At 42.5% G+C, this 247,426-nt stretch overlaps 38 protein-coding genes across 57 annotated transcripts; 18 read left to right on the top strand and 20 right to left on the bottom strand.

The window, feature by feature from the left end:
* The first annotated feature begins 9,626 nt into the window (after positions 1-9,626).
* Positions 9,627-11,074, top strand: LOC108115945 (cytochrome c1-2, heme protein, mitochondrial). Its single transcript, XM_017227581.1, has 2 exons — positions 9,627-9,753; positions 9,850-11,074. Exon 2 carries the CDS (start codon positions 9,965-9,967, stop codon positions 10,997-10,999), a length of 1,035 nt encoding a protein of 344 aa, XP_017083070.1. The 5' UTR covers positions 9,627-9,753; positions 9,850-9,964; the 3' UTR covers positions 11,000-11,074.
* Positions 11,075-11,201: 127 nt separating this feature from the next.
* On the top strand, positions 11,202-11,936 carry LOC108116104 (guanosine-3',5'-bis(diphosphate) 3'-pyrophosphohydrolase MESH1). The gene is made up of 3 exons (XM_017227824.2): positions 11,202-11,346; positions 11,419-11,763; positions 11,820-11,936. Exons 1-3 carry the CDS (start codon positions 11,269-11,271, stop codon positions 11,934-11,936), a joined length of 540 nt encoding a protein of 179 aa, XP_017083313.2. The 5' UTR covers positions 11,202-11,268.
* A 23-nt stretch (positions 11,937-11,959) lies between these two features.
* Positions 11,960-13,341, bottom strand: LOC108116101 (probable phosphoserine aminotransferase). Its single transcript, XM_017227823.2, has 3 exons — positions 13,232-13,341; positions 12,401-13,077; positions 11,960-12,342 (listed from the first exon to the last, which is right to left on the bottom strand). The coding sequence occupies exons 1-3, from the start codon at positions 13,274-13,276 to the stop codon at positions 11,970-11,972; spliced, it is 1,095 nt and encodes a 364-aa protein (XP_017083312.1). The 5' UTR covers positions 13,277-13,341; the 3' UTR covers positions 11,960-11,969.
* Positions 13,342-14,647: 1,306 nt separating this feature from the next.
* LOC108115955 (putative defense protein 3) lies at positions 14,648-16,327 on the bottom strand. The gene is made up of 2 exons (XM_017227592.2): positions 15,841-16,327; positions 14,648-14,803 (listed from the first exon to the last, which is right to left on the bottom strand). Exons 1-2 carry the CDS (start codon positions 16,272-16,274, stop codon positions 14,731-14,733), a joined length of 507 nt encoding a protein of 168 aa, XP_017083081.1. The 5' UTR covers positions 16,275-16,327; the 3' UTR covers positions 14,648-14,730.
* Positions 16,328-18,599: 2,272 nt separating this feature from the next.
* On the top strand, positions 18,600-43,041 carry LOC108116019. Of its 8 annotated transcripts, XR_001772814.2 has the most exons (8): positions 18,600-18,727; positions 31,974-32,691; positions 35,026-35,178; positions 36,182-36,322; positions 36,417-36,531; positions 37,180-37,376; positions 38,712-39,196; positions 40,240-40,345. XR_001772814.2 is itself a non-coding variant. In XM_017227706.2 (7 exons), exons 2-7 carry the CDS (start codon positions 32,139-32,141, stop codon positions 40,491-40,493), a joined length of 1,404 nt encoding a protein of 467 aa, XP_017083195.1. In that variant the 5' UTR covers positions 18,600-18,727; positions 31,974-32,138; the 3' UTR covers positions 40,494-43,041. The 8 variants fall into 8 exon arrangements, 7 of the variants coding, with proteins under 7 accessions (XP_017083195.1, XP_017083194.1, XP_041675278.1 ...); XM_017227706.2 differs by lacking the exon at positions 38,712-39,196 and having other exon boundaries at positions 37,180-37,367; positions 40,240-43,041; XM_017227705.2 differs by lacking the exon at positions 38,712-39,196 and having other exon boundaries at positions 40,240-43,041.
* Positions 42,833-48,499, bottom strand: LOC108116018 (probable multidrug resistance-associated protein lethal(2)03659). The gene is made up of 6 exons (XM_017227704.2): positions 48,426-48,499; positions 47,844-48,074; positions 45,819-47,729; positions 44,870-45,336; positions 43,856-44,810; positions 42,833-43,414 (listed from the first exon to the last, which is right to left on the bottom strand). Exons 1-6 carry the CDS (start codon positions 48,497-48,499, stop codon positions 43,090-43,092), a joined length of 3,963 nt encoding a protein of 1,320 aa, XP_017083193.2. The 3' UTR covers positions 42,833-43,089.
* Positions 48,500-49,367: 868 nt separating this feature from the next.
* On the bottom strand, positions 49,368-56,372 carry LOC108116051 (probable multidrug resistance-associated protein lethal(2)03659). The gene is made up of 7 exons (XM_017227750.2): positions 56,138-56,372; positions 55,759-55,946; positions 54,005-54,235; positions 51,957-53,945; positions 51,343-51,896; positions 50,170-51,118; positions 49,368-50,104 (listed from the first exon to the last, which is right to left on the bottom strand). Exons 2-7 carry the CDS (start codon positions 55,836-55,838, stop codon positions 49,780-49,782), a joined length of 4,128 nt encoding a protein of 1,375 aa, XP_017083239.1. The 5' UTR covers positions 55,839-55,946; positions 56,138-56,372; the 3' UTR covers positions 49,368-49,779.
* A 1,055-nt stretch (positions 56,373-57,427) lies between these two features.
* LOC108116055 (26S proteasome non-ATPase regulatory subunit 1) lies at positions 57,428-61,428 on the bottom strand. 2 transcript variants are annotated; one of them, XM_017227756.2, is made up of 4 exons: positions 61,322-61,428; positions 60,257-61,234; positions 58,894-60,201; positions 57,428-58,371 (listed from the first exon to the last, which is right to left on the bottom strand). In XM_017227756.2, the coding sequence occupies exons 2-4, from the start codon at positions 61,197-61,199 to the stop codon at positions 57,572-57,574; spliced, it is 3,051 nt and encodes a 1,016-aa protein (XP_017083245.1). In that variant the 5' UTR covers positions 61,200-61,234; positions 61,322-61,428; the 3' UTR covers positions 57,428-57,571. The 2 variants fall into 2 exon arrangements, with proteins under 2 accessions (XP_017083245.1, XP_017083244.1); XM_017227755.2 differs by having other exon boundaries at positions 61,304-61,410.
* Positions 61,429-62,045: 617 nt separating this feature from the next.
* Positions 62,046-63,270, top strand: LOC108115933 (histone RNA hairpin-binding protein). Its single transcript, XM_017227569.2, has 2 exons — positions 62,046-62,349; positions 62,411-63,270. Exons 1-2 carry the CDS (start codon positions 62,194-62,196, stop codon positions 63,083-63,085), a joined length of 831 nt encoding a protein of 276 aa, XP_017083058.1. The 5' UTR covers positions 62,046-62,193; the 3' UTR covers positions 63,086-63,270.
* A 628-nt stretch (positions 63,271-63,898) lies between these two features.
* LOC108116044 (eukaryotic translation initiation factor 2D) lies at positions 63,899-65,753 on the top strand. The gene is made up of 2 exons (XM_017227743.2): positions 63,899-64,372; positions 64,432-65,753. The coding sequence occupies exons 1-2, from the start codon at positions 63,973-63,975 to the stop codon at positions 65,721-65,723; spliced, it is 1,692 nt and encodes a 563-aa protein (XP_017083232.1). The 5' UTR covers positions 63,899-63,972; the 3' UTR covers positions 65,724-65,753.
* Positions 65,754-65,756: 3 nt separating this feature from the next.
* On the bottom strand, positions 65,757-67,593 carry LOC108116047 (phosphoglycerate mutase 1). The gene is made up of 3 exons (XM_017227745.2): positions 67,377-67,593; positions 66,354-66,851; positions 65,757-66,090 (listed from the first exon to the last, which is right to left on the bottom strand). Exons 1-3 carry the CDS (start codon positions 67,477-67,479, stop codon positions 65,924-65,926), a joined length of 768 nt encoding a protein of 255 aa, XP_017083234.1. The 5' UTR covers positions 67,480-67,593; the 3' UTR covers positions 65,757-65,923.
* Positions 67,594-67,665: 72 nt separating this feature from the next.
* Positions 67,666-68,851, top strand: LOC108116046. Its single transcript, XM_017227744.2, has 3 exons — positions 67,666-67,715; positions 67,784-67,947; positions 68,018-68,851. Exons 2-3 carry the CDS (start codon positions 67,844-67,846, stop codon positions 68,700-68,702), a joined length of 789 nt encoding a protein of 262 aa, XP_017083233.1. The 5' UTR covers positions 67,666-67,715; positions 67,784-67,843; the 3' UTR covers positions 68,703-68,851.
* A 134-nt stretch (positions 68,852-68,985) lies between these two features.
* On the top strand, positions 68,986-70,186 carry LOC108116066 (UDP-xylose and UDP-N-acetylglucosamine transporter). The gene has a single exon (XM_017227777.2). It carries the CDS (start codon positions 69,068-69,070, stop codon positions 70,055-70,057), a length of 990 nt encoding a protein of 329 aa, XP_017083266.2. The 5' UTR covers positions 68,986-69,067; the 3' UTR covers positions 70,058-70,186.
* LOC108116064 (aminopeptidase N) lies at positions 70,072-76,867 on the bottom strand. The gene is made up of 8 exons (XM_017227775.2): positions 76,593-76,867; positions 73,000-73,712; positions 72,784-72,939; positions 72,004-72,720; positions 71,283-71,946; positions 71,020-71,225; positions 70,647-70,955; positions 70,072-70,586 (listed from the first exon to the last, which is right to left on the bottom strand). Exons 2-8 carry the CDS (start codon positions 73,692-73,694, stop codon positions 70,361-70,363), a joined length of 2,973 nt encoding a protein of 990 aa, XP_017083264.1. The 5' UTR covers positions 73,695-73,712; positions 76,593-76,867; the 3' UTR covers positions 70,072-70,360.
* Positions 76,868-77,051: 184 nt separating this feature from the next.
* Positions 77,052-77,646, top strand: LOC108116037 (UDP-N-acetylglucosamine transferase subunit ALG13 homolog). The gene has a single exon (XM_017227734.2). It carries the CDS (start codon positions 77,112-77,114, stop codon positions 77,625-77,627), a length of 516 nt encoding a protein of 171 aa, XP_017083223.1. The 5' UTR covers positions 77,052-77,111; the 3' UTR covers positions 77,628-77,646.
* A 91-nt stretch (positions 77,647-77,737) lies between these two features.
* Positions 77,738-84,594, bottom strand: LOC108116035 (V-type proton ATPase 116 kDa subunit a1). Its single transcript, XM_017227727.2, is given in 14 exon segments — positions 77,738-78,044; positions 78,112-78,283; positions 78,346-78,556; positions 78,788-78,793; positions 79,002-79,219; positions 79,278-80,433; positions 80,556-80,682; positions 81,115-81,156; positions 81,707-81,807; positions 83,200-83,328; positions 83,443-83,505; positions 83,507-83,620; positions 83,953-84,088; positions 84,511-84,594. Coding segments are annotated over 13 exon segments (2,559 nt in total). The 5' UTR covers positions 84,070-84,088; positions 84,511-84,594; the 3' UTR covers positions 77,738-77,941.
* A 390-nt stretch (positions 84,595-84,984) lies between these two features.
* Positions 84,985-87,618, top strand: LOC108116049 (augmin complex subunit dgt6). Its single transcript, XM_017227748.2, has 4 exons — positions 84,985-85,922; positions 85,983-86,423; positions 86,482-86,999; positions 87,169-87,618. Exons 1-4 carry the CDS (start codon positions 85,064-85,066, stop codon positions 87,313-87,315), a joined length of 1,965 nt encoding a protein of 654 aa, XP_017083237.1. The 5' UTR covers positions 84,985-85,063; the 3' UTR covers positions 87,316-87,618.
* A 75-nt stretch (positions 87,619-87,693) lies between these two features.
* On the bottom strand, positions 87,694-92,551 carry LOC108116048 (choline transporter-like 2). Of its 2 annotated transcripts, none has more exons than XM_017227747.2 (4): positions 92,437-92,551; positions 91,895-92,171; positions 90,306-90,637; positions 87,694-90,182 (listed from the first exon to the last, which is right to left on the bottom strand). In XM_017227747.2, exons 3-4 carry the CDS (start codon positions 90,627-90,629, stop codon positions 88,110-88,112), a joined length of 2,397 nt encoding a protein of 798 aa, XP_017083236.1. In that variant the 5' UTR covers positions 90,630-90,637; positions 91,895-92,171; positions 92,437-92,551; the 3' UTR covers positions 87,694-88,109. The 2 variants fall into 2 exon arrangements, with proteins under 2 accessions (XP_017083236.1, XP_017083235.1); XM_017227746.2 differs by having other exon boundaries at positions 92,447-92,551.
* A 730-nt stretch (positions 92,552-93,281) lies between these two features.
* Positions 93,282-97,331, top strand: LOC108116014 (yemanuclein). Its single transcript, XM_017227699.2, has 6 exons — positions 93,282-94,152; positions 94,207-94,428; positions 94,564-95,386; positions 95,491-95,638; positions 95,695-95,934; positions 95,990-97,331. Exons 1-6 carry the CDS (start codon positions 93,913-93,915, stop codon positions 97,320-97,322), a joined length of 3,006 nt encoding a protein of 1,001 aa, XP_017083188.1. The 5' UTR covers positions 93,282-93,912; the 3' UTR covers positions 97,323-97,331.
* Positions 97,332-97,362: 31 nt separating this feature from the next.
* On the bottom strand, positions 97,363-99,829 carry LOC108116015 (beclin 1-associated autophagy-related key regulator). The gene is made up of 3 exons (XM_017227700.2): positions 99,425-99,829; positions 98,312-99,363; positions 97,363-98,236 (listed from the first exon to the last, which is right to left on the bottom strand). The coding sequence occupies exons 1-3, from the start codon at positions 99,724-99,726 to the stop codon at positions 98,082-98,084; spliced, it is 1,509 nt and encodes a 502-aa protein (XP_017083189.1). The 5' UTR covers positions 99,727-99,829; the 3' UTR covers positions 97,363-98,081.
* A 199-nt stretch (positions 99,830-100,028) lies between these two features.
* On the bottom strand, positions 100,029-103,423 carry LOC108116016 (pyruvate dehydrogenase E1 component subunit beta, mitochondrial). 2 transcript variants are annotated; one of them, XM_017227701.2, is made up of 6 exons: positions 103,348-103,423; positions 103,041-103,281; positions 102,231-102,392; positions 100,822-101,233; positions 100,637-100,756; positions 100,029-100,481 (listed from the first exon to the last, which is right to left on the bottom strand). In XM_017227701.2, exons 2-6 carry the CDS (start codon positions 103,230-103,232, stop codon positions 100,270-100,272), a joined length of 1,098 nt encoding a protein of 365 aa, XP_017083190.1. In that variant the 5' UTR covers positions 103,233-103,281; positions 103,348-103,423; the 3' UTR covers positions 100,029-100,269. The 2 variants fall into 2 exon arrangements, with proteins under 2 accessions (XP_017083190.1, XP_017083191.1); XM_017227702.2 differs by lacking the exons at positions 100,029-100,481; positions 100,637-100,756; positions 100,822-101,233; positions 103,348-103,423 and adding an exon at positions 101,439-101,959 and having other exon boundaries at positions 103,041-103,341.
* Positions 103,424-103,516: 93 nt separating this feature from the next.
* Positions 103,517-107,133, top strand: LOC108115985 (endoplasmic reticulum mannosyl-oligosaccharide 1,2-alpha-mannosidase). The gene is made up of 7 exons (XM_017227644.2): positions 103,517-103,644; positions 103,781-103,876; positions 103,953-104,225; positions 104,362-104,860; positions 104,959-105,299; positions 105,361-105,548; positions 105,672-107,133. The coding sequence occupies exons 2-7, from the start codon at positions 103,790-103,792 to the stop codon at positions 106,324-106,326; spliced, it is 2,043 nt and encodes a 680-aa protein (XP_017083133.1). The 5' UTR covers positions 103,517-103,644; positions 103,781-103,789; the 3' UTR covers positions 106,327-107,133.
* A 1,989-nt stretch (positions 107,134-109,122) lies between these two features.
* Positions 109,123-151,883, bottom strand: LOC108115984 (nuclear receptor coactivator 6). Its single transcript, XM_017227643.2, has 8 exons — positions 150,549-151,883; positions 118,708-118,871; positions 118,299-118,589; positions 114,743-118,199; positions 112,146-114,615; positions 111,941-112,039; positions 111,741-111,879; positions 109,123-111,681 (listed from the first exon to the last, which is right to left on the bottom strand). Exons 1-8 carry the CDS (start codon positions 150,577-150,579, stop codon positions 109,480-109,482), a joined length of 8,853 nt encoding a protein of 2,950 aa, XP_017083132.2. The 5' UTR covers positions 150,580-151,883; the 3' UTR covers positions 109,123-109,479.
* Positions 151,884-152,305: 422 nt separating this feature from the next.
* On the top strand, positions 152,306-156,052 carry LOC108115975 (cullin-5). 2 transcript variants are annotated; one of them, XM_017227627.2, is made up of 7 exons: positions 152,306-152,413; positions 152,481-154,081; positions 154,141-154,261; positions 154,322-154,679; positions 154,741-154,919; positions 154,976-155,125; positions 155,188-156,052. In XM_017227627.2, the coding sequence occupies exons 1-7, from the start codon at positions 152,405-152,407 to the stop codon at positions 155,323-155,325; spliced, it is 2,556 nt and encodes an 851-aa protein (XP_017083116.1). In that variant the 5' UTR covers positions 152,306-152,404; the 3' UTR covers positions 155,326-156,052. The 2 variants fall into 2 exon arrangements, with proteins under 2 accessions (XP_017083116.1, XP_017083117.1); XM_017227628.2 differs by lacking the exon at positions 152,306-152,413 and having other exon boundaries at positions 152,472-154,081.
* Positions 156,053-156,107: 55 nt separating this feature from the next.
* On the bottom strand, positions 156,108-159,334 carry LOC108115977 (NAD-dependent protein deacetylase Sirt7). The gene is made up of 2 exons (XM_017227629.2): positions 158,964-159,334; positions 156,108-158,739 (listed from the first exon to the last, which is right to left on the bottom strand). Exons 1-2 carry the CDS (start codon positions 159,120-159,122, stop codon positions 156,577-156,579), a joined length of 2,322 nt encoding a protein of 773 aa, XP_017083118.1. The 5' UTR covers positions 159,123-159,334; the 3' UTR covers positions 156,108-156,576.
* A 305-nt stretch (positions 159,335-159,639) lies between these two features.
* Positions 159,640-161,052, bottom strand: LOC108115979 (serine protease snake). 2 transcript variants are annotated; one of them, XM_017227638.2, is made up of 4 exons: positions 160,813-161,052; positions 160,431-160,601; positions 160,012-160,327; positions 159,640-159,942 (listed from the first exon to the last, which is right to left on the bottom strand). In XM_017227638.2, the coding sequence occupies exons 1-4, from the start codon at positions 160,938-160,940 to the stop codon at positions 159,667-159,669; spliced, it is 891 nt and encodes a 296-aa protein (XP_017083127.2). In that variant the 5' UTR covers positions 160,941-161,052; the 3' UTR covers positions 159,640-159,666. The 2 variants fall into 2 exon arrangements, with proteins under 2 accessions (XP_017083127.2, XP_017083126.2); XM_017227637.2 differs by having other exon boundaries at positions 160,431-160,701; positions 160,811-161,051.
* Positions 161,053-161,109: 57 nt separating this feature from the next.
* LOC108115981 (transmembrane protease serine 9) lies at positions 161,110-164,358 on the bottom strand. The gene is made up of 6 exons (XM_017227641.2): positions 164,001-164,358; positions 163,674-163,944; positions 163,033-163,618; positions 162,417-162,546; positions 162,093-162,366; positions 161,110-162,030 (listed from the first exon to the last, which is right to left on the bottom strand). Exons 1-6 carry the CDS (start codon positions 164,095-164,097, stop codon positions 161,442-161,444), a joined length of 1,947 nt encoding a protein of 648 aa, XP_017083130.2. The 5' UTR covers positions 164,098-164,358; the 3' UTR covers positions 161,110-161,441.
* Positions 164,359-164,447: 89 nt separating this feature from the next.
* Positions 164,448-165,732, bottom strand: LOC108115983 (probable dimethyladenosine transferase). The gene is made up of 3 exons (XM_017227642.2): positions 165,561-165,732; positions 164,791-165,503; positions 164,448-164,674 (listed from the first exon to the last, which is right to left on the bottom strand). The coding sequence occupies exons 1-3, from the start codon at positions 165,616-165,618 to the stop codon at positions 164,525-164,527; spliced, it is 921 nt and encodes a 306-aa protein (XP_017083131.1). The 5' UTR covers positions 165,619-165,732; the 3' UTR covers positions 164,448-164,524.
* A 286-nt stretch (positions 165,733-166,018) lies between these two features.
* Positions 166,019-176,162, bottom strand: LOC108115978 (protein kinase C). 6 transcript variants are annotated; one of them, XM_017227632.2, is made up of 11 exons: positions 175,960-176,162; positions 173,811-174,154; positions 173,472-173,665; positions 173,339-173,402; positions 173,162-173,274; positions 173,018-173,091; positions 172,389-172,420; positions 170,650-170,720; positions 169,369-170,587; positions 169,161-169,300; positions 166,019-169,103 (listed from the first exon to the last, which is right to left on the bottom strand). In XM_017227632.2, the coding sequence occupies exons 2-11, from the start codon at positions 173,962-173,964 to the stop codon at positions 168,942-168,944; spliced, it is 2,223 nt and encodes a 740-aa protein (XP_017083121.1). In that variant the 5' UTR covers positions 173,965-174,154; positions 175,960-176,162; the 3' UTR covers positions 166,019-168,941. The 6 variants fall into 6 exon arrangements, with proteins under 6 accessions (XP_017083121.1, XP_017083119.1, XP_017083124.1 ...); XM_017227630.2 differs by having other exon boundaries at positions 173,811-174,151; XM_017227635.2 differs by having other exon boundaries at positions 173,345-173,402; positions 173,811-174,151.
* Positions 176,163-176,274: 112 nt separating this feature from the next.
* LOC108116070 (pre-mRNA-splicing factor Slu7) lies at positions 176,275-178,270 on the top strand. The gene is made up of 4 exons (XM_017227785.2): positions 176,275-176,933; positions 176,992-177,220; positions 177,277-177,460; positions 177,526-178,270. Exons 1-4 carry the CDS (start codon positions 176,333-176,335, stop codon positions 178,234-178,236), a joined length of 1,725 nt encoding a protein of 574 aa, XP_017083274.2. The 5' UTR covers positions 176,275-176,332; the 3' UTR covers positions 178,237-178,270.
* Positions 178,271-178,291: 21 nt separating this feature from the next.
* On the bottom strand, positions 178,292-180,722 carry LOC108116069 (probable cleavage and polyadenylation specificity factor subunit 2). The gene is made up of 2 exons (XM_017227784.2): positions 180,484-180,722; positions 178,292-180,432 (listed from the first exon to the last, which is right to left on the bottom strand). Exons 1-2 carry the CDS (start codon positions 180,630-180,632, stop codon positions 178,311-178,313), a joined length of 2,271 nt encoding a protein of 756 aa, XP_017083273.1. The 5' UTR covers positions 180,633-180,722; the 3' UTR covers positions 178,292-178,310.
* A 593-nt stretch (positions 180,723-181,315) lies between these two features.
* On the top strand, positions 181,316-182,664 carry LOC108115929 (beta-1,4-N-acetylgalactosaminyltransferase bre-4). Of its 2 annotated transcripts, XM_017227565.1 has the most exons (2): positions 181,316-182,205; positions 182,270-182,664. In XM_017227565.1, exons 1-2 carry the CDS (start codon positions 181,404-181,406, stop codon positions 182,398-182,400), a joined length of 933 nt encoding a protein of 310 aa, XP_017083054.1. In that variant the 5' UTR covers positions 181,316-181,403; the 3' UTR covers positions 182,401-182,664. The 2 variants fall into 2 exon arrangements, with proteins under 2 accessions (XP_017083054.1, XP_017083053.1); XM_017227564.1 differs by having other exon boundaries at positions 181,316-182,664.
* A 526-nt stretch (positions 182,665-183,190) lies between these two features.
* Positions 183,191-184,650, top strand: LOC108115949 (adipocyte plasma membrane-associated protein-like). Its single transcript, XM_017227584.1, has 4 exons — positions 183,191-183,326; positions 183,385-183,590; positions 183,646-183,934; positions 183,988-184,650. Exons 1-4 carry the CDS (start codon positions 183,211-183,213, stop codon positions 184,601-184,603), a joined length of 1,227 nt encoding a protein of 408 aa, XP_017083073.1. The 5' UTR covers positions 183,191-183,210; the 3' UTR covers positions 184,604-184,650.
* Positions 184,651-185,257: 607 nt separating this feature from the next.
* Positions 185,258-187,323, top strand: LOC108116076 (adipocyte plasma membrane-associated protein). The gene is made up of 4 exons (XM_017227794.2): positions 185,258-185,402; positions 185,458-185,666; positions 185,725-186,013; positions 186,077-187,323. The coding sequence occupies exons 1-4, from the start codon at positions 185,287-185,289 to the stop codon at positions 186,711-186,713; spliced, it is 1,251 nt and encodes a 416-aa protein (XP_017083283.2). The 5' UTR covers positions 185,258-185,286; the 3' UTR covers positions 186,714-187,323.
* On the bottom strand, positions 187,210-190,788 carry LOC108116075 (SCY1-like protein 2). The gene is made up of 6 exons (XM_017227792.2): positions 190,587-190,788; positions 189,906-190,505; positions 188,798-189,673; positions 188,506-188,725; positions 188,286-188,450; positions 187,210-188,217 (listed from the first exon to the last, which is right to left on the bottom strand). Exons 1-6 carry the CDS (start codon positions 190,711-190,713, stop codon positions 187,710-187,712), a joined length of 2,496 nt encoding a protein of 831 aa, XP_017083281.1. The 5' UTR covers positions 190,714-190,788; the 3' UTR covers positions 187,210-187,709.
* Positions 190,789-191,128: 340 nt separating this feature from the next.
* Positions 191,129-192,032, top strand: LOC108115940 (eukaryotic translation initiation factor 4E1). The gene has a single exon (XM_017227577.1). The coding sequence runs from the start codon at positions 191,240-191,242 to the stop codon at positions 191,891-191,893; it is 654 nt and encodes a 217-aa protein (XP_017083066.1). The 5' UTR covers positions 191,129-191,239; the 3' UTR covers positions 191,894-192,032.
* Positions 192,033-192,365: 333 nt separating this feature from the next.
* On the bottom strand, positions 192,366-197,797 carry LOC108115960. Of its 2 annotated transcripts, none has more exons than XM_017227597.2 (3): positions 197,722-197,797; positions 192,647-192,964; positions 192,366-192,586 (listed from the first exon to the last, which is right to left on the bottom strand). In XM_017227597.2, the coding sequence occupies exons 2-3, from the start codon at positions 192,944-192,946 to the stop codon at positions 192,425-192,427; spliced, it is 462 nt and encodes a 153-aa protein (XP_017083086.1). In that variant the 5' UTR covers positions 192,947-192,964; positions 197,722-197,797; the 3' UTR covers positions 192,366-192,424. The 2 variants fall into 2 exon arrangements, with proteins under 2 accessions (XP_017083086.1, XP_017083085.1); XM_017227596.2 differs by lacking the exon at positions 197,722-197,797 and adding an exon at positions 193,022-193,072.
* A 147-nt stretch (positions 197,798-197,944) lies between these two features.
* On the top strand, positions 197,945-226,183 carry LOC108116068 (fatty acyl-CoA reductase wat). The gene is made up of 10 exons (XM_017227783.2): positions 197,945-198,369; positions 220,867-220,976; positions 222,979-223,053; positions 223,148-223,260; positions 223,330-223,578; positions 224,338-224,593; positions 224,917-225,109; positions 225,170-225,409; positions 225,467-225,724; positions 225,782-226,183. Exons 2-10 carry the CDS (start codon positions 220,895-220,897, stop codon positions 225,867-225,869), a joined length of 1,554 nt encoding a protein of 517 aa, XP_017083272.1. The 5' UTR covers positions 197,945-198,369; positions 220,867-220,894; the 3' UTR covers positions 225,870-226,183.
* Positions 226,184-247,426: the final 21,243 nt, after the last annotated feature.

Raw genomic sequence — 247,426 nt, 5'->3', positions numbered from 1 at the left:
GCCCTCTTCGAAAAGCGCTTGCGCAGCTGTTGCTCGCCCTTCCCCATTTTCTTCTTCATTATAAGGTAGCGGGAAGTATTACTTTATATTACCTTTTCTTTTGTGGTCTTCCGATCGGTCGAATTTTTTTTTTTACCGCCAAGGTGACACAGTTTTCTGCGTACTCAATGAAATTTGCAGAACTCGCATTTCCATACGCGTATTTTCATTCATTTTCCGCTTCCTGTAATTGAAATTCGGCAACGCGGGCTTAATTGTTGTAGGCGTGGGTATATGTGCATATGTATGTGTGTATGTATATACCCGGCATTTCTTTGGGGGGACATAAAGTGTACCCCAGTCGCCATAAAACCAAGAGGAATCCCAGCCCACTAGCCTGCTTTAGATAGTGCTAATTGGTTGGACCTGGAACCGGGCCAAAATGGACTATGGTAATGGTCTTGGATCAGGTCATCCGCTACCGTTTGTTCGCCACCGTTCTTCCCCCAAAAACATAAACTAATCTCGGTCCATCTGACAAGCTAGAACGTCTTTATGGTCGCTGCTCTTGAATACTTAGTGTACACTGCGCCAAACTGGGTAGAGACCTTGAATAATTATTAGTTTCTTAGAATAATATTGTAATATAATGCAATATGAGAACTGAACAGATAACTAATATTATTATCATTCTAATACTATTATTTATAATACTAGATAATGCTCTCCGTGTATGGTAACTCCCACCCCCGATCTTTCGCTGGCCCAATTAAACGCTCTGTTCTTCCCACAGTTGGTCTAACCCAGTTCAAAGCCCAGCCTTAGTGGAAGACCAGCTTGGAGCAACACCAGCTCTTTCTGTAGATTACAGAAAATCACACACGCCTGGGCTACTTGTCATTGCGAAAATTTCGAGGTGTGTAGGCAGGAGTTGCATTGACAGAGGTGTTTGAGGGGGATTTCGAATGGCTTCTTGGGTTATCGACGAAGAGGTGCGGACGAGGATTGGTTCGGCCTGACCCGGGCAATCTCCAGCTGGTGCTCGGACCCGTATCTCTCGTACTGTAAATGTCAGTTGTGTTTTTTAGCCATTGCCCAACTGCCACGGTCCATGGTCCCCATCATCCAACCCCCATACCATACCATACCATAGGCCAAACCAAACCAAACCAAACCAAAACCATTCCAATCCCATTTCTAGGCCCCATCCACGTCCGCGTCCGACGTCCACTCACATTAAATTACATACACTCCTTTTGTTTGCAATATATTTAAATTGCTTGGCCGGCTGTCTAAACAGTCCAAAAACAGAGAGAGGAGCGCTGAAAGAAATACGTAGAAATAAAAAACATTGGCAAGAAGAAAGATCGGCCATCCAATGGCTCAAACAAATGGCAAAGTTCAAACGAGGTTAACAGCATTTCATGCCACTTCCACTTCCATTGAAGTTGAGGCTGGGGCAGAGGACGGACTTTTGAAGATGGAGCAGGGAGTTGCAAGTTGGGAGCTAGGAGTCGGGAGCTCCGAACTTGGAGGATGGAGTATGGAGCTTAGAGGATGGAGGACAGGCCACCAAAATGGATAAAAAACTGTGCAGGCCAAAACAAAACAAACAGCGAGCCAAGAGCCAAGAGCCATCTTAAACGACAGGCGGTGGTAACATGACCATGCACCAAAAGAAATGGGTATTTTGAAAGTTACTGCATATTATCAACCTAAAAAAATTTCTATATTTTTTATATCTAAGCCAAATTCTTGTATCTGGCTTACATAAACTAGAATAGCTAAATATGAACCTTAGCAATGCAATTACTTTGACTTGTAATTGTCTAATACTAGTACTGTCAGTAAGACAAATCCTCATTATTTTCAAGAATTAAAAGAAGTCTTTAAGGCAACTATATACAGTATGTTCTCCGTGCAGAAACGATAGCTCTGGCACATACAGATCCAGCTTTTCAGTTTGGCTCCAGAAACTGCAAGTCCAATAAATAGACGTGAGCGCAAATCTGAAGCCATGGCTTCATATAAAACCTTTCTAACGATCGTTTACCTCTAGCTCGCTCGCAAAATGTAACAAAGGAGTTGTGCGGGATGCTGGAGGAGCAGCAGGAGGAGGAGGAGGAGGTAGGTGGCCAGTCCCGATCTCGGTTTTAGACCAAGTCCAGGCCAAGCCTTTGCCAAGCGCCCACTTCCTACTTGTTGCTGCACGCTGCCCACCAAGCCTCCACTTAGAAGCTGCAGCACCGAGATTTGGTTGTCGTTTGGCTTGCTGCCCCGCTTGAATCGCTGGCTACAGTGGCTATTGGCTAGGAGGAACAGTTATTTACAAAGCAATATCTCAACTCATTATTTCATAGACGAGGTAGCAATATAAAACATATGCTAACTCATTTCAATCTTTAAAAATGTTTGATAATATGACTAAAAAAACCTTAAGATGTAAAACTTTAAGTGGGTTCCCCTGAACGTTTTATGTCTCTAATATTAGCAGATCACTTTTAAGCAATACCCATCGTAGTTGGTAGCAGTTGCCTAGGAGACTTCGAGGCTGGAAGCTGCGTGGCCCGTACAGCGACGTGGTCTCCGGGACCTCCATGGGCCCCTACGTGGCCAAAGGGGCCCCTTTGCATATGTGTGCACGCCACTGGGGCCCCGAAAAACAGAAGAGATGTACGAAGAACGGAGGAGGGACCACCGCTCACCTAACCGAAAAAAATACAAACACTGTGAGCAACCAAGCCGAAGAAAAGGCGAGAGCAATAACCAGTTTTGTCTCCCAAAAAAGCCAAACAAATGAAGTCAAGTCGCGGCGGGGGAAAAGACAAAACCCGGCTGAAAAGAAAGGGGTATGGGGCAAGAACGTAGCTCATGTTTACGAGTCACTGCCAGAAGAATCGGGGATAGGGGATCGGAGATCGGGAAGAGGGCAGAAGACAGAAGGCAGAAGACAGGGCAGCAGGTCGGGTCGGGCGCTCTTCGGGCCTTAACTTGAACGTTAACGGCCATCATCAGATAGAGCACGGCCAGAAAAACTGAAAAACTGAAAACTGAACACTGAACACTGAACACTGAACACTGGAGACTGAGAGCCCCGAAGAGCAGCCAGTACAGTTCAGTTGAATTGAAGTTGTGGCAACGGCAACGGCAAAGGCAAAGGCAAACGGGTATTGGGTATTGAGGGAGTTGCAGAGTTTCAGAGCTTCAGAGCTGTAGAGCTCTACAGCTTACAGAGCTATAGAGTGGGTCTAGGCTTTGGGTTTTTTGTCTCTGTTGTAGGAGTTTTGGCTACACAGAAGTTTAGTTACATGCTCATTACATAGATACACAAACACACATACACACAGAGAAGACCGAAAAGAGATACATTGTAGACCTTATAGATACATACAATTTATGTATTGCAGATACATAGATACTCCGCTTGGCTCGGATGCTGCTCTGCTCTTGCTATTGCCATTGCTCTGACTCTGGCTATGGCTATGGCTCTGGCTATTGCCTTTCTAAACTTGGGGCTTTTCCGATCTTTATCATCGAAGACAGCGCTGCTCAGAGCGAAAAAATAAAGCCAAGCTGAAAAGAACTCCCACAAAAAAGCGGACCATTTCTTCTGCCAAAGATCTTTCTTCTCATGCATAAATTGTGAACGAAAGCAGCTCTTTTTTTCTGATTTTGTTTTTCATTCAGGCCTTATTTTTCCAGGCTCAGCTCCTCGGCATCATTAGTTTTGAAATTTTTATGTATTGCGGCCCGGCTGTATTGCATGTTGTTAGAGCTGCGATTGCCGAGGATTGGATTTGATTGTGACCATGGTGGAAATGGAATTGGAAATGGAAATGAAAATGGAAATGGAAGTGGAAGTGGGAATGGAGTTGGTGGAAAAACTCTTGAACTCTTCGCTTTCCCCCGGCTGTCACCCTGATCTTCTCAGGTTGCCGTGTGTGGGTAATTGTGAAAACAATTTAGACGAATTTTCCAGTTCAATTGCGCTTTTAATTTAAATTGCAGCCAGCCAAGCTTTGTTTTGCTTCGCTTTGCTTTTGTTTCTGCTCTCCGCTCTGGCTGTGGCTGTGGCACAAATCAATTGTCAGTCCATTTTGGAGTTGAAAGTTCCATGCGCGAAAATTGCCCAAGATGATCGTGATACCCACGATCTGGGGCCCAAATTCGATGGACAAAAGCGCTGGGTAGGCCGCCGTGGAAAATGCAATTGGAAATGGTAAATGGTAAATGGTAAACTCTCGGACTGGGAATGTCAATTTGGTGGCAGTTCGATGGGAGTTAATTAACGATCGACCGATCGAGATGCTTGTTTGGGAATGATTTTTCAGCGTTCGACGGCTGCTTAATTGATGGAATTTCGAGTGCACAAAAACACTTTGGCTGTCTTGGGTTTCAGAAATATAATATTCCGTCTTTCCCGGGGGTGTTGAACTTAAGATTAGTAATATAGTCGATATAGTCGGTATTAAGTGGTTTCTGTTTTCAAACACAAACATTTTCTTAAGCATATTAAAGTAATCACAGTTTGCTTAAATATATAAAAACCTCGGGCAGCTTATTCCATATGCTTCTCTAATTTAGGGCTCACCTTGATCATAGACTTAATGTGAGTGCCGTAAAACAGATCAGCAGATCATTAGATTAAAGATCAATATCACCCTGATGGCCAAGCTATCCACGAAGCGATCGTTAAGAGCCCCTTACACACTAGAATTATCTCTCAATAATAGTTTGCGCTAGTTTCCCAAATATCTTATTGATCGCTTAAGTCGTTCGACGGATCATGACTCATAAATCTGCCAAACGGTCGTCTCGATCGGGTTGATCTCTTTTTTCAGTTCCCCAACCAGCTTGATGGCTCCACCATTTTCTATTTGTAGAATGTAACAATCATTGATGACTGTTTAATAGGCAAACATTTCGGAGTACTCGAGATCCGTGGACTGAGGACCGTCGAGCGCGAGTTCGAGCTCCCTGGTACTTATTGACCACTTGAGGCCTTTCACCGCTGCCAGCTGGAGTCGGGCATTCAGCTTGATTCTTTCGTTCTGGCGATGGAGTTGGATGTGGAGCTGGATATGAAGCTGGAGCATAAGCCCCAGCTGTAAGCCAAAACTGCACCCGAAACCGAGATTCAACTCGTAACTGACTTGGTTTCGTTTCGTTTCCAGAACATTAGGCCTAGGAACAGCTCAAGTCGCCTGCTGCTAAATTTCACTGTTTATTTCTTGTGCTCCGGCTGAAATTAAAAGACTATAAACAATCGTGAGAATGGCACTTGAACATGTTCAAAACTATAATGGCCTAAAACGAAATGTGCAAGAGAAGCAGCAACCGAGGCTTGTAACGGGGAGGGGGTAACGAAGTGCACTGAGAGAAAATCTGGGAATAGAATTAAAGACTAAACTAAGATTTAAGTTTGAAGTTTGAGAAGGGGCTTCTACATAATGTTCATGAAAATCATTAATAATCAGATTTGTTCTTGAAATCTACACATATTTTCCTATCTTTATGTTTCTTTTCTGTTTTATTGATCATCATATGAAAATTGTTTATCATAAAATCGTTGACCTGCATTCATCGTATTTGACTGTAGAAAACTGAGATTTTGATTTTTCGCTCCATGTAGCCCAGAGAGTACACAAAGCCAACAAACGGAGCGAGCCATGGACAAGCGGCTAAATGAACAGACAGTCAATCAACTTTTAGTAAAAAGCAACGGCCAAGACAGCCAAAGCAACAACAACGATGACTGGTAGTATGTGGTATGACTGGGACTGTCGATGACGTTGGCTTCAAAGAGAAAAGCGCGGGCTCGGCTCAAGCGAAACGATCACGAGCAGCGGATGGAGTTGGATGTGGATGTGGATCTGGATCTGTAGGATCCAAAAGATCGGTAAGATCGGTAAGATCTCTTGGCCAAGATGATTTAAGCGGAGCAAGAGCACTATTACGAAATGATCAGAGCAGCTAAAGCAGCAGAATCAAATCAGGCGAGGACGCTGGCTATAGCGGCCTGATCTCCTCAACCCCGAGTATTGCGATGGCTATCGTATCGGATTGGATCAGTTCGAGACTCGATTACAATAATTACAATTACGCGATTCACCAAATCACAGCAACAACAACCACAGTGCGGCGTGCATCTTACAAATGCGGATACAGATACAGATATTTTGATGCTATGTTATTTTAGAGATCTTAAAGTTTTGGATTATAAGAATATTTATCGCTGTTCTGATACAAGTTTAATTTAGGATTAAACTATATTTAAATGTATCAATGAATGAGATGTATTTAAAACTCTTCCTGTATTTTATTATAATTCCTTCAGCTCTAGTTAGAGAGGCTCCACTGTATTACGTGCACATAAACAATCTTTATAAGAAATTGAAGTCAAGAAGCAGAATTAAAACAAAACTCATCAACATCAACGGACTCACACACACGCACAGCCGTCAATTGCCGCGCACGCTTGTGTGCGGGCCAGAAGAGAGATGCAGAAAGGAGGAACAGAATGAAGGGGAGAACCCAGAGGAGACAGAGATCCATCTTCTAGGCTCCATTTGGCAAAGCGAATCGGGCAGAACGAGAAATTGAAAAGACAGTTACAACCTCATAATGAAGTTTGCTCCTCTCTGGATCTTCTTGCTCCCCTTTTTGGTCCCCTTCGTTTGGCCACAAACCCTCTGAATCTTTCTCCTGAAGCTTGCTTCTTTTCTCTTGGCGAACGAAGGCTGCGAAAATGTTTGCAAAAATCCATAGCAAAACCGCATGCACACAGTCATACGGACACCCCGTACTCATACACACACACAAATCGTGATGTTGTTGTATATATAGGGGAGCATAGCTTTTTTTTTGTTTTTGCGAAATTGAGCGGTAAATGGGCAGTGAGAATGAGAACCTGAAAGATACTTACCAAAGAGCGACAGAAAGAGAGCGATATGGGAATTTCTCTCTCGCATGCGATTTTAGTGCGCGTTCAACGGTAGCTGCGCACGCGTTAAAACGATCTTTCAGATACGTCATAAAATAAAGATGTTCACGATGGACAAAGAGTTTTGGGTTCTCGATGCGTTCACCTGCTCAAAAATTCATGTTCAATGTAATCATTTTTGATTTTGTATTATGTTAGAGTCTAAGGTTACACTAAACAAATATTGAACAGTAACTGATAGATTTCTTAGGAAACTAAGACTTAAGATAGTTATGATGAGGTATTAAAATGTTTTAGCAAATAAGTGAATTTTCTAAGAAACTAAACGTAAGAGTGACCAATAAAAGTCGTTTAGAATGGGTACCCTTGGCTTTAATGGTTTCCGTTTTGTAAATCAAGGTCTGGTTGTGATTTCCCTATGGCCGTTTGAGCGTTGCCCAGCACTGCGGCAGATGCAACTAACGCTGTAGCGTTGCATTCACTTCTGGCCAAAGGCGCAACTCACACAGATGCTCAGGCCAATACACGTACGCCGATGCAGTGCCCCCGCACTCACACACACACACACCTACGTGGGATCGGTGGCAAAGATGCAAGATGCACTCGCATTGCAACTGGCTTTTGGTCTATAATTCTTGTTTCTGGTTTTCGTGCTGCCAAGATAAGGAGTGGGACATGGCCAGCACAGCCTCATCGTTATTACGATCCGCTGGCAACATGTTCATCATCATGATCAGCATCATCATCAGCATGGTCATCATCTCTTCTGGGCGAAGAGGCCACAGGAAACTGCAGCAGCATGGCGCTTTGTCTCCCAAAGGAAGCTGACCAGTAATATTTACATTTATTGCTAAATTATGCACACTTTTTGTGCCGCATTCAGGTATTTTTATTTGCAGGACCATCTTTTTCGCGTATAATTATTCAGTTGATAAGTCATATCTCTTGCATTTTATATCTGATTTTGCTCTGTACTAACTTACGTTCTTACTTACTTACCCTGAAGCTAACAAGTCGCTGTGATCAATACTATGCGCAATTTATCGGATCCTTAACAATTATTAATCGAAAAATCGATATTAGGAAATAAGAAAAATACCAATAGAAAATTTCGGTTTTTAGACTGGACTTTTTTGAAGGTATCGTAGTGTCAGGGATATATCCTTAGAATTTCCTATCCCAGACATTTTAAGACTACAGAAATTGAGCAATCATGGCCAGTTTGTATTCTACTTTAAAGTAAACAACGTCATTTATTAATGAGTTTGTAATTTGAATAAAATTCATGACGTGAGCCCATTTCTATGGGGTCGCAGCACAATCTCTGCGGTTTTCCACGGTGAAAAGCGCTGCGATTGCTACTAATGGCCGGAGATTTTCATGGAAAGTTGGTGCGGTCGCTGTTGCTGTTGCTGTTGCTGTTGCTGTTGCTTTGGCTGCCTTTTCTTGCTTATGAAAATTTCACGCCAGTCGAAAAGAATTATTAATTGCGCAGCGGCAGCAGCAGCAGCAGCGGGGAAAACAAAAACAACATTCAGCCACCACCGCAGAAGACAAAAACAAAAAACAAAAACAACAACAACCGCACACAAATTTCAAAAGTGGGAATTATGCATCGCTGCGCAGAAGCAGAACTCTGAAAACGCACATAGGGAAAATCCGGGGGTAAATGTATCTGTATCTGTATTCGTATCCGTGTATCTGTAAGCGCGTGTAAAATATGGTAAACATGGAAATACGTAATAACTGAAAAAAGCTGAAAAACAGCTACAGAAACAGTGTAACAAAAAAGGGAAATATAAAATCAGGTACAAATTTTCACCAAAAACAGAAAAAAAAGAGTTTACATCGCTCTGTCGACGTCGTCCGTTGCATTGTCATTATTGGTTGCCAGGGGCGTGGAAAGGGGGATTCCCCATTTGGAAATTATAACTGTTGGTTATGGAATTAGACTGGAAATTGTTTAATTGTCGCCATGAAAAATAATAAAAAAAATGTACAAGTTAATATTTTTGGGATCCTTGTGTTTTAAAATTGATCTACATTATTGTCTAGCATTGCTTAGCATAAGCTTCACACTAAATTCTGACCCCTTTAAAACATTTCCAGGCACCACCCATGCCTGTTGGCTGTTGTAAAAGCTGGCTTGGGCCTGACTTTGACGATTTCGTGGTCACACAGTGTGAAGAATGGCTAGGAAATATTGTATGCACCGTTGTTTGGTGGGCTGTTACAGATTTACAGATTACTGCGCCAGATAACAAATGAAAGTGCCCTGGCATTTGTTTTTTTTTCAATTTTTTTTTTTTTTTTTAGTTTATTTTAGTTGCTTCGCTCGTTGGGCAGGAAAGAAACCCGGCAGAAGGAGGCGGTCGTTACAACAATAGAAAGAAAAACGTTGACTCAACCTTTTAGCTGTGAAGAATAACAGCAATTTGGGTGGGTTTTGGTTTACATATGCTTTATGGGGAAAGATCGGCGATAAGAATCTGTCTGATCTGGGCTTAATTTGGAAGAAAGTCTGCCCTGGGATGTCTGTTCATCCTGCCCTTCTAATTCCAGGCAAATCAACTCAAATCTTCTAGATATGGGAACAAATGTGTGCTATCAAAGGAACTGTAAGGGCACTTCTTTTGGTCCTATAATTATCAGATAAATTATAAAGATTTGCTTAGTTATATTATTTATTCTGCGGCCTAGTCAGCTCTTGCAAGCTTTGTACAAAATGTCAATTCTTTTACACGTTTCAATACAACGAAAACATATATTAATTTCTCTTCGAAATGAGGATTTTTTGCCATCAAAGGAGCAAGTCTACTATTTTGCCCTAGGTGAGTATCTTTTCGGTGATCCCATTGAAATGGTTATATGTAATAGGTACTAATAATGAACGATTTTCGTTTAATTTTTTTATACAATTCCGCCAGAATATCTTCAACGTGGCGACAACCCTGTTGACTAGAGTTAACTAACACTGGAGCCTTGACATTTTTTATTAGGAAAAATAATTCGTTCTTCTAGAAGAGCTTAATTAAACGTAAAATGGCCAACAAATTCCGGAATCTGAGCAGCAAGCTTTTCCAGCTGGCCAAGAGCAGCTTCAGCCGAACAGCAGTGCGTCCGCGAATGAGTTTCACGGGTCGTATTGGCTTCTACGGTCGCAATCGCAAGTTACTTGGCGCGTTAGGAGCCCTAACTGGAGCAGCCGGCCTCCTGATCTACGCCCTGGAAAGCAGTGTGGACGCCTCCACGGACTGCGTGCATCCGCCACATCAGCACTGGAATCACACCGGACTGCTGGCTGCCTTGGACAAGGAGAGCGTGCGTCGTGGTTACTTTGTTTACAAGGAGGTCTGTGCCTCCTGCCATTCTTTGCAGTACATCGCCTATCGCAATCTGGTGGGAGTTTGCTTGACGGAATCGGAAGCCAAGGCCGAAGCGGAAAGCATAACCGTAAGAGATGGGCCGAATGATGAGGGCGAGTTCTTCGACCGCCCCGGCAAGCTGTCCGATCATTTTCCATCTCCCTATGCCAATGAGGAGGCAGCCCGTTCCGCCAACAATGGCTCCTATCCTCCGGATCTCAGTTACATAGTATCTGCCCGCAAGGGTGGCGAGGACTATGTGTTCGCCCTGCTTACCGGCTATTGTGATCCTCCTGCCGGATTTGCTCTACGCGATGGGCTTTACTACAACCCATATTTCTCCGGTGGAGCCATTGCCATGGCCAAAGCTATTGACAATGAAGTGGTATCGTTTGAGGATGCGAATGTTGCTGCCTCAGCTGCCCAAATCGCCAAGGATGTGTGTGTCTTCCTGAAGTGGACATCGGAACCGGAAGCGGATGAACGCCGTCTGTTGCTCATAAGGGTTACGCTTATTTCGGCCTTCTTGATTGGCATATCGTATTATATCAAGCGTTTCAAGTGGTCGGCTCTCAAATCTCGCAAGATCTTCTTTATCCCTGAGCTGGAGGCCCAGGCCAAAAAGGAGGCGGAGGAGGCCGCCAAAGCGCTGGCCAAGGCCAAGGAGCAGGAGTGCAACAAGTGCGAGAACAAGAACGAAAATAAGGAATAAGCATTTGTAACTCCTCGTAAAATCAGTATAATCATTTAACACACCAGAGTTAATGTTCTTTAATAAAAATTTAAATACAATAAAAGCTTTTGAATTTCGAAATACTTAGCGCGCGCTATTGTGTTATCGATAGTTCGGGGCTGCATAGGCACAACATTGTTGCTGTTATCGGTTATTCCCGTTCTGTTAGCTAAATCAGCTGTTCTGTTAAATACCGGCAAAGCTAGATTTGGGAAGATTGTTTATTATTCGTTTATTATTTTTTATAAATGGCAACTTATCCCTCTTCAAAGTTTATGGAGTGCCTGCAGTATGCTGCTTTTAAACATCGCGAGCAACGACGCAAGGTAAGCTTTCTTAGCTATATAAATCTATAACTGTCAACAAACAATTATATTCCAGGTTTTTTATATTTTAAGGACCCCAAGGAAACACCTTATGTGAATCATGTGATTAATGTCAGCACTATTCTTTCTGTGGAAGGATGCATCACTGATGAGGCGGTTCTGATGGCTGCTCTTCTTCACGATGTGGTCGAGGATACGGATGCCACGTTTGCGGATGTTGAAAAACTATTTGGAGCTGATGTTTGCGGATTAGTACGGGAAGTAACCGACGACAAGTCCCTGGAGAAACAGGAGAGAAAACGTCTACAAATAGAAAATGCAGCTAAATCAACCTGTAGGGCCAAGCTTATAAAACTGGCCGACAAGCTGGATAATCTAAGAGACCTTCAAGTCAATACGCCTACAGGATGGACAGAAGTAGGTTTATATAACTTTTATCGTCCCCTTCTAAAAGGCACCAAACTTTATTGCAGGAACGTCGGGAACAGTACTTTATATGGGCCAAAAAAGTTGTGGACAATCTGCGGGGAACCAATGCCAATCTGGAACTTAAGCTGGATGAAATCTTCCGCCAGCGCGGGCTCTTGTGATTTCAAAAATCGAACAACTAAAATGAAAATCATCTAATTTTTATTGTTTTTGTAAAAAGCCAACATGAGATTGGCCAACTGTTGGGTTTCCGCCAGCGTTACAGCATTATAGAGGGATGCTCGAATTCCTCCCACCGACCGATGACCCTTCAACTGGATCATGCCCTCCGCTTCGGCTTTGGCCAGGAACTCTTTCTCCAGAGCATCATCTCCACTAGCACTGCCAATCCTAAAGGGCACATTCATTCTCGAACGCACATTGACATCCAGTGGACAGTAGAAGAAACCATTGGACTGGTCAATGGTGTCGTAGATAAGCTTAGACTTGGCTGCAGACAGTTTGGCCATGCCAGCGACGCCGCCATTCCGCTTGATCCACTTGAAAACCAGGCCCATCACATAGATGCTGAAAGAAACACGTTTACCAATGAGTTCTCTAAATCATAGTTGGTTTCTGCACTTACCCAAAAGTAGGAGGAGTATTCAACAACGAGCTGTTCTTGTCCATCAGCTCAAAGTTCAGGACGGATGGTGTGATCTTCAGATGCTTGCCTATCAAGTCCTCTCTGACAATTATCACGGTGGTGCCTGCTGGTCCGATATTCTTTTGGGCTCCTGCATATACCACGCCAAATTTGGAGACATCAAAAGGACGTGACAGGAAGTTGGAGGACATGTCAGCCACCAGTGGAACACCGGCTGGAACCTCGGGTACAAAGTCAAACTCTACGCCCTCCACAGTTTCATTGTCACAAAAGTAAACATAAGAGGCTTTTGGGTCCAGTTTCCAAGTGTCCTGACGTGGAACTGATGTATATTTTGCCAGCTTAGGCAGAACAGCATTCACAGTGCCGTACTGAGCGGCCTCCTTGGCCGCCTTGGCTGACCAGGATCCGGTGATTATATAATCGGCAGTGCCCGTTTGACCAATTAAATTCATAGCAACTGCTGCAAACTGCCCAGTGCCACCGCCCTGCATCAGCAGGATTTTGTAGTTGCTTGGCACATTTAGAAGTTCACGAAGATCGTTGATGGCCGTCTCCTGGATTTTTGCATAGTTGCTGGAACGATGGGACATCTCCATGACCGAGATGCCGCTTCCATTGCAGTTGAGGAGATTTTCCTGCACCTCCTTCAAGACCTGTGAAAATGATGTAATTATTATATGATACAACGTGGGTTAGATTGATGGCAATTTAGATGAATTTAAATTTAAATTACATCAAACAAGTAATTGTAATAAATTATTTTCTTTTTACAGATATGACACGTGATTTGGCAAACGTTTTACTGACCTCTTCGGGTAATTTGGCTGGACCGGCGGCGAAATTGATAACCATGTTAATATTTTAGAGCGTCTGCGATCTGTCAACCTCTCTGTGAAGCGGCTAAGTATTAACTAAAGTGTTGAACAGCCAGTATTCGCAATCGCTGATAAACGAGACGAAGGCGGCGGAAAGAACAGCAACAAGTCACTGGGCAGTAAACAAAACGCGTGCGGAAAAACAGACTCAAACTCGCCAGACTGGACAACGAACTCAGTTTGTCCAGGGGCGGATTATGTACAGAGAAGGGATTCTACTCAAAGATCTTGATTCTGGACTGCGCTCCTGGACAATCGACGAAGCCAGACAAAGGCAGCCGGTACGGCGAATTCGATCAAAACAAGTCGGCAATTCGCAGGGCGAATATATTCACATAAGTATGTACGTATGTATGCATAATGCACGAAAACAAAATGTTCCCCATGCCCCTCGTTTACCCCTCTTCTCGCATCCACCGTGGGTTGCCATGCACTTTTTGATGGAGTGACAATAACAACCGAACGACTGAATTCGCAGTCGAGTAAACAAGCCCCAAGCAAAGTTTGTGAGTGCATTGTACAGTGAAGCACTGATATGTTCAACCACATGTTTATGTTTTGCCAGATTTCTGGCTTACCATGCACCTGTTTACTAATCAATCGAAATTCAGGGAAATATTTTATAAACATATCAGTTAATCATAAAAATGACTTAATGTATTGATTTCAGAAGTTTATAAAGCCTGATTATGGAATAAAAATTTTAATTAATAAACTATACATATTTTTAAAATAATTATAGTTTTTTATTAAAAACCACTGATATAATTTTTAACAAGATAAAGTTGTTAAGTTATGACAATAAATTTGCACAGAAATTGCAATAAAATCTAATAACAAAACCGTCTGCCGATAGGGAATTCCTCGAACTCATATCTGATTCCTTATCCGTTCAGACCGATTTAAGGCCATTGTAAGAGGGCAATCAGAAGTGCTTTAGACCTATGTTACGTATACTTATCTTGGCCTATGTCTTGGCCAAATTCGTTGACCGCCTAATTACTTTATAGCAGCCGCCTTGCACAGCCGGCATGAAAGGTGCTTAAAGTTTCCAATTTACTTGGACGCCCAAAACGAATTTCCAATGAGAGGCTGGCCAACGTGTCTGGAAACCCAAACGTGCTCGGCTCGTGCGTTTCGATTTCGGTCTAAGAGTGGGTGGTGGTGGCGGATGTGGGTGTTGTCGGGCGGTGGGAACTGGTTCGTTCGCTCGGATGTGGGCTGGTCATTCATAAACGTTAAGCCAAAAAGTCAATAATTTTGCCCTGTAATGTTGATTGCACAGCTCAATGGGGCGCCTTTGGCTCCAAGACGTCGGAATGGTATTTGAAAAATCTTCAAACAACAATTTCGTTTTGACTAATTAGGGTTTTTAAGATTTATTGCCCGGCCTTGGGTACAGCTGCCTTATAAGTAAGTACATAATTTCAGTTATTGCGGCTCCGCCTGCACTTTGTTAACGATATCGCTCCAGAAGGTTCCGTACTCCTGTAGCACAGTGCCCCTGCAAGGGAAAAAGTGAAAATGTAAATTCCTCCATTGAGCAAGTCATGATTGTTTTTAATTTATACGCCGGGTTGCATGCAATGTTTGGCTGTGGCTATAAATAGGTAATAATTGATGATTCGACAATTTCAGGAGATGATACTTAAGGTAACACAACACTATACTGCATTCATTTAAGCTGGAATCAAAACCTAGTTTATTACTTAATAAACATTCATTCAAACTCTAACAACTCAATTATTGATTTTAAGTCTTGAAGTTTACTCGAAATGTCTTCATAAACTTTCCTTGTCTGTTCTTGATTAATTCTGATATTTGCATATTTTCGTTCGGTAAAATGATAAATGATACAAGTGTCCGAAAGATAACTTCTGTTCGGTTATTTCACAGTTGGCACTCCCTTATGTTGGCCAGTGTTAGCTGCTGACAAACTTGACAAAGTTGCCGTATAAAAAGGCATTGACAACTTTTCTTTGGCTTTTTTGAGGTTGTCAGTGCGTGGCGTCTTTGCCGTTTGATGCCTTTTTTGTGGACCCATGATTTGGGGGGACTCTTTTCGCCTGGCTCTTTCCAAATAAATCAATTACATAATGCCTTTTGTGCGATTATCCGGCAAGTTTTTGTCGGCCTGACAATTATGCGCACATTACATTATGTGGGTCAACGTGGCGTATGATTAATGAATCCCTTCACGGCCCACAATGATGGTCCTACTGCCCCTTCTACCACTTCTGCTGGGTCTTCTGATAATGATGATTATTATGATGATGATGGCGACGGACGATAGAAGACACGTACTGTATTTGTACGAAGCCAGTTTTGACAAAGTGTTTCATTGAAACTGCCAAAAAAAAGGGCGTTAAGCACACATTTATTAAATTAACTGAGTCTTGAAAATTAGCCGTATACCAACTTGAAATTCTTAAGGTATTAGATAGTAAGGTTTATGAATATATTCCTGAACTTGGTGAAAACTTTCTGTTCATGCACTTAAAGCGCCACCTTCTTATCAATATTTTCGTCCTTTAAACTTACGTAAAGTAGACGTGTCCTCGCTTATTTTGCGGGGCCTTCCAGATCAGCTTGGCGCCCAGTTTATCTCGGTTGTCCGAGTGCGTGATGGCCGAGCACTCAGGAATAGTCTTGGTGTTCTCGCTTTGCACCCACTCCCCGATCCACTCGTTTGAATTTGCATCGCGCGCCTGCAGGAAGAAACCCCGGAAGACGGTGCTTTGGTCCGAGTGCGGATATATAACCACCGATATCTGCTGACCGGGGTGATAAGTCTGGGCATCAGCCACCACTTCGTAGGGATTCGAGTGGGCAGGCTGAGTTCTGGCCTTGCCGTGATTGGGCTGGTTGGCCCTCTGTTTCACACACGTATCTGCGGGAGCTCCATCGGGAAAGGCTATGGCAGTGCCTATTAGAAGTACCAGCTCCAGGGATATCCAGTTGAATCGATCCTTCATGGCTGTAATTTGGATTTTCCTGATCGTGGGAAAATGCGCGCGCGCTCGGCTAATCTAATGGTAAAACTCGGCTCGCCGCCGTCATCGCCGGCTGTTTATAAAGCCCGCCGCAATGCCAAAAGCTCCGCAGCCGCCGAAGACTTGGGCGGGCGGTAGAAATCGAGTGATACCCACAGCTGAGGGAACTATGATAGCATCTTGTCTTCTGTTCAATTAATTTCACAATAAAAGTTTAAAGAATTTCAAGGGGCATCAATCGCTTAATTGCAAAGCAATCAACTTCATCAGTAAATCATTATTTTGGTTAATTTTGAATGAACAAATGTTGTGTGTCGGCGGACATAAATCATTGACAGATGCTTGCTGGTAGTTCACTGTGGCATGAATCATTTTTGATTTATTTTGATTTATTTACGAGCAGCAGTGATGCTAGTTATCTGACCACAAATGTACACGGGAGCTCAGCTGGCTGCGAACAACCAGTTTTTAATGATCAAAAAGCAAATGGCCAAAACATAGTTCCTTTCCTGCACAGTGATCCGAACTGGGTCACACATTAGTCCCTCCCCTGAGCCGCCGTTTTGGATTTTGGTTTTGAAGTCTGGCTTCCAAGCTCTGGCTCTAAGTGCTCCATTGCGAAATTCTATGCTTCTAATCGCTGAAAATGTTGCCTGTGCCGACTGCAATGTTCCGTCGTTTGTTTATTTTGCGCCTTTTCTGTGCATTTTTCAGCGCGTTTTAATGTTTTAATTGACAGGCAGCCGCCGTTGGCGTTGATTTCGCTGAATTGAGTTGGCTTTGCCTCGGTTTTTTTTCATTTTTTCATTTTCGGTTTTTTGTTTCTGGTTGTTTTGCTTTTTCCTCTTTTGAATCCGCTGCGTTTCGCATTTCGCATTCGCAGTTGCACTCGGCGGTTTCCTTTCTGGGATCCACCAACGCTGCTTCTCGGTGGAATATGGTTTACCTCCACCACCTCTTTCCCCCAAAATATTAAATTTAATTTAGTTTTTGGCAAGGGAGATAACTTCAACAGCTGTAAGCTGTTGGAATACAAATGAAATCATTGAGTTAGCACTTTAGTTTTAGATTTAAGTTGACTCTTAATTCGAAATCTGCTTCAAAATAAATAAGTTTAGAATCAAACTGTAATAATATGTATATACATTTGCCTTTATAAATTAAGTCAAATGTAAATAATGTCCGTTTACTTTAATTTGTGTTTTTAGTTTCGCTTACCTCGCATGCAAACAGCCATCCGAATGGCAAACAGATTTTAATTTAATAAAACGTTGCTGGACAAAACGCTCTTTTATTGCTTAGAAATTGCCGCCTCAAAACGGCAAACACACACACACCACACACACTTTGAGCAAACACAATTTTAAACTCGTTTCATTAATTAAAATGTTCGGTTAAATATTTAAATTGGAAATGCCAGACTCAGCAACTTTGTGCATATAAATTAAATTGTTTACTCTTTTTGAAAATTTGTTTGTCCAGAAATGCGATAAATATTATTTTAGATTGCATTTAGTTTAGAGTGCAAACAGTGCTGAACTCTGCAGCTTTTATTTGCATTTCTTGTTCGCCGCACTACAAAAGGTCAGTTAACCCGGGCAGCTTAACTTTAACCGATAGACGAGGCTGGCCGAAAGGACATCATGTCATTCATTATGGATGCGCCAAATGCGAACTTTCAACTCCCTGGACTGGGCAGCAGCATCCCGAAAATATTGCGCCATTGTAAATGACATTTGTGCCACATCACACGAACTCCTGAAACGCGACAGAGAAGAAAATTACCGAAAATGTGAATTAATTAGGAACATCATAAAGAATTCTTTTTATTACATATTGAAGTTGACTTTTCATGAAGTCTTCAACTTATAGGCTTTAAGATATCCCCACTCTTCCGGATCGAATTCTCAACTATACAATCTTAAAACAATTAACATTTAATTTCTTTCCATGTACTCATCCTCCAGGCAATGCATGCGAAATTCACTTCAAACTAAGGTATAGTAAAAAAAATGTAGGGAAACGAAGGAAAACTGCCAGCCGCCTTAAACCGATGTGCCATGTAAATAGTGAAGTTTGTGGGAAAAGGACGAGGGGCTGGGAACGAGAAACGAGGAAGAGGTCGGAAAATCCACTTCATCGGCTACGGTTGGCGCGGAAAAGTGTGTCACCTGCAGGCTGCCAGAGCGCAAGTCCTGTGAGAGGAAAAGCGGCAGCCGCTTGATGGTGATTTTTGGCCCAAAGACTTTTCACCAACACGACATTCGCATTTTCCACCAAGGCGGAGTAAAATTCAATTCAGAACGTGGTCAGACGTTGTAGCGCGTGGTCGTGGAATTTTCCGAGAAAAATCAAAGGAAAAACAAAACAGTGCGAGGCAGCAGCAGCAGCAACAGCAACAACAACAACAACCACTAACTAGAGCAGAGGAAATTGTGAGCAATTTGTATTTTAGTAGTATATTTCTTTACGCGCGCGTCTGTGTGCGTGAGTGTGTGGTAGTGTGTATTTGAGTGCCAGTGTGTGTGTGTGTCTGTGTTGATGAACCGAACAGCGTGCAACAAGAATAAGAATGAAAAAAAACGCCAAAAAGTGCCAAACACAAACAAACGAAGAAATAAAAACACAAAAAGCTGGCGAGCAAATATTTTTCTGCTTGAGCAGGGCAAAGAAAAGCACAAACTGCAGAGTATCCATGCTTAAAAAACAAGTGAAAAGCAATCAAAGTAATAAACGGAATGGGGGAATGGCGAAACCGAAAGCAAATCAAAAAAATCAATGCCCTTTCTGTGGAATTATACGTTGCGTATACGTGATATGTACTAAGGCAGCCAAGCCAAATAATAATAAAGGAAATTCTCACGTGACGCATAAAAAACCCAACACTCACACATACACACACTAAGACAGCAACACGGCATGCCCCTTAAAGCACACACACACACACACACTCTTGTAAAACTTACTACCTGGGACACAAATTGAAGTTGGCGAAACATATTTGCGCAGCAAAGTTTCTACACAGAGAAAAACCATACCGAAGTAGTTATACAGTTAGTTCAATTTGTTAACAACAAACCAAAGTTTGAATCAAAAACTTTTCGAAAAAAGCACACATAAGGTTGGTGCCTGAAAGTAGGCAATGTAATTTTTAATTTGGAAAATATTTGAGGTTCTTTGATTGGACTTTCAATCTAGATTAATGATGAGTTCTTGTATATTTCTCAGTGAATAAAAGATTAATGACTAATATCTATCACTTGAAATGAAAATATTGGTAAATAATCTTTAAGAAGTGCTGAAAAACATACAATTTGAAATATCCTTTAGCTATGGTGAAATAACGAGTTCATCTCGAACTCGATGTGAGAAAAACTACCTAAACAAACTGTTTTTCCCTCTGTGCATTAGGAAGCATATGATTATGATGAGCTTGTCTTGCACACATTTTTTTTTGGGTCTCGTGGCTCGAAAATGACAACAGCTGGATGGTCGAGTGGGCGATGGGGTGGCTTGAGATTGCCTTTTGCCGCATTTGTTGCCGCTATTTTGCATACATTGAATTTAATGAACTGCCTGTGTGTTTGTGTTGGATTTGCTTTTAATAATTTAGCTGGCTGTGGACTAAATGGCGCTTTTAAAGTATGAACCGTCAGGCGACCCCAATATGAGCGACAAACGACCGAGATGAGGCAAAAATAAAAATATATAAAAAAAAGCCAAGGAAAACACGAACCATTTAATGCCCCTTCGCACCCTCGGTGCGTTTGTATGGGTGTGTGTGTCTGTGTTAGTGTGCAACCCCAAGTCAGAAGGGCAGGCATACTAACACACTTTAGCCGGAGGACTACGTCATCCTGGCCCAGAAGCGAGAGAAGCCAGCAGCCAAGCCAAACCAAACCAAACCAAAAGCTGAAAGCCCCGGACTCGGGGTCCTTCCAACTTTCCTTTTGGCGTCGTCACATTTTCGCATTCACAATCACATCGCGTGGCATATTCATAGGCGTAAGGATACGGCATAGGCATATAGTCTGGCCTCCACTAACACACTCCCTGGCCCACTCACACACTCGCCAGTGTGCACATGCACAGTAGGGTGGAGTTATAAGGACTCGAGCTCTGCTGCTCCTCCTTCGGATCGATTCCGGGTAACACAGACTTTGCGGCAGTTGCCATCGCACACACTAAGCGAAAATTTGCTTCTAAAAGTTCAATTAAATTTTAATTTTAAGATTTAAAGCTTGTTTTTATAGAGTCTTAAAGGAGGGGGATAAAGGAGGATAAAGGTCATAGTAAGTTGATTAAATAAAAATAGATCTTGTAATCTGCTTGAGAATTCCTAAGTTCTGTAAATTAGTTTTAAAAGTTCACTTCAAAAAATGTTCAGGATTTATTGTAAAGAAAGAATAGAAAATATAACTTCAAGATTTTTCGCTTTTCGATTAATATTTTCCCAGTGAAGTGTCAGCCGTTGCAGTTACTTCGTTTACTTGCTGCACGACAATCTGCATGCGGCATGACATCGAGGAGCTAGCGATGGTGAATCGAGGGGGAAAAGGGCGTGGCAGGTAGTGCCTCGATGGAGACGTCATCAATTCCCATCCAGCCTATAAATATACTAAAAGTAAAAGATGCCTTAGGGCCGGCGGCAAGTGTTGCAGTAAATTTCGAGGAGATCCGACTGCCGGCATGACCCTTGACCTTCGACTTGCACCATGTGCCATGTGCTCGCTCGATTTGCCCGTTTATGCTTCGATTTGCCACCCGCCAACCCCCACCACTTCCTTCGCCTGCAACTGCCAAATCATTTGCCATCAAAATCGCATGTCGACCGGCAGAAATAATACCGAAAAAAAAGAAACTAAACGAAAATAAGACAAGTAATAGAGAAAACCGAAAACCCAACCAGAAATCCTTGTCGCACAGTTTGCGTTTATAATTTATATATTACATTTCCGTGCGAGGCTTCTCTTGTTTTAGCTGCGCATTCGGCCTTGTCCTGGCCAAGCCAAGTATCCGTATCCGAGCTGGAATTGGATTCGGAATCCGTATCCGAGGAGGCCTTTAAGTGTGCCCGATGGCATTTCGGGATCCACTCGTCCTCTCGTTTAGCCCAAGGAGCTGCCCGCTTTATGGCTATTAAAATATGCATTTAAATACACACACCACACCACGCCACACCATATACCGTGGTATGCCATATACCATATAATCTTTGATGCGGCCTGCGTCTGTCTCCGGTTTTCAGGATGAGTATGGGTTCGAGTACCAGTTCCAGTTCCAGTTTGAGTGTGTGTTCCTTTGGGGCGTTGTTGAAAATTGAAATTGTGCGCTTATTTATGGAGCCCTGCTAGGGACGCTGGCGTTGATTGCCGTAACGCCCCATTGCCTGGTACATGACTATAATAATGATTGCCATTTTTATAGGCCAGCTCCTCCAGCTGCGAAGATAAATTGTTTGTGCCCGCCGTCGGGCTGCCGTTCGTTGGGTTGGCTGCTTGTAAAATCGTTTCACTTCGACATTTGAATCCTTTCGCTAGAAAGTTTCGGCTTGATTTTCCTTCAGTAAATGGCTGCTGCTGTGGTGGGTCAGCATGAATGCCAATGAAGTGGACCGCAATTTTTGATTAAGTACAGCTAGTAACCACGGCGTATACTTAATTTTTTGGACAAATACTTGATGGCCAGGACCTTGCAGACTCTGACAGCTTCTCCCACAGGCGTGGTTAGCATAATTGCACTAATTAATTTGGCTGAGGTGAGTCTGTAAATTGTGTTTAGCCCCTTGCCATCTGCGTGTGTTTGTGTGTGTTTGTGTATCCTTTAAGTAGCTTAAGGATAACTAAAGGCCTGCCTGTGCGGGTGACCATCTCTAGGGCTTTGAGTGTCTGTGTGTGTGTGTAAGTCCCACCTCCTGGATAAATAATACAATTGCCAGCGGTCGACTGGCCCCGTTTTGCTGATGACACAGAACCAAGGAGTCATGGAGTCGAGAAGTCGACCGGCTGAACTTCTGACACCGCCAAGTGCCCCTCATTATGACCCTTCCACATGTGTACTCGTATATACGAGTATGTATGTTCGGCTGCACGTGTGGAATATTAAGCAAACTGTGCAAACAGTCGTTGTCACATTAACCATGTCATGGCAAGTGCATATGCCAGTCTATCACCCCCTACACCAGTTTTTCCGATTGGTGAGTCCTACACTAGGAAAAACATTGGTTTGATTTCATTCAACAGGATTATAGATGATAAGTGGCTAGATGTAAATAAAGATCGTTCCTTATTGCTTCTTGAAGTTTAGTGTAGATCTGTTGCCTGCTGGCGTCAAAGCTTTCTCTTCGTTCAGTCGGATTCGTTAAGTCAGGTTCTGAGAGATATTTTCTAAGCATTCGATTTAGTTTTAAAAAGAACTTCAACGCTGTCGAGCTTTCGTTTATGTTTCATTAATGTAAGCCTTCGGTTTTGATATATAATAGAAGGAAACATTAGTTCTTCATAAAACTAAACTGGTGATTAAAAAGAGTGCATTCCTTAAGTATATTTCTAAAGGGGTTATCATTTCGTGTAAGTATTATTTATCTAGCTAGTTTCCTTTGTGTGCTTTTTGCTTAAAATTATATGATTAAGTCCGTATTCCGCAGCAGCTATGGTTTTGCCAAATAAACAAAACGTTCCGATATCTCAAAGCTTCTAAATAAAAGTTCAAAAGTCAGAGTCAGCAGACCAAGGCCATTCGAATCTAAATTTATTAGCAAAAGATAGAAGATGTCGTTCGCTTATATTTCTTTAGCAATTTTGCCAATGAATTCAGAATTAGCTCAGTTTAATAATAATAAAAAATAAATAACAACCCATTATGAGATTCAACTTGTGTTAAATAATAAAATGCACTAATACATTTTAAAACCCTTTAGATTGTGTTGCTGTCCATATTGAAATTAGGGTGATTAGGAAAACATAATTTTTCTTAGTGCACGGCACCTTATAGACGATGTTCTTTATATAGAACATATATATAGAACACATATAAGTACATATTTTTCGTGCGTGATCAATTGAGTGTGCGTTCCGCACATTTTATGAGCAATTAAAATGACCGATGGCAGCCGCTTAGCGCCACTTCATGCTCCTCTAAATGGATTCCAGAGCTTATGGATTCCCGGGCTTAGCTCGGGCAAATCGCATTAGCCTTGCAAGTTGGTGTGTGAGCAGCCTATACCCGTATGTATAGTGCTATGTGCCATGTGCCATGTTCCATATGCACAAGCCCCACTTTTCGCACGTGTCCTGCACACGACGCAGAGGTTAAATATTGCAGCACTTTCATGCGATTTCTGGAAGCGCCATCCCAGCGCAGCCACATCCGCAATCGCATCCGGCGGGCAATGGCAGAGAAGCAAAGGATATGCATGCCGAAACCAGAAGTCGATGGGTATTATTGGGTATATCCAGATTTATGGTTCAGTTTCTACTAGCTAATGGGATGGTGTAGTTTCCATTAATCAGGATAGGAAGTAGGCAATGAATTAATTGAATCTGATAACATTAGTTCCTGATTCATGAAGACTTTGCTAATAAAATGAAAAGGTATTCCATAAATTAAGTTTTAGAAATCTTTAGAGAATAGAAAACTTAAAGGGAACTCCTATGCCATGAAGTATTTTGAGTATTCAATGGGTATCTCTGAATTTAAAGCCCATCCTTGTCCTTATCCATGACTCTGTCTGTCTGTCTGGCTGGCTATAACGTGGCTGAATTTGCAACATTTATCGTTAGCTCGACACGGGCAAAGTGCACTGGGCTTTGGATTGGGAATTTCAGTGCGATTGCAAATGCGACTTCGGATGCATTGTTGATGGCTTTTTGCATGGCAAGCGAATTTAATGGCTAAAATTTCTTTTGTTCGGGAAATTGAGTTCAAATTGCCGCCGCAAATCAACGCCAGAATAAAACTGGGCCACCATAGATCGAACAGAGAACGGCAAGTGATATCCGTTCATTTCCCCTTTGAATTTTCCACAGACAAAGGGCACCAGATGAATCACAAAATGTACATATTACCCGGGGTGTGTGACATGCTGACATATCTGATTTTGTACAATCGCCCACTGAACGCCTCGTTGCGTGCATTAGAAACTCATTAACCGGGCTCACATTCGGTTGGCTTTTGGTTGGCTGCACACCGGGCGTATGGGTGATATTGCATTGGGCACACGAGGCGTATGGGTGACATTGGGAATCAGGCACAATTGTTATGTGGCATTTGCACTCCGAAATATATGTATATATGACAGCTGCAAGCGCAAAGTCAAACCATTTATTTATAATGTGTCAGGCGGCAAAGGTTAAAAGTTGCCCATCGACTGCCATCAACTCCGGGCCACTGCTGGAATCAATTGCAATGGCAACTCGATGGAAATCCGTTTACATTGAACTCGCCCCCACATCCTCTTCATTTTAGACCCCCCACCCCCCCCTGCCTTTATATCAGCGGAAACGGAAATGCACAATGGCAAGAGGCAAGCGCCGCCCGACGACAAAGCCCCGAGTTTATTTATTATCAAAGGGCATGGAACTTACATACATATATGAACATCCGCTGGCAAGACAAGCTGCAAATCTTGGCCGGCTCTTTATTCAGTTTTCAGTTTTTCAGTATTTAAGACACGACCCTCGTGCCTTTGCTGGTGGGCTAATTGGGCGGTGGGGCGGCACAGAAGTTTCCAGGCCAGCTACCCTTTTCGTATGGAGTCAAAGGTAGTGTGCAGGAACCGCCGCTTGCCACGCCATGTTTCGTGATTTCCTTTGATTCAATGCGTTTGCTTTTATGGGGCTGAACAATGGAGGATGAGAGAGGGAGAAATGGGTGGCTGGGAGCAGGGGAAGCTTCAGCACACGCCCCCTACAACGTGTACAACTCACGCCATTTCCGCTCGCCAGTCGCCTTGCTGTTGTCGTCGTCGTCGTCGTCACAGTACACTGTCCAAAAGGCAAACTTAATTATATAAATTATTCTATTTAGTTGAGAACTATGTAGGAAATTCGAAATAAACAGATTTTTTATAAACATTTAACAAGTTTTGTAATGAGGTAAACATGTGCCAGGTTTATAACGAGTTTCTGCTGACACCAATTATCATAGGCATTTGATCAGCAATTAATATCTATTCTTGGGGTCTCTAATAAATAGGAATTTGGAGAATTTTTCTAAAAATAGAATGGCCTTTGTGTAAAATCCAGAGCCTTTTTCCCAATTCCGATACATTGTTACCCTCAGTGTGACGTTGTAACCTTTGTTTGTTTGGTTGCTGGCAATACTTTATTGTATTTCGCATTTTTCGCCATTTTATTTATTGCCCTTCACATGGCAACCGAAAGCAAACGAGGACGCCTCCGCCTGCGAAGCCTCCATCCACGTGCTTCTACTGCTAGGACTTGGTCGAAGCTCAACAGTTTCGCCTCGTTCCAGCGATCATAATTCATTCATATTTGGCCTGGCATTCGTATATCCACTTAGTAATCCGGGTCTTTCCCGCCGCCCAAATGAAATGCGAACCTAAATTAATTCATAATGAGGCGCAGCGAAGCAACAGCAGCCAGGAATTTTCCGCGCTTGCTTTTCGTTTGCTGTTTGCTGTTCGCTATTCGCTGCATACTGCGATGGGCCATTTGACAACATGCGATATTTAATTGAGTTTTAATATACGTTATTCACACACACACACACACATACACTTAGTCATTTGAAATATAAAACTAAATGTAACGTAATTTAGCCATGAATGCGATAAGCATTACTCACACTCTGCCACAAACGTAAGCGAAGGTAAATGCTCTGGATTTTACGGGGCAAGTGAACTGGAATGAGTCACGAATTAACAAGTGAATTTTTATATTAATATACACACAGTAGTAATTCTATTAGTGAGCTCAAAGGAGCGTGCAATTTCATTTCAACTGCCAAAGAAGTTTTTAATTGAAATTACAGCTCACTAAGGGAAGCTTCTCCCAGGACTTGGGCCAATTAAGGTGCCACGACATCATTGTTCCTTTATTTTCAATTTTCATTACTCCACCTTTGGGGAAGAGTGAGCCTCGGGGGTCTGATTCATGGAGCGTGGCCACAGAAATGCATCGCCTCCGACACTTGGAGGCCAGGACAAAGGAATGGCCATCCAATGACCTGTAATCGACTCCAATCGATGTTCTTGCCCACTGATTGCTCAATCGCCCATTTCATTTGAGTTTAATTTTCGCCATCGCCATCGCCATCGTCATTGCCAAACCAGAAAATTCCGAGCGATTCCCCGCGGGTTCGTACGCATTCAATTTGCCACACTGAAATTTGCAAGAGTTGAGGGCAATCCAATTAGCAAATTTCATTGCTCTCAGCATTTTTACCTTCAGCGTCATACTTTCATATCTGACTTGGTTTAATTAATTCTGAAAATTCCAATTCAATCACTGGCCCCAAATTGAGGTCTCGTTGGAAGGTAGAGCATTGATTTAATTATTGAGGCTTAAGGCAGGGCTGGCTTAAGTTCGTGGCTTGTGCTGAAAACTAGTTCATGTAGTGGGATTCAATTTTATTCTTAATAAAAAAGCCTTAAATGTAAAAATTCATAAAAATGTAAGTAATTACCGTTTGAGAGTAGATATTTTTTAATTATTTTAGTTAATCTCAAGGACTTAGATATCACATAAATTATCCTTCCGATAAACCCTAGCCAAATTTTAGCATAAGTAAAAATGTTCTTTTCCAATTCCACTGAGACCTTGGATATTATTCAAACCAATTTTTATGAAGATAAATTCATTGTCCCTAATCGATTCGACTTCATTTTGGACATTGAAATATTGATTTAATCATTGAATTGTAGCCGCAAGCTGGATTTATTTTGGGGATGCGATTGTGTGTTATTCAAATAAAATAAGAGCAGATTCTATTAGCTTTGGTCGAGTCCGTGGGGCCCATTAAATGGCACATTGGGGCGCCTTTGTGTGGGTGTCTTACTGGTCGGCCAAGAGCAATGGTGCGGTTATCCGTCTTCGTCCTTTGGTCCTTTGTCCGAGTCACTGGCTGGCACTCGAGTCTTGTTGTATGTGGTTGTGAGCCAAATGCCAAGCCATTTGTTCCGAGCACATAAATCTTGGCAAATAATTGCTGTAATAGCACGCATTCGCAAAAGATTCTGGCCTCAGTCGATGGAGGGCCGCTTAAAATATGCGAAACGAACTGCATTTTGGCTCGGGTCTTTAGATTCTGCACTAAGATTGCTCCCATCAGCAATCAATAAAGTTTAGAATGCATCAAGTACAGTCGGCCCTCTAAAATTCATACGCTTATAGGCTATAGTTTTTCTTTGCCTCTATGAAATCTATTTATTTCAGCCTTGAAATTGCATTGACAAACTGCAATGTAATCAAATTAAGTGAACATTCATTTTGTTTTTTTGTTCAACGCTTTCTTGTCGCCTATATATGATGTGTTTACTCTTTTTCGTATTTACATTGGCTCGGTGACACATTTCAGGGTGTCAATTAATGAAACATACATCACATTTCATTAGCAAAATTAAGAGTACATCAATGTCAGACAAAAACATATCAAATATATAAATAGGAGTGTTAGAAAGGTTGTTTAATTATATAAAAATAATTTGCCATTAAAAGGCAATCAATGGCCGTTTACACAAAAATAGATGATGGTACCCCTTATGAAAAGTGCCAGGTTTGTTAGTCCCGATTTTCTCCTCATGAATGACAGTATTTATCCCATAACTAAGCCAACAAAAGTCTAAATTGGGAATGTCATACCTCGTTGAGCTTGTTTTCTAATTCCTAGTCAAACTGCATTCACAGTTTGAATTGCGAAAATTTGGCCATTTTTTGCAAAAAAAGATGATGGTACCCCTTATGAAAAATGCGAAAATTAGTGTTTTCAGATTTTCTCCTCAAAGTCTCAGTATTATGTCCATAACTAAGCCAATAATGGTCCGAATATGGAATGTTATACCTCGTTAAACTCGAAATTAAATTCCTATTCGAACTGCATTCACAGTTTAAAGTATCAAAATATGGCCATTTTTTCCAAAAAATAAGATGGTACCCCTTATCGAAAATGCGAAATCTTTTATTTACCGATTTTCACCAAACAGGTGTAGGTTTGTTCCCCTAACTTTGCCAATAATTCTCCAAATATGGAATGGCATACCTCGTTTATCTTGTTTTGTAATTCCTAGACAAACTGCTTTTACAGTTAAAAATGTCAAATGCTGGCCATTTTTTGAAAAAAAAAGATGATGTTACCCCTTATGAAAAATGCGCAAATTGGTTATCTCAGATTTTCTCCTCAAAGTCTCAGTATTATGTCCAAAACTAAGCCAATAATGGTCCGAATATGGAATGGCCTACCTCGTTGAGCTTGTTTTTTAATTCCTAGTCAAACTGCATGATGGTGTGGAATCTGGTGGAAAGAAGAGAACTTTAAGAACTTAAGAACTTTCGCTGTTAAAAACAGTACTGCGCTCTGCTTAGGCCATTGCAAAGAATCCACTTATTTGCCTTAATTGGTGATTCCCCTTAAAGGAGTTCGCCTGTATCTGTATCGGCGTTTACATCTGTATCTATATCGGAACCGAGTATCTATCCGGCTGGCGCTTAGCCAGAGTGCGTTTCGTTTTGGCGGCGTCTGTGGAGCTAAAGCCCACTTGGACTGGCGCTGTTTGCCCTCGTTCCGCTGGCTTTTCCATGTGGAAGGGCCCATTGTTTGGCTTAGCCATGTTTGACTATGCATTGTTGTTACTGCAAATACTCGAACAACACACACGAGCACACTCAAACACACACACACACATGGGCTCTCGGCACATGTGTGTCCTTTGCCATTGTTTGCTGAATTTATTGCACGAATTTCTGAATTGGCTCTTTGCGACTGTTTGTAGTTTTATTTTCTTATTTTTACACCCCTAAGCGCGTGTCCTTGAGGCTTATGCTAAAACAATGGCCCCGAAAGTATTTATTGGACCAACCGCCACACATCCGGGAGACTGGCGGATGGGTCATCCGGCCACCTGCCTTATGATTTATGCTTGTGTCATGTTAATTAGCACGATCTCGTCCTGATTAGTGTTGCCTGTATTGCGCATACGACACGTTGTCTCATATTTGGTACAGCCGCCGGCAAAACTAAAACACGGCAAACGTGCCACAGTGAATTCATAGTTTGAGCAATTTAATTTGAAAATAAAGTGAGATTTAATAATTTCCTTTGACAAGAATGCAATATAAATTTAGCAGAAAGCGGCATCTGCCGAATTCTGTACTAAAATCCAAAGTGAAATATTTTATTAGTAAGAAATATTTAATTTACTTTCTCAGTTTATGAGCTACCCCTCTTTAACGTATATTACGAGTACAGTGAACTGTCTGCCATGACCGTTAAACAAAGGCATAGCAAAACAAAGAAGTGCCATGGAATGAACTGCAATTTGATTTCATTACTCCAGTAATTAGTAATTAGTGAGCAAATTGAACTTTTGCTAGTGGCAGTGGATAAACTTGACTGGATTGGCGTGCTCGATGTGGGAACTTTCACTGTACCCGCAAAGTTGGGACGACATCCGTTGCCGCAGATGCTGTTGTTGCTGATATTATGGTTGTAATTTCCTTGTTCGTGGTTGCCTTTCATGTGTCAGGCATTTGTCCCATCAACATCAACATCAACATCACCATTGCCATACCATCCAGTGCCGCAATCCTCTTTTGTCATCCTCTTAAACCCCCAAGTCCCCCGTTGTCACAGTTTTGGGGACTGAAGGCAGTCACATGGAATATATTGCGTATACGCCATGTAATGAATACTCATCGTCCAATTGACAACGCATGAATTTATGAAAAACGAAAAACAATTCCTCGTTTTGCAAGCGGAGATCGGGCCTGGCATATGTGCATGTTTGTTGGCATAAATATGCAACATGTTTCCTGTACATCACATACGCTTCGCTGCGTCACGCGTTTACGAGCTTCCCCTCTCATCATGGGACATATCCGTAATCGTAAACGTAACAGAGGCCTAAACCCAAACCGAAACCTATGCCCAAACCGAGGCCAAAACAGGCTTAAACCGATGAATTTGTGTTACATATTCGTTGCGAGTGAGCATAAATTACAACCGAATGAGGATTTTCACTGTCTGCCTGGCTGGAAAATCCTGGCAACGTCTCTCTCGGGTGCCCGAAAGCATTTATTCTCAAATCAGCACCAAAGCTGGCTCATTTGGCTTGTAACCAAGGCCCAAAACAAAGGCATTTGCCTGTCAAGGACTGCTCTTATGAGTGTATGTTTCCAAAAGCAATTGCGATTAGCCCTTCATTTTTGGCAAAGCCTTATAAATAGCACTGCGGACAGTTTCATACTTTTAGGTAGCTTCTGGATTTTCAATTTAAGCTTGCTTTGATCCTTGAAAGGATTTGAATTTAGGTTTCCTAATTCACTTTTTCCCCTGCCTCTTTAATAAAACAATGCAATACTTCAACCGCAACCCTGATCTCAAATATAAGTACGTGTACTGCATGTATATAAATGGCCCAAGACAATAGACTTCTCTCGCCAAGGACTATTTGTACGTAGACGAATTTCTAAAAATACCTGCGGTTGGCATTCTTTTGACAAATCTTTATAAATAGATGTGCGGACGCTTTAAGACCTCAAAAGCAGACGAGCTTCACTTGAACAGGATGGCTATTAATGTTCGTCAGCAATGCTTATTTAGGCCAACGTGTGGTTTTGGTTGCCAGTTATTTGGCCAAACTGCAGTTTATTATTTGGCCATTAACGTGGCTTTTGGTTACATTCCTGACTTGAAGTCTGTGAAGCTGACTGCATAAATTTTCTAAAAACAATTGTGGTTAAAGCCTTTAAGAGCTGCAAGGCTAAGCTTTCCCTCAACGTGACTGTTATTAATTTTGAAAAGCTCTGTTTATTTTGGCCAATAAATTGTATTGCTTTCAGCCTGAGGCATACATTCAACATGGCTGGAGTGCATGTTTCAGCCAGATATGCAGACGAATGCCACTATTTGGCCACAAACCCTGACGTGGCCTATAATCGCTGACTAACTAAACAAGCACCACTTGTCGCCTAACATGCGTTGCATGTTCTGAAATGCATGATTTATTTATCGGTCGGTTGTGTTCTGCCCAGCCACAGCGCACAAATCATTGTCATGCAATTAGATCATATAATGGAGAATGGATTTTAATTAAATGCTGCAATATTTTTGGTTCCACAATGGACTTAGACCGTCCACATCCGTTCGCCGGTGGCTGTGGGTGCGCCTAATCCAATTAACTGTCATAGACACACAAATTGGCCGTCACTCAATTTGGTTTGCAGTGGCAAAAGGCCAGAACGCCGCCCACAGCTGTGACAGTTTTCGTCCTGCTCCTAGTCCTGGCCCAAATGGGCGGCATGGGTGGAGCCGACTATGTGTCAATTTCGGTTTCAGTTACAGACTTTTGGTGGCACTTTCGGAAATTGTTTCAACAACGGTTTGTAATTTCACACGCCGCAAAGTGATTAGCCCGGCTTTGTCCCCCTGATTGAATCCCCCAAAGCCAAAACTACCGAACACCAAACACACTAACCCAAAACCATTTTCCGTTTCTTCTTGCAGTGACAGACTTTGATGTGAACCGGAAGCGAGGGCAAACGCCACCGAAGGAAACAGGGCCAAACAAAAAAAAAAAAAGGGAAAAAAGGAGAGGAGCCAGGGCAATAGTGTGCAAATTGATATAGTCCGGAGCAGCATGGATGAGGAGCACGACGACGATCGAATAATATGAGATTAGATGGGGCTCTAGAGCCCCGGCCCCGTCAAGGAGCTGCCACGTTCAAGGGCCGCCAGCCCCTGAGGCGCGAGACCCGCGAACCATGTGAGACGCAGCAGCAGCAGCAGCCAGCTGACGAAGACGACGAGGCCACAGACGCTGAGTGTTTGACCACCAACAGCAGAAGTAACAACAATTGCCAAGCCAACTTGGTCTTCAAACCAGAGAGTATAACACCAGTAACAGCCACGCCCAGAAAAACAACAACTGGAGGCAAAGGCAAAGGCAACGTGGTAGCCACCGCCACCGTGAAAACGCATAACAGGCAAACCATATTAATGGCGCCCAACGTGGGGCATCAGCGGAAGAGCCTTGGCCTCCGACTTCCGATGAAGCACGGCCGCAGGATGATGGGTGCGGGCTGGGAGCGCCTTAACGGCCTGGTCCTGTGCCTGATTTCCGTTATTGCCCTGCTGCCGCCGTTGACGCTCGGCGATGATGGCGATAATTTCTTTGCCGTGAATGCCTTTAGCGCGGGTCCGGAGACGACAACGCCAGAGTTCGGTAAGTAGTCCAAGGCTCAGATAAGAATGCTGCACCAGTCAGCGGGATTACGACGGGCTTAGCCTTAGTTAGGAATGTGGAAATGGACCGCAATGGCGTCATCGAGGTGTCATATGTACATGCGCCTGCCTTGACAGTCTTTTGTTCATCTGTCTGTGCCGGCAATTCCATTGCAATTGCATAAGTCCTACAGTGACATTAAGTTCTGAATGCCTTGATAAGTGCTAAGTTTTATCGCCTATCTGATGAGCTCTTACGAATTTTGTATCTAAGAGATAGCCAGGGCAATGAAAGTGGTAAATGGTGCAGTCTTATGGGTTAAGCATTTACTTTATAACTTCAAATGAATCCTTTTAGTCAGTCCTCAGATCTTACCTTGAACTCAGTTCTTCACTTTTTTGCCTTTTATAAACTTACTCCCAAGAAGCTGCTTGCCTTAAAGCGTTTTTTTGAATGCCGCATGGATTTTCTTTATATAATTTCCTTGACTTTTTGCAAGCCCATTTGCCGAAAGCTTTTAAGCCACTGTGCTTGGGCTCGTGCCTCGTAGTCATCCCTCCTTCCTCGCATTAGAGTAGTTTTCTCATCCGAAACTTAAATGGCCTGTCTGCAGTGGGTTCTAGTCAGAATGTGAAAAGTTTTCCATGTACTCGCATGGCTTTTTTCTAGTACTCGTACGCCGAGGAGGCCTAATGATGGTGCCGAAATAAGCAAAGTTGGCTTTAATGGCTCGGCCCAGTTCGGTTAATTATAAATGCCGGCTCTGTTGCAGTTCAGTCTGTTTAATGTGGGCCCTCGGCTCGCCTGACATGTGCAATTTGTAGTCAGATTTTAGGCCCTTCCTCCGGTTGAAATATGGCCCGAGTCTGGCCATTGGGTAATCGCTTTTTGGTAGGGCTACGGCTATGGCTATCAAAGGTTGGCCTCGGGTCACGGACTTGGTCCACAGCAGAGCGGCAACAGCCCCCAGGCAGCCACTTTGTCAACACTTTCACAGTATTTCCTCACTGCAGCAGCGCCACGGAAACCAAAACCAAATAAAACTCATCTGGGGAAAAAACGTAAGCAAAGCTTTGTGGACTGCTGATGCTGCGCCATCTTCCTCTTGGCAGCTTGCAGTCGAGGGTACGTTGGGGTCGATTGATGTGGGTCCGCTGCTAATGCATAAGTAATACCCGCAGATGGGATAACCCCGAGTCCGTCACTTGTGTGACCCAAATGCTTGAAAGTTCCTAAAGCGACTATAAAGAGTAGGAGCTGGTATATAATGGTTACCCATTACCCATTTTAGATTTAACTAAAGTTATTGACTTAATTTAGAACTAATTTTTGTTTATTTAACACGCCTTAAAGAAACTAGCCGTATAATTATAGCCACGGGGTACCTTTAGTTGGGTATCCGGCGGTCTAGCAGACTGTAGAAGCCACCATTATTCGCATTAGCATTCATTTTTCGCAGCCCCTCGCAAACTAGAACCCTATTCATAGCCAGTGCATTTAAAAATAAACCGCCAGCAAATAGACCCCGTCCCCAGGCCATGGAAGCAGGCCCACTAATACCACTAATACTGGCACATGGGCATGAACTGGAAAATGGCGCACCCGTTTGTGCATGAGCAGCCATTTTGTTTTGTCTTTTCACTTCCGTTGGCTTAAATGTCGGCGCATCCGCTGCTTTATGGTCTTGGTTTTGGTTTTGGTATGGCGTGGCTTGGTCTTGGCTTTTGGTCCCGGTAATTATGGGCTGGAGTATCAACAGAATTAGAGGTGGAATATGGGCCTTAACCCTTCGCTGAGATTTTGCACACATTGTCGGACGGAGAATCCCCGGAATCCCCGGAATCCACCGGAATTCACGGGCCGAAGAGTTGCTCCCAAGAGCTTAATTAAGATGTGAAGGGCCGCAAACGCAACTCACTGCCGACTCGAGTGTTTTCATTCCATTCAAAGTTAATGAAGGATTCCTAGCCGGGCAGGCTCAAGTGCACGGTAGTATGCTCGGGGGAAAACACACACTCACACTCACGCACACATGAAAAACAAAAAAGTGAAAAATAAAACGAGGAAAAATGAAAAAGAAAACCAGCACACCACACAAACACCTCGAAGGCTGCTAAAGAATTTACATTTTAATCTGCCCACAAGTCGTTGGGGATTTGGAAAACATTTCGCAGAAAGTTTGTTGCCAGCTTTTATTTTTTATTGATATGCACAGTGGCGAATCGAAAGTTTGGCCGCGGTTTCATTACAAATTTCACTCCTGGGATTAGTCACGATGACGTCACGTAACCAGCAAGCCATATATCCTTTATCCTATCCATCCTTTTCCCATAGATTATGCCAGCCGCGGGCAAAAGAAGTTTGGCGACAAGTGCGATAATACCCTGGAATGCGGCTTCCCCGGCTCCATTTGCGATCCCAAGAAGAAGTCCTGTCAGTGCACCGAGGATCTGCCCGTCACCAATCACATTGACAAATGTGGAAAAGGTAAGGCCATTACTGGTTGGTTAGCTTCTCTGTCCGTTTCTCCCTGCTGTCACCCTGCCAAGTTTTCATTAAAAGAGAGCCAAGAAAGCTGCTGTGGCAGCAAAGTGAAATCCCCCTGGCTTGATTGTCTTGATTGCGGGGCGCAGCCAGAAGTTCTGTAAATTAAAATAGAAACTTGGCAGCAGGAATAGTAGCAGCAGAAGGAGGAGGGGGGTGCTGAAAATTGCAACTAATGCACATTTGACATAATTATAATAGATATTCCCCAGTGGCACACGTGCGCCGCTGTAAATTAAAATCAAATCGGTGGACATTCCAAATGCGTATTTATGGCTGGGGATCACCCCAAAAGCCAGTGACAGGCGAAGATCTATTTTTATGGGCGTGACTCAATTGTTAATTTCTGCCCAAATATCTCCCGGCCATTGATCAACGACACGGTTGACAGCCAGTCAGTCAGAAGTCTCAGCTCCTGGGCCAAGTATCTGCCTCGGGCATCACGGCCGTAATCCCCTACGACCGGTGCAGTGTCTCCGGGTCTCACAGACACGCCCTCCGCCTCGTTAGTTCCATGATAATATTTATCACTGGAGTGGACAAAGCAGTGGAAAGTCAATCCGCCCCAGCCATATCGCACTTCAATCAGCCATTAAATCAATCCGCAAACAGCCACGACAGCCGGGAAATATTTTTCCTGATACGGGCCATCGCCTGTTGTTGCTTGTTTACGGGGCACTGAGAAAAATTCTATAAAATTGAAAATACACTTAAATTGTAAAAACTTTCCTAAATTTAACTCGAAGTTATCACATTTCTGGGTTTTACAATATTACAAATTTTTAGCTCTCGGCCAGAAGTGATGTTTAAGAAAATAAACCTTAGAAGGGAATACATTACACCCTTTTTTCCCTTGACTGTATAAATCGTGACCATTTGTCAGCCCTACTGATTCCTTTTGGTGTCCTCTTTCCACATTTTTTCCCGTAATCTCTTCAACCCACAGAGGCCGCCGTGAACGAGTCCTGTTTCTTCAACGAGCAATGCGAGATGCGATACTTCCAGACGGAGTGCCGGGATGGGCGCTGCATCTGCCGGTTCGAGATGTCACCCATTTGGGCCAAGGACGGATCCGTGGAGTGCAAAGGTTGGTGGTCAAGAACCAAGTAGACATTAAGCCGGCACTGCTTATGGTTAATGGGGCTGTGTTGTTTGTCCTTTTGCCATTCGGCTGTTTGCAGGGCGCCAGGACAAGAGGGGAACCGAGACCTACATCGATCCGGCCATGATTGGCGTGCTGGTAGGAATGGCATTGATGTTTATTATTATTTGTGTCGTCCTGCGATTGTTTAGCCAGTGAGTAAATTGCAATGCAAACATCTTCATCGCCCCCACCCACACCCACACCCACAACCACGCAAATAGTTTAAGCATTAAATCTGGGTTAACATGTCACACACCATTTAGGCTATAGTTTCGCTTGAGTGCTCACATAATTGATTTTATTGTTCAAGATTTCAATATTTAAATGAAAAATTCTTCCATTAAGGAATTCAATATAATTTCATAAGTTATATTGAAAGATTTATCATTCTTTTCAAAGTTTAAACTATGATTCGAACATTTTTAATTTACTTTTCCTATTCCCTAAGCCTCACTCTCATATTCTGACTTCTTCCAAGACACACTTGCTGCTCAAATCAAAGAGCCTTAATCTTAAGTCCAAGCAGCTCATCCGTTGGCTTGTCAATAAACTGGGTCAATTGGGCTGTCGATGCTTTGATGGGGCTTCATTAATTTGTGGTTGGCAAGCGATACATAATTCGAGCACCAATTAATTTCCAGTCTAATAAACCGCATTTCTGCATTAATTGGCATTAAGTTGGAGTAACCATGGCCCCCGATATCTCTGCACAATTACACCCCCGCTTGTCAACCCCGCATAAACCGGATAATAACCCACGGAGCCGTCAAATGTAACTAATTATTGGCCGTAATTTTCAGAGCTCGCTGGCGTGAGAACCGGACCATCTTCAATACGCCGAATCCTCGTCTGATGAACGTCTCACTGCTGCGGGATAGCAAACTGCTACACGGACAGGAGCGCCGAGGATCCAGGATGTCGGTGCGGGCCCCATCCCGGCAGCCCAGCATGGCCTCTTTGAGACCCCACTCCCCCAATCCGTCGCTAGGTAAGACAGGTTTGTATTCCATGCCCCCCAGTCGATGGTCAACCTCCTCCAGTCTCTGGTCTCTGGTCTCTTCCGCGATTGCATTTTTGGTTCTTGTTTTACCATTTCTACTTCCCATTTTTGGGTTCGTTCCGTTTCGTTGTTTCCGTCTCGACAACTTGCCGAACTTTCTTTTTGCAGCCAAAAACTATACGAACAGAAAGAGAAACCCCTCAATACTTGCTTACCCAATCAATCAATCAGTCAGTCAGTCAGTCAGCCAATTGATCAGTCAGTCACCAAACAAGAAACGTACAAAATCACCAAACGAAACTAAAGTCACTTTGGGGTGTGGATGTACGCCTAAAACGTGATGGGGAGTGTGAAGGAACACTGCGAAGCCGCCATGATGTTAGGTATTGCAGAAAAGTTTATCTAGCTATCAAAGGGTACAGTGACAGGCATTTGCTTAGTACTTTAAATATTAAAGGAGTTAAAAAGGTTGAAAGTATGTCCTCAATTAGTTCATAAGGATTTTAGTAAGTGAGCTAAAGATTAGTAAGATGCTTAAAGTGCAGTATTTAAGATAACTTTCAGCATGCCAAATACATTTGAAGGCACTGGAATGGCATGGTATACAGTTTGCCTGCTTTCCGAGTCAACATTCCCTTTATTAAAAGTTTATAGGCTTAAATCTCATCACTTTTTAACCAATTCGAAATTATAACATATTTTTATAGAGTTTAAATATTTGTCGGATATCAAATTCTACAAAATTTTTAATGTTAAACTAGCTTTTCGTGACTTTAAATATTATTTTTACAAGGCCTGCAAGAGATTGGAACACATCCGACTAATATTTATGGACTATTGAGATAGAGGATTTTTTGTTATTGTTTCAATCCGCAACTAGTACGCTGGGCAGCATAGTAACTACTATCTGACTATTTTCGCCACCTCTCCTTAACCCATACTTCGACGGCTGAAGAATGGCGAAACAGGAACAACAACTCTTCGGGGGGCTCAATCAATTTGACTGACAGTTTAAGAACCGTTTTACTCAACGCCATTACGGTGATAATTGTTAGTGTGCTAAGCCCAGCGGACAGTTGCTTGAAATTACCTTTTTTGGGTTATTTATATTCTTATTTGAGTTTTGCGCCCCCACCAACCAACCCGAAACCACCCAGGCACCCAATAAACCCACCGACTCGCTGTCGCGTGCCCAACTAAAGGCGAAATATTAAACGTATCCAACCGCTCATTCCCCCCAAAAACAAACAAAACAAACAAACAAACACGAAACAACAAACTGAAACTGAAAACACAAATAAAACTGAAAACCAAAAACCGAAAACCAAAAAGGACGTATGATCCGCTCGAAGAGCAATACGCGGTCGAGCGATTCGCGGGTGAGCGATGTGTCCACCTGTTCGAGACTTCTGGAGCATCCGAGTGCCGCCAGCCAGCATAATCTGGTCCATAGCCACTTTCTGCCCTACGTGCCAACGACCACGGCCAGCACAATTACGGCCACGAATGCCACCGCAACGTACGCTGCCTCGGCCACGCCCTCGCCCACGCCCACGCCACCGCCATCGGCGGGTCACCAGCAACCACCGGCCAACGCCAACGCCACCAGCACCAACAACACCGCCACCACCATCACCACCTATGTATCCTCAGCGGGGGCGGCACCAGCCTGTGGTCGGACCAACAAGTTCTAGGGTTCTAGAGCTTCAGTTCACCGCGATATACATATAGATACTCGTGCATATCCGTATATGTCCGCAAACGTATCACACCCAAACGCTATAAAAACAAACGCATCCATATCAGGGTCCAAAGAGGTAGGCAGACCTGAAAGCAAACCCACACCAACTCCCCAATAAAAACCCACCCAAATTGTTGACAGTCTGCGTAGTGTACTCGTAAAGTTGATGTCTTGTCTAGTGAAAGTTGTGTCCAAACAGTTGTATCCGTATCCGTATATTTGGGGAAATTGCGTCGGCTGAAATGGGAAATTGCTCTAGCTTTAATGATAGTAGATATGTACACTCCAGTACCTAACAATCTTGTAAAAATTTCTTCTTTATTTCTGCTCTTAACTGTCTGTAAGAAGTTGTCAAGAATGTGGTTTTCCATTTCAAGCTACCAGAGTTTATATCTAATTACCGATGCTCTTTCCCCAGTGTACTTGTAGTCGTTATTCTCGTTGTTGTTCTTGTTGGCTCGAAGTGTTGTTACCCTAGTCTTAATCAGTAGTCGAGAGTTGCGGTTAACCTGTATGTACTAATACTACTCCAACTTCCACCACTCCTGCCACACTGCCACTGCTACTAAGATCCTTAGAAGACACGCAAAGATACAAAAGCAGACACAGATGCAGACACACGATCCGTTACAGATACATGAATATACGATCGTAGATACTCGTACAAAACCAAACCTCATCGAATCTTTATCTCTCTTTCTTACCTACTGATCCATTGCAGCATCCGTCTTTAGTTCCGTTTCCGCTTTGGTTTCTTTCCTTTCTAGCACGGCTACCTATCTATAGTTTCCTTAACTGGCTTTGATATATCATTTGAGAGTACAGGGGGTGATCTAAGGAGCTATAAGATATTTGAATCCTTAGTTTAAGTAAGTTAAATACTGCAACAGATAAGCTCCTTCGATTGCCTGCTGTGCCTAGAACATTCCACGTAGAAAAGGGAACTCGAAGTGTAAAGTGGGTAACGCCACTCGAAATCCAGTTCCCGTTGACCACATTGCTGTTGTCCTGCGATGCCAACGATAACTTCCCTTCAACCGGTTATCCGTAGCGAGTAGCTGATCTTGTAATCCCCCAGATACTGATCCCCTTCTTTCTGGATGACAATCTTCCCCACAGGATCCCATTCCGAATCGCACGGCAGCAATGCATCGGCTGCCTCGGTGCGCTCCAATCGCAGCAACTCGGTGGCTCCCGGCAAGGTTGTCCACCATGAGCGCCACGGATCCGCCCATCGCCAGCACCACCCACATGGCCACCAGCCGAAGGAGCAGCCACAGTCGCCGCAGGATCAGTCGCTGATCACCAACATCACCACCAATCCGGTGGCCGAGAGCGTAACCGTGGAGATCATCGAACCGGGACAGAAGTAAGCAGCAGCAGCAGCAGCAGGATCGGGATTAAAAGTAGAAAGCAAGATGGTATAGGCAAGATTTACTGGCTAACTCTCTGACACACGAACACTGGACACGAATTACAAAGAACATATAGTCACGATATATGCACGCGATAATAAGGCGGGTCCGCTCCGAGAACGGGGCGTGGCCCCGGCAAACAACACACATGAGGCCATTGTTCGACTCTTTTTGACAAAGACAATTTTTGCAATTAATGGAAATTTTTTAACCAAACCAATTATATACTTATTATATAAATACGGAGCATATTAAAAGAAAACCCACACATACACCCAGAACAATGCTAAATGAATTACTTACGTACGATTACACCGTAAAAAATAATTGAAAAAAAACCTTGCATAACAAATTCATACTACTCTTTTTTTCAACCAAAAAAAAAAAAAAACAAACAAACAAAGAAAAAGCAAAGGCAAAAAAGAAAAAATGGAAAACTTTATTAATTTAAATAACATATATTGTAATGCAGTTATTTAACTAAGCTTTGGGTTAAAGGCTTTAAGGATTAACGATAAAAGAAAAAAAAGAAAAAACAGAAAAACACAGCGTAGAGGAAACCTAGAGCATGATCTCAATCGTAGTGTTCTATAGCCAGCCATTGGAGGCACTGCATCGTGGCCAAAGATGCGATTAATTGGCAGAAACCAAATGCAAACCGCTGATACAACGCCTTATCTAAACTTATATTGTAGATCCAGTAATTGCCGCTCTAGCTCCCACATATGGATGTTATTACCCAGAAACGATGACAAACCAAGTTGAAGAAATATTTAACAACCTCGGGACCATATTTTATAATCAAAATATGCGTTTCATTGCGAAGCACGCACGTTCACCTTATTCTCGTTTTGGTATTAGCCTTTCGTTATCGAACAGATGTAGGTTCGGATGATGGTAGGGGACGTACTGGAAAGGAGTACCTATATATTTTTTAACAACTAGCTGAGCAAAGTTTAGGGAACACTCACAACATGATATTAAGGATAATGATTATACATAGCTCGCCAAGAGTCCAAAATCTAAATTGACTTCCAGTTGAATGATATAGTTTGAAATTTTTAAGTTTGACCTATGCTGATTTTTTAGTTTGACAGCCTTTACAAACTCACAACGCACATTTCAGATCGGGGCTGAGGATTTTCGGGCTGTGTATTGGGCTAGTCGGAAATAGGGGAAGATTACCGGGTCTGTCCAATGCCTAGCTCGAACTTCGATTGGACAACGGATCTCCAGGTTATAGCCATAGTAGGAATAGAAAACGATATTGATAAGGTTCAGTTGTTGCCCCCAAAAACAGACGATTCTCATTTGCTTTTGTGCTCAATCAAAGAAGCTTAACTGTGAGAATACCAAATGAATACAAGATACAAATAAACGTAGAGCGAAAAAATCTTAAAGTTGCTTGAGAACTTCTAGCTAAACCAATACAATTAGTAATTAACAACAAGAAAATGTCAAAAAAAAGAAAATACTTAAAAAACAAAACGAAAACAATTTTATTAAAGCATCGAATTTTTCTTAAAACAAAATGAGCAAACAAACAATCTTATTTCTAGGACAACCAAATCTAGTTACTTATTTACATTCTAACGGGCATTCGAATAAAACAATTTAGACTTTGGAATTTGGGGAAGAATTTCAAGGTTTAACTTTGTTTTTAGGCAAACGCAAAACACTTACATCTAAGCACCAAAGATTTAGAATATATATATATATATATTAAAAGTAATTATAAAAGAGAATACAAATAAATGGATCACTGATTTTTCTATTTACATCAAATATTGTTGAAGGCAGACTTTAAGCGAATTTTAAATAAGCTAAACCAATGATGGGCATATGAAGAGAATATTTTAAAACCAATTATATACATACATGAATATGCTTTATTTACTTTAATATTTACATTATACACAACAACAACATACAACTATTATATGAACTTGTATTAAAGTTTCGTGACAAACTGCTACCAAACCGAATGCGATAAATTCATTTACACTCTACCGAAAAAGAAAACAACAACAATTTTATATACGAAGCGAATTCTTGTAATGCTAATATTATACATCTAGAATCAAATGCCATTATCGCACATCTAAACTAAAAACCAAAAAACTAAAGTAATGAAGAGACAAACGTAAATCTTTAAGCCTAGAAGAGAAACAACTTATAGAGTTTAACATTTCGATTTTTCATGTGACTTGTAACTACAAAGAAACAAAAACAAAAACCAAAACGGATACTAGAAAGGATCGTAGTTATAGAGAGCGAATCAAAGCCAGACAGTACGAGTAGCAAAATATAGACGATGGTAATGTAATCTTAACCTAAAAGATAAATTGCTTTTTCAAATTCAAGAAGGCAAATCGAAGGCGATCGAGTTGAAACAACTAAGTACGAGTATATTATGAAGTACATATAAAGTATATACATATATAACTATATTTAAAGATCAGTTCACTATAATAAAGTCTATATTACCATACCTAACAGAACAAAAGCCACTTCGCCCAGGCGTACGTGTGTAATTAATTCCCCCAGCAGTCTTTCACAGGGTCGTCCCCTTGTACCCCAGTTCGAGCACGGATCCCTGATCCTCCGATTTCCTTCCCAGCACCCGTTTACGGTAGCTCTGCTCCGCCAGGTGCCTCAGGTGCTGGGCGGTACCTACGCCCGTCTTCTCCACGAATCGATGCAGGTAGCCATGCCGGTTGTGCAGCAGCTCGTGAGGATGCCCCAGTTCCACCACCCTACCCATGTCCACTACCATCACCCGGTCGTTGTCCATTACGGTGTGCAAACGGTGGGCGATGGTCAGCACGGTGCAGTGTGCGAACTTGGTGTGAATCGCCTCCTGGATGAGATTGTCGGTCCTAAAAGAGAAGAGGGTTATACTTTAATTTAAGATATATATTATCTATTGTGAGAAATTCAAGAAAGATATTACATATATAAACTAGACAAACTAGACCTTAGGGTAAATAAACTTTATAAGTTCCAACTCAAGATAAGTTTGATTGAACTGTCAAGAAGGCAAGTAAAAATTTGGATAGGGGAAATTTGATATATTTTACGCCGTTTTTCATTGACAAATTATAATGATCAACATCAGCTGATTTTGAAGCCGAAGTGATTCTTTTGATTTTCGCTGTCACTCTTGACATCGCTCGTTTTGATCTTCCAAACCCAAACTTAGGAATTATTAAATCAATCAAACTTTTTTTTGCGTTCTCCCTAAACTTTTTGTGTCAATCATCGAACTTTCTGCTTTTGATTTGTTTATAATTTAATTTTTTTATTTGGAATTGACTTACTCTGGATCCACGTTAGCTGTGGCCTCGTCCATGATGAGTATTTTGTTCTGGCGAAGGAGGGCTCTGGCCAGGCAGACCAGCTGTCTCTGGCCCATGCTGAAGTTGGCCCCGCAATCGTGAAGCCTGCAGCATATGCCCTCTTTCAGATTCGATACGAACTCCTTGAGTTTGACGGCCTCCAGGGCCAGCCACAGTTCCTCGTCCGTCTTCTCCTCGAATGGATCGAGGTTGAAGCGGAGAGATCCAGAGAAAAGCACCGGATCCTGCGGTATGATCGAGATTCTCCGTCTCAGATCATGTAGTCCCAACTCGGATGTCTCATAACCATCGATGGAAATGTGTCCATCGATGTGAGCCAAACGAAAGAGAGCCTGAACAATGGAAGATTTACCCGCCGCCGTGTGACCCACTATGCCGATCTTCTCCTCACCGCGGATCGTGAAGTTGAGACCCTTCAGGATGTACGGACCGTGATCACTGTAGCGCAAGCGCAGATCACGGAAGTCCAGCTGTCCGCCACTGGGCCAATGCTTGGGCAGGTTAACCGATTTCTCCGTCTCGTACGCAGGTTCCGATGGTATATTCACATACTCCATCACCCGCTCCACACTGGTCATCATGTTCTCCAACTCCACAGTTTGCCGCATTCCCGCCTGGCACATTAGCACCAGTTTCATGGACTGAGTTATGGCCAGACCCACATCCCCACTGTAGTAACCTCTGTGCTTGTCGAATAGCAGGAAGCTAAAAGTCACCGCCAGAATGTACAGCACGCAGATGAGATCCGTCCAAAAGGCAAAGGCGCGGTTGATGCTCACATGAAGGTACAAGGCCGAAGTATTCTCATTCTGGTAGTAATGGAAGTCCCGCATCATGTATTTGGTGCCATTCAGAGCACGGATGGTGGTCAGTCCCTTGAAAGTGGCATTCGTGTGTGAATAGATGGGACTGCGAGCTAGAAGGCATTGAGTTAGTAACTAAGATGATAAGTAAGGAGATTTTTGGCCAACTTACAGATAGTTTCTATGCGCTTAAGACTCCGACTGGCTCCTATGTAAAGACACCGACAGCCGTATAAAAGAGCCACCACCACGATGGCCGGAATGAGGAGCCAAATGTTGGCTGTGCTGACCACCGCGAGCACAGCCAAAGCATTTACAGCAAACTCAATGGAGTCCATCAAGGCCTGCGGAAGGTTAATATCTATTGCCAGGATATCGCTGGAGAATCGGTTCAAAATCCGCCCAGAGGTGGCCAGCGTAAAGAAATGCATAAAGGCACGAATGACCCCTTGGAATAGTTGATCATGAATCCGCAACGATATCCTCAGGGTCATCATAAAGAATCCAAAGGTGCGGAGAACATAGAAAACGAGGGTGCACAGGATGAGGAACGTATAGAGGATCATCATACGCAGGCGTGTTCTATGATACTCCGGAATGGGTTCATGCTGATTGGGTTCTGTCTCCTCCCAAGTTGCCCTGGAAAGTATGAATGTTTTTACATCATTACTTCAACTTCAATGTTATGTATATAAAACTTGTTAAGTTATTCGAAAGAACTGTAAACTTAAAATTGATGAAAAGTTTATTTTAATCAGAATCCAATCTAGGGTATTCCTCAAAAATTTCACTTGAAAACGAAATCAGTTTATGCGCTGGAAAACCGTGTCTTTTATTAGCCCTCTGATACTGGAATAACCATATAACATGTGGCGTCGAGATAGTGAAGTCTGATCCATCTGTTCGGAATTGCGGCAATATTTATTGCAATCAACAACTGGAACATGTTTTTTATCAATTTGTAGTGTTATTAAACACGTCGCAATCTATAATTCGGACTGACTCATCTTATTTCGAGGTTAGTCACTTAAGCCTATAATAACTACAATGGCTTTTGAATTTTTTTGGGAATCACTCAAAGGGCAAGTGTTAATAGTAGAATTCAAGTAAATATTTCTTACCATTTGGAGAGAAAGATGTCCATGGTAGCTTCAGATGCACGGGCTACAACGAACATCAGAAGAATAAGCACCACCACCAAGGGATGTCCCAGCACCCTGAAGTACTCCTTGTAGGTATTCAGTTTGACGGATCCTCTCTCTTGCTGTTCCTTAAACTGTTGCTGTATCTGATCTCGATCGAGATGCTCCTCCTGAGACAGAGATTTCCTTGGCTCCGGCTCTTCATAAACACTGTCAGTACGCATTGCCCTTAGTTTGGCCACCTCGACATCATTGGCCACAGACATCCGGAACCTTATAAGCTTTTTAAGGGCATCATAATGCCCCTGGATAGAAATGCGGCCACCTTCGAGTAGGACCAAATGATCCACATGTCTGAGCAGCTGAACTCGATGAGTGACCAGGATACGTATTTTATTAGACAGGAATTCGTTGAGGCAACGATCCAGAAGCATTTTGCTCACATGAGAGTCAACGGCGGATAGAGGATCGTCCAAGAGATAGATATCCGCTTTTCGATAGACGGCCCTGGCTAAACTAACTCTAGCTTTTTGGCCGCCACTCAGACTTGCACCTCCTTCACCCACTCTGGTTTCATCTCCTGAGGGCAGCTGTTCCACATCTCTGTCCAGATGGCAAACCCGTAGGACTTCCAGATAGCGGTGCTCGTCGTAGGGCTCCGTAAATAGGATATTCTCCCGCAAACTACCCCGAAGTAGCCACGGCTCCTGAGGAGCGTAGCTTAGGACTCCATTCAGATCCACACTGCCACTAATGATATCCAATTCACCAAGTATCACTTGGAGGAGAGTGCTCTTTCCAGCACCCACTGTTCCCACGACTCCCACGAATTGCTGATCAGTGGCCTGGAAACTCACATCCTCTATGTGGCGATGGCGCTTCTCCTGGTTTGCATTATCCCAACTGGCAGTCAGTTTATGGACCGTAATGCTCTTGGTTTCAGCTTTGGGCTTGTGGGTGCGTCCACTGAAATTTCCATGTTCCGGATTATCCTCTGCTTCCTTAAAATTGTGCACTCCTCCATCAGCAGGAGTCTCGTGCTGGAAAAGGAAATCCTTCACTCGATTCGCAACCACAAGCGTCTCTACCCACATATTAATGGCCAATGGCCAGGAGTGCAAAAGAGAATCGTTCAGGTGATCGTAGTAACTGGAGACTATAAATACTTTCTGGGAGGTGACTATGTCACCCGTGAATACATAGGTTACTAACGAAAGGAAGAGTGACAGCTTGGAGATCATGCCAGTGCACTGCAGTCCGGCATAAATGTAAGTGGAACCCTTTATAGAGTCCATCTCCTCCTTCCTCACTTTGCCAATCAGTTTGGCGAAGGACTTCTCCCAGGCGTACATTTTGATCAGCTGCATGGCAGCGATAATCTCGTTCATTAGCTTCACCCTTTCATCTCCAACATCTGCAGAGCTCCTTTTGTACCGGGCAATAGCCCGCGCGGCCCATGCTTGAAGCGGGATAAAAGCCACGATTGTGCCCAATCCCACTACCGCTGGCCATCCAATCAATTGGTATATGATATAGACGAAGACCACTCCTTCTAAGGGACCACGCCACAGCTCGTGGAAGCAGTAGAAGGACTCGTTAAAGGTCGGCAGATCGGTGGCCATCAGGGATATGGCGTAGCCACTCACTCCACTGTTGTCCGCTGCCACCGAAACTCGAAGGAACTTCCGGTATACCAATCCCGCGCAAGCCAGTCGCACGCGAGAACCCACTCGGAACAGGTACTTCATGAAGGGATGGAAGAAGAGTCCCGATATCAGGGAGCAGAGCACCACACCCATGGCATACAAGTAAGCAGAGTGTTTTGTTATCTTCCCAGTGCTCTCCGAGAAAAAGGAGACCAGGCCGCCCAGCATCAAAGGCTGCGTTGTGCTAAGGGGTTAAATCAAAATTAAACATTAGCCTACAAACTTATTATATTTTTCTTATACTAGAAAGGATATATTCTATTTACTATGTCTTTAAGACTTCTTCTTATGTACTTACTGCACTGCAATGGCCATGATGGAGTAAACAATGCTAGCTGGCACAAAGCTCCACCCGTAGGCCTTAAATATCATGCGCAGGACGTTGGGTTTGGGTCGCTTAAGCTCCTGCTCCCAGTGACCGAGCAGGAAGGCTGACACGTTGGTGCTCTCGAGACTGGGTTCGGGGGCATAAAGATCCGACGGATCCAGACTCCGCCGTAATCCCTTGAAGAGAATCTCGCGCGTCCAGCTAGAAGAATAGAGAGAGCACAGGGCAGGTGGTCGGGTTATTGACGGACATGACAGGTGTCGCCGGGCTGTCGCGGATTCTTTTATCGCTCTTCAAAGGAATCAAACGAATGCACTCCCGCCGTAAATTCCGAGTGACGGCCAAGGTGCTGTGACCATAAATCTGACAGTGGGCGGTCCGTCAGCTGGACAGCTCTGTATCTTATCAGCAGGACTTCAAGAGGGGTCAGCTCGCAAAATCAGTTAACTTGAATCAAACGGAGCGTTTCTCACGAGTGCACAAATTTAGAAACATTACGTATTATGATTTCAATATTACGTATACGCCTGGATGGCACACGTTTTCACTCACATAAAGAACCATTTGGAAAGGAAGTTGGCCTTTGTTACCGGATTTGGTTGGCGCTGCTCATGGACCGCACTCATTATTATATGCACTTAACGAACGTAGACATATAGTATTGTATAGTATAGCGATCTCGCGAATAATATCACATATGTATATGTCAGATCCTTGACACGCTTCAAGGCACTCGCGTGCGATTCTTGCGCCACTCCATTCACCACTGACTGTTGCCCGTCCGGGCATTTCAATTTTAACTAACCGCTAGCCACTACGCCGTGTTCGGGAATCATCGTTATAAATCAATGATCCGCCCTATCGGCCAGTGGCAGCCCAGTTTTATCTTAATGCCTGCTGACAGCCACCCATCAGCCGACATCGGAGCAGAAGCAGACGATGCAGAAACTCCGGGCGACGAATTTTTGGCTAATTGGGTTTCACTGTTTCGCTCTTTTTTACGAGAGTTTTGGGACTCAGTCGGGGCATCCCGGTGGGCAGTGAGGTGCGGTGGACACCTCTCTGGTATCTTATCGTAATCACAGCTACCGTGTTGACTTACTTTGATTACACTTTTTAGCAATTGACAATTTTAATTGTAGCTCCAAAAGGTTCATCCTTATCGATCCACACATCATTCACACGGATCTTGACAGTCACGGCCACAATTTTAGTTCTTTAAACTAAAGTTCTGATTTCTTCAAAAAGTTGTTTTAAGAAGTTAATCTTCAAAACATTATCTTTACTCTTTTTAGTTTACGTTTCTTGAAATAATAATATTATAGAATAGATTGCAAGTAATGCCAGGATAGTTAATATATAGATAATTTCACACTATATCGCCGTCCCCAAACTCATACAGCCATTAAAGGGTTAAAGTATAGATAATCACTTGTTAACGATCAAAGGCGAACACCGACAAAAACGAAATTAAACCACTTTATTATTTTTCCATTTGTAAGTTATAATTCTCAGGCACTTTATTGAGATTGTACGTATCTATAAGTACGATTTTGTAATCCTACATTAGCTACATATTTTAAAAAAGTACCTAAATAAACTATTTGTCTTCGTTTGATTGAACTTGCTCTGATTTGTGCACGGCGTTTGCAAATTGCTTTCGATAGGTTTGCCAATTGAACACATGACGTACAAAACATAGAACGTACATATACAGTACTTTGTAAACTATGGAACATATACATACATAAATTCGTGGCGATAAACAAACTTACAAATATTCCGTAAGTACAAGGCAATAGGTAATTCGTTAGCTTTAAGTACAACTGTGCTATGTACATAATACTTTTAGTTCTTATGATCTAACCCTTAAGCAAATCTACAAGTAGGTGAGTGTGCGTTTCGGTCACTGGGCCTTCTCATCCATTGCCAGTGTGATATTAAGATCCTGGGCCGCTGTATCATCTCCCAGGACCTGTTTGCTATAGCTCAGTTCGGCCGCCTGTTGCAGTGCGAAGGCAGTGGATGCGCCCGTATTGTCGACCAGTTTACGAAGGTAACCCCCAGACCTCTGCAGCAGCTCGTAGGGATGTCCCAGCTCTTTGACCTCGCCGGCATCCATAACCAGAACCCGGTCACTGTCCATTACAGTGTGCAATCGATGGGCTATTGTCAAAACAGTGCAATGCGCGAACTTGGAGCGGATGGTCTGCTGAATAAGCTTGTCGGTTCTGAAATTAAGTTTTTTTAAGTTTTAATATAAGAAAATAAACTAGTTAAATTTCTTGAAACTTACTCTGGATCAACATTGGCAGTGGCCTCATCCATTATAAGTATCTTATTGTGTCTCAGAATGGCTCTCGCCAGACACACCAACTGCCTTTGGCCTACGCTAAAGTTGGATCCGCCATCGTACATTCGACAATTGAGTCCACCAATTAAAGTAGATACATAGGAACGCAGCTCTACGTCGCCCAGTGCCTTCCACATCTCCTCATCCGAACGCTCATCCATTGGATCCAAATTGTAGCGCAATGTTCCAGAAAATAGAACTGGGTCTTGAGGAATGATTGATACTTGACTGCGCAGATCGTGCAATCCTATATGCTCAATATCCACATCATCGATGCGGATCATGCCCTCGTTGCAGGCCAAACGGAAGATGGACTGGATGATAGACGACTTTCCGGCACCAGTGCGGCCAACAATGCCAACCTTCTCGCGCGACTCAATGGTGAAGTTTAGGTCCCTTAGCACAGGTGCTTCCTGGGGTGAATAGCGCAGTTTAAAGTTGATGAACTCGATTCGTCCCTTGCTTGGCCACTCTGTCTTTGGTTTAAACTTTTCTTGCGTCTCTAGCGGCGCTTCCGAGGGCTGCTCCGTGTACTCCAGCACCCTCTCCACACTGGTCATCTGATTCTCCAATTCAGCCGTCTGTCTCATACCCCACTGACACATACCCGTCATCGTGGTGGAGTGCAGAATGGCTAATCCCACATCGCCACTATCAAACTCATTCTTTAGCAACAGGAAACTAAAGGTCACTGCTGTCATGTATACAATACATAGCATATCCGACCACAGAGCAAAAGCTCTCGTGCAGGAGAGAAAAAGAAACCAGGCGGATGTATTGGTGTTCTGGTACTCATGGAACTCCTGCTCCAGGGCGCTTTGGCCCTGCAAAGCGCGTATGGTGGTAAGGCCCTGGAAGGTTTGATTCGTCAGCGAGAAAACGGGACTGCGAGCTGGAATAAAGAGATTAGGGCTATTAAATGGGTGTATATCTTTGACGAATGCCGAAATTATAATTCACAAGTCATTTACTATTGACAAAAATGGGGCAAATAACTAAATTATCCAAAGTCACGCTTGCAAATATATAGAAATGATTTGTTTGTTTCTAATCCTAGTAAAAGTGAATGTACGTGACTATTGCTTGGAATCGTAATTTCCCATTATTTCTACTTACATATGGACTCCAACCGCTTGACACTTCGACTAGTATTCACATAAAGGTATCGTATCATGCCCAGAATTACACCAATGATAGCAGCTGGAACCAGTAGCCAATAGTTAGCAATGGCAACGATGATGACTACGCCAGATACGTCAATTATGAAGGCCAGGCAATCAAGCAGCGTGTGTGGCAGATCTGTGTCCACTGTTCGGATATCCTTCGAGAAGCGATTTAGAATTCTGCCGGAAGAGTTCGTGTTGAAGAAGTACATGCTGGCTCTGGTGATTCCCCGGAAGAGTCTATCATGCAGATGTAGTGAAATGCGCAAGCACATTTTGAAGAACCCGAAGGTGCGGATAAGGTAGACAATTAGAGTGGCGCCAAGTATAGTGGCATAGAAAAGAACTAGCTCCTGTCGAATGCTGGCCTGAAGGTCTCCCGCTAATAGAGGCGCAATAGAAGGGTCCGTCGAATTTAGTGGCAGAGTATCATTTTGGGGCATCGTATCATTTTCGTTCAATAGGGTGGTAGTACTATTAGCAGCTATTTGTTCTTCCCAAATGACCCTGGAACAAAAATTGTTTAATACAGTTACAATAAGAAAAATGTATTATAAAATATCTTACCATCTGGACAAGAAATAATCTACTCCAGTAAGCATAACCCTGGCACAGACAAACAGCGATATTATTATGCCCAGTAGGAAAGTGCTGTCCAAAGCCTTGATGTAAGAGGCGTAGACGTGCATCTTGATGGAGCCCACAGATTGCTGCTCCTGGTTGAGCTCCTCCACCTCCTCGTCTGGCCGAAGCAGCTGATTGTGCTGCTGCTCAATACTTTTCTCTGAATCGCTGCGGGACAGATAGCTGCTCATACTGTGCGTGTCGATTCCACTCTCATCATGCTGCGTCTGCTCAAGGAACTGAAACTGGCGGGAACGCTGCAGCTGCTGGTAACTGCCTTGGGCCATAATTTTTCCGGAACCCATTAGCACCAGGTGTTCCACATCAGACAGATATTGCACTTGGTGAGTGACTAAAATACGAATCTTTTTAGACAGAAAGTCGCGTATACAGCGGTCGAAGATGTGTTTGCCCACGTGGGTATCCACAGCGGAAAGTGGGTCATCCAGAAGATATATATCAGCTTTGCGATAGACTGCTCGTGCTAGACTCACTCTGGCCTTTTGCCCACCGCTGAGACTCACACCTCGCTCTCCGACAACAGTCAAGTCTCCATGGGGCAGTAACTCCATATCGCGTTCCAAGCCACAAACCTTCACCACTTTTTTGTAGCGCCTCTCATTGTAATCCTCCACAAAAACGATGTTATCGCGAATGGTTCCTTCAAAGACCCAACATTCCTGCGAAGCATACGAGATCTTGCCGTGCACCATGGCCTCACCCTTATCGATACCCACTTCGCCCAGCAGCACATGTAGAAAGCTGGACTTGCCGGCACCCACGGGTCCAACGACGGCAACTAGCGTTTGATCCTGAATATCCGTGCTAAAGTCCTCAATAGCACAGTTGGAGTGGCCATCGCTTGCATCCCATGAGGCAGATACACTTTTGAGAACCACACATTTTTTCGTTGCCTCCGGATCGTAATCCCTTAGTCGATTGTGTTGTACTTGACCGTTGGACAATAGTGATCCATTCAATTCGACGTTCTTCTGTTTGTCCTTTTTAGAGATTTTGCGCTTGGTGCTCTTGCCCGTTTGCTGATTGGCTTCCATGTTTATGGGAACCTCAGCTTTGTCCCCGTCCAGCAGGAAATCCTTGCAACGTTTCGCCGAAACAAGAGCCTCCGCAATAAACGTAATTGACATGGGCCAAAAGGTCACCATCGAATCGTTGAGCATGTTGAAATAGGATGACACTGTGTACACCTTTTGAGCGGTCAAGGGATCACCAAGATAAACGTAGGAGCACAGGGCCAGGAACACAGATAGCGGCGATATCATGGAGGTACATCCGAGAGCGGCGTGGATGTAGGCAGTGCCACGGATGGCCTTTACCTCCTTGAGGCGAACATCGGCGATGACCCGAGCGAAACTCTTCTCCCACGCATACATCTTTATTACCTGGATACCCTGGATGATCTCGTTCATTAGCTTTACGCGCATATCAGTTCGCTCCGCCGTCATTTGTCGGTAATAAGCTGCTTTCTTGGCGGCCCACGCTTGCAGCGGGATAAAGCTAAGCATGAAGGATACGCCAATCACAGCCGATACTCCAATTTCTCGGTACATAAGAAAACCGATCAGAATTGACTCCATCGGCCCCTTCCACGTATCGTGTAGAAAACAGAGTGCCACATCAAATCGTCCGAGATCGTTGGACAGGATATTAATGGCTCTTCCTCGGAGACCATCGTTACTGCTGCTTTTGGAAACCTGCAGGCACTTGCGGTATATCAGTCCCGAGAGGGCCAGCCTCAGCTTAGTGCCCACTTGAAAGATGTAAAAGATGAAGGGGTGGAATGTTATCACAGGCACCAACATGCAAATCACAATTCCCATAGCATACAGATATGCTGTCCGCTCACTGATGTCCGTCTGATTTGTGGCAAAGTAACCAACCAGACCACCCAAGAATAAAGGCATGAGAGATCTGAAAGAAAAGTAAGTCGGATTAGCATAGCCCCTGCAACAATATCAATTTCTACCTACTTGCAAATTGTTTCGCTAATGGAGAAAAGCAGACCCATGGGTAGGAAAATCTTGCCGTACGCCCTTAGGATCATTCTCACCACGCTGGGATTACTTCTTTTCAGCTCGTCGTCCCACAGCTCTGCGAATTTGTTTGTCACTCTTTCACTATCCAGGGTCTTTCTGTGCTGATACAGCTCCTCGTCCGTCAGCGGACCCTGGAGGCCACGCTTGAACAGGTCTCGCATCCACCTGAAATTATTTCGTATACAGTTAGTTAAAAAATTACGAACGATAAGATTAGATTTAAAAAAAAACATAAGCATTCCATTTGTAAGACACTCCCCCCAGTAAACTTTTTTCAATTCACTTAAGTACGAATTACCCAAAACTAAATATTTATTTAGCCTAAACTCAATTTGCAATTAAACTAGAGCAGCTTTATGGGTAATGGTTTACGATTCCATTGTAATAGTTTCACAGAAGACCTTTAAATGTTGTGATTGTGAGGGAGGTTAGATAAAAGATTTTATATGATTTCCTAGTCTTTTTTATTGGTACGTATTTAATTAGATACAGTCTATGTTATGAATACCCGAGTTTAGATGCAAGAGAAGTGTTCTTGTTGTAGGGAGCTCCTCTGATATCACATGAACAAGATTTCTTGGGAATTTCGTCATACTGACGATCTGCGAAAAACCCCAAGGCATTGTTTGATTACATATTAATCAAACACTTGTAGTTGGGTAGACACATTTGCACACACAGTGGATACTGAGTAAGAAATGGGTTTCAAATGTTAATTTCAAATGACATTTCAATAAGCAATAATTGCATTTATATGTTGCTTCACAATGTTATTCCTACCCTTTAAATTTTTTGAAAATATTTTTCCCATTCCAATAGATTATCATCCAAATAAACTTTTTATTACTTTATTTTGCATAGTATTTGTGAACATAAACTGAGATCCAAACGGGTGTTAATTGATTGGCGTTAATCGAATGAATAATGGAACGATTGGCTATTTGAATATACTTAAGACTAATTTATTTAAAACGGCTGAATTTCAGATTATTCATTATATTAACTGGTAGGTTTTAATCATAGCGATGAATTATAGTTCTTCAACTGATGCGTTTTTCTATTAAATTTCTTTAATTCAAGTGAGTACGGTAAAATCATGGAAATCTTAATTTAAAACCGTCTTGTGACTTTACTAAACTACAATTCAACTTTATTGTGTATATTCAAATAAGAAATGTCTCCCGATAGAAGCTTTTAAAACTTTAGGAGTAAATGTGGCATTGAACACTGAATCAAAATTGGTCCGTTATCAGCTCTAGTTAGACTATGAACGTTTTGTTTATTATAGAAAATCGTAATAAATCGCTAGTGCCAGATCCATCTGGTTGCAATTGGCAAGCGTTCATTGTGAACACCAGATAAAGATGTAACCTTGTGGCCAACAATGACATTTAATAAAACTGTGCCGTCCAATTTAATGGATGTTCGTTCTATTTCCCATTAAAATGAGCCTGAGAACACTATCATGCCTTGCCCAATGAACTTATCGGCTCAAACAAGCTAATATGACCAAACTAATTATATGATAGGTGCTAGCCTGATAAAAACCTGATACTACAATATGTTAAGAACACGTGCTAGCTGCACCAAGGTACAAAAGTATGATTTACCGTAAATAATGTTCTCATGACTAATGGAGGAGTGACTGCATGTCTGGCTTTAAGGTACATTTCAAGGGAAAAACTCACCAGAAGCTCCATTGTGAGAAGAAATTGGCTTTGGTGTATGGATTCTTTGGGCGCACAACCTTCCTTCTGGTGCGGTTCATAACTTTGGGATGGGTTCTGTGGTTTCTGGGATTGGAGTAAACCGTTACGGCACTGATTCACCCGCGTTTGCTTTCTCCTTTCTCCGCTCTTCCCTCTTGTTCTCTCTCCTGTCGAAATGGATGGTGAAAATCAATAATGCATAGCCGGCAACAACAAATCGGTCCGTAGTATTCCCCTTAGACAATGTAAATATATATGTACATTTATACATATATACATATATACATGCATATGTACATATAAATATGTTGTCTAGGTCGAGGTCAGCAGTGATTTATCCACCGTTATGCACATTTACCGTTTCTTGCGCCAGCAGCAGTAACAAAGAACTGGCAACTGCGTCGGAGATAAGTTGTAATCTGCTCGGGTTTTGGTTTACGTATATATTTGGTACTTGTGCTATATGCTAATTAACAGACGTCTGGCACAACGTTCAAAATTTTGTCAACACTAGGGGCTATGGGATTTACACTAACATTACGCGGAATAAGCACCCGCACGGAATAACAAAAAAAACCTACTGAGCTGGGAGAGAGAAAACGCTCAGTATTTATACTCGCACTCAAGAGGATTTGGACGTTGCCACCCAGTTACATTTATATACCCTTTAAAATGGTGGGCACGGGCATATAATGTAACTACAATATATGCCACAGTTAAAATTAAAACTTTTTATAACGTATAAAATATCGATAAGTATAGAGAGCGGATAGCTATTTTTGATAAAAAAAAAAATGTTAAATTTAAAGCTTAGTGTAGAACAATTATTTTACTGCTTGCACTTATACAACCTAAATTGTATATTACAAAATCTTTAACCCTGACTGTTTAGAAGAAAGATAGTACAAAGACATCGCCTAACTATTACGTGCCCAACTATTTAAGTCTGAAGCGGATATTTTAATTTTAATGGGTATTCCAAGGTCGGTGCGGTGGGGCATCGTTCTTTTTTGTTATTGTTTTTCTACGGCGAATAACAGTGATTTAAATCCGTTGTTTACTTTTAAAAACCCTTAGTAACGAGAGCGGGAAACTTGTAAAAAATAATCAAATAAGTTATAAAAGTGTTGATCATTAACTTGTTGAATGAAAGGTTTTTAACATCAAGCTCCATGGCAACAGACAAGGGCGTGACCAAAGGGGTCTTTGGTTCCATTCTGTCTTCATTTTATTAAAAAACGTATTTATTAGAAAAAAGGTAAAAACATTTATGAAATCATATATGTATGTATATGAATCAAGACATATCCTTAAATGGCTTAGGGGGCTACAATTTTGGTTTATTTTCATATTCCAAACATATTTTTCTTTTAGGGCCCAAAATTGTACACTCCCTATTACTACGGCCTTGTCAAGAGAGAGCCTTGCCGAGAGAGACTTTTGAGAACAGAATTAGTTACTAATTTAAAAACGAACAATTGCCCAGCGTTGTGAAATCGCTTATTAATGTTTGGGAGAACGTTCTTTCAACGGGTGGCGAAACAATCTTGTTTGGCCGAGAATTCTTGAGAAATAAAACCGAGATTGGCACCCGCCACAGAAGCGTCACAGGTGATATTGGGGGATCCATAAACCAAAGTACACATTATTTACATCTTGTACGATGAACATTTTATTGTGTTATAATTAGGGATTAGCGTTATGTTTTTGTTGATTAGTACCTCTCGTGAAAAGTATGCAAGGTTGAAAATCGAACAGGTTTTACTTAGATAATGACAAACAGCATGCCCATTTAGTCCTCGATGTACTCGAAGGGCTCTGGGGGTTCCGGCTCCTTTTCCTCGTCGTTCATGGGTCCAAAGGCAGCAACGGGCTCCACGAGCTCTTGGTCCTCGGATTTGCCGGTGTGCTGGAATACAATAATTCCGCCGATGGTTACATCTTTAAGCGGCTCATAAGATTGCCCATCTATAACGCTAAGGACCTTCAGTTGCTGTCGAAGCACACGAGCGGGATTTTGCAGGATTTCGGAGGTGGGCTCTGGCTCCTTCTTTTCTTTTTTCTCCTTCTCCTTATCCTTTTCGCTGCTGGTACCAGCCACCTCCTTTTCCTCATCTTTCTTTTTTTCCTTCTCCTCTTTCTTCTTAGGCTTCTCCTCCGTAGCGGGCTTTTCGTCGGTCTTGGTTTCTTCGTCCTTCTTGACTGCAGCACCCTCCTTGCTATCCTCGTCAACATCCATCTTCTCGTCCTCCTTTTTGTCAGCATTCTCACGCCTCTTCTGGCGGGCTGCAATGGAAAGAACGGCGGTGGCAACCTTTTCGCGCTCCTCGCTCTTCTTTTCTTCCAAAGGCGCAGGATAGGCGTACAGTGAAGGCTTGGCCGCTGACTTGTACTCCATCTTGGGCATCTTCAGGTCGGAATTCAGACCAATCACACATGTAGGTGTAAAGGCAAGCGATAGAGTATGAGCCAGAGGGAACCAGTACCAGTACTGGGTGAAGGCCAGCATACCGACCACTGCCTGCAGATTAGTGTGTCCTGTACGGGATTGCAGGGACAAAGTGGCATTCCTACCACCGGCATCAATAATACCTAAAAAAAGTTTAAATTAGGATTAGGATTAGGAAGAACTTCGAAAAGAAATAAAAAGCTTAATAAATAAACCGGGAAATGGATCATGAATTTTAAAAGTTTTGTAGACCACAGGAATAATTAGAAAATGTACCAAGTTTTAGCATTTGGGTTATTAACCAATATATCACTTTTGGTAAACACTTATTTCATCACGAAGTTAAGCGTGATCACGCCAGGTAGAGCAATAATATACAAGTCATGTAAATTTATTTTTTAATTGTTTGTCCCATTTTTAAAGTTGCACGTTAATTTTAAATTTATATATTTATAGACAAAGTAAGCTACAACTCAAAAATTTAGTTTTAATGCAATGATAAGCACTTATTAAGAAACCGGTACGATTTGGTACAAACCATGTTTTCAAATGAACTGAGAATGTGAGTTTGAGAGTTTCCTAGACAAAACAATTTAAAAACTGTCCCACACCATTAAGATATTTAATCTAAGCAATACAAGGGATCGGATTTCGATTATGCTTACCCTGAGCGAGAATAGCGCCATACTTAGCCATCACATCTTCGTGCTTGTTGCTAATAACCTCAGCATACAGCTGGCGGAAGAAGGTGGACTTCGGACAGCTTTGATCAGTGTGCTGGATCAATATCATGGCTGAGGCGATGAGGGCTCCCTGACGCACAAAATTGACCGGATCGAACTTTACCATTGGCTCCAGAAGGGCGATGGCCTCACGCAGTCCTGTGCCGGCACAGGCGATACCTAGCGCCATTGCGGCTCCATAACGAACGTGCGGGTTGTAGGACTCTGCCAGCAGACTCACGACAGATGGACATTGCTCCGGAGTACGGAACAAGATGAAACCAATAGCAGTGACGGCAGCTCTTCGCACATCATCATTCACGTCGGAGACAGCAACGTGGAGTAGTTTACGGATGGCTTTGTTGCTACCAGTTCCATTATAAGCCATAGCTATGGTATACATTCCAGAGCGACGCAAAACCGGGTCCTTGTCCGTGGACAGGCTGGTCACCAAGGGGTCAGCCTCCTCCAAACGCGAAAACATAGTGAGGGAGATGCCTACGGCCAGGCCGCGTAGGATCTTCTCGTGCTGCGTCTCCTGGGCATACGACACCATGTCCTCGATGGCCTGAGCGTTCTTCGAGCCCAACATGACCATGCCCATGGCAATTCCCGCCGCCTCTCCAGTGACCGCGTCATCCTGGTACAGATTGAATTTCAGCTGCTCGTAGAGATCCTGTCGATGGGTGCCCATGCCAGCGAGACCAAGTCCCAAGCAGCCACCATGACGCACATTCTCGTTCTGGGCATCCTTTAGCTGTTGTAGCAGGTAGTCTATAATGTTAGCCCCGTGATTTGCGTGGATCAAGCCTAACGCATACAGGGCACCACCCTCGGAGTAACCAGAACTGGGACCAGCCTCCTTGGGCAGGTAGCTCTGCATGAGAGCCAATGAGTCCTTTTCGTGTCCACGGTGGATAACTCCAAGCGAGGCGGTTGCCGTAAGCTTGGCCCAATTCGTTGCCCTTGCCAGCCAGTCGAGGTTGTCGCGCAGGAACTGGTCAGAGGTGGTTCCACTGTGCATGAAAGCGTTGGCAATAACAGTGGCTGTGTGGCAGATGGATACCCTGACCGCCTCCTTTGTGCCTCGTAGAACCTGCAAGTCAGCATGGTTGCTGCGGATGAGGAACTGAAGCTGCAGGTCGATGGAAACCTCGCCGGAGAGGATCGATATCAGCTTTTCAATGTTCTTCTGATGAAGCTTCTCAACCTCGTTAAGCGAATCAATTGTGCGCTCCACCTTGTCATCGCCTACGTAGTTAATATGATTTAAAGGTGTTCTTATTGGCTTAAAAAGGACACTTACCTTGCTTTTCTTCTGTGATGTCCTCGTCAGGCTTGGATTTGTCCCCCTCAGACTTAGCCCCTTCCTCGGAGCTCGTGCCCTGGGGCTTGAATGTGCTGGGCAGGGCGGTTGGAATAGGAGCTGTATTTTTTAAGTGCTGCAGCACATTCCCTAGAAATTCCTGCGTTGCCGACTCGTACAAGTCAAAAGCAATCTGATACGCCATCAGATTGTTTGTCTCCACAGAAGAACGTGTGAGGGTGTCCAGCATCTCGGCCACGGCATACGGGTCCTCCAGGAAGATGAGGCACTGGCACATGTTCACATAGTCGGGAACACCCAAATCCCGGTACAGACTTACCAGGCACCGTAGCACTTCATTCCGGAAGCCACGGTTCTGAATTAGAGACATGGTCACGTTGTAAGCGTAGGCCAGCATGCCACGAACGTCGTCCGACTTCATGATGGCGTCCTTGAAAGTGTCCATACGACGGGTCTCCAAGGCAATACCTAGCGCTTGACGAAACTGGTTGTCGTCCAGACAACGCTGAATCATCCTATTCACAATCCCCTCTAGCCGCTCGTCCACAGAACTCGCTTCCTTGGGATTCTCTATAAACTCCACTCGCTGGGCGATGTAAAAATCAATACACTTGGCAATAATCGTCTCTGTGTACTCATTCCTGGCATTCACGTCGAAGAGATCGCCTGCGCCCAGGGCGTAGGTTAGAGCGTCCTCGAAGGAACCCAAGTGATAGAACACCTTGGAGGCCACCATGCCAGCTAGCTTGTTTTCGGGGAAGCTGCGGTCTTCATGCAGCATCTCAATCTTCTCGATGGACTCCGAGATCTCTGGCCAAAACTCGTCCACGATGTTGTCCAACTTTTTTAGGGCGAACACCTTGAGATCCGGCATCGGCTCATCGAGTAGGGAAATAATCCCCGCGGCGGACGTAAGACTCATTTTCCAGCTGCGTTGTTTCCAGTCAAAAATATGTTCTACGGATTTCAAAATGACATATGTTATACCCAGTACTCAAATCGTTCTAAATAGTATGAAATACGGACGATCTTTTGCGAACTAACCAACAATTGCACCGATTCAATTTCAATTTTTCTTTTGTGCCGAAAAAAATGCTAAATCACTCGAATAAGCAGACAGTGTGACCTTGTTGGCGAAGCTGTGAAACACCTCGGAAATAGTGTTGGAAACTAGTGTTCAGCTAACAGGTTATTTACTTTAAAAATAGGTAAATTGCAAGTAAAATATTCATTAAATTTAAAAGCATATATGGATTAAATGAATAGTATAAACTTAAACATAATAAAGATTTGATGTAAATACGTTGATTCACATTCTTTTAGTGAAAGCTAAAATAGTGAAAGCTTTATTGCCGTTTTTAAAATGTAGGAATTTGTTATAGTTTTTAAGACTACAAGAAATTGCACCATAACATCACAACTACAATATTATTATAAAGTCGCTGTCGTAACAAGACGTACTTGGTCAACTATAAATTCTTAAAAATAAGGTATTTAAATTTGTTTTTTTTTATTACATTTTTTTACATTTAAACTAATTTATTAAAATATAAAAATACAACAACATTTTTAAATTTGTTTTTTTTTATTACATTTTTTTACATTTAAACTAATTTATTAAAACATAAAAATACAACAACATTTTTATATTTTAATAAATTAGTTTAAATGTAAAAAAATGTTAATAAAAAAACAATTTTAAATACCTTATTTTTAAGAATTTATAGTTGACCAAGTACGTCTTGTTACGACAGCGATTTCACTATAGTTCACCTGGGCACACTTCGCATCGCATCACAACAAAAAACGCGCGAAGGTTCGGGCAGAACGCAAAACATACCCGTGATAACATCCTCGTCTGCGACTTAACGCATACTTCACCTCACAGTAAACCCTCGGAACACACGCGCACAAATATGCTTTTTGAGGATCAACATATGTCCGTGGACAACACACCGCAAAAGGGCTCCGGCAGCCTGAATTCTTCGGCTTCGTCCATATCGATCGATGTGAAGCCCACAATGCAAAGCTGGGCCCAGGAGGTGCGGGCTGAGTTTGGCCACAGCGACGAGGTAAGTGAAAACTACTAGCTGCCTTAGGGATCCCTTTCACAGCAGTTACTTTTCCGTATAGGCCTCCAGTTCCCTAAATAGCAGCGCTGCCAGCTGCGGCTCCTTGGTCAAAAAGGAACCGACGGAAATTAAACTGGAGCCCAATGAAGCAGAGGGGCGGGAGATGGCCTTCGAGTTTCTGGACGGTGTCAACGAGGTTAAGTTCGAGCGACTGGTCAAGGAGGAGAAGCTGAAGACTCCCTACAAGCGCCGCCACTCGCAAACGCCGCCCAGCAACGAGAACAGCCGATCCAACAGTCCAAACAGCAGCAACTCATCAGCCAATGGAGATGGGGCTGCCACGAAAGGTGGCGATAGCCAACGTCCCTGGAAGCAAAACAAATCCAGCAACTTCCGTGGCCACAAGGAGGAAAAGCGGGTGCGCCACAACAGCTATACATCCTCCACCTCTTCCTCCTCGTCATACACCGAATCCGATCCCGCCGTTTTAGCCCGTCGTCAAAAGCAAATAGACTATGGCAAGAATACGGCTGCCTACGAGAGATATGTGGATATGGTTCCGAAGACTGAACGGGCCCGTGAGCACCCCCGCACACCGAATAAGTATGGCAAGTACAGCCGACGCGCCTTCGATGGTCTCGTAAAGATCTGGCGCAAGAGTCTGCACTTCTATGATCCGCCCTCTCAGCCAAATGCCACGGCTAACGACTCCAATTCCGACTCAGACTCGGACTAGAATCTTGTTATCGGGCCGGGAAACGTTTTTCAAATATAAATTGGGGGTTTACATACTTATTATCAGTCTAAGTACAAATTTGAACTAACTAAATCTATGAATCAAACACGCATTTTAAAGTTACAAGGTCGTGTGCAGAAAATTGTTACCACAGATGTTTTGTTAAATAAAATGGCGTCTTACAACATCTTGGGTTTCACCTTTTGCTACCTGAGAAGGTCCTGGAATTTTAGCAAATTTTCCACAGCGCTTGTCATTGTTGAAGAGTGAGTTGCGTGGAAGCAGGACTTCCGAAATGTGGAATTGGAAAAACGGAATATCCTTCAAGGTTATGGACATTGATTTAAGTTAGGATTCCATTTCGTTGAGACTATTCCTATTTATAAAATGATTTTGTAGTCATGAGGGAATACATTCTCAGATATTTGTATAATAAACTAGTATACTATGAATAAGTCTACTTATTAAGTAAGTCAAAAATGAGGTTAAGACTTATTCACTTCAAAATTCAATTAACAATCCACATTTATAAATACAGGGTAATAAAAATCCATTTTTCGGAAATTCCACAAAGGGGTACCTTATGAAATGTACCTACAGAAAAATTATTAGTATAGCATTCAGCTTTAAAATGCACATCTTAGCAAAGCTAGAAAATCTATAATGCACTATTGCTTTCATTAAAACATGATTTTTTAATCAATATAATAAATAGTTCACAATGCGTAATGGAATCCCATTAATATTATAATTTACCCAAACGTGGCTACAAAATAGCTAAACTGTCACCTCCGCTGTCCAGTTGTTTGTTTTCACTGTGGCATGTGCCAATTTAGACCATTCTTACAATTTCTTCAGTGCACACCTCCGCCTAAACCAACGGACAGATGTTTCTAAAGCCGTACAGACCAAAGAGCAGTGCTGCCCTAAAGGGATCTGATAGCAAGAAGTTCCGACAGCGAGTGGAGGCGGCGTTTCCCCATGTTTCTGTTGATCAGCTTGTGCCGGCTAAGGCTGCGGTGACCCAGGTGAAGATACTCACCCACGGTGGAGTCCAAAGCACGGTATACTGCGTTGACAAGCTGCCCTTGTTTTTTGAGCTAGACGGCGGGCAACTGGTTCCAACGCTGTACACCCTGTGGTCTATTCCGGACATCCTTCCCTATTTCACCACTCATGAAGGGGTGCTGCCGAAGCTCACGAACGGAGCAGATCTCATGCTTCCCGGAGTGGTTCCTCTAGGCGTGGGATTAAACATGTATGGACACTACAAGAAGGGACAGTTAAGTATGTATCTAATCTATATTGAGTTGGTGGATAATAAAAGGCATATTATTAATTTTTAGTGGCTGTTAACCTTACCAATAACAAATCTGCGGTGGGTTTGGGCCAGTTGGCACGTTCCAGTGATGAATTGTATATGTGTGGAGGTCACGGAGTGGCAATCAAGATGCTCCATCTTTTTGGCGACAAGCTCTGGTCACACGAACCCAGCTTAGTGCAACAAATCCCGCTGGTGAAGACAAAGGCATTGTCGGGAGAAGATTTTCCTGCCCTTGGTTCTGAGATGGAAAGGAAAAAGACTGCCAATCCTGCTGCTACACCTCCTGTAACCTTTGCTTCTATAACTCAGACAGAGGAACTTAATACAGACACTGCTGCTCTGAGCTTAGAAAACCCGGAAACCCCCGATTCAAATGACGAAGAGGAGATGGTTGCTTCACCAGAACAGATTCTCAAGAATGCCTTTTTGTCTGCCCTGAAGAACAATGGAAAAAAACTACCTCTGCCGCTGTTGACCAGTAACTTCTATAGACTCTATGTGGTCACAGAATCTGCGGAGCAAATCGACTTAAAGAAGACACGCTATAAGAAGCTTTCAAATTTTCTTGCTGAGATGGTGGATCAGGGATTCATTGTGGTGCGAGAGGAGAGCAAAGGTGTGGATAAGATAATATCTGTGGATCTAGAACACCCGGAAGTTGTGAACTTCATAACCGATGTTAAGGCGAACGAAGCAAATGGTGCGGCGTCCGAGACGCCTCTCTTCCACTCCGAACTGAAGGAGATGTACATAGTGACTGATGTGACGGCGGCCTTTTTTACCAAATTGAATTTCAAGCGCGGAGAGGGGATTCCCGCTGGTCAGATCAAGAAGATTGTACGAGAATATGTGAGCAAGCATGGACTTTTGCATCCGCTAACAAAGTTGGTTCGCCCGGACGAAACTTTAATTGAGTTGTATGGCAACAGAGAAGCCTCGCTTAGCGAGATGTGCTCCCTAATCACCAGTAAGATGGAGCATTCCTACCAGATGTGTAGCGGTAAGGACACGAGCGGCAAGCCTCTCATCCAGATGTCATTGGCAACGCGCTCCGGCAACAAAAAGGTGACGTTAGTGAGCAACATCGAGGCGTACGGCATTATCCTTGCCGAATTCATCAAGTTGTGCAAACAAGGAGCAGCCGCCAGCACTAGTGTGGTGAAACTCCCTCATCAGAAGCACGAGCAGCTGCAAATCCAAGGCAACCAGGTGCGATTTGTGCACACACTGCTTACTGAAACCTACAAGGTGCCCCCTAAATGCATTCTGGGCCTGGAACTGGCCAAGGATGGCAAGAAGAATAAGAAAAAGTGAACCAGATAATAAAGGAATCATATGCCTGTCCTCTGAGTGTAATAATAAATTATTTATTAACTGTAGTGGGGATGAACCAATTACTGCTACGCGAACAACAACAACGAATGGGATTGGCTATATCTTGAACAGAAGCGTAATCAGAATGCTCTGACTTGTGCTGGATTTGTGTGGATTCTCAGATGGTCTAGCCTCTGTGCTTACTTGGCCTTGCCCTGGGCAGCAACAGCCTCGATGGCCTTCTTTACGGTTTCCTCGTCTCCAAGGAACTGCATGGACACCACTGGCTTGAAGTTCTCGTCCAGCTCGTAGACGAACGGAATGCCCGTGGGCAGATTCAGGGCCATGATGGCGTCTTCAGAGAGATCTAGAAAGTGAAAATGGGAATCCTTGTTATGATATATTGCATTTATAAGAATGTAAGATCATAAAGGATTTAATTAAAGAGTTAAAATATTTCTTGTTCCTTCTACAAATTCCAAAGCAAAAAAAAAGAGTTCTAAAAATATCATTTGGTTGCTAGCATATATATGAAAAAACCGTATGCATGTCACAGATTTAATATTAATGGAAAATAACAAGAAATTACAAAACAATTTACTAATATGTATATAAACTTTTTATACTCACTGTCTAAATGCTTGACGATGCCGCGGAGGCTGTTGCCGTGGGCAGCGATCAGGATGCGCTTGCCCTCCTTCATTTGTGGAATGATGACGTCGTTCCAGTAGGGCAGTGTGCGCTCGATGGTCAACTTCAGGGACTCGAACTGGGGGAACTCCTCGGGCTTTGGTCCATCAGCGTAGCGGGCATCCTTAACGATGTTGTCGTAGTAGGGATGTCCGGGCTCCATCGGTGGTGGAGGAGTGTCGAAGCTGCGACGCCAGATTTGGACCTGGGCCTCGCCGTACTTGGCAGCGGTCTCAGCTTTGTTCAGACCGGTCAGTCCACCGTAGTGACGCTCGTTCAAGCGCCAGGTCTTCTGGATGGGGATCTCCTTATGACCACTGGCCTTCAGGATGCTAGCCAGAGTCACCTGAGCGCGGGTCAGCACCGAGGTGTGGGCCACATCGAATTCCAGACCGGCCTCTTTGACAGCCTTGCCGGCAGCTAGAGCTTCCTCCTGACCTGTTTGAAGATTTATAATATTAAGTATACGCCGTGTTGGGTAACTACAGGCGGGATTCCATAATTTAAACAAATTTAAACGAATTACGAACAATAATTTCTGAAGAGCATGATAACCTTTTTTTAGGGGCTCATAAAAATAAAATCATAATTTTAACTCATGAATTAATAGAGATAAGAAAATGTTAAGTGGTTGGAATATTTGACTTTGAAGCATTTTATTGATTTTTACCGAAATAATATTGTATTATTACAGCAACTTTTGTGTTGACTGTTAACTGGAAAATTTGTATAATTAAAAAAAATATTTTATCACAGGAAACTTTGCGTTTTTATGAAATCAACAATAGGTCAAAATTAAATTGGATTAAGGTAAGGATATTTCAATGATAAAAAAGCGTCCGTTAAACTGATAATTGCTATTATTGTCCAAAGTCGGACATACATAAATATGCGTATTTAAGACTTCTGACCAAAAATAGTATAAATTGCGGAAGTGGGACTGCATTGATGTAATCGCCTTACCCTTTTCGCTGAGATTGGCGTCGTACCATCCGCAGAATTGATTCTTCTGGTTCCACTCGGACTCGCCGTGGCGCACCATCACAATCTTGTACTTGCCGCCCATGTTAGCTGTATTAATTATTTTACGGATAATTGTGTACTCTTGAGCCGACCGCCCTCAACTGCAATATGTGAGAATTTCAGCTAAAGTTTGACCTACAAGGGAGCCGTCCAAGGTCGCAGATGTCAGGGTATAGTATTGCCATTTCGGTTGAAAAAGAAAACCCTGATACAATCAGGTCTTATTGGACTTAGTATCTGGTCTTATTAGAGCTCGCGTTCACATTCTATTTGCAACAGGTTAGCATCTCCTGCAAACGTTATCGCTTGCTTTTGCCACCTCTAATTGTGTGTTTTGATTTTTTTAGCACAAAAACATTTTTTGAATTATCTTCCACACATTTATTTGTCCCAGAATAAAAAAAACAATGTGCGAAAAGGTCACCGCCAGATGTACTTGGCCTCAAATGGCCGGAAACGCTCTAGACCAACTAGTGGCCACCCGATTGTCTGATGAAGATGTCTTTGTAAAGTGAGACAAAGGATTCCACGCCCAAAAACTGGTTTTTACCTAGTGACGTTAAATACTCCTTTGTCCCCAGGCCTGATTTAAACGATGTAATTAATGAGGATCGCGCCGTACTTTTTTCAATGCAAACTGCCGACCCAGCGACACCTTGTGAGCTGAGGTTCCAAATCCAGTCCCGCTTCAAAATCGCAGCTCTTACACTGATTTGCAGTGCTCCCAGGGTGGAGCTGTTCATTGGACCCTTGCAGGAATACTGCGAAACTATCTACGGAATTGCCGTCGATGAGGAGGATGCGGAAGTTCCGGTTCGACCCTATCGCTATGACATGGAAATCGACCGATCCGGGATTAATGACATAAATCTGAAGATGCTCACCTCAGCGAGCGAGATATGTGTTTATGGAGCCCTGCTGCAGGTAGCACCGAACCCCAATGGCATAACCACGCAGTTGCCCAGGCCAATGGATCCGCAAAGAATCCAGGAACTGCTGCAAAAGGGGGGACCTAGTCCATCAAGCAAGGAGGAGCAGGCCGAGAAGTTTCAGCAATTCATGACTCTGATGAAGGGCTGTTCCCCAAAAACGGAGGTGAAAGTCCAGGACGCCGTTCCAACCACTGATGTAGCAGTTCTTAAGGAACACATAGACATGAGATTTGAAAAGCTCGCCCAGTTAGTGGCCGAAAGACTGGACACTTTTGAGGCCCAACAGACGGATAAGCTTAACAAAATAATTGCTCTGCTTGAAAAAGAAAAATAATTTAATCTCATTTGTAACCATTTGTATCATTCATAATTTTACTCCGTAATTGTTATAAGACTGTTGGTGCGACACTTTCGAATGTGATGAAACAATATTATTCTATTTGTGTTTGGTTTTTAAATTTAATAAACATAAGTTTTCTTAAATCGAAAACTTTTTTTTGATTTATTATGTTTGTTTACATTTCAATTTTAGTTCGATATTCTAAAAACGGCTGTGCTACCGATGACATTTATCGATAACCACCTGATGGCTTTATTTACGTTTTGTATGGCCAAAAAGAAAGTTGGCTAGAAAGCTCGCTATGGCTTAGATCAGAGGTTAAAGTTGGTGGGAGACGTCGCCTTTTATAATTTAGTCCCATGAATTTGTCCACCCGTGCTGTTTTGGCCATTGGCGGCGTCTTTCTGGGGTGCTGCAGTGGCGTTGTTTTCCTGGAGCTCTTGGTAAAACTCGACCCCGGCGCTGGAAACCTGATAACTGCAGCCCAGTTTGCTTTTATTTCCCTGGAGGGCTTCATTTTCACCTCGAGGTTTGGATTGGCTAAGCGCGTCATCAGCCTGAAGGACTATGCACTCCTGGTGGCTATGTTCTTCCTGACAAGCGTGTGCAACAACTACGTGTTCCAGTTCAATGTCCCAATGACACTACACATGATAATCCGTGGCGGATCCCTCATCACGAATATGTGCTTGGGCACAATGATCCTAAAAAGAAGCTACCGGCTGAGTCAGTACATATCCGTGGTCATGATCAGCGTGGGGATTTTCATCTGCACCTACTTTTCAAGCCCGGATTTGGGTGATAAGGAGAATACAAATAGTACGGAGAGTGATATATTCTGGTGGCTAGTGGGCGTGCTTCTCCTGGTAGTGGCTCTGTTTGTCTCCTCCTACATGGGCGTAACACAGGAATTGCTATATAGACGTCATGGAAAGTGTGCGAGGGAAGCCTTATATTACACCCACCTTTTGCCTCTTCCCGCCTTTCTGCTTATGCAAGAAAACATACGGACGCACTGGATCCAGGCCTTTGCGGGAGAGTCCTACCAGTTACCCCTTCTGGGCGTGACAGTGCCCTTATTACTACTTTACTTATTAGGCAATGTGTTGGCTCAGCACCTGTGCATCAGTTCCGTTTACACTCTGACTACGGAATGCAGCTCGCTAACGGTTACTCTGATCTTAACACTCCGCAAGTTCATCTCGCTGATGTTTTCTATATTATACTTTCGGAATCCCTTTACTGCATACCACTGGCTGGGCACAGTGCTAGTCTTTGTTGGCACCTTAATGTTTGCTGATGTCATCAAAGTTCCCAAAAGAGGATCTCAGGCTGTGAAACAGGAATAGAAAAAAATGACTTGTGACGAACAATATTATAATTCCATTTACATTTACATTTAAGTACAAATTAAAATTACAAGACTCTCATAATTGTTATGAAAAGAAGGCATACATTAAAATTAATGAAAAACGCGATGCTCTGGACGATCTGCCAAGGGCTTTATCTCTTTGGCGACACTGAATTTGTAAAACACGTTACATAAATACTAAATATAAATGCATTGGTATTGGGGGCCCAACCTATGCAGTTGCAGCTGCGGATATTAATACTGCTGCAGTCTTGATCCAGTCAAGCCGCAGGATCCTTCCTTACGCCCGCGCCTCGTTTTCCAGCCACTTAACGATCGATTTGTAGTTCTTGTTCATCCAGTCAACACTGGTCTCGATCTGTTCTACTATCTGTTGGATGGGCCTATCGTAGTCCCACTGGGCATCCTTTACAAAGTTTTCAAACTCGCCGAGCTGGAACTTTGAGTTGAACCGCTTTGTGGCGAACTTAAACAGCGTGTGAATATTGGACATCTGTGAACCCATACTGGAAAAGAGAAGGAGTCTTCAATATTAGCTGGGAACAAGTGATGATTTTGGCACTTACTATGTTTTGATCTCCTGCCAGTTGTTGCGTAGAAAATCAAAAGCAATGTTTTGGCCCACAACCGTATTGGAAACTGCGGCAAATACCCGAAACAAATCTTGTTTTCGAATATGTTGTCCGGCAATTCCACGACGCAGGAAGCGGTAGAGCAACCAGGGCTCTTTTGAGCAGCCGAGGGCACTCAACAGCAGGTCCTTCTCCCCAGGCACGTTCGTCTTCAGGAATCGCTCGAAGGCAAAGTCCCATTCGTACTCAGTGCCGTATTGTATGGCCGAACAGTAAACGACTCCCCTGAGATTTGGCACAATTCTGTAAAAGAAATAATGGGTTCATCAGAAGTAAGACCCCATTAATCTGTAATGTAATTTCTTACGGATTGTTTGAATCGGGATTTGGCGTCTGTACCCAGTTCTGGAAGTGCCTGCTGGCCTCAGAGATGCACTCCTGGTGACCCAGATGGCAAGCCGTTCCCAAAATATCTGCGCGTTTGAGCTTCACTAAAATATCTTCCGACTCACCCTGTGAGTCCTCGAATCCTACCTGGTCGTAGACCTTCTTCAGCTGCTTAAGTAGATAGTTCTGCGAAAAAGATTGTATTTTATGAGAATGAAAACATAACTATTCCTTTAAACAAACCTTTAGCAGATCATAGTCGCCGGAGTTTACGAACATGGAGTCGATGAAAATGAAGTTGCTAATGGCCGCCTTCCACGGCACATGACCTAGCTCATGTCCCAGGTAGCGCGTTAGATTCATGGCGGTTTCATATGATAGATAAGAACCCCTGGCCAAATTCATCACATCATCAATCAACTGAGCACGATTCGCTGGAGCAATATCCTCGAAGTGCTGAACATCCAATAAGTGTCCGGTGATTGCTCTCCAGTTATCTAAATCGTAGTTTACTCGATAGTAGCCAGTCTGTTGGACATTGAAGATAAACCATTTGGCTGTAGAAAGGTTCCTATTCTCCAGTTCATAAAGTTTAGTGCGGGGCATCCATGTGGTTGGCCGAGTGTTGTCAAAGTTTAGTTCCGAGGCAGTGGTAAAAGTAATGGGTATCCACCAGAGCAGACTCTCGTCCTCTCTAGTTGTGTTGGTGTATACAAAGCGAACCTGCTCCAGTCGAATTACATTCGAGTTGGGATGTTTCGATACCTTGACCACCGGATAGCCCGTTTGCAGGGTCCAAGTGTCCATGATCTCCTTTACACTTCTACTGTGATCGAGCAGTCCAGAAGACTTTGCTTCGTTAGTGAGAAAACGCCACAAATCATCCTGTGTTGCCGAGTTATAAGCCCTGAAAATATTTCATTTAAAATTGATTCGTAAATCACAAAAGAATATCTAGGCTTACATTTCCTGAAGGTATTTGCTAAGACCACGACGGAAAACTGGATTCGTGAGGAAGTGGGCCATCATGCGAATAATAGTCGATCCCTTGGCATAAGAAATTCGATCAAATATCTCGGAGATCTCCTGCGGGTTGAATACTTGGTGGGAGATCTTGTGAGATGTGGAGAGGGCATCAAGTTGGAATACTGTTTGCAGCTCATTCACCACGAACTGGTCCAACTGCTTCCACTCCGGCGCGACTGCGTCGGCCGTAAGGTACTCCATATAGCTAGCGAATCCTTCATTCAACCAAATATCCGACCACCAACTGGGCGTAACCAGGTTTCCGAACCACTGGTGGGCCAACTCGTGACCCACAACAGATGCCACACGCTGTTTATTATTAGCCGTAGCCACTCCTGGGTCATACAGCATGGCTGTCTCCCTAAAAGTAATGAGACCCCAGTTCTCCATAGCACCCGCCTGAAACTCTGGCAAAGCAATCATATCAATCTTCGGCAGGGGAAACGTCACATTAAAGAAGTCCTGAAGGAATGTCAATATCCTGGGTCCCACAGACAACGCGTACTCTGCTGATTTGATTGCATCTGCCCGAGCCCATACGGAGAAATTGCCAGAGGAAATGTGCGTGAAGTCGGATATGGCATAGGCTACCAGATAAGTTGACATCGGCAGCGATTCAGCAAAGTGATCCCATACATAGCTAGGCATGGTGGCACTGAGGGGTAATGATATTACTTTTAATTAAATATCTTTATAAGGACATAAAAGCAATACATACTGATCGTTGCTGGAGGCAATGGGCATGTTAGACACGGTGGTCATGTTTCGAGGTCGAGCGATGTGCAGAGTAAAGTTGGCCTTAAGAGCCGGCTCATCAAAGCAGGGAAAAGCCCGACGGGCATCCGTCGCCTGGAACTGTGTTGAAGCTACCCACCTGGAAGGTAATAAGTTAGAGTAAACTATGGTTTAGCTTATAAGTTATAGCCAATCTCACCTGGTCTCATTATGTACTTCATAAGAGCTGCGATAAAATCCTTGTAGGTAGTCCTCAATTATTCCGTCGAAACGAAGATGCACCACGTACTCCACGTCTTTTAGCAATTTGTCATAAAGCTCAATGACGAAGAACTGTTTGGCTCCAACCAAATACTGTTTATGAATTCGCAAACTGTCTCCATCCAGTCCCCCATCCGGCAGCACGCGTCGGACACTGATGTCGCTACGTGAAATGTTTAGCTCCTCTGCATGCATGGTGATGTTGTAGCAATCCTCCAGGACCTTTATTCTGATCTGAACACTACCAGCAAATGAGAAGTTACCATTGAGTTGCGGTTCCAGCGTGATGTTATATTTTAGTGGGCGGATGGAGCGCGGGAGACGGACATCTCGATCATATTTTGGTGCTCCATCCTGACCACCCTTAAGCTTCCTCAGATGGACACTGGTGCAAACGATATCCTCGTCTGATGCCGGCTCCAGTTCAGCACAGGTGGCGAAGTTGTAGACGATGAAACCTACAGCCAGTAACGTGCAGATGAAAAAAGAAGCCAGAAGGATTGCCGTGGTCAGGGATAGACTATAGCGTCGCCCTACTCGCGAAAAAGTGGTAGTAGTGGTTGGTGTTGCGGCATTTGTGGATCGGTTCTCCATACTCAAATTCTCGTGAAGCGGAATCTCCTTGACGACCATGTTGGCTGCAAATAAAGGCTAATAATAAAAATTATAGCTTTAAATTATTAACAAACAAAAAATTTAGATTATTAAATAAACTGATTATTATCTCATAGCATAATAGGGCAATCGTTTTGTCCTTCTCCGATTTCTTAAACAGGAAGAAGGATCTGAGCAGACCACTTCCACATCCACTTCCGCTGAAGCATTTAATATAGGCCTTAGTAATATAATATCCAACTGCAGGTTGCTCATTTTGCAATCTCGGGGTTCCACTTAAGTGGTTTCTCTGTCCTCGGGCCAACCCCTTGGCTATCTGGTGTTCCGATTAAATTGCGTAAATTGTGCATGAGCCCTGTCCTTGTGGATGTTGAGGGAAGCCACAGGAAGGGGCTTTCGAAAAGAGTTTTCGAGTAGGAAATTACTTAGTTTACGTCTCGGGTGGTCGTAACTAATTCATTAGCTCATCATCAGTGGGGAAAAGTAATGTATGGTTAACGACGAGAAGCAAAAAATTATTGTACATGTAATTTCCGAATGAGATATTATTCAATACGATGTCTAAGTATACAAATATACAAATATACAAATATACAAAGACGCCGTTACACTATACTTAACCAAAATGTGTGAATTCCAAATTATATTTAATTTAAAAACACTTTCAAGAATGTTATATACCCAATATAATATTGAACATAAAGACGGGAAAATATTACTGGCTGGCTTACGGGTTGACTTGAATTCTAGCTTTTGTTAAGCACACTTAAGTCACCTGGCTGGTTTTTTATGGGGTCTACATGCATCTGGTTAGACAGGAAGGGGGTGTTTCCCACTGTCGGTGTCATCGAAAATAATATATTAAAATTCACGATATTTCCCAGTTAGAAGTTGGAGTTAGAATGTGGTTGTAGAAGAACGCGACGGTTATTCCAAATCATCAAATCAAAGTAAGGTGAGGTTTTATAGTATAAATTGTATAATATAAACATACATAAGCACGCGCACAGTTGAGGTCACAATTATGATGCTTTCGCAATAAATTTTACTAGAAAAAGAACTCAGGTGTTAATTAATTGTTGGACGTTAATAAGTATAAAACTATAGAAAGTAAGTATTTCCTTAATTGAGTTGAAATAAAACAAACACATAAAAGAGCATTTCGACTATATAAAATTAACTTACGATCAAAGACAATGAATTCTAATATTCTGATAACACCTGTCCAATAGAAGATGTTCTTATCAAGATGTCAATGGCCTTCGGGCTACTTTATACTAAAAGCTAATTTCTTTTCGCGAGTCTTACAGATTGTAGCTCAACTGAGAGTCTGCATATGGAGCAGCTGAATTATCAATTGGCAAAAGTTTAAGCACAAATTGAGCAGACAACAACATTGTCGTAAATCAACTTATATATTCATGCAAATACGTCCGTCGGCTAATTGAGTTATGGCATTAATTTGATCAGCTTCTGCTGAAGCCTCCAGTTGGATCACCCTGCTCTGTCTCCTTCGGCTGATGCTGCTGCTGTTTTTGCAAATTGCTGCAATTAAACGCCGACAACTATGTACAGATGTCAACCCCGACGCTGGCACGATGACCTTCATTAAAATAAGGCTGCAAATGATACGATACCACCATCCGCCCACTCCACCCAATCCGACCCCGGGGTCCCTTTGCCGCTCGTTGGGGATCCAATTTATAGCCATATTTCATTGATAAACTGCGTGTAAGCCACTGGCGATGTGTCAGCAAATCGCCATATGGATATGAATAAAGCTTGTACACTTTAAATAACGCATTTTTAATAACTTTTAAATTTTCTCATATGAGAAATTTAAGTTTTAAAATTAATAAAATGACTGGTTCGTCTCTCGCAAAAACCAATGCGTAAGTTTATGCCAAACAGAAATCCTCTAAGCCGCATATAAATTGATTATCACATTTAATTTTCGATTATTGTGCTAAAGTTTTCTTGAAGTGTAGCCAATTAATAAACACAAGGACATGGACGTCTAGTGGGAAAGTGAATATTGACAAATCATTGGGGAGACAGGAGGAGGGAAATGAGAGAATAAAAAGGGGAGCACCGACATGTAAATATTGGCTCTTCACACTCCCACGATTAAGACATTAAATTTTAATCGCTCATCTTTTCGCTCTCCCAACCAAACCAAAAAAAAACAAGAGAGCGCCAATTTATTGACCGTTGAGTGATGGCCCACGCGTGTGCTGGTGTGGGTGTGTGTTCTATGGGGTCTGTAGTATTGTGGTAAGGGGAATCGGGGGTTTGAGGGGTAGGAAACAAATAAAATAACCGATCGCTGGGCCTCCAGATAATTTGCACGGATGCTCTAATTGAATTTTGGGGCAGTACCAGATGATTTCTACAAATTTGGATAGTAAATAACTTAGAGATCGCAATAAATTGCCAATCATAAAGGAAGGAAAGTTTCGGACCGGCAAATTTATTGGTCCTGCGTGAGCTTCTTATAAAATGTAGTTCTTCGGACTGGAAAAGTGTTTATTTTTTGTATATTAATCGTTGCCAGATGCCCCGCAAACTTGAAAAGCGTTTGCAAAATAAACATACCACGAGGGGGCAGAAATAAAAACAAAATTAAATGAAGTGTTGATTAGTCAATTACCTTCCGACGTGCAAGCAGCAGCCGGCACCCACAGAGAAAAAATATCAAAGCGAAATGCGCAGGTCAAATAAACACCTAGTTTCTCATATTATTTATTCACTAATAATCTTTAATATTTCAGAATTCAATAAATTCGTAATTTAGGTTTAGAAACAACTGAAATGTTCAAATTGAGTATCATTTTATTTTTTTAGTGCACACACACGCACAATTCACCCACACACATAAACGAGCAGCCTCTGAAACGTGGGAATAATTTAATTTACCGTTTCACCTCCGTCCTGGAAAACCGCTTGTCGGACTCTTTCACACCTTTACCGTTACGCTGGACCGACACCAAAGCAAATTATGTTCACAAATACAAATACACTTGGCTTTTGCTGACACCCGATTTATTGAATTAAAAGTAAACAAATCACCTGAACTAAGGCCCAGCTGCCGAACTAATCAAAATGCAATTTGCCAAGACATAACACTAAACGGAACACGAGTCTTTTTATTTATTTTGCCGACGAGCGCGAACACAACCGATCCTATTGGAATTTCATCTACATTTGACAGCAATTTTGTTTTACTTTTCGGCCGCACTGGCGCTAGCGCAAACAAAATGTTAAACAGCATCATCGTGCTAACATTATTGTTAACAGTTTTGTTATTACAGTCAGCGATTTAGCATTCCAAGCTGTCATTCAAAAGAAAGGTGTAATGTTACCCAGAGTGAATGGCAAAAGTGGAGAAGAAGAAGCACTAAAAACAGCTGACACTTGTTTATTAACTGAATTAAAATGCATTTAAGCCGTGTTTATATTACCGTAGGTACTACCAAATTCGACGCTCTTATATCATCTATATCCTCGGACTCCGCTCTAAAAGCTTTAGAGAAACGAAAATGCACTAAGCTCGTAATACAACACGGAAATTCACAACCTTTGACAGAGGAGAAAATTCTAGATATAAGAAAGAGCCACGGAATCTATATAGAACAATACAAATTTCGGCCAAATATAGAGGACATCAAATCTGCAGACCTAATTATTGGACATGCAGGAGCAGGAACTTGCATGGATATACTAAATAACCGAAAACATGGACTCATTGTAATAAATGACACACTCATGGACAACCATCAATTAGAGCTGGCCAAGCAATTATCCTCTGAAAATTATCTTTACTATTGCAAGGTTACGGATTTGGATGCCCAGCTAGCCTCTCTCGACTTTAAAGCCCTAAAACCCTATGAATATCAACCCGAAAATCTTAACAAATTTGTTTCCGCCATCAATGAACTGATGTCTCATTAAAATCTAATAAACGTTGAACCAAAAACAAGCTTTTTTGTAGCCAACCCCCAGTGGGGTTAGCGTTTGCTATATATTTGGGTTTGCAAGAATAGTTAATAAACACGAACGTCTACGAAGAATATTAAATATTTTATGCAATCTAACACTTGCTGGGGCTATATGAGATAGATAAATTCACAATTAAACGATAATGCGTACATATTTTTTTTTGTTACTGTAACTGGTAAATTCCACTTATTAGAAAAGTTAATTTTATATAACGCAATGAGACTCTCAACGTGCTTTGGTTGTTGCTCTGTCCGGTTCCGCTTTGTTTACTCCTCGGCTGCGGCTGCTCCATTTTCTATGATAGCATCGAAAGAGAAGGGCTGGAAAGCATATCCCTGACCCTTATAGAACTTGCTCTGGAACTCGACCCTAGAAGATTAGAGAAATACAGTTTGTTACTATTGATTTTGATTTAAATGAAACTCAAGTGATTTACCAGTGAAGACGTAGAGTGTGCAGGAAGGCGGACAAGCCCTCCATTAGCACCAAAATGCCAACAGTGAGAATAGCCCAGAAGGCGAACACGCAGGTCAAGACGATGCCGCCAACAGGGCCTTCCTGCTTTAGACCAATCGACAGGACCATGGTCCACAGCACCTCAGCCAGCTCTGCCAGTTTAAAAAGTTTAAATAAGCTATCAACTTAGATTATAGTTCGTTCGATTTCTTACGGGCATGAGCCAGGGATAGCGCCCACAATCGGAGATAGGAAGCAGTGTGGGAAACGGAACCCAGCACATACTCAATAGTGTGGATGCTTTGGTGAATAAAAATCTCGGATAGCTCCTCTTCCTCCTCATGACCTCCGCCACCACCATGGGATCCACCATTTGAAACGCCGCCAGTTTCCGCATCAGAAGTGGCTCCGGCAATCGGTTGAACCTGAAACCAATCAGGATTGTTTACTCCATTTAAAAAGAATATTTTAAAAATCTAATGTCGAACTTCTCTAATTGAAAGAGCAATATATTTTTCAAACTTATAAAGTATATACACTATACATTTCCAATTCATTCACTGGCAGATTAACCAGTAAATGTTGTTAAGAAATAGTATATAAATATTAAATTAGAGAAGTTCAACTCAACAAGGACAACAAACGACACGACTAACCTCTTCCTACGGTTTGTGGGTTGGAGTGTTTTAGTTTATTCGGTGTGGATTTAATTTTGGGGATTTAATTTTGTTATTCGGGAGCAAAAATAAACAAGAAGCAGTTAGTATAATGTGGAGATCTGGAAGTGCGATGTGCGTTGAAATGTTGTGATATGAATGGAGGGTTTTTCTATGGGAAATGATGAAATGCTTAGTATGGAATTCTACTTACGTTTGCTTGCTTGCGAGCCTGCATAATAAGCAGCGGCTTGGCCAGCAGCATCACTGGAATACAGCCGACTGCGACCAGGACGAAGAGTACCTGAATAAAGTGCTGACCCATAAACATATACGTTTCACATTTTTCTGGCGGTGGTTTGGGATTGTTAAACAGAACCATGTCGATAAAAGTGATTAGGATCGATGGTGCACAGGCTTCGGAATAAGGCCCTAAATATGAAAATATATGTGTCAATAAGTAAGTACAGGATCAACTTAAAGAACTCACTTTCATTAGTGGCCGCGAACTTGATCCATTTAATGAACATCAGCAGAACCATGTAGAAGAAGAGCAGAAGGAGGAAGACCAGTTGTGGAATGAACTCGTACAACAGGGAAATCCTGTTGCGGAAATACGTATGGTTGTGCCAGCTCATCACCACTCCGAAGATCATGTGTATAACGCCGAAAATAATAGATATCTTCATTTTGTAGGCGTTATGGAAAATAATTTTATTGGCTCCCGCTACCTGCCAAATAGGATCCATGCCGAACGGATACGGAGCCCCCTCGTAGTCGTCTTTTGGGCTCAACTGTAGGAACTTGTTGTCCATAACAGTAGATTTGTTGTAGGACATATGCCAATGGGATCCAAAGATATTCAGCGATTTGGAGAATATATCATTGTATATAAGACCAGTGTACATGGAGAATACACCCATGAGAAAGATGATATATCGTCCTCCGAAGAATATGTTCCAGATCTCATTGTCTGTCTTTTGAGCCGCCAGTCCTTTCTCTTTACGAATCATCCAAAGACCAAATAGCGCCATTATGGCTCCATGGCCCAAATCTCCAAACATCACGGCAAACAGAAACGGGAAGGTGATGATCGTGTAGGGAGCTGGATTCATTTCCCGATAGCTGGCCACCCCATAAGCATCGATCAACGCCTGGAAAGCCTTGGTGAACTTATTTGTACGATTGTACGTAGGAGGATTCTCGAACGTCTGCATCCGGTTAAGAATCGGTGGCACCGACGATCCCGATCTTTCAGTTCCCCGACGCAAGGCCAGTTGGATGGTTTCAATGTCCAGAAGCGGCACCCAACACTCGGCGATCAGACACTTCTGGGTCACGTCCAGATTGAAGAGATTTAGCGTATGGTAGATAGCTTTAATCTTCCGCACTTTGACAAACCAGTTCTTCAAGTTCTTGGCCGCAGCGACCAAGACGCGATGTCGATGGTCCTGTGTCTGACCGAGCACGGTGTTCAGATCTTCAATACGAGTCATCACACCCATGGCCATCTCACGGCGGTCAGCCGGAGCCTCGGGGCAAGGATAAAGCGTGGCGCGGAACCCCTCGCAGATCTTCTTAACGCGCGTCTTCAGCTGATCGCCCTGGAAGAAAATGATGAACACAGACTTGTGCACCTGGTCGCCCTGAAAATCGGAAGCATATGAATGATTAATTGTTAAGTGTTAAGTAAGGTAGAAATTAATACAAAATACTAATTTTATGAAAGTTTGTAGTATATGGGTTTAACTTCTAGTTTTAGACTTACATTGGTGGGATCCTCCAATGGCGTTTCGATCATCGCCTGTCGCAAGAAGACATTTCCCCTGCAGGCGCGCCACAGCATCCGCTCAAAGGCAGGCAGCCGCTCTCTTAGGATAACGCCGGCCACAAAGCTATATGGGATTGGAAATCAGCGATTAGTGACACACCTCCGCTACTAGCTATTCAACAGATTCATTCCGGTTATTTACGACAAACAAGGAAAACTAAACTCTCAAGCACAAGTTACCAATGGACGCGCGAGGCTAGAGCAGGAATCAGGATGAATGAGACACCGGGTGGGATTGTTTGGATAGTTGGGAAGATGAGACGTTAGCACTCAAGGTTGCATTTTGAAGTCTGGACATGATGCGGGATGGTGCTGGGACGCAAGGGGAGGCGAGCGAAGCTAATGACATGTCTCTATATACAGCTGATTGACCGATCAATACGAATACCAATACGGACACAAATACGATTGATGAGCGCTGTTCGTTGGCTAATGGATACGAGTTTGACTGATTGTGTGGCCTATTCTTTTGTTTTTGAAGGGGCTGGGTACCAACCATGGAAGATAATCCTCACGTTCGTTTGATTTTTCCATGTAACTAAATTTTTTAAACATATTTTTTTCGGTTGGACATTTTTGTGTGGGGAGAGAGGAGCATAAGAAGAGAACGACGTTTAATTTAGTTGTTTTTTGTGTGACATAATTCATTTTGGATCTTGCACAAAAAATTATTGCTCGAAACTCCAAGAGACTCCAAGATGGTCGGAATAAATGGACATGGCTTGGTTAATCGTCCTCTTTGGTGGCGCAGCTGCTTTGGCTTTTGGTTAGATTGGCGTTGGCGGCAATAAGCAATAATTTTGTGTGGCATTTCGTTGGTAAAGATTATGTACAGTAAAAGCTTCCTTGGGCGGAAATAGAAGAATTATCCTATTATTTATACTATACTCATTAAGTATATACATAGCAAGTAAAACATAAATAAGAGTAAGACCCCATATGTTATCTCGACATAAATCTTAAAGTTTAGTCCCAGTTTTGGACCTTTAACTTAGTATTATTTCCGCCCAAGGAACATTTTTCTGTTGCTAGAGCTATGTCCTAAGCCCGAGTGTGCGCCTGCCCAATTTTGGATGCTGGATACGTACCCGAGCTGTACGGGACCCATGGAGGCACCAGCGGTCCGCGCCTCGTCCGTGATCAAGGCGCGGGTCATCGACTCGGTTGTTTGGTTTACGCCGCCTTCTTGCTAAAAATTGTGAATGTTGGGCAAAGGTCATTTCGACTCGACTTACATATGGGTTAGCTTGGGGTTAACTCTTAGGGAAAGGTTAGTAGAACCGCCTCCGAATCGTGGTTGTTGGGTTTTGTGGCATGTGGAGGGGATTGGATTGGATATAATTTGGAAACCGACACCAGAGCAAACAAGTAGAGTATGTGCTTTATGTTTGAAAACAATTTGATAGCCTATCAAATGGAACACTCATCAATTGTACATGGATGGGACACGGACGAGTAAAACACAAACAGCTAGGAGTGAGAGGAGCACGAGAGCGAGTGGGTCTTGGCCTGAGTTTAGTTTTCCCCCTGTTCTCGTCGAGGTCCGTGGCCCCAGTTCCCAGGTCCAGGTCCGCATCAATATTTACCCAAGCTTTAAATTCTGGCCCGGCTGGCTGGCCCGGACACCCTCCTCGCCCAGCAGCTGCGCCTGCTCGTCCTCGTTTTGGTTGTCGGCCATCTGCGGATAGCGCCGATATTTGCTGGATGAGTATGTGCCACTCGACTTGTACACCGTGGGCACCGACTTTTGGCAACACCATCAATATTGGGCAGGGCATTGGTTGGTGTTTTGGTTTTTTTGTTGGGTGTTCGTGGTTTGTGCAGTTTTGTGTTTTTATCGGTTTTTGATTTTTGGTCGGGTTGATTGATTGATTGTGTATTGATTGATATGGAAAAACAAAATGTAAAAACGCATAATAAAATAACCAAAAATATCAAATAATTAATACTAAACAATAAGATTGTGCAAACATCGAGCTATACATATATAAACAGAGTGTGGAATAAATAAAGAAATTGAAAGAGGAATATTAAGATGTGTATCTAAAGGAAACAAAAAGCCAGGATGGATATCTGAAACCCCGTTTGAAAATAAGCTAAGCAATAGAAAACGGTTTTACTTTATGGTAAAATCATATAGTATTTATGCATTTTTGTCTTCTATTGCTACAATGTTTCAGAAACCCTTATATGTATTATTTTGATTGCTCAGAAACACATCGAATAAAAACAATAACCATTAACTGATATCAAACGCACAATAAAGGAATTTTCACAAACTCAAACCAAGGGGTAAAGCACACATCGTTTGCCTTGGGAAACGGAGAAGGGGAAGTGGAGATTCGTGCACAGTAGTCTAGAGAAATCGTTTTAGTGTGGGGAGGAGTCTGGGAGGGAAACCTTATGTAACTAGAAGTCGTGGCTGCCACACTTGTGTTGTCGGTTGGGACATTGGTTATTGCTTAGAAAAGTTGGTTAGTAATCAGCCGCTTTACTGGCTGACATATGTTAAATGGAAATCGGTTACCGATCGTTATTTGTTAAATGATACCCATTGGCTGTTCTTCATGCCGCTGCTTACCTCGTCAAAGAAGACTTGAGTTTTGCGAAGAATGTGCTTCAGCTCAGTCAGCTCAAGAAAGTTGCGTTTCAAGGCCTCGGCGTTCTGATTCACCTCCCTTAACTCGTTTTCCAGTTTCTCGAAGGTGGCCTGAAGGGTAGAAAGGGAAGCCATATAAGTTAAAAAAAAAGAGGCTAAGCTGTTTTGGCTCTTACAACTCTATGTAGTGACTATTATTTATCATATAATCATTAGTTTGTTTACCTCAAGATCGATCATCTCACGGGGCTGCGGGGCCTCGGGACTCTCTCCGGTGTCCAACATGGGGAATCCCATCCTTCTTGATCTCCTTCTCCAGGTAACGCAACTTGCGCTCCATTTCATCACATCGTCGTACCTCATTGACGAACTTCCTTTGGAAGGCGTTAACATCCGGATTAAGCTGTGGATTTCGTAAAAATAGGTTATTATAAGGGGCGTCTGATTTAAAACCTTTTTGCGGTCAATCAATAGCACTGGATTAATGGTCGTTTTTCTTCCCTTTTTGTAAAAAAAAAACAATATTAAAAGGGACATTTATTAGTACATCTTTTTTAGATGTAGATATACTAAATATTAAAATTTAGTGGTGGCGTCATAAGAATTTTTTACAATCAGAGGAAACGTCTCATGGAATATTAAACCATATAAGGTAGAATTTGTTTTTTGACTTGGTGCATAACTCAACCAGTAATATTGCTTTCTACGCTGTTTTATGTAATTCATTCTACTCACATCTCGGAACTGAACCAAACCCAGTTCTCCCAACTCGGACACGCAGGCATAGGCCGCCTCACTCTGCAGGAAAAGCTGGCATAGCGCCATTTCCTCGCTCCGGAACAGGGAACCCATTGTGGCCCGACCCCAATATCTGTAAACACACACAAATGAATCAGAATATTTACATATATTACATATATTTCCCATTTCATTTAATGATTCATGGCCACATAAACCGCGTCTGCAATCTGGGTTTCTCTGAAAGATTGGCGGCTGTGTCATAAATGTACATATATACTTTAACACTACATTGATTATCATTAGGGGCGGACGTCCACTTGTCCTCATCGCGATATCTGTAATCTATACTATATACGCAGAGATTCGATTTCTATACCCCATGCATATATTGATTTTTCTCCGCTGCAGACAAAAAGAAAGTGCTACGTTGGACCCGGATGCGAAGGTTTAAGCGTATCGAAAGGTCACCGAATCACTACATTTTTTCTTTATCACGAAATCATTTAGTTTGTTAAGGGGTCTATACCATATTGGCGTTAAATATTTAATTACCAATATCTTAAAAATAAATATAAATTCGTCCACGAAATTCCAGCAGCAGACCGACAAAAGAAAATTATGAAGTGTGACCGTACAAAGACGACTGATTAATACCATTCAATCTTGTTAATAGTAATTCATTGAATAATAAATAAAATAGGTTTTTATTTATAATTTATCTAAGGAAACTAATAGCTAATGAGAAATATTATTTAATTCATATGCTTAAACGAATGTACACAATTTATTATTCCCATAGAATTTCGCCATCTTGCTTGAACTGAAATTTTTGTAGGGATATTCATCGTTTACCTTTGACAGTTACTATAATGTTATATGATATTTTCTATATCGTTTAAAAAATATATCGGATTATGAAATTTAAAATAAGTACATAAAAAAAAAAGTAGTGAGAACTTTTTATTTTAAAATATTTATTTTTTTTTTTTTGCATTTTTGCGTTTAAATCACCTGGTATCTCTGCATATCACCAACAAAAAACTTGAAACAAAACCGCCATATTTTCTTTTGTTATTTAAGTAATTATAGTTAAATAAGTAAAAGTATGGATCGAACGATCATTGCACCATGGAAGGCAGAAGAAAAAGAGCAGAGTGAGAAGTTACACAGAAAGCTGCTAGGATTGGCTTTGGTGCATCCTCTGCCAGATGAGTTGCGAAAACTGCTAGCCTGGGACATGTTCTTAAAGCCTAACCAGGTGGCTTTTGTACACATTATGCACTACCTATTCCGTCTCCTTGATCCGGCAGAGTTCAAGCGCCGATTCTTCTGGCCCATCACAGATAAGAAATCGGAGGCCAACTTCCGTTCCAGCACGGTGGAGTATCTAAAGCATCTGAACGAGAAGCACCAGCTGCACTGGACCAACATTAAGTCCTACTTGGTGGTCATGCCCGGTGGTATGAGGTTTATTAATTTCCTGCTTGAGTTCGTAGGTTTTGTGATCCAGGAGCTGATTAAACAGCGCGAGAAGACACTCGGTCTGGAGGCTGGAACACAGAATGTGAGTGCCAAGATCATGGCACGCCAAAATGCCGTGATGAAGGAGTATGCCTCGGTGTATGTTCTCAATCTGGAAGAGAATACAACACTGCTGCGGCAAAAAACGCAAACAATCAGACGCCTTACTGCCGATCTGTCTGTGGACATGGGAGTGCCAGAGGAACAATTGCTAGATGATGGTTTCCTTGATGAATTCGAGGCCGCCGCTGCCCTTGGCGTAGAGCGGGTGATAACACATACAACCGAAAGGAAATTAGACCTGGAGGAATCTCTGTGTGGCCTTAAGGATGCCATCGAACATTTTCAGTTGAAACAGGCGGAGCAAAATCAGAGCAAGGAGGCAGTAGAGAAGGCCTTGCGCGGCGTGCGTTTGTTATTCGACTGTGATCCTGTCACAGATGGTAAGATTTGTTGGTTAACGTCCTGGTAAACCCAACCAAAACGTATTAATTTCTCCACAGATTTTTTTGATCCGTTGGGTAGCTCCAAGATGGAAGCTCTAGTTAACGCCTTTAATCGTGTAAGTGGCACAATTTCTGAGCAACTCGGAGCCAACGACCACTACAACAAATCAAATGAGTTTGTCACCACCGATTTGGAGGCGCTCCGCGTAGAACTGACGCAGTCAGAAGTTCAGCTCAACAATTTATTTAAGAAACTAAATGAGACGTCCAGAAAAGATAAAAGTAATGCAATTGGAAGTGCTTCCGGGGCGCCTAGGGGTCAGACACTTCAGCCGGCCACGCCTCGCTTTGATTCAGTTATTAGCTCCAAGTTTGTTTCCACTCCTCCGATAAGGATCGACTTGGCCGGTGGCTTAGGACGCAATGCTCCAGTGCGTCTAGCACTCCAGGACGACTTCAATGGCAAACAGTTCGATGCGTTAAGCAACAGTTTATTGGGTAACTATTATGCACTGATCATTGATCATTGCTGCAAATAATAATCTCCCCTATTCAGCTCCTGCCCCGCCTCGATCAGCACGAAAACCAAAAATCCTTGATCAATCAACGGGCAATGACCTTAATGGCACCTTAAACAGATCAAAAATCAACGATCCCATGCAAATGCTACGAACTATTCACAAAAACACGTCCAAGGCCAAGTCGGCGCCTCAACAAAATCTTTCCTCCCTTGGAAGTAAATGGAAGCAAATGCAGGCTTCCTTCGGCTTTGATGAGGCACCGGTATCAGGATCCGCGATGGTCTCCCCACAGAACTCACCGACGAATCTTGCCGATCCCTTTACACCTCTGAGCGGAAATGAATGTACTCGCATCGAACGCATGCCGCGCACCTCGGACAACAACAGCTCATTAATCGCCAAGAACGCTGCAGTGATGAAGGTAATGGAGGTGTCTCGGAATGTTCTTAACCTCAGTACCTCGCCATCTGGTCGCCTGGATGCCCTAGTACCTCCCACCGAGAGCTTCCAGCTGGATACGCCACGTCTTCTGCTAAACGACAGAACCATTAACGTAAGTGTATTAACAACAATATTTAATAAACTATTTTGCCGAAGACGACACATTCAGAACTGTATTTTAAAATATAAAAACCAATGATTTAAATTTTTCGTTCGCATACCGTCATAAATAATTTAAATCTTATATACCAGTTAATTTGAAGACTTAATTTCTTTTATAGGACTCACTGGTGCTCGAGCCCGATTTAAATACAGAAAACGACCCAAATGCTTTGAATCTCTCTTATAAATTCGATTTTGATCAGATCGGAGGAGATGATGACATTCAAAACATTAGCGATAGTGTGCTTAAAGGAGTTATATTGTAGTCGAAAGCAATCAAAGAAGTGCTTCGGCTAGCGGAGTCGCCACAATTAAGAGAGTTGAAAGGATTAGCCCATAGTCAGGTTCAACGCATGCGGTTTTAATAAACATAAACAACTGTTGAGGCAGTTTTAGAGTTTATTTAATATACTTTTAAAAGTCACAAATCTTTATATATTCATCAGTTCCTTATTGTGGCCGTTCCTGTCTTTCTATCCATTGTTAAATCAGACTTTCTGAGATGAATGGTTTGAGCGATCAAGCTGAGTAAAAAGTAAAATAAAATTTAAAAAATGTGAAGTTGGAAATGATTATTAAAGGTATAAAGAACTACTAATATGGCTGAATGGAATGGGAAAAGTAAAATAACATAAAAATATGACTTCAATGAAATTCATTTTTATTAAATTCGAAATTATATTGAAACTGTTATAAGTTTATTATTAACCTAAATGTCATGAATGTGAGATATGTACTTTTGTGTATCTACAAATAATTGTATTAAATTGCTTTTGGTCTTTATGGTCCGCGCCTATCACATGTCCAATCCGATCGCACGTCTAGTCGCTCAAAAATCTTTTTCATATGGATACTGGCGTATTATATACCTTAGATTAAAGATTAAGAGTACTGGCAAAGAATTCAGCATTTCATGCAAACCCTATTGCAGTTCGTTGAGCAATCGCTCACAACACCTTCGATTTCGGGATAGATTAAATATTTATATATATATATATACATATATATCTTTTATATCAATTAACTGATAATTTGCACTGCCGTTTCCCGTGAAAATCTCTTACTTCCCGCGACGCTGACGCGGCGGAAGGTTGTTCTTCTTGCCTAGGATCTTCATTAGCTGCTTGGACATAAAGTAGGGCTTCTCCGGTGAGCCGTCGTTTCGTTCGCAGTCCTCCAGGAAACAGAGGAACAGCGTATCCACGGCCGTCGAGTAGACACCAAAGAACACGCTCGTTATGAGAAATGCGGCAATTACCACCACCGTGGTGGGTACCGCATTGTAATGTAGCTGAATAATGGTCGGATTATTAACCAGGAAGTAGTAGGTGGATACACCCGCGCCTGCTGTTAGCAGCAGTTTTGATAGAAAGAACAAAAAGTCCGTGACCTGGTCTAGCGTCACTACACGCAGGAAATTCCTCATAATGAGGTTAAACGAGTCCGCGGCACTGGAACAGAAGTTCTTGCCGTGGATGGCGCACATGATATATGCATTCCGATTGAGGAACTTAAGGAAGGTCTCCAGCAGCCAAAAGAAGCAACGCATGCAGCAGAGGATGGCTCGTGTGACCGCGTTGTCGTACTTTTTAAGCTTCTCGTGGATGTATTCTAGCACAAGGCGGATCATACGGACAATGGCAAGGATCAGGGACCCGAAGGCTACGGTACCTAAGTGATAGAATGCAGTTTGACAAAAAGCTCTTGTAAGGGTGAAGTACGGTACATCCCTCTTCTTAAAGGTCCAATACCAACGGGCGAACGTCGAAGCCAGCACCATGTAGCTGAAGGCGGATATGAAGAAGCTCAGCCAAAGGAATCCAAAGACGTTATAAAAGATGGCCCACTTTATCTCAGTCGGGTTATCAATCGAGTCAAAGCTGCAGGTGGTTTTCGTACAGGCTGTCCGCTGTGATTGCTGGAAAAATCCGGTCTGCCGTATTGAGCAATGTTGTTGGAACAATTTTGGGTCGCAGGGTCCTCCCACAGTGTAGTTAATTGCTGGACCCTCGCAGATGCAATCCTCGGTGGTCACTTCTCCACTTTCTGTCAACTGGCGGACCATTCTAAACGAAGGATCTCCAATTGAGCCCAGATACAAGCCCACGGCGATGGCAAACGCAATGGCAGCAATAAAGAGTATCCAGGAGAAGATGGGGAAGAACACGGTACTTATCACACTGCTCACGGCTTTGCTACCCTCCTTAGTTAGGGCAATCGCTATCCGGATGCGCTTTCTCAGCACAATCACAAGCAATAGAATGACCACGAAGCACAGGCCCACGAAGATAGACAAGTAGAGCCAAGTGTTCTGATTTTGGAGAACGTTCTTGACTGTCGATTGAAGATTCAAGCCGTGAATCGGTACCGTGGGTGTCTTCTCCCAAAATATGTATTGATTGACGGTGTAATAGATGCCAACGAGAAGGCCGATAAGCACACCGAAGATGGAAAACCAGAGGATCGGAGCAGAGAGCCATCGCATAAGAGCAATATAAATCAATGAGGCAATTAGCGTGCAAAAGCATGCAACCAAAACAATAGACCAGGAGTTGACCAGGTCCTCCACAATCTCCTCACCCAAACGCTGAGCGTCGTGCGTGCCGTTGTAAAAGTGGGCCACCATATTTCCCACCAGCTTTGCCAGTCTCGTATCCGTCTGCATCATCTTCTCCTTGATGACAGCCTCGTTGAGTCTGCGTTTGCACTGGATGATCGGTTCCTCATCTACTGGCGTCTGTTTGCTATTTTCCTGCGGAACAACTAGAGCCTGGGCCTTTGCCATGCTAAGGGCCATAACCTGTGCCTGCAGTTGGGCTTCCGTGGTGGTGTTCCCTGGCAACAGCTGCAGCTCTCGTCTTGATCTACCTCCCTGTAGAAGGAATGATGGAATGTAATCGCATACGCCTTGGGAGAATTCAAAGAGGCATCTTTTGAGGAATGGAGCACTCTTGATATACCAGCGAGCACATTGGTTTTGCTTAATGGCCTCTTCAATGTCTCCTTTGTTGCTAATTTTCGACTTGTGCTCGTCTGTCAAACAGATTAGGCGACTTTTCAGCTCCGGGAAGCTAAGTTTGTCCTTCATAGTGTCCCAGACGAACGTTTGGCTAGGACAGGTCTCCACACAAACCTTTAAAAATAAATTTTTCAGTTAAATTAAAAGCTAATTATTTCCTCGGTACATTATTGGTTTTTTATAAAGCAATTAAAATTGTAGCGACTTAATCATAATCAGGGCTTAATTTTTACATACCTGGGGAGTGGGACATCCCGTCAGGGGTACGATTGGATCAATGCACTGGTTCAAATCAAAAAAGAATAGGTTTTCCTTATTTAGCACCCCGGAGTCCATGCCGCACTTCCGGTTGAATGAGTCCGTGGGCACCAAAAGTTTGTTGAGATCCCCAGTCTTGATAGCGTAATGAGCGATGAATCCCCATCCAGCCAGGAATAGGGCAAAAAGCAGCAGGCAGGGCACATCAGTGCAGCTACGATCTCTTTGCCGAGGACCCGTAAAATTTCGGTCGTAGCGCAGTGGCTCGCCGTACTTGTTCATCAGCTCCACGCTTTCGGTCATATCTCTTACTGAAAAACAAATGAAGCATCGAATGATATATTTATATGCATGTATGTTGAACTATCATCGATGGGTTGTCGTCTCTAGGTAATGAGTCTGAACTGTCAGCCATAGTTCATGTAATTTATTTCCGTAGATGCGTCATTGTTTTAAAAATGGAACCACAAATATGTAGTGGGTGGTTGTGTTCTCTTTGTACTAGATGGGGAAATAGGAATGTTGATGCATCAACGATAACAAATTTTTCTTAGTAATATTATTTCTGATAACATGTCTTCCAAGAGATAGGCTTTCCCCCTATGCACTCTAAATTGTTAAGAATTTCCTTGCCTCAGTTATTAAGCATTACAAACATAATGTAATCGATACAATTGTTTGTTTAATAATATTTATTTTATAAATAAATATACTCGAGTATATAAAAAGAAATTGGCGCTATCATATATGTAGATTACTATTTAATTAATCTGAAGAAGAAATGGAAAACAAATAAAAAAGGTTAAGTGCCATTTGCTAACATTCTATCTCTCTGATAACGATCGTGATCGTGAACTGAGCGGATCTGTTGGGAATGCGAAAAACCGGCGAAAACGTAGATGAAAAGCAACTCGAGCATGTCATAAATTGGCAATAATGACGCATTAAAAAGCAAATTAAATTTTCACTTGTTGCTGCGAGTTGTTTGTTTATTTGTATCGCTTTATTTTTGTTTGCGGCTTCTGTCCATTTAAAATGAAAAACCCGCTGCTGAAAAAAACATTGATTTTCATAGAAAATTTGACAACCATTTTTGGTTGGCAAGGCAGTTTGGGCCACATGTTTCAAGGTCGATTGCCGTAACTCCATTTCGATATGGGAATTTCAATGCCTTGAGCAGTTTATCATTTCACCAGTGACACAGGAGGCACTCGGAAGAGTGAACATTGTCTTATTAAGCCTTTCGTTAGAGATAGCCAATAGAATAAACCCTAACCAAAGGCTAAAAACAAGAACGAATCTTCTGTTTTTGAACTCCTTAAAATAATATATTTTTTAAAACCATTTACAAAAATTAAAAACATTCAAAATGTTTTACAACCTCAGATTTCTCGGAAGCAACTGTGTACTGTGTTTGCCTTGAACTACGTCACCTGAGATAAAAGAAAGCAGTCCCAGTTCTTATCTTATAATGGTAACGTCTTGTTTTCCATTTCAACGATTTTCTTTGTAGTTTTAGAGCTACAAGTACAAGGCCCCGTAATTTACTAATAGGGGGTATTACTCACCAATGTTCCACGGAGATTCTTTCAGAGATGTGACAAAGGAGCCTTACTCTTCTCTTCGCTTTTCCTTTCTTTCTTTATGCTCCCTTATTGTCTCATGACACTATTACAAGTGGGTTGGGGCTTTTTGTTTAGCTTGATTCCTGGGATGGAGTCACTTCTCCGGCGAAAGTCACCGGACCACTAAAAGCGGGAAGCCTTTGTCAGAGCACTGCACCCGAGCGTTGCTCTTTGGACGTCGGTCACTTGCACTCGTGAATATCAGACCTTATAGTGGGGGCTGCAAGCATAAAGGCAGCATAAGTATTTATGTTGGTGTGTACCACTTGGGGATTGGATTGTGAAAAGAGCAGCACGGCACACTTTTGTTAATTGCACAATCCTAATCGTTTTCACCCGATAACTAGCACTAGCCATTCCCGTTATAATAACAGCTTGCAGTTTCGACCGAATTCGAATTTCTGTGCATGCAACTCTTTTTGTTTATGTTTTTTTTTTGTTTTACGGGCGATATTATACACCCTAGCTCACGTACTGCGACTCACTTGCACTTACGGTAATTAAACGGTAACCACTTGGTTTTCCACGAAGCGAAATAAACAGCTCCACAAACGAATTAATACTGAATACTCGCCACAAAAAATGGCCCCCACCAGCGACCCCCAACTCCACAGCAGCTGTTTCTGCCAGTGTTGCACAACGGAGCGTTTTGGTCAAAACAAACCTGAAATGTATGTTGAAAGTGCGGGCTGCACAGGGATGCATTGCAATTAGTGCTGAGTGTTGGCAGTCAGATACGTACATACATCATTTCTTAGATTGTTGGGGTTTAAATAAATAATATCAAATTTAAATTAATTAGTTTTCGTTTTATACACTTTCCGTTAATGTAAAATTCTTTTAAGCTATTATATATAAGAAAATATCTGATAATACAAGAATTTCAACACTCATGTTAATTTATAGTTAGAAAAAGAGATTACATAACAACAATAAATAATTATTGTATATATTAAAGCCAGAACTAATTTACAATCATATGATCGAGGACATTGTTGTAAGTCTCTTCTCACAACTTGGTAATAAACATAAAGTTGTTTTAAAAGAGATTGTATTAAAACAGCTTATAACGTGAGATCGTAAATTGCGAATGTTTTAAAAATAAGATATAGCCTTTAATATTTGAATTGTTTCCGAATCGTTAAATTAAATGCTGATTATAGAACAGCTATAACAAGAACTTTGTAATTGCTGCAACAAAGCGCTGCAAGTGTCACCTTTGCTGCGCGCAGTGTGAACGCCTTTGTGTAATTTGCGAAAACCGCGACCAGTGCTGCGCAACGCGGCTGCGAAAGCCAAAAGCAGGGTCGGATCATGGAGAGGGGTGGAGCGGAGAGAATGTAGCGTTGAGGATTTTAATAAGAAACAATTTAAGAATCGCGCTCTTGGCCGTGCGAAAAGCGCTTGGCCCAAATAGTTTAAATGTCCCTTTTGGTAGCGTCGATTGAGTGTGTTTAGTCCCCGGTGTCCTGCCGATAAAGATTGTGTTGTTTTCGTGCCGGCAGAGCTCATCAATTCGAAACCCCCCAAAAAAGTTTCCACTTTTTCTTTCCCCCAGAAAAGTGACAATTATTTGTGGCCGTGGTCGGCAGATGCAGCTGCAAATCGGGAGGCGATTAAAGCAGTGCAATCCGGCGCAGGTCCTCTCTATTTGTTTATGTTGATAAACAGTACTTGTGGGACAACTAGGCAAGTGTGAAATTGCCACGGTTATTAAGTGGTTGTTGTTACTTGGTGTACGTGCAGAAAACCTAAATCAGACATCCCCAGAAGAAGAAGAAGAAGGAGGAAAAGAAGGAGGAGGAGCAGCAGCGACTTCTCAGTTGTTTTTGTTTAGCTGCGAGAGAGAGGGAGAGAGCGCGACGAAGAACACGCGGCTCTTTCGAAAAAAAGGGCGGGAAGGCCCTTTTAGTTCGAATAAATCCTCTCCTATTGATAATCCGTAACTTTGCCCGCCGGACATGTCAAGGGGGGGCGAGCACAAGCGCGTCACCCTCACCTCGATCATCCAGGGCGATGTGGGCTTCTCGCGCTTCGGAAGCAACTTCCTGGAGCCGGATGTCCCGTCCACAGTATCAAATAACAATTCCAAACCCACGACCAAGACTGCCAAGTGCATCCGTATCAAACTCGATCTGTTCGAGACAGATTCAAACAAGTATCCCGAGTTTAACTACTCCCGGCTTTTGTACTTAGAGAAGGTATGTTATTAAATCCATCAACTGAATCGCCCTCTAAAGAGTTTCATCCCACAGAAAAAGGCAAAAAAGCTGAAGCAGGTTACGAATTGCAATGGTGCCGCCGGCACTGATCCCTTTGCAGACAACGATGACGATGTGGCCAGGATAGTCAAGGAGCTGGAGGCCAAATACGGCAACTCCTATGCCACTGGAAGGGGCAAGAGCAAAAAAGACGACTACCGCGATATTGGAATAGGATACGATGAGTCGGACTCCTTCATCGACAATACTGAAGCTGTAAGAATACGTTTATGAGTATATATACATATATATACTTAATATTCTTGACCTAATATACTACTTTTTGTCTAGCAATTTTTGAATGAATGAGACATAATTTACCTAAAACTTTCCGCTGTACTTCCTTTTTAGTACGACGAAATCATCCCGGAGGAGGCGGAAACTTTGGAAGGCGGCTTCTACATCAACTGCGGCGCCTTAGAGTTCAAAAACCTCACCAAAAAGTCCTATACTACGCGAACAGATGCCATCATCAAAATGCCGGAGCGATCGCGCAAGCGCATGGTCTCGTCTAGTTCGGAAAGTTCATCTTCTTCTTCCGACGATGACGACGAGAACGATGACGACAACAATGGAGAGGAAGAGGAAAGCGACTCCGAGGACGATTCCGATGAGGAGGACGAAAGCGATTCCGAGGACGACTCTGAAAGCGAGAGTCTTGAAGACGAAGACTCTGCAGCCACGGCCAAATCCAGCAAGTACAAGGACAATCATGCGGCCAAGCGGCCAAAGGTCATCGTTACGGAAAAAAGAAAGCCAAGCTCCAATTCATCGGCGGGAGCTAAAAAGCCACCAATTAAGCCGGTCACTACCTCCTCGTCCTCAAACTCGCCTCGGCCTAGTACGGTGGAGATTTCGGATACGGAAGAAGGGCAACCCCAGACACAGATTCAGCAACCCGGACAGTTTCATGCCATGCTTCAGAGTCAGGCTCAGGCTCAAGCATTGAAAAAGGTGGTGAAGACGACAACTGTCAAAGACATGTTGAAGGCGAAGCGGGACAGTTTCCTTAAGTCGCAGAGCGGCGCGGCAGCTGTGAAGGGTGTCGCGAACGGCGAGCTAAAATGCATTTCTACGGACGTTTCCAGCAGCGACAGCAGCGACATGGAGTCGGCAACGGAGCAAGGTCGAGGAGACAGGCAGGGCGCTCAGCAAAGCAAAGAAGGACAGGAAAGTGAGTTAATATTGGGAAACTAATGATACGAGTATAAAATCAAGGCAGTTAAAATCTTATTTAAAATTTCTTGATAACTACAAACTTATCTTTTTTCCTTTAAGATCTTCGTACTGCCGACACTCTGCTGCCCACTACGCTGGATGCGGATATTTTGACCGCAGTAAACAGTTTCAAAGAAGCAGTTAGGAGTAGAGATTTGTGTGGCAAGAAGTTTAACCTAGATGCCAAGCTCACTCCTTTATTGCTCAGGTGATTTTACCGTTTTTATACAAGAAAGAAGTGACTAATCTTATAATATTCTCCAGAGTGTATGAGGCGGTGCTATGTACGGACCGCAACGAACGCAATATGGTATTTTCGCATATCGAATATCAGCTACAGTTGCCCAAGTACTACATGCTACGCAAAGGAAAGCAAGTGCGCGCAAAGGAGGAGAAGAATAAGACCACCAATATGCTGGATAAGCTGCGTTGGGCTGTAGCAGTGGTCATGCCTAAGGCGATCGCTGACTATGAAACTGAACTGCGAACATTTGCGGAACAAGCGTGAGTATACTAGAGACCTTTTCAACTTCCGCGTTATTACGTTTATCTATTTCAGAGCTACGGACGTGAACTCTGAGTTACCGCCAAAGATGCCGCGCAAGAAGTTCCAATGGACCAGCGAGTTGCGTCACCTGCTGTACAATGTATACCAAGCACGCTGGACATCCTATGCGGTTTTGGCTAAGCGAAAAGACTCGCTGGAGGAGTTCATCAATTGGTATCTCAAGAAGAAGGTGGTGGAACTGTGGCCGCCAGGCTGGATGCGTTTGGATGAGCTGCAACGGGAAATAACCAGGTACAAGAACACTAAAATAAAAGCAAAGGAGAAGCCGAAGACTATTTCGGTTCCCGCTTCACCGAAACTTGCTGCATCTGCCCCTGAGCAAATGCCGCATGCAAGCAGCTACCTGAAGCCAGTGGAGGAAATCCGATCTCGAGGAAACTCCGACACGGACTCAGCTACAAGTGCCTCCTCCAATAGCCTGAAGCGCAAGCTAAAGGAGATGCCCAAACAAACCAGCAAACCGCCGAAGAAAAAGGTTGCCAAGCAGATACCGCAGCAACCACAGCTGCTACAGCATCCGCAATTCCAGCTGGCACCCGCTGCCACGGCGGCAGTCAGTGTGCCAGCCATTAGCAATAATAACAACCACCTGCCACACCTGGATACGCTGCTCTCCATGCCAAGCACCTCGGCCCAGGCAGCTGTTCTAAATGCCGCTGCCGTGGCAGCTGCCAGTACAGTTCTGGACCTGGCATCTCCTAGCCGAAAAACTGATCTTAATAGTAGTAGCAACTTTTACAATCTGATTACGGCCGCCACCTTGGCCGCCAGTGGGAATCCTAGTCCGCATTCTAGCGAAGGCCAAGCCAAGGTGATTGTGGGGGCGCGGCCCTCTCCGCATGTGATCAACCTGGATGACTACCAATGCACCAGCGAAATACTACAGACATCCAAGCAGCTGGCTGCCACCACCACTGTCATCACCTCCACCGCTAAGACTGCTCAGACAACACCGGTAGGCAGGGAGAGCAGCAGCGAATCAGATGGAGTAGAGATCGTTGGTGTTTTTCCTGCCTCGAAGACCCAAAAGAAAGTCCAACCAAAACCCAAGAACAAATCTCAGAATAGAGGAAGATCGTCCTTGGGAGCAGTGGGGCAGATCAATGGATCCCTGGGTTTCAGCGCGAATAACATGTACATTTACAACAACCCCAGAACCCTGGGCCCAGTGTACGATCTCACTGATCCGCATATAATGAAGACCATGTCAAATCTAAAGGAGATGGAGAAACAGCTCATCAAAGCGGCCTTTTCGCCTAGTGGCGTCAAGGGAGCCAGCGGAGGAATGGGATCCTCTGCCCCAAGTACGCCTTCGCGACAATGACAATCGGGTCCGGTCGCACAGCAGCCAATTCCAGCTGCAGTGACGGCCTTTTACAATCAGGAGGCGATGGCTGCTGCCATCGTGCTCTCGACGATGAGCCACGCCTCGCCGCGCTACGACCTGCTGGCTAACGGATCCGTCTCCATGTCAGCTGCCCAAGTGGGAGCCTCTGCCAACACACTGCCACAAGTATTTGTTAAGCCCAGCCTGCCGCAACCCAGCGCTGCCGGCGAAGTGGTGACCACGAGTGGAGCTGCTCACCCGCCCACGAAACAACTGCCCACAAAGTTCATATAGCTAGGGTCACTCAGCTCGTTCCCTTGCGATTCTAATCTAAGATTCTAGAGCTGGTTCTAGGTAGGTTTCATTCGCAGCTGTGTCTGCCTTCCAATCATTTGCACCAGTTTAATTATTGTTTTCTCATGAGTCGTTTACCTACTAAGTCAGTGTACTTTGCAAACATTAACAAAGCAAATTTATATATATTTTTATTTATAGAGAACCATTTTTATTAAATAAAGACGAATAAGTTATGTAATAAAAGTAAATTAATAGGCGCTCTTTTACACACGGCAAATATATGTATATAGAATTGATACAAAATTAGTTCTGTAAACCCAAAGATAACGCTAAAACCAGCGACTGCCGAGAAACTCCGACACACTGTCACAGAAACGATAACTTAGCCTAATTTGTAAAAGATAACACACGTGTCTGTTGATGATATTGCCGGAGGATCAGGGTTTGGTTGGTCTGGGATTACTTGATCCACCGCAGCACCGAAGTGGCCGCCATACGCACGAATGCAATGGTTGACTGCTGGTTGGCTGCCGGCATTAGATTAGGATCTGCCAACTCCGGCTGAGGAGTAAGACTCGGCACCGCTTCCCAATCCATGCGCAAGGAGTTTTCATCTAAAAATCGTTACATTTTTCAGATATTATTTTTAAATAGTTAAATGAATTTTTTGTATTAAATCTTCAACTCACCCTCGGACTCCGATTCCGTGGCCGTTTCGATGCCGATTAGTAGGGAATCCACTGACTTCATAAGCGGTGCATTGGTAACGTCCAGATGGCCGAATCGACCCAGATCGCTACGCTCCAGGTCCAAGATGGCCAGTAGGTTTTCCAACGTATGCTGTTCGATCAGAGCGCGCAACTTGACCTGCTGCGTATAAGCCAGATACATGATATTGGAGTTGAGGCGCGAGATCTTGCGCCGGAACTGCTCCTCGTTAAGCAGCTTACGGCAGAAGTCTCCGTAGGCGATCTTGTGCGGCAATCGCACGTTCAGGTAAAAGCTGAGCAACTGTGTCAGCTGTGCCGTATAGGTAAGAGCGCCTACAATACGGTAGGCCTCAAACCGACTAGGCGTAATCTCGTTTGCGGTGGCCTTGGGCACATCATCCTTGTTGTCTGCCAACCAGTCCAGGTAGGCGGTATAGTCGCCATTTGCTGGCAACGAAGGTCCCACAATTCTGTATTGGACTTCACTGATCCCGCTGCCGTGGAAAACCCATTTACCGCGTATGTATGATGTATTTTTGGCATCGGCCAGTGCCGCTATGGTTTCGGCCTCCTCGCTGCGCTCCACGCTGGCCCTTCGTTGTTGCTCCTCCTTGAGGACTACCTCGGCTATAGGAAACACATATGTGACCAGCTGCTGAATGCTTCGTCGTGCCGCCTGCTTAATGCTGTCCAGGAGCCCTAGGTGGGTTTCCCTGAGTTTTTCTATTTTCTCAACGCGATCCAACACATAGTCCTCGAGCATCTTTACCTTATCAGGGTATTTGGGTAGATTCTTTCGCTTATCGGCATTGGCACGACGCAATTCGTCACGACGCTCACCCAGAATACGCAATCTCTGTCCCGTTCCTGAGATGAGTTGCTGTAGGAGCTCCAGTTGCTTTCGCTTGGCCTTAATGGCCATCAGTCGATCCTCGTTGGAGCGGTGCTGCTCTATGAGGCGCTCGTAGCGCGTACTGAAGGTTTTAAGACCCGCCTGCAGGTTGATGTACCGCTGCTGCTTCTCCGTTAGACTGAAATATTTTAAGATCTATTAAGATTACATGTGTTTTCCTGATAAGGTGACTAGCAAACCTTTCGGGCCTTTCCGCCTGACTGTGAGTAATGTTTCCGTTTCTGACGCAATTGCGACAGTGAAATCGGCTAGAGCTGCAGCTGTGGCACAGGGGGCACCGCATATGGGCACCCATTCCAGTAGTGGCTCCCGCATTTTTGGTGCTCGCATCCTTTAGCAGATCCTTCGCCGTAGTTCTGCGCTTTGTTGTGTATCCTGCAACATCGCTGGACTCCTCGTCTTCGCCGTTTGTGGAGGCACTCGATATGCGGAAGTTGTCGGGGGCCTTGCAGCTTTCGTCTGAGCTGGAACTATTTGCCATTACAGCCAGAGCATTGCATTTATTGTTATATCTTTTGTTATTGTTAATTTTATTATCGTTCTTCGATATGCTGTCGTTATCGATTAGTTTGATATCGGAAAAAGTTTGCTGTCGTAAGTGTTGGCCAGTGTTAGAGAATGTTTGGGTAAAAAATAGTACTGAAAAACCATTTCAGAGCTGCAAAAGGGCGCTGCTTTCAAACCTTAATAATGGCTAAGTAAATTTAAGTTTCGGCTTTATAATTTGAAGGGTTTAAATTAAATCTGCATCCTTTAACTTAAATAGAACATTTGTTACACAGCTTTAGCGTATTTAAATGTTTTCGTTTATTTCACAAGAGATTTCTATAACCAAATAATTAAACTAGAAAGTTCGAAAAAGAAACAAAACCCGTTATCGGTGCTGCTTGATTTTCAAAACATTGAATTTCCAGTTCGGTGCACTATTATGGGAGGCAGCTCGGTTAGACCAGAGGCAGCGTTTCGAAGAGGACTGTAAATTTATTTAGCTCGGGGTACTGATCGTGCGGCTAACCGTGTATCCCTACTTGGCTGCGGCCACAGCCTTTCCTGCCTTTCCGCCCAGGACCTTAAGGGTCGCCTCCACTACATCCTGCACGCGGGGCAAAGCATGCGCCTCCAAAGTCTTAGCATAGGGCATCGGCACATCTACGCCGGCACAGCGCCAGACAGGGGCGTCCAGCTCAAAGAAGGTCTGGTCTTCCATAATGCGGGCGCAAATCTCAGCTCCGACGCCTAAGAAATAAAAATAATTTATTAATATCGAACAGAAAACATAAAAAGTACTGTTTGGATTACAATTTACTTAAAATTATAACTATATAATATATATTGATATATATAAGATTTACTGAATATAAGATCTTACTTATCTTAGCAAGATCACTTACCGTGCTGAGGCCAGCCGTTCTCCACGGTGACAAGATGGTGAGTCTTCCGAACAGAGGCGAATATAGTCGCCGTGTCCAAGGGACGAATAGAGCGCAGGTTGATCACCTCGGCCTCAATGCCTGAGTTAAGAATATAACAAAACGATAGCTGATTTTCTAATCATTACAATTACGCAAAATCCTACCCTTCTTGGCCAGTTCGGCAGCCGCCAGCAGCGATGTTTCCACCGCCTTCGAATGCGCCACAAGGGTGATGTCCTTGCCCGGTCGCATGATCTTCGCTTTACCAATAGGCACGACGAAGTCCTTGTCGGCCACGTTGTCAGCCACAGGGAAAGCGGTACCGTAGACCAGTTCGTTCTCCAGGAACACCACTGGATCGGGATCGCGTATAGCAGCCTTCAGCAAGCCTCGGGCATCCTCGGAATCGTAGGGCGAGATGACCTTCAAACCTGGGCAGTGCGCATACCAGGCGGCGAAGCACTGGGAGTGCTGGGCGGCCACACCAGAAGCGGCACCATTGGGTCCTCTGAACACAATCGGCACGTTGACGGCACCAGCGGACATGTAAAAGGTCTTGGCGGCCGAGTTTATGATCTGAAGATTGCAATAAGAGATTTCTATTATATTTGGGAAATATTTATCGTTTATCAAGGGAACCCTTTGTTTAATAATGAACTTATGGGAATAGGGAACTTAAAAAAATTTATGAGGCCAAAATAATGAAGTTTTTAAAGGTATGTAGAACCTGTTTGAAGTGAATCCTCGCTCCCACTAACTGTCTAATAGCAAATCAAATTAATACTTTAAGTCGCACTTTATTTTTAACACTCAGCTTCACTTCCACCTCGATCTTTACTTAATTCCTAGTTTTTGCTTAATGACAAATGCTGGTAGGCGGCGTCCCTTCCAGAACCGCGGCAAAGGCGTTTCATTGGCCTGTCGAAGGACCTCCGACACGTGCTGTTCCGCACTAAAAGCCTCTGCCTGCTTGATCTGAGCCATGAGCTTGCCCTGGAAGGCCTTTTCCTTCCGCATTTCGCGACGTTGGCGCACTTTGGCCCATTCGAACTTCATTTTGCGGCGCAGCTTCTTAAGCTTGTGCTTCTTCATCTTGCGCCGCCGGATGACTATGAGGCGAGCTGCCTCCATTTTATCAGGCTTGCTTTTGTCCAGCGGTGGGGCAATCACCTCGCCCACTCGATCTCTGTGCAGGATGTCGTTGATTTCGTTGAGCCAGGTGGAACGAGGACTTTCAATAATGTGGCTCAAAGGCAGCGGACGATCCCCCACTGGCGGCCTGGCGCAATCGAGTATCTTTTCCTGAACGTAATCGGATAATATGGGTGGGGATTAGTGAGGTCCGATCTACTATTAGGGCAGGAGCTAATCCACCCATATTATCCCATTAAGCGCCGCGGAATGATCTTGCAGTTGAATTGGTCTATTAGTTAGCTAGTGGAGTTTTGGGGCATTCGGATTTCATTTTCGTGGTCTTTTGTTTTACTTTTTATTGGCAATGAGATAATATGAGTAGTTAGCCTACTGCTGGAGTGCGGGAAGTGGTTTTTAGGAATAAGATGACGAAACTCACGTGATCGATAGCCTGCATGGAGAAGTTCCAGGTCATGAACTCGCAAACTGGGCGCAGACCGGCCATGGCGGCTCCAACGGCGATGCCAGCGAATCCCATCTCTGTGATCGGCGTGTCAATGACACGCTTGTCGCCGTACTTTTTCCACAGTCCACGAGATACCTAAGGCATAATGAAATATTGATTTAGATATTAGAATAAAAACAAATATATTTTTATGCAGAATGATTATAAATCCTGATATACTTATTACCCTTCAAAAGTAAAGTCTTTACAACAAAAATTAAATATAAAATTATTTTTTACATTTCTATTCAACTGTTTAATCTCTCAAGTGTCTTTATAAATAAGCAAGTATTTGTTAAACCTTGTTACAGCTCGGAACAGTTCAGTTTATCCTTACAGACATAACAAATTGATAACGCCTTTACTCTGAAGATGTTATAGATCTTGTAATTATGAAATATATAATTAATAAGAATATCTCAAAATCCATTTGTCAACCATATTGCTATTTACCGCCACTCAATCCGCCCACATATGGGTAAACAAATCGCGATTTTATGGGGCAATTAAGTATTATCAGCAGACAGTCACACACATTCTGCATGACCTTGTCAATTTCGATCACGCATTTAGATTCGGGCCGTCCTATTCGGAATCATTATCAGTAGTTACATATAGCACGCATATATCACCCCTCGTTCTTCCTACTCCCCCTATCCTATCATCTGCATCAGCTGTCAACGCAATCGCCTGGCTGGTGTTTACGTAATCAGGGGACGGGAAAAGTTTACTGCCATGCCTTACCTTGTAGGCACCATCGTACTGGGCCACTTCTTCGCCTAGGATGAAGACCCGGTCGTCGCGGGCCAACTCATCATCCAACGCACTGTTGAGTGCATCCCGCACGGTCATTTGCTTAGCCGCCAGCGCTTTCTGGCTGGTGGAGAACGCCCGCTGGGCGGAGCTGGCCGCCTGGATGAGTCGGGATCGGAGCATCGTCGGCTTGTGGTTCGCTTTCCTATGGGTCTATTGGTTTCGTATCCGGCTACAGGTGTAATTTTTAAAGCTTCAGAGCTATTATCTAACTTAAATGTACAATGATTTTACGCACCGACTTCCGTCCCGAAATTTTGACGTGAAAATGCAGTGTGTGACCAGAGATGCACGCTTAAAATGTACTAGTTTTCGAATGCTCAAGAATATACCAAATTGAATGTGGTCACTCTTTGAAACTTTTTTAACTGAATACCATTAATAAAAAAAATTATCGATAACGCTATTGTCGTTGTATCGGCAGAAGGTCTAAAAATGCTAAAATAAAAAGTTTCAGAATTTTTTTATTTCGCGTAGAGTGCGCCGAATTAGTATATATTCTTAGCTTATTAAATATTAATAATTGCATCAGCACGTAAGAGATGATTAGTTGGTGAAAAAGCATACTAGTTGGAGAGGCCTTCACTGGCAGCGGCGCATAGCAATCGATTTTTATTCTAGACGAATGTGTGGAATTTCCCAGAGAACTTTACCACTCATTTACCATATAGGAAGGCGCAATGAAGGAAGGTGGTCATATAACGCTAACGCTCTCGACGGGATCGCCGACTTCAGTGGACGAGCGGGGAAGGAAGAGCCTGCGGCGGGTGTGTAGAAACCGGAAGATTTGCTCCTCCACAATCTTGGATTAAGTCAGGCACATATCTATTTCCCTCAATTTAGGCTTGGAATCAGTTGCCGCGGTGTCAGCGTAATCTCATTATTCTAGGCATAACTGCATTTTGTGTGACGGTGTTGCTCTGCTTGAGTGGCGATCAGTTGTTGGCCGCCAGTCTAAGGGATGTGGACCAGAAGGCCGTGGTGGCTCCATATCAAATGCCCCAACCAAATCCGCACCATCATCCCGGAATTAATAAGAATATCCCCGATGACACTGCAGCGGATCCTGCTCTGGAAGATAAAAGACCACCCCGGGCGGAGCCTCTTAGTGATAAGGTAAATAAGAACCCATATAATTGATAAGTGCTTAATTGACTAAGTGCCTATTAAGATAGCACGCCCATTGGGGTTTTGATTTATTACCGGCACACTTCCAGTGAAATTTTATAACGATATCATTTATCAATTTTAGTTTAATGATATTGCCTACGGTGAAGCGAACTCAGCTGAGAACGTGGTTCGTCTGCCAGAGACAGTGGCTGCCCAAGGACCACCGCAGGCAGTAGCCTTGCCTCCGCCGGAGAATAAAAGGGAGCAGGAAATGGGAGGAATCGACATCCTAAACAATGTGGAGGAGCCCGTCGCACAGGAGCCAACGGAGCCGCTTAGCGAACGTGAGCAGCTCGATCAGGCTATAAAGAGTCCACTGAATCTGGGTGGGGTCAGCTTCAAAGAGCACCTTAAAAAGATTAAGCCTATCCTGGCCAAGGGTCAGCACTTCCATGGAGCCACCAACGAACGACAGTCAGCGGTGGTGACCGCCTTCAAGCACTCCTGGGCGGGCTACAAAAAGTACGCCTGGGGACATGACAACCTGAAACCCATCTCCCAATACTCCCACGAGTGGTTTGGTCTGGGACTAACCATTGTAGATTCATTGGACACTATGTACATCATGGGACTGGATGACGGTGAGTTAGCGTTTTGTCGATTGTTTATTGCCTTTTTCCTTATGCTCACGAAATCGTAATATTCACTTGTCAATAATACGCATACCTTTTCACCAAAGAATTCAAGGAAGCACGCGACTGGGTAGAGCACTCACTGCGTTTTGATACTAAGCGCGATGTGAACCTCTTCGAGGTGACCATAAGAGTCCTTGGCGGATTGCTGTCTGCCTATCACTTGAGCGGCGACACAATGTTTTTAGCTAAGGCAGCGGAATTGGGAAACCGTTTATTGCCCGCCTTCCTATCTCCATCAAATATTCCATATTCGGATGTTAACCTTGGTGATCTTTCGGCACATTCACCCAAATGGTCACCAGATAGCTCCACCAGTGAAGTCACCACCATTCAGCTTGAGTTTCGTGATTTGAGTCGGTCCACAAACATTTCTGTTTATGAACAGGTAGATATCTCAGTAAAAGACAAGGCATACTCGTATTTATAAGGCAATTGACGCTATTTAGGTCGCTCACAAAGTAAACGAAAAGGTCCATGATTTGGATAAAAACCATGGACTTGTACCCATATTCATCAACGCCAACACAGGAACTTTCCGAAACTATGCCACCATTTCCCTCGGTGCACGCGGTGATTCATACTATGAGTACTTACTAAAACAGTGGATACAGACAGGTCGCAAGGATAACGATAAGTAAGTATTAAATGTCTCTCTAAACGTCTTATCAGAGATGTTTAACTGTAGAAAAAAACACCTGGCTAATTACCAAGTGTTATGTGTTTATTTTATTCAGCCTCTGTTTATTATTTATTTTAGTCTCATTCTGGATTATATGCAAGCAGTGGATGGAGTACTAACACAACTGATGCGACGTACGCCACGCGAGCACTGGGTTTACATTGGCGAGCTGATCAATGGCAAAGATTTCAAGCCAAAAATGGACCACCTCACGTGTTATCTGCCTGGCACTTTGCTTTTGGGTCACCAGAACGGTATGCCGGACTCTCATCTAATTCTTGCACGGGACTTATTGGATACATGCTACCAGACCTACATGATGAATCCCACACATTTGGCAGCAGAGATTTCTTACTTTGCGCTAACAGAAAAGGATGATCAGGACATTTACGTAAAGCCAAACGATGCCCACAACCTGCTGCGCCCAGAATTTGTGGAAAGTCTTTATTACTTCTATTCGTTAACTGGCAATCGCACATACCAGGACATGGGATGGACCATATTCCAGGCGTTTGAAACTCACGCCAAAGTAAATGCAGGCTACACATCTATGGGCAATGTGAAGAACACACAGAACACGCGCCTTCGTGATCTGATGGAGAGCTTTTGGATGAGTGAGACCCTCAAGTACTTCTACCTTCTGTTTAGCGACGACCGTAAGGAAATCGACCTGGAGCAATGGGTCTTCAACTCGGAGGGCCATCCACTTCCGGTCTATCCGCTCAAGACTTAACTACCGCCTAAGAGAAACAAATAGAGGACAGCGCAACTTAGTTGCGCCAGCGAAACTAACGAAGTCCACGCATTTAGGCTGCAACAATCGTTTAACTCGAATTCGTACTTTAGCGCAAATGCCAAATACTATGCTAAGCTTAGGGCTGGGCTAGGCACAGTTAGCCAATCGAATAAAGCAATGCCTAACATTAAGATGGATCGATGAGAATCATTTCTAATCGCAGGGTCAAAAAGTTCAGTAGGTAACATTTCGTTTACTGCTATACAAAAATGTTTAAAATTTTAACCAAATATATATATTCAAGGCCAGCAATCTTAATTATCCGTTAGCTATGGAATTATATATTATTCCAATAGAATACACCATAATTATTTGCCCCAGCGATTTTGAATGGAATAACATCATCGATCCATCCCATCTTCCTATTTAACGTCATTTTAAAATCGGTAGTGATCGGTTTTATAATATGCTTTGTACTGATGTTATTTTGTAATAATTTATTTCCTACTATAAGCACCTACTGGAACATGATATTGGGCCAATTCTAGCCCGTCTTATTAGCCAGTAGCATGAGGTTTTAACCTTGTAATTTCACTTGTAGTTAATTGTCTATGTTTATGTTATCATCATGATATTAGGAAGTCAGTTGCACGCAGCACAAAGCCGATTTGTGTGTAATTTTAAATGTACGAAATAAACGAATCTCAAAAAAAATGCGATGCCAAGAACGTTTTCGATCCCATTGTCAACCTGTGGTATTGAAAACAAACCCGATAATAAAATGCGATAGTTTTTAAAAGTGTATGGAATTTTCTTTATTTTCCTAAGAACATTTCACCCAGTACAAACGCAAATGCATGAACTTTGATTGCATTTCCTTTTTTATTTAGTTTCAGTTTTCAGTTGGGTTTTCGGTTTTGTTGCGTTTCAGTGAGATTTTTATATTGAATCTGTTTTGTTTTATGTACTTAATGTTTATGACGACTATGAATGGATGGTCTTAATAAACTATCAAATATTAAAGTTGTTTTCTTTGCTTTGCTGTCTCTCTCTCCCTATGTTGATGATGTTTAATTAAAACTCACAATGTTTCTTTAAAAATCTTTAGTTTTCTCTTTATGTTAAATTACATTTAGACACATTTAGCTGAACAATTCAAATGACGACCATGCTCTTTGTTGTGGTTTTTGTTTTTGTTGTTGCGGAGTGGCGTATGCGGGAGGGGCGATCGATTTGAGTTATGGTTATGGATTTTGTTCTAAATACAACTTAAAACAATTCGCGTTAATAATCTATCAATTAAATTTAAATTTATTCAGTTTTGGGTTGCCAACTTAAATTATGCTATTACATATACATTTTTACACGAAAGTTATTTGTCTTTGAATAATAACTAGAAAGTTTCAAAATAGAAATACAAGATCATGCAACTCAGCCGGGACGCTGGACAGGTGGGAGAGTTTGTCTTGAGGAAGGGTGATGGATGATGGGTTACGGAGGTTATGGTTCAGGTTCAGGTTAAGGGGTCATGGATGGGTGGCCTGAATAAACGAAGCACATCTTAAAATATGGTACCTCTTGAAGTTCCCTTACAGACTACACCGTAATACAAGCATTCCGTCTCCATGGTAGTACGTATCGTAGTAGGTGTGTTAGTGGTGGTATTAAAGTAGTAGTTAGTATTGAAATTGGTATGTAATTGATGCGTGCCACCCGAACATCCCACGCCAAACATTTACAATTGCTTTCGCGACACGCGATTTGTTTTTTTTTTTTTTTTTGATAAACTTCGTAGTGGCTTACTGAGTGTGTGGGTTTTTGTATAGACTTTAATCGTATTTATTATTTATGTTTACAAGCTAATCAGACATCTATATTTAAAATGTGGCACAAATCACAAGTCAGATTTGTCGCAAGATCAAGATACAATTGATACGATTCGTTAAATTGTTTTGTTATTTGTTTTCCTGTGGATCCTCATCTCAATATTCTTCGCTAATCGTTTCAATCGATCGGTTTAAGTGTATAAGATATTACATTAGATTCAATAATTTATAAATGTTTAAACTAAATTGGCTAAAATTGTGATTTTTGAACTGCTTTTGGTTTGCTTCGTAGTTTGCCATAGTTGGTACTTGTTAATCCCTAAGATCTTTGCATTTGCTTTCCAATGACACCCGTAGCTATGCCGAAATATTCTTTACTCTCGAATTGAGCACGTCGATAAGTTGGTTGGTTGGTTGGTTGGTTTGTTTGTCTGTAATATCAGAAGCAGTCGTACGTGAAGCGCTTTAAATGATATATCCTTCTTAAAAATGCTTAGCTATATATATTTATAATCTTGTTGGACAGTTCCCTGGGGCGCGACTGAAACTGCTGCATGCTCTAATTATTTACAAAACTCTTTCGCAACGTAATGCGTAAATAAATATATACTATTTATATGGGCTTCTAAAAATCGATTGGATGCGGATAAATTGCTCTGCCTGATATTCCAACGACAACAAAATTGGCAACGTGATTTTAATTGTTTCTCAGAATTGCTTCAAGTAACTTAATTATGAATTATACAACCAATTTGTCTTCATCTCCCTTTTCTTTTTACGTGTTTTTCTTCTTCTCATCAATCCCTTTTCTTTACGTACTTTGCTTGGTTTCAATTGAATAAATTGTCTAGGGGCTTTCTCTTAGTTACTGTAGCTAAATAATTTATTATATTACGTTCCATTTAGTGTACCTCTGTGAGAAGCATTTGATGCTATTCGTCGTTTAGTTTTCAATTCACCACGTCAATTGCTTTCTTGGCTTTATTGGGGCTCTGTCACATTATTGATGCCTTCACTTTCACCCTTCTTTCTTTCTCCTTTCCCCTTGCATAAAGTAATTGGTAATTTGAAGGTTGTTTAAATATTGTACAAAACATTGGACTAAACAATACAAACAATAAGAAAAAACAATTTATGCTACGGTCTCAACTTAGGTCTAATTAAAGGTTGTACTGGGGGCAAAACAATAATCAAAGACAACTAAGAAGGGTATCTATACAATCAGGAAGTCATTATGATCAATCGTTTTTCACAAGGTGGTGGCATTAAACTCTAGAATCAGACTGTTGGATCCATTTTCCTGTGCGGATGTTGGAGCTCCAAGTCAGGAGGTCATTATCGACTTCACCGGATCGTCCAAACCGCCGGCCACGCAGCTAAAGTCATTTAGCTGCCCCAAATGCTGTGCCTGGGGCTGCGTCATGTTCTGGTGGTGATGATGTTGCATATGTGGCTGTTGCTGATGGTTCTGCATCATCTGATGCTGTTGATGGTGGTGTTCAAGCAGTATATTACTACTGTTGTCCGCCACGCCGCTAACCGTGGAACCACCGCCACTGATAAGGCAGTCGTTCATCTCCTCTCCCAGTTGGCGGCGACGTTGGATCACCTGCTCCTGCTGGCAGCTTGGCAGATTGCCGCCTGCCTGCCGCTGATCATCTAACATACTGTCACCAAGAATCGAGCCGAGGGAGAACTGTAGCGAGTCGCCGCTGTTTTGCAGATTAAGGATGCTATCAATGGCACTGGCGACATGACGACTGATGTCGTCATCGTACTCTCCACCAGCCACCACTGCTGTGCCGCCCATATGGTTGACATGCATCTGCTGCTGCTGTTGTATCTGTTGCTGCAGGTTGTGCTGGAAGTGTTGCTGCTGATGCTGTTGTTGCTGCTGCTGATCCATTATGTTGGCATAGGCAAAGTTGTGTTGCTGCTGTACCTGTTGTTGTTGCTGATGCTGCTGCTGCTCCATCAACATCTGGGGGAATCCAGCGGGTAGCATGTCCGAGTCCAAGAGACCATGCTGAGGCACCTGCTGCTGCGACGACATGGGCGATGAAGAGGAAGACGAAGAAGCTGTGCACAGACGCTTGCTGCTGTTGTCATCTTCCATATCGCTTCCGGATCCCATCAGTTGGCTATCCCAGCTCCGTTTTCGCGATTCTCCTCCATTCACCATCTCGCTGTTGCTCGTCCCACTAGAGAGAAAGTCACTGTAGTGCGCCTCCATGCTCTGCATCCATCGTGGATTATTGTTGCAGTTCAGTTCAATGTGATGTTGCTGCTGTGATGATTGCTGCGATCCTCCATATTGCTGTTGCTGTTGCGGCGCCTGTTGCTGCGGCGCTTGCTGCATAAATGTGGCATCTGGCACCCACATGTTCATCTTACTTTTGTGATTGGGAGCCGGAGACTTTGAATCCCCAAATATCACATCCAGGTTGGACTCAATGTCGTGGGCATCGTTGCTGCTTTTTACATCTAGGTGCACAGGCGACTCCCCGAACATGGCCTCCAGTCGCGTCTCCACAGACTTCTGTACATCCGAATCGCTGCTGAAGAACTCACTGATGGCTGGGTGCTCGTTTTGCTGTTCAGCATCTATGACCACAGGCTGTTCGCGCTGACCGCTGCACGAGGAGACAGTCTTGACAGGATTAGAGCCAGCATGGTTTTCACTAACGCAACTACTGTTGCTGCTGCTGGTGGTACTTTGGTTGCTCTTGTCAATGCATCCATTAGGAAACAGATCCGACATGTGGTTGCTATTGTTCATCATATTGTTAGAACTAGAGTTATCCAGGAAATGGGTTGGCTGCTGTTGCGCCGGCTGACGATTGATGGGCAAATGCTGCTGGTTTCCATTTAGCTGTTGCTGCGGCTGCTGCATGGGATCATTATTCATTAGATTGAGCTCCTTTTGCAGGCAGTACCAGCCATCATCCTGATCCACTGGATCAACTCCATTGCCTTTGATATGTTGCTGTTGCTGTTGGTCCAACAAATTTCTTTCCTGATAACGATTCTCAGCGCTCTTGGCCAAAGACGTTTTGGTCTCCACCTTTTTCATGATAAAGCTGGTGGTTAGCTCAGACTCGATATCGAAATTATCGTAGTCCTTCTTGATGTATTTTGTAGATTCTTCACTTCCTTCACTTTTCACAGATCCATTTACCGAAAGCCCGCCAGCTTCGTTGTTTTCTTCTTGCTTCACTGTAGCAGACTGCTGTGGTTGGGACTTGCTAAACGCTTTGTTGACATCACCACTATTTTTCAGTAGATCAAATTGGTCCACAATCCTGTCATGTTGACCTGACTTATCAATCGGTTCTTGTTTAATCTCCTCTTTAACTTTGCTCTCTGACTGATGATCACTGTCTACCGATGGCTTCTCGCTGCTCTGTTCCTCCTTTAGCTGCTGCTCCAACTCCTTCTCAGCAGTGCGAATGTCGTTGATCTCGCCTTTAAGGTCGTCGATCATCAGCTGTTGCATTTGCAGTATCTCCGAAGTGCGATGAGGTAACTATAAATTTATGATTATTAAGAGGTCATGCTTTTGAATAACTTTATAAGTGTTCTTACCGTTGATTCCTGCATTAGTATTTCCTGGAACTTTCCATTTAGCTGTCGGAACTTGTCCTGGAATCCCAGAGCTGTGGACTCAAACTCCTCATCTTCATCGGAGGGTAACTCCACATCGTTTTCGTGCATGCAATGGTACCTACAAAAGTAAAACTTCTTAGCAAAAAGTTCATCGATCAATATATCAAAGAGCGCCTTACCTGATCAGCCTTTTCACCGCTTCATCCTTAGTGCGGAAGGGCTTTACGTAGTCGGGCTTCAGACAACTCTCCTGGTCGACCTCCAGTTGACGCACGAATCTGCGAAAAGAACAAGAGTTAGTAAGTAGGTCAATAGTGCATTGCTATATCTGCAATCCAGTTGGCCGCTTTTCTTGAAATCGGCATTGTTCAACCAACTACTCACAAGGAGAGGCGTGCAATTTTGGGTTTCTGCGTTGGCATTTCGTCCATTTTGTTCGGCATGTAAAGTGGTATGCTTGGCAGTGATGGGACCAGATTTCCTATTGGTCCTTGCGGCACTCCTACTCCAACTCCCAGTGCAGGAACTGGTGGCAGGCTTGGTGTTGGTTGCTGCTGCATTTGCGGCTGCGGTTGCTGTTGGGGCTGTAATGGTGGCAGGGGCAACATGTTGTTCACTTGCATCACAGGATTACTAGTGAGAGTGTTGTTACTGTTGCTGTTGTTCAACAGATTTGTGGAACTGGCGAAGATCAGAGGTGGTGGTCCGCTTTTGTTAAGCAATGTTTGGTGTTGCGGCTGCTGTTGCTGTTGTTGCTGCTGGACAACTGGCAGCATATTTACTTTTTGCGGTAACATATTGATGCTTCCGTTGGGTGGATGTTGCTGCATTTGCTGCTGGTTTGGCTGCAACTGTTGGTTATTGGCTTTATTCCTGTTGGCCGGCTCTTTCGCTTTTATTTGGAGTTGCGATTGTTGCTCCTGCTGCGGTTTTGGTTGCGCCTGCTTTTGCTTGTTGGCTGCCTGTTGCTGCTGCTGTTGGTGTTGCATGGGATATATGTGTATCCTCTGGGTTACATTCTGCTGGGCATTGGGAGCACTTGCGGCACCACCGGTGACTGATCCTGCCGCTGTGGTGGATGAGTGGTTGTTGGGTTGAACCACATTGGCGGGCACGATGGTCTTCAGTGGCTCAGGAACCGTAGACTGCAACTGTGGCTGCTGTTGCTGTTGTTGAACTGGTTGTGCCATCAGGCTAAAGCCTCCGCTTCCATTTGCTGTTGGCAACATACCCTCCGGAGTGGGTACCTCCTTTCCGGAGGCCAGAATCCGGTGCTGCTCTGCAAAGAGTCGCTGCAGTGCCAGATTTATCTCAGCATCAGTCATCGGCTTGTTGTATGCTGCAATGGTCGCCGGATCAATTTCCGGTGAAACCGGCAGGAAAGTCGTTTTATTTTGCAACTTTATCGTGAGGAACTGAATCTGCATTTGGACCTGCTTGAAAATCTGTTGCATCTGCGGTGTAAGTTGGATCGTCTGCACCCGGGAGACAGTGTTTGGTTGCGGCTGTTGCTGCTTGGTAGCCTGCAACTGTGGCTGTTGTTGCGGCTGCAGCTGCTGCTGCAGTTGCTGGGGTGGCAGTTGTTGCAATTGGAGTTGGCTGACTCCAGAAGCTACTGTAGGAGACGGCATCGGGGCAGGTGTAGCCACTGTGGTGGTCAAGCTGAAGCTCGTCCTCTGTTGCTGCTGCTGTTGCAATATCGCAGCCGTGCCTGTGGGTTGTTGCTGCTGCATGGGCACCGTAACGCCCACCAATTTGGTGCCACTCGTAGTTTGAAAGGGCTGGATGCTGGCGCTCATTGTAGTCGTGGTGGTTGTTGTGCAACTTGAGCTGCCCACCACAATCATCTGCTTGCCACTGGCGACATTTGGTTGCACAATCTGCACCGGATTATTGTTGGGCTTCTGCGAGAGGGGATCCAACTTTGGCATCGGTTTAACTACGCTGGCGTTCTTGAGATTGGCCAACTCTGAGGCATTGGTTGGCGTGGCCTTCGGTTTTCTCACCGGCTTCTTCTTGGCCACAGCTCCACCGGCAGTTCCACTGGTAGCTGCCTTAGCTGGCTCCAGTTTCGCTTTGCTTTGATCTATTATCGGCGCCACATTGGCCACCTGCTTGGTCACCGTGGTTAGTGAGGTTGTGCTAGTGGTAGTGGTTAACGTGCTGGTGGCCGTTGTGGTGATGGCTAATCCGTTGGTAATTGGTTGGATGGGATGCACAATCTGCTGCTGCGGTGGCTGAGGACGCAGTGGCATAGAAAGTGTCATCGAAGATGGGGCACCATTTGTCGTCAACTGTTGCTGTTGCTGCTGAGCGGGCAGTGGGTTCACATCATTAAAATGGAGTTGTCCCAACTGTAGACATTGGGCCAGCTGTTGGGCATTGATCCCGGCCGGAGCAATGAGCAGCCGCTCCGTGGGTCCAATCGAAGCTGCCGTCTGACCCGCACTCATCGCGGTTATCTGGTTGGTCACGCTGTTCAGGCAGAACAACTGCTGAGTGGTGGGATCGATGGGCGGCAGGGCAATGTACCTCTGCTGTCCGCTGTTGGCCAATTGTGGAGGAGGCGCCGGAGAGGGTATTGGAACGGTAATGCTTGCAGGTTGAGTGGGCAGAGTCACGGGCACAGTTACTGGTTGTAATTGTGGCTGCAACTGGGCCGGAATCAACGGCTGCTGCTGAATAAGAACCTGTGAGTTTAGCGGTAGCGGCGGGAAAGATACCACTTCGTTTGGCTTGGCGGGCAGCGTGGCCGGTGGCTTCATAGTAGACATGGTCGTTGTAGTACTAGTCATTCCTAGCATACTGCTCGCAGGATGTGCTCCCTGACCTGACAGCTTTCTGTTGTTAGTCACTGAAAAAGGTAACATAGAACTGTTAGCTTAATTAAACTAATTTGACACACTTTTCTAAGGTGACTTGTAAAAACTGGGAATCCTTGCTTCACTTTCTAATTCTAAATATGGCTTAAGATTACTTACCTTTAACTTCTATTTTGGGAGCTGTTGAAACCTTGGGTTGAGACTGTTGCTGCAGGATGGGCTGTGGCGGAGCCAGTTGCTGTGGGATTTGGAGGACCTGCTGTTGTGGCTGCAACATCGGAGTTGGCTGCTTGTTAGGATCCACGCGCGTCGGCTCATTAATGATGGTTACATTAGGAAGGGCGCCTTTAAGAAGAGCCTGAAGAATGAGCTGCGATTGATGGTCCTGGGGATTGTTGGGATCATGTCGCAGAATCAACCGCTCGCATTGATCCGACACTGTCAGCGTTAGACTTCCAGTAAGTTGAGGCACCAGAGCAGCAGCCGAGGCAGGAGATCCCACTGAAACCGATACATTGGCGGGCATTCCAGTTAATTGTGGCGGCAGAATCGTAGCTCCTCCGGCGGTTAATGCAGGCGTTGGTGTGGACACCGGTGGTTGGGCTGCACTTGCTGTTGCCGGGGGAGGTGTGGCCTGTGGTATGGCCACCAGTTGCATCTGCCGACCATCGCTGGATAGTTTAAAGCCAGTAGATTCTGTACTAATCGTAGGCGCCACCGAAGGAACCGTTGGCTGGAAGACCAACTGGGTTGATTGGGTGGCGGGCGCATGACTTCCAGTTCCTGGTGTCCCACCCATCACCGTAGCTCCCGGTGGCAGAATCGGCATTATCTGGATCTTGTTTTCCACCGCACTGCTTATCGGCAATGCGGACTGGTGATGATTATGCACCTGCGAGATCTGGATGTTGCCAATCTGACTAGGCACTGCCGTCGGGGTACCGTGTGTCAGCATGAGGGTGGGATTGCTGCTGCTGGTCACTGGAGAAGGTGTGGTCAGCGTGATGGTGTTTACTGTGGTGGGTTGGCTGTTGTTCAGAATGGTGCTGGTGCTACTGCTGATCGTGGTGGTAGTGCCACTGCTCGAAGAGATCATGGTGCTGCCGCTACTGGTTACCTCCGGTTTCTTGGCGTTCCTCCGAACGGCGGGTTTCCTTCTAGGCTTTACAGTCGCCGTAGTGGACACCTGATTGGACGTGAGTGCAGGAGTTGGTGTGACCATGGGTGACGGTGTTAACTGCGGTTGCAGCGTCATGCTGGGTAAGCTGATATTTATGGTTGGTGTGGCAGTGGTAGCCTTAGCCGCTGCAGCAGCAGCTGCCGCCTGTTGCGCCAAATGTTGCTGCGCCTGTTTCTGGATTTCCTCTGCCGTGGGCAGTCGGGGAGTGGATAGACCAAATGGCGGCACTGCTGCCTCCGCACTCGGATCGATCTTGATGAGGATATTTGGTATTTCGGTGGCTGATTCGTTTCCCGCTTGATTTCCCGTTGAAGTTTGGGGCTGTGGAGCGGGAATGGTCAGGGTGAAGGGCAGACCATCGCTGCCGTTTTGGTTCGGTATGGAGATCATGATGTCGCCGCTGCTGCCTGCCGTCGATCCTCCGCTTGGAGTCGCCTGGACCTGCGCTGGCTCTGGTTCTGATGCTAGCCCTGTGTCTAGGCCCATCCCATAATCCTCATCGTCGTCATCATCGCCAGTAATTCCACAAAATTTCATCACATCTCCGAGATCCAACTTTCCGTTGCTACTTCGCTGGATGGTGGTGGGCGGTGGCGATGGTGACTTCGGCCGCAAAGTTTGAGGCGGTGTGGGAGTGACTGCGATGGCTATTTTCTGGGGCGTCGGTGGTCTCACTTCAACGGGCACAACTGTCGGAGTGGTGGCTACTGCAGGAATTGGAACTGCTGCTGGCACCTGCTTCTTTTTGCGGGGTCGTGGCTTCTTCTTAGGCTCTGGGACAGTTGTCGCCTGGACAGATTGTTGGGCCTGCTGCACCTGGGATTGTGTTTGCTGTAATTGATGCTGCAGCTGCTGGATCTGCGCCTGCTGTTGTTGTTGTTGCTGCTGCTGCAACTGGATGGTGGCCATTGCTGCCTGCTGTTGCTGCTGCATCATGGGCACCGGCGTTGGCTGTCGCAATGGCTCCGGGGTGACAGCCAGCGGCACATGTGCTGGCGAGGATTGGGTGAATAGCTCCGTCGTGTTGGCAGATCCGCCGTTGTTGGTTCCTGGAGCCTGCGGTGTCTGGAAGGCGTTGGTTATCTGCTGTATGTGTGCCCCATTCAGTTGATTTAGATTAATGGTGGCTCCACCCAAACTCTGTTGCAGGTGAGCTGGCAATTGAGAGATGGCGGTGAGGCCATTGGGCATTTGGATTTGGGCCGTTGCCAATTGCAGATTCTGCAGGGCCATACCTTGGCCAAGAAGCTGTGTGTTCAATGTGGCTGTCGTGGCAAACTGCTGAGATCGTGGCGCCTGCGCCTGGGCTTGGGCCTGTGCTAGTGCCGCATGCAGACCCGTTATCTGCGTGCCAGGCTTGATGGCGCTTTGGAACTGACCTGCCGCCGTCTGCTGGATAAGGTTCGCCTGCGAAGACACTATGAAGGTGGGCGCGGCAGCCAGCTGCATGGTCGCTCCATTGGTGCCCACTATCCGCAACAGTTGCTGCTGCGCAGGCTGCGTCTGCAGTTGTGGTTGTCCCCGGGCATTCTGCTGGATGACCAGAGAGGGCGTGGTCGTTAGCTGAGGCGTGGGCGGACGCAGGATCAGCTGCACGCCCTGCGGATTCTGCTGTACCAGCACGGGCATCTGGTTAAGGAGCAACTGCTGTGGCTGGCTAGTGGTGGCAGGTAACAGGATCTGCTGCTGTTGTTGTTGTTGGGTGGGATTGTTGGCCTGGCCAGTTTGTTGTGGCGACTGCGAGATCTGTGCTCCACCAGCGGTCGAGCCCTTCTTCTGCTGCTGGAGCTCCTGCTGCGGCTTGGGCAGAATTTGTTGCGGCGCCTTTCCATTCTTGCCGGTGGGCATTCCCGTGACTCCGGCATTGCTAACGAATCGATGTTGCTGCTGCTGGAGAGGCTGTGATTGCTGCTGTTGCTGTTGTTGCTGCTGCTGCTGGATGGGCTGCTGTTGCTGCGGAGTGGTGGCTATAAGCTGGCCCTGCGGTCCCTGAATAAACTGGAAGACCTGCTGCGCCTGCTGCTGTTGCTGCGGCTGCTGGGAGATAGTGAACTGTTGGGGTAGCATCTGCATGGGTTGTGGCTGCGGAGTTGGAGGCTTAATCGCAGCCGCTGCAATGGTGCCGCTAGGACTCGGGATGGGACTGTCCGCTATCAGAGGACTACTGCTCTGGTAGTGCTGGAACTGTTGCTGCTGTCCCTTCTGTCCCTTCGCCGGACCTTTGGCGCTGCTGCTGACCACACTGCCGGCCGCGGCGAACGAGGTGGGTGTGCTGATGGCGGTGGCATTGAACTGTCCATAGCCTCCTCCGCCGGCTGCCACCGCAGTCGCACTGCTGATCGAGGTGGGTGCAACGGCGCTGCTAAAGATCTGATGACCCAGCTGTTGCTGTTGTTGCTGCTGCTGCTGCTGCTGTGTGGCCCGCTTTGTGCCCTTCTGTAATTGAAAGTTAAACAAATTATAGTTTAAAATATTTTTTAGTTAATATCAATCATAAATTTAGTCAATGAACTAGGTTATCTCTGAAAAACCTACCTTGTTAAGCTGGATATTATTGGATCCCACCAGAGTGGCATTCAGCTCGTTCCCGATGGCATTGCCGTGCAGGGCTACACCAACTCCGGAACTGCTCCCAGCTCCTATTCCGGCTCCAGTTCCTCCGGCGGCGGTGGCTATGAGGCCACCACTGGTCACGCCGATAACCGTCGTGGCAGCGGCCGGCGATTGTGAGGGGCTCGGCTGGAAGACGACGGTTCCAGCGTTGGGACTGCCATTGGTGAACTGATGGATGGACTGTCTCCTGCCAGGCGTCGCCGCCTTGCGCTCCTAGGGAAAACAAAACCAACATAAAGTTTAATTTTAGTTTAGCTTAAATCTCCTACCAAAGTATTATATTTCCCAATGATAATGAGATCTTAAAAACTTCCCCCCGAGATCAACTTACGTGTTCCTGGGGATTGCTGTTGGCGTTTACTTGACTGCCACCGGCTACGAGCACCACATCCTGTGGGAACGGCGAGAGCGATGGCGATGGTTGCAGACGAGGGCTAGCTGAGATCGATGGCGATGGACTGGGCGTCAGAAACGGACCCGGAGGAGACAATATTCCTGGAAGCGAAACAAAGCGAAAACGCAAGGGCGAAATTAATATTTGCTTACAAAATCGGGCTCAAAGTTGACCCAAATATATATATAGATATAGACAAAGTGTAAGTGTGTGTGAGTGTATATATGAGGGCATATCTGGAGCTGCAATCGTTTTTTGGTACGTGACCAAAGTGGCAACTGTCCTCGGGTTCTCCAAGTACCTCTCACAGAGATAGCAGTGCCAACCAGCAGCAGCGCATCTCCCATAATTGTCCGCCATTTCACAAAGCTGTTTACTCTACCCCTTGGCCCTACTTTTGTTCCCCTTTGTGCATACAAGAGCGAGGCAACTTAGCACATTTTCAAACACCAGCTGAGTGCCCCTCCTCGCTTCACTTACACAGCGACACACGGGCCGAAGACAGATACAATTTGGTTTTGGGCCAGAACCAGTTTCATTTCGAGAGTTCTTTGCACTTCTTCGGCTCTTCAGTGTCTTTCTCACACTTCTTTTGTTCGAATTTTGGGCTTTTAGAGGAGCAGGGAATACTGCTCCGCTTTTAGCTTTCAGTTTTCAGCTTTCAAAATATTGGCCAAAGGCATGGGTAATCTCGACAGGCATTTAATTCAATTGGGAGCTCGCTTTCAGAAAGTCTCGAGGCGTTGATGGGAAGGTGTGGAGCGAGTTTGCTTAGAAGGAGTTAATCCACCGGATATGCTCTTTTTCTGGCTTTGAGAACCCATTTAAATTTATTAAATTATTTCCTTTGTCCATAACATTCCATATGGTTCAATAATTCGTTACTTTGTCCAAGTAAATTGTATTAAATCCTCCTTCTCGAAGCTTCTCGTTCGCAGCTTCCCAGGAATAATTTGCATATATTGCCACAGCTGGAAATCGCCAAGTGCGAGGGAGGGGAAAACAGGGCCAAAAAGGGTTTTCGTGGGGGCAGACAGCAGATGCAACTGAAGAGCGCCAGAAATGAGAAGCAAAAGGGAAAATAATACTCAAACGTTAACGACCCGCCTTTAAGTTAAGTTCGATAATACCCTTATGCAACAGTTGAGTAGGTGCTACCAGGATATATATTGACTTCCTAATTTAATTTAATAATTGTGACAAGGAATTAATTCATAGAATAATTTATGCACAACCCCTCAGACCATTACTAATGTCTACCTAAACTAGTATTGCTGTTGACATAAGGCGTGATCCATCTGCTATATCCTCCGTGAGAGTATAGACTGCCAAGGAGGAGGATAAGCGAACATAAGCATGCATCAAAATCGACATCACCGTCTCGTTGTCGGCAACTGAAAGGGTTTAGAGGTGGGAAAGGAAGGTGCCTTCGCAGGAGGAGCTGCAGTGTTTCGAAGTCGGCTGCCGACGCAGCATCATTATCGACAGCAAAACTAAATGCAAAAGAATTTAACAAGCGCCCCTTGCAACTGCCTATACAGCAACCGAAAGCTCCCTGCTCCTCCTTCTACTCCTTGCCTTCTGAATGCTCCCCGCTGGCAGCAGTCGTTGCCATTCAATCCTCATCAAGATGGCCAGAAGGTTGGGAGAAGATTGTGTTGGCCGTGATATATTCCTGGCATCGAGTAATGCGAGTCTGCTGCCTGCCTTTTGTGTGTGTGAGAGTTGCCAAGTTGCCAGGGCGATGTTTGTTTGCTGCCACCAAAGGATTGGCAAGCGGAGGATGAGCCGATATGGCTCACAAGTCCAAATCAAAAGCAACAGCGCCAGGCACATCCTATATATGTATTTTTGTATGTACGTATGTACATATGGGAATATGTGCTGGCTGCTCAGCCCCACAACTGAATGGCGGAATCGCGGATAATCCCCTGTTCAGCTTGACTTGCCTTTGACGCTTTTGTCGCAGCATTTTCATTTCAATTATGTAATTAAATAAACATAAATGTATCTTATAATGAAAAGGATAAACCTATAACAGTCCTGATTATATTGCTAAGAGTTACTTCCGGTTGATTATTAGAAAAAAGTTAACACTAATTAGGTCTATAAATATTGCAAAGGACTTTCGGAGGCTAACTTAAAAAGTTATTTTGATATATATATATTATTTAAATAAGATACTTTTCGTGATACTTTTTCCTTTATACCCTTTTAGCTTTATGCATTAAAAATAATTAAATTATAAGGTAGCATAGACCCCAATTAAAGTATAATAAGTTTGTTTACAACATCCAAGGGGTGTATTATAACGACGGCTTCGATGGGCAACCGGCGATATCTTTGACACGACAACTCCCTTTTTGCACAGTCTTTAATTAAACAGTTAGCAGGCGGAGGAAGCGAGATGCCAGAGCCTTGGTAATTTCACACAAAGGCAAACCACAAACGCAACTAACAGGCAGATGGCTGGGTGGCAAGTGGGTGGCGGGCAAACGAAAAAAAAATTGAAAGAGAAACTAAAGGATAAATTGACAAGCAGACACACAGATACACACCAACACAGAAACGCAGCAGACACACAGAAAGATACGCCAAACTTTTTGCCAGGCGAACCACAGATGAGCGCACTTTTGGGTGCCGCCTGACATGGCGAAAATGGTCGGTATGGATGCATGGATGGATGCTGGATAGATAGATAGATGGAAACTGTGGAAGCTGGGTGGAAAAATGGGGCTGGGGTTTTGGGAGGACTCCCTGGCTGCCTGACGGCCATTTACTTGAGTGTCTGGGCGCAAAACAGAGGCACCAGGAATGGCAACAGCAATATCAACGGTCTAAGGACGCCTTTGAAGGAGAACTACACATGGAGAATAGCTAAGCGAACAAATAATTATTTTAGCCAATTAAGAAAAGAGTGTGAGAGGAAAACTTTTAGATGAATGTTTAAGATTCTTCTTTAGAAGTTCTTTTGAAGTGATTTCTAATAAAAAGGAAAGAACTTATCCTTGTTTATAATCTAAAATTATTATCTACGATGCATCTTATGTGATACATGTGAGACTACATTTTAGTTTCAGTGCATCTAGATTCTGAAGCAGAGCCGCGTAATATTTTGCATTTCGTGCCGGGGCAGAGGCAAGCGGCTGTTGGTCGCGACTCGTCGCGAGATGAATCCTATTTACAAGGCACAGTTCTGACTGACTGCACATACACTAGGAGGGTTCTGTATAGGACGGGGGTGATGCTAAGGATGGGGTCAGGCCAGGAGGCAGCTTGTCAAAGTCAGTAAAATTTTAGTCGCTTTGAACGACAGACGTAACTGCAGCACAAGTACAAGAAAAACGGAGTGGAGGAAGGCAGCTGCAAAAAAAAGCGTAAACTGAAAGGTAGTGGCAAAGTGTTTTTGCTGTTTTCCCTCTGTGCAAGTGTAGTGGCATGACCCCCCAACCTCCCTACCGATTCGTTCAAGAAAATATTTTCTAGTACGCCTTGGAGGTAATTCGAGTTGTTAAGCTGCCTTTGCAACCAGCAAAGAACAAGATTTAATTGATTAAAATGTGTAAAACAGCAGGGACAGCCGTTACAGACAAAATATCAAGGTACTATGTTTACTAAATCCTCTTATTGGGTCTTCAGATTATATGTATATCACTTTATATCACTTTTATAAAGCCAGAAAATATATATAGAATTTATATTTTAAAGGCCTTTAATAAATCACAGAAACCAAAGCAGGAAAATGTTAAAACTTCATCATCTATTATTGCACTTTATGGTAATATTTATAGGATATTTTAGCCAATCAATAAATATGTATAATTGGCGAGTATTTAGCACACATAATCCGATTTAGTCAAGCATAAATCACTAACAAGAAACAAGAAATTCCCAGGAAAAAACAATCGCATTGACAAACTTTTTGCCAAATCATGCGTTAATGGGATTTATCCACATTATAACCCAGCAGAGTTACCAACCAGATCCGAGCACTCAGCATCCAGTCCATCCCCAAGCAGCATACAATTTTTTTCGCTCCAGTAAATTCCATTTTACCGAGCTATGGCGAACACAAAAAAAAAAATGTATATTTATATGCGAGAGCTCAGACTGCGACTATGAGTCTGGGTTTGGGACTCCGACTCTGACTCCTCGCATCGTAGGACACTTTGGAGAGACCTCCTCTGCTCTGGGAGGAACTGGAGCGGGGAGCCTTATGCTTTCGCATATTTTATGTGGCGGTAAGTGTGTGCTTGTGTCTGTATCTCAGTCTTTGTTGTTTCATTTATTCGGTTGACTGGCATGACCTCAGCATGGCGACTTCTTTCCACCTTGGCCACCCCTCTCTTGCCGTGCCATTCCATTCCACTCCTTTCCCTTCCACAACAACAATTGCTAAGTAGGAGCTGCTGCAAGCGGCGCCGCCATCCTGCGACTCTTTAGCGATTCTTGGTCTTCTTATTTTACCCTTTTTGGAGGACATTATGCCTTCAGTTAGAAGTCTTGCACAGCGGGGCTTTCTTTTTAATCGCATAGAAATTTTGCACTCTAGACTAACCCGAAGATGATGATTAATAAAAGTAATTGCAGGGCAGAAAAAGGTTCTGTTGTTAGTGGTCTGAACTGCATAAATATCAGGATCACATTACTATTTATAAGAAATGTTCTTTCTCAGAGATTAACCTTTGCAACTTCATTGATGATCAATCAGCTTAGGGTTTCTCAAAACTAATTGAGAAATCTTGTTTGGATTTTCTTAACAATTATTAGTTTTGTCAACACTTACAATCTTCTGAAAGATGTTAAATATCCGAAGCCAAACGATACTCCATTCCAAGCAATTATTTCGTGAGATATTAGTTTTAGCCTCTTGTTTTTCTTTCATCAATACAAGGGTATAAAACCAATCGGTCTTCAAATCTATTGTTGCTGCATTGTTGCTGCTGATTCTGCTTGTGGATGTCTGATTTCGCTCCTACTTCTCCTACTGTTTTTTTCCCTGCTCCTGGTTCTCGCATCTGCCTCTCGGCTCGTTCTATTGTCACATTTTGTAACAATGGCAGCCGTGCGCGCGAATCGGACTCAGAAAAAGGAGCCGAGTAAACGACTGCAGGAGCAACATCATCATCCCCATCATCATCATCACCAGCAACAGCAGCAGCAGAGAAAACAGCAATAACAACAACAGCTAGGAGGGAAGTGATCCAAATGGAGGTTGAGGACTACTCGCCTTTGCTGTGCCGTATGAACTGTTGATGGTGTTATGGCGATATGTCGCCGACTACGGACTCGGCATCCTCAGCACTCCAAGCTCCTTACCTCCCCTCCTCCTCTGGTCGCACGCGTTTATAAGTAGAAGCATAAAAAAATATTTGTGCACAGAAGGAAGGAAAAACAATGCTCTCGCAGGACAGGATGGGAAAAAGAACAAGGCATACTGTTTATACACAATGAGAAAAGGGCATAACAATGCTTGCTTTTACAATTTTAAAGGACGATTTCCAGTTCAAGGTCTGCTTGGTTACTCTTTACGAGAAAACAGAACGAAGGACTTGCAAGTAAAACAGTTTATAAGGGTATCCTAGTCTATTTACCTGTTGGTTATTATCAAAAGGACTCTTCCACATAAATCTAAATACATTTCTAAAGTCGCTTTTTTGTTTTCTGTGTACAGGAGGATAAAGTGACAAAAGTGGCAGCGGACAGGGATGTGGCTCCTGCTGGCCGGCTCCTCTTCGAGCGGATAAAAATGAAATAAAAATCGATAAGTAGAGGCACGTTTGAATGCCCACCACCCTGCTCACGTATCGCGGAGCGGGATGAGGATGGTGGGCAGACGACGACGATGATTCCGCTAGATGCCTCGTGTGTATACTTTGTGTATTGTTTGGCAAATTCTTGGAAACGTGCTACTCCCCAGAAACTCCTCCTGTTCTCTTACTCCTAGTTGGAAGTTATTTTTTGTGTATTCCTCCGTGTCTGCCTGCCATCTTTGGGACTCACCCTATTGTCCACAATTAGATGTCATTTAATGCTTGATAACTCGCTTAATGACAGGAACAACAACATTTTCTCAACTGCAATTTAAATTGCGTCTAGCCGAAAGCAAAGGTCAAGTTTGGTTTTATATTCCCGAGTCTTTTGTATCTCCGTTTGAGCAGACTTTATTAAATGAATAATAAATAAACCAATTAAACTTTTGTATAAACAGCACATCTTTGCCCCCAGTTCAACTTCTAACCAGTAACTTGATTGCTGCACTACATTTCCACCAACAACAAAAACATTTATCAGAGTTTAAAAACTGTCAAATTAGTTGGCGAACCATCTACCAATGAATTAATTCAATAAAAGTGTACAAAAGTCAACGACAGACAATACAAAAGCTGTGAAAATACGCTCAATTGACGAAGCTTCAAGTGACTGTCAAGGGTCCAATTAGTTAAATGGAGTTGTTATCGCCTAAATTGATCCACAATTCAACCTTCGGCCGTAGTCCCACAATTACGGATAATGCAACTGGGCATTAAATATTCATTTAATGACAGGCAGAGTGATAAAAACGAGTGACAGAATCAATCGATACCAGTGCTCACATATCGATTAGGCGACGTCGGGTCCAATTGGGACACCAAGTTATCACCCATTGGAGGCAGATCATGGGTTATGCAGCCAAGGTAACCGTTAACCAAACCAGTTCCATTCTGCGGGAAAAAGTTGTAAATTAATTGTTCCCTCATTGAACAGGTTTTCCACGAGTTAGTTAGCCGCCAAAATCATTAACACATCTTGTGGAATCGTTGGCTTTGCCACCGCTTTGTGTGTGTGGTTGCCGTGGTTTGGCTTGGTTTGCTCTTGTGGTTGAAGCCACAGCTCTAATGTCAGGACCTGCCCGACTCGTCAAAGCAATGTTAAACCGCAGCTTATAAGCGGCATGTTGGGTTGTGTGGTCTTCGAGGACTTCAAGGGAATGGTTATGGCCAATTGAAAATGCATTATTCAGGTCTCAAATGAACAATTCCGGCAACCGTTCTTGCCACCATAAAACTAAATCTTATTGCTTAGACCATATATTTCTCATGTTCGGGGCCCATCTCACATGTCACCCATTTCGCTGTGGCCCCAAATAAAGGCAATCCCGGCAATCTGAACCGTCTTAGCTACAGCACAGAGACATAGCCACGGCAACAAAGCCAACACACGCACCCCCAGGCGACGGCAAATGTATCTAATGGATACCAGGCCGGGCCAGACAGCTGCAGGCAGGCACTTATCCAGGTACAGTGGGTGCTCCCAAAAAGTTTATTAGGTTCTGGGACATATGGAGCATAAGGACTAAACACGGTAAATCAAAATCAAGGGATATATATTTATATTGATAATAATAAGATTCACTTTAAAAACTTCATCAAAGTAACTAGAAATTCTAAGGAATACCCCACTGTATTATATTTAGAATCTAGAAAATAAACAAGTTAATATGCCCTTCCAAATTCCAATTAGTGCGCGCCCACTGTGACCGAGAGTATCTAATGGTTACCTATTGGCCGGGCCAAGGCGAAGGGCCACCGAAAAAGCAAAGAAAAGGTGCCACCACAATCTCTGTATCCGCATCTGTATCGGTATTTCCCTTGCGAGTGTGTTTGTGTGGGAGACGAGTACATCAAAATGTGTTTAGGTGTGAGTGTGTGTATGTGAGTGAGTGCCCACCAGCGGAGAAGAAACAAAAAAAAATTGTATCTATATCCTATTTGTTGGGGGGTTAAACGGGGGGTGTATGACGATGGTTTTTATAGGGTCACACGAGCGCGCATTTCTTCACAAATTGACTTTGTTGTTTTTGCCGCCGATGTTCTCTGTTGCTTGATGGCCGTGCAAGTGTAAGCGTGTGTATCTGTGTGTTTTGTTATATTGACGTATCTGAGCCTCAAGACGTGCGCTTTACACTTCTGCGCCCCAAAAGCGCCCAACAATAACAACATACAGAAGAAAAAATCGGCCACATATTGAAATTACAAATTGAAATGCGCAGGTCAAATAAATATTTACAAGATTCATATCAATTTGAGAAAAGAATTACGATTAATTAAATCGAATTTAAATCTTTTACAATGTTATAATTATTTAGATTATATATATTATTACTATCAAGTTTTTAGATAAGTTAAGAATAGAGCAAAAATAAATATTAATGCATAAAACAATGAAATAATCCTAGTGCATTCAATTTTCTTGCAGTGCAGCAGGAGGCAGGAGGAGGCCAAACATCATTTGCACGCGTGCTCTTTCCGCTCTTTCCGCTTGAGAAAAGAGAGAGCGAGGGGCGGTGGAGATGAAGGTGAAGGGGGCGGGGTTATGGCCCAGAGGCATCTTCGAGATACTCACTAAATATTTGCGGATAAATGGTGAAAATTTTGACTGCTTTTGTAATAAACTTGGTAGCGATTTACGCTGTTGTTGCTTCTGGCCCATTTATAGCCAGGCGTATTAATTTGATTCGCCTCACTCTTCTTTCTTCACTTCCGTTTACGGTTTGTTTTGCTTTTGGGCTTTCACTGAACTGCACTTCACTTCACTTTTGGCCAGTGTTCATTAATTTGCACTTGCTTTTGCATTCGCATTTGGCATGATGTGCATGTGACACACAGAAGTAACGGTTACGGCGGCAGGACAACAAGGACTACGACCACGGATACGGCCACATTCATCGCGAGCCCGGCACGTACGTGAGACTAGAAGCCCGACTCATTGCACTCGACATTTTTATATCCCGATGCGAATACGATATCCTGGTACTGGCATTTGCTCTCCTTCAATAACGCTACGCTCTTCGCGTCCTCCGCAGCCTTGTTGCTGTTGTTGTTTCGCGCGCGAAGGCAAGAATGAGAATGAGAATGAGAACGAGAGTCTCCGACTCGAGACCGAAAAAAAAAAAATAAAGCGCGGTGGTCACACTGGAAAAATACCATAATAACACGCTGTGGGTGAGAGAGAGCAAAGAATGGGAGAACGGGAAAGAGAGTGCGGAAAAATCGAAACTGTGATGGGGGAAGGCTATGATAAGTGGGGTTTGGGGCATCTGCAAGACGTGTGCGGTGCACCAAACACGTAAAATCACTTAGGCATCCCAGAAACAGAAGGCCCCCAGAGAGAGGGGCACCCAAAGAGAGAGAGCGCCAGAGAGGGAAAGAAACAGCTAAGGACCAAAACCAAAGACGGCGTTGCCAGATGCAAGAGGCTGCGCTTGCTCTTCATGATAACAGGTGGTAGCACTGTTTAAATGATAAGGGTTATGAAAAAAATCAAATTATGTGTGATGTAAATAAAGGCAACCTTTCAAAATACTAAATAAAAGTAGTAAGTTTCCTTCCAACGAAATAAACATAATGGAAAAGGTGTATCAGAAATAACTGACTTTGTCGAATACACTATTATTAAAAATTGAAATTAGTTATGCACTTAACTTAAATTTTGAAACCCCCTGGGGTTCCAATTATCGTACTTTCTTCTTCTCTTACCTATATTTCCAAAAGTTTAACAACATCAATAGCGCCACCTGGTGCTTATTTTTGGCGCTATTCGTTATGAGCCGCAATCATCAAACAAAAACGGTTAACCGTCCAAAAAGTAGAAATAAAAACTACTTAAACTCACTCTCTCAAGCACGTGAGACCCAAAAGAGAGAGAAAATACTAGATTGGGGCTCTCTGACGCGCAGCCACCACCAAAACAATAACAACAAATAACGGTAACGACAGGGAGCACATCAAAAAGCAACCCTCGAATTTGTGTACAGCAATAACAAAAACAAGCGGCGCTCAGCTCGTGAATCAAAATATGGATATGGATTATAATGCGAGAGTAAAAATGGGGCACAAAACACACACATACATATAAAACAACCGAGCGATATAATCGACAAAAAGGATGAAATATTACACGTTTCTCTTTCCGACATTTTTGTTTTTCCGCCGACTTGGGTGAAAAGGTTTATGGGCAATTTTACAGTTGCCGACAGCAATTTGCATTCACAAACACACATACACAAAAGGCAAATCAATTTGCAGAAACCTGTTACAAAAGGCCAGAAAGAAGAAGAACAAGCTTGTCTAGCTATCTCACTCCCCCGCACTGCATTCAAACTGCATTCGAGTGGCATTCAATCACAACACAATTAACATGCATGTGTTGGTTGCTTGTGGTCAAAACTCTCACGCACTGGATAAACCAGATAAACTATCTCAATAAAGTCAATAAAGAGCCGGCGTGAAATAGCAAAAAGGTTCCCACAAACAAAAACAAACACACTGACGCACCTAAGTTTTCGGGTTGTTTTTGTAGTTGCTATCGATGATGGTGCAGAAAGCATTGATGACAATACGAAATCATTACAGTCTACCCTCACTAGCATGAACCATTGTAAATTCAGGTATTTTTAGATGTGCATTTAAGTTTAAAATGTATGGTATTGTCTAAGCCTAGATCAAGTTATGTAACTCTAAGCCAATAAATCCTAATTTAACCAATTTTTTCCGAAACCTCCTAAAACCTCATCCATTTTTTGGCAAGTGGTTGTTTCCGTTAGAAACCAACGAAAAGTGATATGGATCTGTGTTTGGATTGCAATCGATATGCGATTTTTGGAAATCTGAATGAACGATGTTTGTATTCCCTGTGAATGCCAGGCAAACAATAGGCTAAAATGGGAGATATGATCCAGTCATCAAAAGCAAAATATTGTTGGACCATAATCAACCGCATTCAAGTAGGTAAAACTAGCCAAACCAGAGGAGAAATATCTCCCAGGTGGCGAATCATTTTGACTTTGTTATTTTTGCATATCTATCCGTCAACAGAAATGTAATTGAGTTAATAACAGACGAGCGAAATGCCCGGAATCAGTAGAGCACCATCTCTTTTTTGTTAGCCAGCATTGGTTTTGGCTTTTGGCAGCAGTTTTGCATTCATTTGCCGAAAATATTTTTAGCTGCCTGCATTTGCAATGTTTGACAACACATTTTCGCCTGGAGAGGAAAATGGCAATGTTTATTGAATTGAAATGGCTTAAACAGACGAATAATCGATTTTTCCATAAGTAGATAAGTATTTCAAATAAAGTCCCCAACCCAAACAACATTAGAAAAATAGATTTTACCAATGTTATGTTATGTTACTAATGTAATGTTAGCGTCAATATTTTTACCATCTTTGAAATCCATTTCCAGATACTTCCAGATATCTTTTTATTATCATTAAAAAATTTATTTACCTGAAATGACAAAAGCAGAAAAGAAAAGTTTGATTAGCATCATACTAAACTAGTATTTCAATTAACATCTGTCTTAACCTATGAAGTTTTAATAGTTTCTTGTGTTAATTAATTCATTAAGATTATATAACGAGGAATTAAGAATGGAACGGTTTTCTAAACTAATTATTATCATGATAATAGGAGCCCACATACACATCATTTACAGACCACTTAAAAGACACACCGCATTGTCAGAACCCATGTTAAACGGAGAGTTAATGAAGCTAAAACTACATCGAAATCACGATTGAGATTCGTGCTGATTTGCCTGCCTCAATTGTGAACCGAAATGGCTGTGAAATGGAGATTTCCTACTTAAGCGCAATTAAAATTAACTTCAAATGAAATCGTTAAAATTGACGGGGATTAGGGGAATGGTTGGGCAAACGGGAGCGGTTGACTTGACCGGCAAACTCCATTACCCCGGCAAGGGTCTCTGGTCTCTGTAGGGCGGCTGCCGAGATCCGAGATCCCAAGCCAGACAGCATCATTATTGCCCTCCGCCAAACCGCCATAACCACCCCACTTCTTCGCCTGGGCGGCGTTGAATGCGCCGCAATCAATTTGTCGACTAATTGACATACATCAGACCAGTGAAGTGTGCTTAAAGCGCAATGAGAAATTATATTTTTAGCCCGGCATCGCTCGTTTCCTCTCATCACACAGCCCCCCGCCGATTTTGCCGGCTATATTCGACTTTGGCGGGGTGAAGACTGGCCGAGTACTGCTGCTGCTGGGCAAATGGAATCAAAACGCAAACACTCTATTAAAGTGGGCATCGAGAGGTCATGGGCCAGGGCAAATCAAAAGTTAACTTTAAACTACCCATTAATCATATGCTCATAATTTCCCATTACAATCTATGGGAAACTGTTCAATTGGATGAACTTCTATTGCATGGGAATTGTTCTTAAGAATCTGATGTATCGGAATTATTAAAAGCTGACTGCACATGCCCTGTTAGCTCCTTTCTTATAGGTAACTCATTCGATCTCAGAAGATCGAAATCTATTATAATCTAATATTGATATCTTACAGCATTTTGTAATGAAGTTCTTCTACATTTTGATGTCTCAAAATCAAATTAACGTCATGGAATGAGTGGAGGCTATTAATAGCAGTTGTCAGTTGATGTACTAATTTTTCAGTGAGCCGCACATCCTATTGCCATTCCGATTTCGATTCCGATTCAGATTCATATTCCCACTTCCACTTTCCCACCTCCCCAGGCAATCCCCTTTGAATTCCCCGAGCTGTCTGTTTGTCACTCAACATATGGCGGGGATAATTAGTTTGCCTTCAGTGGCAGCTCCCAGAGCATCCGACTTGGTAGCATCTCTCTTTCCGTTTCATCTGTGCATCTCTATCTGTGCTATCTCTCGCCATCTCCATCTCTTCATCTATCTCTCTCTCCATCGCTCCAGCTATCTTCGAGATGTGGGCACAATTGCATTTTGTTTCACATTTCCACAATCGCAGCGCTCGTCTGCAGCTGTCTACATTAATTAATTCCTTTGAATGCATACACAAAAGCATACAAACGCACCCACAATCCGACTATCTATCTACATAGCCCCCCTCTCTCTCTCATACTCTCTCTCTCTCCCTACCACTCTCCGCATCCGACATCGAGTCTGGTTTGTGTGTACATATGTAAGTACTTCGGTCCGTTCGTTGTTTATTCGTTTTATGTTGTGTAATATATCAAATTGGAGTAGAGAGATGATGGCGGGCAATGCGAGATGCATTTAATAAATATGCAGATGCGCACACGAAAAACAACAGGGGCGAGGACGAGTAGGTAGGCCGAGGATTATTTCATTGACATTCTGGCGAGCATTGCGATCTCATTTCCCACTTCCACTCCCCAATCCGATTTGCCCCCTGGCATTATCTGGCAGGTCTTTAGGTTGACATGACGTTTTTGGGTTTCCATACTTCCATGAGGTGCGCCAGATCATTTGTGACAACTTCAGCGATAGCTAAGTATTGCATTTCAATGTAAGCTGGGAGTAATTAAGTTCTTACAACAAACATACAAGAAGAGGTTAAGCCGTATATGCATAGTATTGATAGTTGTATCTTTAGTCATGGAGTAGTTTAATAAACCTTTGAATAATTTTGAAAACATTTCTTACTGTGCAGCTCTTACATCGCTTAACGAATGTTCAACGCAATTAACAGTCCCCTGGCATCTTGGGTTTGTTTTTAATGCTGATTTATTTATGCCCAGTTACGTGTATTTTAGCCACAAAGAGCCCTTCAAAGCATCATTATACACGTAGACTGATGAAGTGGCTTCTGGGAGGATGACTAGAAGCTGGATGGATCAGACAGGTGAGAGAGAGGTTGCCAGGGAGCGGGGGCCGACAGTGGAATAAACTGAAACTGGGAACAGGAATCGGATCCCCGTTCTTCCCTCCGCTGGTTTCGCGTTTCATCTTCAAGCACCTGCCATGCAATAACCTGACACTTGAGACCGAAACTGAAACATATTTTCCGTTTCACACTCTCTGGCTCACCTATCCTTTACCATGGCATTTACCTTTACCTTCCTGCGGTCTGATTATCTCCCCCCAAAAACTCCCCTCTCTCTTGCCACACCAAACCCTGCTGTTTTGATTATGCTGATTGCAACAAATGTTATGGCCATTTTCGTTTTGGTGGCTGGCTTGCCTTCGCCTTCGTCGTTTGGCTTAAACATTTGTTTGCACTTGACATTAGCAAAGTCATAACACAAATTTCCTGCCATGCACACCAACAACAACACCAATAACAAGTACCATTATAATAAAGGCAAAAGAATACATTGAAGCGGCTTTAACAAATTGCTGTCCCAGCACTTGTCATCAGTGATGTCACTTTAGACATTTAAGATTTACTTTATTTATAATTATGTATAAATTTCAATTTGAAAACCACTTATGCTTAGTTTAGATTTAAAACAGATGGTAAAGTAAAGATATTTATTTATTTAAAATTAATTCATAATTTACGTTCCATTCTTTATATACATAATTGAAAAGAAATAAAGAAATTAAATAATTCGTATACCCTTTCATATTTATCTGCAAATCTAGCTATTTTATGGTTCAGATATTCCGCCAACAGCACTTGCCATAGTCTAAAGCACTTCAGACCGGCTCGCCGGGGGGATCAAGAGGGTGTTCAGGGAGGACAAGTGAGGCGTTCAGAGAACAGACATCCACAACAAAACGGTAAAATTGTCATTTACAAAAGCCAACGCGTGCACAGGTAAAACTCGTAAAAAATACAAGAGCAGAAGAAAAAAAAGGCAGGGGCCACAATAAATAAAACAACCTACCGGCTTCCAAACGCTCGTCGCACGTGAAAGTCAACGAACTGGAACACCCCTCCTGGAGCACAGAGCACGGAGCACACAGCTCAGAGCACGGAGCAATGGGTAACCCCCTTTTGGGAACCCATCCCCCTCTTGCAATACCTGACCGCTGACTGTTGACGCTGACTGTCTGCCAACTCTTGGCAGTCACCGCAATACGAGGCGCAGAGAAAAAAAGGTCTAAATTGCATGAACACAACAGGTCTGGTCCAGTGGCAAACGGTAATACCCATGACCATTGATCCCTTCTTCTACCTTCTACCTCCTCACAGAGTCCCGTTCCACACATAGCCGTTAATTTGTTATTGTCGCACAATTTGCCCGAATAGGAACGGAGAATCCCAAATTGAATCCCGAGATAGCCAGTCAATATGGGTATAATCAACTCAAGATACTTTTGTTGCCAAGAGATCAAGTATCCGCCTAGGGGAGCGTGTAATTCGGCCAATTGAATTCGTGTTTCCCAGCTTTTTATGGCTTTCCAGCAAACAAATGTAAAAAAAATGGCTTTTGGGGTGCATAAAAAAAAGGTTGAAGGCGATACAATCTGGGATTCAATTGCAAATGTCAGGAGAGCATTCAGGGAGAATCATTTTTATTTCCGGGATTCCGGTTGAGCTCTTTGGATACTCCATTTTATGTAGGTAGATAAAAAGTATCTATAGCCTGATGGTGTTACCTTACACACAGTATTTGATCATAACTTTAACCGATAATGTTCAAATAATTGATTTTCCATATTTAATGGCAGTTTTCTAGACTAATGGGCTTTATCGATTCCTCCTTTAAGTTAGAACAAAAATTGTTGTTGGAACGACTTTGAGTGCATTTCAAAAAAGCATTTGAAAGCCAGCACTTCAACCCATAACCCCCATTCGCACATCAGCCTCCCCCGATTATGTTCGTTTCGGTTCAGAAAAAGAAAAGGAATTTAACCGACAATTTTATTTTGATTTCGTTAGCCGATTCTTTTGGCCACATTGGCCCTGGCCGGCGACGTGTACGTTTTATGGCCAATACGTGTTTCGCCCGACAATGAACAATGAAATTTTTGCCGGCCTGTGTTTCAGTTAGGACGACGTTAGCCATTTTTTGCCACTTCTTCGGCCTGCCTGGCTCCATCCATTTAATATTAGAAAATGGAGAGCAATCGGAAACCCTATAGGGGGAGGAAGTGGAAGTAACGCTTCAGACAGCCCTTTCAGCAATCATTCACTCAATTGATGTTTTCGAATATGCACGGCTAGCCATCAAAGGCGGATCATAAGGTCAAAAGGGGGTGGTGCAGCCGGTACGGGAGTTAAGGGGTTCTTGGGTGCAGACGTTAATGGTTGTTGGATAGAAGAGCCATGCCTAGAGCACATCGAGCCGTGTAATTAGATTGTCACACTGAAGTGGTCGCCGTCCTCAGCCGATGTCATTTCATTTTGGCCGGAGCTATTATGCTCGCTTCACTGAATCACTCCTTTTTCTGTACCCTTCTGGGTAGGGTAGTATAACTCTAGTCACACGCATTACACCCTTTGCCTACCCTATCTTAAAGAATCAGTTTAGATCATAACTGTATAGTTATTCTCCTTTAAAACCAGTTTATACTTGTGATTAAGAAAAGGGTATAAAGAAATCGGCTTCAAGTTCTTAGCCTTCTTGGTTTTTTCCGTCTGTCTGATTTCCCACACAGCTCGGCAACAGAAACGTTTTGTTTACGTACCCATTTTCCCGAACAAACCGCACAGAAAAAAGGGTTCCATTGGGTCGCGTGCCCCGAGTTATATATTTTGTTACAGTAATTCGAGCCACCGCGAGAGTGTCATATGCCAGGGCATCGAGTGTAGGGGATAATCGCTTTGGCTGGTTATTAATTAAATGTGCTCTCGAAATAAATGCAAATAATTTGAATTCTCCTCGCTGGCAAACACAACAGCCGCAGACAGCACAGCAGGTGGACACAAAGGATGAGCTGGCGAATGGAGGCTGCCAAAGGACCTCCACTCGGTCCATTCATTTAGTGTGTGCATATCTGTGGTCTGACAAGGAGTAATTGCAAAATGCAATATGACAAACGCACAAAGATACTCCGCAATATGCAGTTGCATATCTCGAACACACCTGCATAAATATAACATGGCCTATAGGCTACAGATGATTCATGCAGAGCGGCGCACAGAGTTCGCTGTGCCATATAGTTATCCTTTTTCGTTAAAAGATACTTTAATTATAATATGTTGACCTGACTGAGAGGTATTGAAAATATCTACAATAATATAATTTTATACCTTTTATACCTTAAAACTCTTAATAGTTTCAACAAGAACCTTAAAAGGATTATGATATCCCCTACGATTCGTAAGATGCAGTTTTTGGAAAATTTATTACTCAATTTGAAGATATTCTTGCGACCATTTTTGGCAAACAAGAAATGAACAAACAAGCCACCCATCCGCTTGCTTAAAACATCCTGCCTAAGGACACTGGCCAAGATGACCCAACGTGCAAAGTCTCGGCAAATCTCGCCTTATCTTCCAAAGAAAACATTAAATGTGAAATGTCGAGACGACAAATGAAAGCCAAAAAGGATATGAAAATAAATTCTAGACGATAAAATCAAAGTGTTGCAAACAACAGATAAAGAAAAAATGAAAACGGCAAAAACAGCGAATGAAAAGTGAAGAAAACTCAAAAGTTGTCAATTATCTATCTCTTGCCCAAGGCGATTGCAATTTAAATTGGCATAAGACATGCCTATAAGGCTAGAGGGGATGTAGGTGGATTTTAAATTAGGCAAACATAAAAGTTTATTGCAGGCCGAACATATTTCTCAAAATTAATGGACCTAGAAACCCATTTATGATAAAAGGCTTTACATTTGAGAATATAGATTTCTCAGAAATATCTTTCGATTAATAGCAAAAAATAAAATCAATCTCCTCTAACACAGGTTCTAGGATAGACCCTTAAAAATAGGTATTTTAAAATTCCCTTTACTTAGTTACATTTACAGAAGAGAACCAAATCTAATAAGCCAAAAATAATTGATCAAATTGAAGCAATCAAATGCTCAAGAACCCTGTATCTGATATTCCCCATTAATTTATCTTTCCTGCCGTCAAAAGCATCAATGTAAACTCGGCCGCTACAGATTCATAATTTGGCTAAGCACTTTGTTTATTTATCCTCTTGTGTGTGGGTCAACTCGGAGCTTGGCGAACAAAATTGCTTTCGCCCAGGCGATTTGGGGGCACAAAAAGCCAAAAGGCCGCGCAACGAATCCGAGGCAATTAGGGCGTGGTCGGTGCGCCGCGGTTGAAACTGTGCCAATACTAACAAAAACACTGCCAAGAAGCAAGAAGCAATACGCGAGAAGAAGGCGAACTGCGAGGGGCTGGCGAATAGTTGCACTCGCAGCTGTTTACAAAATGTGTTTGCTTTAGCATAATATTTGGATATTTTGCGGGCAAGTGTAAGAATTGATGGCAAACAATGGGTCGCCAAAAAAAAAGAGTCAACAAAATGCAAAACTAAATTAATTATTTGTTTGCACACACACAGACACACAAAAAGGTGTGTATCTGAAATTGGTTGGCCATTGTCCAGCATTTGTGGCCAAACATCAAAAAGACAGGGGGCATCCATGGCGGCAGTTTACCGCCCTTGTCGAGTGCCAATTAGGACCAGAAAATCTAATCCGATTATCAGCAGGGGAACGGAGTGGCTGACAGACAGGAAAGGAGTGCAGGATTTGCTGAAAAGATTTTTGTGAATAGCTCTTTAAAAGCACTTTGCTTGGCCATGAATAAAGCAACGTTTGTTTTTCCAAAGTTCCATAGGCAAGTTATGCCTTATTCTAAGTGCTTAAGCTGTAAACTTGTTTTAGTTACTTTGGTAATATAAATATATTTCCAATAACATTGTTACTTCTGTCTATGTTTTGAAAGATATACTTTCATCAACCTACCTTTCATAAGGGAGAGAAAACCCAATCAAATAGTCAGAAAACGCTTAGCGAAGCTCCTGAAAATAGTTCGCACATCAAACTTGCACACCTAAACATAGTCGGAAAATGTAGGCAGATGATAGCAATTAATTGCGAACCCCCTCTCAATGGGTCAGGTCAAGTGGGTGGCAGAGACCAGAAAAACAGAAGTGAGAAATGCTGACAGGCCCGAAAAATGTTGTAGTTGGCCTATTAAAAGTCAGCAAAATAATGAAAAAGAACGCCAAATGGGAAACAGAAATAAAAACAATTTACGATTTTATATTATTTATAAATTTGGCATATTTCGTGGGCTTGCCAAAAATAAATTTCGATATCGGTTCATTCATGCATGGTGCCATAAAGAGGTGAAAGCAAATAAAATATACGAAATATGAAAAAATAGTTTTTATTCGAAAACGGATTTGCATTTAAGTCTGATTTATTTTGCACCAGCTATATATACATTGGGTTGCTAACGCCTAATGTTTGGTTTAGGCCATTGAGTTTGTGTGCTAATTGACCGACTCAACTTGTAGTATAACGTTTCGGATTTATATTGTCTGGGGTTCATTGCCACGACATGCCAAGTAATCATTTATTTCGCACCGCCTCAACGTGAAGCAATCAAAGTGCCAAATTATATTAGCCATAAAAAACCGAGGCGTAGCAACCGGGGACCGTTTTGGCTTTATTACAGGCACTCAAAGAAATTATGAGGATATCGAAAATATCATCAATGTTTCAGTTAATATTTATTTGGTAATTATCTGTAACACTGCTTAGTAGATGATTAAAGTAAGAAATTCAAAATTTATTTATAAAATAAACTTAAAAACTCCTTTTTCAGTGCACATCTGTTTTGTTTTTCTGAGCCTATATATATTAGGGTAATTATTTTTTTAACCCACAAATGTCAAAGCTGAAAGCCAACAACAGCACAAACATCAAAAACAGCTAACATTATAACGTTGTAGCCAAAGTAATTTCTCAAATCCCCTCTACCTTAATCTTCTCCGTACCCCCTCTACAAGCCCCTGAATTTTCGCCTTGTTTTGCTCCTTCTTTTGGTTTTACACTAGCGGCTAAAGCAATAGCATTGGTTTTTAAAAAATCACTTCTATGAGTGTTTCTCTAGTTTCTAATCTATTATAACATTAGGAAATTAAACAATAACTTAAAATCCTAAACTTATTGAAGAACGCACACAAGAAATCGATTAAATTTGGTAGCTTTCCAAATGGCATAAATTTGTGAGTGACACCTTTAGAGCCATCAAATTGACCACAGCTGTATACACATTCATTTTATGACCATTTGTGGCTGGTTGGCTGTTCTTTTGACTGTCTGTTGGTGGGTCTGTCCAACCGGGTGGTTCTGCTCCGTTGACCGACAGTATAGTGGTTGGCCGAAAGAGGCGGGAATGGAAGTTGGTCGGTTCGCCCAGTTGGTTGCGCTTTGATTGCTTTGTGTCGTTCTCTGGGGCCAAATGGCTGAACCGAACTGTGCCGAGTTCAGTTGAGTTGAGTGACTGCCAGACCGCCAAAGTCCCCAAGTTATATCCCGCCTCCCTCTCTCTCTCTTTCTCAAGCTCTCTCTCTTCCTGGAGTATGTGCATTACGTAGGAAATTAGTTTTAATCCACTTCCTCGACTACTCCCGTCTTGGCCATGTTTTTATGAAGCCATTTTATTTGGCCGGCTCTCGTCCTTTAAAAATTGCTTCATAAATAAATAACAAGACATCAAGGACTTTCGGCCAAGGATACTCGCTTCTTCGTCAATTAGTCTGTCACGTTCAGGTTGTACATCATTTGGAAATCTCTTTCTTCACTTGACGCCATCCCATCTCCTTGCCATAATTACTTGGGTTTATGGCCGCAAGTATGCCCCTCGTTTTACCCCAATTAAATGTTAAGTAACCCCAAAAGGTCGTTAAACTTGAGGTACAGATAATTTGGCTGAGAAATCATTAGGAAACTGGGCTCTACTATTCTGCCCGAAAGCTTGTTACCAACTTCCATATCCAGAAATATCCAGCTACCTTTTTTGTGGCACGTAATTATGAGAGTTATTTACCTGGAATGACAGAACAAAAAAAATTGGTTTAGCACGGGGAAATAAACACAATTAGCATATCTGGTAATTAGCATATGACCGCTTTAACTATGATTGTATAAGACAATGAGGAAAAATTATCAACATCATGCCACCCATTTATCTTAAGTATATGCAGTTCAAAAGGTCATCGGTATTTAAGTATTTTCTGGTTATTATTTTCGATTGCCATGACGTATAAATCAAGCTTAATTCTAACAAATAATTTCCTATTTTTTTCTAACATAGACATTCAAAAATCAAGAACTTGTTTTGTAAAAATCATCGAGTTGCAAGATGATCCACCAGCCTATCGATCAATCTTCTGTTTTATTTGGGTTTTCCTATCACCTGGGGTATTGTTCCCACATTAATGTGAAATAATTTAGCCCATCAATCCCAAACACTGGTCAACAAAGAGCAGGTAGCCAAACCACAGAACAAAAGCAAAAATGAGGTTCTTTTAACAGCGAATGAAGTGAAGAGTATCCTCAAAAGTGAAGCAAATTACCTTTTTAGATGCGCTTCAACATCGGTCAATTGCCTTCCAGAAAGACTGGAATAGAGAGGAAGAGATGGCCTCTATGTGTGTGCTGCTATGTGTGTATGTGTGTGCGTGTTTGTTTGAGCGAACCTGCGAAGGTGGTCCAGTAAACATAACCTCACCTCATCGCAGGTTTATCTGTCAATCTCTCGCTGGCTCAGCTCTATCTGTCTATCTCGCTCTCACCCGCTTTACCTATGCAAACCCAATGAGCGGCCGAATGACAGATACACACACACAAATATACGCACACATAGAATAAAGAAGAGCAAGAGGAGGAGGCAGCAGAAGAAGAAGAAGAGGAAGAAGCAAGAACAATGGAAATATATCTCAGGTTGTGTGTGACGACAACTAATGGATGAGCTTTGCTCCCTCTTTTGCGCCTCTTCGCTCTTTTGCTCTCTTTTATGCCCACTCGTGTGCATTTTGTTGTTGGCAATTGGCGAAATTCAGTTTGGAATTCCGTTTCCAAGCAAAGCGCAATATGCAGAGCGAGTGGAGAATTCATCACACGTACGCACTCACAGATACATTCGCATTCGGTAGGCTCCCGGAAGAGATACAGATACAGATTAATTGTTCTTGTTTATTTATGATCTCACAAGTTTTGGATGGAAATCATTAGAGATGACTTAAAGGTGACCGAAAAAAACTTGGCATTATGGTATCTGTATTTTTAAGATAATATTTAACTGTAAAACTGACTTCTTATAAGCCAGAACTAAACAAGTTGATCTTCATTTTAAACCAATTAGTGAGCCACTGTTGATGATTAAAATTGTTTTGATTTGTGTTGAGTGGCCAAATAAAGTTGGTAGCTGTACCACCCATGGAGTGCCACTGCAATCTCCACTCAATCCATCTTCTCTGGCTGCCCATATAGACATCTTGCAATTATAACTTTTCCGCACTGCATCAGCAACTCCTCTGGCCATCGAAAGCATTCTATAGAACTCGATTCCCTCCATCCAATCCATGCATCTGTGCAGCCATCCATCCATCTTCAATTTTGGCAAGTGAAGAGCAGACCAACGAACGAAAGGAAGGCTAAAACAGAATCAATTCACTGATGGAGAGCGCAAATGTGTGTGCATGCGTTTGTTAGATACATTCTTACAACAGGTAATAGGTTGGTTACCTGGCTGCCTGGCACAAATGCTTGAAAATAACCCGGCTCAAAGGAACTCGAACTGGAGAGAAAAACATCAGAGAGCGTTAGTAAGTGGCTGGCCAATTTCTGTAGCTGCAGTTTAATTTTTTTTTTTTGCAGCTGCCCAGCAGACAGACGGACAAAGACGATGGATATGGATGCTACCTGTACTGCCAAAGCAACAAAGCGACGTGTGTTATCCTTCTAGGCATACAGCTGTCTTCACGAGAATAGATCTCAAGCCTGGGATTAGTAAGATATGCATTATAATCCTCAAATACACTGAATACCAAGGGTATAAAAACTCAGCAAACAGGTATTGTCAATCAAACCTCAATCACTGAATTTTTAGATTTGTTTTATCAATTGCCAGAAACATAACATCATTTCGGTGGTTTAACATGAAATTGGACAACTTAGTTAAGTTCTAATTCCTCTAATATATCAAGCTTAACTTCTGATTCATAAAGTGTGTAAGTAAATTCTCACTTATCTATAAAATTAAACTCTTCCTATCTTGACCACAGCTGTTGGTCAGTTTGTGTGTGGTGGACATGCCATGTTTGCCCCTCTGTCAATAAGCCCCGTGTTTCGTTTTCGACCCATCCCCATCTCAATCTCCGTCTCCGTCTTCATGTTCATGTTTCTGTTCCTTCTCCGCGCTCCTTGCTCGTGGCTCCTTTGTTTGGCTCATTGTTCCTGATTGAACTGCTTTGGATTAGGAGGAGTTAGCTGTGCGAAATGCGAGATGCCGATATGGCCGGGAGGTATTGTTTAGATTACATGCAACTAGCAACAACTGCGAACGACGGCAGATGCTTTTGTTCGTCTTCCAGTTCTCGGACTCAGTTGCCTCTGTCCCTCTCGTAGCAATCATTATCGACCATTACACGCCTCGGCTGCAGCTGCTAGATCTTTATTATTTAGCTATTTTTGGCTTGGATAATCCACCGGTAATTAGCAGAGCCTTTAAGGATAATTGATTGATTACGGGCCCATTTGACAGAGCGGAAAAAGGGGCTGGGATTAAGTAAGCCATAGATCAAGCAAACAATATTCACACTCAAGAATAACAAAGCCACAGAAGTTGGTGCACCCTGTGACCTCAAAAAGGTGGCTCGTAAAAACAGTTTCAGGCTTGAGTGGTCACACAATCGGCACCCCATCAAAAAGTATCCACAAGACTCAACTCTTTGCAAGAGGGAGTGGTGTGGAACATCTCCAATTTCCTCAATGAAAAGTGACACCAAGTTGACAATAATTGGATTATGAAACAAACTGTTGCTCTTTTGAAATGAACAATCGAGTGGAGAAAATTCGAACAAAAAAAAAAGGAAAGGAAAGGAACTGGAACTCGGAAAAGCAACCGTTCATGCATATCATCATCATTTATAACAGCATGAGGACTTTACCCCTTGGGCAAATGCAAATGCCCCTGGGAAAGAGCGGGTGGTCGGGTGTGTTTGGGTGCACTGGAAAGTGGTTTGAGCTATGGTAGCTATTCACTTTCAAAGTCAGGCCACTCCAACCAGAAGCCACCCATCCCAACGACCAGAGCCCGTTCCATTTTCATTTCCCAACCCGTAATATGCAAAGTTTTCTTCAACATTGCACACAAAGTTAAGCTCCACTTTTGCTGGCCAACAACATTAAGGTCATTGTATCTCAACCCCCCACTTGGAACTGGGTCAACTTCCTTGCCAGTCGTCCCCCTGTTCGTGCCGCTTTCGATTTTGTTGCAATTCGGACACTAACCCTTTCTCTCCTTGAGCACGCGATCGCAATTAACCGGCATTTAGTAACTCAATCGCTTAGCTGGCCCCTAAAACTATATTCCTATGGATACACCAGGAATAAATCGCAAAAATTATCGGATTATTTTAGGATTGTTGACTTTTGGAAATTTTATTTATACCACAACTTGTGGTCATGAAATTTAAAAAACTGCTAGAAAGACTTTTGCTTGTCTAAAATTGCAATTAACATAAATTTCATTCTGACATTTTTTGGTATCATTATGATTTTAATTTAAATTACTAATAACAATAAACATTTCGGATCCCTAATATATTCTGATTCTTTAAAATAACTAATTAGAAGTCTGTAAAGTATAAAATGTAAATTAGATACAGCATTAGGGCCACTCTTTCCCAGCGCACTACAAGGCCACCTTTCCTATCAGCCATCTTTCGCTCCCAAATAATTTGCGGCTGAAAAAGTTCATAACCGCCTTCAACGATCCGGACACTTGTGCAAATGTTTATCCGTTGAATTCACAATGAGGCATTCGAGAGAATAAACCAAACTCGATTCAGAAGCAGAACGATTCAGAATTCAGAACCAAAAACCCAGCCGAGGGGCATGAAAATAACCAAGCGTAGCGGAAGGCAAAAAGCAAACTTGAATTCAGTTTTTATTATAATAACTGGCGGCCGACATAATGCTCAAATATGCATTAAAACATATGTACTTGGGGCATATCTACATAACTAAAAAGTGCGTGCAGACAGTGCGTTTCATTATTTTAAGGCTACTTTAACTGCATAATTTTCTAATCAAAGTTTCAGTATTAATTCAGTTAATACTTAAGCATTGGGAGATAGATAGTCGTGATTATTATTTGCTTTAAAAACCTTTAGTTTTTAAATGCTTTACAATAGACTAAATGTTTTCTCCCATCACTTCTTGCTGGGAAACGCATGAGCTGGCATCCCCCAACTTGAACATTCAAAGACCATTAACCCATTAACCAGGGGAGTTCCCCGCTCCTGCGTTCTGCTAATGCGAATCCGAATGTCAAGTGGCATTGTACAATGCAGAAATGCAGAATGCACAATGCACACATGAGCGATCCCTCGTTGAAAGTGGATGACATGCAAAATGCATCCGCTGGAGTGCAGTAAGATGCCCGGAGGCTTCCCCTTTTTCGCCTCGATTTCGATTTGCGTAGCTCGTCAGGCGGTAAAATTTTGTTAATAATGCAACTTGACTGAGCATCGCAAATGCATGTTGTATTATTGGGCAAGTGTGTGTGTACGTGTGTGTGTGTGGACTGGTGTATTTGCCCGAAGTTTGTCAAACAGGAAACAAGTCGAGCCAATAACAACGGCACATAACTTGGAGTCGAAACAGGGAAAAGGCTGTAATGGCAACTGTTATTTTGTGTTCAATTCAATACAATTCCATGGAAATGCATGGGAATGGGGAGGTTAAAAATCTGCTAATCTCACTTGACAACCGGATTATGTTTGGCGGCATAGGTTTGGCAAACCTTTGGGGGTTGTTCTTTTGAAAAGCCATTTTTGAATACATTTGCATGTGCGGCGTTCATTCGAAATAATCCTATTTCACACATTGTAATTGTGATTTACAGTACTTTATTTAATAATGTTGATGATTCTAATTTAAATAATACCATGTTGGTGGAGTATATAATATTGGGCATTATATATAAGCCAAATTTATATTTTATGTTTCTCACGTTCTTGGAGTTTGAGTATCCGTATCTATATAATAGTATGTCTTTAAAGCCACCTATCACATGTTGCCTTAATTATGAACTTTCAAAGATGAACTTGTAGAGTTTTTGCAAACACAATTATTTTCTGATATTCCCCATTAATAACAAATAAATACACAATTCCCAGAGCGCCCTCTCTTTCTCATTCTCTCCATCCATCTATCACTATCCTTTTCTTACTCTTTTTCTCTAATATAGAGAACTTGTGCGGTTGATTGCAACGTTGCCAGACTTCACAGGCAAACGTCGAAAATTAATTATGGCTCCCCACACACACACACTCAGAAAAACAAAAACAACAACAACAACATTGGGAAGAAGGAGGGGGTGGGAATGGAAATAAACAACATCCAGCATATGCAGAGTGCAGACAGGACGACGACTATAAGGATGAGGATGAAACGGAAGTGGCAGTGGCTGTAGGGGGACAAGAAGAATGAGGAGAAGGAGACAGAGAAGGACGTGTGGAGCACAACCAGAAGGTTCAAAAGTTGGGAGTTTGCGCGGCAGCCGCAAAAAACCTGTACACAAATTATCTATAATAAAAATGCAAAACTTTCCACACGCACACAATACAGATGTATAAGCACACCAACATATGTACGTACGAAATACATTGAAAAAAAGGGTTGAAGAAGCAGCGACATGTCGAAAATCAAAAACTCTCGACTCTCCAGAGAGCCAAAAAACAAACCAAAAACAGAAAGCAGCAATAACAAGCGGAGAAACAAACGGGATAAATGACAGATGAAACGCACGCGGAGAGGAAAAGGACCCTCTGAATGCGAGTTCGGTATGTGTTCGAGTGTTCGTCCTGCGAACGAAGGTGAGCAACGAATGTTCTGGTCTGGAATTGGGATTTAGTTCGAGTTTGGGTTTAGGACTTCTGCCTTGCCGGCTCCACTCCATTTCCATTGTCCGTTCTCTGCTGCAGATCAAACCGGAATAACCCCTAATGAAAACAACGCAACACGGACTACAACAATTGTTACCGAATCGATTAAAGGGGGAGTGAGATCTCACAGACACACTCTCAATGCAACGGTGGTGGTTAGAAAATTAGAATCTTAAAACTTGATTAAATTTCACACTTTTACTGTTGTTAGGGGAACAGTTTTGGAAACTATTATGCAAATGAATTATACACGTTGTTGGGTAAATAAAGATTAGTCACCGAATTCCTTTGAGATTCCACAAAAATAAAGTTCAAGTTGGCGTTGCCGATAAGAAACTTCGATAAGAATAACCTTAATATAAACTTTTTATTTACTAATTTTTTTATATATTTTTTGTACAATATCCAAAGGAGTTTAAACATTTCAATATTTTGTTCATATTTTACAAAATTAATTATAATTCCGACAAATGCCCTTAAACACACAACCATTAGTGTACGGTGCATGTCTAACTGGCGGATAGCAGCCGCATATCCGTCGCCGCCATATTAGACATTCGGGAGGCAAAATAATTTATGCCCAGCCTGCGTCTGACCCCCTTTCTGGCCACCGTAATGACCCCCACAAACTGCTCAGTTCGGCAGGATTCAGTTCAGACATTGGCACTGGCAACCGGCAGTGGAAATTCCGGGCTGGGATGATACATGGACAGCATCGGAAATTGGTCGATTAGTTGGGGGAAATATTTCAAATGTGCTACAACAATAAACGAAATGAAGCCGGCAATTTCCAGAGAAGTGTTGGTTAACGAAATAAAGTCATAAAATAGTAGTGCCTACATTTATGTATCGTTATTAAATATTTATTTTTATTATTTTATTAAAAAATTTGAGTTAATTAACAATCTTGTTTTACTAATTTTTCTGATAAGTCTACCATAAAAAAAAGGAATCTTCTCCCAAAGAAAAGCTATTCCATTTTATTGCCTACTGTTCGGCGCCTGTGAGTGAGTAAGTTTTTCATTCTCCCAAGGGAAATTGACTTTGCCACGAGGCTTCATCTTCTGACTAGCTCGCTCGAATTCGCATTCGCATTTCCATTGTTATTGGCGCTAATTCCGACGTGCTCCAAAAACAATTTCCTGAGAGCGCACTCGCGAATGTCGTCGTCGTCGTTTTCCACATCGTCTTTTGGCCACTTCGACTCGCCCCGATTTTTTAATAGATAGATACACATCGCAGCCAGCGGCGCGATTAACCCCCAAAAAGAAGTGTCAACTTTTAACTCAACCGCCAAATGGCCAACCCCAAGAATTCGTTATGAATTTCGTTATAATTTTATTATATAGCTTTCAAGTCTTTTAAGTGCTAACACGGCTTACAAAGAGAATTCAAAATGAGCAATAATTATAGTCAATTATGAGTATGAAATGTTAAATAAAATATTTTATTTCTTCCACATTATTTAGTATACTAAAATAAATTAGAAATCTAAAAACACAGAAACACCAAAATAGTTGTCAATTTAGGAAGAAATAATAAACGCAGTGTCATGGAAATTACCCAGAATCTTATGTTAAAAATAAATTTACTTGGCAACCGTCATTATTAACCCTGCAAAGAAAGTGTCAACCTCCACAAAAAGAAAGAAAAGAAAGCAAACCACAAGGATTCGTGTAATTTGCTTCACAAGTCTCGACGCAAGATGAGAAAACTTTCCCAACGTTCCCAGAAATCAAAGCAATTTCATTAGGGAAAAGCGGAAAAACCAAAAGTGCGAGTGGCACAGAAGTACTGAGAAGCAACCGAGAGGGGAGAGTTAATAGCTCGATGCGTTGCTTTGGCAACTTTTGCCAGCTTTTTGCTGATTTTTACTGTTTGGAGAAAAAGCGGTCGAGACCCTTTTGTGTGCCAAGATTAATGATGTGACTCGAGGATGACGATGTTTGGCATTACGCGAAGGAAGGACCCTGCTGCCTCCTGCTCCTGCCTCCTGCTATATGCTAATCAAATTTTCATTCCCCAGCATTGTTCTTGGCCCTGCTTTGGCACTCGTAAATCATTGCATAAAAGCGAAAAAGCCAAGAGCAATTAGGCGCAACAAAGCAACAATTGCACTGATAACAACTCGAGTTCACCAGTTGAGAGAAATTGCTGGAACATTATCGGGAGAGAGAACTAAACGAGAAAACGAGTAGTGCGTCGCTCCCACAACTCTCTGTTGATAAGCAAAAATAAAATTTATAACGAGTGTAATACCCCCGCGAGCACGAGGAATAAGTTCTAATAAAGCTCTATATAACACCAACATTAGCACTTTTTAACAAATATATAAATGACTTTGCATATATACTATGCAATGCCGATGAGTCATTAACAGAACTTTACGCTGGTTCAACATTTCTAATAGTGATTATAATAGAAGATGTAGTAACTTATTTTCCCATTTATTCATCTTTGCATTTAACCTATCTACAATATTATGAATTCTAAAACTATTCATTTGTAAATTATCCAACATCTACTGTATGTACACTTGAATGGAAGGCAACAAGTTAGCGCTTATCAGTTAGTTAATCCCACATAAACAAGCCAACATTACGAAATGTCATAAAAAAAATGTTCCTATACAATCTGAACAATAACCTTGATAAGGTCTCGTTTATTTATTGATTAATAAATAATGCTGGACAAAACTGTCGCCGCAATACAATTAAACATTGTGAAAATTTAAATAGGCGACGATTCTAATGGCGCCTAATGGCCCAGAAAATCGATTTCACCTCAAACAGAGCCTAATGACTCTTTGTCACGCGTCAACGCGAAGAAGACAGCGCGAAAATCGAAGCAATAACAACAAATCGAATCAGATTGGCTGCAACGCCTACTCCAAATGGATTCCAAGGGTAAATTCCTCGGCTTCGCTTTCTAAATCGAGTTTAAATCCGAATTCCCCAGCGATTTTTCCTCCGGGCCAATAATAATAACAATCAATCAGCCGGTATATGGAAAACATTTCCAGTGTAAACATTACCAACACGTCTTTGTATAACTCCGCTAACCCTCGTATCGCATGTAAACAGTGTAAATATCGATAACATTCTCAGTACTGGGGGAAACAGGGTCAGTTTAGATTAGGAAATTGCAGCGATTCGGGGAGCACTTTAGTTAAAAGTAATAGTAAGGAAAACTGTCTTTGCTGTCTCTTTAAATGTATTAAAATATTTGAGATACTGTAGATAAACGTTTATTTTTAAATCATTTCCAAACAACAACTTCTTAAGACAACAAATAACAAACACAAGCTGATCTCATTAGGTATTAATAATTTAGGTTAGCAGGCTTGTTACATTTAGTAAAAGTAGAAACGGAAGTCATTAGCGAATATCATAGATCATATTCAATATAGTTAAACTGCCGTAAACCGGTTATCATCAGCCACAAATGCCAATCACGCGAAATTCTACACACCAATTAAATTAACATGGCTAAAATGCAGGGTTTAGTTCTATGATTTTGTTATTTTGGTGTAGTTTGTGGCAATACCCTGCAATTGTTGTAAATGCAGTTGCAATAGAATTGCCACGCTTATTCATTCAGTTTGCTGGCACGTTTTGCATTACACACGACAACCCTGACCTACAAAGTGGCAAATAATAAAAAACTCAAGCAAACGCCGTCGTAGTTGCTTTGCGTCGAAAATTGTTTTTACTGTTTGGCTGGCGCTTGAGCAGAGTTTACATTGAATGTTATAAATAAATTAAAGGAACACAGCGTGGGAGGGTGTTTGCTAGTGTGCGTGTGTGCGAGGGGCCGGACAGTCTGAGTTTTTAAGCGATGCACGACTTGCATTCAACATTCATCGCTAATTGCAGTTGATAAGTGGACAGCATTCCTCAACGCCAAGCACCTAGCTAGCTAAAGCCTTAGCCCATTATTATTTCAGCAGCATTGCAGTGAAAATTGTAGCTTAAGGGTTGGCAAGTACAGGTATCTCTTCTTTGAGACGCCAATACCTTGCAAAAAACAAAGATAGTTTATAAAGAATACAAATAGTATGCAATTTTTGAAAATAAATTAATAATTCTACCTGTCAAACAATAAGTATTTAACTTTCCTCTTGATGTGTATGTATAAATAAGTTAGTGATCATATTAATTTCGTCGAGATAGTAAATGAAAAACGAAACTATAAAAATTTTAAGAGCTTATATGTTTAAGAGATTCCTCGTTAAGACAAAAATATTCCTGATAAGTTTAGGAAATTAACAACCTAATATTCAAGCGTCTGCTTTTTACTATGTAATTATTCGGCCATAATATTTATTGCCCTGGCGAAAAAAAAACAAACAAACCGAAGTTGGTGAATTTTTGGTTTTTATGGTTTTTGGCTGCTTTCTTCCCAGACACAGCAACACACACACAGAAATATAAGCAAAAAGGTTATATGAACCACATTTACATCTGCTTAAGACAGTGATGGATACTTTCTCTTTTCCCCGCTCGAGTGATGAAACTCGTGTTAAAAATAGAATTGCGAGCGAGTGAAGAGCGATGAAAATAGTTGGCTCTTTTATTCATATTTTGTGATTTAGTCTTTCTGCTTTTCATATTCAAAAATATTAATTGTGATAGTTTTTGTCACTGTACAATGGCCGAATTGTTGGATTGTTGGAGATGTTTACAAAGTTCAAGTGTTTGGGAGCAGCTGCGCAGCCAGCGTTTTGAGAGAGCGCGTTTATTTTTAGCCCGAAAGAGCAGCGAGAGCGAAGCAGCGAGAAGAGAACATGCGCAAAGTGCATTTTCAAAATCAAAATCGGATGCTGCACGTTCTCGCTCTCGCTCTCCCCCTCTCACAAAAAAAAGTCGGCGTGATTACGAGTATAATTTTTTCTTTTCATCATAGTTTTTTTTATTATTATTTTCTCACCTGGTCGATCCAATGACTGTCTGCGACTCATTGGCAAAAGATTTGTGCTGCTTGTGTTGTGTGGTGTTCTTTTTTAAGGAGGGTTTTAGAGACAAATTATGCCAAATTTGATTGCTTCATTGGTTAATTTGTTGTTGTTGCTGATATATGGTTCCTTTTTGCTATTGCTTTTGACTATTTCCTTTTGCCGCGCTGCTTCTTACTCAATTCTATACACTCAACACACACACACGCGGACATTTTTCGAATTTCATTTCACACGCGACTGTTGACTTTCTTTTTGCCCCCCTCTCTTTTTCTCTCTTTCTTCCTTTTCCTCACTCTCTGAGAACACGACAGATGATGTTGTTGTTGGGGGCCTTTTTGATTTGAGGTGTTGCTACTTCTGCCTTTTGCTGCAATTTGTGACGTGCTTTAGTGATTTGTTTGTAGCTGGCTAGTGTTTTTAAAAACGCTTTTTTGACACACCACACACACACACGGTAGCAGCCAGCATACACAAACACACGCACATACACACATTCACGCTCGCGCGTCACGTCAATGAACGCAGCAGCACGTAGTTGTTGTTTTCGTCACTGATTCTCGCTTTTTACGCACATTTTGCTGGCTAGTCGAAGCACTCGATCGACAACTGCTCATCCGAGCCTTGTTTATTTACATTGCACTTTATGCGATTTTCTAAAATTTTATTCTTTTTCCGAGCGCCGCCGCCGCAAACAAAGGGAAAAAAACGGGAAATGGTGAATGCTGAGGCTGGAACAAAAACCGATGTTCAGACGATAGTATCGATGGTACTTAGGGCATTTTTTGTGCGCAGGCGCGGTCACACTGGGTCTATTTTTTAGCTTTGTTGGTATTAACAATGCTCATTTAAAATCAAATTTTAAATAAATTTAATATATTCTAGAAATAAACATTTTTATTGAACAATCAAAACAGTTTCGGAATAAAAATTGATTGTTTTGGAAAGCATAGGGTTGCCACCAGAGTGCACAGCACTATGTTATGGTGGTAAATAAACAACGGACCAGACGCACAACAACCGAGCTTGTGTTTATTCATGTTTGTTTATTTCAACTTTAAGTTTTCAATTTTAATTTGGCATGTACTCATTGCATAATTTAACTAAATGCTTTTATAAATCACGCACTGATATGGTATGTTTTGAAATGTGAGACAGAACAATCACGAAAGTTTGACAACCCTAAAACAATACAAAAACATTCGCTGGCGCAGACATTGGGTCGGGACGTGCGCTAGAGCGAGATGGATGCTTAATCATCCTCCGTCTCACTCGCTCACGAAGAGGTAGAGAAGAAAAAAACCAAAACGAAATTGGTATACTAGTCAGTTACTCTATGAAACCATTCATTTACATGAAATTATATTTTATTATGAATAATCTATTATATTTAACGATCGCGAAGCTGGGAGACGTTCCCCAATTGTTCGTTTATTAAAGCATTCCGCAAATTTCCCGCACTTTTGCTGCCCGTGGTTTTTTTATCGACTGCTTGGAATCGATAGGTCGATAGACCGCTACGAAGTCTTAAAGGCCTGTTTAGCTGGGCATCCGCTACAAAATATCAAAACTGCAAAATCAAACATGATTTATAAACTTATAAAAAAGTCTTTAGTTTCTGTAGTGTTTTTAAGGTTTTTGTCTTATAAATAATTTTTGATTATATGTTCAATAACCTCTTCTCATCCCCTCTTCTTCAGCATGAACAACACTGGTCGATAGACAACTCTTCTTATATCGATACATGTATATATCGCCTAATTACAAAAAATAAATATAAATGAAGTGAAGCGGACGCAGCAACAAAAACAAAGAGATTGCTACGATCAAAATGCTACGGGTAAGTGACCTGATCTGGGAGAACGTTTACATTGTTCTTTATGTATATATATCTTTCTATGCTACAGGCAATCGGGAAACGGGATAGGGATATCTTCGAAGAGGTTTGGCCGGACAAAAGGCGGATAGTTTTGAAGCTTCTGCGTCAGGATACGGTGTCGCAACGCGAATGGCAGGACCTGTTCTTCGGCGTCCACTTCGTGTGCCTCTGGGACGAGAAGGGCGCGGCCAAGATCTACGACTGTTTACAGCAAGACATCGTCGAGTTCATCGTCCAGGCCCAAAGCCAAGTGCAAGCCCAACGAGGCGAACAGGCCCTCCTGGCCACCTATATCGTGGAGTGGCGCAAGTTCTTCACACAGTCCAACTACCTGCCGCTGCCCTTTCGCCAACTAGAGCAGTCGCCTCAGGTGAAGCCATCGTCCAGTGGTAGCAGTTCGTCCGCATCTGTTTCTGCTTCGGGCGCAAGTACGAGTGCCGCGGCGGCAGCAGCAGCCTCTTCTTGTAGCGGCGGGGCTGGGAAGTCAGGGGGCACTACCTCATCCGCCGCTGGGGCCTCTACTTCCGCCGCTGCTGCCGCATCCACATCTGCCTCCACAAGCTCAGCAGCTGCAGCTGCAGCCGCTTCCGGTAGCGGGAGCACCAGTAGCAGCACATCTACCTCCAAGAAAAATCCCACGGAGGACAGTCCTGTACGTAAACTTATGCTGGACTCGTGGAACAAACACATTTTCCACGACATTAAGCACCGCCTGCAGGAGTCGGCCATGAAGATTGTACATGCCGAACGGAATGGCGATGCCTATGATGCCCAGCTGGTGGTGGGTGTACGCGAGAGCTATGTGAATCTCTCCTCGAACGCCGAGGACAAGCTTGAGATATACAGGGATAACTTTGAGATGGCATACCTTAAGGCCACTGCTGAATTCTATCGCCTGAAATCCGCAGAGCAGCAGCAGGAGAACGGAGTGCTGGCCTATATGAAATACGCTGACTCTAAGTTGAGAGAAGAAGAGGTGAGGGCCAAGCGGTATTTGGAGCCCAGTAGCTTTAGCATACTCACATACACGTTGGTGAAGGTCCTTATAGTGGATCATCTGAACTCGATTATAGCCGAGTGTCCAGCTTTGATCAGGGATTATGAAACGGAGCGCTTAAATCTCATGTTCCGCCTGATGGATCGTGTGCTGCATGGCGTAGGGGTAGAGGCCATGATGGGTGACCTACAACGGCATATCATGTCTGCCGGGCTAGCCGATATGCTGTCTGCATCGGAGGTGATCACACAGGATTCGGAGAAGTACGTAGAGCGGCTGCTTGAGCTGTTCAACAAGTTCAGCGATCTGGTGCGCAATGCTTTCAACGATGATCCCCGCTTCCTCACTGCCCGCGACATCGCCTTCAAGACGGTGGTCAACGACACCAGCGTGTTCAAGATGGAGCTGCCCACGAGTATCGCTAATCGAGGTGTGAAATACACGGCGCCGGAAAGCAAATGCCCGGAACTGTTGGCTAACTATTGCGACATGCTGCTGCGACGGACGCCGCTCAGTAAACGTCTCACCAGCGAGCAAATTGACGCCCGCCTCCGCGATGTCCTGTTAGTCCTGAAATATGTCAACAACAAGGACGTTTTCATGCGCTATCACAAGGTTCACTTAACAAGGCGGTAAGTTTATTCCTTGACGTAAAATAAACCACAACTTCATTTTTCCCTTACAATTATAGCTTGATTCTGGGGACCAGTGCTGACAGCGAAAAGGAAGAAGACATTGTCGAATGGCTACGCGAGGTAGGCATGCCCGCGGACTATGTAAATCGGCTGGCACGCATGTTCCAGGACATTAAGGTGAGATCTTTTAGGCGACTTCTCTTTGTTAGTTTACTCATAGCCCTCTTATATTTTCAGGTCAGTGAAGATCTGAATACTCAGTTCCGCACTTCAATAAGTCGGCACGATGCTATCAACATTAAAATACTCAACGCGGGAGCTTGGGCCCGCTGCTCAGAGCGTGTATCAGTATCACTGCCCATCGAGCTGGAGGACTATATTCCCGATGTGGAGGAGTTCTACAAAAAAAAGCATTCCGGTCGTAAGCTGCAGTGGTACCATCACATGAGCAACGGCACTATTACTTTTGTGAATAACTTTGGGCGTTACGATTTGGATGTGACCACCTTCCAGATGGCCGTTTTGTTTGCCTGGAATCAGCGCCAACACGACAAGATCTCATATGAGAATCTTCGCCTGGCCACAGAATTGCCTGGTAAGGGTTATTTTATAAATCAGATTATGGTTTTTATATCACTAATTTGTTTCCCTTAAAGATCCTGAGCTAAGACGAACTCTGTGGTCCCTTGTGGCGTTCCCCAAGATTAAAAAACAGATCCTGCTCATGGAGCCGGCAGCTATCAGTTCCCCCAAGGACTTTGCCGAAAACACGATGTTCTATATCAATCAAGAGTTTGCCATTGTCAAAAATGGCAAGTCCCAGAGGCGTGGGAAGGTAAGTACATCATTATTAACATTTGGGAGATCTGCAATCTGATTTTATTTCCACAGCTTAACCTAATAGGACGTTTGCAGTTGAGCACGGAACGCTCGCAGCAAGAGGACAATCAGTCCATTGTGCAGTTGCGTATCCTGCGCACACAAGAAGCCATTATCAAAATAATGAAAGTGCGCAAGCGGATGAATAACGCAGCGCTACAGGTTAGTGATTAAATTTCTAAGAAGGCCATTCCAGAGAAACTAAAGGAAAATTCTTTACACAGGGTGAACTCATTGATATACTGAAGAACATGTTCCTGCCGTCCAAGAAGATGATCAAGGAGCAGCTGGAGTGGCTCATCGAGAACAAGTACATGAGGCGAGACGACGATGACATCAACATGTTCATCTACGTGGCCTAAGCAGCTGCTCCTAATTCCGGATCTAGTCTCAGTCCCGTCTATGCAATCATTCCCATTTCCATTCCCTCACACGCTACTCAAAAATATCGCTGCAGCGATTTTAATCTCAACGCCGACGTGCTCAAAGCACGCGCCCTATTTCTGTCTGTGGAATTGGATAATTGTATTATATGGAAACGTGATTCGCTACTGACATTGCGTCCTCAGAGCATTTAAAAGACCCACATCTCAATCTGCATCCGCTTCACGAATCCACGCTCTGTATTCATATCTGTATTCGTATTTGTGAAAGTTTGTATTTTTATATATTGGCCCACTGGCTGCTCCGGCGTAGCTCTAGGTATTATGTTTTGTGCGGTATTTGCACCCTGGAAATTCCACGCTCATGCCCACACCCTGCCCCCGAGTAATATCGATCGATAGCGTTAATCTAATCAACCTGCTGTTTTCTATGTGTGTAGTTTTCCCTTGTTTGTTTCCGTTGCCTGGTCCTCTGTTGATTCTTGGGTATTTTGCAATGTTCTATGTGAGACTCACACACCCACAAAGGGATTGAAACCTCCTGAAGGTTGAGCGGTAGCCAATTCTTCGCCTCCGGTCACTCCCAGCATGGAATGCCTAATCACACACAAACACTCACACACACACGCGATCGTAAAACTACAACTAAAATAGCAATACTTTAAGTTTAAGCTAATGAATAAACTTGGTTCTACACATAATGAAAGCGAATCGCTTGCACTTTTCATTTACTTCAAGGTTTTTTATGAAAACACCACCACTTCTCATTGTACCATAATGCTTATTTTCTTTATTTAACTTAAATTTTTAAGGGCGGAAGTTAGGTTCTACGTTTTTAAGCTTCAGTAAAAACTTAAATAATCTGGACATAATTATAGGCATTTCCTTGAAACAAACTTAATTTATTAATATCTTCAAGCAAGTCAAAACATACCGAATACCGAGACAAGAATTCCACAATTGTGACATATAAGAAACACAATAAAATATCAGTAAACTGTTGACTTAACAAATAGCTTAAATAGACAAAAACTGAGGGACATTCACTTAGCTAAATATATGCGACATTTTAAAAAGACGTATAAATAAAAAGGAACCCTATCCTATGCTAGCTGGCACTACCATCTATGCTATGACTTATGATCCTATAGCTAAAATACTATTGAAGCGAGCATGTTTCAGCAAATCTCTTCCACTGCCCTAGAAGGATTGGGACATGAACTTGTCGATCTATCTTCGCTTCCGTCCCTTCTTGTAGCCCTTACCATACCATCCTGCTTGGGTGCGCGCCAGCTTTCGGGGGAAACTCGTGCTCAGCTGTTGTCTTCGCTTTGCCGTCTCCGCCGCTGCGATGTGTGCCAATGATATATTCTCGTCGTAGTCATCATCGTCATCGGACGTTGGACAGCACTCGCAGACCACGAACCGACCACTCCTGGCTCGTTTCTTATGCTTGCGTTGACTGAGGTTCCAGCGTCGATAGAATTGGCATTCGAGCTCTGCATACCGATCAAAGCAAAAGTCACAACTGGCGGCAGATCGGTTCATCGCAAAGTTGGGCACCACCTGCGAGTTCCAAATGTTGAGGTCCGCTGGCGGTGGTATCAATATGCTGTGGAGGCCAGAGTACGCATACTTGGCATCGTACCAGGAGGGCAGTTGGCGGAGCAACTCTTCATTGTTGTTCTGCTTTAACAGATCCACTTGGGCCAGCTCGCTTTCCTCCTCCTCCTCTCCTTCGTTCTCATTCTCTGTCGTGGAGTCACCATCCACATCGCTCTGGTTCTGTGTGTTGAGCGATTGATGGGTAGGTGGCTGTACAATCTTGGGCTCTACAAAGGGAGTGGACAATGGCGCTCCAATGGGCACCAGTGGTGGCAGCTGAAGTGGCTCTAATCTCAGCTCAATTGGGAGAGCGGCCAAGCTTTCCACGTGAGTTTTTTGTATGGCGACTAGTTTTGGCAGTTCCATGAACCCATTGTTCACTGGATCCTCGGTGTCTTCTTTAAGAGAAAGTGGTTCGAGTTTGGGCAGCAGCTCCAAAAGCTGAAGCTCTTGCTTAAAAATGGTGTCCTGGCTTTCTTTTTCTTCTAGTTTCACTTCAGTCTCAATTTTAATAGATAACTCTTTTAGCTGCGGGCTGGAGTCTATCTCCGTTTTAACCTCCCCATTTGTATCAATTTGTTCTACCTTAATCTCGTCATCCTGTCCATTAAGCAGCTTGAATTTTTGGCGCAACTCCAGGTTAGTCTTAATTCTTCTTCCATTCTTGATGGGAGTGCGTATGCGGGGACCCTTTCCGATTGGCAGGTCGATGCAGTTATAGCTATAACTTTCACTGGAAATGGTCGAGTCCTGCGTTTCTTCAGTGGTGGTGGTAAAAGCCTCCTCCTCGTCTGCATTCTTTAGCAAGGGTTGAGTAAGCGTGTGCAGTTCTTCGGGCATAAGAAGCGACGCATGTGCAAAAATGGGATCCTTTTCCTTGGTGTAAACGGGAACTGGAATGTGGAGTAGGTGCATCAACTGGGCCATCACCCGATCGCATTTGCCATTGATTTTGATGCTGGCAATTCCATCTTTGGGTGTCCACTGCAGGTTGACGACACAGATCTTAGCACGCTGGCGGGCAGGTCGGTCCATCTGCCACAGCCATGTATACTTCTTGAGGACCTTGAGACTGGAGCCTAGGCAAAGGATCACATCCGCGCGTTGCGCATGCGCCGTGGCTCCCGCCCAATTCAGCGGCCACTTTACATTCCCTCGCTCTCCGAAGTGAACAATGGTGTCGTACAGAGGTTCCGAGCAGCGATGGCATAGACGGTGGGTCTTGTGGCAGTAGCGGGCGGTCATCTCTGTAGTATCAAACTGGCGCCAGTAAACGCTGTTTGGGCGGCAGTTCTTGCAAATCTCCACATACATGTTTCCATGGATTTCGGACAACGAATGCCTTGGTAATCCCGATCGCAAGTGCAGGCCATCGCAGTTCTGGGAGACTACATGATGGAGCAATCTCCGACGATGTAGTTCGTAAAGTGCCATGTGTGTATAGGTAGGATTCGCGCTGGATAAGTCATGTTCCCCGATATCCTGGCCTTTCTGTAGTAGCGTCCATATGCCTTGGCTACCACGATAATCCGGAATCAGAGCGGCTGTACTTATACCAGCTCCCGTATAGCAAACTAGGTGCTTCGCTTGAGATATAATGTTGGCCAACTGTTCCACCTTTGCCTCAATGACATGAGGAGCATCCTCACGCTCCACCACTCGCTCTTTATAGATTTCTACGCGTTCCTTGCGCTTCTTGGTCGCCTTCACCATGTCCGGATGCTTATCCAGGAACTGTTTATCTTCCGTCGACCGCAGTGAGTCGCACTTTCGCAATATCATCGATACCTGAAATAGATTTTCAATAGAATCTTAGTTTACCATTCGTAATAACATTAAAGTACTATTGTGATAGGGTAATGTTAAAGCGATTTAAATGGTAGCAAATTATTTGTCAGATCAAGGGTGCTATTTAAAGACAATAGGAAATAATAATAATAAGAAAACCTAATTTGAATATGCTCTGCAAGGGTATAATCACACGCACACACACACACAGGCGCACTAATTACCCTTCGCATGGCATCCTTGCGTCTCCGCTTCTCATTATCCTTCTTGGCAGGATTCATCTTAGCCCGCGTTATATAAGATTGCGCCACGTCCATCTCCTGCTTGGGCTCCATTTCCATGCTCTGCTCCTCCTCCTTTTCCTTGTCCAGATCCTGCTCCATGATCCGGCACAATTCGAAATTGTGCGGGGGGGGACCCTCAGTAAAAGTGCGCCGCAGCCAGGAACGGGGAAATCTTGATGTGGGTGGTATCCTCTGCAGAATATCGGCTTACATTTTATTTCACATTTGTAACTGTGGACTTCCGGACAATTCCAAATTCAGCGACAACTTTTGTTTTGTAAATGTTTCTTTTTTTTTGGGAAAAAAAGGTAAACAACTATCGATGACAGCATCGATAGGTTTGTGCTATCGATGTCGCAGGGATGAAGAGCTCTTACTATGCAGAGAACCTAAATTCATCGCACAATTAAAAAGCGAATTTACAATAAAAATTCAAAATTTATATTTAGAAACTAAATATTTATAATATCTTGAAAATAAAATAGCACTTACTCTGTAAACCAATCTCGAATTATAAGTGCTATCAGAGGAGTGAGCACTGTTTCATTCTTTTAGCGCCATCTGTTTTTGAAGTTCTTATATACGCAGTAATTAATAATGTTAAACGATTATGATCTATTTATCACCATTTATTAATTGATTTTTAAAAATTAAGCATTGTTTCGGTTATCCAGTCCAGATAAGGAAACACGCGAGTGTATATTCCGGGGATTCCCGGGGACCCGCAGGACAGACCAGCCGATGTTAATCCAACGACGTGGTACATGCAAGGGAATTTCTGATGGTACGTCAACAGAGGCCCACCCGAGTCGCCGTTGCAAGTGTCCCGGGCCATCTCGGAACCCACACATAGTTGGTTGTCCGCATCGTATCCTCGGGGGAATTCCTCAAGTAGCCGGGCAACCAGTTTTTGGCACACCTGATGAAGTTTTTTAATCAGTTTTTTTTTTTTAACAAATTGTATAATATTCTTGTGGATCACACTCACCCCACCTCCATACCGATCCAGTTTTACCTTGAGCAGCGTAGACGAGGGCCTCAGCGTGAGTCCTGTGCTTCCCCAGCCTACTGCTATAAAGGAGTCGGATAAGGGTTCATGCTGAAAAGGAAGACACGCGGGATGCTTATACAGATCAAATATTACATCCTCGGTTAGTTTTATTAGTCCTATATCATCGTAAAGCTGTGGATCGTCGTAGCCCGGGTGGGTTATATATCCAGAAACTTCATAATCCTTGGGAGCCGCATCCTCTTCGACCGTATCAAAATCCAGTTCGCCCAATCGCACGACATTTACTTCTCCTCTGGAATAATAAATAAGTTTTCGTTTGGCTTATATCTAGATATTGATCCGGAAAAACCCCATGTGGGTTCACTCCTTCACTAAAGTTAATTAGAATTACGTACTGTTCCGATTCCAGGCAGTGAGCTGCGGTTAAGATGAACCGCTCGCTGATCAGCGCACCACCACAAAACCAGTCGGTTTTTCCCAGATTCTGACGACGTCCCAAACGTGCCATGTGCGGAAATTCCCGTGGTTGAGCCGGATGGCCGCCCACAATCAGGGTCCTGTCACTCCTGCAATTATCAATGATCCGACTCTCAATGGGAGCCCCTGGGAAAAGGAGTGCAAAACGGACTTCCTCCTCGAAAACGCTCTTTTTGTATTTCGTGCAAGCTAAAGGATAATTCGATCCAAAATAAAAATAACATCTAAATTACCACAAATCGTTAAAAAAAATCGTTATCTTAGTTCAAAGGAGTATTTCAAGTTTGAATCCACTTACACCTGACTATATCCGGATGCTGGCCAAAAACAAATGCCAGCGAAACGATCAGCAGGGAGATCAGTAGTGGCGTAGACATCTTCAGGTGATGATCGGTAATCAACTGTGTGATCCGAACGGGTTTAGCCATCAATTAGTTTCGACCGATCAGCTGTGGACCCCCCGTTGGAGGCGGGGCTAAAGCGGGTAAAAGCTAATAGAAATCCCCGATCTTCCGACGATTAGCCCTCCATAAAACGGTTTGGTTTGCTTATATTCACTTGCAGGTAGAAATGCAAATGAAAATACAATAATTGATGTCGGTTTTGTACTTCACCAGGTAATTATTATATATTTAATTACTTTGGATATTTATAAACGGTGAACGCTAATATAAGGAGGCTTAGTTCTCCTCTAATTCCCATTAAATAAACTTTTCTTAATCTCTTTGAAAATCATGGTAGTTCTCGAGAGTTAAACAATTTTTTATAAAACAATTCGGAATCTTGTTTTATTTTTAACATCTTTTTGAATATAGTTACTTAATTTTGATTTTTTCTATATCTGATTCGTTTTTTAAATAATACGTTCGAAAATTTAAATAAATCCGAAATTTTTTCAATCACAATTTCTTAAAGGTTTTTTACTCTTACTATTTCTTGGCCAATTGCTGTTTAATCCAATCCACGTAAAAGTGCACCCTCGTGTACATGGCCGGCAGATCGGGTGTGTCGCAGGCCACACCGACGGATGTGATACCCATCACATGATACATGCAGGGGTACTCATTGTGGCAGATGAGTACCGGGCCGCCAGAGTCGCCGTTGCAGGTGTCCTTATGCTCTGTGGATCCGATGCAGAGTTGGGTTGTGGCGTTATAGCCCTCAGGTAGCTCATCATTTTTGTCCGCCGTAAGCCTGCAGCGGGTGCCGTAGTTATAAAGCTTAACCTTCTGAAGCTTTTTGTTTTCAGTCCTCGGAACAATCTCCAGCTGACCCCAACCAATGGCAATGAAGGAGGCGACTGATCGGCCGTCGTCGAAGGGCAGACAGGCAGGATGCTTGTACTCGTTGAAGGAAACGGTTCGGCTCAATCGCACTACGGAAATGTCATTGTAAATCGCTGGGTGACTATATCCAGGGTGCGCTGTGAAGTCCTTTACGGTAAAGTCCTCCGGATCTGCATCGTCGTTGTTGGTGTCAAACTCCAGATCCCCAAGCCGAACAATATTCACAGAACCCCTGCAACGGAAATATTATATTGCATATATAACATATATTTCTTATTGATTAGAAATACATACTGCGGCGAGAAGTGACAATGCGCTGCCGTAAGCACATGCCTGTTGCTGATAAGTGTTCCTCCACAAAACCACTCCACTTCGCCATCATCCTCATTTCTATGTCCCAGGCGGGCAGCGTGCGGGAACTCCTTGGGCAAGGCGGGTCCTCCTCCGATTATCAGGGGTGCATAGCTTGTGCATTTGTCCAGAGTCTTGTAGATGATCGGAGCACCCTCCATCAAGAAGCTGAACTCTGATGTCTCTTCCCAAACACTCTTCTTGTAGGAAGCACATGCTGTTGGGTAATAACGTTCAGTATACATTTTTAGAGTATGTTCCACCTACTGTTTACTATATCCGGATCTTGAGACGTCACATAATCGACTAATAGAACCAGAAATGCTGCTCCCAGCTGGACAATCTCGCCAGAGAACGCACTTTGCATCGTGTAGCTGTCTCTACGGTTTATGAGTAACTAAAACCCGCAAGACGCACAGAGCCTCTCTTTTCGACCTGACAAAGTGCCATTTCCACAGGAGAGCCAACAAATACCGGGAAAAGCCGACTTTGTTGATAAGAAATTATAGACCTACACTTGTTTACAACTTATGCAATCAGAAATTCAATACAATATATGTAATAATAATAACACAGTATCAGTGTGTTCCGGGACTTGAGCATTATTGACTTGAGGGTTTTCATGAAAATATTGAGTGAGCTTTTAATTATTTAAAATATGATCGATTGTCACGACTCTAAAGCAAGGGATAAATTCCGTGGAAATAAAAACCTGAGAGGCTCATTTAAATTTTAATATCGAACCGGTTTGCTGAACAACACTAAATGTAAATTTCAGAGCCGTGTGGACTTACAATTATTAATTAGCAATTTTAATATATTTGTGTCTTTCTGAGAAGCATTAAAATGAATATAAAATAAATGCAACAAATTAGTCGTTTTATGTCTGATTGGCCAGTTCCCTCTTAATCCAGTCGAGGAAGTAATGGACCCTTGTGTAGGCACTTGGAATATCGGGCGTGGAGCAACCAATGCTACCTGAGGTAATGCCCATGACGTGGTACATGCAATGTAGATCCTTGTGGTAGGCTAGCACTGGACCTCCAGAGTCGCCATTGCAAGTGTCTTTGTTGTCCCTAGATCCGATGCAAAGCTGGCTTTTGCGATCGTAGCCATTGGGGAGTTCATCATTAGGTTCCACACTGGTAACACACCTATCACGAAAACCTTGCAGCTGAACTTTCAGCAGCTTCTTGGACTCCTTTTGGGCAAACTTCTTTTGGCCCCAGCCAATGGCAATGAAGTTCTCGTGCTGCTCACCGTCGTCGAAGGGAAGGCAGGCAGGATGCTTGTACCGATTGAACTTGACTTCCCGATCCAGTTGTACAATTCCAATGTCATTGTAGAGTTGAGGGTTTTTGAATTCCGGATGTTCCTTGAGAGTGCGTACATTAAAGTCTTCCGGCTGAGCGTCATCCTGGTCGGTGTCAAACTCCAGTTCACCCAAACGTACAACATTAACTGCGCCACTGTGGAAATATAACAGTAATTTAAAATAACTAAATATGAATATTTTATGCATACTGTTCGGAATAAAAGCAATGAGCCGCAGTAAGCACGAGGCGGTTGCTTATCAATGTTCCACCACAGAACCATTTCGTTACGTTGTTAGCATCACGGTGGCCAAGGCGAGCTGCATGTGGGAACTCTTTGGGTTCCGCCGGTGTGCCATCTACAATAAGGGGCCTAGATCCATGACAAGTATCAACTGTCTCGTAGGTAATCGGTGCATCTTCGAAAAAGAAGCTGATTGCCACTCGTTCCTCAAAAACAATCTGTTTAAATTTAGTGCAAGCTAAAGGGAGCGCATTGATTTAATTTAGTAGTTATGTTCTCTCTTATAGCACTTACCTAGCTGGACAGCTGGATCCGGTGTTTGGCCGTAGATAAGACTGCTGCTGAGGAAAAACATCAGCAGCAAAATCATTTCAAGCGATTGAATTTCCATCTTTGTGATTCGTTCACGAACTGCAGTTGAACGCGATGTCACGGCGACTGATCAAATCGAAGTTAATCAGCTAGTTTTCAATTGCGTACTTTAAGCACTGATCAGCTGGTTTTATTATATATACAGTAGGTAATTTTATGAAGAATCTATATTTTGTCGTTTTCAGAAGCAAACGTATTTAAAAGGTCAATTACATCTTTTCAATTTATGTTTTCCGAACACAGTCTGATTTGATGTTTGCAAAAATCATTGAAAATAATGGAATTTGAATTACACCTAGAATTGTTCACGGATATTTACTGTACTAGAATAGAACCAGTTTGTTAAAAAAAAACCAACTGAGAGTCATCTAGAGTTCGTTGGCTTAACATTTATATTAATGTTGGTAAAAATGTACAAAGTTAAACGATCTATTAAATAAATATTACTAATTGAAGTGAATGCCAGCTGAATTGAAAGCCAGCAGGAGTTTCATGAAGTCGTCGATGTCCATGCTTCTCGCACGTTTAGTAGCCATGTCCTGTTCTTCTAAGATGCCAATGACTTTATCTTGCATGTTGAAGTCATCCTCGACGGGCTAAGGAAATTTTAATTGTTAGATTCTTGACTAAAAACGTTGGAATAGGGCCATAATCATTTTAAAAGGCACTTAATAATAACTAAGATATAGTTATTTTTTCTTCTTTGACCTACCTCATTCCGGAGTGAGCGATACAGTTTGTAGTTTTTCTCCAGCATTTCCAGCACGGAAGTGACTTTGAAGGTGGCTGCCAGCGTTTTGTTTTTGCGCAAGAAGGCGATTCGAGTAAGGCCGTCCCATTCGGTGAAGTTAACCGGTGGTGGTGGGTTTTTGGGCTCTAGCCTCACCACACTGCTTTCGACCTTTGGCGGCGGCTTGAAGTTGTTCTTGCCCACCTTCATGAGCATGTCCACTCGGGCCAGGAGTTGGGTATTGATGCTTAGTCGGCAGTAAAGCTTGTCACCCGGTTTAGCCACCAGTCGCTGGGCGAATTCACGTTGGAACATGAGGACGGCACAGCGGAAGAGTGGTCGGTGCAGGAGCAACTTAAAGATCAGGGGCGAACTAATTTGATATGGCACGTTGGCGATGCAGAGATCGAAGAAGGGGAGCTCCGCTTTCAGAAAGTCTCCGATAAGTACTTGGAGCTTTGGCTGCAGCGGTGTGGCTTGCACTCGCTTCTGCAATTCGGCGGCCAAACGTGTGTCAATCTCGCAAGCTATCACCTTCTTTGCCCGCTCCAGCATTCGAACAGTCATGTTACCTGTTCCGGGACCAATTTCCAGAACGACATCGGTGGCTCTTAGAGCTGCCTTCTCCAACATTGTAGTTATTACCAAGGGATTCTTCAGGATGTGCTGACCAAAGTCCTTGTTAAAAACAATTCCTGTAAGAGAAATTGTATGAATTTTCATTTCGTTTTTTTTTTTGGGTATTTACCCACCCTGCTTCTGCACCTCGGTGTGAATGCGGCTCTTTTTTTCAGTTTTGACCTTTGGCATCTTAGCTAGCACTTTATTTTCTCCTTTAAATAAAAAAATTCCAATAAATAAATGCAAGTATTTATTTGTTTTGGACGTGCTTCTTCTTGATTATCAACATGTGCGCTGTTAGCTTACAGCCGATAACTCTATATGAACAGCGATTTTTTTTATTAACAGGACTGTTAACCGCTGGCTGAAGAACATGATGTTAATTCAAATTTACAAAGCATAAATCTTCTAATTAGCACCAAACAAAAATAAAATGCTGATAAATAATTAATATTGTTATTAGTTTTCGTTTAAAATTCGTATATCAAACCTACAGAAACATTGCTACCAAGTTAAATATTAACCGTTCGCCTTAACATTCCCGTTTCGCAACTGACAATGCTGCAATTTTCAAATTCAAACAAATCGGTTACATTTTTCATAGGTGTTACCTCTTTATTTATTAATTAGTTTTCACTTAATGTTATAAATCAATTTTTCTTGTTTTCAATTTTGCTTTCTTTGGTTATCTTTGCACACATCTGCTCATACCATTTATTTAGTAGCTTCTTTAACATTCAATTACGCTCCTTTACCTGCCTTGGTATTCTTTCCTTTTTTTTTTTTTTTTCTTTTTTTTAATAGCTTTTTTACAACATATCAACTGTTGACTTTCGACTTTACCGTTACAGTTATTTATCTCTTGTTTAAACATAACTTAAACTTTATTTATGCCGTTTTTTCCTCAGTTTTAGTTTGGTTTTTCATCTGTTTTGTATGTGCTTTTTGTGTTGTGTGTGTGTTTTTCTTTTGAATACTTTTTGTTTATGATTATTACTCTTGCAATGATTCCGTCAAATTCTAACCTTCTCTCTGTTTTTGTTGCGCTTTAGTTTTGTACGCCGTTCCATAAATAATTCAGTATATTTTCTTAGTAGTTTGTGTGTAGTTTTGCCTTAGATCAGTTAACATTTTCGGGGTTTCCGTTAATATTCCATTTAAGTATCTAAGATGCGAAAGGTACATGAAAAAGTTGCACATATGTATGTAAGTGGGTGTGTGTTTGCTTGAGCTTCGCGGCTCCAGAAAAAGTTAGCTAAGATGATCGAGTGAGTACATTCAGAGTTTGATTGAAGGACCCTTTTTTGGCAAGCCAGATATATATTCAGTATAAGATTCGGGTTTTTTAGTAAGTAGATGGAGACAACAGCGGGCGCGGGGTAGCGTTCAGCTTTGCGTATTCGGTGAGAGCTTATAGCTAACATTTTTGGTTGCACATTTTCCTATAATTTTAACGTTTGTCAGGTTACGGTCACGCGATTTGATCTATAATCCCTTTTCTGTTACTCTCCTATTAATTACCCTTATCTCTGTTCTCTGCTTAACCGACAGCGAATTTAGCTATTTCCTTGACCTATTCCTGATCCCGATCAAGGATCTATATCTATGTTTATATGAGTTCATCTTGTTGGCTGGAGTTTTGCTTTAATTTTTTATTTTTCATTTTAGTTTTAATTGAATACGCGCCTCTATCCTTGCAAAGGCCTTTGAGCGCATTGCTTAAAAAATTATTCATAGCTTTTAACATTTTGCCTATACTCCTCCTTCAATTCATCGTGTATTTGTTACTTTTCTTGTTGTTTGTTTTGTTTTTTGGTAAAATGCGTTCTTGAAAATACTTTGGGTTAACATTTAAATTGTAAATGGGTAACTAGCGCTTACGCTGGGCTTGCTATTTCACAAATATTATTAGACACTGGGCGTTTATTATTACATACAAATGTGTGTTTATGCTTGCCTTTGCCTTACGATTTTTAGTTAACAACGCTGCTTATAGTTAATAAATCTTCTGTTATCCTTCTTTGCTATTCCTTCTTTATAATTATTATTATATATTAATTAATGATTTTTTTTAGCATGATTTCTCCTCTTGTGGCAGACTGAAATCGAAACAGAAATTAATTTTGCAGCAATAAATTAGCATTGGAGCACACGAAAATAACATTTAAAGAATATTTATGCTAAAATTTGAATGCAGTTAGTTTCGAATAGAACTTAGCTTTGAGTCTTTGGCTTTAAAATCAACAATAAACATTAATATTGTTTGTCTCCTATCATCCTATGCCACATCATTTCAAATAATTTTGTTTCGGCTTTTTCATCATTACGCTAAGTGTTTGTTTGTTTGTTTTTCCTTTGTGTGTATTATATATGCCTTTAGTTTCACAATTTATATGGTTCATATATATATATATATCTCTTTATATATATAATTTGTTTGTTCTCCTCTTCATTGGCTTACAGACTAAACACATTTTGTTTCTTGTATCCATAATTTGTTAAGCATAAATTAATATGAATTTTATAGACATTCTTTTTGTGGGTTTTAGCTTTATCTCTATGATTAGTTAGCTTTACTTTCTCTTTCTTGGTAAATTGTATGCGTTTGTATTAGGGGTTTTTTGGCTTCATTTTGTTTGTTTTTGTTTTCATTTTTATAAATATTTATGTATAACAATAAGGTAATTTTAAAATAATATCGCTTTAATACTTGAGAAGGAAGTTGTGCAAGATTTCGAATACATAAAACAAATTCAAATTAGACTTTTGTGGTAATATGTATTGTGTGTGTGTGTGTGTGTGTGTACTACAGACGGCACATTGCGGCTATTGTGTTAGAAATTCCCTTGAGATTCGCTTGGAGCAAGTGCCTCGCCTCCCTTAAAAAGAGCTCTGCTTGGATGCTGTCGGTCTGTGAGTGCGAAACTTGAGATTCGGCACGTCAAACAATCAATAAATAACTAATAACAAAATGCACTCAGCCACTGGGCATTGACTAGATGGGTGGGGGATTCATTCTCTTCTTTTTTTTTGTTGTTTTTTGTTTTAGGGGCTTGGCAGACAACATAAATAGATTCCAACAGGTGTGGAGCTTAAAGCGGTTAAGGTTTTTGGGCGTGAGGGGGGAAGTTTCGGGTGACAAGAGCTTAAGAATTCGCGTCCTTGTGCGCTTTTCATTCAAGTTGAAGCTTAGCAGTTTCGACAATTGGCACTGGTAGTTGGATGTGGATGAGTGATTCACACAGGACCGGTTACGAAACGAGGACCACGACTACGGCTGGAAACAGACAACAATGGGGGCGTGTTCACCGGGGGAGTTACTTTAAATGAAAATATTAGACTGCTTGTGCTAGGGGATGCGCTACACGCTGGATGACATTTGACAGTTTGGTTCGATGACGATCTGGTTTGGCCACACCGTCGCCACATTGGGATTCCCAATCTCATCGGGGCTTAAGATCGCATCGCACCAATCAAACTGGTTGGTGAACATGAACTGCGATCGTTGGGCCTTAGTAGACTTTGCGTTCCGGTCCGAATTTGGGATTCACAAACGAGAATCCAGCGAATTCGTCCTGGTTGATGCAGCGCACGACGTCGTTTCCAATCGGTGTGAGTACAGGATCCTCCTTGGTGAACTCCGCATCGAAGTTATTGGCATCGCGTGGATTTTTCTATGAGTAACATTAAATTTAATAAAGGTCTTACTTAACTTTCTCAAACAAACTTACCATTTTCGGTCGGAATGGTGGCTTTATGTTGCGCTTCTCCAGCTCTTTCCAATCCAGCTTGTTGAAAAATGGATGCTTGCGTATCTCGTTCTCATCACCAGTGCAACCCAGTCGCTGCTCCGGGTTCTTGGTGAGAAAACCTGGAGGAATCGAAAGAAGTAATATGTAAAAAACATGTAAGAAGAAAGGGCTATGTAGATCATCTCACCTTTTAGTATAGAGACTGCCTCGCGGGACAGCCAAACCGGATAAAGGACGTCGTCGTGCATGATGGAGTCGAAGAGCTCGTCTTCGTTGTCGGCCTCAAACGGCGGCTGGCCAGCCATCATCTCGTACATGAGGACTCCCAACGCCCACCAGTCGACGGAGGCGCCGTACTCCTGCTCCTTGAGTATCTCCGGGGCAATGTAATCGGGGGTGCCACAGAAGGTGGTGGTCAGCATGCCATTCATGATGCCTTCCTTGCACATGCCGAAGTCGGCTAGCTTGCAGTGGCCCTCCTGGTCAAGCAGGATGTTGTCCAGTTTCAGGTCGCGGTAGATGACGCCGTGAGTATGAAGGAACTGCAGCGCCAGTGTCACCTCCGCTGCATAGAAGGCGGCACGCGAGGCCTCGAAACGACGCGCCTTCTGTATCTGGAACATCAGATCGCCGCCATTTACGTACTCCATCACGAAGAACAGGCGGTCCGGGGTCTGGAAACAGGAATGTAACGCAGTCAGGAAGGGATGGTTGGCGGCCAGCGCCAGTATGCGCTTCTCCGTCATGGTGCAATCGACGTCGTCGTCCTGTATGATCGCGTCCTTCTTGAGCACCTTAATGGCATAGATCTCGTCGGTGCCCTTCTTCTCAGCGAGCATCACCTTTCCGAACGAGCCCTTGCCAAGTACTTTAATGAAATTAAAGTCCAGCAAAGAGCACTTTCCAGGACGAGTCTCTCCTGTGGCCCCGCCTCCACCAGTACCACCCACCGCCAGGCTCATGCAGCTGCTACTATTGTATCCACTGGTCAGCGTCGTCGTGGAGGTTGCCAAGCTGTCCGCCGATAGAGTGCCACTGCGGAAAGACTGACCCGGAGCACCATCCCCATCGCAGCCCAACGATGCCCCATAGTTGTCCTCGCCGACCTGCTGATTCAAGTATTTGGAGCGACGCGGCTGCTGCTTGTCAGGCGAAATACCAAGCGAACTCAGGATTTCGGCCATCTGCTTCGTGTTGATGCCACACGTATTTGCCACGTTCTTCTGGCAACGCTTGTGCACATTCATCCCGCAGGTCTCGCATTGTAATCCCTGCTTGATCAGACCGTACAGCAGGGATCCACAGTGGTCGCAAAAGGTGAACCTCTTGTAGTTGTGCACCACAAAGCGATGCGGTACGTTCACATTGAACCTTTGGCCCGCTGGCACCACCTCCACTTTGGTTTGCTGGGGAATGAAAATCGCTATTAATGCACAAGATCCGGAGGTGATATTCCATTGACACTTACCTCATCTCGCATGCCCGGACACTTGGACACCACGGACAGGTGGCATTTTTTATGTACAACTAACGTGCAGACTAGAAGTGTTTAGGGGAGAGAAACCAAAGGCGAAAGAATTAATATCCAATCTTGGCACTTGGCACTTTAAGAATTCTTCGATTGCAGAGTGCAGGGCAAATTATCCAAAACTCTATGAAAACTATAGACTCAATAAGAAGATCGCTCTGGTATAAAGTCGACGTTATTCTAAATATCTCTTTGGAAGTATTTAAAACGTGCAAGAATTTCCAACATTTAATTTGTTTAACATTTTGATTTGAATATTAATGCAGAAATCCTTGATAGATCTTTAATTTTCTTTATTTATCAACAATATATTCATATCTAAAGGTTTTTCCTTATTGCAATTCAATACATCTTCCTTCAGGGCGATTTTCTTCTGAGCTAACACTCTAGACATACGAATGTGTATATTTACAGGACTTCGTTTATATTAAGCTCGTTGAAACATTCAGGGTTAGACACAAAGTCCCCAATCGTGGCATTCACTTGAGACTTGAATTAAGGTGGTATATCAGATTTATCAGGAATATCACGATTGAGCGGACAGAAATTAGTTGGTAAACCGTCGACTGTTTCTTGTTGTGCAGTGTGATTATTCACATGTTGGTCAGTGGAGTTAAGTTGTGCTTGGTCTGTGTCTGTGCTCTAATTAGTGTTTCGGTTTTAATCACAACATTTAAATGCTTCGTGCCAGATATTTCAACCAAAACTACTTAGAAATGTGAGAAATGACGAAAGGAGTCATATAAGCAGTTTCGTTTATGACAACAATGAATAAAAGTATAGAAAACGAAATCCTATAGTATTTCTAACTATAAAATCATTTTCCCAACAAATCACGAATTAGTTTTTCAAAACCCTCAGATATGAAATATATATAGTCTAAGGACAGAAAGACTTTCATGCATGAAATTTACTTCCTAAAGATGAAGTGGCATTCGTATGAAGCTGAGATGATCCCAAATTTAAAGTACATCGAATTAGAGTTTAGTGACATAACAAAATGGTCTCCAAATCATTGAAATTTTGCTTAGTTCGCCTGTCTTAAAATTAAGTATTGATTTGAAATCTTTGACTTCTGAGACTCAAACTTGGTTTATCTAAAGCATGCATGACAATATATGGTTAAGTATCGGGCAGACGGACAAACTTATAGGTAAAAGTGAGTAAGCTAATTTGTGTTCTGGTATTAGAATAAACCTATTTTTTACTTCTGGTAACTCCGATTGGGTTTTCTTCAGAGTAGCATTCCTCATAATACGTAAATTTAAAATGCAATGTAATGGGGACTCGTTTTGATTAATGGTGCAGTGGAGACAAGATCTTTGCCAGGACACTGGTTTGTTTCGAGGCAATCGTGACTCAAGCAAGGTGATCGATGCATTGGACAATGCTGAAGACTGGACAATAATGCAGAGCAATCGATTCTGATTTCATAGTATGATAGACAAAAAAAACTTAATTGATCTCAAAATGCAGCCAAAGAATTCCAATGGCAACAACATCAACAACGACAACAGCAAACAACGAATAACGAACAACGAACAACGTACAACGAACGTAACAAGCAAATGCAAAGTGATATGGATTGGATATAGCTTGTAGGGGGCTCTTCCTGGAGCTCCCAAGCACCAGAGCTGAGCTGCTCTGGTTTTCCGTTTAGTCTGAAGCAAAACACATACCTTGACATTGATAGCCTTGTTTACCAATTCCCCTGCAAAAAGGCAAGAAATTCCATGGCTATTGTATGTATATATATTTTGGTAACTGAATGATTTGTGGTAGTGTGTTTGTTTGTTTGTGTGTGCGAGTGTGTTTATTTTGAATGGGATGAGAATCGCCGATGGTAGATAGCCCCATAAGAAATCAAGCATGACCTGATCGTGAACCCAAGATGATTCCAGCAGCGACCCAAGCCAGCAGCAATTGCTTTAGCTATAGCCCGTTAGAGAAACCAGGTTAATGCCAATGGATGGAGAGAACTAAGGAAATTAAAACTGCATAATAGTGAGCCACCCAAAAAAGAGCCAAAGATGTAGCCAATAGAGCGATGATGATGATGATGATGATGTGAGTGATAAGGAATAGTGATACATTAAGAACATAGAGGTAAATAGATCAACCCAAGTCGAATCAAATCAAATCAAAAATAGTTCAGATGGTGAAAGGTGTGTGTAAATCAAGTCCCGAAACTAAATGCATGTTCAGATTAATCACTGCAGATACAACTTAGGGATGTACGGAGATGTTTCAGCCCTTCTGTGAGTACGTTACGAGAGTTGTACGATTATGTGTGCTGGGCTTCACTTACCAGATAAACTCGCGACAATGCGAACAGAAGGTGGGTTGACGCAAAAACGTTGCCATGAACTTGTGACCATTCACCTGAAATTGGGCAAACAGTGATGTGTTAGTGAAGTAATAAGATCACAGATCTGTGTATTTGGAAACTAACCTGATGGACACGACGGCGCATAGCACCGCGACGGCGGTTGAATCCAGCACGCTCTTTGAATTCCTTGTTGACGGCCACGGTGTGCTCGACGACAGCCTCGGCTTTGGCTTTATCTGCAATTAGGCAAAATGGTTAATACAATTTGTAGCCTTTTTCAAAATGAACCTTTGTATTTACACGAACCCGTGCGATTCTTCAGCTCAATAATAACGTGAATCTTGCCCTGGGGCTCCAAATTAACCTGTAATTTTTAAGGAATGTTAGTTTATTGAAGAGAATATTATACATTTGACTTCGGTTCCAAACCTACCCATAGATCTTGAACAGCCGTCTCGCTCTGCATGAGGTCCTCGAAGGAGATGATGCAGTTGGCCACAAAATCATCTGGCGGCAGAGCGGCATCATGAAAGACGGTCAAATTGATGTTGCTAACATTGGTCACGTCGTGGACAAACTGCTCGTTCCAAACAGGATCGAATGTTTTTGGCCGTGTGGTGGCTCGATCTGAAAGTATACAAGATTATTGAAGAAAGTTACTATATAACCCGTATAAGTATGCAACACTTTGATAAGAGGGGAGTTAGTATCTCACTGTGGAGTTCTTACTAGATTTTTAAGGGTACCTTAAGCACTATAATCGGAAACTCACCAAAGTGACTCTCGTCGACATCTATGGATACATAGGGATCGATGAGCTGCTCGTCGGCCAATTTGCCGAAGGTGAGATTGTGGCGCTTCTGAAAGTCTGTGGGCCGCAGGCCGCTCGCCTCGCACACCTTGATCTGCAGCTTGCCCGTGAACATGGTCCTAAAATCGATTCCTGTCCTGTCGCCCTGCACTTGCTGCTCCTCTAGATCCTGATCCTGATCCTGAACCTGAACCTGCCGCTCCTCGGTCCTCCGTGCGATGTCCTTGCGTGTCTATTTGGGAAGCAGCGGTGGACCACTCGGCTGTGCTTGTGGTGGTGTGCGGCTAGCAGGTGATCCTGATCTGCTGTCGGATAAAGAGGAATCGATTGTGAATTCGAGAATCGCAACTTTCGCTGCGGGCCAATGTTAGTGTAGGTCATTGACACACATGAATGGCAAATGCCGTACACTCGATTCACTTCCAAGGTCGCTTGCGCCTCGCACCGATGGAATTTTTACACATACATTCATTCATCTACACCAGCAGTCAACAAAAGTGCTTTCGACATCTTTTAAAATAAAATGTAATTGGTTTAAATTCAAGTTTATTTAGCTTTTACTAAGTTACAAAGTTATTTAAAGGAAGTATTGGATAAACTATGAGAATTAGTCAACAAAATGAATAATACGATTGCGATTAAAATAGGGAAGTGCTTTGCTAATTCACTGATAAGCATAACATTTTACGTTTCTAAAAAAGGAAATTTTGTTTTTTAACTTTTGTTATACGGTTTTTTAGAGGAAATAATTTATCTGTTATAATAATTTTTAAATTTATTTTTGCACCACTACTATTTTGTCTGCCATTGTGTTTATGTACACTTGTGTGGGTACATTAGGCAATCGCTCAAACGACACTACAGTCCGTGAAACAAAAAATCGAAAATAGTTCGCGACCATCATCTGCTATCATAAAATTTCTGGCATATAAATCATTCCAAGGAGTGCAATTTTGTTAATTTCGCAATTCCACAATTTGGTGTACACAATCTAACTCGACTTTAATAGGGATACAAAGCGTTTTTTTGATTGGCAAATTTGGTGGGAACAAGTAGTTGCCCCTTTTTTTCACACAATCTTAAGTACTTTCAGTGTCATTTAGCTTTGATTACATATAATGCTTTTCCTTGCTCACTTTTTATGCAAATTCTTTGTGTGCATGTATATACATACACACTTTTACACGCACATCTACACTCACAGTCAGCTTTTTTCCACAGATAAAACAACAAAGAAAGAATAACAAGCAATTCTAATGTTGCCTCTCTCTCGCACTTCACCCACCCAGCAATACACCCGCGACTCACGCCCACTCCAATTGGAAACACCTGACGAAACGCCAATAAGTGCGCTCAATTTACTAAACGTTTGGCTAACCCGTCCAATTGGAAAATTTGTAATTTTCTAATTGGTGAAAACGAAGGTCTTCCAGCTGGCAGAGTTGCCGTATTGCTCGGCTGTCAGTTTGACACTGAAGCAGTGTTGGTAAATAGACGAAAGTTCCACTTTTAAGAAGTATCCTCTTTATGGCTAAAAGTGTTTGTTTGTTGATCGGTTTATTAGAATATTATGAGCACTATAAAATTACTGCCACTTTTTTCTTGGTCCTTTTTGCTTGAAAACAAGCGCAAGAAAAATTACGTATATATTTTTATATTATTTATATGCAGCACTATTTATTTGTAGTATATGGACAAAATATTGGCACGACAACTTGAAAACTAGCTTCTTAAATTGAAAAGTAATATTTTTTTTTTATTTTACTCCAAAATGTGGAAATGTATTGGGAAATATGTTGCCAACTTTGTTTTTCAACAAAAGAAGCAGTTAACTGCTTTGAAGAAATTGAAAATACTGGTATGAAATTGTTTTATGAAAAGTAAAAATGCTACTATTTACTTTAAATTCTTTAAATTCCAGGTTTAGGAAAAACATACTTGATATTAAAAACAGATTTTAATTTTATCAAAAATAAAATTAAAACTTATATTAGTTTATCTGCGCGCGCAGAAGCTGGTATATTAGAGAAAAAAGTGGCACTAGAACACACACACACGCTCGACATATGTATGCGCTTATACACACACTCACGCACACAATTACACGCACCCTGTTTGCACAGCGTTTTAAATTGATTGGTTTTCCCAGGGAATTTCCTTTGTTTTTCGACGAATTCGAATAATTTCACAAGATCACAGTGTCCAGCATTTTCAGTTGCATTGCTGTGGTTTTCTTATAGGATTAGAGCTTTCGCGTATTAATATTGATAAAAAATGTTCACGCCAAATCTTATTGGAAAAACGTTAGGGATGTACTAAGATGGGCGATATAAATCGTGAAGGTATTAACAGCTGTTGAGTCCCCTGTTACTGTTACTTATTATTCTGTTAAAGAATAGTTTCTTCGCTTACCAACACTTTTTAATTATCGATATCCGCATTACTTTTTCATTGTAAATTGTAAATAAATAAAATCTGGAAAAATGAGCTCGGGGGCCATGCGCACTCCCGTCTCGCAGATAATCCAAAGCAAGCAGGACCAAGATGCCGAGGAGGAGCCGAAGAAGAAGTCCCGCGAGGACTGGCGCAAGGCAAAGGAGTTGGAGGAGGCTCGTAAAGCGGGAACAGCTCCTGCCGCTGTGGACGAAGAGGGTCGTGATATAAATCCGCATATTCCCCAATATATATCAAACGCTCCATGGTACTATGGATCAGCGGGACCCACATTGAAACATCAGCGTCCCCAGCACGAAGACGAGCAAGGACAGCTAGACAAAAGGGCTCCAAAAGGTCTTGACACCTCTCGCATCATCACCAAATTCCGGAAAGGTGCTTGTGAAAACTGCGGTGCGCTTAGCCACAAGCGCAAAGATTGCGTAGATCGGCCACGTAAAGTTCTAGCAAAGTACGCCGAATCCATCGTTGTTCACGACGAGCATTTAGTAAATGAGGCTGCAGTGAACTACGACGAGAAAAGAGATCGTTGGAGCAGCTATGACCCGGCCAATCACCGGGAGATCGTCGAGGAGTACGAGAAGGTGGAGGAGGCCAAGCGACAGCTTAAAGCCGAGAAGCTCAAAAATGGTAGGGACAATATATATAATATATTTTAAGTTCCTTTTTTATTTATTTATCTCTTTAGATCCCGATGCCGAAATATCCGATGAGGATGGTAATGAAGACAAATATGTGGACGAGGTGGACATGCCGGGTACTAAGGTGGACTCCAAACAGCGTATCACGGTGCGGAACTTGCGTATCCGCGAGGACACAGCCAAATACCTGAGAAACTTGGACCCTAACTCCGCTTACTACGATCCCAAGACACGCTCCATGCGTGACAATCCCAATCCCGCAGTGCCAGAGGAAGAGTGAGTACTCAGAAGTTTCCGAAATACAAATATTCTCTTATTTTTAAATACTTTAGAGCTGAGTTTGCCGGTGAGAACTTTGTGCGCTTCTCTGGAGACACGACAGCACAAGCCACCGCCCAGCTATTTGCTTGGGAGGCTCATGGCAAGGGAGTGGATGTCCATCTTTTGGCCGAACCTACTAAGTTGGAATTGCTTCAGAAAGAGTACGAACAGAAAAAGGAACAGTTCAAGTCGAGTGTGAGTTTTTCTCTTAAATAAATTACCTAAAGCGAGACTTCCTAATAATATAATTGCCATTTTAGACGAAAACGCACATTGTCGAGAAATACGGAGGTGAAGAGCACCTACAGGTGCCGCCAAAGTCTCTGTTGCTGGCCCAGACAGAAGAGTACATTGAGTACTCTAGGAGCGGCAAAGTGATCAAAGGTGTTGAGAAACCAAAAGCGCGCAGCATCTACGAGGAGGATGTTTATATTAATAACCACACCACCGTGTGGGGCAGCTACTGGAACGCCGGTCGCTGGGGCTACAAGTGCTGCAAGTCCTTTATCAAGAACTCCTACTGTGTCGGTATGCAGGAACCTGAAGGGTACTCGGAGCAGCATCCCACTAGCTCGAGCACAGTATCTGCAGCGGAGCCAATAGCCCAAGTTCAATTTAAAGTTCCAGAAGTGCCCCCAGAAAAGCCCGCTTCCGAAGTGGACTCGGCTCCGAGTTCAGAATCATCTTCATCGGAAGAGGAGGAAGTAAAACCAGAGAAGAAAAAGTCCAAGAAGAAGTCAAAGAAACGCGAGAAGAAAAAGAAAGCCAAGGAACAGCGGAAACAAAAATCCAAACACAAGGATGCCAAGGAAAAAGAGAAGTCAAAAGAGAAAGAAATTCCAGAGGAACTGGACGATCGCAAAAGGGCTTACAACAGCATGTATGACGTAAAGGCGCCCACAGAGGATGAGATCGAGGAGTGGAAAAAGAAGCGGCCTAGGGCAGAAGATCCTATGCTGCAATTTATGTAGACAACAAAATAAAACTAATTATCTTAAATTAAAACATTCTAATCTTAAAAAGACGTACAAGCAAGAACAGTTTATTAAACAATAGCATATTGCTCGTAGAGCAGCTCTCTGATCTTGTAGTACTCCTCGGACAAACAGCCCTCCATTGCCACTTTGCCGGCATCGACGCGCCTCAATGCAAGAGTTCCATTGCTGCACCAAAGCACGCCGCCGGAGAATTCCGAGTTAATGTTGTTGCGCATGAGAATCTGCTTAAAGTCGGAGAGCTTAAGCTCGTTAATGAGGACCGAGTTATGAATAGGTATCTCATCGTCGGCCAGCGTCTCCAGTGTTAACGTCTTGCCTTCCTGCACGGCTGCGTCTTGCTCCACCGTTACGTCCATAGGAGCTTCGATGGCCTTCACGCGCATGCCCAGGCGACCATCAACCCACGCCACCTCCGCGTCTTTGCCCTTTTGGAACTGCAGCTGGGAGACAAGTCCTTCCGTCAGGCGTACCTGATAGATGTGGATCTCAGTGGTGACGTCAATGATTTCACCCTTATGGGGGGTAAAAACGCGCGCCCCCACATTTTGCTCGCAGTGTTTGGCCACCACCTGGGTACCTTCTGCAGTACCGTGAATTACGATTACCCGCCTTGGTCGCAATTGGGAAAGAATCTTGAGCATAGACTCGCCATCAGAGCGACCTTCAAAATCGATCCTCTGGATTTGAGCATTCACTTCGATGGTTTTGCGTTGGTTAATTAGCTTTGTGGGCTTTTCCAGCAGCTGAACATCGTTGTCGCCAATGCCTCCGTTAGCCTGTTGATCTGGTCCCAGCCCTGGTTCCTCCTTTTTTACATTCTCCTTGTTTTGCTCTTCCATTGGAACGAAATCGTATCCCCCCGTATCTGCGATGCGGTAGTCATCCAGATTAATGATCTCTCCGTACTCATCGTACTTGACTTTTTCTTCGTGATAGGGGAACATCACATGATGTCTTTTGTTAGACTTGAAAAAACCGGAATGATGTCGACCCTCTGGGCGGACAACAATATCATGCTTGCCGGTAATGACACTCATCTCGATGTCGTCCTCGGATTCTGAACTGCTCTCTTCCTCCACATCGGGCTTCACAATGAGAGGATTAAGCTTTTCGCCCTGTGTGCGTATGTATTCCTCTAGTTCGGCGCCTTCTAGCTCAACTCTTCGCCTGACGTCCAACTCGATTTGCTTACCCGGCGTACAGTTCTCAACCAGTTCCATGGCTAAAGTGCCTGGGGAAGTGCGCGTGGTTAGGATAATGCTGTTATTGGCATTGCTGGCCCATTGCACAAAGAGGTCTCTCGTGAAACCGCTCTCCAAGTCTGGGGTACTGGCCAGTACCACTTTTGGGCCGGCGGGTAATTTATAGACGTCCGCCAGCGAGTGACAGAGTTGGATGTGCTTGAATTGGAAGGGATTGTTGCGAGCTCCCTCGAAGGCTTTCGTGAGTTTGTCGCTCATCCACTCGATCTGAGATTTGGCGAACTCGATTACGTTATAGCTCACATTGTTAAGAAGGGCAAGCGAGTAGGCCATTAGACCTGATTCCTTGTTTTTCCACAGTTGGTCGAGCATGTGGGCTAGTTCCAGGACGCGTCCCGCCGTGTCTACAGCTATTAGAACATTGCCATTGTTGCGCACCGTCTGCAGGATGTTTGTCATAAGCTTTTCATCGCGAGCCCGCCTTCTGGCTTGCTGATATTGCGCATTGTACGCATCGGTAATAAGGAGCGAAGGTCTCTGTAGTCTGTCCAGCTCGCAGCCACTTAAGTGGCGTTCCTTCTTGTGGTTGAAGTCGGTGGCATAAACAATATCTTCCTCGCCAACCTTGACGATCTTCCAGATGGTGCCGCCGATCATGTGTCCCGCATTTAGAGGCGTTATGGATATGCCATAACCCTTGCCCTTCAGTGAAACAGTTTGGTTGTATTTCAACTGAGTGATCTTTTCGAAGGCAGTGTCCACATCATCCAGGGAGAAGAGATCAAAGTCGCCCATGTTGAAGTGAGACATGTACAGATCGTACATGAACATTTGGCCCATTTTAAACACGGGAATGGTGGCGTAAATGGGGCAATTCAGACCTAGTTTTCCGACCAAATAAGGCAGAGCGCCCAGGTGATATGCATCTGGATGAGACAACAGCACAGCATCCAGGGTGTGAACCTGCCTAAAAGATGACACTGTTTATCATTTCTTGAATGTTAAGCATTCAACTTACCTCTTTAGTTCCTTTATGAAGTTGGCGTCAAACTTTTCGTCCCATCCACAGTCGAGTAAAATTCGCACATCGTCTATCTGTAGGATATAGCATGGCGGGGACTCATCCATAGCCCCGGATATAGTATGCAGCTTGATAATTGACGTCATTTTGTGCAATTAAAGCGCAGAAGCATTTGTTAAAGAAGTCAATTTTACATATAAATCGTAGTTCTCCGCCGGCCCAGGGATACAGAACCAACCTTATAATGTTGCCAGACTGTTTTTGTCTTGTTTATACAGTAGATACTAGTTTATGTTTATTTATTAATAATCTATTATTTTAAATTCTATAAACATAAACTTATATAAAAAAAGCAATTGCATACATACTTATGAAAATACTTAAATAAATATTGAGATATTAACTATGGTAGGTATCGTTAACTTCGTTCCCTCTTTTAGTTGTAAATACTTTATCATTTTCTTATCAACGACTCAATATAAATAAATTTGTTTTTTAATTATAAAAACCCGCGTCTTATCTTCTTTCTGATTAATTAACATGGGTGCAGTCCAACATATCTTTACCGAACGGCCCAAAAACGTACAGCAAAGAGCATTTATTAAGATCTACAGTACATGCTCTTTGATTTATTACCTTTACGAAATGTTTGTTGGTTCTTTTAAAGTGAAAATTGTATTGCATTAAAATAAATTATATTTATAAAAGAGGTATTTATTGATACAAATTGATTAAAGGAAAATATTTGTATTATTTTTTCTATTAGTCAGGTTCAACTGTAGAAGTGTTGGCGTGGTGACTAATTGCGTCCCTGGTCGTCAGCTGTAATTCGCCAATCGCCCGCGAATCACGATTGCATCCGGAATAAGGATGCGGAGTTCTAACAGATCCCGTTGAGTTAAGAGTTCCTGCCTACGATGTTCGTGCGGCTCTGGATCCGGAGCTTCCACATCTATGACCTGCTCTTCGCCATCGGCCTGATCACGCTCATCGTGTATTTGTGTCTACCATTTCGGTTTGCATCCCACTACGAGTACATCGAGGGCTCACAGATCGAGAAGGCTTTATTGCCACAGGTAACACGCAATGTGTCCCTGCAGGAGGTGTTTGAGTGCACCTACTCGGAGATCATTGCCGAGAACCGGTTCGTGTATAATCTGGCCCATTACCACGAGGCCATGCAGCACAGCGCTGAAATTCGTCCAGGCGGCGAGTTCCGTCCGGAAGGATGTCAGGCCCGCTACAGTACCGCCATTATTGTTCCGTACAGGCAGCGGGAGCAGCAGCTGCACGCCTTCCTCACCTACATGCACAATTACCTGCCGCAGCAGTTGATCCATTATCGGATTTTCCTAGTCGAACAATTTGATCATAAGCCCTTTAACCGGGCTATGCTCTTCAACATTGGCGCTCAAGTAGCTGCAGACTACGGATTTCCCTGCCTGATCCTCCACGATGTGGACCTTTTGCCGTTAAATTCAGGTCAGATATATGCCTGTACCGAACGTCCACGACACATGTGCTCTGCCCTGGATCACTGGAGATTCCGATTGCCGTATCGTGGTCTGTTCGGAGGCGTAGTAGCTATAAACACCGCCCAGTTCCAGCAGATCAACGGAATGTCCAACCTGTATCATGGTTGGGGCGGCGAGGACGATGATCTCTACGAGCGCCTACAGGCCTTAAGCATTAACATTTGTCGATTTGCGATGGAATTTAGTGAGTATACCATGTTAAAGCACAAGCCGGAGCGCCCGAATGCTAATCGGGTAGCGCTTTTAAGGGCGGCGACTCTCCGCCAGCACTCGGACGGACTCAACTCGTTGGTGTACAAGGAGGTGGAGCGAAGAATGCACAGTCTATTCACGCACATCCTGGTGGAGACCTGAGAGCCAGTATTTGTTATATTTTTAGCTTATAGGCCAATCGTTTTCGTAGTCGGTATTTCGAATTGTTTTAGACTTGGGAGCACTTAGCTTAGCAACCGATTAGCTGCCGCCTTAGACAAATGCGTTCCGAATCGATCGTGATATCTCACTCACTAGGCTAAGAAGCTGGAAAGGATGGGAGGTGTTGGAGCTGTAATTAAAGTACAATGCAGATGTCTTAGATTAAGCGGGTATCGCCATGTTATGCACGCTCTGCCTCTGCCAATAATAAATGGATTAAACTTTAAAATATCTGTTTTAATTTGTAACTAACTTAATGGGAACAGTTATTAGCGAAAGGAATACCAACAAGGTGATCCTGGATGAGTTGTCCTTTCTAGGTGAGGAATTTATAATCTTGTCCGAAACGACGGCAATGAGAAACTTAAAGGTATATATGTATATTATATATAGGATATTACAAGAGGTAAACCCGATGATATACCAAAGTCTGAAGAAGGAACTAAGATAAATTAGTCTAAGATTAAACTTAAATAATTATGTCGCTTTTGCTAATATTATAGTTTTTTTTTGTGGACTATTTTTTAAGTTTATATGATTCTGAATTAATTTTTGAATAAAACATCTTAAATCAGAATGTTCAAATATTTTTGTGAAAATGTTAATTAAATTTTCTTTAAAAACCTCATAAATTTAAATTTAACATAAAATTAGAGTTGCAGTAAATTAATTTATCGCACCAATCGAATAAACAATTTTTCGACCCCTAATCATGACTATTGATATAGCCACTTATCTAGGGCTCATTTAACAAAAGTTGCTGGTGACCTTAGACATGGGTTTTCTGACCTCATTACGCAGAATAATTATTTATTTCGCCATATTCCTCGGAGCTATATTCCTCCTTCCCGGATTACCACCTAGCACCACTTTTCCCTTCAAGGAATATGTGTAAGCTGGCTATTTTCAGTCCTTTCCATATTTATACTCGATATTTTGTTTTCTGTAGTGTAAAGCCTCCTTTAGAACTGAAAGGACCGTTAAAACCAAATTTTCACCTGGATGGTGCTAGGCATTTGTGGAAAGATCAAGTTTACGGACCTGAGAACCTTATAGTGCGAGATGAGTGGATCTACACGGGAATACATGGCGGAGAAGTCATCCGACTAAATAAAGACTCCGTCGAACCTATAACAAAGGTCGGGCAACCTTGTGGTACGAAAAGCCGGTATCATGATTACATTTATGCTGATTATTTTACTTTCTATAGATTACATTTTTGATGACGATCTATGCGGCTATCCAGTGGGTTTGGCCTTTGACACCATAGGAAATAATCTGATTATAGCAGATGCACATTATGGAATATGGCAAGTAAGCTTGGATACGAAAGAGAAGACCAATTTGGTGTCTCCGGAGGAAATCCTTCCCGGGAAAGGAGTGAATCGCCCGGGAAAGCTGTTTAATTCAGTGACAGTCAGCCGGGAGGGTGACATTTACTGGACCGACTCTACGTCCGAAGGATTTGCTTTCATGGCTTTTGCTAATCCTTCGGGGCGGTAAGTTTGGGAAAGGATCAGACTATTGAAAAGATAATTATTATTTTTTTCAGACTTTTAAAATACAATCGACTAACAAAAAATGTTGAGGTTCTCCTAGATGAGTTGGCCTTGTCTAATGGAGTGGCTTTAAATCCCGATGAGGATTTTGTAGTTGTGGCCGAAACGGCTGCCATGCGTCTGACGAAATATTATCTAAAGGGACCCCAAAAGGGTCTGAGTGAAATATTTGTGGAATGTTTGCCAGGATTGCCGGATAATCTGACTCCTGATACTGACGGAATCTGGGTGCCTTTGGCCCTAGCTGTAGATAGTGAGAATCCCAATCCGTTTGCAGGATTGGCACCTTATCCGAGGTTAAGATTTTTCCTCGCTCGACTGGTCGGAATAATGCAGCTTCCTTTTCAATTCTTAAAAAATATATATCCCAACAACATTTCTGCTCATCTCTTACACTCATTTACAGAGTGGGTCAGCTCAAACTCGCCTAATCGGACCACTATAGTGCGTTTAGACTGGAATGGTAACATCGTCAAGGCCTTGCATGGTTTTGATAGATCTGCTGCCAGTATATCACATGTCCTAGAATATAAAGGCTACTTGTATTTGGGTTCGCCAACAAATCAACACATAGTGAAAGTTAAATTAAGCGACCTAAAACAAATATGAGCATATCAGAAATCCGTTCATAATTAAGCAAATTAAATAAAATATTCAAAAATTAAATTAAAATGTTGTATATATATATTTTTTTTACGAATTTTATAGTTTTGGAACAAAATAATGATTTCCTTTGTGGTTAAAATGAAAATGAAATTGCTGAAAAATGAATAAGTCAACTTTTGAAACAGAGAATTTCGATATTTAAGAAATTACTAATAATTAAAAAAAATATGGTATCCAATCACACCGAAACCAGTTTCTTTATATTGATATATTTTGTAAAATATAGGTAAGGAGAAATTGCACAGAACGTAGATGGTTGGCTTTTTGGTATAGCTAACAATAAAATATTCTATATATTATTTAATATTCTATTTAACTACAGGCATTCGTTTCGTTTTACATTTGATATCGATTGCGGAATGTGACAACGAGCAAGACCTGTTAGATTAAGCGGGAATCGCCATGATATGCACGGTCTGCCTCTGCCAATAATAAATTGATTAAAATGATAAAATGATATCTGTGAACTTGTAAATTTGAGTTGCTCAGAAATTGGTTATTGGTTATCGAACCATTCAAAATCAAATTTAAGCTTTTTCCATTATCTTGACAATTGAACTTTGTTACCTTGTTGGCGTCACTGTTAGTCTTGTCCCAGATAATAGCAAGCTAGCGCATATTTCGCCATGGGTTTCTTAGGTGCATTACTTAGAACTATTATAGTTTTAACCATTTTCTTTGGAGCTTTGTTCCTACTACCCGGATTACCTCCTAACACTACTTTTCCTTTTAAAGAATATGTGTAAGTTGTAACCTTTAAGGACTTATAGGGATAATAGATCGCTTTGCGTTTGTAGTATTAAGCCTCCTAGAGAACTGAAGGGAACTCTGCAGCCAAACTCTTACCTCAATGGAGCGGAAAAGTTGTGGAAAGATCAGGTCCTTGGACCAGAGGGTCTTCTAGCACTTAATGACAAGATTTATACTGGTATTCATGGTGGAGAGCTCCTTCGACTAAATAATGCTGAGTCTATTCAGTCTATTACAAAAATTGGTCAACCTTGTGGTATGCAAATTATTTCCTTATATTCAATTGCCTAAGATGATGAAGATTTCCACTATAGATTACATATTTGATGATGAGCTATGTGGTTATCCTGTGGGCCTGGCTATTGATACCCAAGGAAACAATCTGATTGTAGCCGATTCATATTATGGAATATGGCAAGTTGACCTAAGCACCCAGGAGAAGACTAATTTGGTGTCGTCGCAGGAAATTCTACCTGGGAAGAGTGTTAATCGTCGTGCCAGGCTTTTTAATTCGTTAGCAGTTAGCAGTCAAGGTGACATCTACTGGACTGATTCTTTGTCCGATGACTTAGTTTTGGCACCCTTCGCTAACCCGTCGGGTCGGTAAGTTCAATTTAAGAAAAGAATAGGTTAAACTTTTAAAAAATATTTGCTCTTTTTACTTAGACTTTTCAGATACAATCGCGAAAAGAAGACAAACGAGGTGCTCCTGGATGAGTTGTCCTTTGCCAATGGCTTGGCCCTAGGTCCCAGTGAAGAATTTATAATCCTGGCCGAAACGACGGCCATGCGGCTGACCAAGTACTATCTTAAAGGATCTCGGGTGGGTCAAAGCGAAGTCTTTGTGGAGGGCTTACCTGGCTGGCCGGATAACCTTACTCCTGATAATGAGGGAATTTGGGTACCTTTGTGCGTGTCTTCAGATAGTGAGAATCCAAATTTGTTCGGCGCGCTGGCACCTTATCCTAGGTTACGATTTTTCCTTGCCCGTCTGATGGCTCTAATGCAACTTCCCTTTCGGATTTTAAACAATCTATATCCAAACGATATTTCGGCTCGTCTTTTCCACGCGTTCAATGAGATGGCCATTAGCAATGCTCCCAATCGAAGTACTGTAGTTCGTTTGGACTGGAATGGAAATATTGTAAAATCTTTGCATGGATTTGATAGAACTGCTTCTGGAATATCTCATGCTTTGGAACTTAAAGGTCACTTGTACTTGGGATCGGCATTTAACCAATATATTGCTAGAGTGAAACTACCCGATGAAATAGCAAAATCTGAAGGAATCAAAACTAATTAGTATGAGATTAAACTTAAAAACCTAAGTCGCTTTTCCTAATGCTATTTGTTATTGGCTTTATTCCTGCTACCCGGATTACCACTTCCTTTCAAGAAGTATATGTAGCTGGTTATTTTTAGTCCTTCCCATATACATATGTATATAACAGTGTAGTCTCTTAGAGAACTAAAGAGACCGTTTCAACTGAATTTTTACCTGAATAGTGCAAGACATTTGTGGAAGGTTTAAGTTTTCCCACATGAGAGCCTTATATGGCCAACTTTAAATAAATATAACCAGATCAGAAATCCATTTATAAATACGCAAAATAACTAAAATTTTATATATATTTTTTAAAGAATTTTAGAGTCGAGGAACAAAAGAATGCTGATTTTTGTGGTGAAATTGAAAATAAAATTATTTTAAAAAATTATAATCAATTTCTAAAACAGAGTAATTCGATTTTTAAGGAATTACAAAGATAAATTTAATAAATATAGTATTTAATCACAACGGATCCAGTTTCATTATGTTGATATATTTTGTAAAATATAGGTAAGGAGCAATTGCACAGAACATAGATGGTTGGCTTTTTTGTCTAGCTAACAATAAAACATATTCTATTTAACTACATGCATTCGTTTCGTTTCACATTTGATATCGATTGCGGAATGTGACAACGAGCAAGAGCCCAAAGGTCCTGTGTTAAAATCTACATAATATAATTTAAAACATTTCTAACAAACACGCACACATTTAGACGGGACATTCACACACTTGACAGATCAATTTAGTTATGTATAAATACATGTATAAGGGAATATAGCATATAACATCTAAAAGAAAAAAGTAATAAGTGGATATTTCTAAGCAATTTTGTGTGTGGAGATCCAATACTGTTATTTTGAATCTTCTAAAGAATCTTAGAAATGACCAAGAACTACTTTCAGCGCTTAGAATTCTATTAGATATATGGAATATGGAATTCAATCAATTTGTTATTGGCTACGACCGAGTCTAGTTCAAGAAGTTAAGTATATCCTGCTGGGAAAGTGCGTTGAGGTTCTGGTTATCCGTTGGCAGCAGCGGCTGTGTCTGCGGTTGAAGCGTGGGAGCTTGGCTGGGTTTTCCCAGAAGTTGCTGCTGTTGATGCTGCTGGATGCTGTTCAGACTATAGTTAGTTGGATAAATGTAGTTAACTGTAGGCTGTTGCAGCGTGTACATATTGGCACCGTTTGTGTTGCTGGCCTTGGGCGCTCCAACAGCGGATCTTCCACCAGCGAAAGGATCTAGGTCGTCCAGCGAAAATGAATTGTTGTTGCTAGCTTGCGGCGAGGCCAGTTGATGGTTCATCACGAGGGGATTCGCACTATGCCAACCGTTGTTTGACTGCATCTGCGTAGGAGCAGGTACCGCAGCAGCTGCCACTGCATTTGCCCCCAAACCAGTTAGGTTGCTCTGCATCATTGTGGAGAGTATATCTGGCCTTGTTGCTGGCGGTGCCGTCATTGTACTGTGCGATATTCTGGAATAACAAAAGCGTTTCTTGAATTTCGTCTGCGTTTCTTCAGTTCCATCTTGATTGATTCCTACTTGAGCTGTTCCCTAGCCTTTACTGGCGCCAGAGGAGCGGCGGTGGCTGCTTTGGGCTGGCCAACATTGAAGCCGGAGAACATGTCATCGTTGATTTTATTGCCATTGCTAGCACCATTGGAACTCTCTAGTTCACTGGCCAATATTTCGGAAGCATCTTTTGGTCTGTTTGGAACGATAATTTAGATTGCATTTGTTGAACAATATTGAATTATCTTACTTATTGTCTCGCTGTATGGTAGATAGTTGCTGAAGTTTCTCACGCTGCTCCTGTTCCACTCGACCTAACATCTCTTTGATTAGGGCTATAATCGTGTTGAATTGAGCAATGGTAAGGCCGTTCTCCACACTTAAGGGCACAAGGTAGGGAATACACTTATGCGCCATCACGTCCTTAGTAATACCCAGTTTTGTGTTGGTCATTGCGATTTTATAGATACCTAATAGGGTCAGACGAAACAAATCAATTAAGCTTATAGCATAAACTTTTGTAAATAACATTAAAATCTCACCGATAATTCCCATTATGATAGCAGGTTCGCGGCTTTGAATCTGCTGCAAGAAGGGCAGAATCTCGTCTAAAACCAACCACTTGTCGAGGTTTTCCAAGAGCTTGCCTATGGAAATAAGACAGTTAACTTTCACCGACACATTGCTGCTTTGCAGGCACAATTTCTTGATGCGTGGCAGCACCGAGTTCTTCATTGCGTTGTAGTCAATCAGAGTGGAGAATGTTGGAAGCACTGCCAGGCAAAGCTCCTGGATTTGGGGCATGTCGCATTCCAAAGAGCGATACAGCAGAGGCAGCACACTCTGTTTCACCTCTTCGGCTGGCGTCAGCTTAAGCAGCAGATCCATTTTTTGCATAAAAATCAACAGGATCTGGATGGGATCCGTTAGCTTAAAGATGGGTTTTAAGTGGGGAAGGATGTGGTCGCAATACTCCCGCTGGCTGCTCATCTCGGCAATGAGCAGAACGTTTGGCAGAACGAACGGTATCATCGGCGAGTTGACGAACTCCTTCACAAGATAGGGAAGGATCGAGTGCAAATTAACGCGGTGCGGGAGTGTGGGTATAATCTGAGGCAGCCCCTTGTAGAATTTTGACTTCTGTAGGTTGTCCCACTGGTATAGCGAGTCTAAATAGCTGAGTGTTTTAACCCCAACGTCCTGGAAGTAAGCGATCTGCTTTAGTTCATGCAGCTTTGGTCGCAGATTGGCACTGGGATGCAGCAGCGCTTTGAGGCTCTCAGTCAACTCGCTGGGTACTGCATTCATTGGGGGGTACTTTCGTTGGTTTAAATCATTCGCGTAGCGTCGAAAGCTGCTGTAATCACTGCCAAACGTCTTCAGCGGTTTGCCGGCATAGATGGTGAAGATAAGTACACCTAAAAAGAACACATTTTTATCAATTTGTTTCCAAATGTTATCTAGTATCTACATTATTGCGGAAGCATATAAACATTTATCTATTTTTAAAAGGATTATGCTGTCTTATTGTTGACTTTTCGATATGTACAATCAATGCAAAAAAAAAAAAAATGACTCATGAGCAAAATATGTGCACTGACAAAAATAGAATTTGAAATGGGTGGGAATTTATATGAACAAATTACTTACCCAACGAGAAGAGATCGCTGTCTGGGGTGTTAATACTATTTAAAGCCAACTCTGGTGCCGTATACTCTAAACTGGGTTGCGCCAAGACGTGCAGCGAAGTAGTGTATTCCCGGAATGGCCAGTGAGGCGTGCCATCCGTGGCTGGCTGGTTGGCAATGCAAAAATCAAAGCCGAAGAGCTTCCAACTCCTGTTCTTGTTGATTACTATAGTCTCGGCGCTGATGTTGCGGTGCACAATCTTGGCGTCTTGGTGGAGGAATTGCAGGCCATCGAAGAGCTGCAGCAGACCGTGTCGGATCTCTACGTCATAAAGTTTCTTTTCAGAGCGTACATTGTCGCCCACAACATTGGCCAGTGAGGCGAACACCGGCTCCGTGGCAAAAGCTAGAGAGTCACGGCTCTCCTCCAGCGGATGTTGTACAGTTAGCACATGAGGATGCCGAATCTTAGTCAGTTGTTGGACCCCACGGCGCAGTGTTTCCAGCATTGTCTCCCTATCATCTTTCGACCAGCGCTCCAGGGACTTCTTCTCGAATACGAAAACAGACACTTCCTGTTTGGTGCTCTTCTTGTGGCCATTGTACACCTTCCACATCAGGCCTGTTCGGTAGTGATAGAGATTGCATTGTTATTAGCCACAATATGTTAGATTTTGTTTGGACAAGAACTTGGTAAACTTACCAACTCCGGCGGTGCACACCTGTTCCAGCACTTCGTACTCTCGCGTCACATTGTTCCCAGGCAAAACACCGGACAATGTGGACACCGTCTGCACGGCGGATGAGTAGAATTTGTTTATCATGTCCATCCTGGCCAAAAATTGCCAGAATTTGCAGATTTTAGTGCAAAATTCTTTTGTTGTCGAATCGATATCAGGGATGCAATATTTATTGGAGATGGCACAGTGGAAGGTAAGATAGTAATCGATATTTATAAGAATGTGTCAAATTAAAAAACAATTGTAAGCTTTTACATGTAAAATGTATATTTACATAAAATTTAAAATTTTAATGTACATGTAACGGTAATATAAACCGATAAACAGGTATTTTATTCGTTGGCGGTTTTTTTAAACTTCCGTGTTCAAAATAATCAAAAATATCATATCATTTTAATAAGAATGGTTAACGTATGGAAATAAGTCCGTGTCAAAATGTGCTTTCAAAAACATTCAGAATATTGTATTGATCTGGCTTCGGTCACACTTTAATAATGTAAGCGATTAAACATTACTATTCTAAATAAAGAGCTTTAAATTATTGCGACTGAGAAGTAAAGTAATCTCCGTAAAACTGACGTCATCTTAGCGAACGAAACGAAAGGAATTTAATGAAATGGATGTGTATTTAAATGACAAGACTTCCTGCAACACGAATAAGGGGAATTCCCCGGCTTATGAAACAGGGATGACTACATCCGCTCCCCCTTCCGGCAATCTAAAGGTTCACAAGCTTCAGAACACATGGATCCTGTGGTTTATAAACACCAATCCGAATAAGTCGTGGAAAGACATGATACTGAAGAATGGCAGTTTCAATACCGTAGAAGATTTCTGGAGCCTATATTACCGCACCGAACCACCCTCCAAGCTTAAAAACGGCTCTGATTATATGCTCTTCAAGGAGAATATTCCCCCCATGTGGGAGGATCCGGTCAACAAGAACGGTGGTCGCTGGTTGATCAGTATTAATCAGAACCTATCCAAAAACCATCTGGATATCATTTGGCTAGACGTTCTGCTTTGCCTGATTGGCGAGGCATGCGATAACTGTGATGAAATCTGCGGAGCTGCTGTTAGGATTCGCAAAAAGAATAATAAGATCGCAGTTTGGACTAAAAATGGCAACGACGAGGAAGCCATCCTGGAGATTGGCCACAAATTGCACGAACTGGTGCGCCTTGAAGGGACTTTACAACTTCAGTACCAGCATCACTTTAAAGAAGAAATGGGCTCCGACGTGATGCATATTTTGAAGGTTTCGAAATAACGAATACCAGTTATGGGCTTTCATTTTTATTAATAATAATAATCTTTGATCTTGACTCATTATTTCACTATCTCTTTCTGTGCCATTGCAAATACCATTTATTACAAATCTAATAAACTTTAAGTATTGCAAAATTCAACTTTGAAATGATTATTAAAATTGCCTGATTTTTGGGGATACCATTTGGCAAGGCTGTTTTTGTGCTGTGCAAAACGGAACGTGAATTTAAAAAAGGCTTAATTGGTAATTATTTTTGTATTGTTTGTTTTAAATTACGATTACGATATTGCGATGGCTGCGGAAATTCTCTTGGTGGTCTCAGAAACAAAGATTTAATAATCGCATTTGTATTCCACAGATAAATCCAAATGTTTTTTTTTTTAAATGAGCACTGGAATACAATATCGTTTACTCTTATTCTCAGTAAAAATACCTTTAAGACTTGATTTATATCGGAAACTGTATAAGAAAATTGATTTGCAATTTATTTTTTTTGAATTTCAAAACAACTGGATGTAATGGGCAGAACTACTAACTATCTTTCAGATCCTCCACAAAGGTGAAGTACACATTTGTGGCCGCTTGAGGCTTTTTGTTGAACACCCAGTCGATCAGCAAGAGATATTCCCCAGTGGGTATTGGAGTTGGCAGCTTCTCAGATCTCAGATAAAAGTTCTTAACTTGTTGCAAGCCCTTATATAAAAAATATTATATATATTTATATATTTTCTACATTTGATTTTCCTTACTCACCACATAGGGACAGGAGTGATTTATCGTTGAGTACTCTTTGAAAAGGTCCCAAACAATGCGTATTAGGGCATTATTTCTCCGCCTTATAAACTGACAGCCATCAAAATTGACGCTATAGAGCCAGGGCTTGTACCCATTGGCCCTTTTCATCAACTGGGCCTTTACTATAACATTGTGAACCGGGTGAAGCAGGTTGGCATCGACATTAAGACAGACTTTATTCCGACTCACAGCTCGCAAACGACAGAGGCCGAATTCCACCCAGGATTTGTTGTATGACTCACAGACGGCATTGGTCATTTTGAAAATAACAGCTTCCTTGAAAAATAAAATATAATATTAAAGATAATTGACAGAAACAGAACATGTTTTTACACTTTGATAATGTTGAAACAACATAAATAGCGGATAAATAACCAGCACACTCCTCATGGCTTCGCTGCTAATGGAAAAGTGGCGAAAATTCTACGAAATTTTCTCGTATTTGGCTTTCACAGTAAATTAGATACTCGTGCCTGAGCAAATAATTATAACATTATTATTTCAGCATTTGTAGATTAGCGGGTAATCAATCAATTTCTGCCTCGTTAATTGACTACCTCATAGTTATGACACTTTACAATGTTTGTTCAGTATATTAAATTTATGTGCCTTTTTGGGTCCACTGCGCGTTTGAGTTGACTTTGAAAAATGCTACAAAATGCTCTGCTAGACCCTGTAGACCCTTCATTTCATAATCTATTCATAAACTTAATCCCACACAATTGCGTTTCTATCATAACAATTGCCTTGACTAGGTATTTGGAACTGACCTTTGGGCCACTCAGGGAGTAATTAATTTTTAAGAGTCTCTTCGATTTGGTCACAGTGCGTTAACTTGGCTTTTACTGCCGGTTAGTTGAAGCCTCCTCACTTGTCTGCACTTCGGCATTGACGCATGAAGAGCGCTTCCTCATTTTCTTCATAGGAATATATGGAAATAAATATATAGGCAAGCGGATCCTTAGCTAAATGCCTGCGTGAGTATTCTCTCAATTGATGAAAGTCAAACATTATTAGATTCGGTAAATATGCAATTGACTAACACTTAACTTTGAAGTCAAAGTCGGAAGTCAAGCGCACGCTAAGTCTCGGCTCTGCCATAGGAAAGTTCTAAATTCTACTCCCTCACAATCAAGTAGATTGATCGCTTATAGGAACCAGGGGTATATATGATTATTATATCTTTCATACGATTTAACAGATGTGTATGCCATTTCTCGGTGTTTCCAAATACCATTTGAATACCGGTGACTGAAATCGTGTAATAAACAAACAAAATTTTTACTACGTGCCATTATATTGTCAATTCAGCAAACAAATTGACGTCAGCAATGTGTCTGACTTCTATTTTAAATTAAATCGTAGTTAAACTGCAAGGAGTGCATCGTATCTAATTTCCATTTTAAATTGTGTTACTTTAAACGAAAGGAATGAATGAGCCCCCGGTATCTGGTAGTCGGAAAACTCGGCTATTGTCTACGGCTCGTACCTGTTTTCATTAATGGCCTGACTGGCGGCGACTCGTAGTTCAGTCAACACCTGTCAACGGGCCCAAAAGTCATGTCCGTGTCGACGTCAGCCACTTGGCTGCTGCCCCTCTAAATCCCCCACCTCGCTGAAGCGGGCCACTTGAGATGCATTTGCTTATCCCCGAGTAGAATTAATAGATTTTTATACTTTTTGCACTCTCTGCGAAGCACACGAAACCCAATCAATAAAGCACTCGAATGCATTTAGCTGAATCGCTTTGGCGACTGCGACTTTATCCCACCTCCCTCTACTGCTGACTCCGTGCTCCCCCTGCTCCCAGATAGCCTCCAATAAAACCCCCGGAACGAAGATGTTGCTCCATGCAATTCGGCGAGTTGTTGTTTGCACGATTTGTTGCCGTGGCCGACCGTCTTTGAACCCGCTCTGAATTTCAATGGATTCCGTTCATCCATGTCCATGTGTGTCTTCCGATGTGTGTGTATTTGTGCAGCCAATGTGTTGGTAATTCTGCGTTCTACCGTGACTGATATTTCTATACTCTTGATAGGGCATTTTATTTTTTCCTAGAATGGTGAAATTGCCCAAAATATTCATTGTCAACGTTACAAGCTGATATTGCTAAGTATGTGGGAAATTTCTCATGAATGCTGTTCTAATTTTAACTTTTTAACCTTTCAATTTAAATAAAGGCATTTTGTTTGTCTTAGCAATTAGGAGGTAAGTTACTTGGTCTCTGTAGATGACTGAGATAGAAACATTAAGTCAGAGAGAAGAAAATCTTAAAAATCTCTTACTTTCAATAAGTTTAATTTAATTTAATTTAATAGAGTAAAGTGAAGTAACTCTAATATTTAAATTAATTTTCGATTCAGTATCATGTATATTTATGTATTCATGTATATTTTATTCAAGAAAAAGCTAGGGTATCCATAGAATCAGCCTCCAAAGTTCTTATTTTTATGCCATAAGAACATATTGGAGACGGCGGCGTACGCTGCGATGCGTTGAGTCATAAAATAAATCAAGGAGCCCGACACCGGAGTCAATAGTAAATCACGGCTGAAACGGCAAATTACCAGACACTAGCCCTCTCATCATCGAGCCTCCTCGAATAATTATGCGGTGACGCGACGATTTTCCATACCCCATAGTCCATAGTAATCCGTAATCCGTATTCCGAATTAGCCCTGGCAATTACCTTTCGGATTTGTAGCTACTAGACTTTGACTTTGACTTTGATTTCTTGTGGATGTTGTTTTTGTGTTTTTGTTTGCTTGGCGCTATTTGCTTGTCGATTTGCTAGAATATCGTATGGCAAAAACCCGAATGACTTAGCAATTTGCTTAGGCTATTATCGCGATGATGGAGCTAGCCAGTTTTGGGGGTGCAACCATTTAGATGGATTCGAGATTTCGGGCCGGATTCTCGGCGAGCGACGGTGAAGGTCAACTTTCGTTTTTTTTTTTTTTGTCTCGTTTATCGCTCCACTTTATAGGGTTCTTAAAATCCGGTTGCGTTTATTGCAGTTCGACTGTTTGGCTAAGCCACATGGTTTTTGGCCATACGGTTCCGTCTTGGCGATGCATGTTATTCCTGTTATAAACTTCATACATAAAGAGCACAAAAGACCAGACTAATTTATAGAGAGAATATTAATTGAAAGCTCTTTAAGTGATCACCTTGAAAATGATTTTAAATTGAACTGCAAAATAGTGGATAGAACTAGCATATTAGTGGAATTTTGAAACGGTCAAAAAAGTTCTCCTTTGACATTTGCCTATTTGCTGCAGATTATTATTAAACTTAATCTAGGAAGTGTCATTTGTCATGACTATCCATTTCTAATAATTGAGATGTGAACTTGAACCTACTTAGTTCTCAATTGAAAAACCCAGTGTGAAAATCAGCTTTCGGACTTCATCTTAATAATTTAATTTTAGAGCGTTGTCTCATTTAAACTTTTTGACCCCTGTTCAGTAACTTGACACGTTTTCACACTTAGTTGACTGTGCAAATGTTACCCTATTTGTTTACTGCAAACTATACGCCTACAAATTAATCTTTTTTTTTATATAATTGAAGTAAACAATTTATTTGAAATCTCCGTAAGTGAAATAGTATTTAAATGGAATTACACAACGATAATGAAGGCATCAAACAATCTGCAAGCCATTGTGATGCCAAAAGTGAAGTAATTAAACATCAAAAGCGAATCATGTCATTGTCAAGTGTTTGAGCAGATCTGAACAAGATCGGATCATGCCGGCAAAGTGTGCACTTGAGTGGCTTTTGATGAGGGCACCATTAATATGCAATGACTGATTCGCAAATATGGCTTTATTATTTTGTTTTTTTTTGGATCTGTCATTAATGGACCTTTTGTTTCGACTTGGTATAGCATTTATGCGAAAGATTTTCGAGTTTATAGACTCTGCGTCGTCTGGCTTTGTTTGGTTTTGGTGTGAGAAGTTAGATACTGCGTCCAGATACAGATGGGATCGGCGACAAAACATGCTGGGAATTACGTGATTGATGGCGGACCTGCGATTACCACAGAACAGCTAAAAAGTACTGAACTCAGTATAGAATATATTATAAATGCTGGGATATATGCGAAATCAGTGAAATCTTGTCGCGTCTAAAAAGGAAAATCACACAGCAAATGCAAAATTTATGAGCGAACTACGTCGAACGACGTCTCCGGGCGAACGGAGCAAGAATACCAAGTGGGCTGGGATTTCGATTGGGATTCGGATTGGGATTGGGATTGGGATTGAGCGGATGTGGACTGCACTGGGAGGATGACTCAGACGGAGGTCCGTGTAGGTTCAGCCCTGTCACTCAGATCAAACTATAAAGAAGGGGTTCAGGTTCGTCGGCTGACTCTAATTGCATTGCAAGGCTGCCGAGAGCTTTGCAAATAATTACTTCATTTTCCATCCACAACTTAGGGTCAGTCATAAGTAATAAGTAATAATCATAAGTTTTCATCACCTAATTAGCAAAGGAATTTAGCACGAAAAATATATATATAGGGCAATGGTACAAAGTTAAGTTTGTGAAGGCTACCTTAGTAGGTAGTTCTGGGAATTATATTCAAGTTTGATAAGATTTCTGCTTACTATCTGTACCTATTATTGGCTAAAAACCGTTTTAAAGAAAAGTTCTTTTAAGTTGGCATATTTTGCTGAGAACACTGCGTATAAGTAATATTTTGATAAATTTGACAACTTCAGAAAAGCACGGAATTGAAAGTTGTTTATTCTGTTTCCTGGTGTATTATCACTTGTTTATCAAATTGTTCACTTAAAATGTTTCCGAAACAACAAAGTTTCAGATACGCAAATCACTCCACTTATTAGAATATATTACGATCTAGCATTTCAGAGACTAGAGCTTTTTTAACCCAAGCGACCAGCTCTTAAGTGGAGTCCAATGCATATCTCCTTCTTTAATAGCGCTGGCTTTACGAGGCTCCATAAAATTGGATCATAACATTCGCGCTGGCTAAAACCGATGCTCAGTTGCGGTTAGTTACATACTTCAATCGGCAGTCCAAACTGCGCCACTCAATTTGACTTTTTTAGGCGCTGCCGCTGCCGGTGCTGTTACTGCCGCTGAGCTTGGCTTACCGCCCACAAAACACTGCAGTCGCCGTCGCAGTCAGCGCCGCTGCTGAGCCACCGAACCGCCGAACCACTGAGCCGCTGAGACGCCGATGTCAGGTGTTGTGGTTTTTGCAAGCCGCGTTCGAGCTGAGTCTGTTTTCGTCTGCCTGGCAGCGCGGTTCTGGAACGCGTAACGTTCGTTTCGTCTCGTCTCCTCTTGTCTTGACTTGTCTTGTCTCGAAAAACAGATTTTCCAACTCGGGACTCAAGTCGGTTTTCGTATCGATTCGGTTCGGATCGTGGTGCGTCCGCTGTTTTTCAGCCTGTTGCAACTATTTTGGAATCGCTCTTTTCGATACTCTTGTGCAACACTGCGTGCCGCTCTCAAAAGCGCGTCAAAGTATTTGAAGAAAATAAAGTATATTTCGAAAGTGGTCAGTCAATACAAAAAATATTAGAGATATCCCTGTGCCAGAGAGAGGAAGATTTGTGTGGCAGATTAAAGAGCCCTGTAATTAGCCAACAATTTGTCGAAATCCAATCTGTGGGCGTGGGATCTGTGCCTGTGCAGCCAGCAATTCGGTGAGTCTTGAATTACATGGGATTATGGCCAATCTGCCAATCTACCAATCTGGCAATCTGGCGCTCTGGTACTCTGGTAATCGTATGACAAATGCCATTACGTGTGCACACGGCAATAGTAGTGGCTTTCTAAAAAATACCCAAAACGGGTTGGATTCGCTCCGCAGGTCCAGGAGGGGCCGACAAAAAGCTCATGGCTAACACACAGGCATTCACGAAAAAATGTGTGAAATTTCATTGAATTTCCCAAATTTTATACACAAACACAGCAATTGGGAAATAATTCATTGTTTTGCCAATGCAATGAGAGTTACGGCTGCCAAAGAATCGATAATCACCATTCGGATTATTATATTACCCCCGTGGTCTTTGTGTACTCCAAACGGGTTTGCATTTGGCCAAACCCAAAAAAAGTAATTGATTAGATTGGGAAAAACATTTATTACTGGATCAAGAGATTTTCGATCAATATTTAAATTACCATTTAGCATGTCACTAATTCAACAGAAATAATAATATCTCTGACTTTTGGTTTTACAATTCTGTGAATAATTGTTTGTGGGCTCCCCATCTATGCTGGCCATCGAATACAAAAAAGGAGAATGAAACATTTTCAATTTTGAAATTTACTTATTTGCTTAAAAAGATATCAGCTTGATATATAATTCATATCGTTCAGTATTTATATACCTCCTCATATATTAAGGAAGACCCAATGACAAGGCTAGGACATGGAATTAAATATTTAAAACATTTTAAAGAGCTTTTAGTGAAATGCCTGTGGGCTTTAATATTCATATTTATTGTCAAATTTTAAATTGGTTTAAAATGCACACAATGCCAGAGCAATGAATTAAATATGTATGTTGAAAATGTAAGTCGAACTTAAGTGCTGAACATTTTCCTTATTTTTTATAAACTATTTTAAATCCTCTTTTAATGAGTGGATCAAACAAAGGCTGAATTTAAATCCTTTAAAGGATTTTAAAGAGCAAACCCAAAGGCCTTTAAATAAATATTTTTATTGGCCAAATTTAAATGGCAACTCACATTTCCCATACAAATTGCGATTGAGTGATGGAGAATTTCAAAAATCTATTTGTGAATTTTCACAATTAATGACTCTCAAGGATTTTGGCTCAATTAAAGTTTCTAAATGTCTGTGCAGGAAAAACTCAGCCAACTGACAACTCTTTAATTATGGCACGAAAAAATGGTGCTAAACTTCATGTCATAGCGATTCAATTAATTCGCAATTTATCAAAATACTCGTAGCCGGGGCATTGTCAGTGCCAGGGCTTTTTGATTCGGCCAAACATATTTCATTTGTCCACCACAAACAACTCGGATCCGTGGATGGGTGGGTGGCTCGGCTCCTAGTCAGTGGACCGACAAGGGGCGTCAAGTGGAAAATAATCGATGATGTGCCCGGGCACAATGCAAACATTGAATCAAAGTCAAATAGCATTAAACTTTTTGAACTTGCGAGGCGGGCCCCGAAAAAAAAAATAAAAATGAAATAATAATAAAAGTTTGCCCGCCTTCTGAGAGGCGTGAAAGCGCACACAAAAAAGGTGGGGGTTTTTTCGGGTTCTAAGGGTTTTTCGGAATCCCAAGCTGCAGTTTGGGTTCCCTTTTCTATTTTTTTTCAATTTTATTTTTTTTGAATAAGCGCAGCGTAGCGCAAATATTTGACAAATCCCGCGGAAAGTCTGCTTATGTTGTCACCTCGCTTCGTTTTTCGCCTTTTTCCAAACGACAGGATGAGGACTAGGATTAGGATGAGGATGGGCTAACTGTTGGGATGGGATTTGCAGTGTGACTGGCACTGGGCCAGTCATACTGATTAGGATTGCACCGGAAGACAGTGGCATCAGTCGAGAACTTTTAATGTTCGACATTGTATTTGCATGTGAAAATCAAAAACTGCATTTGCATGCATCTATCGCGGTGTAATTTATATTTCGCACTTTGCTTCATTGTTGTTGTTTTTGTTGTTGTTTATGCAATTTGGCGAGTCGCCTTGCGAATGCCAAAGGAAAGCAAATGCCCCAGACTTCTGGCTAACGAGTGCAGGCGCGTGTCTGTATCTGTATCTGTATCTTGTGGATATGGAAACCCCTTATACGTCCATACCCCCTTCTATACTCCACCTGGCCACCAGGTGAAGGCGAACGTAAATGCGCCAATTTGTATGCAAGCAGCATTAATCGGGGGGTAATCCGGCAGCGATGCATTGCAGCGCGGCGATGCCAAAGCAAGAGCCCAGAGCCACTGGGTTTCGACCTGGCCAAGAGGGGCTAGCATTACGTGAGATGTGCAATTGCACGAAATTGATTTGCAATCGATAAATGTGCGAATATTGCTTCTGCTGCGAATTAGCAGGCTTCGAAGTTTGCAGCGCCAAAGACGCTCTTCGCTTAGCATTTTCCGAGCGTGTAAAATATGCATAAATAACTCGATGGCCACCTGACCATGAATCAAATTGGGAACATCTTCATTTAAAATGTTAAGTGGCCAAGCATTGTTGAGCGATGTTTTCACTGTATCTGAATTGGTATCTCTAGTGTCTGCACATTTTCTAACCAATAAATTCTGTAGATATTACCAAGATTAAAACTTTACAATTTTAAAGCCAAAGCTTTGAAAACATAAACCAAATATTTGACATTTACTTGACGGAAATTCATATCTCAAAACTAACATTAAAAACCAGCAATTAGCCTGATTTTTGGATAACAATACCTTTAGAGAAATCTTTATGACTAATAATTCTACATTCTCTATAGAATATTTAGTACGTTGAACATATATTTCGACATTTTCATTCTGAATGTTCATTTAATTAATGTAATTATATTTATCCAAGAACATACCTGTGCTGATGTGTTTCATATCACACTTATTAATTATTTAACCAGCCATGTAACATATAATTTTAAAATTCCAGCCGGTCGATTCGCTCACTCTGACTGACAGACAGTTAAATTTAAATGGATTGGACTTAAATTATATATAAACCATTGATAAGAGGTTAACCCAAACAATGGAATTATTTACATGTTTTAATGGCATAACAGAGTTAAAGAGATTTATTATCTTTTTCTTGCTATTCAATTAACAAATTCTATAGAATCAATAGATGTTTATGAAAAATACATTTAAGTCTTAGAGAATGGCTATTTTGATCGAATTTCAGGCAAATCCAAGTCTATGCTCTTCCATCGAATTCGTTCATCGTCGGTGTACGAGTATGTGTGCCCGCTTTGTGCTGCAAAAATTGAAAAATCAAACACAAGGAAAACCACTCGAGATTCAGCAGTGCAAGCGATTGCAACATTGGTAGTAGTAGTAGTAGTTGTGGGCACTGGCAGTACTGCCAGTAGTCGTAGTAGCCACTGACAAGGTCAGCACTTTGGCTTTTATTTGGGGCCCGGCGGTTGTCGCATTCTAAGCAAATCGCTATTGCCATATAGATATATCTGTATATATATATATATATTTGTTCGATGTTGAATTGTCGAATCGTGGCCCGGCCGTAATACACGTATTAATCTTGCCTCTCTTCTTGTTAGATGTGGCGTTGTTTTTGCGGTGGCAGCTTTGCAGCTTTGACTTTGGCAGCAACAAGTGTTTAATTGCGATAAATGCACCTGACCGCCTTGAGCCTGAGACTGAGCCTGAGCCTGAGCTTGGGCTGAAACTCGGACTGGGCTTGGGCAAGGCTTTCTGGTTCTCTCAGAATCTTCGGTTTGGCCGTCGGCAATTGGCCATTTGGAAAGGTCAACACTATTCGACAAAGGCATTAAACATGAACGTGGCCCGAAACTCTGCACGTAAAGTGGTTAGCTGTTGGCTGTTAGCTTTTGACTGTGTTTGTCAACGTTTTTGGCCCAATTAAGAGCGGGCCTCATAACTTTGCCATGGCATGGCCATTTAAACATAAACCCTGGCCGTGTACATCCTGTAACGGCTTTTTAATTATGCATGTCGCTATGAAATCGTCGCTGCCCGGCTAAAAGGTTCGCCAGCCCGGCCAACTGGGTCATTACCATGGCCTGGCTTTGATCTCCTGCTGATGGGGCCGTAAAAGACTTACTCCAACAGGTTATAAAGCAAGTGAATTGTCTTGAATGTAATGTGCCATAAAGACATAAATTAGAGTTTGGCCCGGAGACGATGGAGACGGCAGTTCTGAGAGTTGGCTTAGGTCGGGCACTTGCTGTCTCTTATTTAGGGGCTTTCGAGAGCACCTCTTGACCTCTCACGAGGGTTAAGTTGGCTTGTGTTGGGTTATGAGATACGGCTTCTTTGGGGTATAAACTATGGAAGGTTAACTAGAAGCTGTGTTGATTAGCTATAGGGGAATTTCCTTACTTCTGTGATTTCATTTCCTAAAATATTCTAAAATTTCAATAATCCTTATGTAGATATGCTACTTCTATTCGAAGAAATCTTGAGTTAGAAAAATAATGTACGATTTCCGTAAATGCACTCGATGACTGTTCTACAACTCAATACTAATTGAATTATTGCAATTGAGAGTTGATTCGTGAAGTGGAATATTTTTGCCAGACTTTTGGCAAGTCATCTCTCTCCAGCTACAGATATTGAACAATGATTTGCATCATTTGGCAGGCAATAAACTGTAAGATTCGGTATTCGATTTCAATCGGAAATCACGCATGCCGCAGCCAGTGGCTCGGATTGCTGCCAACTTCCTCGAGCTGCGATCGAGCGTAACCCTTAACCCACTGTGGCTCTTCCCGCCCCTGGCTTAAACTGTGGGGCTGTGAGTCACGGAGTGGAACTTACCGGATTCAGCGGAATGCGAGCCATAGTGCGTGAAAATGAGTAATAAAGGAAACATTGCCACAAATTGATGCACTACGCAGTGCTATCTTAATTGAATTATTAATTATGTACCTTAATGAATGCATAATTGAATAATAAACTACGTGCACACGCCCCCACAACTGTTGTTGTTGTTGGGTGGAATCATTTTGTGGAATCATTTTGTGTGTTGTGTTTTTTTTATTTCTTTTCTCTCGCCCGGCTACTGTTAACCTTTTAACTTTTGTTCACCGAAACCGAACCGAACCGACCGGAGCGAACCAATGTTTCGCGTAGTAAACATAAGTTGGGGCTCATTAAGTAATCACATGGAATATTCCCGCAGCCAATTAAACCAGAAAGCCGCAAAGGGGTTGAGCGGGGAATGGGAGTCCAACGAGATGGATAGACAACATCGCTCACTGGCAACTACAGATATGGATACATATATATAATATATATATATACTACAGATGCAGATGCAGATTCAGATACGGATACGAATGCTGCATGCAGACACCAGATACAATTAAATTCGATTCAGGAAGCATTTATGCAGTTTGCATACATTCAATATATGTACATATTCCTACCGAAACATATGTATATGTATTTCCCATTCGATTGCATTTTGGCCATACACACACATGCAGCCATAAAACTGCAACTGAAGCTTCTTTGATGGAACATTTTTAAAATGCATTGTAAATAAATAAATCTGGAATTTCTTTGAATGTTAAACTGTTGCAAGGGGCACTCGAACTGAAATTTCAGTAACAACTGCTGAATAACCTTAACTTAAGTTTCTGTTAAGCCAATTTGGTCAATTAATATTACTTATTAAAGAAGAAGTATAATTTCAGCGGAAAGCTTGATAAGCGATTGCATAAATTACTACATTGTAGCGAATGGTGACACATAAATGTGCTATTTTCGATTTTCGATTGCGTAAGGCTTAAATGCAATCATCCAATTACAGAAATCGAATAAGTCAGTGCACACTTCCTATAAATCAAACCGCATTTCCCCATGGGTTGTCCCGCACCATGCGTGTGTGTGAACACACACACACATTTTTGTATTATGTCAAAAATAATTCGAAAATCGTAGAAAAGCCGACATCCTTTGTTGTTGCCGTTAATGTTGATGTTGTGCATTTGTAATGAGCCAGCATTAGAGCAATCGCCTGGAATTGGTTACGTTGGACAGCCAACTATACATACTCATATACCTACCCCCCACCCAATTTTTTGCAGCCGCCCCCCGATTTCGTTGCACCATACTGGGCAATGCTGTAAAAAACAATTTGCAGACAATTTTCAGTGTTTCAATCAAACAGGTTTGACATAATTTCAGCAGCACCACGAAATGTTGCCAATCTGACAATCATAGACTCTCCTCCGACAGCTGTTGGTGGGTTGTCCGTGGAGGGGCTGGGAATGGGGGTGAACGGGACAAGTTTCCAGACGTTGATAAACTGGCCAAACGTTTCAATCCCAGTACCCCGATTCCAACCAAGTTCCAGCACACGCAGTTCCAGTTGCAGTTTTTAAGTCTTTGGCCTGGTCCGCGGGCCATTTGCCATTTTGTATCTCTCAGATGCATAGATACCCGTACGTGGCCCGTACAAAACGTGAAGCGTTTTACATTGCTGCCTTACTTTGTGGGGGATTTTCTGTTTGGGCTTCGGTTTCTGTTTCGGTTTTGGTTTGTGTTTGTGTTTGTTTGCACAACTCATGGGACAGTACAGTGGCCCCTCCATATACACCACCCACCACCACCTTGTTCTCCATTCGCACTTCATACGCACTGACCACCATTGACCGTTGTCTCACTTTCGGATTGCTTCCCAATTTCTAAGCCAAAGCTTTAGCGCTTTTGTGTCCGCTTTTCGGCCACAGTGACCAAAACTAACTATCTGACCAAAAACAGGAAAAAATATGACTGAGGAGGGACAGGAAGGGGGCGGGGGCACAGAAACTAACTAAAAGCCAACAAGTCGCTACCAACTTCCCACTTTTAAATGAATCGAACACCATGGACAGTGGTTAGTACTATTAGTAGGAAAATTTTGGGCGTTTTTCCATTAACTTAATATGAAAATGTTGTTACTGTTCAGAAAATAATTTACAGCTAAAAACACTTACAATATCTTAATGGATTTTGTGGTTACAGCTTAATTCATAAAAATAAAATGTAAGTCTTAGTGATTATTTTTGTATTTTCAGACATCTTTATTAGTTTTGTTATTACTTTGAAAGGTTTTATGGCAACCCTTTTAGTACAAAAATCATGAATACCTAATAAAGTACATTTTGTATCTCAATAACAAAGTAGACCTTCAAATGTATCCCTTACCATTCTGATTAAAGTTTTTCCAAGATTCCAGACCACTGTTGCCCAGCTCCTTGGCAGCTCACACACTCGTTTGCGTACGAGTTTTGTGCTGTGGTAATTTGTTTTAAATATTTGTTTAAAATATCAAAACGCACGTACGCTGGCCACTTGTACGTGGTATCTAACAGATAGATGTGAAAATAAAAGTTGTTTACCTGGCCACAAATAAGGGAACTTGGAGGTGTGGTGCTGGATTCCCCCTAACAAGATTCTCATGGCAACTTGAAGACGAGGAAGGGGAACCAGTGAAACTATGCCCAGCGATCAACGGTGGCTAACGGGTTCCGCATACGTGCCGCCAGCCCATCCACCGATCTTTCTGTGAATTCGATTCGATTCCTATTCCAATTTCGATTCCGATTCGATCCCAATTCGAATCCATTTCGATTCGCAACCTGTGACATTGATATGCATTACGCACCCGAAAACCATCGTCGAAATGCGACGCGTGCGTGGGTTTCTGTTTCTGTTTCTGTTCCTGTGCCGCGGTTACCAATTGCGACCCAGTCCCAGTTTCGAAATCTCCCTGCTTTTTCCACACTTTACGTGACAGCATTTGCTGGGCAACCTTCGTGGGGAATCAAAAAAATGTGCATAAAAATGGAAATGGGTGTAGAAAGCCAGTTGGTTTTTGGAATAACTTTATACATTATGTTATGTCTGACAACTATTAGGCACAGAATCAAAACGCAGAAAAGTAGGTTAAAACTATTTTGTTGCACTTCTACCTCACTTTATTAATATCCAATTCTAAATTCAAAGTTCAATTCAGCTACAAATGCCAGTAAATAGTATTTAGAATAAATACAACCTCTCCATCACAGCTAACTTCCTACAATTAACACTTGACTAATTCGTCAGATTAGTGCACACTTTAATTGCCATGTCGAGCATGACCGGTAAGATGATACTAGTACTACTGGACATCGATTTATTAGGTAGTGGGTCTGACTATTGATTAGTCGGCCGGTTGAGGGATTTGCCTGGAAATTAACTTTCCATTCACACATGCTGGACCGCCCCTCAGCTCGTCATAATTGATGCATGCAAGCGATTAAGCCCATTACAGGACTGATGCCGTTGGCCCAGTTGCATCCATTCGAGAATGGCCAGAACAAGGGCCAGAACTGTTGGACCAGTTACCAGTTGCCAGTCACCCATTACTGTTCACCCGTTACCAGGGAAATGCAAGCCCCTGAAGCCAAAGCTATCGCTATAGCACAGCCAAAGCCAAAGCCATGGTCAGAGCGGATAACATGCCGATCATATCGGTATGCAAAGTGCCTCGGGTCCTCTGATTCCACCACGAGCAGCCGCAAAAAAGAAGCTGGAATAAAATAATATAAAATGGAATAAAATAAGAGCCAACAAAAAGCTAGCCAAGGGCAGTCCTCAGGTGGCTTGAAAACTGCAATACCCTTTATAAAAATGTATAAAAATTTCTTGAAAATATAAGGAAACATCAAAGGTATTCCAAGCATGAAGATTTTTGTGTACATATATTTTTTTATAATTTCTGTTTAATCGTGAGTAACAATAAAAAATACCAATTGGAGTCAAGAACCGCCGAAAGCAAACCAGTTCCATTTTTGGACGATCAAGCTGACAGCTTTTTTATCTTTCTCACTGCTAAGCAGTAATTTTAACAAATGATGTACATTGTTGTTTTTATTGCAAATCTTTCACACACGATGACGCATTCATAATGAACTTTGATTCAGATTTATATTTGATATCAACTGCTATACCCATTCATAGGGTATGGATAGTAATGCATGCAGACATACGATATTGCCGACATGATGGAAAATCATAAAATCAAAGAGGGCTGCAAGGACCGCAAAAAAAGAAGAAAATAAAGCCAGAGGAGAGAAGGGGCCACAGGATGAGGAGTATTATGCCACTGGTTGGGTTATGGTGGGCTGCTGAGCTGAGTGAAAAGCTGTAGAGGAGTAGAGAGTGCTGAACTAACTAGAAGACAAGAATCTTTAATAGGACGTTCGGACGTTCTAAAAATATATATGTGCAAACGAGATGACAAACTGCTTTTGCATTTAAATCTCTCTTGGTTGTTTTTGTTGCCGCCAAGCCGATGTTGTTCTGTTGATTTGCACAAACAAATTTTGTCAACAAGATTAATGCTAATTGAAGTTTTTCAAGTCGCCCCGAGTCGATTCCGAAGTCTCTTGTTCAATGAAAGTTTCGGTTCGCCTTCAGCGGAAGTTTGGCCAAGTGCGAAAAGTTACCAACCGAAACGACAACTACAACGACAACATCACCCATCGATGATGATGATGATGATGAAGATGATGGCATGTTGACGATAATATAATGACTATGGGGATGCTGGCATGAATGATGATTAACTAGTTGGTGTGATGGCCGCGTCAGTTGATCATGACTTTTAATTGGCAAATTTCTTGTCCGAGATTCTATTAATGGCCCAGTGAGCCAACTAAGTGACCAACTAACTAACTAAATCCAGCTCGGGGAGTGTCTGCAATTAACAACTGTTAAGTGCCTCAACATTGAACTTAGCTGCTCTTGAATCGCTTCGCTCCAATTAACACCTGACCAACTCCCCATCACGTTCTCCGTCTGTTTGTGATTACGCGTTTTTATCGACTTTTGGGGCAGGTTTGGTTTCTAGCCATCTGCGTGGGTACTTTGAGTATGAGAGGAGAACATTGGGAGTGATTTGGATGTCTTGAGGCCACCGTAGAGGTTGCATCCACTTAGATAGTGCCAGTGAAGATTTCAGGGGATAAAAGATGTGTGATTTGTTCAATGGAAGTGACATTGAAACTTACTTACTTCACTATATAGTCTGGCAGTTCTTTATGAACTTAATTACAAAATACATTAGTTGGTTAATTAATTCCAATTTATTTTCTATAACTTGATTATTAAATCAAGCGAATTAACCATAATTCTGACCTACTGTATTTGAATTACTATAAACGCATCACTCACATAAACCCAAACGTTTTACCTCAAGTCAAATAAACTAATTATTTCAATAAAATTAATTTTGGTTTTCGTTCATTGCAGCCCACTTTGGCATTCAATAAGCTTTATTTAACACTGTAAATATGTTTATGATATCGCACATTTGGTTTGAGCTCCCACGAATGAAACATTTCAATTAGCACAAATTGGATTTTCAAATTAAGATAGTTATCTAGTTAATTTTGTGAAAAAGGAATTATAATCATGCCGCCGCTATAAACATTAATGGCCAACCGAAAATCAATCAATATTTTACCACTGGTTTTATGGTCTTCACATTAAGAAAATAAGTGCTCCTCAGCTCATCGGCAGACTTTTACCAGGTCTTTAAAAATTCACTTTTCAGCGGATCAGAATATTCGACAGCTTTAAAATCGCATTTATGTCGTTCGAGGCATTAAGGTTGAGTGCGGATAAAGTTAATATATCAGCTTTAAAAACGGTCACCAAGGGCGCAGGACGAATGGGAGGATGTGGGAGTGGATGGGCCGTGTCCTGTGTCCTCTGTCCTCTGCCCAGCATTCCGTATCCATGTCCATTTCCATCCATCCCATCTTCGATTGCATTTGGCTGGGGGATTCATTCAATTTCCATTCGTCATTCAATCGGGCATGCAATTCAGTTATGAAAACCGAGTGCTGCGTATTTATTTTGTATCTGTGTGTCCGCCTGCCCCAAACACACACACGCACACACACACACCCTTACACATACACTCACAAATTTGTTTGCATTTATGAATATGTATCCCGTCATAGACTCATTTTTATGGGTTCCTTGTTTACTTCTTTATTTCGATTGCGTTTTTCCTACGATACGTTTTTTTTTTTCGGATTTCAGATTTCTGGATGGTAGTAGGCGTGGTCGGTCTGTGGGCATAATGCAGGCAAACACACATAAACGCATAACGAATGTTTGGCCAACGTTAGCTCCCCATGTAATCGATTTAATCATAATCCAGCTTTTACTATTTATTGTTCTGAGTTATAGTATAAATATGTATGCGTGCTGCATTAATACAAACACAAAATATTATCCCTCCTGCTATTGTTGTTATTTTCCGCTCCGGTCTGATTTTGTTGCTAGCTGACTTTGGCTCCATTGGAGCATATTTATGGTTATAGTATGCATAACTGGAGGCAACCATAAAGTAATAATATGAAAGCGACCGGCCCAGCCCCTCTCTACGCCCCCTTTTTATCCTTCGTCTACTGTTTCATCGCAGCACTCAGGGGCGATAGGATAGGGGTTAGGGGTGAGGCTGGGGCGGTCCAAGGAATTCGGGGGCGTGGCGTTGGTAGTGTACAATCATTGATTTTGGTTCAACTTAGTTTTTCTTATGCAAATACGCCAGAGCATTTTCCATTCTTACCCTGTCCGCACACTCGTCTATATATATATCTATATCTATATTTGTATATCCATATAGATATATATCCCACATCGTTTGGGGGGTAGTGTGTGTTAGCGCCAGTGGGCAGGATATTGAAATATCCGGTTTACGCTTAAGTATTTATTAAAAATAAAAAACACAAGCCTGGGCTTTAAATTGATCTGATCTAAGACCCTTGAAATTGTTTTTGATTTCGGAGTAGCCATTGAAAGCCCAGGTCAGGTCTCTTGTTTCACCCAAAGTTCTTTCTCTTTCTTCGAAGGATACACGACCAGCGGTTGATTAAGTTACAATGAAGGTTCTAGGATGCATATGCCTGGCCATGAACAAAAGCTGCCACTTCATGTGTCCAATAAGCAGACAATTTCCATTTCATTTGCCACATTTTTTTATTTACATAAAGCCTTTGAAATGGTTTGTCGGTTAAGAGTTTTTAAACAGAGTAAAGTTTTTATAACCCTTAATTAACCAAAGCAGCTGAAAACAAGAAAACAATTTAATTACCCCAAAACCGATTATAATTTAATAATATTTAATTAGCCAACATTGAAAGTCCATCTAAAAAAGCACTAAAAAGTTATAAAAGTTCCGAATTACCTGAATGTAAATCCAGAAGGCTGGCCAAGAAACATGCTCCATTTAAACGCAATAAACCCCCAACATACCCATCCTGGCAGTAAGTTTCCAAAACGGATTCGGTTGAGAACAATGTTTGCATTTGAAATAAATGAAGTAATAACTTTTATGCGATGTTAAACATTTTTATGCAGTCCACAAACATTGCGGAGGAAACATTTTGCTTTATGGAGATTTTTGATTTGCAACAAGCAAAATAAATTGAATGCAATTTGTGGGCAGCATAAAAACGAGGGAAAACACATTTGGCCCTCGGGCATTTAGGGGGTCGTGCCGGGGTCTAGGCTCTGGGTTTTCGTTTTTTGGGTTGAGTGCATGTATTATCCACAATATTCGTACATAATTATATGTTTTGAGGAAACTGCTTGTGGCCACAACCAGACACAATTTTGCAATGGTTTTTTCCAGCTTTTTTGGCATTAACTGACCCACGTTGTGGGTGCAGCAGCCGCATGAAACAATAAATACAACATTGGCAATCAGAGGAATTAACAATGGGGGAAAAATCACAGCCAAAGCAATAGAAAAACAATGGATGAGCAGCATCGAAAACGGAGAAAAACAAAACGGGGAAAAAATTGTTTCCAAAAAAAAGGGGCAACAATTTCGCTCCGAGGGCAAAGGTCAGCCCTCTACGAGTGATAAAAAGTAATGAACAAATTGTTACAACAACAGCCAGCACTCGTAAAACATCTTTGTGCTACTTTGTGTGGGTCAGTGGGTCGGTTATTGTTCTTCGTCTTGGTCTTGTTCCAGCTTGTTCCTCCTAAATTGGTTTATTTGGGTGGGTTATCGGGTGGTGGGGGGTCCGACTAAGCCCGCAGGCAGTAGACTCAATGAATTGGGCGTCACACAAACAGAAATAGAGACTTGAGTCTGGGAAAGAAGTCGTCGCTTAACAGAGCATACCAAATGATTTCCTACGAATATTTGTCACACCCCCACACACACACCCACAGCAAAACAATGTGCACGCACAGAGATCCAGCTGCAGATTCAGATATACATATATATATATATATAATATACAGATACTTTGACAGTCCGCAGATACTTCAAGTTGGGGCACAAAGGAGACTGAAGGCTGAAGGAAGCTCGTGAGGCAACAGTAAATAACATGCACAATGCCAAGATAAAGTGGCAAATGAGCAACACCAACAGTGCCCACAATGCCAACAATGGCAACAAACACAACAAACACAACAGCAGAACAACTACAACAGCATCGGCATCAACATCATCAGTGAATATCGAACAAAAGCTCTCGTACGTGTTAAGCACTCATTGCTGTCAAACATGCCGCGCACTTGACGAAGAAGAATGTTGCCTGCGACGTGTGGGAAAGCGAGCTGTAACTGTAGCACTTGCGGCTGATGGCCATCATAGCCAGAGATGCTCGTGGTGGGTGGGGGTCCTCAGATCAGCCAGGGATCATAGGCAGTATATTCTAAACAGATCCCTAATGTTCTTCCTAAGTTATAGAGAAAAGCTAACTCCAATAAAAGAAATAATAGTAAAAATGTATTGGTTTTGTTTTCAGAAAAGTTTTATGACCTCAAAATTGTAAACATTTAAGTAGCTTAACAACCATTACTGAAACGTGCTATGGCAAAAGTTGAATATAGAAAACAAAAAACAGTCTGCTGTTTTGTAATCTGACACGATCAGTGTGAAATTTTAGCCAAGGTAGTTATTTCGCAGTTGCAGTTAACACTACTGATTGTCGGTTTAAACACGTGTGTTTCCAAGAATGAAAACCGGCAGTACTAGAGTGTAAAAAATAGATGCAAATAAACTATTTGACCCGAAATGAACTGCATAAATTATATAGATGACATCCTCTTCAGTAAATTATGATATACCAATAGACATTTCACTTTGACCTTGTTTTTCCCAACAAAAACTGTAGCTTAAGTGGAATGCTCTTAAAGATTTTTGGATGCCACAGAAAATATTAAAAAATGATTGCCTTGTTGGCAGGACCAAGTGCTCAGCTCTAAGAGGCCACACCCATGCCGCACGCCCACGCCCACGCCCCACGCTCTATGCCTTGAATCCTCGAATCCATGCCCGGCCGACACGCATACGCCCCGTGTGACGCGACCGACACTTGAGCCGGCAATCAGGCTCAATCGTTTGGGCCAGGACGAAACCCCGGGAACGGAGCTTGCAATCTGGGGCCTGGCACTCACACATTCGCACGTACAAGGGCCGCTGCCTTGAAATGTGAGCTGCTCCGGCAGCGGAGCGGCACCAACAACAAATATAAATCGTTAACAATAAATAATCGTCTATAAGAGACGACATTTGTTGCTCCGTTTTGTTGTTGCTGGCTGGATTCCTTTTGGCCAACTCGGCTGCTGCTTTATGCATTTGTAGTCGTATTTGTAACACAATTGTTTATGCCACTGTGGCTTGTTGTTCCCCTTGCTTTTGTTGCTTTGTTTTTATGGCCAACTCAAACCGCCACCCACCGCCTACCGCCTACCGCCCACAGCCCAACGCCCATCGACTGGGCTATGGAGCATAGTTTATTGTTATTTTATTGGGGAGGGCCTTCTTTTAGGCTTTCGCGTGCTTTGTAAATAATTCGTGCTCGGCGCGTTTATGACGTGATTTCTTAACCGTTTACCCACCCTCCCGTTTGCGTCCATGCTGTTCAGCCATCACCCGTCATCTAAGTGGGTCGAGCCCTTGCCACGCCCCCCTCACTTTAGTTCCAGCCATGTCGCATGCCACTTTGAGCTCAAGAGGCTGCAATTTCAATTTGCAAAGAATTTCCATTATGACTCCTCACTCCCCAGATACCCTTGAGGAGATTGGGTAGAGGATTTCAATTAGGAGAGATGGTACTTTGATTTGTTTTAGTGAATGAATTAATTAAGTAATAGTTACTTAAATTAAGAACTTAATAAGAAAAAATCTTATTGTTTATTTGAAAGATATAAGAAATGATATAACAAATCTTTATACGGGAAAACATAAAGGTTATCCTGTTCATAGGTATTAAACAATTAATCAAAAAGAAGGATTGTACAGAACTATATTGGATTTTATAAAATGTAATGAAATTACTAAATACAGTCCAATTAATGAGTATTCCTTAGCCGAATCCCCTAGTTTTTATCACTGCTTTTCATATGTGACTGCATTTTACGTAAGCTTGAAGTTTGCAGGCTTTTGTTTTAGTTTAATTGGAAAATATCATACTTTATTTAGATGTATGTGTGGGCCAAACAAAAATTTCAAATTACATTCAATTATAAATTACACAGATTGCGGCAGTGAGAGTGAGATGGAGTCATAGAGGTAGGGTGAGAGAGAGATAGCAATTGAAAACGATTTAAATGTTTGCTTATTTATTAGCGCATAAATTTGTTTTTGTATAATAATTTTTTACATCGGCCGGTTGTGCATTACATGCCACCGATTGTTGTTGTTGCATTGATTTTTGCCGTGATTTCCACGCTTGTGGCAGCAACAAAATCGTGAATGAAGAAAAAATAAACCGATTAATTAATATAAATTATAGCGTAGCGCATTTAATTTATTTATATTTTTTTATTCGCCTTCGCGCATTCGTTACGCTTTTTTGTTTTATGTCGATTTTGTAATGTCGTGTTGCTGTAATTGTTGTTGTCATTGATAATGAGCGAATTATGTAATTACAATTTGTAATAGTGTGTGTTTATGTATGCATGTATAGGAGTATGCTTAGTTTTTCCACAATTTTTCGAAAAACTGGCACATAAATAAACAGGTGTAATAATGGCGCAACAAACAATTGAAATTGATTTAGAAATTGTTAGCGGCGCTTTTTGTTCATTGTTCATTTTATGAAAATTTTAAATTAACCTTATATATTCATTAATGTGAAGAATGAAAACAATCAAATTAAAATAAATCATAATGAAAATCAATGTTTAATTAATGAGAATTCAATTAATCGAGCATTGAAATGGTTTTACCATGGTCTCTTTTAAATAATCTTCCTTTCAAAAAAACATTTAACTTATTCATGTTAACTGAAAATTAAACAATGTAAAATATACAAAATATATATCGGATATAAACAGTGAATAAAGTGACTCAGGCCATCTCCATGTTCAACCATAATTCGGCAGTTTAATAAACCATTGGGCTTTGAGTTACTGTCAGACCATCGCCTGGGGTCAAATTCATATTTAACTGCATTTAAACCCCATTTTGTTGGATACATTTCACCGAAAGCTCTCCGGACCATCATTGGGCAGCAGCTCTGGTTGCGTGTAGATGAAGATTGGTAATTTGCCTATTCAATTTGGCTTTGATTGCTGTTATGGCCATGCAAAAATGCGAATATGAGGAAATTGCTTGGCAATATTTGCCTGCCCGGCCAATACATAAACGTTATGGCCAGCCACACGGCCATAACCGAAACTATTTGGTTAAACGCTCGAATTGGCCGGCAGCTCAGGTGTGGCTGGGTTTTGGTGTTGGGATTGGGATTGGAATGCAATGGAGTGGCTTACAACGATTGTGACGCAGGCGCAGCTATCCCAACTGGAAAGATATCAACTGATAGCACTCAAAAAAACATATATATTCAGAGAGATATCTGAACAAGATCCAAGACACGTAGCCCCGCAAAGTTTCATTAATTTAATTGCCGCAAATGTTTGTCACTTGTGTAAGATTCGTAATTGGATATTGCGAGTTCGCACACGTTCTGCTGAAAAGATACGTGTAATTAGCATTTTCCAGAAGCTTTCCAAAATGTGAGGAGGGGTGTAGGAGAGGTGTAGTGTCAAGAACCTGCAGTTTGCTCAATGCAAACATCGGACGTTGGATAATGTCGTTAAGACATCGCATTTCGCCAACAATAGCTAAACTTCGCAGTTTCCCATCGACTGACTGCAATTACTACCGCCGACCCACTTAGTGCCCCAGCACCCACACACTCAAACATATTATCCAAAGGTCGGGCTGACTACGAGTTTCCAAGGATGGGAGTACTCCTCCTAATCCCTGCTTAATGGGGTCTGAAAGAAGGCTTCTTTCATTAGATCCCGTCGGGGAGATTCATTTGAGCAGCTGTTAATTGGCATTGGTTGGCCATTATGCTGCTCCCCATAAACTAGACGCTGTCACAGACCACTCAATTTCAATACCATTGCGGCTCATAAAATGACGCATCAATATAATCAAAATTATCATTACCACCAGCATTGAGTGGCCAGGGAAATGGAGCTCGGCAGCCCGACAGCCCGGCAGATGCGAAATGCGAGATGGGAAAAGGAAAAATAAAGGCGGTAGCGGGGCGAGAAGCCGCAGGAGCCACGATGCATAAGCGACATAAAAACTATAATCAATATCCATATCCATTAGCGTTATCGTATCAACGAACTCGAATAATAATAGCGTACATATGTATGGATGTAGGGTGGTGGCTACCGCAGACGCAACGGACGCTCCTGTCCTGTAGACCATATACGGACACGGACAACGGCACTGCCACTGGATTGGAAGCCCGTGCCCGGCATAAGGATACACACGGCCACCCATCCACCCGGACACCCCGCTGTGCTCCTGGCCGCCCGTCCATTTGTCTTCACGTAATTATCTTTTAATAGATTTAACGAACATTTTTCGCACCGAGTCTTCGCTTGTGTGTCAACCCAGTGACAACAGCAAAAGCAACAAGGGTATTAACAAATAGCGAAGAATGAAATCGGGAAAGTCAGTTTACTGAATATAACGAAGTTGGAATGCCCTACTCTATATGGGACTAAAACTGAATTGAAGTGACAAAGATTATAAGGTTTTTCGTATAATATGATATTATGTGGGAATGTGGGAATATCTGACACTCCTTAAAATATTTTCAATCCTATTTTCCCCCCCTGACCAAGTGCAAAGTAATTGAATATGTTATCTGATATAATCAGTAATTGTATAAGAAAATCGTTTGAATAATCTAGGGAAACATTGTGTTTGCTCTTCAAGTTATTTGCATTGTCACGGGTTTGCCAGTAAATACGTCGAGATGCAACCAAATCGATAGCACAGTCATGGCCACTTAACCGTAAAGGGTATGGCGGGTAAGGCCCAGTGCATCTCTCCTCTATATATATATATAAGTTTATACTATATAGTACCATGGTCCGGACCCAGTCAGACTCTCAGACAGGCCAAAGCCAACGGAAGTCGGAAGTTGTATGGCACATGCGGTGGTCGTGGCGGTTGCGATGGCGATGGCGTCTGCACCACTGGTAATGGCGATGCCAATGAGGCGATGGTGTATGGAGTGGTTCGTGGGTGGCTCCCTGGGTGGCTCATGGGTAGCTCCTGGTTGACTCCACACGGCGATGACGATGGCGATGGCAATGCTCGGCCATTTCCATTTTATGGACTTTCAAACTGTTGCTGTTAATTATTTCTTCTTCTTTTAATGTGGCCACTGGTGTTGGCCGCAGTTCTTACTTATTCCGCCCCCTTATTTTCAGTACCTTCTCCGTATCCTCCGCCTGGTAACGATGTTGCCTCCGTTCGTTGATGATGATGCTGCTGATGTTATGCACCGCTACCCGTTTTCCTCTTTGCATTTCTCGCTCTTGTGGCCGTTGTTTGCACTTTTCCACCATTTTACACTTTATTACAAAAGCATTAAATAAAATTTCAAAGCGAATGAGTCTCGTCAAAAGTGTTCGACGAGGGTCTGAGTTTTGTGGCCAGCGAAAAGTAAAGGAAAAGCAGAGAAAACCGGAGAAAAGCAGTGAAAAACGAGGGGGGGGCATGGTGTTGTAATTTTCGATTCGCATTTTGGGTGGTGCGAACAGAATTTCATGGAAATAAGCAAAGTGGTGCAGTCGCTGATTTTTTGTTTGCTGTTGGCCGCGTTGTTCTCATTGTTGCCACCGATGCTATGTTGTTGCATTGCTAACAGTGCTGATTCTGCATCCCTGGCCCCCGGGTGCAGTTGTTATTGTTGTGGTTCATACTTTTGTTTTTCAGCCCATTGTTACTCGAAAAGTTTTTTGTATTGTTGTTGTTGCTGGTGGAGTAGCAGCAGCAGCAGCAGCAGCAGCAACAGCAGGCTGGGCAACAGCAGCAGCAACAACAACTGCAGGCAGTATGGTGCACCGCACGCAAACAAGCACCGAAAGTAAAAGAAGTACCAAAAGCGGCAACACCAGATCGAGTCACACAGTGGTAAAATATCTGGTCTAATGTCTTTGCAAAAGTACTTTTTACTGTAGAAATTATTTGGTAAGAAGTTTGTCTTACTTTTACACATGTAATGATTAAAGAAAACATCTTCTTTATAAATCAAGAATTAAGTTGATAATCAGCTAAGAGCTTTTCTAAATATTCCATTCCATACCCATACAGTTTTTGCCTACTTTTCTGTCCCACTGTACCGAACTGTTTCAATTAGCTGCGCTTCGATGTGCATTGACGATGGAGTTTCGGTGTCGACAACTGAGTGGACAGCGGGGTAAGCACGATGGGGTGCTGGGGAAGTATCTGCGGCTGATACTTAAACAATGTATAAATTCGTCTACAAAGTCGCATCAGTGCCCCTTTGCCTTTGCCCCTCCTCATTCTGTATGAGAAGTTCATTCAGTGCGTACAAAACGAGTACCTTTCGTAGCTTTTCCAACGGATGCTGGATGGATAGATGGGCGGATGGATGGATGGACGCTCTTCGCTGGCATCGGTGGCTCTGTGGTCGTCAACGTGGTGCAATCAGCTGCAGTGGCTTTTTGGCCGCACTGCCAGTTAGCCAGCTAGTCGGGAGTTGGGTTTTCTTTTTTTTTTCGGATGGGATGGGATAGGGGAAAGGAAGAGGGACTAGTCTGTAGGCTGTATCCAGTCAGTTGAACGAAGCTGGCAGGCTGCCCGGCTAACTAAGTGTCCCTGCCTGCCCCGGGGAATCCCCGCTTTCTGTCATTGGATTGCACTGCGTTGCTTTCGTCACTCATCCGACTGAGTGAGCGCCGAGCCAAGCGCGAGTGGTGTAAAAGCTTCTCAATTGGTGTGAAATGCAACACCCAGCGGCCACAGAAACTGCATGGGAATGGAAAATGGATAGTGAGGAGTGGAAAACGGAGAATGGGTAATGGGGGAGCTCAGTTTGCACTCGCAAATATGGCAAATATGGGTTAATTGTGCGAGACTTTGACTTGCACGAAATTATTTAATTTTCATATCGAATTCGAGCTGTCGCGGTCGCTTTGTCTTTTCAGCCCTCTTGCCTTCCTTTTTGGGGTGTCTTTGTTTATTCCCGCCCATTGTTCAGGCCACGTTGTTTGACTGTTTGTTGGATTGTTTGTTTTCCACGCACTTGCATGTCGACAGTCTGGGCCAGAGGTATAAATCGCTTGGATTTATTAAATTAAATTCATTAAATCTCATGGCTTACCAGTAAAAAAGTTTGTTAATATTACTCAAACATTCATTGATATATTTTCCATTTCATTAACATTATGTTTATCCATAAATAAATGGAGAAAGTAATGCTATTATTCCAATAAATGCTTTTATAATAAAAGCTTATTAAAAAACAATGTCATTTGTGTTTTTAAATTAAATGCTTATAAGGTATTTCTTATTGATTTTTAATAAAGAAATAAATACTCAAAATATTAAATAAGAATTCCACAAAATGAAACCAATTAATGCATCATAGTTGCCAGGAAAAGTGAAAGCATTACCAATTATTTAAATTGAGTTAATAACTGACTTAAGTTATGCGGTAATTATTCCAAACACCGTGGTTATATCATTCCCTTATCGCCCTGCACTTTTCTTTAATGAACAAACACGGTCACCCATTTACATAGCTAATTTCTTTGGATTGTTCACGCCCACAATTAAACCAATAATTTGGAGCTATAAAAGTGAGCTAAATACCTGTTGTCTTTCGAGCGGAATACCTAGAATTCAGTTGTGAAACGCACTGTACCTGACTGTTTGTTCTGCTCCCGCTGCTTTTGTTGGCTGAGATATCTGACTGCGAAACAATGCCCTCTGAGCTTTGATTACTTTGTCATTTTCGTTTGGGCTCCCTGGTCCGGATCTCGCGACTCGACCCGGGTCTGGGTTTTTCGGAAAACTTAATTCGATTGGCTGGAGCCTTTGTTAATGCAGCCCGGCCAGTCTGTGATTATCACTATTAGTATGTACCAATCAAGGTTTCGAAAATGTGCGCATTTGAACAGTCAGAACTTTCAGGCGTCATCGAACTGCTAATGACTGACATTGGACACACGAATCGAAAATGAAATCGAAGTTGAAAATGAAATAAAATATATGAGTTTAAGTTTAAGTAACAGGTTAATAACTGCATGCGCCTGCAGTTTGGAAATGCTATGCCGAAAACGAGTTCATTTAAATATATGCGGGTCCAGTTCGATATTCGCTTAAATTTGAGCCAACTTTGGGGTAAATTAAACAAGTTCAAAAATTCTGTAATTCATTTGTTATTGCAGCCTTTGCATAGTTGCGTTCACCTCATTCCCTGCTGCACTTACTTTCCAAAAATTTGAATTTTATTAAATTTTATTTGAGTTTGACTCTCATTGGGTGTTCGGTTTCATATCTCTACGGTTTTTTGTTTTTCCTTCGTGTTTTTGGCCTGTGTCAACAGGTGCGTCTGGCACTTCATTAGAAATTTCACTGACGCGCTCCACTCCTTTCTTCCCATCTCCCTCTCTGTTCTGATTCTCTAGTCCTATCCTGTTTTCTCTGGTCTGCCAGGAAGGAACAAAGTTTTAATTAAATTTCGAGCTTTACTGGAGCGAAATTTACTTATATATATTTGATTTTTAGTAGCCAAGAAACAGTCGCATGGCTACCGCTTTGGGGCTCTTGTAATTGGCTTTATGGTTTTCGCTTCCCATTCATCTAGCTCGAATTAAAGGAATAATTTCCCGAAAGTTCTGTTGGGGCGGTTAGAGCTGAATGGGTGTCCAGATATTCAATTAAGGGATTATCTGTGTCGCTGAAAGGGACTGAAACTGCACTTCTTTTCACTATAAATTTTGGTTTAAAGTGGGCGGCATTTGCTCCTAAGCGGTTTATGTTTTAACAACTGATTAGCAGCTTACTTTATTTAGTTGAAAATTTAACTTATAGAAATGTTAAATGACATTATCCTAGATCCTACATCTAATACACAGAATTAAACCAGTTTAAGATCTGATTTACTTACTAATTTATTTCCCATTTTTTTTCTCTTCCGACAGATAATTAGGAAACATTTACCTGGCCAAGATGGATGACCCCAAAATAATGAACATCATGAACGGCATGAAATCGCTGGAAGATCATTGTCAGCTCATAAATGACGTGAAGGGTGAGTGACCAGTAAAAACACCGAAAAAATGCAAACAAAAAATCCGACCCAAGATCAAGTACCGCACAACGCAAAAGCCCGGCCACAAACCAGGAAAAATAAAAGGCATTTATGTGAAATATTACATTAGCGGGGGATGTTGCTGGCCTCAGGGAAAGTTGGGGTTCTGGGAGGGGGTTTAAAAACAAAAATTTGTTGAAATTGACAAATTATGTGACAGACTTTTGTCTCCCGCCCATAGAATCCGAAGAGCCAACAACAATTGTTGACAATTCACTCAAAGTGGGGACCCCCGTTGTTGTTTCTGTTGGCTCCAGTGGTGTGGGTGGTGCTGCTGGTGGGGCTTTAACTGTGGCTGTGGCTGTTGCTGTTGCTGTTACTGTTGGTGTTGGAGTTAGCGTTGAACAAATGCCCCAAAGCGCTCGAAAAGCTTTAAACGCCGCACTCCAACTCCCACTCGAGTCACTCCAAGTGAGGCTCAATTTCGCCGCGTCCACGGAACAATGATGGCCTGGCTGGTTGAGTGCTGTCTTTCTGATGGGATTTGGGTGGGTGCTGCTCACGGGGGGTGGTGCCTTACACATTTTCAGTTTAAGGTTTTTGGACGAGCGCGAGGCGATGCAAAGTGCGCTTGAGTTGCATTTAAGCCAATTAGCATAGGTAAACAAAACATTTGAGTGAGCCAGCCAAGTGCTTGTGGTTGAGTGCGGCCTCGGGCAAGGAATTTGCTCCAAGGAGAGGGTGGTGCTTGGGCGGTTGGATGTTCGGATGGTTGTATGGTTGGATGGCTGAATGGCATAGCGGTGGCTTGCCATTGGGCAGGAGCTGTTGCCGGTGTGTCAGCTCTAGGTGTCAAGTTGTATTTGTATGAATGTGTTTGTTATGCCTCAGCCTCCGGGAAGAGGATGAAGGGCCGGCGGCGGCACATCCTCCTCGGCAATGTTGCATTTATTATGCAATTATCAAGTGGCAATTGTGCATGGGTGTCGGATAGGATACCAGAATGTGTGCTTGTCTGTATGGGTCCCTGTTCTCCGAATGACAGTGATTTACGCCGACGATTGGCAATTAGGCAGCTCGAGATGAAGGCTAAGGCGAAGAGGGCCATCTCAAGATGAAATGCCATTCAATAGAGGAATGTCGAGAGCCCTGGCACTGAACAAAATATACTAAGTTGTAGTCAAGAATAGGAAAATTAAATCAAATCATCTCAAAGTTCTTTTTAATAAGTTAATCTGTAACATAATTACTGATAATTTCGGTCATTAATAAGCTATTTACTTCTAGTTAAGCAAGTGTATATTTCTAAATGACAATGATAAATTTGCCATTTGACCAACGTTTTTCTGCCAGTCTAGTTGGCCACACACGTGTAGCATATGCAACTGTGCGTGTGTCAGTATTTTAGGCGTGTGTGCGTTTTAGACAATAGATGAATGGCTCGACGAGCTGCTAACTTGCAAATATTTATGAGTGGCCCAGCAAGTGGCAGGCAACGGCAACCGATGCCGCAAACAACAATGTGGGCAGAGATGGATGGCCTCCATAGGGGGAGGTTGATGGAGGGTGGGCTAAAGGAGGTTGTGAGACCCATTGGCAGGCGGCGTTGAAACGTCAAGTGTTGTTGCCGTTTTGGCACTTTGGCAAAAATGCAGCCAGGAGCTAACCTCCTGCCCTCCCAACTATGTTTCTACGTTCGTATGTATGTCTGTATGCATGTCGAGTGTTTGTGGGTCTGTCTCTGCTCTGCTCTGGCTGCGTTTGTATGGGTGTCAGTATCTGTGTGTGGCGTGAATTATGCGCAATTCAAGTGGCATTTGATGCGCATTTAAATTCGTGACGGGGCTTCAAGTTGGTGGCAAACAAACCGAGTCGAAGCAAAGCAAACAGATGGTTTGGTGTGGTGTAGGGCTGCCCTACTGAGCCCACCACAGCCACTACCAATGATGCGCATCAAATTGGCTAATTGTTTAATGACTGTTTGCATTGATCTCTTCCCCAGACGAGTCGCCCATGCAAATGTTCTACAAGGATAAGGGCGTCTTCCTCACTGGAGGCACAGGATTCTTTGGCAAAAGTAAGTTCCACTCGACTCCCAGTACGTGACTGGAATTCCGACCACTCATTTACCCCATCTCTCATCTCGCTTCGTCTCGTCTTGTGTCCCCCAGTTATCATCGAGAAATTGTTGCGCGTCACGGAGGTGGGACAAATCTATTTGCTGATACGCACCAAGAAGGGCAAGGATGCCTTCGCTCGCATTGAGGATCTGTTTAATGATCCGGTAAGTGATAGAGAAGGCCTAGTAGTAATTGATTTTCGTTCTCAGACTAATTGATTTCCGCTTGGACAGGTCTTTGCCAAGATGAAGCAGGTGAACCCAAAGTACCGCTGCCAGATCACCATCATTAGCGGTGATTGCTCTCTACCTGGTCTGGGGATCAGTCCCGATGAACGCGAGACAATCCTGGAGAACGTCAATATCGTCCTGCACAGTGCCGCCACGGTGCGATTCGATGAGAAACTCAAAATGGCCATTGCCATCAATGTGCACGGCACTAAGGAAATCATTAAGTTGGCCAAAGAGATTGTCAACCTAAAGGTTAGTCTGGAACTTTCGATTTCTAGCGTATACTCAGACAAAAAATTTAGTGAAATTTTGCTTATCCCGATTTTCTCGTTAAAATGGCAGCATTACATCCATAACTCAGATAATAATGCTCCAAATACGGAATTTCATACCTTATTGAGCTTGTTTTTTAATTCATTTGAGATTTGCATTCGCAGTTGAAAATGTAAAATTTTAGCCATATTTCGCAAAAAAAGATGATGGTACCCCTTGTCGAAAATGCGAAATCTGGCTTTTACCGATTTTCCCCAAACTGCTGTAGGTTTGTTCCCATAACTAAGCCAATAATGGTCCAAAAATGGAATGTCATACCTCGTTCAGCTCGTTTTCTAATTCCTAGTCAAACTGTATTCACAGTTCAAAATGTAAAATTTTAGCCATTTTTTTGCAAAAAAGAAAATGCGAATATATTTAGTCCCGATTTTCTCCTCAATATGAAAGTTTTACTTCCTTAACTACGCCAATAGTGGTCCAAATATTGATTGTCATACCTCGTTAAGCTTGTTTTTCAATTCCTATCAAATCTGGATTCAAAGTTAAACATGTAAAATATTGGCAATTTTTCGCAAAAGAAGATGATGGTACCCCTTATCAAAAATGCAAAATTTGGTTAAAAAAAATATTTTTTTTAAACCAGTATGGAAATAACAACTTTGCAGTAGAGTTAATCTTTTATTTGGTTGGCTCAATTTAGCCAAGTTATTAATAACATTTCGATCTTAATCTTCCCAGGCCCTCGTCCACGTCTCCACAGCATTTGCGCACTGCAACTTGCGGCATATTCAGGAGAAGTTCTACAGTGGCACTATGAGCGGCGAGAACGCCTTTAAGCTGAGTGAGTGCCTCGATGAGCACACCCTTAATACCCTGACGCCGACCATCATCAAGGGATATCCAAACACATATACCTTTACCAAAGTACTGGCCGAAAATGTAGTGCAACAGAGCGCCCAGAACCTGCCAGTCACCATCTTCAGACCGGGCATTGGTGAGTGAGATTTTTATATTCAAATTAAACATTTTATATGTAATATTTATCTTTGCTTCAGACCTTGCACATAGATTTTGCTTTGAACAAGTTTGTTTAGTTAAAATTAAATAACACTTTCTAGAGTCATCGTTTTGTAATGAAATCTTTCATTAAGGAATTTACGTTCTCAGTACTTATTCTTAGTCAGTCAAGCTGCAATGTTAAATGATTTGCTGATTTCAAACTGGTTTCAGAGAGTGTTAAAAGATATGTCTAAAAATGGTCTGAGAACATGTTTCTTATAGAACAATATTAAACATTCATTCTATATACATTTACAGTGATCACCACTTACCGCGAACCGGTCACTGGTTGGATCGACAACATGTACGGACCCTGTGGAGTCATCGTGGGAATCGGATCCGGAGTTCTAAGAGTCTTCACAGGCGACATGGATAACAAGGCACACATTGTCCCAGTTGACATGTGTGTGAATGCACTTCTGGCCAGTGCCTGGGATATAGCGCGAAACAAGTAAGTAAACATATAAATCTATTTTTTTAAAAGATAATTAATATATAATTGCCATAACAGATATGAGACTCCTCCGATTTACAATTATGTCCCGGATGCCGAGAACATGGTCACCTGGAGGCGCTATATGGAGGATGGCTTTGAGTACGGCTGTGACATCCCGATGCGGAAATCCATCTGGTATCCGCGCTTCACCATTGTGCCGCACATGTGGCAGTACCACATCCTGTGCTTCCTCTACCACACATTGCCCGCCCTGGTCATGGATGCCATCATGGTGATAATTGGCAAGAAGCCCAGGTAGGTTTTTTATTATTTATTTTAATTGCAAAATAATAATTTCTGATTTTTCCACAGAATGATGAAGATCTACCGCAAGATCCACAAACTGAGCAATGTCCTCAAGTACTTCAGTTCGAACGAGTTCCGCTTCGATAACGACAATGTCAGAAAACTCACGGAAAAGTTAGATAATCGGGACAAGCGACTGTTCTCCTTCGATATGCGAGATCTTGACTGGACCAACCTGTTCCGCGTCAGTCTCTACGGACTGCGTCTGTATGTGGTCAAGGATGATCCCAGCAATATTCCAGAGTCCATCAAGCGTTACGAGAGGTGTGTTGTTTGCTGTCATTTTTAGTTACAATTTTATTAATTTATTTTATATTTCAGATTGAAGGTCCTGCACTACACGACACTGGCTATTTTCTACGCTTTAGCTGGCTGGGCGCTGTATGCCCTGGTCAAGTTGTTTTTATAGGACCTGTTAACTCTATCTTTCGTATTCATTATAGGGCATATATCTTCTAATCCTCAATCTTTCGGCGCACCCTCTTCTAACATTTCCGTTTCCGCAATAGTTGTTAGTTATAGTTGTACGTATCGTATATATCGTTTGTATGTTTGTACCATAACCATATGCCCATAGTCATATGTTTGAAACGCTTTATCCGAATCTTGTATAGCTTAGTTCGTACGTCTCTAAATGTAAATTTGCTAAAGTTGATGGCGTAATGTGGATGTAGATGATCGATTTAAAGTACAATAAAAACTGCTTCACATTTTGTTTGGGAATCGTTTACTGGCTTTCTTTTTAATTTAATTTATATCATTTCGCGATGCGAAACCTGACAGGAATTGCATTAATTAAGCAAATTGCATGTTCATTTGACAACCGTTTGAATGTGTGTGTTCCCAAGTTTATTTTATCGCAATTTAAACTAACATAAAAGTAGGTCAAGAGCTCAAACAAGTCCAAACCCTTTTTGGATTTTATAAAACAAACATATGAAAACATTTAAAACGAAACCAATTTAAATAGTGCAAGTTGCTCAACAAGTCGTATACTTAATATACAAACAAGGATACATTTCACTGTTTAAAGTATGAGCCAGACCGCCTTTAATTGAAACTGAAACGAATTTCATTTTATCATTGCGAGCATTGAATTGAAAAGCTCTTTTTAAATGAGTGCTTAAATTGCTCACCAGTGCGTATGCTTAATAAATGTTGCCTGACTCTTAAATACATGTATTTTTCGGTTTTCCCGGCAGGTTTCACTCAACGTTAACCTTCAACTTCATTCCCCGCTCTATTGAGGCAGATTCTTATGACTCCTCTGTCTGCGATTTCTATGGGATCAAGTGTCGGAGAGTTTCTCAATTGACTGAACGTATAAGCCTGGACTGAGACTTGTTGGAAAAATATAAAGAGGCAGTAGGGGGAGCAGGGGGAAATGGGAATGAGCACAAATTGAAAACAATAAGATTCGTTTGATTTACACACCAGCTTAAAATCGGAATATTTTATTGCATATTTCCGGGCGTGTTTGTGTGCGAAGAGCAAAAAGAGTCGTAAAAATAATGCCCAGAGGTAGCTTATCAAATTGCGAACAGCAGCAGTCCGATGCAAAATCCTGTAAGGCGCTTTATCGCTTTACGCTCGCACACAAACACACTTTTTTCTTTCTTTATTTGATACGTTTTTTTGTATTTTTTGGTTTTGCTGTTAGTGTATGTATACGTGCATAAATAAATCCGCACATCGTATCGTATCGCTTTGCATTGCAGCACTCGCATTCGTATGATTTCAAAATTAAAATCACAGCATAACCCAATCAGCCTCCACAGTTCCTGTGAAGAGGCGCCAAGCTGAAGCCAAAGCCAAAGCCTGACGCCTCTTCCCCGCTCTCTGAAGGTCCCTCCTGGTCCTCCTGCTCCTCATTTCAGGACCTGCTCCCCCAGCCCTTTCCCTGATTCGGATTTCTCCTCCTGCTCACAGCTCATTCCCAATACAGCCATAAAACTCTCGCATACTCATCAAACATACACGAATAAGTAAGGGACGGGCAAGGGCTAAAGGAGTGGGAATTCTGCTAACGTGCACTGAGAAAATATATAGGGAATACAAAATTTGCTGCAGCTCTTAGAGAGGTGCATTTAATATACCACAGAAAAACCTAAAACTTACTTAAAAACTTCTGTAAAAATATGATTTAAATTTCACAAATTCTTCCCGAGTTCAAGGTTCTCAACTTCTCAATTTCAAATACATTCCTGACCAAACTTAAAAACTACATTTTTTGTGACTGTGTGCCATTAAACAAGGAGTTGGGTGCCAGGGCGTTTGGCGGTTGCCTTCGCACATTCTGTGAAAAATGTTTGTCAAACCGCAGCGAGCGTGGCGCGCAATGATTGAAGTCGCTGCCATGCGGATTCCACTGCTGCTGCTTCTGCTGTTTCTGCTTCTGCAGATGTTGCTAGTGATGCTGCTGTTGGTGCTGCTGCTGCTGCTGTTGCTACTGCGGCTGCTGCCATTACAGTTGCTGCTGCCAAATCTCCCATGTAGATTTTTCAACAGAAATTGCCACAGCGTTGCGGCGCGCTGTACCAATTAAAGTGAGCGTGTGACTGTGACTTGGAGTGTTTCGTAGACGAGACCATAACTCCCCGATACGCTGCCACTGCTGCATAAATTTATGGCCACATTCAGTAGCACACAGCCATACACACACATATATTAAAACATATATATTCTATATAGGGACTGACTGGCTGGCCAGAAATTGCAAGCGTCGCAACACGAACGAGCGAGCTGAACATTGAAAGACCAAACAATCTCAATCTCTCAAATTAGATTTTCAGAAAAATGCACCTCTGGGAAATGCACAATGAAAAAGCAACTGGCCTCAAACACACTCACACACATAGACACACATCAAATCGGAGTCTTACGCGCACTCACACACGCACACTTCGGCTGATTAAACGAAGTTAAACGAAAGGAGGAAAGCTTTCAGAGAATGTTTTTGGCTCTCTCTCTGTGTCGGTTGTTTTCGGGTCTTTCGCTCTCGAAAGAGAGAGAATACGAATACGAATACGAGTCCTCTCACGTAGCTGGACCATAATAACGGTACATGAAGTGCATGCTTATTCAAGGGTTGTTCATTCGTGAAATTAATATTGCGGCAACCGTCGCAGCACGCGCGCCTCAATGTTTATGTTGCTCCTGGCGCTGTTGTTGGTGTTGCTGTTGCCGCTTTAGATGTTGCTGCTGTGTCGCGAATGTTGCTGTTGCTGTTGCTATTGTCGTAGATGTTGCCGCTGTGCATCCGATGTTGCTGTCGTGGCAGGGCATATTGTAACGCTTTTTATGGCCGCTCTGCACTTTGTTATGCTTTCGATGCCTTGTATTATTATACACAGGGAAAATGGGCTTGGATGTTAGAAATGATAAGAAATACTATCTAAACAATAAATATCTCTGAAACCTAACGCTGTACTAAGAAAGGTCATACAAAGAAGTCAATTTATAAAATACCCAAAATATTACTTCACTTCCTAAAAGTAGGCAACAGAATATTTCATTTTGAATATAAAAAACAAAAATTCAAAATTTTGACAATAGAAAATCTAAATAATTATACCTTAAACATTATAATAGTTTCCCATACATATTATCCTCACAGTTTGTTTAGTTGCAATTGAGTTTCTGCTTTCTGTAGTGTTCCATAGCCCATCGTTCCGCTCTCTCTTTGCCGCTCTCTCAAGAGCTCTAGCTCTCTTTTTAATATCCTTTTCGTTTGTGTGTGTGTGTGTTAGCCGGCATGCGTTTATTTGTCTGCCTCATTGCCATTGCCCTCAGACCATTATCAGATTTTGTAATAGCTTTACGTTTATTACTTTCTTACTCTTTTTTTTGCGAAGCGAACCTTTTTAATTTCGTTTTTGGTATTTTTTGCTGCTATTTTGGCAAACGCTCAGCAACTCCCCTTTTTAACCCATTCTTTGGGCTGAAGCTTGTGATTTGCCGTTTTTGCTTGTTGTCGCGTCAATTAAAAAGTAAAGTTGGCTCGGAGTCTGGGATTCGAGGTGGTGGGGATTTTTAGTTTCCAGAAAGCAAAAGCAGCATACGGTTATTTAGCCACATCCCTCTCGTTCACTTCACATGCTGTTTGCTGGCACTGTGTTTGTTTGCCTTCTGTTTGCAGTTCGCTTGGGCTATAATTATTTAACGTTGCCTTGTCACTGTCTGCTCCTCTTTCCGCTTTCTGTTTCCCCCCCTTGGAACATCCCGCAGCGCTATCCTCTGAATCCTTTTGCCACCTCGGCTCCTGTTTCTGTTTCCTTCTTTAGTTTAGCGCTCGCGCGCGCTCTTGTAATAATATTTTAAATTAATTACAACAAACATGCATTTGCTTCCCTGTGAGGGTGTTTGTGTCCCTGTTTGTCTGTGTGTTGGTGTGTGTGTATATGTGGGGGAAGCCCCTTTCTTTACAGACTGTTTGTTTGTGTGTGTGCGTGTGGGGCGTGCTTTTGTGCTGCTGCCTGTTTTGTATGAAAAGTGAATTAAGGCGAATTTAGCGCGCGTCGGCCACGTCCAAAGTGCATTTGTATTAGGGATGGGCGCGTGACCTCGTTCGTGCCCGAGAACGTGATTGGATCGCAGCGAATTGAATCGAATTGAAACGAGGAGGAGCTAGGCGAATCGAATTGCGGCAAGGATCCGGATTCCGGAGTGATTTTGAACGATTGCCCACAATCAGACTTAAGTTGTTTGAAAACGTTTTGCGAAATGACAAATCTGTGAAGGGATTTGCTTTACTCTTTTGAGATAAATAACTTTTAAGGTATAGATGTTCATTTTAAAAAAATTACGTATACGCCCTGTTGAAGGTGGGTTCATTTTTTACCAGGCATATCAATTGATTTAATTTGTTGATTTATCATTTGCGTATTTTTAGGAAACCTCTGCAGCATCTGAAGTGGTTATTAATTACATTTCTCCCAACGTTATTAAATTACAAAGCACATCGGCAACCACATTTTTTGTTGGACATTCGATATGTCAAAATCAAAGCGCAGATAAACACAAAAAGCGCTGATGAAATTGTAATAAATTTGTGCGCTGGCAAAAGCTTATCCTGAATTGAATCATCGTATTGCAAATGATGAGCAGACTAGTTTGGGCTGACAGAGTTTGTGTTTAAATTAATTGCTTAATTTCTTCAAAAAAAGGATCCTGGACCATCTCTAGGGGCAGAGTGCATTTGTAAGTCCTGCTTCGTCATCGTCGCTAACTTTATCCTTCGCTGGCTGCACTAACACACTCCTGCACGTACACACAAACATACTCACATTGGCAGACATATCTACTTAGATGACGACACTTTCGCTGGGACAGTGTGTTAGTGTGTTTATGGTAGGTCCTTCAATTCAATGAAACGACCACGCCTACCAAGGACCAGCGGCCCCTTTCGAATGACTCACGCACACTAATACAATCCCTATCCAAGGATAGAAAGAGATCCCCGAGCATTTGGCATTGTCTATTAGTATCTCGTTTGCGCTTCTGTTTTCTGTTCTAGTGCTTCTTTTGAAGTTTTCGCTTGCATTCGCATTTTAATTTGAAGTGCATCATTTCTGTTCTGCCGTCTGAGTCTGCGGCCACAAACACACACAAATACAAACACGAACACGGTCCCACAAAATACACATACACATACACATTCACATTCACCAAGGAAGCCACCACAGACAAACAAACACAGAGACAAACAAAAAAGTGCTTATGCTCATTCATTCATTTCATTTCCCATTACAACCCAGGAGGAGCTCTCCGCATCAGGATCCACCTGGCTCTCCTGCTCGTTATATGTACACCTGAGGCTGAAAAAATAGTTCTCGCAGTTCCGCAAGATGTAATATTACTTAATAAAACTATAATTGTAATAAAATTGTTTTTATTTTACATCAATTCGAATCTCTTTTAATGTAATTATTCCTTCTCTCGATCGGCTAAATACCAAAAAAAAACCAATTTTATATATTTCTTTAATGCTATTATCTTGCCAATGGGTAAATGTGTGTGTTAGCCACCAGCGCGGGTATATGTGTGTTTGTGTGGCCCAGAAGGGAGAACGCTGAACGGTGAGCGCAGCAACCAAACAAAAATGGTTAAAAAGCAAGCCAAGCCAAGCAGGGCCAACAAGAACAACAACTTCCCAACCGCCACTTGCCACTACTTTATGCCACTTCAACGCAACTCAATTGCTTTCTTTGCCTTTATGAAACTCTATGCGTGTGTCCTCCATCCTCTGCCATCCGCCCTCCCTGTTTCTCCCAGTGTACGGTTTTATTAAAATACTCCTCCAACTCTTCGCCTTTGCCATCACTTGTCTGACTCTATGCCTTCTTATTTTTTCTTCAGCATTTTTGTTCTTGCAAATAATGAAAAGTGCCGCACATAAAATTTGCACAAATTATTCCGCAGCTTCCACTGCTCCTCCCCCATTTCCAGTCCCTCTACAACGCTTCGAAGCCAACTGGGTCTTTCTTGTTTTTCGCATTTTGTATTTTGCCAACGCTTTACTTCTTTATTTACGCCAAATGCATTGAAAAAATAAATAAAATTATAAATGAAAGCAGGACGCGTCTTGTTTGGTTTTTCCTTACTTTTTCTGTTATTTTGTTATTTTATTACTGTGTATTCCCCTTTGGTTTCGCTTTCGTCCTGGCAAGCCAGCCAACAATAAGAACCGAAAAATACAAAAATACAAAACTGATGCACAGCCAGCTAGTGCAAAGAGGGGATGCGGGTGGATGACTGAGGGGGTAAACAATGGGGAAAAAGTAGAAATTTCAAGAGTGAAGTTTTGAAACTGTTGGATACCTGGTACATTATAATATATTAATTTCAAATGCATTTTTAAAACCAAAAAAAATAAACTTTTTGACAAGGGGTTTTAATCTCTAGAAAACACAGCTATCTTTAATAACATGCAGAATATGTTTAATAAATAAAAAGTTGACGCAACATTTGTGTGTTGCGCGGTTTTCGCACTTCGTTTTGCTTCAATCAGATAAACAAATATGTTTCCATAAAAACCGGGTTAAAAACTATATGATCGTGGTGATTTTTTGGTAAACTGGTATTTAAGCGAAAGCACAAAAATGTTTTCTGAAAAAATATGTAAATTAATATGCATTGATTGGGTCAACGGAAATTTAAGTTTTTGGGTTTTTCTCTTTTCTGACATATTTTTCAATTTGTTTAATGCATTTCATTAAGAAATATTAATTTTAGTTTAATTTCCAATTACTACGTATTAAGCTAACTTGATTTAATGAGAGCTTGAAAAGACTGCTGTTTCCTGAATCTAACTGAATATTAGATTGAGTATACCCTTGTTTTGAGCGAATTTCCGGGTAGCATTTGTGCGTGTGTCGAGGCTCCATCTCAGGGTGTTACAAATAGTGGAATAGTCCAACGTACGTCGTAAATATTTCAACTGCAACAACAGCAATGCGAGCGGCAACAACAGCGAGGCAGCTCCAGCAACCATAACGAGCACAAATAGCAAACAAGGAGCAGGCGACAAGGCGAGAAGGAGCCAAGGAGGCAGAGGGGCAGGGGAGACAGGGACGATGGGGGAGTGAAAGAAACAGCGAATCGATAGATTGCACCTGGTACATGCCACGCTACGCAGAAAGTGTCCCTAGTTGTCCCCAGATCCTTCGGAGTGAGCAGAACCTTTAACAACCTACGACACCAACAAAACCAGCAAACAACAATAATAACAAGCAGCGGCAGCAGCAACAAAAACAATAAAGAACCAAAAAGGCGCCCTCTATCGGAAGGTACACTGAGAGAAAATATAAGTGTTAACCAAGAATTGTTATGATGATAATGATAATGATGATGATAAAATTTTGCATTATCATCTTCGTATTATTTTTAAATATTTATTTTTTAACGCTGCGCTTAGTGAAGCTTAGAACCTTATTAAAAAAACTCGAATTTTAAATAAATTTTTACTGTGTAGCTGCAACTTTTGGCATCGCCTTCAACTTCTTCTCCTCTGTCGCCTTTTGGTCTCTGCTCAGCTTTGAGCTCAGCAGTTTTTGGGTTCCAATTCCCTGCCTCTACACCCCTCGTCACTTCCCCTGTCACTCGCCGTAGCCCACCCTAGCCCCACCTCTGCCAGTTCCTAACCCGCAATCCATGCGAAAATTTGAAGCGATTTATTTACTTTTTGCCATTGCCATTTGCCGTTTCCTCGTGTCGTTGTATTTGCCGCTTTGCTCGCACTCCAGTACGTTCTCCACCCCTTTTCCCCTTCAGCTCTATATCCTTCGGCTGGGCTGCTACTTCTTCTTCTTCTCCTGCTTTCTAGATGCGGTGCAGCTACAAATTGAGGCATATTGGAATGGAAGGGCACTAAAGTATTTGCCTTATTGATTTGACAGCATCGGATTCAATGTAGCGATAAGGTCATAATGGAAACGGATCTTTGAACCAGCGATTTGGGCAGTGTTCAGGGATCAGGAGATCGGGTTAAAAGTATCACTAACAGGGGTCGTAGAAAACGGAGATGGAAAACCCATTTTAACAAATATTATTGAATTATTCGCTGACAATTTTTTGTGCAGAAGTGCAAAAAAGCCGTCATAGACAGGGAAACCAATTAAAATTGTTAAATTTTTGAATAAATTACAAAGCTTTTAATTTAACTTTATTTGTCCAAGGACACTAATTAAGCATTTCGACTATATTTGGGTGAATAGACATGCTTTTTTTTAGGTTACCTATAACAGTGAGCTATGTAAGATTCCGATAATCACATGACATACCATTATATATCCTTTGGAAAATAATAAGCCTTAATATTGATTGAAAAAACTTTATTACTTTAATGATAAGCCACATTTTCCTAACCTAAATTGTTTAGTTTTTATAATTTCTTAATTTAGCATGATAATATAGATCCTTTCTTACAGGATATCCCTTGGGTCGTCTACCTATAACTTACAATAATAGTTGCGCTGGTTGTTTTCTACTTTATTGCACCAATGGTAATGGTCTTGTTTTTCATTTTTAACATTTTTCCATCCCCGTTTTTTGTTTGTTTGGATTACATCGCTGCCGTCGCCGTCGCTGCTGCTGCTGCCGCTGCCGTTGCCGTTGCCATTGCCGTCACACCGTCAATTCGTTCGCTTTTCCTTTTTTGGTTTTTCATTTTCATTTTCCATTTTATTTGGGCGCATTTGCAGCGTTATGACAAACAAGTGTCCATTTATTTGCCAAATTTAATGTTTCACCATTTTGCCAGGCCCTCGTCCTCGCCCTCTTCCCCGCCATCCTGCCGCTCCTTCGATCCTGTCTAGCTCCTCGTTGGTGACAAATTATCCTGCTTCGATTTCTCGGAGACTCCATCCATCCAGTACAGTGGCCGCCCCTGAACTCCCGATTTCACTACCAGCCAACCGAACCGGACAACTGTGACTTGAATTTAATAAAAACGGGCTAATGGGACACATTTTCTGTAGCTGCCACGCCTCCGACTACGCCTCCTTACACTTGAATAAAAGAGATTGATATTGCAGGATGATTAATTTGGTGATATTTCATTTTAATTTGAATCTGATATCAGCCTATCAACTTAAAATGTGCGAAATTATCATCTCTATGGTGTATAAAAGGTATCGGAAACGTCTTATCGGAAAACCTAACTTATCGGAAGTATTGATTTTAATCAATGGAGTCTCAATTTTTCCCTGTGTATCCAAAAAAAAAAACGCCAACTGTCGCCTATTTGATATCTCAACTCAGTTTAACTTGGGTCCCAGCTGAGCTCAGCGCTAAATATTTTTCAAATATTTAACAGCTTTTCGCGCCGAGCTTGCCGTTGGCTAATGCATAATTTATATGTAAGAAAAAATTTGTCATTAGGGAAGGCGGCGCTTTTCCGTTTTCAGTTTTCCCCTACTAATTGGCCAGGTGGTGTCGCTGGCTTGGGTACGGATATTTTCGTTAATTAGCTGTGATGTCATGTTTGAGTTTGAATCTCCGCCGCCTCGCGATTCTATCTGTACTTTGTGTTTGGCCAAAGGTATGATGCCATACAAACATATCACTTGTTTGTAAAACATTCTAGCCCCAGCCCCTCCTCGCCTACCCACGCACTTGCCACTGCCCCTCGTCAACGGATATGTCAGGCTAGGAGGCTAAAATTAATGAATAGATTATGATTAATGAGCGGCGACATCATTAAAATATATTTATATATTCAAATTGCGGTTTTGCTGACCGACCCTCGACTCGTCGTCTCGACAGGACATGAATGAAGGCAGGAGATGAGGGGAAGCTGCGGGGGCGGAGCTCAGAATCGAATGAATGCGAATGTCCTCTAACAACATACAGACGCACAAAGCCGCATAAAATGTTAAATCATTAGTTTAAATTGCCGCAAAAAGTTTGCGACGGACGGAGAGCATTTTCGCTTGGCTATTTACAAAATATGAAAACGTGAATGAGCTGAAAAAAAAGCAAAAAAAAATACAAAATACAAAACACGAGAAAAAAAATGTGCCGGAAAAATGAAAAACGAAAGCAAAGCAAGTGGAATCAGCGGCAAAAGACCAAGAAGATAAAAGCGCACGCATCCTTGAACTTTTATTTATTTATATCTGGATCTCTCCGTCGCACTCCGGCTCGTCCTATTCCTAGTCCTGTTTCCTGCCTCGCTCCTTATTGCTTTGTTTGTTTGTTTGCTTGTTTGCCACAATTCCGACCGCAAAAGCTGTTGGCTCGTCAGTGGAAGGGCGGTGGGGGAGAGCTAGGAAGTTGAGCTGGGTACGCTGGCATTTTTGCATATTGCCCATACGCAGCGTTGCCGCTGGTCAAAAGTTTGCACAACGCCGTTTGCTTTATTAAAAACTACCAAAAAATGAAAATAAAAGCGAGAAGGAACAAACTTTCGCCCCGGAATTATTTCAATTCTAATTTATTTTGTGTTTGCAGCGAAAAGGGTTGGGATGCGAGCATTTCTGGCTCGTATTTTCCGTATTTTTGTTTGTTCTGATCGTTGTCGCAGTTGGATAGCTGAATGATAATGACGATGCTACCAGGTCCAAGCACGGAGGACCAAGGACCGAGGACCAAAAACTGAGGGCCGAAATCAGGAACGTGGAGGACCAACGACCATCCGAGAGCGTTCTTCAAATGGAAAATGAGTTTTATGCGAGTGTAGTTAGACAATGACATGCACATAATTCAAGTTGCAACAGCAAAGGCTACAAATGCACTCAGCCGGAGCGTTCTCCCCTCCCGCTTTCACTTTATATCCGTCTCTGTCTCTGTCTCTGTCTCCATTGCCATCTCCTTTTGCTTCTCCATCTCCAGTGAATGACAGAAATTAACTATCAGTTGGAGCTGCAACTGAAGTGGAGTGTTGGGAGTTGAGAGTTAAGAGCTGACTGTCACTCAACCGGAGACCAACACGCCAACACACGCTCACACACACATACACACATACACAACAAGCTGCAAAGCTATCTTTGATTATGTGTCGCTTTTGGGAGACTTATCCATAAAGTGCCGGCAAGTGGCAAAAGTTATTTACACACGTTTGACCACTCCCCAATAACTGTCCAATTGGAGACCAATTAAGCCGGCTTTGGACAGCGCCCAAAAGTGTGCCACAAAATGTTGTTGTTTACCCAAAAATTTTGAAAAGATAATCGCTTATTAAATAAGCAAAGCAATTTTTGATTGATAAGGTTTAAAGTCTTAGGATTACTGCACTTACAAAAATACGAAACATTTCGACTTGAAACTTTTATAATCATTTATTTTTGGCCAGAGATGACCTCTTCATTTCTCCCCACATTTGCATATCAAATCAAAAGCACATCTAAATGTATTCCCAACTCAACTTTCTCTGCTGGCAATTAAATTCATTTTATTTTTAAAACACACTTTTTTCCAAGTGAAAGCAATCAGTAGCTGTAATTTAAAGACGCTTTTCATAAATAATTGATTGGGTCCATGGGATGAGTTGAGCTCTAAGTGCCACAAACAATGCAGCAGATATAACCACATTTACCCCCTCAGAAACCCCTCTGCCCCATCATACTGCTTGCCACAAATTTCCGCCGTCATAACATTTACAGTTGTTGCATTTTATAATCAAACTTGTTACTCGAGCTACTTTTGATTTAACGTCTGCCGGATGCCCAGCAACATGGCTCCCACAGCCCGCCCCGCCGCTCGTCAAAGTTTAACCCGACAGACTGAAGCCACAGCGAAATGAATAAGCTGTGCTCAACCCCCTGGCAACCCCTCTCAGGATACCTCCCTCTTAGACGTTAAACCGACTTCAGAATTAATCAAATCCCAGTCAGATGTTTCGCGCTGCCAAAAAACTTAAGCACAACAACACCGACAGCAATTTGTTGTTATTCTTGGCATTCGCTCAGTTTCACTCCTAACCCAAAAACCCCTTTCCGCTCTCCTGGCACCCCCTGTCCCTATCCTCCGCATTCAGCACTTTGGCAAAAGAGTTCGTTTGGGCGTCCCCTTTCTTTCATTCCATTGGCATAACGCACATTTACAAAATTATATTTGTAAACTTCACTTACCGGCAGCGAGTGGCCCTTCACAGATTCTTGACTAAGTCAGACTTTCAGCCCCCATCAAAACCTCCCACCCCAAAGACCCCGCCGCAGACACCCGCCCCTGGCCGTCTTTAATGTACAATGAAATTGGCGAAACTTGGCGAGCACATCACAAATATTAGCGCATAAAGATGATGATTTCATGACGATAATGAGGATGTGTGCGGGGTTTACTTGGGGTTGGATTAGCTGCGGAGGTTGGCCGAGGGGTGGAGGACTTCCAAGGGTGCCAAGGATTGTGAGGCTTTCGGCTTGACTGCTTCATTGGCGGGCATGTTAATGACGTTGTACCGATGATTTGATAGCCGCAGTCGAAGGAGCCAGAGCCAATAAGTTGGCCACCAATTCGTTCCTGCCTCGCCCGGTCTGGCCTGGTTTGGCCCACTAATGAACACTCAATTACAATGATGTACTGCCCCACCAGCCGGGTTCCCCCCTTTCCAGGCACTTCTATTCGGGGGCCGACCGATAGATTCATTAACATTTGACCATGAATCGAAAGAGTGGGGGTGGGTGGAAGACCTTGTCCTGGCCTCGTTTAATGAATCTCTATCGCGTTTTCGATGATGCGGCTGCTTTTGATGCGCTCTATATCCAGATCCATACCCTCAATACTCTCCCCTACACCGCCCTTCGAAACTTTCACCCACGTTGACACCGTGTGCCAAAACATTTTTCATCATCGTTCCAGACTCCAGCGTAATTAGACTTAATTCGCTGACATTCGACAGAAACAGCCAGCAGTCAACAGTTTCAATGTTTCGATTTTGTTCTTGTTTCTGGGGGAGGATTTCAATTAAGGCCGAGCTTAATAGGAATTGTATTCATTATTAGCTTATGCCTCGTTATGAGCCAAATGATTTTATGGCCATGCGATTCAATCTGGCGAATATTAGAGCGCGCACACATTATGTTGTATTAATAAAGTGATTATCTCTTATGGTGCTCGGGCGTGGAAAAATCATCATCATTTAAATACATAAGTTTTCCACAAGCTGGAAAAGTTTATTTCTGTTTGGGTCAGACTATGTTTGGGAGTTAAGTTAAGAGTGGGCAGGCAATTAATTAACCCCATGTTAACAGGGGCTTGAAAATTTACATGTGTTTGATAGATTAGGCAAGGATAATTGGGCATTAGGCCTGAAGTAGCAAGGCGTGAATGTGATTATACTCATGGAGATGTGACCTAATTGGATTGGTTAAGCATCACAGAACTTAAACGGGGTTAATCGCCATTTAATTAATTTACTTAACTTTTGATTTGTTTGTGTATAGTAGTTGTAGAAGTTCTTGGGTCAGCAAACAAGCTATTTAAGGAAGACCATTCTGATTGTAATCTTTAATCCCCTCCCGCGCTTAAGTAAAACCTGAAACTCTTAATGTGAAAACTTGGAGTCCCAAAGTGCCAGAAATTCATCTTGCCAATTTCCAGCTAAGCCATCAAGTTTTCATTACCTCGTCACAGGTTATAACCCTCATATGCGTAATGGCGGCACCATTTCGCTCCCTGTGGCCCCTCCGATTCCCCCTTTATCTTTATGATTTTCCTTCGCTGAATGACTGCAAACAAATTGTTTTTGTAATTTGACGTTTAATTCGCGTAATTAGTGTTCCGACATTTTTCTGCCCGTTTTCCTTTTTCTTGTTATTTTTTTTTGGTATTTTCGCCGACCGTTTTCAACTTTTTTTTTTGTTATGTTTTGGTGGCTCTTGCTGTTGTGCTGAGAACTGGCATTGTTGTTGTCGGCCTTAATTAAATTCATTGCCATATTTATGAAACTTTTTTCATTAAATTTTGCGTTTTCTTGAGAGCGATTCGGCGGAGCCGTCGGAAAATATTTGACCCGCAGGCCACCCTTTGGCAGAGCCTTTAACTCTCGGACCCAAGGCGGCTGTCCATTGAGAACGGCTCTAAATATTTTTGCGGGTTTTTACGCATTTCGCTGCCCCTCTGCGATCGCCCTCGCCGATGGACATTTCCTCTTTCGGGCCAGGGAAAATGTTATAAAAATAAAAAATAAAATTTCTGACACCTAAATTGCTGTGACATATTTGATTTATGAGGCCACCTATTTGGCCCCAGAAGTGCGCGGCGCCCGAACAACATAAAAGCATGGACGATGGACGATGGACGTTGGACGATGGATAACCGAAAAGGGAGCTGGAAAAAAAAATGCTGGGCGAGAAAGGACCAAAACCGAAAAAGGCAGGAAGTTCGGATGAGAGGGGACGGGAAGGAAGCAAGGAGCAAAAGCAGGAAGGGAGCACATAAAAAACACGAAAGGAAGTGGCACTAAAACAATTACAAAATAAAAACGATTACACGCCACTTCCGGCGACATAAAAATGGTGCAGGCCAACCGAAGACGAAGATGCTCGGGCCAAAAAGGGTTTTATTTTTCTCCAGCTAACACACATACAATATACTCACACACTCTCAGGCACACGCACACATCCATTTCATAAAAGAGGCCACTAAAAGACGATGGCAATACAGGACCATAATCTTGGGTTAAAGACCATTAAGAATTTTTATTTTCAATTAAACCCGATTTGCCTTAATGCCCCACAAGGCCGACAACGATGCTGCCGATGTCGCCAACACAACAACAACAACAACAGCAACAACTGGAAAACACGGCGTGGCCAGGACATTCTCCCAAAAACCCCTCCGCCTCCCTTTGAAAACCCACCCCCTTTCAACTGAAATTTATATGCGCCGCATAGTCTAAAAGGGTCGGCTGACTTTACGCGCTGCCCGAAGTGAGACCCCGCAAATCCGCATCTCCATCTCCATCCCCATCACCATCTCCGCCAACAATTCGCCCCCAAGGAGCAGAGCAGTGGCCAGAGCAATAGGCAGCAATGGCAACAAGGCAGGACACAACAAGGAGTCCAAGGAGAGGGGACAATAGGGCGACTAAATTCAAATGCGATTTTGATGCCATTGCTGCTTTTCAATACGCCGCCTTTGGGATGGATGCCACTGATGGAAGGGATGGAAGCCGGCACTTGGATTCGAACTGGATTGGACTGAGTCAGGGGAAGGGGGGTGGGTATAGGCAAAGCACCATAAATGCGTCAAAAGGAGTACGAGAGGTGGTGGAGAGATGAGGGAGCAGCTGGATTTCAGCCAGATTTGATTTGAGTTTAAGGGTCGTGTGGAATCGGTCTATAATTTATTTAAACGGTTAAATGGCTTATTTTAGAAAATGATTTTAAGAACATTAACTTTTATTTAGAAGTAAAATTTAATTTATAATATTTTTCTAAGCTAAACAAAATAGTTATAGGACTATTTTCCATCCCAAAAATGAGAAATTAAGTGAATTACCAACAAAAGATTTGGCCAACTGGAGGAGTTGATATTGTCATCTTTTGTGCACTGCATCTGCAGCCAGACGGTGGACTGTGATTATCCGGAATCTGGCTTTCCGGTAATCGATTGCCGCCAACACTGGCGGGGAAGCCTATGTGGCCTGTAGGTGGGCTCCAAAGAAATCTCTGGCTGAGCCGAAAACCAAAGGACGAAATGGTTGGAAGGGGGCAAGGATAAGAGAACAGGGAGGAGCATTGAGGAGCAGAGAAACACAAACTGAAAAACTGCAAAAGAAAAACACAAACAACTCGCAGCGCAACAAAAGTTTGCCGATATAAAAAGTGTGGACTGCTCGAGTGGCCGCCACCCGCCCATAGATGGTAGAATAAAATAGAATATACTTCTAGCTTAGCCGCTGGAGGATGACGAGGGGGCGTGACAGGGGGATAAGGAGGAGCTGGAGAGCGGTTGTCCTGCCTTGGGCTCCGTTTCTCTGCTCAACTCAACTCGGTTGGTTCTGGTTTGGTGGTGGGGCAAAGTATATTTAAGTGCTTAAAGTAAAATGATGTCGTACGAACTCGAAACTAAAAACAAGTTAGTATGGTAACTTTTGGCCTAAGGCTAGACACACAAATATATATATATATATGTATCTATATCTATATCTATGTAGCTGTCTCTGTGTGTGTGGCGGAGTGTGTCTGCAATCCGCACAAAAAATCGTTGTAGCGTATCTATGAGCTCGCATCTTTGAGATAGTTTAGCGTGAAAATAAAGTAAAGTACGGTAAAATTGTTGGCAGTTGATTATTGAATCGCTTTAGGTCAAAGCTCAACGGCAGGCCCAGACCATTCCATACCAGACCAGGCCAGGCCAAAACCAATCCCGACCAACTCGGGCAGACAACAACAGGCAACAAGGGCTCGAGGATTGGATGAATCGAGGGGACGATTCGAGGGGCAAACAAGTCAGCAACAGCAGAAACGGCAGCAACATGGCAGGCAGAGCAGAGATTAAAGCGTTTATTGATGCGCAGATTGCGCGCATTTTAGCCAGGAGGAACAGGACAGGAGTCGAGGCAGGATACCGGAGCTCCTTTATCCTCCTTGTGGGTGTGAGTGCGAGTTCGAGTGGGTGTGGGTGTTTTTGCTGTGTGTGTGTGTATGTGTGTGTTGTCTGCAGCTGAAATTGTCGGTGGCTCTGGCTGTCGCTTGTTGTTGCCGCTGCTTACGCTCAAATTGAAATAATTAAATTGATAAAATGTGGCAAAGATTAAGCGCCGCACTTTATTTGGCTTAAAGGCAGCCGAAAAAAGGAAGCACCCACTAAGCCAACTGTGGAGTGTTGATTAAATAAATAAACCGATAGCGCCACAGGCTGTGCGTGCCTCCTGCCCTCTCATCTCTCCCCTTGCCTCATCCAAATGGTTAGCTCCATGTGGCTGGCTGGCCTGCCTTGTGTGTAACAGGTAATATTATTTGTCTTTGGCATTATTTTCAAATCGCTTTTGTTTGCCGCCTTTTGGCCTCCTGGCCTTCTGGCCTCTTGGCCTAAAGCGGCTGGCAAACATTTGCCGGCCAAAGTTTGAATTGTGCGGAGTAAATATTATTTGGAATTCAGCATGCAATATGGAAAGCAATTTCAATTATTTGCCCGGCCAATTCAGTTAATCCTTTGGCTGAAGGACCCTTCGGCGGCTTCCGATTTCCGAGAACCCTCGACGGCCGCTTTTGAGCACATTTTAATCCATTTAATAAGTCTGAGCAAAGTGCGTGCGAGCCTGCTTGATTTAAATGCTGCCGTTGATGTTGTTGTTGCTGTTGCTGTTGCTGCGGGGTGCTTGATGTTGCCACCGGGCGTGTTGCTCCTGCTGCGGCTGCTCATTTTGTTGATTTGAATAAGTAAGTGGCGAACCCCTTTATTGGTGCGCTGTGCGGGGTGTTAAATTTGATTTACCATTTGCATGCATTATGTGGCTTGATTAAGTTCTGTGGCCACCGAACGATGGCATAGGGCATTCGCTGCATGTAACTGAATAGTAATCGTTAATGAGGGAATATTTCCATGTGGCAAACACATACACACACACACACATTAGAATACCTCGTATCACTATCACATCCAATTTGCAAGTCAGTCCCTTGACACAGCCACATTGCGCATACGCCCCGTAATCAGCAGATTTAAAACCAGACTTGGTTTTAGGTTACTTGTTAGAGTCCATCTGTAAGCTGTAAACTGAAGTCCTTAATGGCCAAAATCCATCGCAATAATCAAGATTCGAAAACAAAGTAAAATAGCAGAATTGGAAAAGAAACGTTGCCTACATCTGGGCGCCAGCCATTGAAATAGTTAATCAATGCCTGGGTGACAAGGACGCAAACAGAGAGAGAGAGAGAGAGAGAGAGAGAGAGAGAGCGGGCTTAAATTTGTTACGCCGCCTTATCGAAATGCCAAAATCGTCATGTGTAAGGGGCACATAAGCCATTTGATGACTTTTCACCAGGAGAGCGAATTAGGGCGCGGGTGGCAAGCGAGGATATTCCCGGCTGGGATCGACTGGGAATCGACTGGGCCGGGCCTAATGGCCTTAGCCATTTCCGGCACCCTAAAACGTTGCCCGCAAATTAGTTTTGGGCCGCGTCGCTGCCGTGCGAACAATTGAAAAGCCGACCGAAATCGAAAATCTTTTCACCCAGCCCGGGGATGTGCGAGCTACATCCTTCACATCCTTCAACGGCTCCGACTTTCGGACTTTCAAACCTGGTCCTGGGTACTGACTACATCCTGCTCACACTTTAGAATTCATTAAACGGCCGCCTCATTAATGGAAATGGCCGATAACATTTGTGCCACGCTTCGATAAGCGGCGCAACCCAAAATCCCACGGCCGGGGCCATTGTTCGAGGATCTCGGCCCAATATCTAGAACGGTCGAGAACGGGAAAGAAAGCGGTTCTCGTCTCTCTCGATTCTCGGCTCCATAATTCAAAAAACACAAGAACAAAAAACACGGCAGCACGACCAGGCGGGCCGACAATAACTTCAAAGACCGCAAGTAAATTAATGTTAATTTTATGCTAAAGCCGCCAGCGTCGACGGACCACACTGAGCGCAATGGGAGGCTGGGAAAATGCTGGGAAAAATGAGGCCAGCACCGCAGCGGCCGCGCCAATCAACATCAACATCATCATCGGGAAATTTTGGAGGCCGGAGGAGGCAAAGAAGACGGCGGTGGCGGAAGCCGATTCTCGATTGGCATTTTGACACGGACGGCGAGCTGAGCCCTCGACGGCGGATTAAGAGCATCAGCATCTTGAGGCGGCAGACGAAAATTTTTAAATTTATGCCGACTGCGGCACATAATTTAAAAATATCAATCAACTCGATAACGCAGATTTTGGGCCAGGGCAAGGGATGGTTGAGAAAAAGGAAGCAGGAACCAGGCGGTAGACGGCAGGCAAAAGGCGGCAACAAACGAACAAACAAACAAACAAACAAGCTCGGCAAAGAGCACAAAAGTCTTGAAAACTTGGTAAACAACGAGAAAAATGGCAGTGGCATAAGGCCCAAAAAACGTTGCAGAAGCTTTTTAGCCCTTGGCTGGTGTTGGCTTCGATGGCAACGATGGAGAGCGGCTGCAGGAACGGCTGTACCACGGATATGGCAGCTGCAAAAGTTGAGACATCCAGTGCCGGTTCAATTGCCACTATCCTTTTGCCCTGCCAAAGTCTCAGCTTTTCGGTTTGGGGGCAAGCGAGCGAGAGTCTGAGCGTGAGTTGGAGTTGCTGCTGAGTTGCCCTGCCCACCAGTTAATCCGTCCAGAGACGGCGCCTCGCCTGAAAGCCTTCCCGCAGCAGTTAACCCCTTCTCGACCGGCCCAATGGATAATTTTGGATACTTCGACAAACTTTGATTGACCTTTTCACTTCGTTCGCCCAGGTCCAGATAAAGTTTGATTCGAGTTTCAAGATCGTGAGAAATATAAAAAGGGTCTTCTAAAGTTTTTAAGGGTAAAATAATAAAGTTAAAAGCAGGGTGATAATAATCATTTTTTCACTTTTGGGATAAAATCAAAATAGGTGGAGAAAATTAATACTAAACATAAAAAACTAAATAGAAGATGTCACATTAACATTGTCATTGCTCAGTAAAACAAAATATTTTAAAATGTAGCGTAAATATTTAAATTATCACCCAGGGAAATGTCGAAATCTTTCCCAGCAGATCTGAGGTTATCTATTAAAAAGGCTTTTCTAAAAACGCCAACTAAGGGAAATCGCTGGGTGGATTCCCTTGAGCCCTGCCAAGGGTTAAGTGTATTAGAGTTGTCTCTTATTTTCCTTCTTTCTGCTTCCCCAGTTTTGCAGTTTCCCTGTGTGTCGTAGCACTCATATAGCCATAATGCCAGAAATACTTATTCCCTGATATGCAACAAACAAGCAACAAACGACCAGCAACAATGGCAGAAAGCTAAGCCAAGGCCAGAACAAAAAGTGGTAAACAAGTGGAAAGCGGCGAGCGCTGCCAGGTGCAGTTGCAATTGCCGTTGCCGTTGCCATAGCCATAGCCGTTGCCGTTGCAGTTGCAGTTAGAGCTGCAACTACAGTCAAAGGCCCTGGACTGGGCTCAAAGGAGAAAATATAGAGAAAAAAATACAGAATAATGGTTGGGGGAAAAAACAACAGAGAAAAAGCCTAAACACAGAGTAGAAGACTTGAAACATTTCCCCGACATTCGGAAAAGCTAAGCGGGAATAGCGGGGATTCCCTTTGCGGTGTCATTTGCAATTATGTGGCCAGGCCATGCATGCCAATTTGATGAGCTCCCAGCTGCAGTCTTTAGCTGCAGCCATTGTGCATTAACTAGGAGATAAAAGCCTTTCTATGTCGGAGCCCAGCAGCCGTAAGCTATCAGCTATCGACTACCAACTACTGACTAGCAGGCGAACTGGCTAATGGAAAAGAGTGCATTGGAAATCGACTTGCTACTGATTCATTAGCCGATTACTGGCAACGGACTCAAATATTTATTAAAGCCAGCCCCGGAGTGTGACTGCAGAATTAACTCAATTTCCTTTTGCTTTGTTCTAGTGAAACTGAGATGATTCTCACATCAAATTCAAGCTATAGCATTCTTCCATTCGGCCAAGACAAACACGAAAAACTGGGAAAAAGCAGCTGAGAAATATGAGAAATATGAAAATCGAGAATGCAAACACAATTTGAATGCTCGAAGCAAAAGCGAATCGAGCTGAAAATTGATGAATTTTCATCTACAATAGTGGAATTAGAAAAGCAGAGTCGCTCTCTCTTGAGACTGGTGAATTTAATTAGTCAAGGATGGGCATAAACAAAAATTCAATTCCCCGGATATCCCCTTAGAAATCGGTGCTCGACAGCAAATTAATTATACGCCACTTGTATTTAATTAGTTTATTGAATGGCCAGCCAGCACTTTGCAATCAATTGGAATATTTTCATGTGGCTGCAGATGCAGCTGCGATAAATGTGGCAGTCAACACTTCAGCTACGACTTGAATTTGTCGGGCTTAGGTCTGGCGTCGCTTGCTCCTTGGTCCTTTTTGCCGGCTCCTGATTCTGATTCTGATTCTGGTGCTAGTGCTTGGTTCTGGTCCTGGCCATTCAAACGTGCAATCTGAAATCGAAAAATCAAAACCCAAAACAAATTCAATGTCCCGAACGTGTGTCTGTCTATGTCCTTCGGTCGTTCTGTGTGAGTTTTTGTAGCGAGAGAGAGAGAGAGAGAGAGAGGGAGGGGGATGGGGCCACTCAGCAGGATAACGAATGAAGCCAGGCACAATGGGTAGAAAAGTGCAGTTTGCGGTTGAAAACCGGATATTTTCTTTTCGCCCTCGGTCGCAGGTAAACGCAGCCTGACACAAACAGCAGGACGGCCAGCTGCAGACGAAGACGTGGCACTCGGGATCAGACGGAAGCCGTTTGAGGCGAGGAAATGGGGAATAGTTCCTTTTGCAGCCTAAACAGCATAAACAGAACCACCAGCCAGATACCATTTACCA

This window comes from Drosophila eugracilis, unplaced genomic scaffold (genome assembly GCF_018153835.1).
Source record: "Drosophila eugracilis isolate 14026-0451.02 unplaced genomic scaffold, ASM1815383v1 contig_616, whole genome shotgun sequence".
Classification (NCBI taxonomy): Eukaryota; Metazoa; Arthropoda; class Insecta; order Diptera; family Drosophilidae; genus Drosophila; species Drosophila eugracilis.
The sequence above is the reverse complement of the archived record's forward strand: the minus strand, read 5'-3'. Positions and strand labels throughout refer to the sequence as shown.

What these genes read in the sequence shown, in the direction of transcription:
- LOC108115949 (XM_017227584.1), top strand. Translation starts at nt 183,211, where the DNA reads ATGGGTTTTCTGACCTCATTACGCAGAATAATTATTTATTTCGCCATA. An exon ending in TTTCCCTTCAAGGAATATGT is followed by an intron (nt 183,327 to 183,384) that starts GTAAGCTGGCTA and finishes TGTTTTCTGTAG; the next exon opens with TGTAAAGCCTCCTTTAGAAC. An exon ending in AAAGGTCGGGCAACCTTGTG is followed by an intron (nt 183,591 to 183,645) that starts GTACGAAAAGCC and finishes TACTTTCTATAG; the next exon opens with ATTACATTTTTGATGACGAT.
- LOC108116064 (XM_017227775.2), bottom strand. Translation starts at nt 73,694, where the DNA reads ATGGTCGTCAAGGAGATTCCGCTTCACGAGAATTTGAGTATGGAGAAC. An exon ending in GCGACTATGATCTGCTAAAG is followed by an intron (nt 71,226 to 71,282) that starts GTTTGTTTAAAG and finishes TCTTTTTCGCAG; the next exon opens with AACTATCTACTTAAGCAGCT. An exon ending in AATCCCGATTCAAACAATCC is followed by an intron (nt 70,956 to 71,019) that starts GTAAGAAATTAC and finishes TTTCTTTTACAG; the next exon opens with AATTGTGCCAAATCTCAGGG.
- LOC108116066 (XM_017227777.2), top strand. Translation starts at nt 69,068, where the DNA reads ATGAATTTGTCCACCCGTGCTGTTTTGGCCATTGGCGGCGTCTTTCTG.
- LOC108116101 (XM_017227823.2), bottom strand. Translation starts at nt 13,276, where the DNA reads ATGGTTATCAATTTCGCCGCCGGTCCAGCCAAATTACCCGAAGAG. An exon ending in CAGCCAAATTACCCGAAGAG is followed by an intron (nt 13,078 to 13,231) that starts GTCAGTAAAACG and finishes TCATTTTCACAG; the next exon opens with GTCTTGAAGGAGGTGCAGGA. An exon ending in AATACTCCTCCTACTTTTGG is followed by an intron (nt 12,343 to 12,400) that starts GTAAGTGCAGAA and finishes TGTTTCTTTCAG; the next exon opens with CATCTATGTGATGGGCCTGG.
- LOC108116019 (XM_041819340.1), top strand. Translation starts at nt 32,139, where the DNA reads ATGAGATTAGATGGGGCTCTAGAGCCCCGGCCCCGTCAAGGAGCTGCC. An exon ending in GACGACAACGCCAGAGTTCG is followed by an intron (nt 32,692 to 35,025) that starts GTAAGTAGTCCA and finishes CTTTTCCCATAG; the next exon opens with ATTATGCCAGCCGCGGGCAA. An exon ending in CGGATCCGTGGAGTGCAAAG is followed by an intron (nt 36,323 to 36,416) that starts GTTGGTGGTCAA and finishes GGCTGTTTGCAG; the next exon opens with GGCGCCAGGACAAGAGGGGA.
- LOC108116051 (XM_017227750.2), bottom strand. Translation starts at nt 55,838, where the DNA reads ATGAACCGCACCAGAAGGAAGGTTGTGCGCCCAAAGAATCCATACACC. An exon ending in GATTATTTCTTGTCCAGATG is followed by an intron (nt 51,897 to 51,956) that starts GTAAGATATTTT and finishes TTTTTGTTCCAG; the next exon opens with GGTCATTTGGGAAGAACAAA. An exon ending in CAAGCGGTTGGAGTCCATAT is followed by an intron (nt 51,119 to 51,342) that starts GTAAGTAGAAAT and finishes TCTTTATTCCAG; the next exon opens with CTCGCAGTCCCGTTTTCTCG.
- LOC108115983 (XM_017227642.2), bottom strand. Translation starts at nt 165,618, where the DNA reads ATGCCAAAGGTCAAAACTGAAAAAAAGAGCCGCATTCACACCGAGGTG. An exon ending in CACCGAGGTGCAGAAGCAGG is followed by an intron (nt 165,504 to 165,560) that starts GTGGGTAAATAC and finishes TTTCTCTTACAG; the next exon opens with GAATTGTTTTTAACAAGGAC. An exon ending in ATCGCTCACTCCGGAATGAG is followed by an intron (nt 164,675 to 164,790) that starts GTAGGTCAAAGA and finishes AAATTTCCTTAG; the next exon opens with CCCGTCGAGGATGACTTCAA.
- LOC108116044 (XM_017227743.2), top strand. Translation starts at nt 63,973, where the DNA reads ATGTTTCTAAAGCCGTACAGACCAAAGAGCAGTGCTGCCCTAAAGGGA. An exon ending in CTACAAGAAGGGACAGTTAA is followed by an intron (nt 64,373 to 64,431) that starts GTATGTATCTAA and finishes ATTAATTTTTAG; the next exon opens with TGGCTGTTAACCTTACCAAT.
- LOC108116049 (XM_017227748.2), top strand. Translation starts at nt 85,064, where the DNA reads ATGGATCGAACGATCATTGCACCATGGAAGGCAGAAGAAAAAGAGCAG. An exon ending in GTTAAGCAACAGTTTATTGG is followed by an intron (nt 86,424 to 86,481) that starts GTAACTATTATG and finishes TCCCCTATTCAG; the next exon opens with CTCCTGCCCCGCCTCGATCA. An exon ending in TAAACGACAGAACCATTAAC is followed by an intron (nt 87,000 to 87,168) that starts GTAAGTGTATTA and finishes TTTCTTTTATAG; the next exon opens with GACTCACTGGTGCTCGAGCC.
- LOC108116037 (XM_017227734.2), top strand. Translation starts at nt 77,112, where the DNA reads ATGCATTTAAGCCGTGTTTATATTACCGTAGGTACTACCAAATTCGAC.
- LOC108116014 (XM_017227699.2), top strand. Translation starts at nt 93,913, where the DNA reads ATGTCAAGGGGGGGCGAGCACAAGCGCGTCACCCTCACCTCGATCATC. An exon ending in TCATCGACAATACTGAAGCT is followed by an intron (nt 94,429 to 94,563) that starts GTAAGAATACGT and finishes CTTCCTTTTTAG; the next exon opens with TACGACGAAATCATCCCGGA. An exon ending in CTCACTCCTTTATTGCTCAG is followed by an intron (nt 95,639 to 95,694) that starts GTGATTTTACCG and finishes AATATTCTCCAG; the next exon opens with AGTGTATGAGGCGGTGCTAT.
- LOC108116055 (XM_017227756.2), bottom strand. Translation starts at nt 61,199, where the DNA reads ATGAGTCTTACGTCCGCCGCGGGGATTATTTCCCTACTCGATGAGCCG. An exon ending in CATCACAGAAGAAAAGCAAG is followed by an intron (nt 60,202 to 60,256) that starts GTAAGTGTCCTT and finishes TTAACTACGTAG; the next exon opens with GCGATGACAAGGTGGAGCGC. An exon ending in TGGCGCTATTCTCGCTCAGG is followed by an intron (nt 58,372 to 58,893) that starts GTAAGCATAATC and finishes AACTTTTTTTAG; the next exon opens with GTATTATTGATGCCGGTGGT.
- LOC108115981 (XM_017227641.2), bottom strand. Translation starts at nt 164,097, where the DNA reads ATGGAAATTCAATCGCTTGAAATGATTTTGCTGCTGATGTTTTTCCTC. An exon ending in GGGAACTGGCCAATCAGACA is followed by an intron (nt 162,547 to 163,032) that starts TAAAACGACTAA and finishes TGCGGGTTTTAG; the next exon opens with TTACTCATAAACCGTAGAGA. An exon ending in AGATCCGGATATAGTAAACA is followed by an intron (nt 162,367 to 162,416) that starts GTAGGTGGAACA and finishes ATTACCCAACAG; the next exon opens with CATGTGCTTCCTACAAGAAG.
- LOC108116046 (XM_017227744.2), top strand. Translation starts at nt 67,844, where the DNA reads ATGTGCGAAAAGGTCACCGCCAGATGTACTTGGCCTCAAATGGCCGGA. An exon ending in GATGAAGATGTCTTTGTAAA is followed by an intron (nt 67,948 to 68,017) that starts GTGAGACAAAGG and finishes CTTTGTCCCCAG; the next exon opens with GCCTGATTTAAACGATGTAA.
- LOC108116018 (XM_017227704.2), bottom strand. Translation starts at nt 48,499, where the DNA reads ATGAGTGCGGTCCATGAGCAGCGCCAACCAAATCCGGTAACAAAGGCC. An exon ending in GACATCTTTCTCTCCAAATG is followed by an intron (nt 45,337 to 45,818) that starts GTAAGAAATATT and finishes CATACTTTCCAG; the next exon opens with GGCAACTTGGGAGGAGACAG. An exon ending in TAAGCGCATAGAAACTATCT is followed by an intron (nt 44,811 to 44,869) that starts GTAAGTTGGCCA and finishes AATGCCTTCTAG; the next exon opens with CTCGCAGTCCCATCTATTCA.
- LOC108115960 (XM_017227596.2), bottom strand. Translation starts at nt 193,045, where the DNA reads ATGTTGTTTCAACATTATCAAAGT. An exon ending in TGTTTCAACATTATCAAAGT is followed by an intron (nt 192,965 to 193,021) that starts GTAAAAACATGT and finishes TTATTTTTCAAG; the next exon opens with GAAGCTGTTATTTTCAAAAT. An exon ending in ATCACTCCTGTCCCTATGTG is followed by an intron (nt 192,587 to 192,646) that starts GTGAGTAAGGAA and finishes TTTTTATATAAG; the next exon opens with GGCTTGCAACAAGTTAAGAA.
- LOC108115955 (XM_017227592.2), bottom strand. Translation starts at nt 16,274, where the DNA reads ATGAAGGATCGATTCAACTGGATATCCCTGGAGCTGGTACTTCTAATA. An exon ending in CGAGGACACGTCTACTTTAC is followed by an intron (nt 14,804 to 15,840) that starts GTAAGTTTAAAG and finishes TTTCCCTTGCAG; the next exon opens with GGGCACTGTGCTACAGGAGT.
- LOC108115933 (XM_017227569.2), top strand. Translation starts at nt 62,194, where the DNA reads ATGCTTTTTGAGGATCAACATATGTCCGTGGACAACACACCGCAAAAG. An exon ending in AGTTTGGCCACAGCGACGAG is followed by an intron (nt 62,350 to 62,410) that starts GTAAGTGAAAAC and finishes TTTTCCGTATAG; the next exon opens with GCCTCCAGTTCCCTAAATAG.
- LOC108116076 (XM_017227794.2), top strand. Translation starts at nt 185,287, where the DNA reads ATGGGTTTCTTAGGTGCATTACTTAGAACTATTATAGTTTTAACCATT. An exon ending in TTTCCTTTTAAAGAATATGT is followed by an intron (nt 185,403 to 185,457) that starts GTAAGTTGTAAC and finishes TTGCGTTTGTAG; the next exon opens with TATTAAGCCTCCTAGAGAAC. An exon ending in AAAAATTGGTCAACCTTGTG is followed by an intron (nt 185,667 to 185,724) that starts GTATGCAAATTA and finishes TTTCCACTATAG; the next exon opens with ATTACATATTTGATGATGAG.
- LOC108115984 (XM_017227643.2), bottom strand. Translation starts at nt 150,579, where the DNA reads ATGAGTCGCAGACAGTCATTGGATCGACCAG. An exon ending in GCGGTGAAAAGGCTGATCAG is followed by an intron (nt 111,880 to 111,940) that starts GTAAGGCGCTCT and finishes TTACTTTTGTAG; the next exon opens with GTACCATTGCATGCACGAAA. An exon ending in TACTAATGCAGGAATCAACG is followed by an intron (nt 111,682 to 111,740) that starts GTAAGAACACTT and finishes ATAAATTTATAG; the next exon opens with TTACCTCATCGCACTTCGGA.
- LOC108116015 (XM_017227700.2), bottom strand. Translation starts at nt 99,726, where the DNA reads ATGGCAAATAGTTCCAGCTCAGACGAAAGCTGCAAGGCCCCCGACAAC. An exon ending in CAGGCGGAAAGGCCCGAAAG is followed by an intron (nt 99,364 to 99,424) that starts GTTTGCTAGTCA and finishes AAAATATTTCAG; the next exon opens with TCTAACGGAGAAGCAGCAGC. An exon ending in CACGGAATCGGAGTCCGAGG is followed by an intron (nt 98,237 to 98,311) that starts GTGAGTTGAAGA and finishes AACGATTTTTAG; the next exon opens with ATGAAAACTCCTTGCGCATG.
- LOC108115979 (XM_017227637.2), bottom strand. Translation starts at nt 160,940, where the DNA reads ATGGCTAAACCCGTTCGGATCACACAGTTGATTACCGATCATCACCTG. An exon ending in GCATCCGGATATAGTCAGGT is followed by an intron (nt 160,702 to 160,810) that starts GTAAGTGGATTC and finishes ATTATCCTTTAG; the next exon opens with CTTGCACGAAATACAAAAAG. An exon ending in TGGATCGGTATGGAGGTGGG is followed by an intron (nt 159,943 to 160,011) that starts GTGAGTGTGATC and finishes AAACTTCATCAG; the next exon opens with GTGTGCCAAAAACTGGTTGC.
- LOC108115945 (XM_017227581.1), top strand. Translation starts at nt 9,965, where the DNA reads ATGGCCAACAAATTCCGGAATCTGAGCAGCAAGCTTTTCCAGCTGGCC.
- LOC108116075 (XM_017227792.2), bottom strand. Translation starts at nt 190,713, where the DNA reads ATGGACATGATAAACAAATTCTACTCATCCGCCGTGCAGACGGTGTCC. An exon ending in TATCATAATGGGAATTATCG is followed by an intron (nt 188,726 to 188,797) that starts GTGAGATTTTAA and finishes TGACCCTATTAG; the next exon opens with GTATCTATAAAATCGCAATG. An exon ending in AAGGCTAGGGAACAGCTCAA is followed by an intron (nt 188,218 to 188,285) that starts GTAGGAATCAAT and finishes TTGTTATTCCAG; the next exon opens with AATATCGCACAGTACAATGA.
- LOC108115975 (XM_017227627.2), top strand. An exon ending in GCATGTTCCAGGACATTAAG is followed by an intron (nt 154,262 to 154,321) that starts GTGAGATCTTTT and finishes TTATATTTTCAG; the next exon opens with GTCAGTGAAGATCTGAATAC. An exon ending in AGTCCCAGAGGCGTGGGAAG is followed by an intron (nt 154,920 to 154,975) that starts GTAAGTACATCA and finishes TTATTTCCACAG; the next exon opens with CTTAACCTAATAGGACGTTT.
- LOC108116069 (XM_017227784.2), bottom strand. Translation starts at nt 180,632, where the DNA reads ATGACGTCAATTATCAAGCTGCATACTATATCCGGGGCTATGGATGAG. An exon ending in TTCATAAAGGAACTAAAGAG is followed by an intron (nt 180,433 to 180,483) that starts GTAAGTTGAATG and finishes GTCATCTTTTAG; the next exon opens with GCAGGTTCACACCCTGGATG.
- LOC108116047 (XM_017227745.2), bottom strand. Translation starts at nt 67,479, where the DNA reads ATGGGCGGCAAGTACAAGATTGTGATGGTGCGCCACGGCGAGTCCGAG. An exon ending in CGCCAATCTCAGCGAAAAGG is followed by an intron (nt 66,852 to 67,376) that starts GTAAGGCGATTA and finishes ATCTTCAAACAG; the next exon opens with GTCAGGAGGAAGCTCTAGCT. An exon ending in CATCGTCAAGCATTTAGACA is followed by an intron (nt 66,091 to 66,353) that starts GTGAGTATAAAA and finishes TTCACTTTCTAG; the next exon opens with ATCTCTCTGAAGACGCCATC.
- LOC108115977 (XM_017227629.2), bottom strand. Translation starts at nt 159,122, where the DNA reads ATGGAGCAGGATCTGGACAAGGAAAAGGAGGAGGAGCAGAGCATGGAA. An exon ending in GCAAGGATGCCATGCGAAGG is followed by an intron (nt 158,740 to 158,963) that starts GTAATTAGTGCG and finishes AATCTATTTCAG; the next exon opens with GTATCGATGATATTGCGAAA.
- LOC108115985 (XM_017227644.2), top strand. Translation starts at nt 103,790, where the DNA reads ATGAAGGAAGGTGGTCATATAACGCTAACGCTCTCGACGGGATCGCCG. An exon ending in CGGAGCCTCTTAGTGATAAG is followed by an intron (nt 104,226 to 104,361) that starts GTAAATAAGAAC and finishes TATCAATTTTAG; the next exon opens with TTTAATGATATTGCCTACGG. An exon ending in CATCATGGGACTGGATGACG is followed by an intron (nt 104,861 to 104,958) that starts GTGAGTTAGCGT and finishes TTTTCACCAAAG; the next exon opens with AATTCAAGGAAGCACGCGAC.
- LOC108116068 (XM_017227783.2), top strand. Translation starts at nt 220,895, where the DNA reads ATGGATGACCCCAAAATAATGAACATCATGAACGGCATGAAATCGCTG. An exon ending in GCTCATAAATGACGTGAAGG is followed by an intron (nt 220,977 to 222,978) that starts GTGAGTGACCAG and finishes TCTCTTCCCCAG; the next exon opens with ACGAGTCGCCCATGCAAATG. An exon ending in AAGAGATTGTCAACCTAAAG is followed by an intron (nt 223,579 to 224,337) that starts GTTAGTCTGGAA and finishes TAATCTTCCCAG; the next exon opens with GCCCTCGTCCACGTCTCCAC.
- LOC108115940 (XM_017227577.1), top strand. Translation starts at nt 191,240, where the DNA reads ATGGATGTGTATTTAAATGACAAGACTTCCTGCAACACGAATAAGGGG.
- LOC108116070 (XM_017227785.2), top strand. Translation starts at nt 176,333, where the DNA reads ATGAGCTCGGGGGCCATGCGCACTCCCGTCTCGCAGATAATCCAAAGC. An exon ending in AGCCGAGAAGCTCAAAAATG is followed by an intron (nt 176,934 to 176,991) that starts GTAGGGACAATA and finishes TTATCTCTTTAG; the next exon opens with ATCCCGATGCCGAAATATCC. An exon ending in AGGAACAGTTCAAGTCGAGT is followed by an intron (nt 177,461 to 177,525) that starts GTGAGTTTTTCT and finishes TTGCCATTTTAG; the next exon opens with ACGAAAACGCACATTGTCGA.
- LOC108116104 (XM_017227824.2), top strand. Translation starts at nt 11,269, where the DNA reads ATGGCAACTTATCCCTCTTCAAAGTTTATGGAGTGCCTGCAGTATGCT. An exon ending in ATCGCGAGCAACGACGCAAG is followed by an intron (nt 11,347 to 11,418) that starts GTAAGCTTTCTT and finishes TTATATTTTAAG; the next exon opens with GACCCCAAGGAAACACCTTA. An exon ending in CGCCTACAGGATGGACAGAA is followed by an intron (nt 11,764 to 11,819) that starts GTAGGTTTATAT and finishes ACTTTATTGCAG; the next exon opens with GAACGTCGGGAACAGTACTT.
- LOC108116048 (XM_017227747.2), bottom strand. Translation starts at nt 90,629, where the DNA reads ATGACCGAAAGCGTGGAGCTGATGAACAAGTACGGCGAGCCACTGCGC. An exon ending in CGGGATGTCCCACTCCCCAG is followed by an intron (nt 90,183 to 90,305) that starts GTATGTAAAAAT and finishes TTATTTTTAAAG; the next exon opens with GTTTGTGTGGAGACCTGTCC.
- LOC108116016 (XM_017227701.2), bottom strand. Translation starts at nt 103,232, where the DNA reads ATGCTCCGATCCCGACTCATCCAGGCGGCCAGCTCCGCCCAGCGGGCG. An exon ending in AGTACGATGGTGCCTACAAG is followed by an intron (nt 102,393 to 103,040) that starts GTAAGGCATGGC and finishes ATTATGCCTTAG; the next exon opens with GTATCTCGTGGACTGTGGAA. An exon ending in CCATGCAGGCTATCGATCAC is followed by an intron (nt 101,234 to 102,230) that starts GTGAGTTTCGTC and finishes TGCAATCTTCAG; the next exon opens with ATCATAAACTCGGCCGCCAA.
- LOC108115929 (XM_017227564.1), top strand. Translation starts at nt 181,404, where the DNA reads ATGTTCGTGCGGCTCTGGATCCGGAGCTTCCACATCTATGACCTGCTC.
- LOC108115978 (XM_017227632.2), bottom strand. Translation starts at nt 173,964, where the DNA reads ATGTTCACGGGCAAGCTGCAGATCAAGGTGTGCGAGGCGAGCGGCCTG. An exon ending in GAAGAATCGCACGGGTTCGT is followed by an intron (nt 173,275 to 173,338) that starts GTAAATACAAAG and finishes GCCTAATTGCAG; the next exon opens with ATAAAGCCAAAGCCGAGGCT. An exon ending in ACAAGGCTATCAATGTCAAG is followed by an intron (nt 170,721 to 172,388) that starts GTATGTGTTTTG and finishes AAACACTTCTAG; the next exon opens with TCTGCACGTTAGTTGTACAT.